The sequence below is a fragment of the Perognathus longimembris genome, chromosome 12 (assembly GCF_023159225.1).
Source record: "Perognathus longimembris pacificus isolate PPM17 chromosome 12, ASM2315922v1, whole genome shotgun sequence".
Lineage (NCBI taxonomy): Eukaryota > Metazoa > Chordata > Mammalia > Rodentia > Heteromyidae > Perognathus > Perognathus longimembris.
The window spans coordinates 8,086,482-8,374,839 of NC_063172.1; the positions used below are offsets into that span (position 1 = coordinate 8,086,482).

At 42.4% G+C, this 288,358-nt stretch overlaps 1 protein-coding gene across 3 annotated transcripts; it reads left to right on the forward strand.

The window, feature by feature from the left end:
• The first annotated feature begins 26,861 nt into the window (after window positions 1-26,861).
• On the forward strand, window positions 26,862-205,219 carry Adcy8 (adenylate cyclase 8). 3 transcript variants are annotated; one of them, XM_048358470.1, is made up of 18 exons: window positions 26,862-27,860; window positions 66,052-66,201; window positions 95,952-96,082; window positions 100,167-100,278; window positions 106,655-106,782; window positions 116,537-116,695; window positions 121,026-121,296; window positions 135,855-136,052; window positions 148,609-148,709; window positions 158,625-158,826; window positions 160,872-160,961; window positions 168,478-168,650; window positions 177,199-177,277; window positions 187,169-187,327; window positions 197,595-197,741; window positions 199,231-199,323; window positions 201,589-201,703; window positions 204,639-205,219. In XM_048358470.1, exons 1-18 carry the CDS (start codon window positions 26,883-26,885, stop codon window positions 205,124-205,126), a joined length of 3,774 nt encoding a protein of 1,257 aa, XP_048214427.1. In that variant the 5' UTR covers window positions 26,862-26,882; the 3' UTR covers window positions 205,127-205,219. The 3 variants fall into 3 exon arrangements, with proteins under 3 accessions (XP_048214427.1, XP_048214428.1, XP_048214429.1); XM_048358471.1 differs by lacking the exon at window positions 160,872-160,961; XM_048358472.1 differs by lacking the exon at window positions 135,855-136,052.
• Window positions 205,220-288,358: the final 83,139 nt, after the last annotated feature.

A 288,358-nucleotide genomic window follows, 5' to 3' on the forward strand; every position in this document is an offset into this window, starting at 1 on the left:
TAAGGTGGAATATATTTTGCATGGTGACACAATGTAAGCTATTCATCACATGCTGACTGGACACAGGTTTGGGCTCAAGTGAGTGGTCTACAACTTGCGGCTTCTCCAACCTCAGTCAGCTCTCATCTTCTCCTATTGGGCCGAGATGATGACCATACAGAATTATACCTGCCCTTATCCTTCTCATTCTTGTGATGTTCACACCCTAGGACTACCAGCATGAGCAAATGAAAGCATGAGATATCTCTAAATTTGAATTTCAGAGGAGCAAAAAGTGAAACTTGGAGACAAGTGTGTACTAGGTATTGTAGAACCATGCAACATTCAGAAACATAAAGTAAAAAAACTCACTATTAATAAGGAATTGAAACTTATCAAGAAGTTCTGTATTTTATTTGGAAGGGTTAACATAGAACATATTTTAAATGTAGGAAAATGACTGCAGTACACTCACTGTGGTGGGTGAAGTGTTGAATTTGAAAACCGATTGGAGTTTGAATCCAAACTCTCCTAGTAACCAGTTGTGTGCCTACAATCTAATAATTTAAACCTGTCTTAAGCTGATTCCTTAAGCTATAAACCTGATTCCTTAAGCTATAAAGCGGGTTTGAGCCATTTGTCCAATCTAACTTCTCAGGTTGTGGAAAAAAAAAAATCAGGCATAATGACAAGGGCTGGGGTCATTCAGTGTCATTCCCCTAGTAAAAATGAGGCCCTAAGTTTGATCACAGCACTGAAAAATAAAAATACCGTGTACAATGTAAATAATGTCAATATGTAAACAGTGGCTCTCAGGAGAAATACCTAAAATCAGTATTTGGAGTCCAAAAGTCATACTGTTTCAAGACTTCTAACTTCTATTTTCAAAGTATGCTTTCAAAGAGCCTAAGCCAGTTTCCCGCTAGTGCATGAGAGTGTCTGCTTTGTCTCCTGATGCCAAATTATATTAAATAATTTCAGCAATTATCATGGTTATGATTTTATCAAGTATGAAGCCCTATGTTCATAGTCTAAATTTCCAAGGGAGCGTCATATCACGTAAGTAATGGTTCTATTATCCAGGAATGAAAGCCCAGACTCATTCACAGGATAGATCAGCCACATCTAGCACAGCATGTCCTCGGAAAATAAGAGATAAAGCTTTGCAACCTCAAGTCTGATATATCAGCAAAGGTTAAGGATTAAATTGGTCAGCCTAGGTCTACCTACTAAGTCTACAGTAAGACAGATGGAGTAAATCTGATTATAATGCATATCACAATAAAACCTCTTTGTACAATTAATTTACGCTAATAATGGTTTTGAAAGAAGAGCTGACTCTGAAGATAAGCTCATCAGAATCTTTCTGAAATGGAGCTAAAGGCAGCATCTGTATTGAGAAGAAGGCAACTCTGTAGGACATGAACTGTTTAGAGGCCTTTTAGAAAGTTGCTAAACTTCTCTGGGTTCCTTCAAAACAATGCGATCTACTTGATCACCTTGCAACTCTCAAACTGGCCAAACTCTGAGAATCTTTGACTCGACACAGTTTGAGGTTTTTTTTACTACTATAAGAATATTCAACTCAAAGTCATATCCTCACATAAGGTTGTGATTCTCTCAGCCTAATGTTCTATCCAAACTAAACAGCAAGAGGTGCTTGACAGGATGCTTTATTACTTCATGTATTTACCTGTTATTTATTCTTCTCAAACAGTTATTAGTAAGCATTAGTACATAGGACTAAATTAGCTAGGCAAAATTATTAAGATTAAAAAATGAACCAAAACTAAGATAGCCATTGCAATACAGTGGGCTACTTAATTATGTCCTTCTGATTGCCAAGAGAGAAAGAAAGGGCCATGAAATGAACCCAAGCAGACATAAATAGATCGATAGATAGATAGATAGACAGATAGATAGATATGTATATATATATATATAATATATGTATCCTAAAACGATGACCAATGAAGAGAATGTATCTTCTTATATCAAGAAAGAAATAAGTGTCCAAATTTGTTCCTTTGTATAAAACTTGAAAAGTATGTTAAAAATATAGATGATTGTTGGATGCTTGTGGCTCAGACTGTAATTCTATCTACTAAGAAGGCTAAGAGCTGGGGATTGCAGTTCAAAGCCATCCGAAGTAGGAAAGTTTGTGAGATCCTTATCTCCAATTAACTACTCAAAAGCTAGAAGTGGTTCGAGTGGTGGTTTGAGTGGTAGAGCACTAGCTTCGAGCAAAACAACAACAACAAAAACCCCAGGGACAGCATCCAGGCCCTGAGTTCAAGCCCCAGGATCAACACAGACACAGACACAGACACACAGACTCACAGACACAAATGAATAACATCACTGGAATAACATAATCCTTTATTAAATAAAACACTTGAAGCCTCATGAAATGCCTCTCTGACTTCCTGGTTTCATTCATAATATAAATGTGGCACATAGTATCACCAAAGATTGCCAATACTCCTTCATGTTTTCAGTTGATGCCACTTTTCAAGGTAGCTCTAGCGCTGCCATCAACAATAGGAGCCATGAGTCACTCCTGTCCATTGAGTACTTATAAAGTAGCTAGGTAGCCTTGTGACACACTCTAGTGTTCAATATACATTGGATGCCAAAGACAAAGTCAGAAAAATGAAAGGTAAAATGTTTGACTAGCAGTTTTATATCAGTTATACATTGATAATACTGGGGTAATATCAATCATTAGTTAATAAAGCCAAATATTTTACTACATGACACTTTTTGAAATGGTGTGGCCATTCCTTATTATAGCTCACACTCTATTTCTACTGGGCAGCATCCATGTACAGAAGTTCTTTAGCAAAACGCTGGATTTCTGAGCAGCAAATATGTAAACAGTACATGGCCTCTGGAGTTGTATAATACCATTTTCATTTCAGGAACATATCATCACATCAGCGGCTGGGGAGTTTGTATTCCTTCGCCATGTTGGAAAACTAGATATAATAACCACACAAAAACAATTTTGCCAGAACAACTTTTCTCCAGCTTCAAAATTCTGATTCTTCAGGTCCTATTGAGCAGGCCTTCAACTTGCCACTATAATCATATTAATCAGTAGTATTTAGAGGCCAAAGAACTGACTTCAAATTGGACAAACTTGAACCATAGTCCTTTCCTGATATCACTCCTTCTCTCAGTAGGTCCTTCATTTTCTTAAGCCAAATTACTTATTTGTAATCCTGTTTACTATGCACAGCTATTCAACTAAGCACTTTATGCTACATTTGTATGAAGTAGCTACTATTTTTAAGTATTGCTTTAAATATCTTTAAACCGTGTTTTTTTTTAAGTGTGAATTGTAGAAGGTAAGTAAGTTTCAGAAGTTTGCTCAACTCCTGGAGGAGGCAGGATTTGAACCTGTTGTCACCGTGCAGAAATGTCTCAGTGGCAGGACAGCAGTTGGCTTTGGGTATGGGCGATAGCAAAGCACATGGTCTTAAAAAACTTCAAAACAAAAATATACTCATCCCAGTGCCAACCTTTCTGTGTGTATTGTTGCCCTGAGCTGGAGATTCTAAAGGATATCACGAACCAAACGCAGGCTCTACTAAGTTATTTATTGTGCTTCAAGTCCTAAGTGAATGTTATGAGTACTGTCGGTTTTACTAATGAGTATATAATAGCACAATAGAATGTGCATGTTATTGATATGCATATAATGATATACTGTGTATATTACTGTTGTGTAAACTGACATGTGCTTTTTGTCCAATAATGAAGCCGAACTCAGAAAACTCCCAATTCCATGTAAGCCAGGTGCACGCGGTCATTCTGAGAGCAAACTGCAAACAACTAGAACTCTCTTCCAGTGCAGGTGTGGTACATCTCTCCACAAAAGCACACAGTTCAACCAACAGGTGAAAAATAAGCAACAACAGCTAACTGATGTCAAAAGTAGAGAAAACAAATGTGAGTTGCTTCAACTCTTTAGTCCAGGTAACTTCCTGGGATACCTATCTGCTTAAAACTCCACCCAATGACGGAACTTAAAATGCAAGGATTAATGTTTTTATTTGACAAATACAAAGTTCAGTTCATCCATGACACATGTTCATTCCATTTCATGGTCACTACTTCAGACAATGCTGTCGTAGAGAGGAAGGAAGTTATCCAGAACAGATCTGCCTCAGGTGTCAACTAGATCAGCTCAGCCACTGGCTGACTGTCTAGAGACAAGTGGTCGCCCCATGTGCCTCGCTTCTATCTAAGATGCTGTGTGAAAGGCTCAGATCAACTCCAATTCTTTATCTTTCTCCATTGAGGTGGCTTATAGAGTCTGAAATCTTCCCATGAAATGAGACAGGGAAGCAGTAAAAACACAATGTGTTCATACAAGGTCCCTCCCTCGGTTATCTTCTTCATCTTCTGATGCTTCCCTGAATCTCCTTATCCACACTCCTTAGAAATGTGGTACCAGACCCTGACATGAAGTTCATAGTTTTGCACTCTCAAATTTTCATTAACTATACCACGATCTCCCCTCCAGCTCCATACAAATAGATGTGTATCTGTTCCTCCTCCGATCATAGAGAGCCCCCACACATACACATGCATACACTCTCTCCATCTTGTCTTTTGGAAAAATCCTACCTCATCCTTTAGGATTTATCTTACCTATGAGTATCCCCTGAGAAAACCTCCCAGACCACTCTGAGAAAGTTAAGTGGTTTCTTTGGTTTTTTGGCTCAATTTTGCTTATTGATATACCTGCATCCTTCTACCTATACATTAAAAGAAACCTGCCAATGTTCGCTTTTTAACCTAACATTCCTAGAACAAGGCTCATCTCCTAGTATGACCTCAGTAACAATTTAGCTAATAAATACTTGAATGAAGTCCAGTATTTTATAATGGTTTAGGTGGATGCTCTCAAGGAAAAATAGGAAGATGTTTAAGTCAATAAGGAAAAATATTTAAAGCTAGAATTCAAAGATAAGAGCCCAGGGAAAATACAGCTAGTCTCCAGTGGAGGTTCAATACCCATGTATAACAAAAAGGGACAGAAGGGATATAAGAAATGGGAAGGAAAGAAAACAAATACAGGGTAGAATCACTAAACTGGCTGAGTTTCAAACAGTTGATTGGTCATGGAAGATGTCCCTGGAAAAACTAAACATGGCCACCAATTTCACCAGATCAGCAGGAAGAGGAAGGAGTCATTTATGTGTTACCAGCCCAAGAAAACCCCGTGGGGATCAACTCCTCTTTTGAGCTTCTCGCAGACAGCCTTTGGGGAAATTGGAGATAGGTGAGTCTGTTGGAGTCTAGCATAAGCTCTGTTACTCTCGCAATGCTAGTGTTCCATGAAGACCATGCTAAATTGGATTCTTGTTCCCCGAGGAGATAGTGTTTAGACACAGGTAATGGAAACACTGTAGGCATGACAAGAGTCCACTTGGGAAAAGGACAAGTGACAACAACTGGCAGTTCAACAGCAGTTCATCAACTGAATCTGCTAAACAGTGATCAATAACAAATAGCTGCTGAGATGTACTACTTCCCACTGGACCAGTGGAGTATTGAACTCTGGGGCTATTTCCTTCTTCATAGAGCTTATGTGGTATGCTGAGGAGGAAAAAGACATTAACTACACAATCACTAAGTAGGTGAAAAGCTGCAAATGTGAAGAGCGCGATGAAGATGAACTTGTGAGTAACCCACAGGGTCAAAGTGAGATTCTCTGAGGACATACACTGAAGTGGAGATATTGGGATAAAAAAGAATCCTTACGGTCATGAGAGCGATAAAGAAAAACTCAGGTCGTGTTGTTAGTAGTGGGCAGAGACCACGACAGTGAAAAGCATGTGCTTAGACGGTGCAATGAGAGATGAGTCCTGGGACCAGGAGAAGATAGGTGAGGTTAGGATTCAGAGGCCACAAAGTCTGTACTGTGGAATTCTGCTTCAGCACAAAAGCACTAGGACTCTCCCAGAGAAGTTCGGCATGCTTGTTGTATATTTCATCATTAGCCAGAATAGTGTTTCTGAAAGATCAAGGAAAACATAGTAAGCAAACAGAAAAAGGATGATGAGAGAGGTTGAAATTTAAAAAAAAAACAATTTGGAGAGATGGTAACGTTTGACAAGCTGTCTTACAATAGCAATGGGACAAAGATAGAAGCATTATAGCTGTGGAAACAACCCTGGTTTTACCTTAAGCTTTACGTGACCTGAACATTGTGAATCACTCACAGACTTGTGTGGTTTTTCTCCTGAGTGCATCCCTTTACTTCTCAGACTAGGTACTTTGGAGACTAAGAGAAGCATTTTCTCTCTCCTCATTGTCTACACATGGGAGGATTCCTTTTCCATTCCTTCTCCTGTCATGTTGAGTAACTTATTAAGATGAAATCTTGCATGGATTTTCTCAAATTACACCTTTTTAAAATATAATAAAATTGTATTCATAGTAACCAGCCTTGTCTTATTTTGTGGTTTGGAGGGAGAGAGCCATCTCTGTTCTTGAGAATTCGGCATGGGTATGCGAAGCGCAGGAGCAGAATGCACAAGAGACACGGTGTTTCTATTCTGCACGAGTGTAGGTAAGGCTCACTGGCACTGCTGCTCTGGCCTCCTCTTTGCAAAGAAAGAAAACAATCCGCCCTTCTCTCTAGATTGTTGTGTATGCTCCTGAGAGGTTTCTGCTCAAATAAGCTGTAAATCACTTGTAATAGGAATCATTATTGCTGCCACAATGGGAAATTGTAAAAGTATTATTTAGTGCAGTACAAGAGAATATAGTGCAGGATTTTTATTTGACTTCTTTAGGAAGCACAAAAGTATTTCTTCGTGTCAAAGAGCTAAGTACCAGAAGAAAAATCATTACATTTTTTTATAAATACAACTGTAATGAGAAAAGATAAAATACAAAGCATTACAGAAGATACTAAATGTGAATGCAACACGCAAATAAAATCCCATCAAAATTCTAATAGGTAACTAGGACTTAATTCTATGCTGGATTTTATGCTTGAATTGGCCACATGCAATTTCTGACTGATATTATTTTAATGAAGCTTTCAAAGTCTCATGGTAGGTACAACTAAAAGCTGTCTTTTTATGAATAGGTGATAATAAATTACAAAAAATTGTCTCTCCAGTCATTCAAAAAGTAGAACAGATAAAATGAAATTCACACATTCCAGAAGCCTTTCTGTCCTTTCAGGGAGGAAAACAATGAGGGCTTTTCTTGTGATAGAGTCCATGGGTTTCAAGTGCTACCAACTGCTTTCACACAGATGATTTCAAAACGATGAGAAAGTTCTCATTTGTAAACTCACACAAATTGTCAAACTATCTGGGCCGGTAGTTGGGGCAAAACTACAAAAGAACTAGAACGAGAAGAATCCATCAACTACAAATAGGACAGAGAGACGTGATATTTGTCAGCATAGACTTCAGAGGCTAGGACCTAGGGTGTGTTTTCTAGAATTTGCAGAAGCTATCTTCCAACTTTTCCCAAACTCCAGGGACACCTCGAACTTGAACTTCTCCCTAGTTTCTACATGAATCTCCTCTACCAAAGCAGAGTCATTTCACATTCCCTGTAGAGTATAAAGAGCCACATGTCCCTGATTCTTTTAAGAACGGCATTTTTTGCTTTTTTTCTAAAAAAAAATAAAAAAAAGAGGCAAGGGCGTGGCCTTGCCTCTGTAGTTGTACAAAGAAGTTGCCATGTAGCTTATGAATATGATCTATCTTGATAAATGACACCCCTTTCAACATTCTCTCTCATCCCTCCCCAACCCACCTTTCCACTCACTCTTCTTAATATCATAGGATAGATATTGAATTCTCAACTGCATTCTCCCCTCTTCTCCTCTTCATCCATCTAGCTCTCTCCCCTGACCACACTGCACGCCTCTCAAGTATTCGCTTCCTGGTGTTTATTTTGTTGAACTTTGCCATTCTAAGGAATTATACTATATGAGTTCTCCCTTGAATCTACAATATTTTAGTTAATGCATTTGTACACATTTGCGTACCACTCAATGTATTTTCTTATTAGCGTATAAGCTAGTTCTAGCTTCCACATATAAGAGAAAACATGCATCCTTTGTGTCTCTCTAAGCCTGACTTACTTCACTTAGCATAATAAACTTCCTTTTCCTCCCTTGGCCTCAATGAGCAGATCCATATTTTTCCACAGCCCCTTGGAGTTTATACTGCGAATGATCTTGACATCTTATGGCCCGTCAAGATCCAGCATTCAACCTATTAAAAACCTGTGACTTGGATGAATCTTCTCCCCTCTTGTACAGAGAGACAGGGTGTTGTTACTCAGTTCTTTTGGGCCTTGAACTCTCAATCCCGGAGAAAGCGGGCATGGCCTTGCCTCTGTAGTAATCAGATTCTAGTCAGTTGCCCTGGTGCTTCCGCAAGAGATTTTCTTGTGGAGATTACAGCCCTCCTCTCAGTCCTTATCTAAGCAACATGGGAATTGTAACTAGTGAGGACAAATCTGAACTTTAAATTTAAAGGTGAAGAGGAATCAATAAAACATTCTCTATGTAGGTTAAAATAACAACTAAAATTGCAATTGCAGACTAGGAGCAGCTCAAAAGCAAATTAACAGGAATAGAAGTCATAAACATTCCACCAACCTGTTAGACAATAGCATTTAACACAACTCAACTGATGGCTTTTGTCTGGTTGAATGAAGGGAAAGAAACCAAGATTCAATAAAAATCCTACCCATAATGCTGTTTAAAAGTGGTGTACTGGGGCTGGGAATATGGCCTAGAGGCAAGAGTGCTTGCCTCCTACACATGAAGCTCTCGGTTGGATTCCCCAGCACCACATATATGGAAAACGGCCAGAAGGGGCGCCATGGCTCAGTTGATAGAGTGCTAGCCTTGAGCAGGAAGAAGCCAGGGATGGTGCTCAGGCCTTGAGGCCAAGAACCAGGACTGGCCAAAAAAACAAAACAACAACAACAAAAACAACAACAGTGGTTTACTATTTCTTTAGAGTGGAACAAACCCTTTTCTTTTCCTTTTTTTTCTTTTATTCTGTTAAAATGTTGTTTTTTCTGCATAAGAGAAACTCTAAAATAGGAATCAGAAAAACTAAATTTCTCAGTGATCTGACATAGCACTAAATAGGTCACTTAACATCCATGCTTCAGTTTTGTATCCAAGACCAAAGACTTGAACTGAAGTTATATAACTCTAAAATTCTAGACTGCTGCCTTTGGCTAATTTCCTCATAGTACTCAACTTAGACTGTCTCTGTTAAGAAATGTGTGCTTTCTCCAATACAAGATTGTATTCAGATTATTTCAGAAAGTCAAGAAAATAAAATAATGGCTCTAAATTCTGTTTGTGCCTTTGTGTATTTTTTTCCCTTCCTCCAAGATACTTGGCACGTATCCAGGGCTGAGCAGATATTTGATGAATTCAAAGCATAACCTTTACAGATTGTTCTGGAGAATGCTGGGTTTTTGTTTCTCATTTATTTCTTGGTTTTGCTACTAATTTTGAAATGGATCTTCTTTGCTTGAACTTCTCAATACTCAAGCCGGGTGACAGGCAGCAATGAAGGGGCTCTCAAGATAGGTAAGATCATCTTCCACTCTCTTTCTTGGTACAGCACAGTACATAGCAACTTTGCCCCAGTGCTTCTCATCTCTCTAATAAAGAATTCCTTTAAAATTTCCAGTTTAAACACCCAAATGGTCAAGATGCCTGATAGAACAGGGATCCTCCTTTGTTCAGGAAGCACAGACTGTTGGGCTTGAATACTGGGATTAATGTGTAAATGAATGGATTCATAAATAATGAAGAAGTAGCCATCTAGGTGCACACCTGGAATCCCAGAATTCCAGAGGTGGAAGGAGGAGAATCACAAAGTCACAGAAAGCCTGGGCTACCCAGGGAGCCCAGGTCTCAAAAACCAAACATTGATTAAGTACATAAAGGAATATTGAAGAAATGTATGTTTCACCGCACACAACCAGCTTCAGTTTTGTTTTTTGTTTTTTTGTTTTGTTTTTTTCCAGTCTTGGGGCTTGGAGTCAGGGCCTGAACACTGTCCCTGGATTCTTTTTGCTCAAGGCTAGCACTCTGCCACTTGAGCCACAGCGCCACTTCTGGCCGTTTCCTGTATATGTACTGCTGGGGAATTGAACCCAGGACCTCATGTATAGGAGGCAAGCACTCTTGCCACTGGGCCATATCCCCAACAGCTTCAATTCTTCATCTAGATATTTGGTGTCTCTTCTTTTCAGCACGTGCTCATCTTTAGTGTGTACAAAACTCATTCCATCTCAGAGTCTTGGAGTCATCTGGTGACAGAGAACCAATGCATGGGCCTAATGAATGAAGTACCAAAGGGCAAGTACAGCTCTAGTTTTCATTTTCAGTTTGTGCAAAGGCTGTCAGTACTTTCTTCTTGTGTGTCTGAGAGGATCTGGCTAAAAGATCCTCAAAGGGCCACATCCCATTTTCCTATAAAGTGTTCAGCTTCCAATTTGGCAGACATTTTCATGAGAACAGTACTTTTAAATGTGTTTCAAGAGCTAGCTGAGTTGAAGAGGTGGAAAGCTTTGCACATGTGCGCTCTCTCTCTCTCTCTTTCTCTCTCTCTCTCTCATATACATATACTTGTACTCATGAGTGGACATCTATAAAATATTCAAGAACAAGCTCAGAAAAGCCACCAGACTAAAATTCCTGTGGTTATCAATTTCATTCACTCACAGTTTGAGGTGATTTACTAGGTGCTCTGCCTTCCTGGCAGTTCTTCTAATATGCAAGAGCTCCTAACTTCCATCTGGAGTAAAACTAGGTCCCATCAGTGGATAATTAATGATATGCGTAAGCCATGTAATCTTTCTGCAACTCAGTTTCTGGTACCTGGATAATGATACAAGGACCATAATAAGAGCACGGCCCACAGCCATGTATATGTATTGGTCACCTGTGTGTATAAGTGATACTATTTAATTCTCCCTGACACTCTGTTTCTATCATTCAGCCTTTCCAACTCTCTTTTTCTTTCTTTCACACACACACACACACACACACACACACACACACACACACACACACACTTCACTACACCAGTACTATTATTCTGTTTTACAGATAAGAAAGTCAGATAAGAAAGTATGAACAAGGTAAATAAAGGCCTAGAGCCAAACCCAGGTCTGCCTAACTCCAAGCTGAAATTCCTAATTCTAATCCCATACATCAGTAATGATAATAATGATGACAGGATTCAAAATTTGGAGGTTTATTAAGTGAGGACATGTATATGGCAAGTTGTTAAAACATTAAGAATTACCTAAGAACACTCCATAAACCACTGAAGACGGGGACCATGTTGAATTCTTCTGTCCTCCTTGGCATACTGCAGAGATAAAATAAGTGCTCAATACAGGCAAGTCAGGTGGTGTCTGGCTGCCCCTCAATATCCACAAGAAGCACTAGAGAACCAGGCCAAAGATGCTACTGTCCAGGAACGAGTCCCTGGTGATCCAGGCTGAGGGTCAATCCATTCCTCGCTTGTGACACTGGGAAATCTGAATGGAAGTTTCCAGACACACAAAGGCCTTGGAACTGAGTGGTACTAATAACTCTAACACAGAGAGAAGATTGAGGCTCCTCCCCAAGTTTTGTTATTCATTCCTTCCTTTTACTCAGTGAGGCACTAATTTTCTTCCACACAATTCCACCCTCACCACTTTTATTGGTTAAAATTATCTACAGTTTTGGTTGGCTTTTTTTTGCTATACTTTGCAGCCCAAAGAATTTTAACTAATAAAGTGATTAACTATGTACCTAAAAAGGGACTGGAGGACTAGATGTTTTGTCTCTTAGAGTTCACATGTTAAATCCTTAATGACCAAGGTGATGCTACTTTGAAATGAGAGCATCAGCAGATGCACAGATTGTGGGGATAGAGTTCGCAAGGATAGTACTCATGTCTTCAAGGGAACATGCACAAGAGAGATTAGTGTCCCAATGCCTATGAAGATACAGCAAACTGCAAACCATAAGCAGACCAGGAAGAAAACGCCATCTAAGAATCAGATCATGTTGACAACTGATGTTTAACTTTTCAGACTCAATAATAGAAGAAAAAAGTGTCTGCTGCTTAGAATACCCAGTTTACCTACCCTATAATATTCTCCTTTTAAAAAATTCTATTTATTGGGCCTGGTAATGTGGCTTAGTGGTAGAGTGCATGCCTAGCATTCATGAAGCCCTGGGTTCAATTCCTCAGCACCACACAAACAGAAAAAGCTGGAAGTGGCATTGTGGCTTGAGCAAAAGGAAGCCAGGGAGAGTGCTCAGGCCCTGAGTTTAAACCCCAGGACTGAAAAAAATTATTTATTGCTATTTTAAAGGGAAAGTGTACATTTCTTTTTGAACAGTTTCTCCCTTCCCTTGCTCACTCCCTGTTTTTCCCTCCCATCCCCAGCAAGTTTTATAGTGTCAACATAGTGTCTAGTGAGTACCACTTCTACATTTGTTCACTCTTTGTCCCACCACTTCGATGCCACCTTCCTCTCCCAAAGACAGATAAATGTACAAATAAGACAAAAGGAAAGGACAACAAAAACAGCAACAAAGAAAAGCCTCTTGCTTCTATTTCCTGGAGTTCATTTCATAATATTATTTTATATGGTTAGATGCACATAGCTATTGCATCTATGTGATGCTCAGGAGGCTATAATAGCTGTAAGAGACTCTTGAGGCACAGAGATACTTCCTGCAGTAGGTTGGATTAAAGAAGAAGAAAAGAAAAATAACCATCCAGTAACAGAGGTCCTCTATTTTTTTTGCTTCTTTATTGTCAAAGTGAAGTACAGAGAGGTTACAGTTTCATATGTAAGGCAAGTACATTTCTTATACAACTTGTTACCTCCTCCCTCATTTTTCCCCACCTCCCCTCCTCCTCCTTCCCCCCCCCCCATGAGTTGTACAGTTGGTTTACACCAAATGGTTTTGTAAGTATTGCTTTTGGAATCGTTTGTCTTTTTATCCTTTGTCTCTCAATTTTGGTATTCCCTTTCCCTTCCCTAGTTCTGATACACATATATACAGTATGGTCCTCAAATTTTGAGTGTAAAGAAACCCCTTAAAAATGGGGTCAACCAACAATAGCCAGCACGTTTTTATAAACAAGGTTTTGTGGAAATCCAACCACCCCCATCCATAGACCATTCACCTACTATCTGATCCTGCTTCTGTGACACTGGGCAGAGTTGTGAGGTAAGGAGACTACAACGCCATGAGAATATTCACTATTGCTTTATAGAGAATGCTTGCTGAGCTGGTTTCTTTGCGGATTAAAGGTTTTCTGAGCTGGGTAGGGGTGGCTCACACCTACAATCCTAGCTACTCAGGAGACTGAGATCTGAGGATCACAGTTCAAAGCTCTCCTTGCTGTAAGTCAGGGTAATTGTTCTGTCCTCTGCATTCTTAGAACATAACATCATTAACTACAAGACACTCCATTATTTCATGAATTACTAAGAAATACAAAATGCGATTAACCCAATTATAAGGCTATACTTTTATCACTTTGAACTCTAATTTTATACTATCTAAAAATAAAAATTTAAATATAGCTAACCTCTCATTATGTGTCATATTTGAATGCATCATGATAAAAAAAATCTTGGTAAACATACTCGAGTTTCACAGTGACACACTGTTGAAAAGCTTTTTTAGCTCAAAGTCATCAGTGTTCTAAATTTTTCTCAAATATCATCATCTATGCAATTAAGAGGTATCGTTTCATTTCTTAAAACACTTTTCACTTGTCCATGGAAATTTCTTTCAATGTAGCTCATACCATACTTCAAGTATTCAACTTGGGAACTTTCTTGACTTTACCAGATAATGTTATTTTTATTTTTTTGGAAAAGTCTTCTGGAGACATATCATCAAATGGTAAATCTTTGTTTCTTTATCAGTTCTTGGGCCCAGGAAAAAAACCACCTCTATTTTGGAAGCTCAACTTAGAGGACAATATACCAGGGTGAGTCTGGTTTTGTTGGTCAGCTCTGAGCACACAGAGAACTCATTACCAAATCTTGTATCAGAGCCAGGAACTGAAGCTAAGAACTCTGCTTTGTTTATGGTGATCTCCTTCCGGGTGCTGTAGCCATGAAGTCTGAACACTTTTTATTGCAACCCTCCTGGGGTCTGTAAGGAGTACACTCCAATCTAATTAATCAACCCAACTAATAGTGTACACAGTCGTTAAAGAGTAACCACAGGTTTAAGGAAGACAAAAGAGCACCAGATGTCCTCTTTGATCCAGGACTCAGGCTAGTTCTTCTCGTCCCTCTGTGGGAGTCAGCCTGGCCTGACTCCTCTCCCTCTCATTTGTGTTCCGACCTTCCTCCTAGCTGTCTCTCTTCTCTTGGGATTCATTGTGAAGCATGTGAACTTGAGGCTTCTGCTGGTACCGAGACCCATTCCTGAGTCATTTCCTTGAGCTGATGAAGTTCGGTCTCCTCAGTGGCACCATGGGAATGCCCTTCACCTTGCAGGATTGGTGAACAAACCTAATACTAATGAAGTGCTTGAAAGCATCAGATTCACACTGTAGATTACCGTCTTCCTTCCCTCTCTCCTGCCCTGCTCAGTCTTCCATTCTGTGTTTCACTCCTTTTCCTTCTTTGTTTTGCTTGCAGTCCTGGGCCTTGGACTCAGGGCTTGAGCACTGTCCCTGTCTTCTTTTTGCTCAAGGCTAACACTCTACCTCTTGAGCCACAGCACCACTTCTGGCTTTTTCTGTTTATGTGGTGCTGAGGAATCAAACTCAGGGCTTCATGCAAGCGAGACAAGCACTCTACCACTAAGCCACATTCCCAACCCCTCCTTACCCTTCTTTATATCTTGTTCTTTTCAATATCTATTCTTTCAGTGCTCCCTTTTCTCTTTCCCTCCCTATCTTCCTTCTAGCTTGTATTCTTCTTTCTTCTCTCCACTCCTTTCCTCTTCCAAGATTTCCTTTTTCCTCACCTTCCTCTTCACCCACTGAAACCATCACACACACAATGTCTGGATATCTAGGAAGAACAGAGAACTTTTTAAAGACTAACACATAAGAACAGCATTTGAAGGGGCAAAGTAGTAGAGGTGTTTGCTTCCTGTTATTTTGGTAAAAACACTCTTTTTTCCTAATGTTTTTGCTAGTGGGGGGAAAAAGCACAATAAAGCAAGAGGTTCAAGAGGCTAGGAGAGAAGTGAGGTAGCCCCACTCATGTTTGACATCACTATTGTAAGTTGTATTCATTCCCACACAGGAAGCCAGACAGGAATGACTATGATACTTGGAAAGATTCCAGTATTTGGCCACTTGAAATCAATTCACTGTGACAAATACAAATTTGATGGAACTACAAGTACATCCAGATGATTCTTATTTTTTATGTTTGTTTATGGAGGTTTTTCTATGTTTTTGTAACACACTACCTGTTCTCTCGTCATTGATTTCTACTTTCTGCCTCAATCGTAGTCCCAGGTAGATTTCTCATATCATGACAGTCAGGTTTAGAGGGGAGACCCAGTCATGACACCTGTGTTTCTTTCTTCCCCAGTTCCCCTTAAGTTTTTCATGTTTATGTGATCCAGACATAGCCAATGACATTTAAGTAGAGTTCTGCCAAGGAAGTTAAACTTTTTACTTTTCTATGAAGCAGGATGGATGGACAAGGCCGGAGAGCATGGATCTCTTTCCATTCTTTCTTCCAGGCTTCAAATACAGATGTGATGCCTGAAGCAAGGGCAGCCATCTTATTACCCAAAGGTCCAGAATTTCTTCCCAAGCACTTTGGAGATTCTGACCCAAGCTTACCTTGCAGCACATAAATAAAGCAAGCAAATGGCTGTCTACCTATGGGTGGTATGGATATTCTGTAATCGCTACCATCCTAGTCTTTAGGGGGAAAAAAAATACTTGGAATACAAACGAGAAGTGAGTGGGGGAACTATTTTTGCAATGTGCAAATATAACTTCCTGAAGCACCTACGGTGAAATCAGATAACACAATTAAAATAACAGCAATCACCAAGTCTGACACTGTGGATGCACTAAACACCTGCTCTCATTTTCCTTGGGAAGGATCGCTTGCCCAGAGAGATCTGTCCCACTTAGAACCTAGTGAAACATCCCCAGTGATGTGGCTTCTCCTTTCCTTGTTCTGAGTTGTGCTCTGTTCCAGTCATGGCAAGTATAGATTTTTTCTTACAGTCTAGCTGACTCCAATTCTGTGGTTTTCTTTCATCAGAATCACTACCAGTGAGTTACCATCATTCACTCATCCATTCTTTCATTCATCCATCCATTCAAACGTTGTTTAGCAAGTTTCTCCCATTGCCAAACCCTGGGGAGCGGGTGTCAAGTAAGAATAGTCCTTACCTTCCCAGATCTTACGCTCTACTCAGCGAAGACCAAAAATAATTAAACCAACAATGTAATAAGAACATAAATACTGGTGGCTGGAAACTTCTGGGAGTAAAGAAGCTGAATGAGATGGACAAGAATCCCTTCTCTGAGGAGGCAGAATTGGCGTGCACTCCGGGTTAAGTAATGACGCAGAACAGCATTCTGCAAAGAGACCAGCAAGCCAGGATGAAGGGTGGGTCCCCTTGACCTTTACTTCCTAGCTAATAATTCATCTTCCAAGCCCACTCACCTCACAAAGCCTGGTGCAAATAGCTTCTCCACGTATCTCCATGGTGCACATTTCAGGTGCCTTTAATTAATGGACAGCCTTGTGTTAATTAATTATTAATTATAAGGACTGGCAGATAGTGTGAAGCTAATAAGTGATTTTTAATAAGGGAACTATGTGATCACCATTGCATGCTGGTGGCCCCCATGTTCACACTACTTATGGTTCTATTAAGATGAAAATTATCACACTATCTACCCCAGCTTCACTTTCCTTATATATAAATACTAAAAAAAAAAAATAAAAGGTAGATTCTTGACATTCTGCCCTACTGTATAAGGTTGTTTTCATTGCTGCTGCTGGTTTATACTTCTTGTTTGGAGAAACTGGGGCAGTCATGCACTGTATTTGTTCTCTATGGATGCATAATAAATAACCCCAAACCTGGGGGAGGGTCCGAAACTGTGAACATACATTAGTTCTGTGTGTATGTGGCTTGAATATTTAAGAACAGCTTCATTGGGTGATTCCTGTTCAAAGATTGTCATGACCTACAGCCAAGCTCGCAGCTGGAGCTGGAGAGATCTGATGGCTTGACAGGATGTGGCTATTTCATTTTCAAGATAATCCCCTCCATCCGCACACACTTCTCTGTAAGGCTGCCTGAGCAGCCTGGTACACGGCTTTCCCTAAGGCTACCTCTTATTTGTGTTTCAGTTCCTGCTTTTACCATTCTATGTGGCAGAGAAGAAGAGCCCAGAATTCTAAATGAATTCTAACTGGCCTTCTGAAACAAACCAGTGAATACCTACCACCACACACATGTGTGTATGCATGGGTATGCGTGTGTTCATACACACACATACACACACACATACATATATATGTATATACACATGTACATACATACATACATACATACATACATGCATACATACATACATATCCTATTCATTTGAGCAACTTTCCTTTGGGTTTTCTATTATCAATAGGCCAATTCCTGTAGTTTCTGAAGACATCTCAGATACAGGAAAAGTGTGTTGAAGAAAGAGACACTCCCGCTAAGAGCAAAAGGGTGAGGAGAAAGAAGGTTCTAGGCAAAGGGAACAGCAAAGCCCATAGAAGCAGGGAGAAGAGAGAGAAAGAAAGATCTGGGAGACAGAGAGAAGCTAAACGAGATGGTAACACCAAGAGTAAGGTAGGTGGGAGAGACAGAGAGAAAAAGAGAAAGCGAGAGGGAGGGCAGGATGAGGCTGGAGGACAACGCAATGCCTTGTTCTGGAGATCTGTGTGTTCCACTTGGAAGGGCTTACGGGTGAGGGAGAGGCTAAGCAAGAGGAGGGAACAAATGGAGGGGGGGAGGAGGGTTGTGCCTTAACATACATATCATTTCAGCTGCGCAGGATGGGGTGGGCTGGGGAATCGAGGATGTGGCGGCTGTGACTATCCTGCACATTTGGAAGTAGTCGGCAAGGTGAGTTTAATGTCGTATGCTATTTCACCACGGTTTTTAAACGTAGTGTGATGATCTTTTTAATTCAGAATAATCACAACAGCTGAAGGAGACAGACAACGGTGAAGAGTCCATTGACATGATCTAAGTGAGAGAGTACAGTAGCCAAAAACAGCTGCTAGTGAGGGGAAACAGAAGATGGCGAGCGGCTGTCAGCAGTGAGCCGCCATTCTTGGTTGTGTGAATGAATGGGAGTCAGCCTGTGTAGACTGTTTGCTAAGCCGAGCGAGGCCTTCGAGGACCTTTCCCCTTTACAACACCTAGGAAACCTTTTGTGTTCCCTTAATGCTTCCAAACTGCAGAGCTGATAACGCAATCCGCTTTATAGAGCTAGCGACCCTAAGCGAGCATTCAAAAATAATGTTTCTGATCACAAAACGGAGTCATTTCAGCCGAGCAAGACATTCAAAGACGTGGATAGGGAGCTCCAAACTCCTTCCGTGCCTTCTAAGCAACTCTTTACAAAAGCTTCTGTTAGCATCAATTAATTGCACAAAGGAATTTCATGGTAATAGTTACTTATATTCACATAACGTGCTTTGATGAAATTCACCCTGTCAGCCTTGCAAAAATAACCCTCTGCTTGCTTTTTCAGTATTTTCAGTACATTTTACTCTGCCATTTTCATAAATATTATCCTATTCTAATCCCCGTCACCGTCTTTTTCCTTGCCCCTTTTACAATCATGTCATTTTCCTTCTTTAGCTCCAGATTGTACATTTGGCCTAAAACATGATATTCTTTTTCTGAGCTTGCCTTACCTCATGTCACATGGGGATCTCTCATTTGATCCACTTTCCTGCAAACAACATAATTTAATTCTTCTTGATGGCTGAATAGTACTCCATTACACGTATCACATTTCCTTTATCCAGCAATTATTTGTCGGTACCTAGTCTAGTCCCCTTGCTTGGTATTATAATAGCTCTGTTCTAAACGACTATCAAGAAAACAAATAACAACAGACACTGGCAAGGGGTCAGAGGAAAAGGAACATGTATATACTGTTAATGGGAATGGGAATTAGTGTAGTCGCTATGAAAATCTGTCTGTCCCTCAGGAAACTAAAAATATGGTCCAGCATCCTACTCTTGGCAATATTTCTGAAGAAACTTTAACACAATAAAGGTGCCTAATACTTCTTTTACAGCTGTCACACTAAGAACTCCAATTTATACTGTGCCTAGAATACATGTATATGTGTGTGCATGTATATGTATGTGTGCCCCGTACTATCAAAATCTATTTTATTCATAATTGGATGATGACAGTTCAAATATCAAGATGGAAATACAATGGTAAGCTACAGTCATCTTTTATGAATTTCAGATAATGTATCGTCAAAAGTGATATGAAGTATTTCTGAAATTCTAATTTTCTTTAGTTATTTACTGCAAAGAAGAAGAATTTGTATATGAAAAGGCTATAATTAGCCCTGTACTTCTATTTTACATATTTATTTTAAAATGCTAATTTAACACATTAAGTTAGGTTCACAACCCCACAAATCCCACACTATGAAGAAAAACACTAATCTGGGAAGATTTCATACCTTCTGGTTGTGTGGGTAGATTGATTTTATAACATAAGCTTTGTATACCCTCCTTTTTTTCTTCCACTCACATAAGCTTTCTGTGATTTTGTGACAAAGATTCAAGTGTACCATTCTCTTCTCTCTCTCTCTCTCTCTCTCTCTCTCTCTCTCATTTAGACTTTCTATAAATCACTTTCAGAAAAGAAGAGCAGATAGCAAAACTGAAATGTCCAAAATTCGAGACCCCCCCAAAGACCACCGAGAAGCCGATTCCCATGCAAAAGCAAAGAGTCGTTTATTAGCAAGCTCGAGCTCGGACAGACCTACGCCCACAAGGACACATGGTTCCCTCTGTTGTAGCTGGATATTGGGTAGGTCCTGAGTCTATGCAGGATTCCACTTCGTTTGAGGTTAGGGCTTGATAGTGAGTACGTAGGACCATCATTTGGACAGTGTTTACTCTTGTCTTTAACAAAAGCAACCAGCCTATTTAGGATACAGGAGCCAAAGGTCAGGATTAGAAGCAGTATGACAAGTGGGCCCACTAAGGTTGATATAAGGGTCTCCTTGCAGAGTGGGGACGGGATTGGCTGCTTCCGTCCTGTAACACAGGTGCCCTGACTAGAAACTTGAAGTGTCAAGCGGGCAACAGAAGGTACCCACCTTCACGCTGAGACTTTGCTACTCTTAGTGTAGTTCCCAAGAGCTGCTATTCCCTCATAAAAGGGTGGCTTGGCTGTGTAACAAAACTAACAATTAGTAGCCATCTCAGGCTTTGTCTCATTAAGTGTGTTGACTGACCGCTCCAGGAGAGCTATGAGTGAATGCCCCTGTGCCTCCCCTGGAAGTTTAGTCGCAGTGGCCTTAATGGTCTGAATCAGGCTGGTAGCGGCTGGAGCTCTTGGGGTCTCAGGTGAAACAATTGGGGCTTGGGCTGGTTTCTGGGGTGCCAGCACATTGTTAGGCCCTACAGGTTCTACGTAGATGGGGGTAACAAAAGCAATGTTTCCAGCTTTCTGGAATTTACTTTTCCAGCATCATAGTGTCAAAATGGAATTTAATGGTTTTAGAGGTGCAAGAACTGACCAGATGCAAAGGCAACAGAAGAGTACAGGGAAAATAAGACGATCTTGAATACCAAAGATTATTCAGAGCTAAAAAAAAAAAAAAAAAAAAAAGAGTGTTCTTAAACTAGTGAGGCAAGGAAAAGCATCCTATGCCTCCTAAACAGTGGCTTCTTAAGAGCACCTTGGAAAGAACAGAGGAGCCTACAGTGGAGGGGCCTGGGCTGGGCTGTGTCATGCAACTCCTGGTGGACTCCAAAGAGAAACCAGTGGAAGGGTGAAATGTTCCCAGAAAGAGGAAGTTTTTGCAATACAAAGATGAAAATCAGGAGCTAGGTGCAGTGACACACACCTAGAATCTCAGCTGTCTCAGAGCAGAAACAGGAAGGTCACCCTACAAGGCTAGCGCTGGCCAAAAGTTAACAAGACCTCATGTTAAAACGTGTGCAGGAAGCACAGGACTCTCGCAAGTGCTCTACTTGAGGGAGCGACATTGTCAGTCCCTTGATGCTTTCTGTTTGGTTTTCAGATGAGACCTTGCACTTTTACCTTAGCAGGCTGGGCTAGCGTCCTTCTATCTCTACCTCCCAAGAATCTGATATTGTGGGCATGTACTAACATGCCTGGCATAGATCTTTAAAAAAAAAAAAAGGAATAAAGAAATCAATTTGGTTTATTTCCTACTCACTGTGGTTTTTGCTCCAGAACTCATAAGCATGCCAAATTACAAATAAAAGCTATCACCAAAAGGTTTAGTGGTGCAGGTGAACTAGCACTTTCCTATTTTTCCTTACTGCTTCTTTTAGCTAGCTTCTTAGTCATTTTTCGCACAGATAGGTGTATGTTCTTGTTATTTGAGAATCTCACCAAGCAAAGTCATAGTGATATCGCAGTTACCTCATTCTCGGTTTAAGGCACAGACAAGACAATCATCTTTGAGGAAGAAGAAAATGTTTAAGTCTTGTCTCTTGGACTACTTTAGACATGCCTGGCTCCTAAGCTCAACTTCATTATTTTTTTAACTCACAGAATTGCCTTTTTTTTTCTTTTCAGACCCCAGAATCTAATTTAAACTAGATCTTTTTGTAGTAGCCAGAAATATCTCCAAAGATGCTTACACCAGGATAAAATAGATGCCTTGTTTTTCTCATTGTGCATGGTGCTGCATTATAGATGAAGTTTTAACTCATGGCTTCTCGTTCACCAACCCTGCTTGCTTCCAACACTGAATTTTCCCAGAGTTCTTTCAAAGCAGCTGATCTATTTGCTATTTTTCTCAAAACAGAGTTCCAGGTGAGATAAGGATGTCATTTTGTTTCCAGGATTTCAGATTTGGGATGCTGGCCACCTCAATCACCCCCATTCCCACTGGAAACAGGATCGCTCCAGTTTCAGGGCCCCTTCCTGAACTGAACCCATCTTTTCTTTTACATGTGAATATTTTATGGCTTCAGTAAGTGTCAGGGTTTCAATGGGCATTCTGCAAAGGACAGAGCTCTTACAGAATTTAAATTCAAGTATTAATGTAACCAGTCTAGCAAGGCAGAGATATATTGGAGGGGGAACTGGTTGGCTCTTCTTAAACTGTCTGTGTGGTCAGCGGAATGTAGCAACATCACAGAACAAATCCATTATTTTCTAATTACGAAAGAGAATGCTTTTCTTACCATCATAACCACTTGAATGAAATAAAGTAGACCAAGCCAATTATTTTTGCCACATCTAATATGTGAAAATCTGTGTTTTCCACAAATTATAAAAATAGAATCTATGCTTTGAATTGAGTCAAAATTAATAAGCACACCCCCCCCCAAATAAGAATGAGCTCTGTTACATTCATCTGCCATCTGTATCATCCTGACAGATTTCTCAGCATTTAACAGTCTCGAAAGTCTTTAGCTTTCCTTTGGAAATGCAAACAGCTTTTTTATATGTCCACTTCTGTAGTCCTACTTAAACTAGTCACTGATTGACTATTACAATATTTTAGTATGCTTGTGGATGCTGAATCTACACCAGTTAGATTTAGTGACCGCAGCTTTGCTACCTACTGATCGTGACATCCTGGGCAAGGTATTTAGTTAGCCACAGGTGTATACTCAGCATCTCAGAAAGGTGCAAATCATTAAAACAGTTTACCTCCTGGAATTGCTTTGAAATAGCTTTAAAAATGAGCTAATAGATCCTGAAAAGTTGCTGCTTATCTTAGGGTTGTTGCTATGTTCTGTTGTTAGAAGCCAGAGAAAATGAGCAGGCCTCTCTTATCCATTTTACTTTTTGACCCGAAGTGATAGATGCTAAGTTTGGTGGCAAATGTAGCATCACCAGTAGAAACCCAATGCAGTGAGCAGAACTGACGACTGGACCACATGGAAGAAAGTTATTCATTTCCCCTTCGGTTAAAAAGGAAGGAAGACTTCATGCCCGCACTACATTGCTGAGACTTTGAAGATTGAAGTGAATAGTGTTTCTAGGGAGAAGATGGGGAGAGCAATCAATCCAAGAATTGTGGGAATTGATAGAATTGTGTACAAAAGACACCAAATTATCAAAAAAAATTATTCCTAGATCACAGCAGAAGCCCAGGCTTAATAAATGACAGCAGGATGCTGAACAGCCATCCCAGCCTCCACACACGACTTGCATTGTTTTATGTAACAGGAAATCATCGGGTGGCTTGCATATTCCAATAAGCATAATATTTATGCAGAGCCAAGGCTGTCATTCAAAAGCAGAAGGCTTTGAGGGCTAAATGGCACCATGTCATCCTAAACAGAAAAGCCCCATTTGAATCTCATTGTGCCATGCGCGGTCTCATTCTAACCTGTGATACTCCCACATCAAAGGATTGACTCGAGTTGGTGGAGAATTCGCTCTCTCTCATTTCCTGCAACCTCTGAGTCCATGGGATTCTTGGGTCTATTTCCCCCCTCCTGGGCCAGACTCCTTTTGCTGCTAGATAAATCATCCTCCCACAGGTTCAGCTTGGAAGTTTTTTGTAGGAAAGGTCCATCCATTTTCAACCCCTGTTTCTCCACGCTGAATCTTCAGGTGCCCAAGGGGAAAGAACTGAGAAAGGAAGAGGGAACTTTCTCTGCCAACGTTGCTAAAACGGTGATTAGCACCAAAGACTTGGGGCTGTGACCACAGAAAGAGGACACAGCTCCATGCTCATTCTGGCTCCTAGTTCACAGGAAAGCCCTTCCCACAGGTTAAGAGACTTACTGCTCACTCTACATCTCCAGGAGTGAGGAAAAGCAAGGCCCAAGGAGTCAGAAAGAGAGAAGTCAATCCCTGCTTTTCAGGAGTGATTCCTGGGGCACGTTCATTGGATAACTAGATCACTGCCCCGTCTTCTAAGGTGCATTGCCCTTAACTTCTAGTGGTGTGAGCTTAGATAGGCTGGGTCCTCTGTGATATCTTCACAGCCAACAAATTAATGATCTGCAAACTGGGTTAAGAAAGTAGAACCCGCGTTCCTTTTATTGAGAACTGAGCATTCGGGTTTACTCTCTTGTTCCACGGGTGGGTGGCATTAAAGAAATCCCCTTCCCACCTGCCTGCCCATTTCCAGAAATCTGCTCTGTAGAGATGAGAGCAAAGCGTGACCCTTCTTCCCTCCTCATTCTGGAAATACCTGTGCACGGCGGGCGACCAATCCCCTGTGCTGGAAAAGAAAGAAAAAGGGAAAAGGCATAAGTGCCTATTTCTGGGACACACATGGCTGCCCCAAATAACGGGATGTGGGGGGTGTGTGTTGGGGGGGGGGGGTGTCTGGGGACATGGCCTGGACACTGACACTAAAGCTGCTCTTGCTCAGAGCAGACAAGTTTCTCCGGGACAGCTTCTCCTCCCCAGAGCTGGGGGAATGGCTCCCCGGGTGGGGGGTGGGGGGGGGGCGCGCAGGCCCGGCCCTCATCTGGGCGTCCGCGGGACGACACCGGCGGCCGCGACAGCTCCCCGTGCCTGACGTCATGGCCGTCAGCTGACTGTGTCCACGGCCTGGGCTCCCCGGTGGCCGAGGTGGTGGCCTCCGGGGGCTCCGCCACCCGCAGCCGGGCTGCGAACCGCGGTGGCGGCCCTGCCCCCCTGCGGACCTGGCACCCCGGGGGCCCCCGCTGCGCGCAGCTCCAGCACCGACGGTCGGCGCTCGTGGCGTGGCGGCGATGTAGTCCAAGGTGAGCGCCGCCCCGGGCTTTGTCCGCCACCGCGCAGACCCGCGCTCTAAGAGGCCCTGGAAACGTCGTTCTCCATCACCACCTCCTCCTCCCGCTCTCCACCCCGGGTGTCAGCGGGACGCTCCCCTGCGCCCCGCGTCCCCACCCTCCCAGCCCCGGAGTCAAGAGTCCCGCGGGAAGCCGCCTGCCTCTGCCACCATGGCGCCCTCCGGGGAGATTCAGGACTGAGCCGGAAAGTTGGCATTGCCAAAAGACGCCTGGAAAGGGGCGGGAGGAGAGGGAGGGGACCCCCGCCGTGGCGCGGCGCAACGCTCCAGGAGTCCGTGGGCCAAGCGGCCTACGGGTCCCGGCTCTGCACCTGCCAAGGACCACGGCCAGTGCCGAAAAAAGAACAGCGGAGGAGCGGGCGGGAGCGGCCAGCTGGCGCGCGCCGCCCCGGGGCGCCCGGGGGGACCGGGGTCGCCGCGGCGCGCGCCCGGGCGTCCTTCCCCGCCGCAGTCCGCGCGTGCCGGCCGGCCCGCCCGATCCGGTGCGGGGTCCCGCCCCCCCCCCCCCGCCCGGCCCCGGTGCGGGGGCGGGGCTTGGCGCGGGGGCGGGGCGCGGGCGCTGCGGGTGTCTGGCCGCCGCTCTGACAGGTCTCCAAATTCCTCGGGTCCCGCAGCACGCCTCGGAGAGCGGAGCCCGCGCGCCCCGCTGCCTCCCGGGCCCCGGAGGTGAGGGTGTGGGGCGAATCGTCGACTTCCCGGCGACCCCGGGCCTCTCTGCTCACCCACCACCCCGTGCACCCCGGGCCCCCGCCCGGCTTCGCGCCTCGGGCGGGCGGCGCTGGAAGAGCACCCGGGGCTTCTTCGGTTCGCGCTCAGAGATGTTGGCTTGGGAGCCCTTCCCACTTGCTCTTCCGGGGTCTCCCACTTCTGCGTGCTCGGGGCCAAATGGACTCGTGGGAGCCAAGTGAAGGGGATGGGAACGGGGGCCGGCGACCCCTCCGAAGCTCAGCTGGAGACGCTGAGCTCGCCTGAGAGCCGAGGCTGGGACCCCGGAGCCCGCGTCGCTCTGCCTTCCTTCCCCGAGGGATGCTCCGGGCCTGAGCCCGCGCCCCGTGCTCCGTCCTGGCGCTGGAAGCGGCCGCAGCCAGGGAGGAACCCAAAAGGGAGCGTCGGCGCCCCGCTCCCTTGCAATTAACTCTTCGGTGACTTGTGGGCGCTGGGACCCTCGCCTCTTCCCCACCCCCCTTCCCGGGGGAGCCGCTCGGCCACCTCGCCGTCCCCCACTCCCGGGACATCGCTGCCCCGCTCCCCAGCTCCTCCCCGGCTCCCCATTGCCGGCGGCGCCATGGAGTTGTCCCAAGGACGATGATTGGGGACGCGGCGGCCAAGTTCGCGCCGGTGACAGCCTCCGGTGGTGACCCGCGGCCAGTCCCTCCGCAGCCGCCCAGCCGTGGGCGTCCTGAGAGCAGTGCCGCAGCGAGGACCCGCCCCACGCGCGGCAGAAGCTCGCTGGCCGGGCGCCGGGGCGCCTCGCGAGGAGCCAGGGCTGCTGCGCCCAGACGCGGAACCTAGAGCCGGCCGGGGAGCCCGGAGCTCCCGGAGGGGACCTGACTGCGCGGCGCGGAGCGCGGCAGCTTCGGCGGCCGGGAATCCGCTCGGGCTGCGCCACCACGCCGCGCGTCTTGGCGGGAGGGCGGCTGGCGGGGACGCCGGGGTGCGCCGCGATCATCGGGGAGCCCTCGGCCCTCGGGGCGCACTATGACCTGACCCGCCAGGGGCCCCTGCGCAGGGCTCCCGCACACGGGCCTCACTGGGGAAAAAAAATAATAATAATAAATAAATAAAAGGAAAGATCTGGGCCCGGATCCTAGCAGGCCACTTTCGGGTCGCCGGCTGCCTCCTCGTTCCAGTCGGCGCGCGTCTTCCGGCCGGCGGCGGGGCGCCATGGAGCTCTCGGACGTGCGCTGCCTCAGTGGCAGCGAGGAGCTCTACACCATCCACCCGACGCCCCCGGCCGGCGATGGCGGGAGCGGCTCCCGGCCGCAGCGGCTGCTGTGGCAGACGGCGGTGCGGCACATCACCGAGCAGCGCTTCATCCACGGGCACCACCGGGGCGGCGGCGGCGGCGGCGGCGGCGGGAACGGGAGCGGGGGCTCCCGCCAAGCCTCGAACCCCGCGGGCACTGGGCCCCCTCACCCCGCGCCGCCGCTGGTGGGCGACGCCGCGCTGCCCCTGTATGCGCTGGGCCCCGGGGAGCGCGCGCACAGCACCGGCGGCACCAAGGTCTTCCCGGAGCGCAGCGGCAGCGGCAGCGGCAGCGGCGGCGGCGGCGGCGGCGACCTGGGGTTCCTGCATCTCGACTGTGCCCCCAGCAACTCCGATTTCTTCCTCAACGGGGGCTACAGCTACCGGGGGATTATCTTCCCCACCCTGCGCAACTCCTTCAAGTCCCGGGATCTCGAGCGCCTCTACCAGCGCTATTTCTTGGGCCAGAGGCGCAAATCCGAGGTGGTCATGAACGTGCTGGATGTGCTGACCAAACTCACCCTCTTGGTCCTCCACTTGAGTCTGGCCTCGGCCCCCATGGACCCGCTCAAAGGCATCTTGCTGGGCTTCTTCACGGGCATCGAGGTGGTGATCTGCGCCCTGGTGGTGGTCCGGAAGGACACCACCTCGCACACGTACCTGCAGTACAGCGGCGTGGTCACCTGGGTGGCCATGACCACCCAGATCCTGGCGGCGGGCCTGGGCTACGGACTCCTGGGCGACGGCATCGGCTATGTGCTTTTCACGCTCTTCGCCACCTACAGCATGCTTCCCCTGCCGCTCACCTGGGCCATCCTGGCCGGCCTGGGCACGTCACTGCTCCAGGTCATTCTCCAAGTGATCATCCCCCGGCTGGCGGTCATTTCCATCAACCAGGTAACGCCTGCCTGCCTTGCTTTCCCCAGTCAGCCCTGGCTGCTTTGTTGATCCTAGGTTTCCCGAGAGCCTGGGTGTTTCACTCTCCCTCACTCCTCCCCGCCCCCAGCCCGGTCCTGTGCCTTGCACCTTTGGGTGATGGTTAGGGTGGCATCGCTCCCTTCTTGGAGCACATGCAATAAAACAACCTCCAAAAGTTTCTACTAACTGTTCCTCCAACCATTCTGTGAGTGATTCGGTGACATCAACCAGAAAAGGGCTTCAAGGTCCCTCATCCCAGCGTCTGCCCTCTGTCTCAGGAACCCAATAGGGAGGGAGAGGAGCCCTCCAAGTTAGGGGACCCACTGTTTCATGCCTAACTCCTAAAAGTCACAGCAGGTTGTTGTAAAGCATTCAAATATTCAGAGTTAAGTTTGTCTGTCGAGGTGTCTGTCACCAGTCCTCAGTTCTGCAAGGAACAACTTTTGCTAAATACAGAATCGCCAGGGTGGGGGTAACTTAACAGTGAATTCTCTAGCCCCTTCCTTCAAACAATCCCGTGACACAGAGTTTACTCAGGAATTTTGTATCGCCTTGGAGACCTGTCATAATCACCCTCAGAAATAGAAGGATGGCAGGGTTATTGACAAAGAATGCAAAATCTGATGAATTGGGGGGGAGGGGCAGGGAAGGTGGCATTTTGATGTTGAGGGTTTGAAATAGGAGCAATCTGATTCTTTGGGTCTTTTTCTTCTGTCTCCTCCTTTTCTCTTCCCATCTCATTAAATATGGGGTGTGTTTGTGTGAACAAAGTTCACATTGTCTGTGGGTGAGAAGGTAGAGAAAGACTCCATTGTTTACATTCACCCAAACAAATGGATAATTAATGACCTGGCACTTTCTTTACCAAATGTGTGGTAGGTAGGTAGCATGGGATGGGGGTGGGGGGTGGGGGGTGAGCTGTGGCGGGGGAGGGACTCTTGATTAGAAAAGAGACATGTCAGCCAAATGGTTTCAGAGAGAAAGCTGCTGGATGTGTCTGGGCAGAGGGCTGTTTTGTATGCAGCTGCTCCTACCTGTTCTGCCTCTGTCAGTTTTGCTGCATTAGAAACTTCAAACTTCCCTGCCTGGTGGTCGCGTTTACACAGAATGGTGTTTAGAGCAAGCAGTCACAACACCACTGAAAATCACTGATGGATGTGTGACCATCTGTACCTCAGAGTGCTCCACCTCGCCCTGACCTCTGAGATTCAACTGAATTTGGAGTCCTGACCATTGTGGGTAGCTCCGTTACTTACCTGGTTGGCTGCTTTGATGGTGCTTTTGTCCTATCTCATATCCCCTGGTAAACAAATCATATGTTCATTCTGTGGTTGTAACCATCAGGGATGAAACGGGGAGATGAGAGCCTCCATAAGGGCCAGTGAGATGGACCTTTCCTAGTTACTGCAACTGTGTGTGTGTGTGTGTCAAAATTGTCATGAACCTTTAATACTTAGCACATAATAGCGTTATCATTCAGAAAAGAAAAGGTGTTATATTCTTTGCTTGGGGTTGTCTAAACTTATATAATGTCTTGTTTGTGTTTTTCAATCCTTTGTACATGCAAATCTAAATTCTCATACATATACATCTTCTTTCAAGATCTGTGATTGTTTTCTTGATTTCTGTTTTTATAGACATAAACATCTAGCCTATCGTTTCTGTCTTGTCTTCTCTTTCCCATTCCCTTCACTCTCTTCTGCTCCCCTCCTCACTTAAAAAAATCTCACTTGAATATGAGATGTTTCCAGAGCATATCACAGATATTGTTGCACAAAATCCCATCTATTGTAAGCCAGTGCTTTTCCAGCTGTAGGCTTTCTTGGTACATGTTACTAAAAGACTCCATCAAGTAAGTTTGGAGTAGTATTTAGAACAACACATCCTAAGTGGCAAATTCTGAATACTGTCAAAGTTCTAAGTATGGAGATACTTTTCTTGCCAAACGAATCCAGAAAGTAAATTTTGGCTTCATGTTTGTTGCATACTCTACTCAAATACTACCAGATGGGAGAAAATTAAAAATAACCCCCAATGTCTTCCCACTCCCACGCCATCATAAACAGCCCACCCCTGTGAAAACCAGGGTCCTGAGGCCAGTCAACCTTCTATATTCGTGCAGGTAGGATTCTAGCTGTCATTGGACAATTCACCTTTAGGCCCAAGGGAAGAATAACAGGGGTCTGGGCGCTCTCCCTGCAATGTAGGTGCTGAAAAGTCCTTGAAGCATTTTCCTTTGGCGCCCCCTAGAGGTGTAAATTTCTTTTCGAAGCTCTTGCAGAATTAGACAATCTCTATATAGAATCTGTGATGGATTACTTACTTTTCCCCGTTGGCTACTATATTTGGCATGCTGAAAAACTGATACTGACTTCTCATAGCAACTGGAGTGAAACCTGGCTCTTTACCAGAGCCAACTCCATTCTCAAAGCTGATAGATGCTTCTCCTACGCTGCTCCTCCTCAGACACTAAATATCATCCATTTTTAGTCTTTCCAATGTCCCAGTGCCTTTTCTACTTCTTGGCCTTTGTACCTGCTGCCTAAGGAAATTTCTCCATGGTCTTCATGAAGCTGTCATTCTTGTTTCAGATTCTCAAATGCCAGATTCTCTTTAGTGCACAACTTGCTTGTCTGTCCAGAGCACATAAACTATCTGAAATTATCTTATTCTTATTTACTGTGTCTTTCTACAGTACCACCCACTCATAAGAACCTAAATGCCATAAAGACAAAGAATTATCTATCATATCTACCACTATACCATTCGCACTCAACAATGAATGAACAATGAATAAACAATATTATTCTTTGCATGGATATATTATACAATATCCGTGTCCCCCGGCTCTATGTTGGTTAAGGCTTTCTCTGCACATGCTCAAATACAAATGTATAAACACATGCATGTGCACATACAAATAATAGATTATATGTGTGTAAGGCAATCTCTTACACACAAATATTTTTGGAGAAATCATTTTCTATGTAACTACGTGCCTTTTTATGCGATACCATATCTTGTAAGGACAAATGGATGGTACTTCATATTTCCTTCAAAGAAGAAGTGACAGGTTCTTTGAAACCAGGGGACATGGTGAAGATCAGGGCTTGAGCAAGTGTGCAAGGGTGGGTTTTAAACCCTGGCTCAGTATCCCTTTAAGGACCATCCTTCTGAGCTAGTATTTGAAATTGCTGGAGAATGGTGAGTTCCGGTTTCACGGATCAAGTCAGTAACATCCCATATAGCACATGAATGAACATTTAATGAAAAAAGCCAGTGGCAATTATGAGAGGAAAATGACAGACAGGCAGGCTAGGCATAGATTCTCGATAACAAGCTTGTCATTCTGCTCAGTTGGATCAGATTTGCCAACGAAAGGCCATAAGCCTGAGATTATCTTCTCTCCCCAATTAGTCTTAATTCCCTTTATGAGGACAGCTGAGGTTTAAGTTAACATTCCTGAGACTTGGTAAGCTAAAATGAAAGTACACAGTCAACACACTGTTTACTTCACTGTAAATATGTCATTTGCCTCCCATGAATCCAGTCTATGCCTCTCTGCTTCTCTTCTTTACCTCCTGAAAGAATTGATATTCGTGGCTTGACAGACAGGCAACCATACTGAAAATCTTTCTCAATGGGACCACTCTGCAATAAAGAAAAAAGCCCCTTGTTGCCTTGTATTACAACGTGCTTTCTACTCTGGTCACAAGATGGAACCAGAAAGAACCCCTAAGGAGCTTCCTCACCATCAGGAGATGGTTTGTGTTTTTCTCCATTTTATTAACAGACTAAAAGCAGAACAAGAGAGATTACCACCCAAGACAAATGTGTCCCCCCATACCTTAACTGAGTCAAGTGACACTGCAAATACTGAGATTCATATCAAGAAGGTACAGGCCAAGCATCAGTGGCTCATGCCTGTAAACATAGCTACATAGGAGGATGAGATCTGAGGATCATGGTTTGAAGCCTGACTAGGTAGCAAAGTCCATGGAGACTCTTATCTCCAATTAACCAGCAAAACAGAAAAAGCTGTTGCTCAAGTGGTAGAGTTCTAACCCTGAGCTGAAAACCTAAGGGACAGTACCCAGGCCCTGAGTTCAAGCCGTAATACCAGCACGTGCGTGTGCGCATGCGCACACACACACACACACACACACACACACACACACACACACACACACACACAGCCCAGATTGGATGGTTCCTTTCATTGTGCTCTGACAAAGCTCAGCAGTAGGTAGCAAGAGGGTGAGTAGCTATTTCTGCCTTAGGAAGCACCACCAAATTCACCTTTCAACCACCTTCACTGATGTGATTCCAGCCAATGCCAGGAATGCCTTACCCAGATTTTAAAACAATTATATTTTCCACATCTTAAACCAACTGTTTATCCTGCCAGTTCAATGTATCCTTCAGAAAACCCACTACAAGATGACATTATGTACATGAATAAAATATTTAACTATAAGGTTATTTTTGCTAGGCTCTTTGACAGGGTAGATAAATTCTAAGTACTGTTGCTATAATTAGCCTTTTACTCTATTTTAATTGCTGGGAACAATAATAGGAACTACCAAACACTTGAAGCTCATCTCATTCTCCAGCTCATTAGTGATAAGATGATGGAGATCATTTAGTTATTGGAAAACTGGGAGGCAGTAATAATTTAACTAGAAAGATTGCTGCATTGTGCTTCTTTCCTCTTGGGGATTCTAAAATGTAACAGCCACTGGCTAATTAGTCTTCTGTGCATCTTGGTGAAGCAGATAAGCAGAAGTGTCAGAGCAAAGGTGATTTCTTCACAATAATTCTAAAAACAAAGTCAGCCAGGTATGCAAATTCAGATTGGCCAGTGCTCAAGGTCATGTTGTCATGTTTGAATCTCCCATGCAACACTACCTTTCCTGTCTTACATACATCCTATCAAACAGCAGAGACTAGAGACCAGTCACCTAGTGTTAATTAAGTAATGATCCTTAAACTTGTCTAATAACAAGGGACATTTAGCCTACTAGTTCATTCTTATTCTTTTAGGAGAAAATGTAGTTTTGTATAGCATAAGATAGCAACAGATGGTTTGGGAGCTAGGGGAAAATTAGAATTTGTGTGACTTAAATATACATCTAGCCTCTTAAATAAAGGACTGAATGCATAGTAAATGAAAATAAATCAGGGATAATAGGAGTACAAACATATCTCTCCCCATTTATACAATCTAAACATAAGCATATGATATTACATGTTCTTTGTCCAAGTCTAAGGCTCTTTGAAGCTAACCAAATAAAAAGTCCCGTGACTCCTTAGTGTACAATAAATGGCATATAACTTAAACATCCCCAATTTGAGAGTAGTTAGGTAGACTTTCACATTGAACACATAAATAGCCATCAAATGGGTTTGACTGGGTTCCAGTGTAATGTACCTTACTGTTAGGATTGCATTTGTAAAGCTTCAAATACCTCTAGTTCGGTATATCCCTTTAAAACATTCATATAAGCTTTAAAAATAATTGCAAGGTTCTAGTATGTCAAAAAAATACCTTTTGGAGACAAATTTGAGTGTCAAACTTCTCAAGAGATTCCTTTTAATGTCAGGATGGAGACATTATTCTCTCTTCCTTATGACAAATGCCAGAGACTTTTCCTCTCTCTCTCTCTCTCTCTCTCCCCCTCCCTCCCTCCCTCCCTTCCTCCCTCTTGCTACCTCTCTCCCTCCCCCCCTCCTCTTCTTTCCTCTTTTTTCTGTAGGGGTGGAGAGTAGATTTTGTAAATAATTTTGTAAATAATTTCTGAAATGAAAAATGATGTCTTTTCAGCCCCATACCTGGTAGATATCATGGTCCTGGAGTTCCAAAGAGATTTTACTTAGAGAGTTGTAAACTGATTGTGTAGTGTATGCTTTGCAAGATTGAATTATAAATCTGTTTTCCTTCATATCCGGTAATATCACCTGACTGGCATTAGTGCACCAGAGTATAATTAGATTAGAACGTGGAGGACTAAAGGAGTCTGATTCTGGAGCCTCTGCTGCAATGTCGTGCTAAGTAGGATGAATGCATTAGTCATATTTACACTCTGATGACTGATGGCATTTTAAGAGCTTATCAAAAAGAAGTGAAACCAAGCATAAAAAAAAGAAAGATGTTTAAAACTCCACTTGGTTCCAAATCCAGAGCTGTAACAAGATGTAACAGAGGACAGTACTACGATCATCTGATGTGACATTTCACTGTTGTCTAAATATTTCTTAGGATGCTAATTTATTCATTTCACAAGTGTGTCTATTTGAGCTGATCCTACGTGTGTTTATTTCCAGAACATAAGAGACACTGCAATATTCATCTCAAACCTTTCCTTTCCCCAACAAATGGGCACAATATTGATTCTCTGAGAGATCAGTAGGCCCAGAATACAGTTGGACTACATAGCAACTCACTTGACAGATTGTTTCTCAAGCCTGTCCTTGATTCTTTTTCTGGGATAGAATTAAAGTAACAGCAGTAGCATTGAAGACTCAGAAATGTTTGTAGCACATAGGTTTGAATCTCAGCCAGATAATGGGTTATGCAAGTCATATCTCTCCCCAGGATTTTCTTATAAGAGTGCTACCTTCACAGGCAGTACATAGCAGAGGATGCTAGTATAACGTGCCCTGTGATTCACCACAAAACGTAATTGGATTTACATGCTCACATTATGTCATGTGAGTTTTGTATATGAAAGACTATTTTAAGAAGTCAGGTCACTTCAGCAACACTTACTCAGAAAGCCAGCTTTTCTCGCTGGGAGATTTTTCACAGTCGGCCCTGTTGGGGAAGAGGGGGACTGCTGAGTGGATTAATTAACCATGGAGCTACCAGACATTCCATTGGAGGCTCAGATCCATCCCCATCAGAATGAATGCCACTTTCCCCGAAAATGTCTTCCCATGACGACTACCTTCTCAACAAAGGAATCGAGTTTATGACATGTGTTGTCAGGTTAGCTTGGGTCTATTTCTTTAATATCTATTTGTGGAGCTCTGAATGGATGCCTACAAACAGAATTACGTTTTGATGGATCATACATTTTAATATGAGTACAACTTGACATCTCCTCCAGTTAATTGGGGTCTCTAGCCTTTGATTCTACTTACTGACTTCTATGTCTGAGCTACTGCAAAATATCTTTGAGGCACAAAGGTACCCTAAGTCAAGGAATCAGAAATTTATATAAGGTAAAGACATGAACTATCTACAAAAATAAATCACATCAGTGTTTTGGGTGTTTGGATGAGTGAATTTAAAACGAATACTGTCACTGTGTAAAGTCCATATCTATCTGTATTTTTCACATGATGACAAAAAAGAAAAAACAATTCATTTTGTAAACAACACATCCTCATCCTCTGTCCGTTGATTTTCCAGTTGACTGGAGTAAACCATTTCAGAATCTTTTTTTTTCATCTCTATGTATGTATGTATGTATGTATGTATGTATGTATGTATGTATCTGTGTGATTACATCTTGAAAGCATATGATTGCTTACAGAGAGTACTAAGAATTAGGCGTGCATTTCTTCACTTACAGTGTAGGAAATACAGAAGAAGATTGGCTTTTAAAAACCAAACAAATAGGATTAGGATTATGCCACTGGAAGGCATGAGGATAGAGGGATATAGGGCGAATACAGTGACTGTCTTCAAATATTTGGAGTTCTATCATGAGAAAAAGACTGCGTATTTTCCATACATCTCCTATAGGATGGAATAAAGACCAATGCCAGGCTGTGAGAAATTTGTCCTCCCTAAAAGGGGAGGCTTATAACCCCAGGGTGTTGTGACTCGAAATGACAAGATTGCTGTTGTGGGAATGCTTCAAGAGAAAGATGTATCTCCAGAGCAATCCATCAGGGATGCAATAAAGGAGATTCTTAGATAGGGAGGTGTTCTTTTTTCCTTCAAGGTCAATTGAAAGCCATTGCCTATGTCCACAATTTTTCATGGGTGCTTTTCAAACAGGGGGGAAAAAAAGAGAAGGCAAAACACAAGAAGGGAGAAAAATCAAGGCAAATATTAACTCATTCCTCTCCCTTTCTAGGAGTACCTCTGTTATCCTTGCCAACAAAGGGACCAAAATTTGTGAGCCATGGCTATTAGATCAATAAAGGTATTTCCAAAAAAAAAGTTTAAAATTGTTGCTGGTGAAAAATAACCCAAGATTACATGGATGTTGGGGAGGCAAATTGTTCACCAAGTGTTTGTTGACAGCCTGCTGGATCCTGGGTCCTATGGAACAGATCAGATCATCACTCTCATGGAGCAGATATTCCATTGTGGAGATGTTTGTTCCCTGGCTTTTAGAATACATCTGGAGCACAAAATTCAGTAGATATGGTACTCAAATGCAACTCTTGGGGTTTTATTACCTTTTTGTTTTTTACTGCAGACCTCTAAATTATAAAACTTCAAAGCTGCAGTGGATGTCCGATAAAAATTGCACAAGGAAAGGTCAGGCTCTAGAGGGAATGGTAGATGGGTGTGCATCTTTCTGCCCTGTGGAGACAGTGTAATGGGCCCTGGGAAAAGGCTAAGAGGTCAGTTATTGGAGCATCATCTTGGGCCTCCCCAGCCTGCTGCACTGAAGACGTGGTATGAGGGAGCATCTGCTTCAAGCCAGGCAAGGTCAGGCTGGTCTCCAGTTCTGGGAACTCCTGGTTAATCAGCTCACAGTGACCCCTGCTAAAGTTCAGGAACTGCCCTGGAGCTCCGGATGCCATCCTTATGTCAGGAAGGGCAGACAAGTCGTTTAGATAAGGTATAAGTTTAGTTCTACTGCGACATCCTGTGTGTCTTCTTTAATAATGGCAATATCATAATATTCCCATGTGCTCAGGAGACTGTGAGCCCCTTAGGCTCAAGGATGGAACTGTATTCATCTCTGTGTCCTTAGCATCTAGTTTAGCACATGACACTTGGGCAGTTCTGAATACCAACTTTTTAAGTGAATGGAATGAGTAAGTATGGCATTATGGTCTCCTTTCCGCAGATGGTACCCACCTACACCTACACGCTCAGTCACCCGAGTTTCAATGGAGAATGAAAATCCAACGACAGAAATCAGTCTCCACACAATACTGGTAAAATGACACCAAAAAATTATCCTGCCATGCGGCTTTCGCAGAGTTCTACAAGCTCAGTTTGGGTACTTATGTAAAAAAGAAAAATTATAAGATAACGTGAATAAATTACCCAGATCATTTAATTAAACAGCACAGAATGGATCAGCCACGAGTATTTGTCCATTCTTCAAAATTCAGACTAGATCAGGCCCATTCACTCAAAGACAAAACACTAACACAGAGACCATCTTCTTGTTCCTAGAAATTTAGCACAGCTAATCAGCCTGTCATCCAGCAGGAGAATACTGGCAAGCCGCGAATAGAGTTGAAGTCACAGGAAAGAAATATGGCAGAGGAAGAGATTATGTGGTGTGATACTAAGAGACTGGGAAGCTTAGCTCATCTTCAACCATCTTCACAATACAGAGCTGAGCAAGCAGGAGGACATTCTCCTTTGACTGCATTGCCTTGTGCTGTCCCATTCTTGGCGTCCATATGTCTTCACCAGCTAGGCTATGAGCTCCACAAGAGTGAAGTAGAGGAAGATGTAGGAGTAGGGGGCAAAGGTCTGAACCATTTAAAAGTCCTGGTTATAGTCCCTAGCTGGCCAGTACCTCACTTCTTGTCCTCCTGAGTTTCAGAGTTCTTCACTCTCATCACTGGAGGTGAGGAGCAACCTGGTTCCCTTGAGATGATTTCTATATAACTCTAGGATGCAGCCTGGTGATTGTTGGTAATTATCCACCTTTGGGGGTGATCTGTCCTGCAAGCTCTGCTGTTTCTTGAGAGCATTTCTAGTCCTTGCTATAAAGATGTCATTTATCAATCCTGTCTTTCCTGGAACACAAGATGATTGCAGAATGACTCTGAAGAGAATGGCTTAGAACGATGAACGCAGAATGGAATCACAGGTACCAGGCTTTTCTCTTGCTTTTAATTATTTCATGGCAGCAAAATAAATGTAGTTTTAAGTACCTGCTACATGTATACTTTTCATTGGCTGCCAGTGATTGTCTAGAGGGTGAGAACAGCTGCATTTGCCTTTGGGGTTTGAATGCTCCATGAGATGGCCTGTGAGAAATCCTATGTCGAACTCCAGTTTACAGGGCCACAGCTACCTGTGAGATGGAAAGTTTTATTACATTTTTGTCTTTGCCCCTTCTTACAGCTTGTGGATACCTGCTGCCTATTAGTGTCCTTCTCTTTCTTATTGCTCTTACGTAACTGGACCTGAGACCCACTTGAAGTCACTTCTGTGGCTTGACGTCTCAATGCTAGAGCCTTTCTGATGGATGGCCCTCTCTGGCTTGATGGAGGAACAGCTCTGGGCAGGAAGTGCTCTCAAATTCCCACCGGACTCCAACTGCTCCAGCCACGGGGGCTGGGATGACTCACTCCTATTGGCAGGACATTGAACAAAGCAAGGTGACTTTACTGAGCATTAAAACAAAAAGACAGATAATTGTCTACCGTACTGTTTTCTGCAGCTTAAACCCTATTATGTAAAGACCAGGTGGTACTCGATACCTAGATCAGTTTAGCTATAGCCCACTACACATCAAGCTAAGGCCTGCTTTTCTGTATGAGAACCCAATGGAGTTAAGTAACAAACTCCAGCAGCTTCTGAGAAAGCCTTTAGTTTCGTGAAGCACTGTCCCACTTAATTCAGTTTTCTATTGTCAATTAGTTCAAGAAACAACACCAACAAGGGCAACCATTTTATCTTCTAAGTTCAAAGTCAAAATCCCCAATGTTCACTGGGTTTGATTTTCTGGCCTGTGGGTAGTGGGCTTGGAAATGTGTTCAGGGGTCCAGGTAGGGAGTGATCAATCACTACAACGTTTCTCCTTTGCTGGTTATGAGGTAGGAGATTGTCCTTGTCTCTTCCCCACTGAATAATGACATCATATACAGCCCTTGCGGCCCAGTCCCCTACACCAGTGCGCAGTTGGCGGTATTTGTGGGACCAGGTAAGTGCATTTCCCAAAACAGAGAAACCACAAAGTCATCCTTTTTTTGTTCCATGGATTTTTTTTCTTTTTGGCGCCTTTGGCCAAAGAAATTGCTTTGACTTCTTGAGATCCAAACTTCCAAAGGTTTATCATGCCTAAAAGGGTTCCCTGAATAGTTAACGTGTGTGTGCGCACACATGCACACCTGCATGTGAGATTATAAAGTAAAGGGTTTTGAGTGTATGATCCTTCATCTGCCATCTCTTCTGCCTACTGCTGCCCCTTTGGGCATCCATGTTTCTCGTCACCATCTAGGCAGCTACATCTATGTACATTCTTCCTTCTCCGGTGTTTTCAGACTCCATGCAACCTATTTCATGTTGGAGCTCCTCAAGTTTCCATCCCATCATCCCATACTTCTTCCCTTGGCTCACCAATATGTATCAGTGGGCAACTCTCTCATAGACCTGTGTCTTCATCCTGTCTTCTCTGCTAAGCATTATTAACCTGGGCACTGGAGTGACCTCTTGCACACAGTCACTGGAATGTCCCCCAGAGAGCTTCATCTCAACTCAACACCCAATGTTGGTGTGAGATTCTGATGGGTTGGTGTCCTGCTGCTGGGGTCTACCCAGAGATCTCTGTTCTGCTCATTCTCTCATGAAGTCTACCTTCCCCGGGGTTCCTTAAGCCCTATCACTCTCCATTTCTGTGTGGCTTGTAAATAACAGACATTGATATTCATCACATTTCTGGTAGCTCTGAAACCCACAATAAAATAACCATCATCAGATTTTGAATCTGGTGAAGGCCTACTCCTGGGTTCATAGGGCTGTCTTACCCTTGTGTTCATGAAAGGGGAAAAAACAAGGTAGATCTCTGAGGCTTCATTGCAAAAGTTATTATTTCCATCCATAAGAGCCCCGTGCTTGCGATCTAACCACCTCACAGACTGTCTCTTAAAAACCCATCACCTGAGGAGTCAGTGTTCACCCTGAATTTGGAACAGACCCAATCACATAGACTACAGCAACATTCTTCCATCCCTCATTAATTTATTCCTTTATCTGGACCTTTGTGTGAGAAATATTTTTAAAATACCATGCTGTACAAGCAGTAGAGATTCTGCAGTGAGGAAAGTCATTCAGGGTCCTGCTACTAAAGAGATCATAATAGAGAGGTGATGGAAGACATCAAGAAGTAATGACCTAAGTAAGTGGATGGCTTTGAACTGAGTAGAGTCCTGTGAGGCCAGATTTGGTACAGGTATGATGAGAGCGAGAAAGCAAGACGTCAGCCTGCAAAGCTTCCCTAGGTACCTGCTCTCAGAGGGTGACATTGTGACACTGGGTAGGAATGATACTTTAAATCTTCTGTTCTGGGCAGAAAGCTCACTTCATCCAATCTTGATTGTCATTTCCATTAAGAAGGAGGAGCTTGGTCAGGATTAAAACAAGGATATTGGTGTGTTTTTTTTTTAATTCACATTTTTAAAGTTAATATCTTAAACGGGGTCTCATTTTGAATGTCTGTGTGCGCATCTAATGTATTTAATCAGACTCAGCCCCTTAGTTCATCTCCTTCTTCTTGTCCTCTTCCCAAACCAATCTCAGCAAGCTTCCTTGCTTCACTGTCACTCATGTACTTGAATCATCTTGACCACACCCACCCTTCTTCCCCTCACTCCCACCAATATTTCTATCCCAGACAGGAACTATTTTATATTCCTGCCAGCCATGAAAATTGTGAGTGTGTGTTAATTATTGAGTGGGTTTCACAGTGATATTTCAAACATGCACATACATCACCTTGATCTTAGAGTTGGAAGGAGGAATAGGATAAGAATAAGAATAGGTCTATGTTTTACTCCTTGGAGGAAGAGGTCTGACACGGCATATGTGTCTGGCACATCCATCAGGAATCTCAAAGCTGAGGCTTTCTGAGGAAAACACCTGAATGATGGTATCAGCATGAGTCTTACTGCCTCAGTGCTTGCTGCTTCCCATTCCACAGAAGTTGCTGAGTTCAGAGGAGTAGCACCCTCTCCCTTCAGTGTTAGGACTGACAAGATATTTCATCCCCCACTTGTCCAATTCCAAAGCTGCCACCTGGATCTGATGTCTTGTTATGGCCACCTTACTATTCTAGTTTCAGAGAGACAGCATGCAAAAAGTAGTCAAGAGAAGAATGAAATTTGCATTCCAGAATTTGCAATGCTTATAATGATATTTATTGTTTTTGAAGCCCCCCCCAAACAGTATTGAAAATAGTACCCATCATTAGTCAAGACCCTCCTTAGACATTAACATTCAACATAATGGAACTTTTTACAGACAGATCAACTTGCCTTGGCTACGGAATGCATTCAAACACCGTGAAATGATTGCCAAGTTCCCTCACAGCTCCAAACACTCTTATTTTAATGAGCTAGGAAAACCATAAATGTGTGAACGTTGATCCTTCCTGGTTTATTTGGCTCCCAATATCACATTATAACAATTTTACTGAGAAATGTATCTTTTCATAGTCTTTGACCTTTGAGAATCTTAGGAAGAGAATTAGAAGTAATGTTTTAGCAAATTTTGAGAGAATTACTTACTAAATGGTTTTCCATACTTAATTTTTCCTACTGGTTTAATTATGTTGGCACTACCCTTTATAAAAATGTGTGTCCTTGTAGTCATTCGATTTATTTCAAAGGGACCAGGGACTGCAGTGTTCAATTGACAGTCAATTGTTTCTTTTGAATATATAATTAGTGACTTCATGGCATTTGTCAGGATAGCTTGTCTGGTGTTTTCAAAACGTGCCTGTTAGCTGTTGACAACAAACCATTTCATGCCAACATTACTGAGCAGTGATTGATCAGGGCACTTACATGACCTGAATAGCTACAACTGGGAGTCTGTTTTCTACAGAGCCCTCTTGATTGGTCTAGAGGCCCAGGAAACAGGCACCGTGGCCTTAAGGAGCTCACTCTATCCTTCTGTACCTTAGTCAATCCATTCATAACTCCATATGATTAAGATTCCTGCTGTCACAATGCCACTGATTATAAAAGAGTGAAGGAATAATATGAAAGGGCTTTGAACCAAGAGATGGCAGTAAATAAGCTCCGGATGCCGTTATTACCATTGTGCAACAGAGACGTGTCTGACCTGATTGCACAGCAGTGGGCTGTCTTCCTCCGATTGCCAGGAAACTCTGCTCAACAAAGGACATGGGCCCAAGAGGTGAATCTGCCTGTTAATCTCCAGAGTGAGGGTGGAAAGAACCAAAGAGCTCTGCTTCCTGGACCACTGTGGTGGCGAGGTGATGACTTGCTGAAGCGAAGCCTATGTCTTGGGGTGAGACAATGGCCACTAAATGCTAAGCTACACGTTTGTCAGTGTCCTTTGCAAGAACAAATTGCCCTTCCCCATTTTTCCAGAGCCTTCTTACAAAGGAGGAGCCACTATTTTAGGCTGAGTGATGATCATGCCATCCTACACAGAAGCCCTTCCTTATATAAAGGCCTCAATTTTGTGGAAGACAGGTAGCAAACTTCCATTCAAAATCCTGCCCCCCACGACCCAGAAAAGACCTAAAAAATCATCAGCTTAAAGTAATTCAGATATAAAACAAAAAGTGCTAAAAAATATACTAGTTAATGAAACCTACTTCTTCAGGCTTAGTGCATGTCCATAGACATACTTGACCTAATTGACAACCACTAAGTGACTGCAAAGCGAATCCATTGTCAATAAAATGAGGGAGGAGGTAACAAGTCGAACAAGCAATGTACTCACTGCCTTACATGTGAATCTATAACCCCTCTGTACCACACTTTGACAACAAAGAAAAAAGTTTAGTAAAAAAATTATTAAGAAACAATTTAACATAAAAGGCAAACCAATGCAACAGCAATACTTACAAGACAATATGCTATGAACCAACTGTACAACCTGGCGGGAGGAACTGGGGAAGCAGGAAGGTGGGAGAAAAATGAGGAGGTAACAAGTTTGACAAGAAATGTACTCACTGCCTTACGTATGACACTGTAATCCCTCTGTACATTACCTTGACAATAAAAATAAAAATTAAAAAAATTAGTAGGAAAGCCCACAATGAGATAAATATCAATTTCCCTTCACTACACAGAATGAACAAAGGAAGACTGGGAATTGCAGCAGGTCCTCTAGGACACTAAACCAAATGCTACATGATGAAACTAACATTCTTTTAGTTTAGTATAGTTAGTTTAGTTTAGCTCTTTTGGGTTGAATGAAGGGAGATTGCCTTTGCTTCTCTCCACCTGCCACTCTGTGAATCACCAGGTCTTCCAAGCCCCTCACTGAACAACTTCTTTTTGTCAGTCGTGGAGCTTGAACTCAGGGCCTGGGCGCTGTCTCTGAGCTCTTTAGATCAATGCTAGCACTCTACCACTTTGAGCCACAGCTCCACTTCTGGTTTTCTGGTGGTTAGAGGTAAGAGTCTCATGGCCTTTCCTACTTGGGCTGGCTTTGAACCAAGATCCTCAGATCTCAGCTTAATGAGTAGCTACGATTACAGGCATGAGCCACCTTGGCCTGGATAACCAAACAACTTTGATGAGCCACTCTTTTAGAAAGTCCTTTCCAGATATTTGGCCATTAAAGTCTTATCTTCCATCTTCTTAAGGAAATAATTAAGGTAGCAAAACACATTTGGATTTGACAGTGACTTGTGAGTATTAGGGCAGTGTTGGTATTGATATTGGTTAGTGTTCATCAGAGCAAGAAATGGTCTCTTTGGATCCAGAGAGTACTAAGTGTTACAGGGCAGTACCTGTGATTTTTAATGTTTACTGCACACACCCTGTGTCTACATTTCTGTGTTCAATGACTTTCACACATCCTATCCACTCTACTGACAGTCTTGAATAATAGTATTGTATAACCGCTTTGAAACTGAAGATCTTGAAGAGCATAGAAATAAATAAAGCTGGAAAGCCATTTGAACGGTATGTGATCAAGTGAGGATTCTAATGCAACTCTTACTGTCTTTAAATATAGACAGAGTTCCCACTGGTTCTCACCACTGCCTCTTTGTACACAGAGTGTAGCCATTTACGTATGCATTCACATTTAGTAATTCATATTCCTTTCATGCACCAACCTGTCTACAGTATACTAGAATTGAAGGATGCAAAAGCAAAGAAGGAAGTTTGTTACCCTCTAATCACGTATATTACCAGAGCAAGAGGCAAGAAGGTAAAGTCTGTGTCTTGGTACCTAGACTGCCTCCTGAGAGAGCCACATTGAATTACACACCTTACTGCATTTCATACTTCATTACTACAAAAGCATGATCAACCTTCTACACCTTTACCTAGACATGCTACATGTGCCTGGAATAAAACTTACACTCAGCAAAGAAATCCAGCCTTAGAAGTGTTTCAAGTTCTGATGCCTCCACAGTTCAGCTTCTGTCTAGACCGATGTACTAAGTAGCCCACATGGAAAAGAGTTGGAGATAACTTATCAAAATGGAAAAGAGCTGTAGATAATTTATCAAAATTTGAAGACAAGACCTTGATTTTTACCCCCACTCCCAGCAGCAAAATGCATTTCTTTCTTTTCTTGCGTATACTCTTGAAAACAATCCAGACTCAGTTGCCCGCATGATTCTTAAGTTACCTAAATTGTTTCTGTGTGAGTTTTACCACAGTAAGCCATTTGAGGACACAGTGCTTAACCACCTGGCCATATTTCAGAGACTGCTGGCTGGCTAATAATATACATTGTCCTTCTTTCCTTGCATATAGAAGCAAGATTTTAATCTTGGGGTATAATATACCAAGCTGTACTAGCGGAAGGTTTGGGAAGGAATTTTTAAATGCCTGGTCCACGTGGGCAGTCCACCATTTGACTCCCATCCCATCCCCAGTAGCCATTTTTCTGCCAAGGAAGAAGACGTCATGTCACATCCTATGGCTATCATAAACCATGAGGAAAGATGGCAGACACACAGAGAATAGCGGCTAACAAAGAAATAAGAATTCTAGGACACAAAAGATTAGCGCACCATACCAGTCATGATCTACAGGTTCCTAGATTAGTGTGTGTGTGTGTGTGTGTGTGTGTGTGTGTGTGTGTGTGTTGTCTGTGTATTGTTTCATCTGAGATATGGTCTTTGTGTATAACCCAGGCTAGCCTCAAACTCATGAGCCCCCTGCCTCAATCTCCCAAGTACTAGGATTATAAGCATGTGTCTGGTTCTTACCTAATTATTTAAAGTCATATAAAATATACTGCAGTACCGTTTAATACATTTTTATTTCAATTCTCCATCTCAATACTCACCCAAGCACAATTTCTAAAAAGCACAGGCTACAAAATATATTCATAGTGTATCCTCTGATAAACGATCATTGACCATTCCTTGAAACAAATGGTGAATGTAATTCTTCTATCTGGGCTATCTGATCTCTAAGACAAATAGAGCAAGTAGAACCAATTTCATTTTATGGCTATTTTTGGCCTTTTTCCCCTATCTGTACTTGAGATTTGGGCAACAGAAGGAGCCAGATCAGATGTTGTATCATCTGATTTATAATTTATATCGCTGGAATAAATGCCAGGCAACAGTCCTGTCTGGAGAAGACAGGTGGAACTATTTCCCAAGGGAAGAAACTGATGCCTTCCTATTAATAAACCCTTGAAAGTTCACCAGGCCTTGTGAGATTAAAAAGTTGTCTCTGGAGATACTCTGCAGCAACCAGATGTCCATCACAAGGGATTTGGGGCAAAGGGAGAAAGGCTTAAACTAGATGCTTTTTAAAAACATCCTTAGCAATTTGAAGCTTTTGGCTCTTGGGACTGTTGGAGTTATAAATAATTGGTGAGGTATAGAACTGGACTGGGAAAAAACAGAGAGGAGTCCAAGAAATCACCCCTGTCTCTGAGAAATGCTAGATGTTCGTAGGAAGCTGCTTCTCCTACTGTATCCTCCTCCTAAACCAAGTTCTCAATAAATCCAAATTCTCTCTCCACCATTGCAGTTGCCCGAGCTAGAAAGCTCAACAGGCACCCCCCATATCTTGCCCGTCTCTCAATCTCTATGGAAAATCCATCAGACATTCCTCAGAGACACTGAATAGCCTCCTCCCCACCCTTATGACCTCTGCTCCTTTCTTTCTCCACTAGGGAACAGAAGACCCTGCTGCTCCCTGAGTCACAGTGCCCTTCCTGAATCCATTTCTTTTTTTTTTTTTTCTCAAATTTTTATTATCAAACTGACGTACAGAGAGGTTACAGTATCATACGTTGGGCATTGGATACATTTCTTGTACTGTTTGTTGCCTTGTCCCTCATGCCTGAATCCATTTCTGTCCCTTCCCATCTACCATCTGATGTTTCCACAATGGAATTTTCCCTATGATTGTGGCTTCTAATCCTCCAGGCAATGTCAATCACTTCCCATTGCTCTTACAACAGGAGGTGAACGCTTTCCTAGCAGCAACCATTTAGATCTGGCCTCTGCCTCCCTTGGAGGATGGCATTCTTGCTCTCATTTCTCAGGTCACAGTGCGACCTCATTTCTTTAGCTCCTCAAAAGACCCGTGTTTTGGTTTTTTGTTTTTCCCTTAGCACTCTGGAATTCCAATCTACATTTGTCTAAAGCATTCTTTCCTTATTTTCTACTTGAATATCTTTGCCTATTTTCTGTTCACAACTTTGTTACATTTTCAAATCCCCCATGATTTTCTTGGGAAACCCCCACGCCATCTCTCATTTGTTCCTTGTCTGACAAACAAGGAGCAGACAGTAAATTCAATGAATACATGGGGAGTGTGTTGGGTTTCTTTGTTCTCCTAAATATCCTCAGCACCCTATGTTTGATAAATACTTTTCTAAGATGAAGTGAAGGGGAATAACAAAGGATAATGTCTAGGACTTAGGATGTATGGTCATAACTGTGTGTGTGTGTGTGTGTGTGAGAGAGAGAGAGAGAGAGAGAGAGAGAGAGAGAAGAGAAAGAGAGAGATGTAGTGCTGTGGTTCAAGTGATAGTATGTGAGCCTTCAGCTGAAGAGCTCAGGGACAGCACCCAGGTCCAGAGTCCAAGCCCCATGATCAAAACAAAGAAAAAGAAAGAGAAATAAAAACAATCAGAGTATATTGTTGACATAATGTAGACCACTGCTGGATTTGTTCACACATTGAAGATCTTCATTTATGGAACATCATCATTTAAATCGCCTTGGTACCACCACCGTTCTCGTTTTCCTTTCTCATCACCATCTCCACAAGAGCGCTGATGTTTCTGCAGTATTTTGAACTAGAGGGAAGGGCTCTTTATGTCCATCTGTGCGCACCAAGGAAGATTTCACCCTGATGGTGGTAGGTGAGCCATGAATTCAGGATAAGATTTAGAAATATTAGAAAAGGTCTGTGATTATAAAGTCTCACTTCCACTATGAAAAATAAAATAAGATGCACACATTCATGCCTTTCAGCGCATCTTAAGCTTGAGAAATTTTGTGCTCCTATATCTCTTTCCAAAGAGAAGACAGTGGCTTGGTATAAAGACTTGAGAACATGCTCTGAGGCCAAAGGACTTAGATTTGCATCCTAACACCATCACTCAGTAGCTGCATGCCTGGCAGGTTATTCGACCACAATTAAGTCTCAGGAAGGGGGAATGCTTATAGTATCTCCATCAACGGAGTTGAGGCAGACCCTAGCCCATCAGTGTTCCGTGTCACCCAGCTGGCAGTGGAGGCTTTGTGGGGGTAGGAACCTTGATTCACTCATCCTCCCTTCTATCTCCAGTCTCAAGAACAATGCCGAGCACATAGCAGATACCCCGTGGGCTTTGACTGGAAGGATGAACAGGGCTCCTCAGGAGAGCATCCCATCCAGCCAATGCAAAGAGGGGCATTATGCTTTGGGAAAGCATTCCCAAAGAGCCTAATGGACAGAAGCTCATGTTGTTACTTTTAACTCATGTGTCTGACTCACTCAACTGAACACTGAAAGAATATGCTGAATACAAACATCACTCCTCTAAGATGCCATCTATAACTAAAAGGGATTTCAGAAAGAGCTACCTATTTCTTTGCATGCTCTTTTTGACCTTTCAAAATAATAATTGCCAAAGGAGACAGCATTGGAACGACATTGAGTCACTGTTTTGGTTAAATATTGAAGGAGAACATGGATTTTGAAGCTCACTTCCTTCCCTCAAATCAACATATGCTGTATATAACCCACTCATTCAGAGTACTCATACCACAGCACTGTATACCTGGCATTCATAATACCATTTAGATCTTAACTTCTGATATTTAATGTACCAGTTAGTTTCATAACGTGGTTACACAGGGGGAAAATCACTAGCTCTGCTGCTGCTCATTAGACAAGGAAACAAGGCTATGTAAGGTCTTATAATATCAAAATACTGGACCTACTATAGTTCTGTATCATTTCTGTCCAAGTAGGATTATGAGCTTCTTGTGATCTTTTTCCTCTTCCTCCCCTTCTCTTCTTCTTCTCTTCCTTCTCCTTCTTCTCCCCTCCTCCCCCCTCCTTCTTCATCTTTTGTATAGCGTATTTCTCTGTCACCGTTTCTGAGAGGCAAAGAAAAGCTTGGCTCCAGTACCCAGCACCTGCCCTCCCAGGCACACAGGAACACAGAGCCCTCAGGTGGGGGAAGGGCTGCCAGCATATCCCCCACCCCCCTCCTCTGTCTTATCCCTTGCCATAAAGACCAGTTATGTAAACACATTTCCTGCTCTTCAATCCAATGGTCAGATGTTTATCTGGGGGGAAAACAAAGGAGAAAATGGACTCAGGGTGTTAGCAAGGAGTCCCACTCAGGAAGTCTCAGATGTCTACCCATTCTGCTTGTAAAATCATAGGCCTTCCAAGTCGGAGGGAGATCTCAAGGCTATTAAAGCTCCCTCTAATCAAAGCAGGAATCATTTCGCTAGAATCTTGAGGCAAGAGTCACTCTCATGATGAAAGAAACGTCAGGAAGGGCTGTCTGTGCTGTGTTGTGTTCTGTTGAGCCTGTGGTCCAATGGCTTCGGAAGGCATCATTTCTGATGTGGATGAAGTTAGACCCCACGCTCTGCTCTAAACCTATGGTGATTCCCTATTTCGTACTAGATTAAGTCAGTGTCTTAGAAAGGGTCTACAAAGCTCTTCTCTGCCCCCGTACCTTCTTCTGCCTTGTCTCCTTCTCCTATTGCCCTTACCCACTCTGCTCCAGCCTCCCCTCTTCCCCAGAAGCTCCTTGAACACACCACCCTGGCCTTTGCACTACCCGACTGTCCTTTCCTCAGATACCTACATGATTCTATGACGCTCCACTTGACGTCACTTACTCGCTGAGAGCATCTATCTCGGCATTCTATTTAAAATTTGTGACCTCTTCCCCGCTTCTGCATCCCCACACGAACCCCATGCTGTTCTCCCTCTTACCTCCTTCTCCTTTTAAAAGGAAATCTTATCCTTTACCACTCTAAATAACTTAACATTATTTGCTTTTGATAGACAGGCAAACACAGAGATTAGGAATTGTGTCCCTTTTTCACTGTGTATACAACAGTGCTTGACACACAGTAGGAATTCAGAAATGTTTAGGAGGAAATGAAACAATGGCTTTCTGTCCATATCGACCCCGATGTGTTCTCTCATTGGTGCACGTGAAATGTTATTGCTTTTCTTTTCTTTGCTACTTTCTGCGTCTTCTACCCTCGGGTAGAAGGATTTGGCTTATTTTGTTGGGTGACATATTCATAGCATAGAACTGTTCCTGCCTTGCTAGAATGAAGAGAATAGTCGAAAGATTTACATGATTGGCCAGATCCTAGCACTGTAGTGTGTGTTGTCATCATAGAAGATGGCCACATAACAGACAGTGCCCAGGACACTGTAGATTTATGACCGTCTACTTTTTCTTTGAAAAAAAATGTAACATTTTGCACAATCAATGCATTGCTACCATGGTGGCTAGAAACCCAGAAGAATTTATATTATGACACATAATTTCACATTAAAGGGACAGTGTGGGAAAATACCACGATGGCAACAGCTAATGGGTGTTTAATGCTCATTATCTTCCAGGAACTCTGTATAATTATTCTTCCCAATTACAGTGACCTGTGAACTAGGGACTCGAGATTACTCACCTCCTTCCCCACTCCTCTTAACAGGAGAAGCCTGAGGCTCCGGGAAGTTGTATCTTCTTGTCATAACCAGATCAAGGCGGAGAAGAAACCACATCCCAGAAACAGACTTGTATGCCATGAGGCTAGAGTAGCAAGCTCTGTGGCAATGTGACCTCATTCCATCCTGAGGCAATCCTGGAAGGTAGTTGTTAATTATCCCACATTAAAAAAATGGTAAAATAGGCCTTACTGTGTTAAGTGGCAATTAGGAATCAAAACCAGAATAAGCATGCTTATTTTTAAAAAAATTGTGAAGAGGGTGGTGTTGGGTATGAGTCACTGTGGGCTGAAGACATTTTATGTTCCTAGCTTCCATTATATTTTTAAGACCTAATGTGTCACAAGGTATATTGCTCAGCATTAGAGACTAAAACACATTGCACTTACTCATGAGTACTCTACATTTAAATGTTAGAAGAACATTTTACTTAATTCAAGCGGCAAAGGAGTAACTATAATAAAGCCAGGGTACTCTAAAAACATTGTTAATAGATTTGATATTAATGTTTATTTCTTTATACTACACATGTTAGCCAATAGGACCAGACCTTAGCCTGGTAGTCCTTACCTGGTCATTTTTTTATGTTATTGCTATTATAAAGGTGATTACAGAGGAGTTGCAGTTATGTAAGTCAGGTAATGAGTACATTTCTTTTTGGACAGTGTCACCCCTTTCCTAGCTTCTTCTCAGTTCTTCCTTCCCCTCCTTACCCACAAGTTGTACAGTTCATTTTCAACATAGTGTTCAGTGAGCACCACTGAGACATTTGTTCGCCCTTTGTCCCTCCATTTCTGTGCCCCCTTGCCCTCCCAAAGACTGATAAATGAACAGACAAGACAAAAAGGAAAGAAAAACAACAGTGGAGTAAAGCCTCTTTGTTTTCATTTCCTAGCATCTGTTTCGATAAATACTATTGCATATGACCAGAGGCACATGGGCATTGTGCCTTCAGCTTCCTCCCCTCGTTTGGTCTCAGTGTGTGTGAATGCCTAGAGTCTTGTACAATTCTTCATGTTGCATCGACTGGTCATTTTTTAACTATTGTAACTCTCTCTGTGTTCATGACATAGAGGGTGCTGGGAAAGTACTTAATCCCTCCCTCTGCATAAAGTAAAATAAGAACGTTGAGACACTTTGCAAGGTTATGTCATGTGAGGACATCTTCTTTATAAAACTCAGTTACTCAATTTGGACTTAGCAAACTACTTTTTTCATAACTCGTTTAAGTCAATAGGACATTCCTTTGTATGATCAGCTCCCCTTTTTGGTAAAAGAAAAGAGAGGGTGCTGCTGACTCTTCAGCAGGAGTTAATACCCCAACTTAAGTGACTTGAGAAATGCTCCAATTGTGGGTATGTAGAGCACTTTTTATCAGCCCTGAACAACAGATGAATTTTAAGAGAAAACAAACCCCTGGTAAGTTCCTATTTTTAATTCAGTAACTAATGATGAATCAAAATGTTTCTTCCAACCCAATTACCCAATAAAAATTTCCATAGTAACCATGACATTCCACCACATATCCTTCATGTTTGCACTAAAATCTTCCTTGGGAACTGCTGCTACCACCTCCGTGACATGGCCATCTGCTCTGCAGGAGAGGGGGAGGAGGAGGAGGAGGAGATGGGGAAGATTGGCAAGGTAAAGGTAATGTTGTTTGTGCAAGCCATTGGGAGTGGGGTTTGGAGACAGTTATATCGGTAGAAGAATCTTGATTGTATTTGTCACTATCATTTTGAAGAAGCTCAACCCAGGAGTTTCAGGACAAAGTGCAAGTGTGACGTTAGGGGACCACTTCCTTTTCACCTTCCCGTACCCCCTACCAGTGTAGGTAGCGTTACCTTTCCTGCCCTTCCCTGGCCAGGGTAACTGTTGCTTTGCTCTTTTCTTCTCCTCTTTCTTCAAGTTTCACCAAAGTATTTCCTCCCCAAAGAAGTTTTTCCTGACTACTTGGCCGATATTCACATCTCACATAGAGACTCCTAGAGATGGGTCCTTTGACTGACTTGCCATTGGACTCTAAGAGCCTAGATATTGTCTTGGAATCAACAAACATTTGTGAAATGAATGGAGAAAGAAGGAAACAAGCTATGACACTGCCATCCATGAAATGGTCTAAATGGTACAAATATTATGTCATTCATTCAACAAATTCATCTATGGAACAAATACCACAGGCTATGTTAGTCAGAGCAAGGAGAATTTGGTTATTGTTATAGGATAGATAATATATGAACTGACTGAACTGATTTTGAGAGGGAAATATGAGTGTTAGAAGTTTTTGTTGTTGGTTTTGTTTTTTTTTTGAGTCATTGCTAGGATCAATACCCATGGAAGGAAAGAGGAGAAATCAGAAACAGACAAAGGGGCACAATGAATCGTAGTATAATTTTGACCAGGAATTCAGTCCTAAAGGCAGCTCTGGAGCTTTCTGGGACATTCTTTGTTGGATGAGCTCTTCTACCTCCAAGCTTGTCTGTTTTAGTTCATGAACTTGGCTGAAAGGAGATTGACAGCTAAGGACTTTCTGCCAAAGAGAAGAACTTATTTCTGAAGGGCGATTGGGTGTGTCACCACAAATTCTACCACAATCTACCTCTTATGTCACAGGGATCCCCTTCACACAGTTGGGAGAGCCATTCCCCTAGCCTTCCAGTCGCCTTCTCTTCTGTGAGAAGCTTAGAAGTAGAAGACAAATGGGACCAATTACAGTCACCACTATTACAGCTGTTTCTCGGAGCCTCATCTGGGTGAACAGTGTCTCCCTTCTCTAGATTCTCTCTTCTCCTCCTCTCTTCTCTAGCTCCTTCTCTTCTCTCTTTACCCTCGATTCTTCTCATCCTCAGTGCGTGCCTCTTCAGCTTGTGGTGACTTACCCGGCTATGTGACCAAACCCTGAGTGGGACTCAGTCTCTGGTTACCTTGCCCTTCTTCAGTCAGGATCAGATCCCTTCCCTGAGTTGCTCCAGTGTCTGCTGGCCGGCCAATTGGCAGGAAGCAGCCAGCATGCTCAGGTGAAAAGTCATCGTTCAGAGTTCAGTGCAACGTTTGACAGACCTGAGGGTTTCAGAACCGCCCCACGTAGATCTGTGGGAGTGAGGAAGAGTGAGGCCCCTTCCTTACCCAGCACCACGGATTTCCTATGATTGCTCCATGCTGGGGAGACACATCACTGCATACAGGTCCTTGATTGGTGTCTAGGGCATGGCCCCACCCTTTAGAGAGCAGTGGCCCCCAGATTATCTCCCCCCTCCCCCTATCTTTACCCTGATACTCCTGAATTTTTTTCTGGCCAACAATATCTTAGATGGAGTAAATGATAGAGGCAGCAGATCCTGCAGCCTCATGCTACCCCGCCCCCACACACATTCCCCTACTTATATGTTCTTAACTTGACACATGAGGACTGGAAGTACCCGTGGTACACTCCCATGGTATACCACGCATTCCCGTGCATCGGTCCCCAGAGCTATAGCACAGCTCCCTAGGCACACGCTGCCCCTTCCTAACCTGAGACAAGGCACTCATCTTCGAGGCAAGGCAGACATCCGCTGTGCCATGGTCTGTGGGTCCAGAACGGAGAATGCAGTCAAGACGGCAGTTTTATCAGCGACCTGCCCATGACCTGATCAGAACAATCCAGTCCCTTTGGGCCCTTTACTCCCTCCAGCTCCATCCATATAAAGCTTTTGAGATGCAACGTATGACAGGGCCCAGATAAAAAGGGAAGAGAATTGAATCAATGTCCACTTTGGTCTTCAAAGCATATCTGATTTGCCTGACTGTGAATATTTATAGACTTCATTTCCAAAGCATTGTTGAAAATATCCCTGGGTCCATGTGACAGGCTTTCTCAGAGAAAGCATCAGAGTCTCTTCTGACAGCCAGCAACTGAGATCATTCATTCATCATTTCATCCAACAAGCATTTCGTATGCACCTCTCATTGCTAATTGCTGCCATGAGCTGTGAACATCTCTCAAAGACCAGACGCAGAAATGGTTGTCGCTTTCTTTTCCAGAGTGTACCTATTTCATGAACTTCCTCCCTGCCAATTTGTTAGCCAAAACAACCCTGATTTGGGAACCAATGTCACCAGGATAGAAGCTGCCTTCTTCACATTAGAAATAGTGATAACAGGATGGGAAATTTGGCAATTGTGGGTTTCTGATGACAACTCACTATAATCTTGATTTAGTTTATGAATGTCTATGATTTCCACCCTGGGCTTTTAATAATTCCTAATACCTAATTCTGTAACAAGATTCTTTTTGAGTTGGAAGAGTTTAATCAATCAGTTCAAGATATTTCTGCATGAAATATTTCATACATATCCATTGCTATGTACATTCATTAATTGTTGTAAGCCTGCTGTTTCCGGGACATAGCTTTCCATTTTAGAGTTTGTCTTCATTGGATATGGTTTCCTTCTGCCCTTCTAACAAACAAAGATTCTCATACATTTACCTTCTGAAAAGCAAGAGTAGTGATTGGTTTTAATAGATCAGTATCAACGAGGAAACTAAAATACTCTCTGTGAGCAAAATGCCTGTGGAAGGTTGTTATCTGACCTCGGCACACAACTGTCCCGTCTTCTTTTGGAAACCATCAGATGTGGTGTTTCTTAAGGGGATCTGACTAGAACTGGTAAGAGAACTATTGTTAGGTATTATTGGTTATTGGTTTTTTTCTGAGTTTGCTTCCTGATGCCCAATATTGGTCACCATGATTGATGACCCAGGAAGTGATTTCTCTATGGCACCACCAACAACGGTGATGACGTGAAGAGGCAAGTTTCCCAGGACTTCCCATTCTACATGCAAATGGAAAAATGCAAGGTCTGGAATTCTGTCCCATATACATATGCCTTTTTGAGTAAAAGTAAGCCTTTTACTAATAAAAGTAAGTTGTGGGAAGACAGAACGGTCAGAGTAAATGAACTTGAAGAAGACCCACTGGCCAGGAAATCAGTCCCCGGACGTGGGCATTCACTTTCCCTTGAGAAATGCCCTTCCTCGAAGCCAGAAGCACACGAAGGTCACTTGTGCCTCTTCCGTGACTCTCCGGCCAGATCTCCCAGCTGCTCTTGGAGACTACTGTAGAGTGCCCTGTCAACAAACATCTACGGAATGACCACTGTGTGTCATGTAGAGGGACAGAGGAAAGGAAGGCAGCAGCCGCTGCCCTCAGGACGGCATAGACAGACGCAGGAACTGACAGGAGCTAGGAGACAAATTGACAAGAGTGTGCTCCCAGCAAACGAGAACAAGGGACAGTCCGAGGAGGAGATGAGCCTTAAAATGCTTTGTGCTGCATCTCAAATGTCAGGAAAGTAGCTCTCTCTCTCTCTCTCTCTCTCTCTCTCTCTCTCTCTCTCTCTCTGTGTGTGTGTGTGTGTGTGTGTGTGTGTGTGTGTGTGTGTGTTGGGAGCCATATTAGAGAAAGGGAACCTGGAAATGAAAGAGGGCTTCAACCATGCATCATTCAAATGTCCAGCAAGAAACAAGTGGTCCAAGGAATAAATGAAGCAGTAAAATGTTGAGACAAGGAAAAGGCACCCAAGGTTCTAGCCCTCATAACGTTATTTAAATTCCCAGTGAAGTTGCTTCTGCTCAAAGTTACCCATGTAACCAGAAGCCATAGAAAACAAAAGGGAGAAATCAGAATTGGGTGAGGAAAATAGGATGAGAGAGGGAGAGCAGCAGATCGCCTGGCTCCCTCTTCCAATGCCTGGGTGCAGAGGGCATCAGGGCTCCTGGTTGGCATCTGGGGAAGCTACCAACCACGAGTACCTGGGGATGTTAAGTACTTTGCAAACCACAGCTGTGATCCCCTCATCTAGTCTTTAGCATCGCCCTTGAAGCGTCATCATTCACTGACTTCCAAGCTCCCCACCCCACCAATGTGACTTTCCATGCCTTGTTTCACTGTATGCTCACAGTAACTCCAGGTTGCACACGCAATCTTTCTCTCACAAGTCCAGGGAAATATAAGGTCCAGAAAGATAGAGACCCATAGGGAGACATCATTCCTGCCACCTAATAACAAGTAATCAATAACTACTGATATCAAAAACCAATTAGGCTCTCTGAGGATGAGAATCAAAATCAAACTCTCACTCTCAAACTCTAAAATCCCAAACAACAAAGCCATCCTGCGCGGTTGAAAAGGAACAGCCGAGTATAAGCATGTCCCTTGTTCCCTGTGAGTGTCCACAAGAAGTGGCTCAGCTGAGGGTTCGTGTAAGGGAATGCAAAAGGCTCGTTTACCCTTAGCTTTTCCCCATTAATCCACTCATGTATTCATTTCAGCAGGTGGATCTGATCTGAAACCTGCAGAACTATGAGTCTATAAACTGCAACAGAGGGGAGCCTGTATTTTTGTGCACACACACACACACACACACACACACACACTCACACACACAACGCACGCTCTATGCCCTGGCCTTTCAAGATTCCAGAAAACTGGGGGGAAAAAACAAAAACAAAAACAAAAATAAATACCAATCTTCTTTCTCTGCTCTTATTCTAGAATGATGGGGAAGCCGCCATGCACAAGTTTTGTTTAGAGGTTGTTGTTTTTCTACAATGAACACATAAGAAGTTCTTATTTTAGGCTTTGCAAAACACACAGTTAATTCCTGCCTCCTCTCTTCCTCTTCCTTTTGTCCTCCTCAGCCTCCCACTATTTGTTGCTCTTTTCCTTCCTTAAAAATGTGAAAGCTTTTTAAAAAAAAATTATCTTTAAGTAGATGTACAAAGACAGTTGCCATTTAACAAAGTGGTTTATTGCCACCTCTTTCAGCATTCTCCCCATCTCTCCCATACATTAGATTCTTGTCTGCATTGCCTGCTCTTCTCCTCTTCATTCGTCTACTCCTTTCCCTTTAAGCCCATCCCCCTCCTTTCAAGTACTACTTCCTGGTGTTTTATTTTGCTGAGTTTTTATTTTATTTATTTTTATTTTATTTTTAGTTTTTATTTTATTTATTTTATTTTATTTCTAAGGAATTACACTATTTGAGATATCCCTTGAATCTACCCTATTTCAGTTCCTACATTTGTATACATTTGCATATCATCCAACTTATTTACGTATATAAGTTCGTAAGCCAAATCTCACTTCCACATAAAAGGGAAACATGCATCCTTTGTCTGTCTGATTTACCTCACTGGTAATTTTTTCCAAGTCTTCCCATTTCTTTACAAATGGTACATATTATTCTATGAGATGAGTAAAATTCCACTGCATGTGTATACACATTTTCTTTATCCATCAGTCCACTGAGGGACATCTGGGCTGATTCCATACCTTGACTGTGGTGAGTGATAAGGAAGCAGGCCTTGGGCTGGCTGGGTTTGTCTGTCATGTGCCAACCGCTAGCAGCTCTCATGGGTATAAGCTCTCATCCAGATTTGGAAACAAAGTTCTGTGCTCCACTCAACTAGCACTTTGGGCCACTCCGCTATATCACTTTCTAACTCTGCAAGCCTGGGCCGTTTCCTTAACCTCTCCAAATTTCCATTTTCTGTGATATGGAACTAATCAGACCAAACAGGATTGCTACTGGATTGTCCACTGAAATAGCATGTGAAAAGGTCAGCGCACAGTGTGCAGATCACAGCTGGAGTGCAGACAGTGCTCAGGTCCCTTTGTGGAGATGTTGGCAGCAGTCTCTAAAGGTTAGCATCAGCTAGGGCCAAACAGACTCTGCGAACAATTACAGCTGCTATTTTGTCCACCTCTGAATCCAGTCTAGCATAGGCATTTAAGACTTATTAATATATCACAAGTGCTTTACTTTCATCTAGTCTATAACAATTTGCAATGCCATCTATTAACATTTCTCACATTTTTTATAAAATCCCCTTAACTTCATTTTTTCACCTTGGCTAGTTTTAAAGGGCTGAAGTTCTTATTTCTTGTCATCTCTACACCTTTATTTTTAGCCTTTAACTTTTTTTTAACTTCTTTCATGATATCTCAGGGTTTTGTTTGCTTTTTGTTCAACTATTGAAAATAACATTTATCCCCACCCCCCATCCTGTGTCTTTCTTTTTTCCATTCCACTGGTTTGTGTCTTCTATTTCTGGTAACATGCGGAAAGCTTGCTCCTTCTCCCTTCCCTGTCATTCCCCAAGATGTCAGCGTTCCTTCCTGTTTGGCTCCATCACTCACTGTCACTCGCTGAGTTCAGTCTGTCTCGTCTTCTGTATACCTCTCGCCGATTTTCACTTGTTTACCACCTCATTGTTTGGCCATTTTGCACACTTTATTATGTGCTATTTATAATCCTTTTTCCCATTCACTGTATGCTATTTATAACTGGCAGGCAGGAAGTGTGGGCCCAGAGCTGACAGCTGCAGGGAGAGCCCACCACCCTGGCAGAGGATGCTGGCAGCGACCATTTGTCCTCCCACTGGCCTCCAGCCGTTTCTCCCTTTGCTGACTCCTCCAAGAAGCTGAATTCTGTTCTTCATACTACATCGTAGGCAACTTCTAAAACATTAGCTCCATCAAGCTATTCATTGGGCCACTGGAATGACGTAAGAGAGAACTAAAACAATAACTACCATTGCTATTTCGCCAACAAAAATACAGCCTAAAAAAATGCAATGAGATTCTACCTCAGTTTTGTTAAGTGGCTATGATGAAAAAAAAAAGATAATGAATATTGAATGTGGAGAAAAGGGGAAGTCATTAGTAGGGGTGTAAATTAATACAACCATTATGGAAAATGATATGGAGGCATCTCAAAAAAGTTAGAATGGAACTTTTATATGATCCACTAATCCCACTGTTGGGTCTACATGCGGTAGAAATTTAGTCTGTATGTGGAAGTTTTATCTGTACTCATATGTTTATTGCAATGTATTCACAATAACCAGCATATAGAAACAGCCTTCATGCCCATCAGTGAATGGATGGATGGAGAAAATGTGATCTTTGTGTATCACAGAATACTATTTGGCCACCTAAGGAGAAAAAAGCCTGTCATCTGCAATCCTCACTTCATAGTTCACTTGCAATGAATGAACCTGAAAGATACTATGCTAAGTGAAAAAAAGCCAAGCACAGACAGACAAGTACCACAACGAGCTCATGCATTTGTGAAATCTAAACAAACTGATTTCAAAAAAGAAACCTTAGCAAAGTGGTAGAAGATAGAGAGAGGTCGTGTTCTACTGTTCTATTTTATAGTAATGTCTTAGCAGTAGATAGTGTTTAATTCCAAATAGCCAGAAAGAAAAGTTTAAAGTAATCATATATAACAAGGAAAAGCATTCATTACTTCCTCATGTAATCCCAGTTACTCAGGGTGTGTGATGCATAGGAAATCCATTCATTCATTCATTCATTCATTCATTCATTATTTGTCCATTAATCATATAAATTTCACTTATGAGATGTTGAACAATTCGTAACCACAATGCAAAGACTTATCGTAGTCTGTGCAAGTCACCGGGTGTCAGTCAATGGCTACAGTAAATATCATCTCTAAATAGAATTAAAAATCCTGTGTGATTGTGCACTTCAATAAAACTAGTAAATAAATTTCTAATCACAATTGATGATAAAGGCACAGTGTGCAAGAATGAAAAATGTCAAGGAAGACTTACTTTGGCATAATAATCAGGGAACATCTCTGAAGAAGCTAATAGAGCCAAGAACAGGAGAAAAGGGTCACCAGACAAAAGAAAGGGAAGGGTGGCCAAGGCAGGAGGAACAGTATTCCAGTGGTGCTGAGATCGGAAGGACCTAAGGTAGGAACAGAAGTAAACAGGATTGGTTGGGACAAAATGGGAAAAGGGTAAAATAGTAAAACGTGAGCTAGAAGACAAGCAGACTCAATTGTCATGATGAGTAGTTAGAATTTTACTTGCTTTTAGCCATGTATTTACATATAGATCTACTCAAATGTATACGTTTAGTAGGTACTACATGCACATACACAAAATGTAAATCACAGTGATTGTAAACTGGGATTTCAGTGTCTCTGCCCAAAACTACTCAGTACTTTGCTTAACAAGTTAGTACCTGTGAAATAATCATAAATGATACCTAAAGAGCAACTCTATTGTGCACGCTTATAAATTAACTGGCTCTCTCTTTGTAGCTATTCAGTTAAGTTCCAATAATGAGCTGTTATAATAATACTCTGTACCATTAGGCCTTTGCACAATATTGACAAACTCCCAGTAGAGTTATTGGGCTATGAATATGAGTATTGTAAAATTCATTTGTCCCCTAGTAGGTAGAAGAAGTGACTATTTTCTCAAGAACCTAACCAGAGTAGTAAATTATTTGTTTGATAGTTGGCAATTTGATAAGTTAAAAGTGGCATTGTATGTTCAGATAATTATAAATAATATATTGTCCAGTTTAGCTTGTTATTAAACTGTTTGTCACTGGAATCATAGTTTTAAGTTATTCAACATGATATTGAATATAATATAATTTAATACACGTCTTTATGCCTGTATGGATAGGTTGCTTGTTTAAACTGATGATGATTTATTTCAATACAGGACCAAATATTCATCCACTCTACTCTTGACTGGCATTTCCATTGCTATTCCAAACCCATATGTAGAACAGTGCGCTGAAATTCTTGGGCATGTTTCCTTGGACATTTGTACAAAGGCAGCTTGGGTTATGCAGTGGAAAGATGCAGATGTAGAAATGCAAAGTTTTGACATTAATGTATGCAGTTAAGGAGCTGCATCAATACACATTCCCACTAGCATCCTGGATTATATGACTTCTTTCTCTTTTTTAGGACCACCATGATAGGTGAAAAATGATGGTTTTCACTTTCTAGTTCTCTGTTTGTTAATAATGCTGCACTTATTTTCATATTATTATTTTCTGAATATTGAAACATATGTTTACATATTTCCTCTTTGTTTTCCTTGTTGTTAATTTCTCTTATATATTTATACAATTTCATGCTAGTGGGCAAAATTTAATTTTTTTAGTGGTTGTATGTGCTACAAATAACTTTTCTCATTTTATACTTAAGGGTATTTCCATCTTAATTATGTTGTCTTTTGGTGGAATAGACTTCTTAATTTTAAGAAATACACTCATCTGTCCTCTATGGATTTTATCCTTCATGCTCTTTTTGAACAACTCATCAAAGGAATTAAGATATTCTCATAGATTGCCTTTAAAATTCTTTGCAGTTTTACATTCCATATAAGACTTGAATCCATCTGTAATGTTCCAATTTGGGGAATTTGGCAAGAAAGTACTTCTGCTTAATCAAGAAGATAATATACCTTTCCAACCCTTTCTGTTGGAAAGTTCATCTTTCACTCATAGAAATGCTCAGTTGTCACATGGATGTATTTGTGTATCAGGATTCTCAGTTCATGGCCACCACTCACTTTGTGAGTCATGCCCGTGGCATAGTGTCTCAATTTCTATAGAATTCAGTAAGTCCTCTGTGGTACTGAGAATCTGCCCATTTTGTTCTGCTTTAGTAATATCTTCTGTATTTTTGGCCCTTTCACTCTTCATATGAATTTTAGAATCATCTCCAATTCTATTGGAGAAACAGATGTCTACTGAGATTTGGAAACATCACTACAGTAATTCATGTCTATCCGTAACATGATATAAACATTGCATTTGCTTAGGATTTCTTTGATGGTTTTAAATTAAATTTCATTGCTTTCTTAATTAGGAAGTTCATGTGATTTTGATAGATAATTTTCTAGATATTTTATGATTTGGTAAGCTATTAATATATCATATATGTAATTAAATTTCATGTACTATATAATATATTTAAACCATATATACATATATGGATAAGAATTTATATGTGGATAAGGATATGTGTGTGTGTGTGTGTGTGTGTGTGTGTGTGTGTGAAAGTTTGTTTTAGAGTCCATGAGACCTCAGAATGCACTCACTGTTTGTGGGTTGTGGATTTAGTTCCATGGAGGAGCACTTGCCTGGTATGTACTAAGGTCCTGAGTTCTGTCTTCAGCTTGGTGAGGGGGGCGGGGATGTACTGTTTTGTCTGCTGATGCTCTTGCAAGAGCATCTTGCTCCGTCTATCATCTTTCTGTAAGACCTTGAGATTTTTTTTATATAGATAATTATTTCAACTGTAAATCATGACAGTATATTCTTCTCCACTTCACTCTATCTATTCTGAGGTTTGTGGATTATTTTATCTTAATGATGTGCCAAGGATTTGAGAATAACATAGAGTATATTTGAAGAAAAATAGATCCTGATGTTTACGTAAATGTTTTCAACTTTTGACAATTGAAGAGTATATTTGTTTAGGTGTTCCTTAATTTTTTGTCTTTTTCTCTCCTATCTTCCTTTCTTCTGACTTCCCTCCCTCTCTTTCTTCCTTTCTTCTTTTTTTGGCTTTTGTTTATGTATACATCCTGAACAGTGGTTAGAAAATTTGACCTCTAATCTTACAAACTTTTAAAAAGGAAAAGATATTCAACTTTTTGGTATGTTTTTCTAACACTGTGGTATGATTTTATATATCTATATATCTATATATATATACATACATACCTATTAAGCTACAAATACAGTGAATTGCATTGGAATTCACAATGCAGATCTCTTTTGGGAAAGTCAGCATAGTCAATTTGAGTTTTATTTTCTATGCATAACTGGCTTCCATGTGCAATTATTGTGTGGAAGAATATCCCTCCATGTTTATAAGTAATATTTACTTGTTCTCTTCTTTCTGTGGAGATTTTTTATCTTTAAGTAGCTGTACCAAAAGAGTTTAAGAATACAATGCATTTTGATCAATGTCACCCTTTCAACATTTCACCCACCCTTGCCAACCCCCCCACCTCCCCTCACTTTTCTTCATTTTTAGGTTATGTACTTAATTTTTTGCTGTTCAAAAAAACCGGTTTATTTGTACAATGCATCTTTGAGCTGTTTCATCCCTTCAACATCTACCTGCCCCCCCACCCCCGCTCATCCCTTTCCCTTATAGCTCTCAACTTGGCGATTTACACAGTGGATTCTTGCCTGCATTCTCCCACATTTCCCTCCTCATTCTTCTACCCCTCTCCCCTGGGCCCCACCCTCCCCTCTTGCAAGTACCCATTTCCTGGTACTTTTTTTTTTTTTTTTGGCCAAGCCTGAGCACTGTCCCTGGCTCCTTTTTTGCTCAAGGCTAGTACTCTACCAGTTGAGCCACAGCGCTACTTCTGGCCTTTTCTGTGTATGTGATAGCAAGGAAATGAACCCCGGGCTTCGATCGTGTATATATACCAAATTTATTTTAGCTGACTATGTTATTTTTGGTGTCAAACTAATGCTAGCCTGAGATGGAGACCGAGGCGGGAAGCTGACAAGTACAAGGCCAGCCGGATCTACACGGTGATACCCTATCTCAAACAAAAGCAGAGGAAAAAAAACCCTCATGGTTTATCCACTGAATTGGGGAGTGCTTTTAATATTTCCTATCCTCTAGAGGAGATAAAATATTTAAATTATTTATCTCACAGTAATTTGTAGAGTACTTTGATGATAGCATTGGGGTTTATTGCTTCACTTGCAGAAAGATTTTTAATTACGATTCTATTTGTTTAATTTTGTTCCTTTCTTTTTGAATCAGCTTCAGTAAAGATGTGCTTTTCAGAAAAACCACAATTCGATTTAAGATCTTATTAGCATTAAAGTGCATAGCACACTTTTAATATCTATTGAATTTTGCGGTCTTTAATTGTCCGATTTTCTCTTTTTAGTATTGCTTTTGTACCTTTTCACTTTCTTACACTTGTAAGAAGTGTTTCTGTTTTACTAGTCTTCTCAGAGATTATTGACTTTTTTGATCCTCTTTATCATTATTTATTTTTATTTTATTGTTACTTCTATTTTTTCTTTACATATAATTTCAGTTTAGTCTGGTTTTTGTTTGGTTTGGCTTGGTTTTACTAACATATTTCTTTTCAGACTTGTAAACAATGAAGTATTTGTGAATCATAATGTTTTCTGTGAGGACTGGAAAATTTCATGCCCGTGTTATTTTCATTAGTTTGAGGCCATATTTATTTTCCATTATGATGTATTTCTAGATCAGGATTTACTAAAATTTTCATTTCTAAGCACTTGATTTTTTTCTACATTGCTTTGTGATTTAATTATATTGTGGTCCTCTATTATGCTTATGTGATACTAGTTGCTGGAGATCTCCTGAAGCTACTTCAGGTTTTATCATGAGATTTTCAATATGGATGTAGGAAGAAGTTGTACTATCAGCATTGGCTGGTACTCTGTTCTATTTCAATTTTTTTTTAACTGAAAGAATGCTCACATTGCCTCTTGTCTTCAATGATATTTTTATCTACTTGATGTAGTAACTTTTGAAAATTGTATTAAAATAGACCTCTATAGTGGTAGATTTATAAAGAATTGCATAGATTTATATCATAATTTGTGCTGCATATTTTGAGGCTATATGGTTAAATGTGTTCAATTTGAGAATTTTTTTATATCTTTCTGGTGAATGAATGCTTTTATCATTATATAGTGCCCTCATATATATCTCATAATACTCGACTTTAATCTTCTTCTCTTGCTTGCTTGCTCTTGTTTCTATTTCTGTGCTTCTTTCTTATCTTCTCATTCATTGCTAGCATACTTACTTTTATATCACAGAGCAACTATACTATCTGCTATAATTTGTGTCTGTTAATCCCAATATCTGACTCACTAAAATGGGTGTTTGTTGGTTCTCTTTTCCCTTGAGAATGCATCGCTTTTTAGTGTTTGTTACTGAGGCATATGATTTTATGTTATACTCAAAACATTGTCAATGCTGTGTGATTAAGAAATGATGACTTTTGTTTTGTTGAATTTTAGCATTTGATTAATATAATCAGAATTCATGAACGTCTCTGTCTCTTCATTTCAAGGGCTGAGGATGTGGCTCAATGATAGAGTACTTGTCTAGCATACACAAAGCCCTGGCATGATACCCAGCACTCCAAGAAAAATCATTCAAATCTCAGCCCAGTTCTACTGTCCTTGACTCAGTCATTCACAATCCACCCCGGGGGGGGGGGGGTGTTCAAGGAAAAGCTTATATGAGCATTTGAGGCTTCCTCTCACTGGCTTCTTCTTTGGAGGATCCTTGCATTTTCTAGAGGCCATCGCTGTACTTTGCTTTCTTTGGGCACTTGGATTTCCTGAGTTTTAACTACCCTGCACATGTAAATAGGGAATGTAGTGCCCTTTCTCCATAGTTTGACTTTCTTCCAGAATCGTCTTTGCATTTTTCACTGGAATGTAGTACAAAGAGGGTCAAAAAGTAAAGTAGGAATCCTAACTCAAGAGTCTAGGAAGATTTTCATGCCTAGTAATAGAATATCAGAAGTAGAAATCAAAAGAAATAGAGAAAACAATAGCTTTTCTTGAGTTAGACACGGAAGCATCCTGGCTTCAAAGTGCAGCGTTTTTGCTTCTCACTAAATAATACCTTTTCTGTTTCTTCTTGGCCTCTTCTGCCTCTTCCCTCCCAATTCCCAGCCTATTGAAGACTCCAGACTTCTGCTAGTGAAGGATGAAGGTGTGGGAAATTGAGGGAAAGAGAACCAGCTAATCTGCCTCCTTACTGTGACCTGCTAGTGCCTCAGGGTTCCATTCCAGGCTCAGGCCTAACTTGGGGAGAAGAAACTTGCAACTGGACAGATTGTTAGGAATGGTCTCTTTGACGGGCTAGCTGTTGTCTGACGAACTGAATGAAGGCTGGGGTTCCCTCAACATGCTGTAGAAGTGTTTGGATTCCTAATTAAGATTTCCCTCTGATACTTGCTTATTTATCTATTTGTTTTTGACAATTTTTTTTCCTTGCTTTGCCTAAAACAGCTCTTTTTTAAACTGACCCCATTGTGTTTGAAATTCTCTCTTAGGTTGCGGCCCAGGCAGTTCTATTCATGTGTATGAACACAGCCGGGATCTTCATCAGTTACCTGTCTGATCGGGCCCAACGCCAAGCCTTCCTGGAGACCCGGAGGTGTGTGGAGGCTCGGCTGCGGCTGGAGACAGAGAACCAAAGACAGGTGAAAGCCATGTGTCCTTGTAATCCCTGAGTCGGTCTCCATGATACAGATTTTTGTTTCTTTCTTTCAAATATGTTCTGATTTGCAAGAGTCTTAAAATAGTTGTTTGACTCCTAGACCAAAATGGGTTAGTCTTATCTTCCATACTAATTAGTTGTTTCCTACAAAGAATAACTTGCAACCACCAAATATCTTTCTAACACCTTTGGTTGACATCTGTGTGACAAAAGTTGTCATTTACAAAATCATCAACATTTCATCTTGGCCTTACTTCTTGGAACACTCTACAGGGAATTAAAATTATGCAGTTAGACTCGTGGAAGAATCTTATACTTGTCTGGTCACTCATAATTATCTCTGGTTTTCAGGAGAGATATTATTGTACAAGAACAATGTTATAGACTTGATGTCAAACTCAGAATCAGGGATGTAGTAGGCAGCACAGGTTGCTGAAGATTTGAAGAGGTTGAAATAAAAACCGATCTTGAGTAGGCTGATGGTGTGGCTGTTACAGAAAGTTAAAAATAGCTTTGCTCTCCAGCGATAAGCTTCTCCAAAATGAAGTAAATTTTCAAATGATAATGATTTGCTCCTAAAAAAAGCTACTCACATATCCAAAATCATTTCTGCCATTGCTTCTGAAAACGATTATTAAAAAGAAATATCCAGATTGTGTTGGAAATTGGTTTCAGAATCAACATGTAGTCTCCTAACTTTATATGTTTGGGGGAATTCTAGGCACAGTAAATATATTAGTCATATCATACCAGGCCCTGTTTCTTAAGATTATATTTTATTGTACATAATACTGTAATGAGCACATTTACTTTTTTTTTTTTTTGGTCAGTCATGGGGATTGAACTCTGGGCCTGGGTGCTATCCTTGAGCTCTTCAGCTCAAGGCTAGAGCTTTACCACTTGAGCCTGGTTTTCTGGTGGTTAACGAGATGAGAGTGTCATGCATTATTTTGACAATAAAACATTAAAAAAAAAGAGAGAGTCTCACAGACTTATCTGACTGGGCTGGCTTTGAACCACAATGCTCAGATCTCAGCCTCCTGAGTAGCTAGGCTTACAGGTGTGAGCCACCAGCACCCAGCTTTCAACATTTTCTTTCTGATTACTTTGATCAGAGTATTGGGAAAGCACAAGTCAATAAATAAGTGAATCCGGGTCAGGGTGAAAATGGATGAGGCAAACATGTCAGGTGCAACTTGCCAAGACGCACTTCCCTCTGCCCTATGCATGGCCATTGGAGGAGGAGCCTCAGAGGAAACTACTGAACATGCATATCCTATTTTAATTTCACAGGATTCAGAAGAGATATTTCTAAGTTAGTGCCTAAAACAATTATAGGACGTCATTAATAGTTTTGTTATAGATCCTCTGACTAGCTCTTCGAATAAGTTACGAGAATAATTTCACAAAAAAGAAAACACTTTGTACAATATGCATGAGTATCTCCCAGGACTGTGTATTATGTTCCTGTGCAAACCAGAGCATTTGCCAGACAGGCTCATCACTCTTTCCATGGGACTCGTGCCAACTAGGAGAATGCACTTATTAATAATGTATTCAACTTCTCCTGGTGCTCTACCACAAGAGCTGCATTGTGGGTAAAGCTGTCAGGATACCTCTTCTGCAGTACTCACAAGATATCAGAAACACTGACAATCCTTTCCTTATATTCATATGAATTTTCTTGTGTTCCCATTATTTAAGTTCTCATTCTAATGATCTTAGAATCCCTGGAATCGTAATATTTGACCTCACTACCTAATAATATAAAATGGATAGGAATCGATATCCAGGATGTGGTGAAAAGAGTGTGGTTCTGTTACTTCCTATCCGGCCACATATGCCACTGAATCCACAGATCTAAGCTCTTCATCCATTCCTGAGGAAATATCTTCCTCTCCCACACTGCGTTTGCCCCAAATGAAATAATGTGTTTAAGGAAAGATAAAATTGTAAGTGAATTTCATCGTCTTCATGGATGATTTCATTTGATGGAAGATTCTTATGTTGTAGGTTTCTCCTAGCTCTATGTTCGCAACTATGGCCAAGTATTCCTGTCATGTGATTCCTTCTCCTTCTTCTAGGGTCTAAAATAGTTATCTCTGTACCACTCACTGCTAAAGTTACTTCCCATTGACATTTGATCACCGCTGTGGGTCTACACTATCCCTGAGAATTCCTTGGTGGTAGATGGCCAGTGAAGTCCAGCAGAGAAGATTCAGGCTCTTATAGGAGACTCCCCTGGATTTGAAATCTTTGCTTACTTACTATTTTAGTATACTTGAGCAAGCTCCGAGTCTTCATCTCTCCATCCACAGCAAGGGGATAATAATACCCTGCCTGAAAAGTCTCCTTAACATTTGCAATAGTGTGTGCAATGTCCTTGCAACTCAGTGAAGCGTTTCCATTAGCATTATTGTGTGTAATTACTTATATGAGTCAGACAATATAGTTCAGTCTCAAGAGGACTCATTTGAGAAAACATTATGAATTGGCTTGTCTCCATTTAAATAACCAAAGGTTATTTATATGGAGGTATATCAGGATGGTGCTTCTCCTCGGGTATTCCAAAATTAGGTATACAGAAATCATTACACTGCATTTGTATCCTTCAGAATATCATGTCATTGACAAATGTGTTCCATTTACCCCATAGCAGAGCAAATTAGTTACTACAACTCTTAAAAATTCTGTAATCAGCTAGGTACTTGTGGATTGTTTATGAAACCCTAGATATTCAGGAATCAGATCTAAGGATCACAGTTTGGTTCAAAGCAACCCTGGCAGAAAACTCTGTGAGACTCTTATCTCTAATTAACCACTTTAAAACAAGCCGGAAGTGGAGCTGTGGACCAAGTAGTAGAGAACTAGTATCCAGCACCAAACTCAAGGACAGTGCCTAGGCCCTAAGTTGAAGCCCCAGGACTGGTGTGTATGCATGCATGCACACACACACACACACACACACACACACACACAACTTTGTAATGAGCTGAGAACATATGGCTCACCCTACTAATCCTAGCTACGCAACAGACTGAGATCTGAGGATCGTGGTTCAAAGCCAGCCCAGGCAGGCAAGTCCATGAGACTCTTATCTTCAATTAACCACCAGAAAACCGGAAGTGGAGCTGTAGCTCAAAGTGGTGTCTTCTTCTCCTCCTCCGTTCTTAAATGTTGTCGCCCAGTGAACCAACATGCAGCATAGTAATCAGTTCCTAGTTGATCTCTTGCTCTCCAGCTTCTATTCCCCAATCTAGTCTCCATCCAAAAACTAGCCTAGCTCATGGCCCATGCACGTTGTTATTAGAAGAAGACACTTGAGTATCTGGAATATTTGAGATTTAATCCCACTGCCTGTACTTCCTGTGCAGGCACAGGAATTTCGGCACACTCTTCCCTTCTTAAAACCTTAATTTGGGGACTTGTGAGGTGTTCCTACGAGGGCTGTCCCGTGGACTAAGGATGAGCACTGCTCAGCCGATGGTGGAGTGAGGGCTCCAGGCATAATAGGATTCTGTGAAAACAGTGGCATTGTTGACAGTATCTCTGTAGGGTAACCCTCTGGTGACCAAGTTGGAACCCAGCCTTCTCATTCAAAATGTTTTCTGTAACACTAGTTCCTATCAGTATTGAGCTAACCCCCCAAACATGACCCGACAGGCCTTTTAGAATCTGGGCTCTGTTTGGTCTCCCATGTTCTTTCTCTCTTCTCACAGATCCAAGTGATTGTTATTCACCGCCCCCCCCCCCACCGACCCCCAGCTGCTAATGCCTTTCCCTGGGCCATGTGGTCCTGTCAGACAAGAACGTCCACGTGCCTCCTAATGTATTTCTATCCATTTTCTCCAGCATCCTTTTCTCGTGAGATTTGTCTTTACCTCTGGGTAGTGTTGAAATCACTTCCTTGGGCTGACACTCACAGTGCCTTGAAGACTATTAAAAAATGCGTCATACTTTGCAATATTTACTAATCTACATTCCTATCACTTCATGAAGATTAAAGACTAGTCCAAAATAGCTATTTTTCTTTACTTTCTCCAGGTCACCTGGTTCTGTAGGACTTACCTGAGTATGGTAGTTGGGATGTAATCTCTTCTAATTAAAAGCTATTTAGCTGAGTTATATAGGACTTAAATCTTGGCTCCTGACTTCATTTCTATCGACACAAGGGTTGTAATAAAGCACCTTTTGTGAAAGTAAAAAGACATGTGACCATTGTAACCCCCATGAAAAGCATGGTTCAGAAAACACGCATGGCCAACTCAGGGAATGCTGGGTTGTACTGAGCCGTGTCTTTAAACAGACCTGCTCCGGAATTTTCCAGCTAGAAGTTACATCTTGGAACATTTCTCTTTGGGGAGTTAGATTCCAATTATTGCAGTTTTTGTAATCCCATTTCTCCTCCCAAACGACCCAAGTGGCTCATATTTATTTTAAATATTAAAATGAATTAATTGTTTTCCTCTCTGCTCTGAGAATAGCGTAAAGCTCCTTATGGTAATCATGGCATTTCGAGGCATCTCCAAAGCTCCAGGGCACTGGAATAAAGTTTCTGATGACACCATATGTTGCAGCAGCAGGAGATTATTTTTAAATGCAGCAGATGTTTTAGCTGTATTAAAGAAAATCCATTTAACTTAAATATCTTTGTTAGACAACATCGGTGTGAGATAATAGATCGGACAATAGATTGAATGAGAAAGTTGGGCATCCCCGGCAGGTTCCAAGCTCTGAGTTGGTTAAGTTCATTTTCGTGCCTTAGAGCATCTATGGGATTTTTTTTTTAAGCTATAGATTGCGTGAACAAACAAGGCAGGATTTTGTCATTCATTCATTCATTCATTCATTCATTCAAGGTAGAATCACGGCTGACCTAAAAAGTATTAGAGCCTCAGAATATTCATTCTCTGTCGTCCAACTGGACAGGTCTTCTCATCATACTCTACATTTCCTTCAGCCTATTGTTATCCCGTCATTTTTGACTGGTATTCTCTGTCTCTCAAATCAAAGCCACTCACAGCCACTCACTCACAGATTATTTGCCTTGTTATTGCTGTTATTGGCATGGTTTATGGACATTGTCTCTAGCTTCCACTTACAGCTCCCTGCACATTCTTCTTAGTCTCCTGTACTCATTCTTCTTTGTATGGTCTTCTTTGCCTGGTGACCTTCCTTTCACTCTGTCATGAGTTATGTTGCTTAGCTGAGCTGTGATCACCCCCTCTCACCCCTTCTGACCACGGAGCTGTGGCCTTCATGAAAGTTCCATTGTGGGATTAACCTGTCCACATTCATCTGCACTCTTATGTTGCCTCAATCCTAGGAGTTCTTTGGGAGAGGATAAATGTTTAATTCATCTTTTCTACAATAGTTAGTGTGAAATCTGAACTTAGAGTACAAGAAATGTACCCAAGGCCTAACGTATGAAACTGTAACCTCTCTGTACATCACTTTGACAATACATAAGAAAAAAATAGTCCGAATAAACCAACTTAACTTCATCTGGAGATATCTCTCTTTGGTCATCTTACTGCTGCAAACTTATTTTCTCTATGTTCCACTTTCTTCATGGTTTTACTTATTTTTATGGCTCCATTTAAATGTATTCATATATTTTCAGGGGAAAAGGTAAAAAAATAATTTTCAGTCACTACCTTACCCCAACATAGAATGCTCTACAACCACATTGTCTATTAGAACTTCCTATGATATGGAAATGATTCATATCAGTGTTATCCAAAAGCACTTCAGACTGGTGAGCATTACGTGAGTTGTGTGACTGAGGAATTATATATTTTAATTTTCATTAATTTAATGTTGTATGTTAACAGCCATGTTTAGCTAGTAGATCCATATTAGATGGGACCTCTCAATCTAATCCTTTCTTCTTTTCCTCAAAACCACATTAGTTACATTGCTTGCAAATAACAATAACTTCTTTCTTTTATTTAAGACAAAAGATATGGAAAATTTACTGTCATATTGCAAAGGAGCATCAGAAAATTCTTAGAGGGAAAAATAACTCCAATCTAAGAAGGACCCTGAACCAGAAAATTAAGAGCTATTGCAGGTGTAAGGAACTGTTTGCCCATCTTTGATTCTCTCTTGGTGTAATCTGCCCTGTCACTCAGGCAACATGGTGGGAACTGGCTGAAATGCCAATTTTTGAAGTCCACATCTATTTTCGTAGTCTCTAGAGAAGAGAGATCATTTGGATTGGGTTTCTAAAGGCGGGAAAGTCCAATACCAAAGTGACACCCTGATAGTGAGAACCTTCGCCCTGTATCATGAAATGATGGAAGGCATCATATGAAAAGACAAAGCAAATATGCTACGATTTTTTTTTTGTCTTCTTATACAATCACTGATGCCATCATGGTCACTCTTCTGACTTCCTCTTATCCAGTTACTTCCCAAAGGCCCTACCATTGGAAAACATGCTCAAATCATATCAGCAGCCCTTTTGTTCTCATCACCCAACAGTAGTGCCTGTTCTTCCTTGTTCTCTGCTGACCTGTCCCCATACCCTGGTCACACCCTCTCCTCTTGACCAATTCTCTTCCCTTCGTTTATTGTGGATCCCTTGGCCCTTCCTTCTGTCATTCAGATTTCAACTCCCTGAAGTATCTTCCTCCTTCTTCATCTTTAAGTATAAGCATTGTTCCAGGGTCTCTCCTTGACTCGTTCCCATTTGGGCTTTCTTTTTTTGTAATTTATCATTACATTAACCATGGCTAGATTTTTCCCATAACATTATCTCTAGCTGCCTCTTTTCTTCAGAACTGCCAGTACCCAGAACAGTATCCAACATCCTTCTACACATTTTCATCAACACGTGTCATAGGCACCAATAACTCAGCCAATCTACAATTCTCTCATCTTCCCCATACGTAAATACTCCTCTCTGTCTATGACATAGCCTTATACCTCACCATCCCATCAACGATATCATCTCCATCATACATGTACTCCCTACTCCATCTTTCCTTTACTAGCCCTCTGTGGTAAAGTCATCCCTCAATATACCGTTCCAACTGGTGTTCATGAAGTCCACAACAGAATGACCTGGTCTAGGCTACTTGGAGTCACAATATCCCAAATTTTTTTCTTGAAAAAGAAATTGTATGTTCCGTTATTCTATTTTTATTAGGATCTACGGCACAGAAAACTCTACAAACACATTGGTCTTCGTGGAAATATATGGGACATAAAGCCAGAAGCACTACTTTCAACTAATCTTGTCCCTCTCCACCTGACATTGACGTGATAAGGCAAACCTCTGTTGGTGATTCTTTTTCTAGTGACTGGGTTTTTGGGGATCAAACCACAGTGAGCCCCAATGTGGCAAAGCTGTGCCACCTCTCTGTAAGTCAGAAAGAACCTTGCCAGAAGGAAATGAAACCCACATCCACTCCATTTGTAGTCAAGCCGCCATTCCTTTGATAATAATAAAGTATTAATTTTTTTTGCCAGTCCTGGGCCTTGGACTCAGGGCCTGAGCACTGTCCCTGGCTTCTTTTTGCTCAAGACTAGCCCTCTGCCACTTGAGCCACAGCTCTACTTCTGGCCATTTTCTATATATGTGGTGCTGGGGAATCGAACCCAGGGTTTCATGTATATGAAGCAAGCACTCTTGCCACTAGGCCATAGTCCCAGCCCTAAAGTATTAATTTTAAACCCTGTCTGACTCTCATAACCTATTTCTCAACTGGCTCATTTGAGAGGTGATGAGGATAGTTAATGCACATTTCAAAACCTAGCCCAGAGCACTAACCTCTGTCAAGATGAATGCTGAAGGCCTAGGGTTGATCATGCAAGAGCTCACCCCAAAGCCCTTGGCTCTGTTACCAGTCACAGAACACAAACGTCATGTCACAGCCCATTTCTACCTGATCTTAGCGCAACTCTCCATCATGCCACTTGTTCCATACTTCCTGTATTCAGAGCTCCCTTCAGACCACCTGAACAACACTTCGGTTGTGTGCCTGTGATTCTTTGCTGGTCATTCCATTTGCCCTCCATACCCAGTTTTCATTCTTCTCTTCCTTTACAGATTGCATCCATGGGCTTCTAGTTGTATTTGTTCAATCATAGGCTCTGAAAGGAGACTAGAGGGTGAGAGTACAGAATTCTCTGCCAATAGAGGGCAATGCATTAGTATGCCCAGGTCCTATATGCTTGGTTAAGGAATAGCAATTTCTCTACTTCCTTACCAAAGGCCACAGCTCCTACCTAGCAAGCACCCCTCTCCTATACTGCAGAATTTTCCAGGCTCCAGGGCTCCTTGTGGCTGCCCATTTGACCTGGCCACCTATCCATCTGTCATTGGATAGCTTAAACTCTTGAAGTAGAATTACCATTTTACTTTATTCCATTGCCTCCTTTGAGCTGCCAATTTTGTTCTGCCAGGACACTAAATGACAGACTCCAATTGCTCCTTATTCACCTTGCTTTGTCTATCTTCATGAGATAGTTTAGCAGAAACACCAGGATGCTGGGCTGGAAGTAAAAAAAAAAAAAATCTCTGCTCTGTCTAATGTGGTAGCAGCTACCACATTGGTATATTTGATCTAAATTGAGATTTAGAAGATTTTTGAGAAAAATACAAAAATGAGGCATATAAGATATTGCATTAGAACTTAACATGCTGATTCCATGTTGATTATACATTGAAATGATATTTGAGATATGTTGCATAAGCTGAACATGCTACTTATAAGCAAAATTTCAACCATTTCTAACTTTAATGGGACATTATGAATGCTTTTATTATCTCTAATAGATGTATACTTAGACCACATCTAACAACAATATTTGTTGGAGAGTTTTCTCACACTTCCACACATTCATCTAGAAAATGAACATCTATGGAGTAATCAATAGAACAGTAAAATACCATGAGCTTTAGAAATATAACCTCAGGGGATAAAATTATCTTCACAGCCATCTGTATGATGATAATACAAATAATGCAGGAGCTATGTTTAGAATTTTTTTCCAGGTGACTCCCTTTCTTTCACTGAAATATAACATGAGGAAAGTAGTTTAGATGTCATGCATTTTTAATCTCTGCATGTGGCTGACATTATATTTCTGCTAGGTAGTACTGGCCTAGATGCTTGTCCCATTTCTATTTCTAACTTGCTAGTGTGATTCTTAGCAACTCATTGAACCACTTCGTGTGTGAGTTTCCTCATCTCTCAATTCGAAGTGATAATTCTTGCCCTAACGGGGGCGTTCTGCAAGACAAATAACATAATGTCTGAAAATGTGTTATTTCAACTGTAAGCAACTCTACAAATGTTGGGGCTATTTCTGTGAAAATTTCACCAACCCAATGCTCATCCAACCTCCTTTAGAAATCTTTCTCTAATGTTTTCATTCACAGGAGATTTTTTTTTGGCCTTGATATGTAGAAATTTTTAGTTCATACTCATCCTTCACATTCTGCTGTGTGTTGAGGTCAGTCCCATGGTTCCATCTGAAGTTTCTGAGCCTTTAATCCTTCATCTGCCGAAGGGGATCACCCTGCATCTCAAGGTTGCTGCAAGGAAATCAAGCCATTTGTTAAAAAAACAAAAAAAAACAAAAAAAGAGCTGGCCCATGGGTTATCATACAAGATTTTGTGGCCTACTAGGTCCTCAGGAGATGACAGTCAGGAATCATTGATCCTTCACTGTTGGGTCATTTTCTGAGTTTCTAGGAGACATTCTGATTCATACAGTTTTCCTTCTAGTAATACAGATTTCTAGTAATCTCTAGTAATACAGATTTCCCTCTAGTAATATAGGTTTGTGCTCTTATTCAGCATTGTCATCCTTGAACAGAACTAATTTTAAATACCCCTGACTCAGAAGGTCTCACTCTATGTTTACTTGCATACAATTAGCATATCCAGAGGCAGCCTAGCCCACCTCCTAAATAAATCATCATCATGGCCCTCAACACCTTTGATCCAACCTGGAGACATTCGGGAATCACTTGGGGGATTCTATCTCAAAAATATGTACAAAGAATTTTGACTGAAGAAAGGCTTACTACAACCCAACTAGAAAATGCTGAAGAGACATAATAATGAATGCTTCTTGGGAGGCAGACAGAGGAGGACTGCTAGTTTGAGGCCAGCTTAGGTAAAGTTTGTGAGACGCTGCCTCAAAAAGAGAATCAGAACAAAAGGAATAGGACTGTGGCTTAAATAGTAGATGGTTTGTCTAGCAAGAATTAGTTCCTGAGTTCCATCCTAATACTGAAATAAAGGAAGAAACAGAGGAAGGATAGAAGGGAGGGGAATGGAGGGGAAGAGAGAAAGGAAAGGAAAAGAGAAAGAGAAAGAATGAAGGGAAGGAGGTGGGAAATGTGAATAGAAGATCTGCTTTGTTTCCTTGATACATCTGAAGGCTTATTTCAAATCAGTGGTGAGAAATAGATTAGAAGAAAAAGTGATACTCACAAGGCAATATGCTGGAAATTAACTGCATAATTGGGAGAGAGGAAAGATGGGAGAAAAATGAAGGAAGGAATAACAAGTATGACAAGAAATGTACTTACTACCTTACCTATGTAACTGTAAACCCTCTGTACATCACCCTGACAATAAAATTAAACTTAAAAAAGAAAAATATATAATTTTTAAATGACAGAGGTCTAATGTAGTTCACGGCTGCTGGATTTGAGTATATGTCTATTGATGAAAAGTCTATACTCTGTTTTGCATAAGCCACATGCAGAAGAGATTTGGCATCAAAGGGAAGAAACAAGATAATCAGAGTAATCCTGGTGCAAACACATTCTAGTGCCTTTTTCTCCTCATCTTCTATAAAAGTTTTATCTCCGCCTTATTTGAAAGAGTGTTTTTTAGAATAAAGTTCCTGAGTTTTTCCAGGGCTTTCGGTACTGTTAATACAAACAAAAGCTTGTTTTCTTTTCACACTCAACATTTTGTTGTTCATACCATACTCGCAGAAACTTGAGTACAGCAATAGCAAACACAACTGACATAAACAATTTTGGAAACCAACACTACTGTCTCTTGGTAATGGACACAGCTGAGGGAGCAGATGTTAGGGTGGACTGGAAAAGACTAGCTAGCTATGACTATTGAACAGGCTGAAAGACTCCCTCCATTGGATAAGTTAGTGAGTCAGATAAGTGGGTGGCTGGTGTAATATAACGCAATTTGATTCTATAAGTTATTTATGAAAATCCAAAAGTTACAAGCTGGTCTCTTTTAAAAATACAGAATATGTTCTTGGTTTGCAGTTGAAATCTCCAAAGTTGAGAAAGCGGTAAGAAACCAGCTCTCTAGGCAAGAAGAAACTTGGCACCGGGTGAGATGATTATTTTGCTCATCAAGGAATTATCTTTCCTTCCCCAAAGCTCTTACCCCTCCAGTATTTCCTGTCTTAGTGAAGAGTTTCCCAGGAAGTTACTTCTCCACAAATATGTGCATTCTTGAAAAATACCAAAGAATCCTTTCCCTTCTCTCTATAGTAAAATTGATCCTAGATTTTATAGCTTTCATGTTCAACAGAGGGCATTCTTATTGATCTCTGTCCTATATCACCCCCTTTGTTTCCATTTCTATTGTCCAACAGAGTTTTCTATTTAGCTCCTTGAGAGACATACCTTTTGACTATCAGTTGGAAGTATTTCATTTTTCCAACTGTACAGCAGCTCAAATGATTTCATTTTTCACAGTTTTCTTAGTACCTCTTCTGAAATATGCAAGAGATATACAGGGCCCTGTACAGACTTCTATACTAATAATACTAATATCTTACTGCAGTTTTCAGTCTCTGCCCCTAGACAGTGTAGCAGAGTGTAGTTTATCCACTGGCCTTCCCAAAACAGAGAACAATATCTGCCACAAACTCCTTCCTTCTTAATATCTGCTAAATAATAGTGTGTTGGATGCACAGATAAATAGCAGATTTACAATAGATTACGGAGTCCTGAGAAAGATCAGGTCAGGCTGATCTCTGACAAAAATCTCCTGACAAAATCATCAAAAAGTGGAATTGATTTTGGATACTTGTTTTGAGTGTGAAACTATTTTTTAAAAATGAAAAGAAATTGGAGTCCACCTTCTGTTGGAAGAGATGCCTACTGCTTGTCAATTGAAACAAGAGAAGAAAAAAAAAGAATGAATGAATGAATATTACATGCAATGTCTAGGCCAGCTTGGCTGATCATATTTGATGTGCAAATTTGGAAGGTTTGGTGGGTAGTATTTCTTCTCCTGAGCATAAAGTGACATGAGCTGATGAAAAGCAATGATTCAGCTCATTATCCAGTGGATTTCAGTGGTTGGGTCCAGAGAAGAGATTTGCATGGTTGAAACAAAAGGTGCCACTCATTCAGTATCACAAGCATTCCTTCCCGCCCCGGAATTTGGGGTCTGCCTCTTTTACGGAACTTCCTCCCATGCATTTGGGATGCTTCTGTTTTTCCCTGCAGGCTGTGTGTTTTTCAGGGCTAGAGTTGTATTCAGCACCCAGGCATATACACAGAGTCCAGCCTATATCAGGCATAATCACTATTTATTGAGGGAAATCCAACTGAATAATCAAATAGAGTCAAACATGCATGTTGTTTGGGTATGTAATAGAATGGTAGAAAAATGTGTGGGGTGGCATTTGCAAATACTCATTCAGAATGCCTTCCAGGGCATACATAATTGCTGAGGTCCTGATAAGCTTGAAAAAGGATTTTTGAGAAAGTTGATGAAATTTTAAAATGCCTTCTTCCTTCTCTTTGTCCCTCTGTCACCATTAACCAAAAAGGCTGACATTGTCCTTGTCCATTGACCTTGGAGGTGGCCATCATCTGCTCAGATGATCCGTTTTGCCTTCCTAGACTTGAAGAAGCACCTTGCGTTTGTCATGGAGGATAGAGATCAGCATGAGCCTCCATTGCCACAACCATTAATTTCAAGGCAACGCTGTCTTCTAGCTTCCCCCTGACACAATGTGGGTAGTTACTACCTTCTGAACAGCCACAAAGCTCGACTGTACTTTGAGGTATTGAGGAAAAAGCAGAAGTAGGTGAAAAGGAGTCTGTATATGGTATCCTTGTTTTCAGTCTTGTGTAAATGCAAGAAAACTCCAAATCGTATCCAGAACCCTTGGATTTGCAGAAATGGGGTCCTTCCTTTTCCCCTACTCTTCAGTTCAGGAAGGGATACTTGCAAGTTTTAGATTTTCAATGCAATTCCTGGTAAGAAGCTGATACAACTTGATGAAGGACACAAAGGCTTATATGGGAAACAAAGACAACATGCATGAAGCAATGCTTACCTGTATAATCAACTGAATCTGATGCTTTCTATTTATATCTACTTCATTTTTACTTGGGTGTGTGGGCCACTACATTTGATGTGTGGCTCATAAATCTGTTGCAAGTTTTAATTTAGAAAACACAGCAAGCTCTAATTGGACCGGGCAGAGAAATACCCACCACATTGCTTTTATGTTTATTCCAGCTTGATCTCAGCAGTCCTGTTTCCATGACTGGAGTTATTAGATTGTTTATAAATTGGACTCTTCAGGATCTAGCCCCTCCCCCCAAGGAAGCACCCAGTAGCCACTTCAATACAGAAGCTAGAAAATGCCACCATACAATAGCCACCATGCAAAATAGCCCACCCAACAAATGAGTGGTTCTGTGATGAACAGTGTGTTAGCTTTATTTACAGATAGAGGAACAGCTTGAGAAGCTTTTAGGACCTATCACACAAGTAGCTAAGTAAGCACCCGCTTTTATGTCAAAATTTACCAGGATTTCAAATCCAGTTTTCCCCTTTGCAGTCGTTGAATCTTTTGGGCAAAGGTCTTCACTTTCAATCCAATAGTCTCACCTATGAAACAAGATAATAACCTCCACCTTGCAGTATGTCTTCTCACAATATCTGATAGCTCAGTATATTTAACTCTCTTAGCTATGAAATAGGCTTTGATTTTTCCATTTCTGGGAAGGTTCCATAGGACAAGCTAAGTGACAACTACCATGCACAAGGGCTTCTCAGTGGGCGCTAGTTCTCCTTTGTCATCATATAACCTACGCGACAAGTCTATTCTCCTCTATCTGTGCACATGGTGTATCAGCTATCCTTTGCTTCATCATACAGGATCTTAGAATGGAATGGTTTGAGGCAGTAACGGTTTGCTCACACTACCGTGGTTTGGCTGGAGGGTTCCTCAGGTCTGATCAGCTCAGCGTTTTTCTCTTGGGCATTTTCATATGTCACCTGTTGGTTGGTGAATCTGATGGCTTCTGGATAATCCAGAACTTCTTAGCATTTCGTCACACTGTGGACTAAGGCATCTAGTTCTTTACTATGTTGCCCCCAGTCTTCCTATAGCCTGTCTCAGGTATATTCATGCTGTGGTCTCAGGTGTATTCACAGGTAATCTCAGGGTTGCAAGCATTATTAGGGAAAAAATTTAAAAACATGGACAAGCAACTTACCGTATTAGTAAGTTTGGGCTATCTTATTCCTATCCAAATGCTTTATAGGATTTTTTTCCCTTCTACTTCACCTCTTTTTTTCTCCCTAACCATACAGTTCACATGTAAAAGGGGAATGCTAGGTTGTGATTGCTCCAAAGATAAAATAGAATGCTCTTAGTAGTAAGCATTTCTCTGGTTCATTTTAAGCACTCAAAATGTAAAAGGAAAGAATGTGCGGACGCAACTAGCATTTATTGAGCTCCATTCTATGTCATGACTCCAGTTGTCCCCATCACATGAATCACTCTAAGGGAGGCTGGAAATCATTCTCACTTTAAAGGCAAAAAGAAATTGATGCTAAAGCAAGATCAATTCACTACAAAACAAATTGAAACCCGCTGTCTTACCCCAGAACAAAATTGATTCTTCTTACCAGGCACATGAAGAGCAAGTGTAAATGTATTGGGCTTCACACCCATGGTTTCCCAAATGCTGACTAGAAAAAAAAAATCATTTAAAATGAACAAAGCACTTTCATACCGACTACAAAATAGGTCTATAAATACAAACTGCCCCCCTGAGACACTATCAAAGGACTTTGATTCCAATGGTAATTTCAGAAATGTCACTTTTCAGGTTTGGGAAGCAATTTCTAAACAGATTCTTTGAGCCTTTTTAATTTTTAAGAAATGTTGTCTGATTTCTGATCTCATCTTGATTGCCATGGAAAGTGTTTTCTTCCTGATAAGTCAAGTCTGTTTTGATCTGATTCATTCTGTGTGCATGTGCATGAACGTGTCTGTGTGTGCTTAAGTGTGTGTTGCAAATTGATCCCAGTTTTGTTGAGATCTGGACCACAAAGGCTTAGGGAAATTCACATCATGAGAGACAGTAAGAGACTGTAGACACAGATGTATGTCAGTAGACCAAGTTATTCCCAAACCTCTGTTGTCCTTTTGCTTACTATTGAATATTTTTATTGTTAACATAATGGTTATATTATACAAGTTACCATTTCGTAAGTCAGGTGATTTATGAGTATGTCACTCCTGCCCTTGCTCTCTCCCGATTTTCCCCCTCCTGTCACCATCCACAAGTTGTATAGTTCATTTTCAACATAGTGCCACTGCTGCATTAGGGAAAAAAAAAGGTGAATAAAATGTTTGTTCTGGGCAATTGAATACTCCAATTAATACAGTTCCTCTCAGGATGTGCTGTTCTCAACTATTCTCTCCAGGCTCCCAGAGACTTGGAGCACTACCTGAGTTTACCAAAGCATGCAGGCTGCTTCCTACAAACTGGATCTTTTCAACCAGTCAAAGAGTGTCTGTCTGCTTCCCTCCTTACCCCTCCTATCCATCTCCCATACCGCAGCCTGCGCGGTGCTTAAAGATACACTGTGAGTAACCCAACCATTGAACCCCCATTTCCCGAGCATTTAATATGTCCCAACAATACTAAGAACATCGGGGATGTAAAACATGATCTCTGCTGTCTTTTTTTCCCATAGACTCACAGGAATATCAGCACCGATAAAGAATGCAGAAATGAACAAATCTGAACATGTTAGTGGTATATTTTGCTTATGTTAACATTGGACTTCCTGTTGTTTATCCTTGGGCAGTTGTCAGGTTGCTGTTGGCTGTGTGAGCTTAGGAACCAGAACACAGATTAAGATAGAAGTATGGAGACTCTCTCTCTCTCTCTCTCTCTGTCTCTCTGTCTCTGTCTCTCTGTCTCTCTGTCTCTCTGTCTCTCTCTCTCTCTCTCTCTCTCTCTCTCTCTCTCTCTCTCTCTCTCTCTCTCTCTCTCCAGTCAGTCACTGGTAGCTCACGCCTATTATCCTAGCTATTATCCTAGCTACTTAGAAGACTTGAGAGCTGAGGATTTGGGTTCAAAACCAGTTCAGACAGGAATGTCTATGGGACACTTATCTCCTTGTAACCACCAAAATGGTGAAAGTGGATCTGTGTGACCCAAGTGGTAGAGCGCTAGCCTTGAGTACAAAAGCTAGAGGACAGTGCCCAGGCTCTGAGTGCAAGCCCCAGAGAAGTTGGGAAATGAGGACCCAGGAGTGTCGATTGCGCCCGTTGTGCGGTGAGCTAGACATGTATGAGAGCACGCTACGTGAGAGTAACACAGGAAGCTCCAAAACAGAGAAAAAATTCCATGTCAGGTCTAGGAATCTCAACTCTCCAACAAGGCAAGGCATTTCAGATTTTGCGTCCATTATCTTCGCATGTCTTTAGAATATGCAAGAGACGCACGGTGCCCGGGCTGATTTCTGTCACAATGCACCTAACAGAGCCAAGTTTGTTTCCGTCCAAACTGCCAGGCAACACTGATCCACTGCCCTATCCAAAGCAGCACAATGCCAATCTCAGACCCGCTCCTAACTACCCATCTACTAAGTAACAGCTCATCAGACGCATGAATGAGCAGCAAATGATACTGTACATTAGATTAGGGACCGGGATAATCTCCAAAACAGACCCCATAACATCGATCTTGGTGCTTTGAATTCACAAATGAGTGCGCATATCTGAGGTCACACTTAGATGCCCCCAAATTATTTGCTCTGTACCCTTGGGACAACAATCTGATTTCATTGTGCCTGCGTTTCCACATCTCTGAAACCATGATGCAATCACATCGACCCCATCAGGTGTTGTAAAGACTAAATGAATGACCTGTGCATAGACATGACGCCCAGTAAGTGCCTTCCCGGCTCATTGTCAGGTCACATGTCCGTGTAATCACTATTCCCTCTATTTGGTGAAGTGATTCCTTCTTTCCTTCTTTATTATTATTTTTTTGCCAGTCCTAGTGCTTGAATTTAGGGCCTGGGCACTGTCCTTGAACTTCTTTTACTCAAGGTTAATGCTCTACCCCTTACGCTACAGTGCCACTTGCAGCTTTTTTGGTAGCTTATTGGAGATAAGAGTCTCACAGGCTAATACCTGGGTTGGTTTTACACGGTCAGATCTCAGTCTCCTGAGTAGCTGGGATGAATGGCCTGAGACCCTGGTACCTCACCCTTCTCCTCTTCTAATAGGAGTAATACTAGGAGTAGTACTAGAAGGAGGAGCAAAGGTTTGGGAGCTGCTAACATGTTCGGCTCTTAGGTCTAAGTTATAGAGAACAGTGTTTTGTTTTGTTTTGTTTTGTTTTGTTTTGGCCAGTCCTGGGGCTTGGACTCAGGGCCTGAGCATTGTCCCTGGCTTCTTTTTGCTCAAGGCTAGCACTCTGCCACTTGAGCCACAGCACCACTTCTGGCCGTTTACTGTATATGTGGTGCTGGAGAATCGAACCCAGGGCCTCATGTATACAAGGCAAGCACTCTTGCCACTAGGCCATATCCCCAGCCCCGAGAACAGTGTTTTTGACGTATTTAGTTCTTGAAAATTTATAGACTCATGTACTTATTGAACGTGTATACTTTTTCTGGGTAAAATACACTTCTACATATGTAAGAAAGATCTGAAAATGGCTTTTCTGGATGACATTTTATTCCCCAGCTTCAAGCCCAAAATACCCTTATGAGCTGACCCTGATAGCTACATCTGCCTGCCTGAATCTCCACACGCACCTCATCTCCCGTACCCTGCTTCACTCATACAGCTTCGCCCTCTTCGCCATCCAGATAAATCCTGATTACTTTCCCCGATATCCTCACTAACTTGTCTGGGACTCTGTAAAAGCAGCACTCTTTTCTTTACTAAATTACATCCTTCTATTAAAAAGCACAAAAAAGTAGTTCATGAAGGATGGTTTGCGTAAATAAATATCACAACCAACTTTGTTCAGAATTGCAATCATGGAGCAATGGAAAGGAGAAAGGGTGCAGCGCTGTACTGTAAGATACAGGACGCATGGTGTGTTGTGACATGTGTCTGATAGAGAGAAAGAGAGAGTTTTCTTGCAGAGGTCATTTGTTTTAAGCACTTGACTCATGCAGTTACAGAGGCTGGCAATTCCCAAATCTTCAGTTCATGTCCTACGGCCTTTGCACCAGAGACCCAGGGAACAGGAAAGCTGGCGTTGGAATTCCAAGGGCACCTGGTGCAGCGTGGCCTTCTGCTTAAGCAGGGTCAGTCTGCTTATTCTATTTAGGCCTTAACCCAATTAGCTGAGAGCCACTCACATTAGGAAGAGCAACTTGATTTCCTGCAAAGTCCATCAATCTCAGTGTTCATCTCTACCCAAAAACACCTTCACAGAAACATCCCAAATGATGGAGAATCCAGTGTCTGGGTGCCAGCAGAGTCTGCATGTAAAATTCACCCCTCGTCCTAGATCTTATGGCATAATGCTTGGGAGTATCTTCTAAGGATGAGAAAAGTGGCAGGACTTGCCTTTTAGAAAGACTTTTGAACATGCTCTTAAATGGCTTTGATGTCTGTCAGGCCTAAGAAGCGCTTAAAAGACAGCTCCCTTTCCCCTCCAGGGAGCTGCTTAGTGGCAGATTTGGGGGGGGGGGGGGCTGATGTGTTGTGGGCTCAGTAAATGTACTGGTTATTTCTCACATTTGGCTAATTTCCTTTCAGGTGAGTGCAGCATTTTGCCTGAGTGTCACATTGCCTATGGTTTATCATTTCATTACGGAAAAGAGTGCTTTCCTTTTATTTCATGTTACAGTTATTACTAGATCACACTAGACATCAACTAGGTGCCGCCATGGGTTGGATAAGACTGTGGGCAGAAGCCCTGGTGGCTGTATGTGGATCTTTCCACACAGGAAGAACTAGTGACGGGGCGGGTGAAGGGAGAGAGGTGTGCACGATGCCAGGTCCTCTATCTGACAGTTTCCTGGGAAGAGAGGAGACATTATCTCTTCATCCTATATTATTCAGACCTTCCCAGGAATGGCAACAGTCAAGAAGCCCAACAGCTTCCAGCTCTTTTATTATCATGTGAAATCCTTGACTGACAAAGAGCCTCCTGGCTGCCCCTACCTGATGTGGCGTTCCTCCTCACACTCTGGCTCTAGCTCCTTCACGTACCCTGCTGCTGACTACACGCATTACCAAAGCGTATCCCACCCCCTGTGTTTACCTGAAGATTTATCGGCACATTCTAGTTACCACAAATGAGGGAAACCATGCAACTTGTGTTTTCCTGGGCCTGGCTCACTTTGCTTAATATATATATATATTTTTTTTTTCCAAGTCTTTCCATTTCCTTACAAATGGTACAACATCCTTTCTGTTGGAAGAGTAGAATTCCATTAGGTACATATACCACACTTTCTTGATTCATTCGCCCACTGAGGGGCATCTGGATTGATTCCATATCTTGGCTATGGTAAGCAATGTTGCAATGAGCATGGTTGGGCCGGGTGCCCAGCTAATATTTAATTTAATCAAATAAGTGCTCTAATGAGCTAAATGTCTCTTAATCAGATTAAAGCTATACATGGATTCCAAGCTGTAGACGTTTAATGAGCTTCCTTAAAGATCACCCTGAAATGGCCACTCAGTAGCTCGGTTTAGTTAGACAACTGTTTAAGTGGAGAGCTCCTGACCACACTCACGTGGTACAGCGACTGATTCTGAGGATGTCATGGATTTCACTGTGGTAGAACAAAGTAGATCTACCTTACATGGGAAGATAAGGGGGAGGGAAGCTTTACAGACAGGGAATCTCTTCAGCAGGGCAGTTGGAGAAGGTATCTGAGACTCAGATGAGAATCATCCAAGGAGTGCTTGAGTAGCCTGGGTACTGGGTACATATGGTCCAAGATGGAGGAACTCTAGCCTAAGGGTACGCACATGCGTACTCTCAAACTCCACCCTCAGAGCATCCAGTAAATCTTCCTGGCCACTTGGGCTGAGTCTAGATAGTAAAGTGTGTTAAAGCCCAACTTCTCTTCTTTCCTATTTTCACTCTCATTTACTGGTACGTGGGTTGTCAGCATAGATTTCTAGAGATAGTCTGCTCCTAACTTAGAGTCACCCTGCTTATCAAGCTTCCCTTATCCCAACCTCTCTGATATGATCATCACCTTTTACCTTTCCTCCCTGTCATCTCCAGGACTAAGTCCATAAGCCCTTTTGAGATCCAGGGTCTTGTCTACCTTGCCCTCCTCTGCATTTCTAACATCTAGCATACCACCTGGTCTCAATAAAAAGTTGTTGAGTGAATGGGTGATTTCGATGAGAGATAGTATACTATTGTCTGAGTACCTGCTGCTGCTGTGTGCTTCAAGCCCCCTTCCTTAGCTTTCCCACACAGCTGCTTGGTCGTGTCTCATCTCAGTCCTCCTTGAAGACTCCTGCATTGGCCCTTCAGCTAAAACAGCTGCCATTTCCCCTTAAGCTCCTCTGTAGTTGGTTGATGGCCTTTACAACATTAGTTCCTCAAAGGGACTGTTTTGGGTTCTGATGCTCTCCACTGACTTGGTGAATAAATAGTTAAATGGCTGAATTATGATCCACGTTTCTGAGAAAGAAAGAACACTAGTGTTGATCTCCACTGTACACGTTTCAAATCCATGGCTTTGTGCTGTGCACTGTAAGCTCCGAAGCTTGGTTTCTTCATATGTACGATAAGAGAACAGCCACTGTAATAATGAACGTGATAGGGGATGAGAAGCGCGTGGCCTACTCCATAGCGCATGATCAGTAAGAATAAGATATTGCCTCTAGCTCCAAATCAAGCGTCTCTCCAGAGCCTGGGCCCTGGCTGCAGTTTTCACCACTTTGCCTGCGATGGAATGAGAGAAGTTAAGCAGAAATCTCCTGCTCATGAGAACTGTAAGGAAGCAAGGGCTTCCTGGAGCCAGTCAGAAACGCTGTGGTTGCAACATAGGCCCAGAAGTGTGGTGGGTGTCGCTGGGCCGGTTCTGCAACTCTGCTCTCCGGGCTAAGAAAACATTTGCATGAAATAAACATCCTAAGTCTCCCACCATGGTGTTCACCTTGACTTTCCTCGAGGTATTGTTTGCCGGGGCTGCCAGGAAGCCGTTCTGAGGACATGAATGCAAGCTGTTATGTGGGTGGTGGGGGAATCCAGGCAGGAGATACTGATGGACTTTGAAGCAGCCCAGGGTCTCTTTTCATGCCAATGGGAAATCCTGATGAGGAGAAGTTGTGCAGAATGAGAACACCCGCCCCCACCCCACCCCACCCCACCGCCACCCAGGGCCACAGTCTGGCTTCAGGACAGATTTTTGGGGCTTGTGATCCCCCTGAGCCAGAAAAGCATAGATTGAGGCCTCTGAAAAAAAAAGCTGGGAATTGTGAACAAGGGCAAACTTTTTAAATTTTCTTTCAGATTGTGTTTTCAGGGGAGTTGAATGATGTTTCTCGAGCAGTGAACAAATCCAAGAGAAACAAAAGTGTTGGAAATGGGCTTTTATGAGCAGACTCCAGGCAAACTCTCCCCGTCTTGCAGAAAATGCTTCACCCTGGGAGAACCTGGGTGCGTTGCCAGGAGCACAAATGGCTGGAGCCTGGCAAGCCTGGCTGCTGGAAGAGAAGTTCCCCTTGGACTTTTTATTCGCCAAGTTTCCCACGAGTGCATAGACCGCACTCTGCTTGAGGAGTGAGAGAGTGTCGCCACTTAAGAACCCTACTTAAATGATTCTTGAACATTCTATTCCAGAGACACTGTGAGCTACCCGGGGAGGATGGGCCCACTTCCTATTTCCTAGAACACTTACAGATTCACTCGTCACACGTTTGCCAACGAGAGAGCTACTTAGCACCTACTTACTTTCAAGTGCTAAAACCGTGGAGAATCTTGTCCTGAACGTAACTGATTCCCTGCTGTCTTCAGTCCACGGGCAGCCCTGTGAGACAAACAAGTTGGTGTGACGGAGCTTGCACAAGAGAAAGGAGAGCCGGAAGGATCTGTGTCGTGGGACCACAGGCTCTAGCTCTCCCTGTGGATGGTTGTCAGATGACTTTACAGCAGCCACAAAAGACGCGTGGGATTCAGCACAGGACTCGGGAGAGATCTGTGAAGACGGTCAAGAAGGTGATTGGCAATTTTAAGAAACTCCTTATTGTGCTGCCCATCAAGAAGAAGAGGGGCGAAGAGGGAGGGAAGAAAAGGCTGGAAGCTCCAAGAGTAGCCATCGGGTACCGTAAGGGCTTTGGCATGCCTCCCAAGAGCACGAGTATTCACATTTGAGAGGTGACATGATCAAAATCGGGGGCTGTGAGCAACCAGAGCCATGTCAGCTGTCTGTGGAGTGGCCTGCCCACGGGCGATGACTGAGAGCTGGCAGAGATGCTAGTCATACAGTCCTGTAGGATTCAACCCCAGCCTTCCCAAGCTCCCATTCATTCTCTGTCAGGCCACCTCGCAAGCCCGGCTTGTTCATACATAGACTTTCATCAGCCCTCTGCTTGGACCGTGTCTGCAATCAACTTCCTACTGTTGATAAGTCTTGTGGAAGTGGCACTCATCATATCCACCGCCATTCTGACCATCACCAGGCTCTTCCTAGTTCCTGCCTCCACCTACGTAGTGGTAGAGACCTCCTTCCTGGGTGTGTACAGAGTCAGGTTAGACAGGCAGGTGGCAGAGATCAGACAAGGATCTTGATTTGCTTGGTGAAAATTATCCAAAGAAGAGTAAATAGGTTTGGTTTGGTTCACCTTTGTGGATCCACATTAGTGTTATTGAACGGATCTTCTACACATTTCAGTAGCATCAAATGAGGAAATGATGCGGTCTGTAATAAACAGTGCTGGAGAAACTGATCATCTATATGCAGAAGAATAAAATTGGGTCATTGTCTCACATCCTATAACAAAAACTCCAGATTGATTAGACATATGTAAGATCCCAAAGGATAAAACTACTAGAGAAAGTGTAGATAGAAATGATGTTTGGCTATAATCCCAAACAAAAGGAACACAAGTGAAAATAGAGAAATGGGATGACAACCAACTCTAACCTTCAGCAGGGAGTTCCTACACAGAGTTCTGAAAGGCTGGGCTGCCATCAGCGTTCCGCTTAGGCAGCAATGCCCGAAACTGACAAATGTAGGGAAGGTAGGCAGTACTTCCATGGCTGCTGGTTACACTTGTCACTCCAGAGAAAAGCTTTACACCTGCCTCTGGGAGGGAAAATCAAATCTGATTATGTATCCGATTCCCAAATAAATCAACTCCTCTCATTCCTCCTGAGGTAAAGACCCTACCGGGCACAGCCTGTCTTTTCATCGCCTCACTTTGATCCATTCCACAAGCTATGGTTCTTCTTGTGGGCTCTCAACCAAACTATGACTCCTGTTTCTACTGGGCCTTGCACACAATGTTTTCTCACACCTGCCAGCACACGTATAAGCACTTAGGCACACATGAGTACTTGCACACTTCAATTAATTAAATGCTCGTCGAAATTAATCACATCCCACAGTGGACTTTCAATTCACTAAGCAGGTCTCTCTCATTGCATCTGTTATGGACATAGCTGTACCACTATTTCTGTGGTTATCTAATTGGTATCTACCTTCTCCTCATCAGACCACACAGATGTCATGATAGTACACACACACACACACACACACACACACACACGCACGTACGCACATGCGCACTCTAACAATCTCTGCAGTCCTTGGCATTAAACACTGCTACAGGAATCTTAGACTTGTAGCTTTACAGACGGTACATTGTCTTTCAAATGTCACGCAAATATAAATGTTTAATAAGGAAGAAGGTTAAATGGAGAATATATGAATTGTGTATTCTTTTGCCTTGAAGAATAAAACTCATCATGATCATGTCTCTGGGCAATGAATCAACATTCTAATTACTAAACCAGAAGTAGAGAAGATGGTAGCAACAACAAAATCTTCCATAAATCTAATGAAATAGAGAACGGTGTGTGAGCACTTGGTAATATTTTAAGCAATCAATACTCTGGTACGTTTATTTTTCCACTCTGAGGTGTGATGTACTCTTAGTTTATAGTTGCTACTTGTAGAACAGTGTATTGGATATGCAAGGGTCAATGAAATAAAGACTATCCTGGCAGAGAGTTATTCAACAGACAAACACTGGAGGCCTCTCATGTGCCGGGTACTTATCTAGATACTAGGGCAGGTGTGCTCAACAAAAGCAGTTCTGTGTGACTTCTTGGAGCTCACGTTCAAGTGGGACAGGTATTTTTTTATTTTATTTTTGGCCAGTCCTGGGGCTTGAGGCTCAAGGCCTGAGCACTGTCCCTGGCTTCTTTTTGCTCAAGGCTAGCACTCTACCTCTTGAGCCACAGCGCCACTTCCGGCCTTTTCTGTTTATGCGGTGCTGAGGAATCAAACCCAGGGCCTCATGCATACGAAGAAGGCAAGTACTCTACCATGAAGCCCGTGGGACAGGTATTTTTTAAAGACAAATAAATGAAAGCTCATAAGTAATTATAAGTGTGGAGGAAAGAGAAAACAAAGGAAACATGAAAGGAGCATATGACGTGAAAGGCCAGGAGCTGTGGAGCCATTCCAATGGACCTAACAGTAGTCCTCCATGAGAAGGTCAGCTTGCCAAAAAACACTTCAAAAACCTGGGCTGCATGTATTCATTGTTTGTTCACTTAGCTGCAGTCATTTATAAACTGGATTTTAGTGCCTTGAAATGACTGCTCTTCCCACCCACGTGCTTATAAATCATCGTCGGTGAATAAACCCTTCTGTTCATACATTCCTGTGGGCTCTGTGGAATGCCACAGGGCACCTTTGGGCTGCTGTTGCTCCCTCCCTTGAGTACACCATCCCTGATTGTGACAGTCAAAAGATTTAGACTGGTTGCCTACGTTCACTTTCAGAACAAGCCATTGCATATCCCACTTGAAGCAGCTGTGGCCTTTACTCCAGCAAAATGGGACAGGGTTTCCCCCTGACCCCTTGAACGCCTTCTAGCAACATCTCAGCATTGGGGAGTTCAGGCCTGGAAATGTTAGCCTGGAATTTGGGAAGATTCAAACTTGCTATGTCTGTTCATGTGTAAGGTTAGCAGGGTTTTTTGTTTTGTTTTGTTTTCCCCATAGGCAGACTTGGTGTATTCCACTGTTCATATTCAGACCAGTGGTTTGCTTGCTCATTCACTCACTGTGCACCTGTTGAAGTCTTCTTATGCAAAAACATTCTTCTCAGACCTTGCATATGAAAAGATGGATTCAAGGAGCTCAGTTTACCCATTGGCATTCAAACAGACTAACACCTCCACGTACAGGCCACAGGATGGATGGACACGATGGCCTGGCCTTTCAGGATCCTTGCCTTGTGGGGGCAGGAGGAGGAGACAGAGGCTAGCCAGGAGTGAGGCTGAGCTGTCGTGGCTCACCCTAAGTTACAACACTCCGCTTCCAAGGACTGGTCACCACAGAGTTGCTCTTATTTTCTTAATAAATACAAAACCATTTTATTCGTTTTTGGGGGGACAGAAGATGTGTTTTAGCTACAATCATCATCATCATCATCATCATCATCATCGTCATCACAGAAAACTATCATATTAAGAAAAGAAAAAAAAAATCAAGAACTGCCCAGTGCCTGTGGCTCACATCTGTAACCCTAGGTACTCGAGAGGCTGAGATCTGAGGATGGAGATTCAAAGCCAGTCCAGGCAGGAACGTCCATGAGACTCTTATCTCCAGTGAACCACCAAAAGTGGTGAAGCATTAGCCTTGAGCACAAAAGCTCAGGGACAGCGCTCAGGCCCTGAGTCCAAGCCCCACGATGGTTCTAGGCCTGCAATATGCCGTCAATCGCTCTTGAATGGGATCCTCCCACACATGTTATTCACAGCACTATGTGCTGTGTCTCTTTCGGTGTTAGTAATCTGCATCATTTGCGTTCAATAAGCTGCTTCCGAAGGCATTCCTTCACAGGGACAGATTCAACGTCCCCATGGGGGACACCCACCGCAGGCGCACATGGCTTTGAGCTTTCAGAATATGGGGTGGCAAGAATTCCGAGCACCCCGGCCTCTTGTCATTGGTTCGTTTCCTCTGGACTCCGTGCTTGTTTCTGGTTTTGTTTGGCTTCATTTGTTCAGTGAAGGAAACGTGGCACATCACATGTAGGCTTTGTTTAATGATGGGCACTCATGAAATTTCAGTGGTAATTAGATTTTCCACATTTTCCACTTCAGAGAATTAGGCTCCGAGGGATAGATTTCCTTTTAGAAACAGATTTCTCCAGTAAGGCAAAGTGAAGCTTCCAAAGGGTCTGTCTAGAGTCTTCAGAGTAAACACTGGCCCTTCCGGGCTGTGTGACCACAGGAAGTGTCTTTACTTCTCATTTCCAGGAGACCATGAGATGCACTTGCCGGGAGGACGGATGACTAATGGGTGAGGTTATTTGTGACGTTCCGGAATGCAGTACCCAATGACAGTGGGTAATCTCAGAGCCAAGGTAGCTAGCAAGGGGGCACAACTAGGCACCTTCTCAGGAACTGCCCCCTCTCGGATTTCACCTGTCAAATCCTTCACCCAGGACAAACATGGTATGCAGGATACTAGCAACAAACATCCGTTAGATGAACCTTTCTATACAATTCTTTAAAAATCGTCATTTAAAATAATATTAAATGAAGGAATATATGAATATAAAACATTAGTGGAAAAAATGCCTCATCCATTCTTCTGACCCTCCCCTCCCCCCAAACACACACCTCTCTCAGGAATGTCTCCCTCATCTTTCTTTTTCCGGGGCCTCATTGCGTATAGTTAGTTACCCCTAATCCCAGGATTGACCCTTCTGCTGCCTAAATGATGGGTTCTTATTCTAGAGAGCTCTGGACTGGTGAGAGAGGATAAGAGCTCGCATTCTGCAGGAAGTATGGCTGGTACAACAGAAAGCCTACTCTTTGAGGTCAGGCAAATCTGTGCTAAGTCCTCTGCGATGTACCTAGGAGATGAGTTTACTGAAGCCATGCAAAGTCATCTCTGCAAATTCTTTTTATGAATTGTAGCAAATTCTGAGTGGTCACGCACTTGGTTCACAGGAGGCCAACAGTTGCCAATCCTGCCTAGGTGTCTCCGCCATTTTCACCATCGAATCCTCGTCTCACCCTTCTCCGTAGATTCCAATTCAGTGGGTCTAGGATGCCTGTGCAGGTATATTCTTAAGAAGCTGGATGGTCAGCATGTAAGAACCACAAGAGAACCCCATAATTACACACACACACACACACACACACACTTGGGCTTCAGGGAAGAATATCTTCTTGAACAAATGTAGTTCCAGAGCCTCTCTTCCCCACCCTCAGGCTATTCTATGTTCAGCATCACCACTCTGCTATGCTCTGTGTGGCTCCTGGCACAAGCCCTTTGTTCTTTCTGTCTGTCTGCCACATCATTTCTTAGACACCACCCCTAACGCCACCTGTGAAAATACAATGTACAATGAAACTCTTACAGACTGACCACAGAGCCCCAGGTGAAGCCTTCTACTCCAGTTCATTGCTATTCATAGTGTTGTGGATGGTGTCTTAATTAAACATCCCCCCCAGGGTACCAGAGACCCTCACAGCTTTGCTCAGCACCCTCTCCCACCCAGAAGCAGTGGGGTGCACAGGGCCACAAGGATTTGGGAATTAGACAAATAGCACAAATGATCATAACACAAACATGATGTAGGCACACATACAAAAGACACATCTCTGAGTCCCAGGATGGGACAGCTTTCCAGAGAGAGAAAAAGAACCATTATATAACACTCAGTGGGCACTTCCTTTATAAAACTCTTGGTATGAGACGTAGGATTAAGTGGAGGAGAGTGGAGAGGAAACAACGCCATTGTCCCTCGCATCGCTCATTTCATTGAATTCTCCTAACTGCTCCACAAAGTCGATGGTATTTTGCTACTTTCCGAGTTAAGGAACAAAGGCAGGGAGAGTTCAAGTCCCTCATTCAATGCTATGTTTCTACTAAGTATGGGAAGTGGGATGCCAATGACCCCAGCAGGCTCAAAACCCAGGGCTTTTCTCATCTCACCAAGCATCCCAGCAGGGAAGAGCAGGATGCACGTTTGTATTCGGTCTTCTGGGGTTGAGCAAAATCGTTTAATCCCATTTACAGTCATCTGTCCCATGAAGCGAAAGCCGTTTCTGCATGTTTATTTTCAGAGTTTTGTGCAAAACCTATGAGGCCTGTTTCATCATGACAGTGTTAAGATCCCTATGTAACTACAGAGTCAGGAGAAGCTGCGGTGATTAGAACATAAGCTGTCTTAACCTCAGCTCACCACTACAGCCAACCCTATGTCAAAGCCGGACCCTCCAGTGGTGACCACAGCATGATGGTGTTCTGGGATTTAGTTAGTGTTGCTAAGTAGCCAGCTACTTCCTGGAAAGGATTGTCCCATCCGGTGTCTGGATCCCACTTCCAGGCTGTGTGTGGCTCATTTCTTTTTGTCTGCAATAAGGAGTTAGTGCCTCAAATGGAGTGTCTGGCCTATGTTTCTTGCCTCCACATCTGTACCCCAGCTTCCTTGCCAATCACTCTCAGAACTCAGCCACCCCCAAGGACTGCCCTCTTTCCTTCCTGTCATCTCTATTGGATGCAGTCATGTGGGTCTGATCTCTAGCAAGGCTCTCAGCAAGAGCACCGAAGGAACTTCACCACTGGTGGACATCTCCTCACAATCCACAGTTTAAACTACGAGGTAGATCTGTTTATGTCACGGTTCTGCTTAGTACCACCTAGTGGCCTCCCATGATAACTGGAATTACAGGCAAACATCTTATGCAACAAGATCTATCTCCACATCCTTCTTTGTTACCACATCCCTTGATCGCTACGCACCTGTCACGTCTTTGTTCATTTCTGTCTCAGGCTACTCACACTTGCTATTTTATACACTTCCTGGACTTCTTGACCTACACAAGTGTGGCTCATTACAAACTTTCAGGTCTCAGTTAAAACATCAATTCCAAAGAGATGTCACTGGTAATCTCTGATTCAAATCATGCCACTCACCAACATGTTCTTTCCTCATGCTTTGTGTTTGTATGCCCCTTGCCACACTCTGTGTGTGTGCGCGCATGTGCGCATGCACACGCACCTGGGTTGCAATACAGAGTCTGTTATATATGAGAATGTAAAGTTTCACAACAATAGGAACCACGTTCACTTGATTCACCATTCAACACCCAATACCCAGACCACTGCAAAAATTAGCAAGGACTCAATAGATGTTTGACAAGTCCACAGGATGGTCTGGAACTAGGAATTGCTTAAGAAGTTCATCTAAGAGTTCCAGGACTTCCACACATCCATCACGACTCACTAGGCTGGGCTAACGAGACTTCCCTCATTTCTTCCAGGAGCGACTAGTGCTGTCTGTGCTCCCCCGGTTTGTGGTCCTGGAGATGATCAATGACATGACTAACGTAGAGGATGAGCACCTACAGCATCAGTTCCACCGGATCTACATCCATCGCTATGAGAATGTCAGGTGAGAAGCAGGACCCTCCTGCTCAGGGGGCCATGTAACCAGCCAGACGCTGGCTACCTGCATCTCATCACAGTGACTGGTATCTGCCTGGATACCAATGCCTTTCTTCACTTGGTTGATTAATGCGTTAACTAGTGATGTTTCATCACTGAGTTCTACACTTCCAGATCTTGTTGACTTACGGCTTCCCACCCATACTGTGGGGTTTGCTACCGTTTCAGTAGGAAAGGCAAGCTCTTTAGGTCATGACTGGAAAAATTACCCCAAAATGAGATCTGGAGACTTTAGGATACACATAACTTTCCTCCTTTCATTCCTTTTAAGTATGTCTAAAACAATACAAAAAAAAGGACTAGTTTTCCCTTGCAAACTTCTGTTGATTACCATCTACCATCCATGAACTTATCTACTCATCATTCATTCATCCATCCATCCATCATCTATCCATTCATCCTATCTATCCATCCACCCATCCATCTATCCACCTACCAATCCACTCCCCCACTCTTCACACACTCACCTATGTACGAGCCCATCTACCTGACCATCCACCTATCCATCCATCTACCCATAACCTACCCTCACCATAACCATCCATTCATTCATCTATCTATACACACACCTGTCCACCTATCCATCCACTCATCCATCTTTCCACATACTCACCTATGCACCTACTAGTCCACCTGTGCCTTAGTGCTCTCTTTGCGCCCAACACCTGAATTTCATGTATGTTCCACTTTTTAAATCAAGTATCTTATCAGTTTTCATGTGGGGTTTTCTGTAGATTGTATGAGTGAGGTTATACACAAAACACAGGCTTAGACATCTAGGACAGTACCAAGCATACTGTCCTGACATACTTTTTGGTTGGAAACAAAATAATCCAGCCACAACTGACTCAAAAGAAATGTAGTGAAGAGCTATGTGGCGGCTCATATGAACAATGGAGATGCTGACTGGGGAAATGGACTGAAATGAAGGGAGGCACTAGGCCAATTACCCTGCCCCTATCTCAGAACTATGCTATCAAGAGCTGTCTCCTGCCATAGTGCCAGACATTACAGCTTTTATTGGACCCCAGTTTGCTCCTCCTTCTTTATATATCAATTTAGGACCTAGGATAGCTATATCTGAGTGTCTGCGCCCAGTAATTTGACAAAAGTGCTATGAAACATGTATGTGGAATTTTCAGCTTGTACAGTGTAATCGTATTTCTCTCCCACCAAATACCATAAGGTAGAATCTAGCCACCAGTGGCTCATACCTGTAATCCCAGCTATTCAGAAGAATGAGATCTGGAAGTCTGTGGTTCAAGGCCAGACCAAGCAGGAAAGTCCACTAAACTCCATCTCCAAAAATAACTAGCAAAAAGTAGGGCAGAATGTGTGTTTCAGGTGGCAGATCACCATATGAACTAAGAAAAGGAGCAAGTGAGGCCAAGTTTAAACACCAGTACCACCAAGAAATAAATGAATGCATATGTGTATGTGTGTATGATATATATATATATACACAGACATACATATATACATACATACGTATGTATGTATATTATGAGATAGAGAGAGACAGAGTTAAGGTTAAAAAGTTCCCCAAGTTTGGTAGGAAGTGCAAGCCTTAATCTCCAAGTGTTGTCTATCTTACAGGCAGTGGCATGTACATTTCAACATTATGTTCATCTGAGTATGATAATTCTGACACAGCACTTTAAGTGATAGAAGTGCCCTCAGTGTAGATGCTTTTGTTTACCAAAGAGCCCTTTGCTAAGGAAATAAAATATACTTCAGTAAGAGATGCCCTCAAGTAGGAATGAATGCTATACAGAAATGAAGAGCTCATTCATCCTGAGTCTAGGATAGTAGTACCTGTTCAGTGCGTGTTAGAGTGCTTTCATTAAGTTCTAGGCAAAGTGAACTAGCTGACCAGCAAAACCAGGAAGAGGCAATTAGGGTTTGGAAACTGTGGGCAGTCAGAAGGCTTTCTAGAACAGATGACTGACCCTTACTGGCCTTTTCTGAGGGAGGGTCAACCAAGTGAGAACATAAATACATGAACTCTGGACCAAGGACTTTGCTGCCGTGAAGGAAGAGCCCTGGTCCAGGCTGACAATAATCTGTCTTCCATGTTACTTCCCTTGGTGGCTAAGTGGCTTGAACATCAGAGCTGGTCCAGAGACAGCAGAAATTAGATGAACCTTCTGGAAGCAAATAAATGCATTACACATCAGTATATAAATATATATGTATGAATTATCAAATATATATATATACATATATATATATATACAATCTCATGTCATATTAAAGTACCTGTCTCCAGGAAGAAGGAAGAAAGAAAATATAACTACTTTTACAAAGAAAAAATTAAAGGAAAAGCACAATGAACAAACCCAGGTGCCCTCAGCATCACAACCGGGGAGCCTCAAGTTCAGTCAAGGCCCTGCCTGGCTTATTGCCTGTGCTGATCACTTTTCTGTGCTCCCTTTAGTCCAAGCCAGATTATTAGCTGGCTGCTGCTACCTTCCAGCTCTGCCCACTTACTTCCATCATTGTCCACTGGAGATCCTTTTCCAGAAGTTAGCATCATTCCAAATTCACATATAGCTTCCTACCCTAAGTTCTCAGTGCTCTGGGCAACAGTTTCTAGGAGAGAAGACTCTGGGCACCCCCCAAGTCCTATCCGTGTCAGGCAATGCCACGTCCTGAGGCTGGCATGGTGTTGGGAAGATGGAGTTAACCAGGAAAAGAATCATCTTTCCTGCATCCATCCCACATCCGCTATGCCCTGAAGGATTTTAAGTGCTAACATAAGACCAGAGACAAGGAAGAGGGAGAAGGACTGTTCTTAGCCTATGTCTGAGAACAAAACCAGGCTGCTATGCCCCCTCGCTGGCCCCAGTGCCAGCCCACTAGTGTCGCGAGTATCTTTGAAATGATTTCCAGTCCTGTCATCCTCTTCAAAGAAGCCCCCTCTCAAACCCATGCTCACCCTTCCTTCTCTGTTGCTTTTTCATCATTAATTTTAACTTTATGTTTGTTTCTTTGCCTGTGGGTTCTTTGGATGGACCTTCCATAAAAATTGCATCGAAGTCTTAATGATATGCCATGCAATTCCTTCCTTCTACCCGTAAAGGGTATGGTTTATCCCTCAAGATCATGCTGATAACCTTGAGCCCAACACCTAAGGGAAGCAGAATGAGCAGTAAAATGATAACAGAGCCCTGGGCTTGGCCTCTGTCTTGAAGTCACCACACTGAACCACTCTTGTGCAGCAGTGTCTTCCACCCAGGCTTCTCCATCTCCCAGGCACGCTCCGACTGGAGCACTCTTGCTGAAGCAGATGCTGATAGTGCAGGCCTGGTGGAAGGCTTGTACTCCAGCAGTTCTAACAATCATTAGACTCTCAGGAAGGAGGGAGTATTGATATATTTGGGAGATTTCTGTTGAGTGGACTGAGAAAATGTATAACATGCCCAGCTATGTGCTAGCTGGGCAGGTGACCCCAGAGGTGACTTTTGCAATGTTCTTTTGCCAATAGATGGAGCCCACTGCGTTCCTTTGACTCACCTATTGTTAAATGCCATGTTGGGTGGGCATAAGTTGGGCAGGACCTACAGGAAGGGGTGCCCGACCATGCCCCAGTAACCCCCATAAAACCAGTCATAATGTATCAGTAATGCCATGAAGGACAGAGGATTTTAAAAGGCAGCAAGAAGAAACAAAGTGATGCTAGGGAGTGAGCATAGCACACATGAAGACACAAACGCATGACACACCGAGAACACACAGATCATTCATAGTTTTAGCCTCCTTTTACAACAAATCGATCTGTTCAGTTCCCTTTGGAGTGGTTCGTATAGGGAGTCTGCCTTTCAGTTGTGCTTTTGTCCTGTCTGATTTCTGGATGGATTCCCTGCTGAACTATTTGTTAAACACTGAGACATTCCTCTGGATGCTAAAGACAGGAAATACTAAAATCACATTTACAGATAATTTGTTTGAATGGTGTGGATGTGTCTCCCAAAATGGATTAAAATATTAATATGCTTTCTCCCACCCCTACCCTCTTCCTTGTTGTTTAGTATTCTTTTTGCAGATGTTAAAGGATTTACCAACCTCTCTACGACCTTGTCCGCTCAGGAGCTGGTCAGGATGCTCAACGAGCTCTTTGCCAGATTTGATCGACTGGCCCATGTGAGTCGAATTTAATTCCCTTCTAGTCTTTTGCAGAAGTGAGGGGCTGCATGTAGAATTAGGAAGGGAGAGGATACAGTCTTCATTATCAATGCTGTTTTCATCCTGCATCCTGCCTTAATCATGGACCCCCCCACACACACACCCTCTCACATTCTGGGGGCTGATGTTGCTTATTTATCAGTCTCAGGTGGGATTATTGGTCAGATTAATTTTCACAAGTGAGAGACAGCTGGTTGGGCGGCAGTCAAGCCAGCCTTCTCAATCTGCTTTCCACTGGCCCATCATTATTTCCCCCTGCATGTGGCCAAGTGCCATCCAGCTGCAGGCTTGGTGCTCATGGGGCTCACATACACAGCAATGGCTGCATGTAGTTTCCGAGCCAAGCCCAGCCATCTGCAGTGAATTACCCTGCTCATGGGAACCACAAATCTGCTAGCCCATCCCACCACATCTTACTTGAACTGACTTTACTTGATCAGAACGCAGCTGGAGAGCAGGTAAAAAGAGACAGACATTTGCTATTGAAACACAGATTTTTATTCTTGTAGCTACTCAAGCTACAGAGGAATGGATAGCATGTCACACGATGTTTTAGGAGGGACTTTGGATTGAAATAGGAATGACCTAAGTTCCTGCTTTGTAGGAAATAGATAGTGGTGCCACCTTCACAGGTTTGTAGTAAGACTGTATCTAGTAAGTCGAATTTGAAAGCAACCGCATTCCAAGGGAGATCTAGTCATGCTTGAAGCTGAGTACCTATTGCATATTGTTCATGGTGCTTGATATTGGTATATGAGAATGACAATAGCACATGTTCGTCTTTCCTAAAGTTAAGTGTGATCAGGGATACAACCATGCATAGTCATAGCAGAGAGGATAAGCCTGGGGCCCCAGGGAAACAACAACCCACAACCATCCATCACAGAATTCTTAAAGCAAGTGACTCAAGTTGATTCTTAAAAACGTGATAAATGAATGCAACAGGATACTATTCAGCAATCAATGAATGATCCAACATCAATGAATCCAAAATCCAACAACACCAACTGAAAGATGCGAGGCACAAAAACTAAATGTATTGATCTGGGTGCTGCTGGCTCACACCTATAATCCTAGCTACTCAATAGGCTGAGATCTCAAGATGACAGTTCAAAGCAAGCATGCGCACAAAAGTCCATAAGAATTATCCCCAATTAACCATTAAAAATCCAGGAGTATAGCTGTAGCTCAAGTGGCAGAGCACCAGCCTTGAGTGTAAAAGTTAAGGTACAATGAGTGCTCAGGCCATCACTTCAAATCCCAGTACTGGCACACACACACACACACACACACACACACGTAGATATGTCTTGACTCTCTCTATATAGCAAAATTACAGAGAAAATTCACAGAGAAAAATAAAACAAGACATTGTCAGAAATACCAGGATGGAATGGAAAGTGGCTGGCAAAGAAGCATGTGGCTAAGGAGCTTGAGGAGTGACATGGCCACCTTGTATCTCAATTATGGTGATCTCATGATTGCATGCATTTGTCAAGGGAAAAATTCACTGTGCATTCTACACTAATTAGTAAGTCAAGGAAACCATGGGAGGCTATTTATGTGGACGGGAAAACAAGAATATAGTTGTAATTCTGTGAATGTACAGAGCAGAAAGATTGCTAGAGAAAAAGGAACAAGGTAGGAAGTGGTGATGAGGCACAAGGCAGCTCAGAGCTGGGACAAGGAAGCCGAGCTGTACATTGTAGCTACTGGCCAACTACTGGAGAGGAAACTGACAGGAACAAGAGGTGGAAGCTGAGGTCTCCTCCGCACAGAAGGGCTAGATTTACCTTGAGCTGAGCATTGTGGGAAATCAGGCATGCCGTCTCCATTTACACGACATCACTGAAGATCACTGGTTGGTGTCAGTTGCTTAGAGTTGTTCCCCTTCTTATCACAGTTCCACATAGTTTGGCTCAAAGATGCAAAGATGAGAATAGTCTGTGAATGAGAAATAAAAGATGTGATCGAGGTCAGTTCCTTTTGTCTCAGTAAATCTCACCGACTCAGAGAAAAAGTAGCAAAGTAAAATTTGACTCAAGTTATTTAACCATCCTTAATTGAGTATTTGTAATCAGAGATCTTACAGGCTTGGTTCACAAACAGAAAGAAATCGGACTTGCTTTGGGGGGCTATCTTTCAGCACTAATGTTCTGTGGGTCTGTAATGCTTCCCCCGTGTGTTTATCTTCCTGATTTGCTCTAGATTTCCATGACAGAGATCAGAGGACCCACCTCACGTGTGAATGGCACACACACCCTACCATTTATTCACTGCATCCTTAAAATCCAAGGACAACTTATTGAAAGCTGATTAAGAGATTAACAAAAATGAGACTGCATTCCTATATACAGACATAGAAAGGTTTCATAACCTATTTCTGAATGAAATATGTCTGCTTGAGGTTGATAAGCATTGTAGGATGCATCACGTGTAACATAACATTGTCGTGCATGCTGAATACACGGAAGCCTGTGAGAAGAGGTCAGGTGACCAGGCCTCCGGGCCACTATCTGTCTGATGCCCAGAAATGCACAAGGGGATTTTAATCTAAACTGCAAATCTTACTAAAAAATATGTAGTCTTGTATTACTTGTATGAGTTTTAACTAGATAACATACTATAAGATCTGTTGCTTTTAAACCTGTTCTTTTAGTACATTAGTGGTATTGATGTTTTTGCTTGGAGAACATGTCCTTACTGAAGTTCTTATTAAATGAACAGATGTTTAATTTAAAATTGATGCCTTTAAGCATACATAACATAGAAATTTCATGCCCTTGCAATTCCAACCTACCCCCAAAGATAGCCATCTTTGATAACTTGGTAGATATATCTCCCAGCTTTACCTACTTTCTATATAAGAGGATTAATATACTTTTTGGATTTTTCATAAAATATTTATACTATTAAATCCATCAAGATCAGAATAAAAGGATTAACGTAAGACCAACTTAATAGAGTTTGCAAGAAGGTGCTCACCTTATTTTATTTTTTAAAATATCTTTTTCCAAAGCAATCTGGTTTCTTGAATATGATCATGTTGAAGCAGTTTGAGGTAGAAAGAAGTTACTTGAAAAATTCTCTTAAGTCATTTGACAAATCATAAGGCATTGTAAGAAGAATATGTCTGCAAATTGACAGAAACTGGTAGAAAAGCAAAACTTTTCTCCTACAGAAAGGGAGAAAGAGAAAGAAAAAGAGAGAGGTGGTTATTTATATATTTCTACAGGTTTATAGATATGAAATATATTGCATATGTTTTATTTTGTATCCAAAATATATTTTGTTCAATATGTGAATATGTACCTAAATGTATGTATAGTCGATGATAGAGATTCCTATTTTATAAGGCATAGATTTTTTTCCACATCTACCAGCTTAATCTTTTGTTGACAAGAAAAATGAATACTTGACACGAACATTTTCACATCATTGCTCAGTGTCTACCCAGAAGGGTAATAAATTATTTTATACAGTCTCCTTGCATAACATGTTTTTGTCAGGAGATCTGCCTTTTTGGAGTTTGTTTAGAAGAGACCAAGTGTGGATCCCCTAGGTGAGACTGATATAGGTCTGATTCCACTTGTGCCTCTCACTTGCACTTTGGCCTCCTGACGCCTGCAACTCCTTGTCCATAAAAATGCCACATGGCATAGGAGGCAGTTGGAAGAGGCCACAAAGAGAATGGGATACATTTCACAGCTCACCTGGTACTTGACTGTCGGGGTCTTTAGCCCCCCGTGCTCCCCCAACCAATGGGAGAGACAGGGAAGGCACGCCCCGACTGGACGAGCCAAGAAAGGAGAAGGGTCGGCAGGCAGACCACACCCAGCCCTCCATCACCGGAGGACAATCAGACAGCCTGGGAGTCAAGTCAGCGCAAGATCTCGTGTATTGAGGAAGTACGTGCCACTAATATAAGGCACAGGAGCCAATCAGGTCTAAGATCGGCAGGAAGGGGAGGGATGATCTGTCCATTGAGGGCGGAAGAGCCAGGGCATCACCGCCCACAGAACCGCCTCCGGGTTATAACCAAAGACACTTGCAGCAGCTGCGCGTTGTTGTTAGGCGCCGCCATCTTAGCCACACGTGGCCCCAAGACTGAGAAACAGGCGGGGCCAGCTAGTTGACTTCCAGGTGTGCCCCACACATGACAGTGCTCAAGGATGTCAGCTTTTTCTCCCACTTAGACTTGTGTGACTTGAAGCAGCTTGTCTGAGGCATGTTAGGTATTTTCAACCTCTCATCATAAGATTTACATATCCATAAAATAGGCATGATATCTACTGTTCCTGCATGTTTGGCACTGTAACATGAGGCTCAAAGAAAAAAAGATAAGGGGCAGCACATTGAAAACAGACAAGGCTACTTTCCAAGTGTTAAGTTTTCATTGTCATTGCTAAATGACAGTCAGGCTTACTGACTCAGCTATGCATTCACAAGGTGGGTTATCTTGGCACTTGTGACATATAGAAAATTGAAACATATCAGTGGTTTTAGGGGCTTAGACAAGGTCACATAATTAATATATTTAAACAGAATGCAGATGTCTGCTCCTTCGAGCAAAGCATTTTCTGTGACAGTCCTTGCCATCTCTCCTCTTACCTAGCAGGGAGGTCTATCTGTGCTCCCCAGTCTGACAGCACCAGACACCCATCAGCCTATGTCACACACACCAGGTTCTGCCTCCAACAACAGTTTGCAGAGGAAACCATCAGCCTTGGCCTTCCAGCCTTGGCGCTTGACCTGCCAACATCAGAGTAAAGGATTCGAGCACTAGTCCTCAAACTCACATAAATGAAATTGGGGGAATTTTTGACTTGTGAGCATAGATTGAAAAAAGGAGTTGGTCATGATAGGAGAAATTAATTGTTTTAATAATGTTGAACTTATTTAGGTAAACAATATCTTTATTTTAAGAATATATTTGCTACATTTTTTATGTTAATGATGGGGCTAACAGATACTTGCATTACATCTTGTTGATAGATTTTTTCATAGTCCTTTGGCAAAATAAAAAAAAAATTATACCTGTGACAGTCCTTAAAGCCCTTCAATTATTTTTTTTTAAATAATGGTTCCATAGACTGCACAAATCTACTGCTATACCAGTGAGCACAGTAATCTCTAACTTAAATCCCAGCCATGATATTTAAGGGGTCTTACAAGAAAATAGAAGGCTTGGCAGAAATGGGGAGAAAGTGAAGGAAGGGGTAACATGGTAACAACAACAAAAAAAAAACAGTAACAAATGTACTCATTACCTGGTTTATGAAATGGTAACTCTTCTTATAACAATAAAATTTATAACAATAAAATTGTATTTTAAAAAAAGGAAATGGAAGGTCTTGACTTGCCTGACCAACCAGATTTTCATCATCTTGAAAAACCGTAATGTCCTAAAGGCCTGAGAAGGCCGTGCCTGCTACCAAGTCCAGTTCAATACTTCTGTGCTACTCGGGGGTAAGGGGTGGGGGGATGGGCAAAGTCCCACGATCTGACCCCAACCCGGAGGCACCAGAATGTGCTCAAATTCACTTTTCCCTGCCTGATATTTATTTTATTGGAAGGATGATTTTATGCATTTGTTATTAAAATTAGAAAATCAACCCAGCCCTCTTCAGCATGCACTTTAAGGGTAACAACTGGGATGTCTCTGCGAGGGACATCCTTTCTATTAACAACTCCCCTTCCTAAGCCCTAGGCTCTGTTTTCCTGAGAAAGTCTAGTCATATTTCACTATGACTCCATTTAGAAAGTTATCTTCTAAGTCATTCAGTCCCAACCATTCATCCAAAGAATTGGTTTGGTCAGCATTCCCTCACTATGACATGTATGTCTGAGACAGTTATCTTACAAAGATACAAGGGTTGCTTGTGCTCACAGTTTGGAGGTTTCAGGCTGTGATGGATCGGTGTCATTGCTTTTGGCACAGCAGCACAGTGTGGCAAGGGAAACATAGTGAAGCAAACTGCCAAACTCTGCGTGGCTGGGAAGCAGAGAATGAGAGGAAATGATGGGAGTCCCAAGCTCCTCCACGGCACATCCCCCCAACGACCGGAAGAATTCCAACTAGGCCCTGCCTCTTAAAGTTTCTAGCACCACACCAAAGCACCAATCTGGGGACCAACCTTTCATGGCTAGACGTTTGGGGACTATTTCAGGCACACACTACAGACATATTAGAAGTGCATTTTAAAGGTGAACGTGTCTGACCCCTTGACCCTGGTTGGTACAGACTCCATGACCCTGCTTGTATCTTTCCCTAGGCCTTCTGAAGATCTGGTCTTCCTGCTGACACAGTCCTTTCCCTCTCTGTTCATTCCAGGAGCACCATTGCCTTCGCATTAAAATCCTGGGGGACTGCTACTACTGTGTGTCTGGACTCCCAGAGCCCCGCCAAGACCATGCCCATTGCTGCGTGGAAATGGGCCTCAGCATGATCAAAACCATCAGGTAATCTGTGGTCTCCTCCTCCGTATTGCCAGGGCCTTCAACGTGCGTGGTGAGAAAGGCACGTAGCCTCACCTGTCCCGCACAGCCATTTGTGGAGTCTTGTGAGAGGCCAAGTCCTTGGACTTCATTTCACACAATCGGCATGCCTATTGATTCCCTCAAGTAAGGTAGTGACCCACCACATTCCTTGCTTTCCAATTACATTTCACGTTCAATCATCTGGGCAACAAATTTTAATTATAGTTGTCCTTGTGGAGATACAATAAGGAACAAGATGATCATAGTCATGGCCTTCAGTGAGGTTGACAGAACAGGAGAGGTCGAAATGAACCTCTTAATATATAATACAGCAATCTCAGTGATAAATGAAATAGAGGTGCTTTGGTGGTAGCACCAAACAGCTAACTCCATAGCTTCCAGAATAGAGATGTCTAATTTGTTTCCTGAAACATGAGCCGACTTTAGCATGATCCTGGAGGTACTATGGAGAGCTTTCGGGAGAGAGGATGGACATATGCAGAGATCAAGATTGCTATGGTGGCATTTAGTGAGGCCTAGAGTGCTAAGAAGGGTGACAGACGAATGCAAAGGCAGAAAAGCCTTCATCTGGACATTCAGTAGGTGGTTGGATAAGTAGGTATGTAGATAGATAGAGAGATAGATAGATAGAGAGATAGACAGATAGATGATGGATGATAGATAGATAGATAGATAGATAGATAATCTGTGCTCACTTGACTGACAACTAAAATGATCAGATTTGATGTGTCTGAGTCACAGCCTAGTATTTTGCAAACTCCTTTCAAAAGGCAAGTAGCCTACAAGACTTGAAAAACACTGCCTTCAGAGAGACAGAGAGCTCTTCAGGTGGGATCAGAGCAGACCAGGCAAAAATCATTGGAAAGAGATGTGTGGTTAACCTGAAGCTCCACAGCATGAAACTTTCTGAACAGTCCCACTTGGGTGAGAGTAAAAGATTTCCATAGCTAGCTCTATTTTCCCAAAGGAAATGGGCTTGAGAAAATAATATGTCAGATTCTTCCAAAATAGGGCATAAAAATCCCTTGAGAAAATGTCCTTTTTTCTTTTCTTTTCTTTTCTTTTTTTTGGGGGGGGGGGAAGGATGATTTAATGAGCATCTGAAAGAGTGTATGACCTCTAAGTATAAGTTGTGTAACAGAGGTATCATTAAACAGACCTTTCAAGTAGAATGCTATTGGCAAAGTAGGGGACTCTGGACTCACTTGAGTATGCATCAGCTGGTGAAACACTAAAGAAGCAACAAGAGTCCACAAGGGCAGACTTGTGTGCAGAGAAGGAGCTGGGTGGTAAGAAAAACTTATCCTGGGTTCGTACCTTGTCTGGACATGATATGTTTTTTATTCTTTTTTTTTTTTTTTTTTTTTTTTTCTTTTTGGCCAGTCCTGGGCCTTGGACTCAGGGCCTGAGCACTGTCCCTGGCTTCTTTTTGCTCAAGGCTAGCACTCTACCACTTGAGCCACAGCGCCACTTCTGGCCTTTTCTATATATGTGGTGCTGGGGAATCGAACCCAGGACTTCATGTATACGAGGCAAGCACTTTTGCCACTGGGCCATATTCCCAGCCCCCATATTTTTTATTCTTTAAAAAAAAAAAGAATTTGAGGATCAGCAAACAAAACTCTTGAAACCTCTTCTCACTTTTAATGGCATATCTAATACAATTCTATGAATGATCTGGCCAGGTTTCCTAGCCCTGCGTTAGGCCACTGCCTTAGCCCTAAGCTAACCCAGTGTAGGGGATGGAAGTCGGCCCAGGAAATTTGGCCAAAGATTTCTTCCTGAATCCGAGACTGTATGACAACTACGAAATTACCATTACTGTAATGAAAAGAAAATGAAGCTAGCAATCTTCTAAGCCTTTTCAATACCTTTCTACCAACAGAAATCATGTGCTCATCATTACAGCATCCTACTTTTGATGAGCAACATGTTGACATTTCTCACATCTTAAGATTATTATATAATTGTCACTTGCTTTTAATCCCATCTGTCTTGGTGAAAAGTAAAAAAAAAAAAAAAAAAGAGAGAGATTTTTTGAATAGCAGTTCCATAGTTCTCAGGCCCCATTTAAGGAATTTCTAAAATTTGTCCAGAAAGCCAAGAAGAGGTCTCAAATGGTGATCAAGTAAATTGAGTATTTATGGTGCATGATGGGAGCTCAGCTCCCGCCCCCTTCACCTAACCAAGGAGACAAAGACTACACATGTTTCCTCTGCTGTTTCCCTCTACTCTGAGGCAGAAGCAGCAGAAACTGTGCCAAGCTCTGTAAATATAGCAACAAACACATTTTACAGGGATCTATGCCCATGTATTATGGCCTTATGAAAACCATCTGGGCTTACTACATAGAAAGTGAAAAAACGGGACCATACATTTATGTTGCCTCTGTCTATGATGAAAATTCTGCTAGTTTTAACCATATAAACATCAACTTTAAACAGCAAAACTTTCTACAATTTCCATAGGAGTTCTTTTATCTTGACCTTAAGCAGAAACTATAATGCACTGATAATATTGCTTAAAGAAATGGATCATCTGTTATCAAAATGCTTTAGGATACTCACAACATTCTTATTTCTCTTATTGTTGAGGTAAGGTCTTTCTGGAGACTTGGAGCTGAATAATGAGATATGAAGTTTGCTATTAAAGGACATCCTCTTTTGTCTGTTTATTAAGTACTGAATTTAATTCCTTAGAATAAGGCAATTTGGTCACCCATATCTTAACTGCAAGAGTCGGAGTCTATCAATACCCAAAGAACCCCTCGATTATAATGTAGGCCACCTGAGATCCAGCATTAATTCTTCTGGATTATAAGAAAGCCTAGCACAGAAGAATGAACCAGAGCTCTGGAAGTAAGCAAGCTGTAGCTCCAACTGGCTCTAACTTGTAAAACCTTCATACTTGCTGATAAGTATTGCAGTCTGAGGAATGACTGTGGGTAATATTTTCAGGTTCTAGTATGTAGAAGAGAATACAACTAACATAGTTTAACCAAAAAGTCCATAATCTTAACCAATGGTCACACACAAACAGTTCTTTATTAACTTCAAATGTGGAAACTAAAACAGAATGAAGCTCAAATGACTATCAGGAATTGGGACATATATAAAGATAGAGGCATTGGGGTAGAAGAGCTATGGTTAGATTTGACTAGTACACATGATCACTACATGCAGATATAGAAAAATAATACTGATGACACTGATTTCTAAAATTAACTCATGTTAGTTCTTTAATAAGCAAAGGATCCACATAGATATTTTTCAACATAAGACACACAAATAATGAACAAGTATATGGAAAAACTGCTCATCACTAATCATCAAGAAATACAAATTAAAGTCATAATGAAATGTCCTCTCACACCTATCAGATCAGCTTATTATCAAAAGGTCAGAAAGACAAGTTCTGGGGAGGGTGTGAGGAAAAAGGAATTCTTGCATAGTGGGATTCATACATACTGGGACTGTGAATGAGCAGATAATACAGAAAACAATATGCAGAAGTTCCTCAGAAAATGTGAATATAACTAACATGACTCACCAACCTCAACGGAGAGATAGATAGATAGATAGATAGATAGATAGATAGATACCCAAATTAAATGATATCTGAACTCGCTCATGTTTACTGTAGCATTATTAATAATCACTAAAAGTCCGTTATTGGATGAATGTGATAAAAACATAAAAATTCACATAAATGTAATACACACACACACATTTTCACAGTGTGCAAGAACTTCCTTTTGTGCTGGGAATATGGCCTAGTGGCAAGAGTGCTCGTCTCGTGTACATGAAGCCCTGGGTTCGATTCCCCAGCACCACATATATAGAAAACGGCCAGAAGTGACGCTGTGGCTCAAGTGGCAGAGTGCTAGCCTTGAGCAAAAAAGAAGCCAAGGACAGTGCTCAGGCCCTGAGTCCAAGGGCCAGGACTGGCCAAAAAAAAAAAAAGAAGAAGAAGAAAGAAAAAAAGAACTTCCTTTTGTTCACATTCTCACCAGCGCTAGTTATCTTTGTGACCTTTTGATAATAAGCCATTTCGACAGGTGTGAGATGGCATTTAAGTATATAGACAGACAATCCAGCCTTCAAAACGAAGGGAATACTGCTATTTACAACAACATGCAGACACATGCGGAACATCATATTAGTTCAAATAAGCCAAGAAGAAAAAAAAAAAACAATCCCACGTGATGTCGCGGGATCTGAGAAGGATGGTACTGTAGAAAGAGCACGAGAGGCAAGGGCATTAACCCTACAGTCTAAACAAACTACAAGTAAAAGGATGGGCTGTGTGGAGCACTTGCTCAGCTAGCATGAGGCCTTGAGTCCCATCTGTTCTCTCACAAAGAAAGTTAACGTGTATGGTATGTGTGTGTGTGCATGCATGAGTGTGTCCCCAGATGTATGTCTAGGAGAAGTATGTGTGTGCATGTGTGTGTGAGAGTGTGTGTTTCAAGTGATGAAGTAGCCCTTGGTGATTACTCCATCTCCATTTCCAGCAGAGGTTAGTGTAAGAGATTCTAGAAGTGACTCCGTAGGCATCGGGAAGTCACTATTGCTTGAAGCAGGAGAGAGAGAGACATCCAGTACGGACCAGGGGACGTGGAATGAGAAGACGCAGATGCTGAGAGGAAGGAAATGCTGGAGGGTGTTTTCGTGCCGGCTTAGAGGAGGGAAGGATTGCAACTGTGAAGTAAGGAGAAAGAAGGGGAGTAAGCACTTCAAAGCTGAGACCCTGAAAGTCATACAAGAGGCAATATGTGATACAGAAATTTTTGTTAAATCAAATATTTATCATAGCATTAAGCTTATTTTTTTTCTACTGGCAATACTCTAAGAATTTTGGTCAGAACTCCAGTTTATTGAAGACATAACCTATTGCTGGATGTGATCATGGCGGTTTTTGAGTTATTTAAGAGTGACTGTTTGGGGAAACATGCGGCAGAAATGGGGACCCCTTGGCCTACTGCCGTTTCCTGCCTCTGCCTTTAAAGGGCACATTGGAGGTGCAGGCGGCTGACTTAACTCTGAGCCTCCTTGTCCTCTTCTGTAATATAAGAAGAACAAGATTCCTCCCTGAGACTGCTCCTTTAAAAACCTCCAATAAGTGACACACGTTACCCCCATAGAAATATTGTAACAGACTCTTGCAAGTAGGGCTGAGTTTGAATATTAGAAAATTGGACTCAATCCGTAACTTAATTACACTTCAGAAGCCTATTTTTTTAATCGTGTCATCCTTCCTATGCTACAAAAATAATGGTTGTAACAAGTTTATTGAAAGCTTTACATGCATTCGCTCCTTCAATGACCATAAGAATTCTGGGAGTTAGGCAGGCAGGCAACTATTGGAGCATGGAGCATGGCTACAGTGTGAAGTTCCATAGTCCAGACTCTCTGATCAGAATGACATTGACCTCAGATAACCAGAGCAGCCGACAGATGAAAGCACTGGAAATGAGCTCGGTGTTTCCAAGGAGGAGATGGGGCGGTAGAAACGTGTCTAATTACCCTAACTACATGGCAAGTATCACTTGTCAGTGGCCACGTGAGCTTCCAGTCTGGAACACTGTGACCCCAAAGCCATTGGTCATACTCAATATGCTATCTCTCCCATTTCCCCCACTGATATGGCCTAGTGGCAAGAGTGCTTACCTTGTATACATGAAGCCCTGGGTTCAATTCCCCAGTACCACATATACAGAAAACAGCCAGAAGTGACGCTGTGGCTCAAGTGGCAGAGTGCTAGCTAGCCTTGAGCAAAAAGAAGCCAAGGACAGTACTCAGGCCCTGAGTCCAAGCCCCAGGACTGGCAAAAAATAAAAATAAAAATCCCCCACTGACTGGAATCTTCCATCCGTTCCCAAAGGAGACCCTAACTATAGGAGAGGGAAAAGCCAGTGATCACCTGAAAACAAGTGTAAGCCCTCATCCCAAAGTCTCACAGTGCATCCGTTCCCTGTTAATACTTGATTTTAGCATCATGATATTAACTAGATGAATGCAGAAAAGACACTACAACTTTATTTCTATTGAGGCATTTAGTAACATTTCCTGAATATTGGCTCTTAAAATTAATTTAATTAAAATCAGCTTAGATAATAGTTCCTATTACAGCAATGAGAAAGTGGCTCTTCTTAACACACCCTGGATCTATTTTGGGAAGTCATGATAGCTAAGTACTTGCCAGCATCGATGCTGGACTCTGTTATATGCAATATCTTTATTAATGACCTATTCAAGATGTTCTTGATGAATCTTAATGAAAGCTGTAGAGCCAAGTCTTTTCGGTGCAATTGCTAAAAAGTCACAGGAATGACACCAGAATGCCAAGTAGGAACTGGCTTGCTCCCCAGCGGTTAATTAGAGCAAAAGTCCTAATCCTGTAGCAAGATTGCCTTGCCAAGCAGAGTAGCAGAGAAAAGACTTTAAAGCAGGCTTTATTTCACTTTTTCTCATTTGAGGCAAGAATGCCCATGCCTTCCTTTCTTCTTACTCCCTCTTCTTCTTCTCTGTCTCTCCCCCATTTTTGTCTCTACCTTTCTCCACCATTCCTCTCTCTCCCCCTCCCACCTATCTTCTCCCTCTCCTCCAGGATCAACACAGTATTCGCAAGTCTGTACTCCTGTTAGAGATAAGTAATAGGTAATAGGTAATGAAGCTAATATTAATGAAATGCGCACTGTGGCAGGCGTTATTCTGAATAGTCTCCTTGGCTTATTTCAGCTAGTACTAGAACCTTGTGAGGAAATGGGTTTTCCCACTTTTCAGGTGCAATTCAAGCTCTGATAGGATAAGACATACGTATGACCAAAGATACACAGCTTGTAAGTGACAGGACAAGGCCCTGAGCCAGGCCCACTGGACTCCATGAATGGCCAAAGCTGTGAGAACAGTTAATAAACTCTTTTAACAGCCAAATAGAAACAAAAAAAAAGAATAGTCACTGGAAATCAACAAGCCTGTTAATATTCAATGGCATGAGAAAATGCTTATAAATTTAAAGAAGAACATATGGGTAATGCACACATATACTCAGGAAAAGCTCTGATTTTTTTAAAATCTGTTTTTACTAAAAGAGGATTTTCTGCTCTGTGATGAAAACTAGATGTTTTAAATTCTCTTCTATATTGTCCATTTTTCATGAAAAATCATGGGTAACATGTATCTAGAAAAAGAACGTGCTATTTGAAAGAGAAAAAAAAGATTTGACAAGGAAGGTGAGCAGGAGGCTATTTGTGTTAGAATTTGCCAGAGGAAAGGAACAAAGGCTCTGTGTGTGTGTGTGTGTGTGTGTGTGTGTGTGTGTGTGTGTACACACATATATAAACATGCAGTCATAATGACAGTGTTTTGGTCAACAAGGAATGTCTTACGAAACAGTCCTAGTTCCATGAAATTACATTGCCTTGTGGTATTGCCTAGTATTATCCTGCCTAGTGTAGATGAGGTAAGGTTATATATAGCATCTTCCCTGCTGTATGTCACATTAAGGCCCTCATAAAATGACGAAATTACCTAATAGTGCGTTACTCAGAAGGTACCTCTGCTGCTCACTAGGTGACATGTGCCTATAAACACTTAAAGAGTTGTTTCATGTAATTGTGGAGACTTGTAAGGTTAACTATAGAGTTAACCAGGAGGCTGGAGATTCAGGTAGGAGTTGTTGCTACAGCTTGAGTCTGAGGCAGTCAGAATACCACCCTTCATCGAGAAAGTCTGTTTTCTTCTCATAGATGAGATTTTTCAAGTGACTAGATAAAGCCCACCCACATGGAGGGTAATCTGTTTAACTCAAAGTCTATTGATTCAAATATTCATTTCTCCTAAAAGACAGAGATGGAGCCAGCCAGGTAGGTAGACAAGAGAGAGAGACAGAGGAAGGAAGGAGGGAAGGAAGAAAGGAGGGAGGGAGGGAGGGAGAAGAGACAAACCAGACTTAGACAAATACTGCATGTTTTCTCTCAAATGCAGAATGTATACCTTTAACAAATGATAACGTGAATATAAAAGCAGGACTATTTAATAGGAGTGAGCAGCAGTGAGAAGAGAGTTATTGAGATGAGCAAGATTGAAATACATTATATGTATTTTAAAAACAAAATAATGGAACCCATTAAAATTATTTTTTAAAAACAAGGAGGGAGGAAAATAAAGAGTAATAGAGGGGACAACTATGACCAAAATAAATTGTACACATGTGTGAATATATCACAATGAAACACTTCATACAACTAAAATCTAAAATACAGGATGGATGGACGTGGGGTGGGGGGCAGATCTTGGGCAGGACCTGATTTGCATCCTTGGTTGCTATGGCACCAGCCAGTTAATCTAAGTGCTTTACAAGTCTGGTTGGTAAATCTTCGCTTTTTTGACATCTGTCAGCCATTCTTACAAACTCCTTATACATTTTTTTTATATTTTTAACAATGGGCTCACTTCACAAAGCACTTCACTTGGGAGATATTTTAAAGCAGCCTGGAAGATGTACAGCTTTGATAAATGACATAACGTAACTTAGGTTTGACAACCAAATTCCTGTCAACATCGAAACATTTCCAAACTTCTATTTTCAACAGGTTCTTTTCCACAGCATCAATTTCTTTTGAAAATTGGTTACCTTCTCCCATGTTACCTTACACCATCATCTTGAGTTTGGAGAAACAAACTAAGCAGGCTGGGATTTTTCTATTCAAATATTAGCTAGAGGGATAGCAAATATTAATAGGAGTCTATTATACAGAAATAAGAATTTTTTTTGAATCTTTGGAGGGTTTCTTTTGTGAGAGAAAAAAAAAGATAACTAGCCTTTTTTCTTTTAACTGTCAACCCCCTTTTGAAGTAAAATAGCCATTGTATTTTCCATGATGGTGGAAAGTTTACTAGCTTCTCTATTTCAAAGTATTAGAGTCTGCCACTTGAATCCCTACATAAATGCTATATATCAACCACGAACTAAAATGATTGGGCCTAGCCTGAAAAAAAAAAAGTGACTCTTCTTTTGTGCATAATTTTCCCTCCCTAAGGCAGTCTGACTTGGACCCCTGTGAGACTGCTGGGATTGAATTTCTGGAAATCTCCTCCAAGGTGAAGAACTGAATGTTGTGAATGAAAGTCCCGTGTCATCTCCCTCCAGCCCCATAGAAAGCCTGGCTCGGGTGGGAGCCTTGCATGTGAATGGACACTGCTCTGAGGACCAGGAGGTCAGGGAAGAGCTTTACACCGGAAGTGACAGGGACAGCCCACGGTGTGCAGAACGAGCCTTTGCTCCCCAGCCCCCCACTGGGCCACAAGAAGGCTGGCTGAGATGCAGGTGCCAGACTGAGACATGGCCCCTGATGACACATGAGGTTGAACAAGAGTGTCCACAGAGGAGCTAGCAAGAAGAAAAGAAAGTAGAGAATCAGTCATCTACCCCAGGTTTCTTCACTAGGGAGGATTTGGGTCCCATTCCCTGAGACAGGGAGGGATTGGGTAACACGTTGGAAGAAAAGCTAGTAAGAACACTTTGAAAGTACAGATAGGAAACTAAAGGTGTCTTGAGGAGAAGGAGCAACCAAAAAGGCTTCAGGAAGGGGGGATCTTAGAAAGCACAGGTGACAAATTTATGGAACTGACGAGCCTGGGACTGCCCCCCAGGGTCCAAGCACTCTCATTCCGCCCCTACAAATGTCTGTCTTGATTCACCTATGCAACAGGTTTGTGCGGTCAAGGACGAAGCATGACGTGGACATGCGCATCGGAATCCACTCGGGGTCAGTGCTCTGCGGCGTGCTGGGCCTGCGGAAGTGGCAGTTCGATGTCTGGTCTTGGGATGTGGACATTGCGAACAAGCTGGAATCTGGAGGAATCCCTGGGTAAGACAAAGCAAAGCCTCTTGTCTTGCTTGTGATTTGCTGTGGTAGCAGATTTCATGGGGGCAGAATCCAGAGCTATAAATCAAGGAGGCAATTATTTAGGAGGAGATCAGACACTGACATTGGCCCTTAAACATCTAATGAATTGCCCCAGAGACAGCAGGGATGATGGGACAGCTCTGGGCTGTTTAGGTTTCGGCCCTGCCAAGCAATGCTCCTTACACTTAGCTACCCAGAAGAATAACAATGTTTCAAGAATGCTGATGTCCAGACTCTGCAGTGGTTCAGCTAAACCCTGACCTGTGTGGACTCTATTTTAGGTTCTTAAACCAGTTTTAGTAGAAAGCTAAGGTTAAGACCTACTGTTCATCTATGTAAATATGACCATGGCTCAATAGAAACCTAAGGTTAAATAAGACCTATTGTACATCTATGTAAATATGACCTTAACTCGGGCCTTAACTCATCCACACTCCTACTTTGGCAGAAACATTTATTTAATATGCAACCCACAAAGAGGCTAGGGGCTTGCATAGCACAAAGATTAGAACTAATGAGATCTCAAAATATGTGTCGGCTAGTGAGTTGTACTGACTTGTTGCAACCTGAGGCAGAAAGATGATAGGAAGGAAAGGAAGGGAGGGAGGGAGGGAGAGAGGGAGGGAGGGAAGGAGGAAGGGAGGGAGGGAGGGAGGGGGAGAGGGAGGGAGGGAAAGAGAGAAAGGAGAAATGAATTGTGCATGTATGCATACATATACACCTGCATACATACTCTTGAGCTTTTTGTTAAGTGAGATTATGCGTAAGACTTCTTTGTCCTGTGCTCATTAGATAGTAATTTCAATTTTAGCTATAGAAGTTACCCTATGATTCAGTGACAGGGCTTAATCATTAAGCTGTTTTAGTGTCCAACCAACGTGGCTATTGAATTCTGACAAGCTTTAGGCTATGTACATTCTCATTACTCCTGGACCAGTTCCATCATCTGAAAAGGGGCAAAAAAAAAGATAGGAAAAGAAAAGCATATCACTTAGGGCTATGGAAAAATGGAAATTATATGCAAGTATCCATAGAGCCAAGCAGACAGTTATATTTTGGCTGCAAAATAACATTTAGGCAAAGGAAGCATTACACAGTTGTGAGCTCTTATTTACTGCCATGGCTGTCATTATTATATCCTGGCATTTAAAAGCAATCAGAAAATGTCAGGCTTACCTGAGATTCAATATACTAGAATATTTGCTGAGAACTGATTCATTTCCTGAGAGGGAAATGCAATCACCACGCTCTCAGCTTTGCAAATGCCTTGACCCAAAGCTCAAGTTAGTAGCAGAGATGAAGAAGAAACATCTCAAGCACAGTTTCTATCAAAACATTTCAGTGTCTATTGATTAAAACTTCAGCAGAAGAATCAGTAATGAGTGAAGGTGAAGATGTCTTTCAGTACTGAAAACATGATATCGATTTAGCATACGCAATTACTGGTCCCGGAATATGTTATTATTCTACCACTAACAGAATAATGAAATATAGAAACCAGATTCCAAACAGGTTGGATATTCAACTTCGCTAGTTTTAAAGAAACTCACCCATCCAGTTATATAATGGTTCTAGGAAGATATTTTTGCCTAGGCAAAAAAGGCAACCTTCCATTACTTAAATGTGATCTTGAGCCAAAAAGGCAGACTAGGAAAGACCTCCACGCCCTGGAAGGTCAAATGATTTGTGGCTCTCCCAGGCCAATGTGATAGAATTCCCATGTATTATTAGCAAAATACATTACGGGAGTATTGTGTACTTTTTTTCTTTAGCACATTTATCAAGAGAGCTCTTTCACACATTCATTTTTAATGCCTTGTAATTAAACTCAGGTGATCAGGAAGAGAGAGATAATATGCTCTAAATGGACAGAAATTTATTGTTTGTAGTTTTTCTTCCTGGTTGCAATGAACTGTTTTCCCTGTAAGCAAGAATTGGGCAGAATGAATTAGAAGAGTTAAGAGGGAAGGTAGGAATAAAACTAAAGATAAAGTGCACTAATGCCAGTCTTCAAATTAGAGGAAGGTAAAGAATTTCATTGGGCCATTTTTTTCTATACATTACTTCCAGAATCACAAAATCCAAGAAAGAATTAAGTATCTATCTTATTCATGTATCCACTTGAAGGAAAACAAAATTGGCTTGGGGGAACCTTTGAGTTAAATGACAGAATCAGACTCTGCTAGCAAACACACAATCATATGCTGAAATGAAAACAGCGCTAATTGCTTAATAGCTAAAAGAAAAGCAGGAGGACCTGGATAATTTATCATGTCCCAGTGTACTTTTTTCATCTTTTACCATCCAGTGTGTTTACTTGTAGATGTATAGGCACATTCTAGTTACCACAACTGAGGGAAACCATGAAACCTGTGTTTCTTCAGTTCTGGCTTATTTCATTTAATGTAATTTTCCCCAAGTCTTTCCATTTCCTTACAAATGGTACAATATCATTCTTTCTGATGGAAGAGTAGAATTCCATTGGGTTTATGTACAGTACCACATTGTTTTTAATCCATGATAAATTATACAGGTCTTGGGACATTCGCACAGTGGGACCAAAGGAGGCTATTCTTAGAAGAGGATCAAAAAGGCTTGATGCATATGATCGTGTCAAATAATATTTATCTAAGTCAACTCCAGAAATGGAAACAAGAGGGTGTTTTCCTTTGTTGCCATTTTTGCTTTCTTTACCTTCCCTTGTCTGTCCATTTATCTGTCTTTGGGAGGGTAAGGGGAGCAGAAAAATGGTGAGACAAAGGGTGAACAAGTGCAATGGCTGTACTCTATGACACTATATTGCAAATGAACTCTACAACTAGCGGAGGAGCAGCTTCAGGAGGGAAAAACTTGGAGAGTGTGAGGGTATGGAGACACTGCTCAAAAAGAAATGCGCTCATTGCCTGACCTGTGTAACTATAACCCCTCTGTACATCACCTTTAGAATAACAATAATATATTTTAAAAAAAAATAAAAGCCTGGAGGCCAGTAGTGAAGGAAGCTCAGATAAATGAGCTTTGAAGTTGACAGGGTCAGAGAACGGGTGCAGTAGAGGCACCATTCAGAAACTAAGTGGTCTCAGGTTGTGGGGGAGCGGGGAGTAGAGAGACTGCAGGCAAGAATTCATTGTATATACCACAGAATTGAGAAATACAAGGGAAGAGGTGGGTCAAAGGAGCAGTGAGGATGTTGAAGTAGTGACACAGATCAAGATGCATTGTGCACATAAACTGCTCCATCGAAGGTCAAAAAAAGCAAATACAAAACCTAAAATTAAGATAAATAAGGGAAGGGGTGGGTCGGGAGGGGTGGGGGAGAATGTTAAAAGGAGTGACAGTGATCAAGATACACTGTATTGCTAATCTGCTTTAGTGGATGGCAACTCTACAACTACTTCAAGTCATCTGGTTGAACTAGGCAGTTAGGAAAGCAGAAAAATTCTTCTTCACGAGAAACTACTTGATTCCCACAAAACAAGTTTGCTCCTTAAGGCACTTTTCATTCAAAATAAATGGATTTGAATGATCAGCCACTGTGGCAAACAACTGGACAGAAATGCACAGTTTAACTTGTAAGCTTAGCCAGCTGCCAGCATCTGTGTGGACCAAGCTTGGTCCTCTACTTTTTGTAAGACACATACAGGGACATTTTATTTTTACTGAGATTTCCCTCAAAGGCCTTCAATGTAACTCTGGGGACTTCTAAAACTTAACCTTGTTCTTAAGGTGATTATGGCCCTATTGCAGAAATTAAATATGTGGATGTGAGAAGTGAAATGATAGATTAAGTTCCAGACAATACGGGGACTATTGTTGCATGATAGTTTGACCAATAATTGTTTTGGGGGTGCAAAAGCGCATCACTTGTTCTAATATAGTCAACACCCCGAGGGTGAGGGGAATCAAGGTCCTTTCCATTCTTTGATCCCTGTTCTTTTATTGGTATTAACATATACTAATTATTTCACGGGAGTTTCACTTTGATGCTTCCTTATATGTGACATTTTTTTTAAATTGCTGACAGTCAAAAGAAAAATCAACAGAGACAGTTGGGTGTGATCAGTAAGGCTGGCCAGAGACTGCAACGGCTCTTGGAATAGTCAACATAATCTGGCTCATGGATTTATGCCTGTATGTCCATATTGTTTGAATCCTTACCATCTGGGGGGGGTACACATGTTGTCCTTGAGGATGCATCTTCAGCAGTAAGCCCGTGTGCAGCCCTGATACGGGCTTTGCACAGGGCAAGAAACAGCATGTGATCGGTAACGCAAGTTCTGTATATACACAGGAGGATTCACATCTCCAAAGCCACACTGGATTGCCTCAATGGCGACTATAACGTGGAAGAAGGCCATGGTAAAGAGAGGAATGAGTTCCTGAGGAAGCATAACATAGAGACCTATCTGATTAAGCAGCCTGAAGAGAGTTTGCTGTCCCTGCCTGAAGACATTGTCAAGGAATCAGTGAGTCCTGCAGACCGGAGCAACAGTGGGGCAACCTTCACCGAAGGATCCTGGAGCCCTGAACTTCCCTTTGATAACATCGTGGGGAAACAGAATGTAAGTCCTGTCTCCCTTCCTTTTCCTTCCTCAGCAAATGAATGCCAGAGTGTGCCTGCAAGCAGACATTACAAAGAAAGCCCGTTAGTCGGTAACCATTTCTCCTGTGAGCACTCTAATTGCAAGTGATTAAGCAATCCCTTAGGAATAGAACTAACCTATGGACATAATTTTGGGAGATGGCAGAAATGCCAAAGGGTTTTTTTTTTTACATCCCTTTCTTTGTCTTTTTTCCTTTCTTGAGCTAAAATTTAAGTGTCCTGTAGAGCTGAATTGTAACTTGTATCAAAAAGATCACTCATATTCAAAAAGGTAATCTTGATGTTATTCGAAAAGGTAATCTTGATGTTATTAATTTAAAGGGGGAAATCAAGAGCCTGAGAAGACTTAGTTCTTAGACAACTGGCCCTCAGCACTTGTAAGTTGTCCTCCAAAAGTCAAAATTGAGAAGTCACTATTAACTTGGGAATATAAAAGTAATACCACGTGATATAAAGTTAGGGCAAGTAGGCGCTACAGTGACGCACGATTTTAAAGCCACCCACTGAAGGAGATACCTCTTGAGATTTACATCCTGTATAAAGTACAACCGTGGGCATTCATATATAAGAAATAAATGACTACTAACCAAAGGTAGATCTAGTTATTTCATTGAATATCAGAATCCCACTAAACCCAATGATAATGCTGAGATTCTGAGAAGCCCCAGAAAACGAAAGCTGCTCAAAGTCAATGCTCCACATTGGGAGCATCTGCAGTTCCCCAGCTCTGAGGCGGGCCTTCTCCACCACCACCCTTTAAACGGACCACATAGTGTGGAATATACATTATAAACCATGTGACTCTAGCGTACTTTTTCAATGAAATAACGGAAAAAGCCAATATACGAGAGTGATCTCACAGCTTTCTGATGGGCTTCCAAGCGAGGCAGAAAGGAGAGAACTATGAAGTCACAGAACAGATCAATAGCATGCGGAATTTCACGAAGATATCGAAGGCTAAACGTGCTTATATCCGTAGACTTGAACATTTCTCATTAACTTGTAGATAAGAAACATCTGTCTGCTTAAAGACATTTAAATTGGAAAAGTTTAAAATGCTGAAAGTCTTTCTCTTGCCTCTGCATCTGAAAGATGGTTCTGAGTTTGGGTTGACTGTCCTTTCCTTCCAGCTCTCTGGGATGAAGATTTCACTAGAAAGCCTGCAAGCAGAATCTAGTTCTACATGCCTTGGAAAAAAACTGCTCTTTTCTGAGTGTTTAATTTTCATAAAAAAAATATTATTCCCACACAAGTCACCACTGATTTCAAAGCCTACTTCTTTCCATTCTTGAATTGTTGTGCATGGTACAATTTGCTATTTTATAAAACAATGCCCACATGCTACTGGGAGTGGGTGCATGGCCAGCTGACAGTGTCCTCTCTGCTTCTCTTGCCTATATTTAGCTTGAGCTTGAAGGCTGGTTATTTAGAGAGAAGGAGCGGCGTGCTTCACCCTGAATACCTCAGTAATTGTGCATCATTTTTTCTTTCCTCACTCTTGGTATTTTGTTTTCATTTTCCATTTTGGATAAGTCTCTCCATTTAAGCTAGTTTGGAAGATTGAAAGTATTCCTTAGGATTCTAATCTCACTTGTACCTACACTTGTTACTAATAATTGAGAACCAAGAAGAGAGATACAGCTACTCTATTTCATTTCATAATTGCTTCATCAGGTGAAACTGTATAAGAATCATTGAAGCATTTCTTTGCTGGTTTCCTAAAGATGTTTGCTGGTATCATCAAATGGTGGTTTTAGACTATGGTATATTAGCCAAAGCTCATTGTTCTTAGGGTCTAAATAGATCGTGTGTTTCTTAGGATGCCCGAGCTGTGGCTGGATATAACAAACTGTGATGCCTTTTGCATGAACAGTCTCGATTCATTTTGACTTCTTCAGATTTTAGAGCCAGTGAATGTGTGCTGACATTTGTAAATAACCTCGTGACATTAATAACATTTTTAAATGATTGGACCAATTAAAATGATCAGAGCCACTTAGAGTTCATACGTGTGCTTTGCTCCAAAAGTCAGTTAACCGTGTGCACAATTCTGATACATGACTTTTCCTGGCTGAGCCTACGGGTGCTGAAGCACTCGAGTGAATTCACTCCAGCGAAGCCCAGGCCTTCTGAATGTTTGTATAGAACACAGATTAATATATATATGAATCCTAAACTGGCAATTTTCCAGCTAAACTAGCCAGATGTTCTGTCTCCTATTTATTTACAGTGTGTGCTATGAAATATTTTAATTATACTACATCGCTGTGTCACATTCTGTGCCACATGTACAACAGATGTGCATATAGTGACATTCACTCCTTCACTAAAGATTAACTGAGCATCTAAAGAAGGAAAGGAGAAAGGGAGAGGAAGGACGGAGAACAAAGTAAAGAAACATTTAGAGTTTAAGGCCAGCCAGTATGTTATATGCCTCATGAATTACACTGTTCAGCTCCCATAGTTAGCGTGCTGTCCGGTAAATCGCATGCTTTGACTGAACTTTCTTGAGTGAGTTAGTGAAATGACAGATCAGAGTGGCCCAGGAAGGAGACCAGTGAGGTTTCATATCTTGGACTTTTGCTTGAGGAGCTGGAAGAATAATGGATCTGTGAATTAAAATAAGTGATCTTGGAATGGAATGAGACTGACTGACAGGAGGAGACAAGGATTCGGTCTAGGACCAGCTGGCTTCTGAGAAATCCAGGGAGGACAAGTCAGAAGGTGGCTGCATGCCAGCTTCTGAAAGCTCAGAAGGGAGGACCTAGGCAGGGAAGGTAGATCTGGCCCTCATTATAATTTTAATGCTAACAGAAGCCAAGAGCGACACTGAAATCACTGCAGGGGACACGTGAGGTTCACAAATGAGAAGACACAGGGGAGAAGACCACCAGATGGGAGGTGTCAAGGGAGAAGCAGTGGTTAGAAGAGAATGAGGGAGGGTGACATCATAGGGGGGTGGGACATTTTGAGAATGTGGGATCATCAGCAGAGTCAAGTACAGTCCCGGTGCCATGCAAGAGGAAGGCTTAAAACTGGACATCAGAATCATGTAAAGAACAGCACTAGCCCAAGGAAGGTTTTGGTAACATGGTGAAGTCAGAGGCTAGGTTGTCGTAGTGAATAAGATTAGGCTCCAAGTTTCTGAGAACTCCAACACCATTTGTGGCCCCTCCTCTCTGCTCACTTCAGTGACCTGGAGGACCTCAGAAAGTCACTACATGTCATTTCTGACCCATCTATGAGTTTCCTAGTCCCTGCCTGAAGCACTCTACCTTCCCTGGATTCTGGGCATCTGTCTCCTCTCTCCTCTCTCTGTGGGTTCAAATGCTGAGTCCAGCCAGGCTGGGCATTAGCGTCCAGGATCTTTTGGACACTGCAGATGCTCACAGATGCTCTCTCTGCCCATGGCACGACAACTTGACCTCCTAGACCTAGGCTCAGTCACCATCCTGGCCTCCCAGGTCTTGAGCTTTTGAGTGGAGACGAAGAACATTGATAGACAAGTTCTGTTCACACAGAGGCTAGTGGAATTGCATGTCACACACACACACAAAACCAGGTCAGACATTTCACATATTTGGGAAAGGATGTCCAGGACTTTCAAGGATGATTATTGGAATCACTCAGAATAAGAACAAAATTGACCCTAGTATCTCCAAAACTTTGAGCATGAAAGGAAGACATTTAAAATGGTCCTCATACTAAAAGTTATGTTGTTGATGCCGGTGACACAGTAATTCAAAGGAAGACTTGGTCCCTGTCTTCCAGGAATTTAATTTTAGGAAAGTGGAAACACAAACAATTAACCAAAACATATATACATACATACATATAATATATATATACATACACACACACACACACACACACACACACACACACACACACACATATATATATAATGAAAGAAATAGACTTACAGGACCAGGAAGCAAACAAAATCTCTGCAGAATAGATTATCAGAGAGAGCCTTCCCGAAGATGATGCCAAGTGCTGGAAGGATCTGCATGTAATAACCAGGAGACCAACACTGTAAATAAAGGAGATAGAAGTGTAGTGTATGAGGAGAGTAGAAGACATTTGTGGCTAGTGGATGGTGAGTAGAGAACAAAGGGACATCAGGAAAACCCAAAGCAAGGAGGAACTAAACCTGGAAAACGTGTGGAGTCTGAGGTTTCAAGGGTAGAACGGGATAGAAAGGTTTTACGCAGGGCAATGGCATGATCTGATTTAGAGTTTTAGATTACTTTGTCTGCTTTCTGGAGAATGGACTGTGGGAGGCAAAGTAGAATTAGGAGACAAAACACTTCTAAGCTCAATATAGACCTACCCTATGACCCAGCCATACCACTCCTAGGCATCTATCCTAAACAGCAAAATCCAAGATATCAAAAAGGCATTTGTACTACCATGTTTATCGCGGCACAATTCACAATAGCTAAAATATGGAAACAACCCAGATGTCCCTCCACAGACGAATGGATCCAAAAAATATGGTACTTATACACAATGGAATACTACATAGCGATTAGGAATGGTGAAATATTGTTATTTGCAGGGAAATGGTCGGAACTCGAACAAATAATGTTGAGTGAGACAAGCCTAGAACACAGAAAACAAAGGGGCATGATCTCCCTGATATATGACTGTTAACAAAGGGAGACGGAGAGACAGTAGAGACCAAGTCTGTGAATACTGTATATGTTCTTGATACATTGTATATTGCATATATGTCAACCTGACCTAGACAAGGGATAGAAAAACAGGTTGTAAGATATCATAAGAAATGTACACACTGCCCTACTATGTAACTGCACCCTCTTTGCACAACACCTTGTAAAAAAATTTATGACCAATTAATAAAAAAAAAATAAATAATAAAAAAATAAAAAAATAAATTAAAAAAAAACACTTCTAAAACTCACTATTTACTAGAGGATACCAACTGGGTGAGACTTGTCCATAGCTATAAATTTTACATGAAGGATATTAATAATTTTAACTAGATATTTATCATGGCTGATATCCCAGGAGAGATGAGTCCAGGTTTTCTGAATCTTGTGTACTGTCTCCGTATTGTGTGGAATCATCATCTCGCCACATCCATTTTTCTCATTTTTATTATGACCTCAGAACCTAGACATCTATCTGTTGCTGCTCCCAAACTTGTAAAGAAAAGGTCACATAGAGAAAACTACACACCTAGTACACTCATGTACATTTTAGTCATCTCTACACAACAGAACGACTCAGTTAACTTAAATTTCATATGATCACCGTGAATATCACAAGCACGAATGGAATTCCAACATCCCACACAACAAATAGGAAGCAAATAGGCTTCATTGCTTGGAACACTGGTAACTACCCAAAATTGGTCCAAGGATACCTGGAAAGACCTTTACAAGGGAAAGATGCTTCAGCCCATAATTACAGGAGGAAGGAAGCTGGGAATGAGGGAAGAAAACCAGAAGACAAAACCACTCTGTCATCTTAGCCTAACACAAAACTACTCAACACCAAAGCACAGACTTCTCCACCCAACCACAGCTTAACCTAACCTTCCACACATCCATGCATGCACAAAAATTATCTATTTAGATAGCTAATATCCAATATTATATCTCACACCTAATATTAGATTTCTTATCTCATGTTGGATATTGGTTGCATATACAAAAACTGTCTGAAACATCCAATCCAGTAGTGGATGGATGTTGGTCATAAAAGGCACTGTGCATTTTCAGCGTTTGCTGTTTCAATGCTAAACGATCAAATATCTAATTGTGTATCATCAGTCTCAGGATGCAGAAATTTAGAAGCAAATATTGCCCCATAGGTAATTAGCTTTTAATGACTGTGGCATTGCACCATGGGATGACACATCTGCAGGCTTAGGGCTGAGAACACGAAAGGCTTTGGGAATTTCCCTGCAGCCAGTCTGTTCTCTTCTGGTGTCATCATTTTGTCTAATGATACAACTCCCTAGGCTGCTCTTGGCCCTGACTCTGAAAGTAGCTTCTGAATTTAGCTGGGGGAGACTCACTAGAGGAGTCTGGTTTTTCACACTGTCCAAAAAGGCAAGTGGGGGACTGGGGATATGGCCTAGTGGCAAGAGTGCTTGCCTCGGATACATGAGGCCCTAGGTTCAATTCCCCAGCACCACATATACAGAAAACGGCCAGAAGTGGCGCTGTGGCTCAAGCGGCAGAGTGCTAGCCTTGAGCAAAAGGAAGCCAGGGACAGTGCTCAGGCCCTGAGTCCAAGCCTCAGGACTGGTCAAAAAAAGAAGGCAAGTGGATCTGAAGCCTTCTAAGGAGCATTGAGTAGATTAAGCAGGCAATTTGACCCATTAACTTTGACTCATTATCCTTGCTTTGAGCAAGGTTCCTGGGATAAAGGGAGGTGGAAAAGATAAAGGGAGATACAATTAGGTATCTCCCATAGAATTATGCTTTTTAGATTTCTTTTTAGTTTTTAAGTAGTTGTGCAAAGGAGTTGCCATTTAACAAAGCCGTTTATGAATACAGTATATCTTGATCAACTTTCTCAACTATCCCTCCACTCATGACCTACCCCTTCCCTCACTCTTCTTAATTTTGTGGAATGTATACTGGATTTTTGACTGTGTTCTCCTCTTCATCTGTCCTCCTCTTTCCCCTTGACCCCACCTCACCTCTTTCACTGGCAGACATGGAGTGTGCAGCTTGCCACTACTCTGCATTCAATAACTGACTGAAGCTTTTCTAAATAAACTAGTAAGACTCTTAGCAAGAATTGCTTGAAAATCATAAACTATTCCTTTACTTTCCCTGCACACACAGAGAATCCCCATTGCTCTCCGGTGATGGAATTCCAACCAAAGCAAAAACCCTTGATATTTCTTCATTCCCCCCCCCCTCTTTTTTTGTAGGTAGTTGTACAAAGAGGTCTCAGTTCAACACATCAGTTTATGATAACAGTGAATCTTGATCAACATTCCTTGTTTCATCATTCTCCTCCATCTATTTGCAGACCCCCATCCCCACAAATTACCTAGTTCCATGTTCACCTATATTGAGTATTATGACTGAATTCACCCCTTTCTCTCTCCTTTTGTCTGTCTTCTCCTTCCCAGTAACACATGCTTCATCTTCCTGGAGTTCATTTTCATTCGTTTGTTTGTGTATATATCCATATGACCCTGTGTATGTTTTCATGTATGTTTGTAATTTAGATCTAACTTCCACATCGAAGTGCAATCAGGAATCCTTTGTCTGTCTGAGACTAACAGACTTCACATTTTTCTAGGTCCATCCATGTCCCTGCAAATGACATAGTATTATTTCTCCTGACACAGGAGTAATAGTTCTACACTTGATATTTCTGATGGCCTGAACAGCCTCATCTGCATTATATATGTACGTGCTTTGCTTTCCTTCAGTCCGTAAGGGAAGAAGAAAGGAATGATGATGGTTTATCTTGGGGAACTATAAAGTCCTGAAGGAACTCCTTTCAAAATCCTCCCACTTCTCAAGGGCCCCCAGCTGCTAGTGTGAATTCCTAGTTGTGAATGACTAGATTTCCTAGGGTATCCTTTCACGCTGTGACTTTGGTCACTTTGTAAATGTTAGTCCCTTAAAGAATCTTCCATGCCATGAGATCATTGGAGTTTGGATGCATCAAATATGACACCATCCCAGCCACCCCCATACACACATTAGAGTCCAAACAATGGTGATACTAAACCGCGGACTCTTTTTTACGAGATAAATTCAGAAATGAATGTTGAAGATGATAACAATGTAGAAATGCTAGATTGATTACACATTTCCAAAAGAAAAGTGAGTATTTGGGAGCCTATGGTAACTGAAAGAGGAAACTGAAAGAGGAGGAGGAGGAGGAGGAGGAGGAGGAGGAGGAGGAGGAGGAGGAGGAGGAGGAGGAGGAGGAGGAGGAGGAGGAGGAGGAGGAGGAGGAGGAGGAGGAGGAGGAGGGAGGGAGGGAGGGAGGGAGGGAGGGAGGGAGGGAGGGAGGGAGGGAGGGGAAGGAAGGAAGGAAGGAAGGAAGGAAGGAAGGAAGGAAGGAAGGAAGGAAGGAGGAAGGAAGGAAGGAAGGAAGGAAGGAGAGAGAAAGGAAGGAAGGTAGAAGGAAGGGAGGGAGGAAGGAAAGAGGGAAGGAGGGAAGGAAGGAAGAAAGGGAAAAGAGAGGAAGAAAGGGAAGGGAAGAAAGAGAATGAGAAAGAAGCGAGAGAAGGAGAGAGGGAGATGAGGACAAGGAGGGAGGAAGGGAGGAGAGACAGGGAGGGAGAGAAAGAAGGAAAGAGAGGAAAGAGGAAAAAAAGTTGATGAAACACATTTGAGTGTCGTTCATTTTCTCTTCATCAGACAGGGAACGTCACAATAGTCTTCACTCTCTCACTACCTTGCTTATGGGGAAGGGTTGTTTTGTTTTGTTTTTTTTAACAAGCTCTATTGCTATAAGAATGAAAGAGTTATATTGAGGCTCTGGGAGATCCTATACAGATATTTTCCAAGGAGTCACCTTGATGCCACTTTATGCCTTTTTTTTTTTTACCATGAATTATTACTCGTATTTAAGTAAATTTCTGCTCTCCATCCCTCCAAACACAGGCTCATTTTTTCTCCCTGAGTTTCTGAATGCAAGCCATTGCAGGCTAGATCACCTCTAGACCTTCCCGAGGAATTAGCTTTCTTAAAAATGAATGAATGATAATTATCAATGTTGATGAATATGTAAATTAGAGGGAGTCAATTATTCAGCTATATACATAACATCACTGTACCATGTAATTATGTGTAATTATAAATTGTCATAAATGAACACAAAACAACTTGAGTTTTTAAATAAGGACCCTTCTCCTTTGAAGATTGGATATGGATTTGAACCAAGGATAGTAGAAAGGAATTGGTCTCCCATGCAGATGAGATGCTCTTCTTCGGGCTAACTGTTATTTCTGTGTGCTATGGGATGGCAAAGTTGCCAAGGAGCCACAAAGTAAGGTCTCTGACTTTACCACAACTCGGTCCTACAAATGGTGAGCTTGAGATGAAGCCTCAGAGAAGGTTAAGTCAGGCCCAATAAATGGTGCCCTGAAAAGATGGCAAACATGGTCTGAAAATCAGTTAAGGAAGCCATTGTCCCTCCTAGCCCAGACTAGAACTTGAAACAGAAACAGACGGATAGGGAGAGTAGAGCCCCTCTCCGCATACAAGAAGGAAGTTCACAGAGATGACCCAAGCATGCCCGGCATCCTCCCTAGGTTCTTTCCAAATAGTCAATGAGCTGGTCCATACCGTGGGAACTCAGTCACAATTCTCTGGGGCCAGATCTGAAGGCGCCCATGATCATCCCCCTAGGGAACTAAAAAATGATAATGCCTATTCATGAATGACTTGAACCTTCTGCAAACCTGCTCATGGAAAACCCTTAAGCTGAAGCATCATGGTAACATGGTAATGGAGAAGGCAGGCTCAAGACTCCAAAAGTCCAAGTGGGACCTTGCATTGGAAAGCATCCTAAGTTGTGGATTCTTGCTCTTGGCTGGAATACCAGCTGGCATGGTAGTACCTTTGACCTCATGCTGGGCCACAACTCCTGGTTGGACTGAACACTCATCATAGACTACATTTTACTTAATAGAGTTTCACAAATGAAAGATTTTTAAATTGAGGGTCCATTTGAGAGAGAGGAGGAAAAAGTAAGGGACTTCTGGTAGCAAAAGAACAGAAACAATGGCAAGAAATACTCTTCCTATGAATACATCCAATCTTTCAACTTATTCATTGGAAGCTGGGAATGGAGCAAGCAAGAGCTGTAGAGCAGTTTTTCCTCAAAGGCATTCCATGTAACATGGAGCATAGAAGCAACTCAAAACAAGGAGGCTTTGTGGTAAAGAAAAAGGTTTACACAATACAGATTTTCCTTTATGCGAGTCCTAGGGCTTGAACTCCGGGCCTGGGTGCTGTCCTTGAGCCTCTTTGTGCTTTACCACTTGAGCCAGAGCACCACTTCTGTCATTTTCTGAGTGGTTTATTCGAGATGAAGAGTCTCACGTTTTTTCCTGCCTGGGCTGACTTCAAACTTCAGTCCTATATCTCAGGCTCCTGAGTAGCTAGGACAGTACAGATTTTTTAAATCTTAGTTTTGTGGAACTTAACAGTGTCTTTGTCTGAGTAATGAGTGTGAGATTTCAACAGAGAACACAGGAAATTGTTCAACTGTGCCAATGAAACAAACCAAAGAGACCAAGTCTGTCTCTCTCCTTTTTCTAAGACCCAGTCTCTTGTCTCAAGGAGACCAAGGAAGGAAAACAATAAACCAATCATAGATCTACACTTTCTAAACTAACTTGTCTTCAGATCCTTTCATAATGACATATTCTGTCACTCTTGTTTCTTAGAAGACATTTTTGGGGAAAGAGTGAGTCAAGATGATCTGTGCCCTCCAGCACTAAACCCACGTGAGCTGACTGCTACCTCTTGGGATTCTGTAGCAGGTAGCTTGATATTAGGCTATGTGATCCATAAACTCCTGAAGAACGTTTGGTCTTAATAAAACTGAATGCATTCAGCTAGAACACTTTCTACCTGAAACCCAATTAAGAATTTATTGGTTATGACAGGCTGTTGGGTGAACAGGAAAGTTTATGACCATACATGAAGTGATGGAACATACTGGAAAAAATAGGGTTTCAGCAGGTACATAGATACAAGGCAAAGCCCAAAGAGGACTCTTTATGTCATTAAAAAAAATGTTGTGCTTAGAGGATCCATGATCTTCCTGGCCTGATCAATGCAACTTACAAAGGGCTAGCCACACTCTGTCCTTGCAATGTACACTAGTCCTCCTAGACTCTCACTCAAGACTCTGTCTGCAGAAACCAGGCTGCAGAAAGGACTGTGGTTCTCATCCTGGCTTTCATTTTCCTGTACACCTGGTAGGGAAGAAGTAATTTCTGATGTGCTTAAGAGCAGCTATTTTGTGAAGAAACTCTACATTTGAGGTGAACCCATCCAAAACCTTTGACATTTCTGCTGCTCCATGCTGAGCTCTCAAAGAGCTCAGGCAAATAAGCAGCCTTATTTATAACATTATTTGTTTATAACATTACAATAATATGTCACATTCTATTCGATGTATAAACATCAAATAGGTATAAAATTTATACTCTACTCCAAATAATGTATGTAAATAATTATACATATTGTTATTGTGTGTATAATTAGGCATTGAGATATATATTTAATATGTATATTCATTTATATTTGTATAGAATACATATATATTCTCATGACATTTGCCATTTCCTTCCATTTCAGCCACTTGTTTTACTTATTTTCTGTCCAATTGTTTACACGAATGAACCACTTTAGCAGTTTGGATGTCCATTTAAAACCTCTACAAATAACATTTGAAAAAATAAGCAATTATTTTAACCCGATACCAATCTAGCTCACACTAATACTATAACTCTTAAAATGGAAAAGTTCTATTCAATTAAAAATAGCTCCTAACAGTATGACTCTATATAGGCAAAGAAGATATGTTATATGTTTATTTGTATTGCTTACAAATAAATCATTGTGAAGATACTGGCACCTGGATTTCTGATGTTGGCAGAATTATCCCTTATCCCAGAAAGATAAACACTGACCAATCTTACTCTTCACTGATGAAGCGTAGGACAGTACAGAAAGTCCCCAAACTACAGTTACCCCAAGATCATCTACCCTCTGCACTAGTGTTTTTACAATGCTCTCTTTCCTAACTTGTATCTGGTCTCTTCTTGAATACCTGTGTCCAGAAAGGATAAAATAAGTACTAGAGGGATTGTTGGTCAAATAACACCTATCATTAAATGTCATGTGGAATTAACAAGCAAAATGGTAGAAGGAGAGTTGAGTCTATTCTCAGTAACATGAGGAATAAAAACAAGTGCTTGGACAGGGAAAGACTTTTCCATGTGTTTTTGATAAGATGATGAAAGGAAGATAAAGGGAAGAAGGAAGATTCCACATTCATTCCCCCTCGAAGCAAGCACACCGTCAGCCATTAGAATGTGGTGACTAGTGGGGAAGCCCTGAAAGGAGGTTCCATTGCCTTACAGAACCAGCCAATGGCAGCAAGACATCCTTCTCTGAATGCACACCTGCTCAGGCAGCCAGGAAGTGGTGTCGCTCCTCATTCACAAGTATCTCCTACAGACTAGCATCTGTCCCTGATGACATTTCCGCAGTCCACCTCTATCCAGAAAAATAAAAGGCAAAGTCAAGAATGATTCATTCAACTGAATACATTCAATGTGAAAGATTGCCTTTAACTTGGAGATGATGTCATTCTGGTTAGAAAAAGATAGACTCCCTCTTATGAAATAATGTTCCTGTTTTAGAGCTGTCATGATGGTCACTGCTGCTGCTATAGAGCCGCTGCTGCTACTACTGTGCTTTATATAAATCAGTCCCCCAAAGTACTTTTGAAACTTCCTTGCTATGGGAAATAATCTTAGAGCCACTGACAGCAAAAGGAACTAATAGGATGGATGAGGCCAGCTTAATTCAAAGCCTAGACACTATTAAAAATTAAAATTACAGAATGTGTTAGAAGTGCCTGACTGATATGCGTGGATATTGCTGGTGTTCGGCTTCAGGGGTATGCCCAGGCAAGGGCACCCTGAGCCTGCCCCTCCCCTCCAACAACACTAAGTACTTGCCATTTTTCAAACTGTGTGGAAAGAATTTCTACCCAAGGAACCATGGGAAATCCACTGTGTTGCTGCCAGCCAGGCTTCCTTGGCTTCCTGGGATGCCGCAGAATCACATGGATTCCCAAGGGCTCTAGCCCTCCGGCCCTGCATAGATCCAACTGTCCAATTTTCTGCAACATTGGTCCCTGCATCCTCTCCACTACAGCCTTCTTGCCTCTCAGCCTGCCATGCCTCCCATTAACATCTGTCTTTTTCTCCGTTGTAGTCTCCTTGGTACTCAGAGCCTGTATCCACTGTTTCAATCACCTAGGAGCGTACATTTTTGCCTTACCATATGGGTACATTCGATTTGACTCTGTCCTTTATCCTAGGGCAGGACAAGAGCTTTCAGTTCATTGTACTGGTGATGAGGCCTTGCTATGGGATTATTGTTCTAGAGATCTCCAAGTTAGAATACAATGGCAGTTCTCAGGAAGATTAAAAGGAGTGTCTAACATTACCATGGGAAAGATCTTTATTTCTGGAACCCAATACTTGAAAGGGGTCCTAGCTCCTGACGCCAGCTCTGGCCTTGGATTCGGTGGATCTGGTTTGGCTCCCCATGAGCTCACGGCCTTGACACAGGAAGCCATCAACCCATGAAGAGCTGGGGCAGGAGGATCTCCTGAGTCCTTCCTCACTGCTCACCGTGCTGCCTCAGTCCTGACATTCTAAACCTAGCCAAGCTGAGAGGCTGGCAAGGACAAAGCCAATGTGGCTTTGGGTGTACACTGAGGAAGAGTTTTTCTCTTCCTCACTGTACAGGTGCATTGCATCCTCTACCTGTCCTCCAGGAAACCCCTCAGGCAATAGTATGGGCTTCTCGGCCCCTATATCCCTTCAGGTCTGACTGAACCTGACTTCGATTGGAACTGTGACTGCACATTGCATTTGGCTGTGTCAACCAGGTGATTTTTTTTTTATCACTAGCTGTTGAATCACCAGGAAACAAAGTCTTAAAGCCAAACCTGGTATGTCCTCAGCAGCCAATGCAATCTCTAGATCTGTGTCTCCGCACCTGATTGCAAGCCATGAGGGTTGTGCTTTTCTGCACCTCATGCTGCATAACTCTGGAAGACAGCAGGAGACTGGAATTGCTTGCATTTATTTATTTTTTTTGCCTAAAGGAAATGATACACATATATCTATATGAACATATAGATATATAACGGTCTATGAGGTGGTGAGACATATTTGTGAAGAGTAAAGCCTTAACAATATTTGTCTGATTTAAAGAGCACACAGCCTGGCACATCTAACTGTCTGTCTTGAGGAATGATTACTAAGAAAATGCACGCCACAAGACACCCCCCAGGTCCCACCACCGTTCACTGAAAGACCACCCAAGAATATAGAATCTACTTGGTTGGGGATGATCCTTTTTTTTTTTTTTCCTTTGGTGGGCTTTTCAAATATATGGCCTTCCTGTTACTTCTTTGGTTCTCTTTCTCGCATTCCCCTGGAATGTGCCTAGAGAAAGAGTCATGACTAACATTTCTAAGGCAACGATTGTCCAAATGCCTCAACCAAAGAGGTTCCGTGCACCTACCAGGAGGGAAGGGGAGCTGTTTCCCCTAAGGTGAGCTTTTGCCAATTTGTGTTTCTCCGAAGCAAATGCTAACTTGATCCTATGCCCCAGGTTTCATGGAATATAACTGCATGGAATGCTATTACTATTTGCAATGCAACATGATCTAAAAACATTGCATTTCTTTTTTATCCAAAGGGGACTAGCAGGTTTATTGTGTTTGCATGTGCTTTCCCTCTAGACTCTGGCTGCTCTAACAAGAAATTCAATAAATCTGCTTCCAAACCATCTTGCACAAGCTTTGCATGTCCAGTCTGGGCCTGAGGAAATTAACAAGAGAATAGAACATACCATCGACTTGCGGAGTGGCGATAAATTGAGAAGAGAGCATATCAAGCCATTCTCACTGATGTTTAAAGACTCCAGCCTGGAGCACAAGGTAGAGCTAACTCTCCACGGTGGCTCTTTTTCTGAAATCAAATTATTATCAATGTTCGTGGGACTGGAAAGAGCACCTAAGAGCTGTGGTTTCGGTGTCTTTGTTGTTGGTTTGGTTTGATACTGTCTTTTCTTATTGCACTTGAAAACCAGGACTAGACTGAAGGTCATAAGAACAGATGCTAGCTGGTTAAAGAGAATCTTTGTTTTGTGCTTTAAGAACGAGATGCCTAAAAGAACAGAGTCCTTAACTTAGTAAACAACCAAAATTATGTCTACTCTGAGATTATTAAGACAGTGGGCCTTGATACCCATCTGTGTGAGTTTACATAAGATATGAGAACACTCAATAACCCCATGTAAGTGTTGAGCACATCCTTCTTAGATTTTATACAGCTGTTAGTCAATTTTCCCCATGGCCTGCGGGTTCAAAGCCTCCTGATCCAGGTCTAGTAGAGAGGTAAGAAGTTATACAGTCACCATGGGGTTCTCATTCCAACCCTGCTGCTTGTAAGCTATGCAACGTTGATAACTGAACTAACCACACAGAACACAAATTCCTTTCTGTCCAATGGGGAAGAGGAATGTGTCTCCCTCGCAGGTGATTATGGAAGGCTTCGGGGCCGTGCCTTGTTTAGGTGACACATACAATTATGGCACCCATCACCATATTGATGATTTTCTTCCATTGCCTTCTCCCTCCTCCACTCTGAACTCTAAGGGGGATGGGGCGGGTGAGAAAGGAAGAGACCCCATTCCTGGTTAATGGGGCTTTTTCTTTAGCACTGATGAAAGCAGACAGAGTTCCTTGACTGAGCACAGGAGGTGTTTGGCATCTGCAGGAGCCTGGGGCAAGAACAGCAGGGAGTTTGAAAGCAAATTTCAGGGGTTTGATCCAATGCTCTGTAAAGCTCCAGTGAGCAATTCTTTCCTGAGTTTGCCCAGCTGCCTGAGAGATTCTGCTCACCTCAGTTTGGAGAATTCACACTTCTGTGCACATACACCGTTCCCAATGAGTTTCTGTGATAACTACCTACAGATTGCACATTCCAAATTTAATACCTTCCCTTACAATTCCCAGTTCAAATTGCATTGTGTCTATGTAGCAACCAAACAGGAGGAAAAGAAACATTTTGCCTTATTCAGTGCCCAACAAAGTAGCAGATGTGCTTTTCTTATTCACAATATAATTAAAGGTTTAAGGTCCAAATGAAATGCATTTTCTTTCCTGGATACCAAGTAGGAGAAGCCAAGGTTATAGCAATGAGCAGGGTGACTTTACAAAGAACCTTCACAATTAGCCTGTGTTGATTCAAAGCTAGATAACTCTTTTGTTCATTTGGCTAAAAAATGTACTTACTTCTTTAATGACCTAACTACTAGACACAATGATTCTGGTGTGATTTACGTAATTAAGAAGGTCCACTTCTAGTATAGACTCTTGAGGGCCAAGCAAGAATAGCCCTACACGAGGCAGGGTGTGTCTGGGGCTGATTTCTGTGACCAGGAGAGGCTCCCGCAGGAGAATCAGAGGGCTGCACTGGGGAAGGGGCATGGATTTTCCCATTGACAGGCTATCCAGGTGCCACCTAGAGTGTGTTCTGCATTCCACATGTCCCTTCGTGGTGAGGATAATGGGAACATCAGAAAACATTCAGTGTCCCCATCATGTCCCAGAGACATTCCTCTCCCCTGAGGAGAGGGTCCCCTGAGACCCTCTCGAGCAACAAGTCTGCTGTTGAGTACAGAATATAGAATAAGTTAATGTCAACTGGGTACTGAGCACACAGCACTATTTCTTTGACCCAAGTAACAGAACAAAAGTACATATTATTATTAGCTTTGTCTTATACTCCACAAGAAGAAACATAGAGAGATAATTCTGAAACCTGTCCAAAAAGCCTGGGGTTGACTCCACTGTAACACTAAAGCCAGCCCTTGTCATTCACATTATTGCCTCTGCCCACAGCCTTCCGAACGGGCTCTCCCCAGCTCCTGCATGAAAAAGAGCATTCTTTCCAGCTTCATCTTTCCCTTTTTGAACTTTGGCCAAAGGAATGGGCTGGAGGAAGAAGTAAAGTAGGAGAAAGTCTTAAATTAGATGAGTAAAAGCAAGCCTCTCAAACCACAGTATTCTAAACTCAGAAAAGAGTGCCAGAATGCAGCTGCTCCTTGGTGTAACGCACATGCATTTTTGCACCCTCCAAGAAATATTGTTAGCCCACTAACAAAGAGAAACCAAAGCCTCCACAGGTTGAGCAGAAGTAGACAGCTCAAAATCCAATTACCTTCTTTCCTTGACTTGTAGGAGCCATTGACTGAGATGTTCTATCTTGTATGCAGCATTCAGAAAGAAAATTAATCTGATAGAAGTGAAAGAGAACACACGAAAACACGCACACGCACACACACATGCATGCACATGCACGCACACGCACATGCACACTAAGGTGGGCTTACCTGAGGCTACACCCTCAAGGTAAGAATGAACAGGAAAGAAATGTCCACTATCCACAGGCAGCAAGAAACCCCGGATGCACCCTGGTATTCATTGCACTTAGGAACAAAGCTCCTCAGCATTTCAACTCCCAGATAGACTCTGCATAGGTTTCTAGACTGAAATATACATACCAAATGTTGTAATAATAGTACTCATCATCATCATCGTCGTCGTTGTCGTCGTCATCATCATCATCATCATCATCATCATCATCATCATCATCATCGTAATAGGCCTTAAGCAGAGAATTTAATTTAAATTGGGACTGGGTTGATATTGCCACCTGGTGACCAGTTCAGGCCATCACTGGAAAGAGCTTGTGGTTCTAAGACTCCGTTGACTTACAGAGACATTCTGACTCCAGAAATGTGAATATGCACAGTTTTTAATCAAAAATTGCCCATATTAATTGAAAAGGTACGTCTTAGAATGCTGGGTGTACATACAGTACTTAGAACTCCAAATTCTCCTCTTGTCCCTCCGGGCCTACTCTGCTGCTTTGGAGTAAGTGTGAGCTATAAAACTTGTTTTTTAAAGAAAAAAATGGAAATAGAAGCAATGATTACACCCTTGCAAAGTTACATGCAGTGGAAAAGACTTCATTCTATTTGACCAAAAAGAAGAAATATGAGTAAGAACTTGCTTGCCTCCGTACAAGTGAATACACACAAAATTCCATCGGAATATATAGACATTTTAGGATGGATCTTAACAATAACGTGTCAAAATCAAACCATATCAATGAGGATGAGATGTCCCTCCTTCTTTTGACATTCATCTTTCTGCTAGATTTTTGAAATTTCTTCTAGAAGAAGCCTCCTTTTACCCTTTTGACATATTGAAACAATAAACTTTCTTTGTCCCCGACCAATAGTTTTCAAACTTGAGAATAACCAAGGATCTTGCTCAAAATGAAATTATCTGGTCCCCAAGGTTCTGGTTTTGCAAAGGGGTCCTGCATTCCAAGCCTCTGCCTTTGTCCTTGGCTGACAAGGAGGATTGGGTCACTCACTTCCTCTACCTCTGTAGAGATCAGATCATGTCAGAGGTCCCTAGCTCCATACTTGAAACAGCACAGCCATTGACAGTCCTGGAAAGGATGTCTGTAAGGCTCACAATGGACCAAAGGAAAACCAGATGTTGGTTCAAATCTTTCTTTGGAAATGAAAGCAGATACAGTGGCTCTTGGTTAATTTGCAGAACTAGATATCGACAGCTTGGTATCTTTCTGTCACACAAAAGACAGCTCTATCCACCTGCAGTCTCTGCATGCTGTGTTGGTCTTTGTAAAATGACAGAAAAAATAGAGTATAGATTTACTTGCTGAGTAGACATGACTTGAACACAATGCCTGCCATTTTCTAGCTGGGAGATGGGGGAGCAAAGGACTTGATCTCATTCAGATGTGACGACCACCTGCCCCCAAGAGGTTTGGTGTGAACTTTATGTTGTTGTTGTTGTTGTTGTTGTTGTTTTGGCCAGTCCTGGACCTTGGACTCAGGGCCTGAGCACTGTCCTTGGCTTCTTTTTGCTCAGGGCTAGCACTCTGCCAATTGAGCCACAGCACCACTTCTGGCCGTTTTCTATATATGTGGTGCTGGGGAATCGAACCCAGGGCTTCATGTATAGGAGGCAAGCTCTCTTGCCACTAGGCCATATCCCCAGCCCTGGTGTGAACTTTAGATGACACAATATTCATATAATAGATGTTTAAGTAAGTGCAATACTCTTGTGTTTTGAAATAAACTACTTCATTAAAAGTAGTGGGAAAAGAGAGACCTTAATGCATTTTAGAGCCTAGGGTACCAGGTCTCAAACCTTTATGCAGCATATCTGGTGGAGCTTGTTATCATTGGGAAAGTCATCCCCAATGCCTTCAGATCATTCAAACAGAGGTAGTAACCACCCCTGAGATATGCTTACTTAGTTAGGTAAGCATCATTTGCTTGTATTTTTTTCTAAATGTAGATTAGTCAATATTCCCTATCATAGCCATGTTCCAAACCAGATAAGGAAAAAAATGGGCTTGCTAAAAGCATTCGGTCTTTAATCATTTAGTCTTCCTTCAGATAAAGACGAGAGAACCGAGGATTTTCATATGATTTTATACATGGGTTTCTTTATGCTCCTGCAAGAGGAGACTTGCCAGCCTCACGACCTGTGGTTTCTAGGGAGGCTATTTGGCATGGCTCAGAACATTTGCTCTCCTGCTTGTGCTGTCCTGGGAAGCCCACCAGACACCATATGTATGCTGCAGGAAGACAGCAAGCCATGGCCCCTGCTCCCTCACACTTGCATTTCCCTTTGTGATCTTGAAACTTCCTTTCTGAACATGGGAATCCATGAACTGCAGATGAAATGTGGTTGATCCTTGGAAAGTGCCTCAGAGGTTACAGGCAATCACAACATACTCTCAATAGTTTTTGTTTGTTAACTCACTAAATCAATTTCTTCTCCACAATCCCCTGTGAAGTAGGGGATATTACTGTTTTTCACATGAGGAAGCTGTGGAGCATTTGGAAAGCATTTCCAAGACTCACACTTGTAGAAGGCAGCAGATCTGGGATGCAGTCTCTTTCAATTCTGTACTGTGCAAGCCCTTATAATGCACAATATTCCCTGGAAACTTTATCCTTTCCATAGAGCCCGTCTTCCATGCAGTTAGGAATACATTAAGGATGCAGCCAGAGGAGACTACGAGAGAAGCTGTATATCAATTCATGTAGCAAATATCTTAGAGGAAGTCAAAAAGCAAAGTGAAAGACATGATCATTTCTCTTTTTCTCTCTGACCTTACACATATTCACACATAAATGCATGCACACATATTTTCACATAGGCACACACATATACAAATAATCCATCACACATTCCTGGAAGTACCCAGGACTGTGATAAAGGCAAGATAACACCAAGACAATTCTATCATCCTAGCTATCCATGGTCTGAAAACCAAGTAAGTGAGTAAACACAGGAGACACCTTTGTTCTCATGACTGTGTGGACAGAAATGTAGTTGGATCCTTGAACTAAATCTGAGCTGTTTGTCCAAAAGATGGCAGATTAATGTAAACAGTCAAGGAGTTCGCTATGAGGCTACATAGTTTGAGAAGACAGTCAAACTATATATATATATGTATATGTATATATTTATATGTATATATATGTGTGTGTATATATATATGTCAGACTAAAGGGAGTTTGTGTTTTAAATATAAATCAGCCATCCATTTTGCACATTTCTGATTAATGATTGCTATGAATCAAGTTCATACTGAATATTTTCAAAACATCCATTTGATGTTACCGTCTTCTGTCACATAAAAGCTAGAATTTGTCCCAAGACAATCTAGATGGTCCTTTTACTGAGTACAACCCATTCTTGTCTCTATTCAAAATTCTTTTCTGTTTGCTTCTTTATAAAGAAAACCAAAAGTTAAATGGAAGCCTTTAAGAGTCCAGTAAACAATGTATCACAAACTTTGAAAGGGTCTTCCCATGAATTCTAATTTGGCTCAGAATATGAATATGATAATAAAGGAGAAACTTGGAAAAGAACAAAGGCAAATGAAGGAACTTTTTGATGAGTTAAGATACCTTGCTCTCTGGGATTGGGTAATGAGAAAATGCACAAATTCTTGTCTTTGAAACATTCAGATATTATTAAGATACTCTTTTTATTCAAGTGCAGAAAGATGAGAACTTGAACTAAATTTCTCAGATGTTCTACATTTTTCCAAATCAAATATTTTCTGGTCATTTTCATGTTCTTGTTTTTAGGCTTACTTTTAAAGGAATTATTCTGTTTCAATGTCAAACTTCTCTTAAGATTTTATTGCCCTGGAAAGTGCTAAAACTGAGTATTCAGGTCTTCTTTAAGTATGAAGAAGAGATTTTAAAGAGGCTCAGGGAAGAAATCCATTGCTTATTCAAACAGCAGCATAATGAGATTCCTTTACATTCTACATATTACCTTGTAAAATTGCTGCCATTTCCACCAATCTCAAAATGATCCTAAGGGTCATTTCACTTGTATCTTTCTATCAGACCAATTATACAGCTCTCCTCCCATAAAACCAGCAATTTTAGTCAGAAATACCAACCTTACAGAGGTCTAAAATAGAAATACAGAATGATGATGGTTTCAATCCAAAGTTCACTGGCCCAATCTTTGAAATAATTCTAATGCTCTCTATATATTAACATGCATCATGCCTATCATCATCTACAACCTTTCAAAAGGTTTTTCAATAAAGAACACAGAAAAGTAGTTGCCACTCCTTGGCCTTACCTTGGCTTTGGAAACTGTTCTACCTAGCTTATCTACCAAGAAAGCGTATAATATTTCAAAATGTGTTATCTATCATCAGGGGCATGGTTCTGCCCACCTGTTCATCCGAGATATATGTCAACATGTTTCCTTGTAAATCAACTAAGCATGAAGAAATCCACTTTCGTTCTAAGGTTAGACTACTTGGAAAGAAGTATGGGAGAAGGGAGATTCCACAAATTCAGCTGTCACTCATAGAATTACTCTGGCAATTGATTGCACTAGACATCAAAATAGAAAACACAGTTTAATCCATAAACTCAAACACATTGGCAAATTTCATGCTCACTCTTTTATTGCAATTGGGCCTGTTAACCAAATATACTTAATTTCAATATGATATGATATGACATTGCCATACTATATAATGCATGAATTTAACAGGAGGACAGCAGTTAAATTCCCTCACTCACACAAAATGAACAGATTAAACAAGACTCTATTTTATGTTAATCAACATTAATTTATACTAATGAAAGATGTGCCAGAAAGTTCTCCTTTTTCAAGCTAAATGTATCCAAAGATGTAATAGTCACTAAAAGGATTTGAGCCTGAATTAATGGCCTATTTCAAAGCACTATTATTGAGTGATATTTGTATTAATAAAAGTTGGGCCAGGGAGACAAATTCAAACCACTCCACTTACAAGACTTTGTATTATCACACATGACTTGACTAGGTATGCCGTCTAGTTATAGTGTTGCTAAATAGCCATAATGGAAGCATCTGCCACATTTTGTAGTGATGTAAGGATTCCTTCAGCATCTGTTAGCTTATAGTTGAAAGTTGGGTCCAGGAGTGTGGGGTGATTTTCCTCTACCTCATGGAGGAAGACTCGTCAGGACCCCTTCAGGTAGAAGCAATGAAGAGGATGAAAGATTCTTTCTACCACTTCTGAGTCTAATTACTGCTCTTTCTCTGTGGAAGGAGGAACCAGAATAAATTTTACCTTCAAACTACCTGACTTCAGCGTTTCACTTTCCTTGTGGCAGATCTAGAACCCACTCACCTTTCTGGCTCTAGCTTCAATTCTGAAAATAACTTTTGAGAGAACTCAGGGCCAACATTTCAAACATGAGAAACAAATAGAATGAAAGTTCTTCCTGCATTGTGTCCACAGAGGAAAGTTCAAGTCCAACTTCATTAAATCAACTCAGATTTCATTTCTGAAATTAATTTATAGTCCTTCAGACTGTGGTTCCTCTCCTGTTTCATTCAAATAAAACCCACAGATTTCTTTGGTTTTCTTCCTTGATGCCAATTCACCCATTAAATCAGGCCTAAGGAATAGGGATCTTTCTTTCATAGTATACTGTGCTGAGAATACATTGATCAATTATGGAAATTCAACAGTGTCATTTTATTAAACTAATTAATGGGATGATACTGAAGACTATACTTTGCCCAGAGACTGATTCATTTTTATTCCAGCCAAGATTTTACATAGATCTAAATTTTTTTGATGTTCTTTTTTCTGTACCATAAATTACATCACTGAAATGTATCAAGAAACATTGTTAGGTACACTATGAGCAAGGCCCTTACCCAGACTGGAGTAAAATCCCAGCCCACAGTACACCAGTGAAATCTCCCACTCTGGAGTCAGAGTCTTTAGATCCCACACTTAGCATCTGTGGACCTGTACCTTGAGCTTGTCGTTACCCTTGTCCTCAGCTTACTTATTACCTTTGTCCTCAGCTTATTTATCTACAAAATAGGAGTATAATAAGATGGATTTCCTCAGTGACAAATGGGATCAGCCATGTAAAGCATGTGGGATAACACCCGGTTTGTACTAGACACAACTCATTATTATTCAAAAATGTTAAATTAGATGGTGACCTTTCCAATACATCAACCTAAACTCTAGAGACTGAAAACAATAATATTCAAAATTAGAATTTAAGATTTCAAAAGATGTTTTATAATTCATTCCAAGTAACTTGCCTTTTTTGTTTTGTTTTTGTTTTTGGTGTGTGTGTGTGTGTATGTGTGTGTGTGTGTGTGTATGTCACACCCACCAGTCTTAGGGCTTGAACTCAGGGCCTGTTCCTGAGCTTTTGTGCTCAAGATTTTTGTGCTCCTTTTCTTGCCTTAAAAGAACTGTACTCAAAGCTAGTTCTCTACCACTTTGAGATGCAGCTTCATTTCTGGCTTTTTAGCATTTGAAACTAAGTCTCATAGACTTTCCTGACCAGGCTGGCTTTGAACCATGAGTCCCAGATCTCAGCCTCCTGAGTAGGATTACAGGCATAAACTATTGATGCCTAGTTAACTTGTCCTTTTAATTTGTATGAGTTTTTATTATAATTGGCTTAGCTACTGCCTTGGCCATTTCCTGCCCATAATCAGCAGTCTCCTGGGAGGAATGTAACTACAATCAAGAGATATGCTTTATTTTCTGAACTTTGCCACCAACAAATTGACCATGACCAACCCTTACCCATTTTTGACCCACAAGTTTCTCATCAAGGAAAAAAACCCCACAAAACAGCAGTACACACACACACACACACACACACACACACACACACACACACACACACACACACACCAGTCGCAATCTCTTTCAGAATAAAAGACTCAGTGAGTTATGAAGGCCTAGTGGTCATTTCCAAGAACACTTTTCCTATGGGTCTCCAGAGAAGCAAAGGATTCTGTCAGTTCTGGGAAATGCTTTAGGAAGAAAAGAGAAATATGAGGAAGGTATTCCGCAAGTCAAAAAGGCCACACACAGGAAATCATTATCCTTATTGAAGAATCCTTTGTAAACATGGATCATGTACCAGTGAGTCCCACTGAGCACAAGATACAGACTTTTACAGGGGGATAGAGAGTCACATTCTAGAAGGCAACACCAGGGTTGAAAGGGATAACTCGTGGGACAGTTGACCATGGTTCACAAAGGTAAAAGTACTTAGTTATGCAACGGAATGAATGAAATCATTTCATATTCATAGGAAATTCTTTGACAGTGTCATGTGTAAGACACTGTGGCAAGCACTTTGCAAATAAATACTCTTTTTTTCATTTTTATTTTGTATTGTTAATATAAATGTGATGTACAGAGGGGTTATAGTTACATATGTCACAAATGTGTACATTTTTTTAAGCAATGTCACCCTCTCCCTCACTCTCTCTATTAACTCATTTTTATCTTGCTAACAACACCTGTAAGACAGAGAAGACTGAGACATGGGAAGCTAAGTAAGCTTGTCTAAAGTTGTCTATGTTGTAAGTGTTGAGGCTGAGATTAAAATTCAGATAGTGTACCCCTAGAGTAATCCATGATGACGATTAAACTATAAATACATGACCACAAGTGGTGCTAGGTAAGGACAGAATAGAGGGAGGCTGAGCATGTATAACTTCAGCAAGATCTTGTGTACAGCTAACTTCATCTAGCCCTGAAGACCTTCCCAAGTCAACAAGATGCTAAATGAATCACTCCCTCAGGCTTGGTGCTGTAATCATCCTGCACCCATTAGGACTTTTCACAGGACTCCTCTCCCCATGTTTCAAAGTAACAATGCCCTCTGTGCTGAAACCCAGTGTCCAGAGAAGAGGAGTGAGGTGGGAGGAAATATATTCTCTTCACAAGGAAATCCTGACAAAGTTGGAGGTGAAAGAAGTCCTTCTCCTTGCCCCATCCAGCTTTTTCTCTGAAGAAAATGAAAAACGAAATGTTATGCAACTTTAGTCTGGATAGATGATGATTATGAGTTATTTTAAGGCATCAGTAAGAAACATTCAGGAAAGGAGTCACAGAGACTCAGACTTGACATGTATAATAAATGATATTTTCCCCGTGAAAGAAAGCCAGTAACAAAAAGGAATGTTATGAAAAGACTGAGCCCTCATGGTTAGGAAACTGGGCGTGTTTTAATTTGAGAGTAAAACAAAGCAGAGGTCATCCAATGATTATAAAGAATCATTTGAACAGGCATTAATGGTGTTATGGAAATTATTCTGGAACTAAGAAGGTGGCATTCATTACAACTGCAATGTTCTGTGAGGATGACGACAGTACTGATGACAATAAAGAAGGAAGAGAAAGACTAATATACCAAACTTACAACTCACATATTTAAAATCTCATTATTAGACTGGATGTGGTAGCTCCTGCCTATAATCACATCTACTCAGAAAGAAAAGGCAGAAGGGTTGAAAGTTCAAGGGAAGCTCTGAGCCAAGTTATAAGACCCTATTTAAAAAAAAAAAAAAACCAAAACATCAAAAACAGCTGGCTCAAAAGATATCACCCTGGTGTAGGTACAATTATTTAAGTACTACTTTAATGAATATGTTATTTGTTCAAAGAACTAATGGCTTTGTAGCTAAGGAATTTATTTCCAAGCTGGCAGTTGTGTGTACACTTGCGTGGTGCTCTTGGGAGGCACTATGCACGCGTGGTGTGGGTTTTCTTGGTCTTTATCAGGAGTGAGGCTGGCCTACTGTGATTCTTTGAGACCATTTCCTGTGTTCCCTCAGATACCCATCAAAGGCATTGCCTTGCAGGAGCTGTAACTCTGAGGCCTCTGGGCAGCTCGGGGCTTCACCCCTGCATCCACCAGGGCCTGTCACTCCCCACACCTTAGCTGTGACCCTGAACACCAAGTTTCAGCCTAAACCTGGACTGCACACAGCACTCTGTGAGACAGTAAAAATCCTGCCACTGTTATCGCAAATCCTCTAACAAGCTAGACTATTTTTATTATTGTAACGAGTTGACTGAAATCTTATCCCTGAACTATTGGGCACAGATCCTGAGAGACTATAGAAGGGCTGTTTATCCGCTTTCTGGGAAAAAATCACACTGAAATTCAAATCAAGAATCCTAAATTTCCATTGGCAGGTTTAATTTTCTAGCTCCTCCCAAACCTCAAAGTAAAATGGCCTGCATGCTATGTGATCTAAATAGCAAGTTACTCTCCCTCCCTGGCATGAAGGCACAAGGAAATGCCTGGCTTAGGCTAGTTCCAGTGTCTTGTGTTCATAGACATAATGATATATTATAAACCCTTTTCTCTGGAAGTAGATAATTCCTCAGCTTAGTGGCCTCATGATGGCTTTAGAGACCAGGCAAGAGTGGGGCAAGTACACATTCAATACCAACCTTCCAGAAGCTTTTTAAATGAAATTACTTAGTACCCTGAGTAATCAAAATAAAGTCAACACCATTCCCCAAGGCTGTTTCTAGCACACAGCAGGAGAGCAGCAGACATATTGACCTTTCCATCTTAGAGTCTCTTCTGAGAAAGGAAAGCTTGAGAAAGAGTGAAAAATAGAGTGAGAGAAATAGAGAATAGAGTTTAAGAAATAGAGTGAAAGCCCTAGTTAAGTTTATTCAGGAAGAAAATCCATATGAATCTGATTTACTGCATATATGTGATCTTCTGTTCCGATAAAATGATGGTAGTTCACAGGGAAGGGGAGAGTTAGATTACCTCATGCAAAGCCCTCTCCCTGACCCTTCCCAATGGAGGGAGTCATGTTCACTCACAGGCTGTAACTGGAAAGTTGGCAGGAGAGACAGCGTTAGCACTTCATGCAGGTTTTATGAAGCTTTAGATGGATTCCTCTTAAATTTTTAAAAAAGATTTAATGGTCTTGTTTCTTCTTACTGTTTGCCCCTATCTTAAATGTTGCTAAAAACTAAACTCTTCCAAAAGCTGAACGCTTCTGTGAAGTAATTCCTGTTTCTTCTTTCTTTTCTTTTTAACTGCAGTACTCTCAAATGAGGGATGAAGTATTCAAGTCAAACTTGGTCTGTGCATTCATCGTTCTTCTATTTATCACAGCAATACAAAGTTTGCTTCCTTCCTCAAGGTAAATATGAAGGGACTCAGTTACTGGGTGAATGTCTCTGTGTGATAATGACCCCCCACCTGGACCTTACCAGTTGCTCTTTAAATGAGTCAGAATTTAGAACGTTTGGGTCCAGGATGATTGAACAACTAAATATCTGTTTGATTGCCCTGCTCTACATGAAATCCAATTGCTCTGTCAAGGCAAGAATCTTTTCCCCAATATGAATAAAAACAACCAAAACCCATCTAAGCCGTTTTATTGGGTATCATACCCATAGATGCAGAGAGTGACTAAGAGCTTTAGTGAGCATTTACTTGTTGAGCTATTTATAAGCTTCCTATGTTGACAAAATTGCCATCTCAAAAGTACTACAACACCTATGTGTGGATTAGTTACTTCCAAATACTTAATATACAATAACTCAAGAAACAAATCTCCATGGCAACCTCTGAAGTAGATGCTAGGCTTGTCCTTACCAGAAAGAGGAAGGGACTAAGGTTCAGAGTCATGAAATAAATTGCCCAAGGTCTTGCAGTTGAAAACTGTCACAGCTTGGATTAAAACTCAAAAATAAAGAAGATCTAGCTTCAGTGATGGGGTTTCCAACAAGGGTTGGAGCAGGAACCATGCAAGATGAGTCTTACAATGAATGGTTAATCTTAGTTGTCAACTTGACTGGATTTAGAGTCCTCCCTACAAAACCGGTGAAGCATTTTTCTGGATGTGTCAGTGACAGGCATTTCCTGAGACAGCTAGTAACTGGAGCATCCACTGAGTGGAGAACTTTGCTGCCCTGAGTGTGAGCAGAACCCCAAAATAGGACAGTGGCCCACGTATAACCTTTTCACTACTACTGCCCTCCATGGCGCCAGACTCCAGATGCTCCAGTCTGTGAACACAGACTCACACCAGCAGTGCCTCGGGGCCTTCCAGGGCTTCAGACTTGAACTAGGGCTACATCTTCGCTCCGTTTTGTTCTGAAGCCTCTAACTTCTTGGATAGAGCGGCTACTGGTTTTTCCCTGCTCTCCCGCCTATAGACAGCTACTGTGGGACCGGTAATGGTGCAAGTCAGTTTAATAAATCACCTATAATTGCATATATTCCATCGGTTCTGTTCTTCCGGAGAACCCTGACTAATGACGTCTGTAACATCTTGTCCCTCAAGAAAGCCAAAGACTACCAAGCACTACGAGAATCCTATCAAAAAGAACTCCAGAAAGTACTAGTGAAGCTCCCAGTGCCCAAAGATGGGATGATTCATGCTTTTGCATAAAAAGTCATCTTAAAATACAATCAATATAGCAAATGCATTGAATTCCTGACTTTATCATGCATTTTAAAAAATATTTTTATTATCTTTAAATAGTTGTACAAAGGAGTTGCCATTCATCAGAGCAGTTTGTTAATACAATGCCTCTTGATCGATGTCATCCCTCCAATATTCTCTCCCAAACCTCCCAACCCACCCCTTCCTTCACTTTTCTTAATTTTGTAGGATATGCGCTGCATTTTTTGCCATTTAACAAAGCAGATTATGAGTAGAATGCATTGTGATATGTGTCACCCCTTTCAACATTTTCACCCCACTCTTTGGTGAGTAGTAGGGAATTTGTTGACTATCTTAGAAGCATGAAAAAGTGAGAAACATATTTTTTCTTCCTTTTCCATATGAACTATTTCACATGGTCAGGGAACAATAGGAGAAGGGAAATGGCATTAAAAAAACCATTCCAACTTAAAATGTTTTAGTAAATGATAAAATTAAAGTATCATTTTTCCAACCATTAACCAATAAATGGATCTAGGAATTGTGAATCAGAAGTGGTATGATCACAAAAGGAAGAGACTACCACACTTCCTGATGAAATAGCATGGAGCTACCTATGGTCTCACCCAAAGGAGCAAAGCTAAGTTCATCACTTCATAGGAATTACCAGGCTCAGAAGATGTTGAGTATAAAACCCAGAGAGTAGAAAATGTTCCACTTCAAAGACACCTAATCTTCAAAAAATAAAGTATAAGTAAAATGAAGGAGTAAGGAGAAAACTTAACAGACTTTTAAGATATGAAAATTAGAATATCCATGAATAGATTATAAAACTGTAAGGAAAATGGTGGTTAATGGGTTTGGGCAAAGGGTTGTGAGTGAGATAAGGCTTTTGCTGCCCCCCCATACTTTATTAGAGTAACTAATTAGGCTCTACTTTTCATGGCTTTCATTGTGCTTCATTCTATAACTTAAGAAAAATGATGGGTGGAACCAGAAAAGAGAGAGAGAAACCTTCTGCTGTTGAATGCTTACTATTGCCAGACTTATATCGTGGGAATGCTTCTCTACATAAAGAGGGGAAAACCATAAAAGGCAAGATTCTCTAATCTCCTGGACCTCTTAATCTGCTGGCATAGAGAAAGAAATAATCATTAAGCATATGTCTAGCTCTACATACTATATACACCATCCTTTCTAGGCTATGTATGTAGATCATACATAGATGCATATGTACTACACAAGGAATACATCAGAGACAGGTGCCAGAAAGTACTGGGAGGAAACTGGTTTCCTGACTACTCAATAGCTTATGAGAAGTAGAGTCCTAGAAAAAGCAGTCTCGGGGGCTGGGGATATAGCCTAGTGGCAAGAGTGCCTGCCTCGGATACACGAGGCCCTAGGTTCGATTCCCCAGCACCACATATACAGAAAACGGCCAGAAGCGGCGCTGTGGCTCAAGTGGCAGAGTGCTAGCCTTGAGCGGGAAAAAGCCAGGGACAATGCTCAGGCCCTGAGTCCAAGGCCCAGGACTGGCCAAAAAAAGCAGTCTCGGAGTCGTGAGCAATAAGTGTTGGTGGGGTCTTCCCAGCCTCATCCAACCTTCCCACTTCACTCCTGTCTGTGACATAGAAGCCAGGAAGGGCAAGGTAATCCCCCTGGAATCCTGGAATGCAGTCCTCTGAGGCCCACTGTACATCTGTCTGTGCTGGACTGTAGATATATATGGCCATTAGAAAGCTTATAGTCTGTTGAAGGTCAAAGCAGAACAATTAGCAGCTCTAACGGGGTTGTGACTACCGTGATCAAGTGGGGTAGGATGCAAAGTGGAAAAAGGATGCAGGCTGGAGTGTTGAGCCAACATTCCTAAAATAGGTGACCAGGATAATTCAACCCTCCAGAAGGATCTAACAAGCCACAGAACTGACTGAGAAAAGGCAAAGGAAAAAAAGAGCTAGAAACAGTGTTCTGGGTAAGAACAGTGCCCAAACCTTATTGAGAAATGGTGACATGTTGGCACAGGCTGCTTTACTGACGCATTTTAATCAAAGAAGCAGTGGAAGTTGATTTGTGCTCACAGGACATGGGAATAAGATCTGGAGTTGCAAAACTCTAAGCAAAAAATGATGAGGATAAGAAACTGGCTGTGGAATAGACCAGAGAAGAGACAGGTTAGGTCTTCAGTCAGGGAGGTGAGAGTCCCGATGATGGGCCAGATGTGGGAAGGCCTGCAAAACCTTGAGGATGCTGACTTGGTAGAAGAGGTCACGGTTTGCCAGGGAAGCGTGCATCATGCCTCTCAGCCCACCTGCTGAGGTTCCCTTCGCAGTTGGCACAGCCAGAGAAAGAGAACCAGACTCCATGTCCTGATTGCTGGGTTCAAGGAGAAGAGAAGCGGAACCTTACCTAGCATGGTAGGAGACTCTGACCCTGGGCTTCTGTTATGCAAGCACTAGGACCTCCCTTAACCTGGCCATGACAGAAACAGCAAAGTTAAACAGACAATTCCCATTTCTGTGAGCACAAAGCCACCCCTCTGCCCTGGACACAACAAAAACTCTCTTTGGTATGTTTAAGGTGGTTTTTCTCTCCAATTCATTTTGTTGCTGATTGGGACCTTGCAACTAAAAAGGTGATGAGTGCCTTTCCCACACATGTCTTCTGTCATGGATTTTATTGACACATGAAGGAGTCTCTACTTACCTGATCACAATTAATTCCCAATCCCTGTGGCATAACTGACTGAACCCTGGCAAAGGCAAACAATGGCAGCTGCCTTTCTTTCTATCCCAGAATGGTAGGCTAAGGGAAGACTAAAAGATAACCTAAGATACATCTTGTGATTGCAGAACAATGCATCTTAACTTGCATGCACAGAGACATACTGTGATGGAGGGAAAAGGGTAATGTTAGGAAGGAGAGAGAAAAGTATTTAACAGAGGGAGGACAGAAAGAAAAGAAACAGATCAATAGGCTGAATGCTTTCTGTGCATCCTACTAGCTGTGAACATGCATTTAACCTCTCTGACACCTCAGTTTCCTGCAAAATAATAATAATGCCCACATCTCAGGAGTACAGGAAGAGTTAAGTCAACCATGCCCATTTGGGGAAACTTGTACTTTCTTTCTTCATGAGCCACATCGTTTTCATCTGTTGAAATAGCTAAGAATATCTGCCACTCACAGTTTGCTACCGGGATCAAACGCATAGCTGTGCTCACAGGCTCTACACAGATTCTAAAGTGCCATCCAAATGTCATCATTTGGTATGATCTAAGTTCCTGTTCCTCATCGCCCCACATGCTGCTATACTCTGTTTTGTAGTCTACACTGATCCCTGCCTTCACAGCAAATGTCATTGTGATATCACCCCAAAGATATGCTACAGAGAATAATTAGGACTTAATGTCTCCAAGTGATTGGCATAGAGCTGTTTGCAAATCCCTTGTCGTTCTTTTTGAAACACGATTTCAAAAATGAAAGGTTTCCATGATTTTATATGCACCACCAAGGCAAAAGAATATTCAAGAGTCCCCAGATGCCTGAATAGCTCTATAATTAGATGAAATTTCCACTCCAATGTTGTAATGTTTATGTGTGCAGCAGAAATAAACGAATACTGAGGACCTACTGCAGTTATCTCCAGAGGAATTTATACAGAGTTCAAGAACCTTGCATGGTAGCCAATTTTGTAATTAATACTGTTCTCATTGAGTTCTTTAAAGTTTTTATTTTTGGATTAACATACATTAAAATGTGATACAAAGGTACAAATAGCTAGCTAATAACTAAATGAAGAAATGTCCAACATCCTAAGCCATAAGAGAAATACACTTCAAAACTACCCCAAGATTTCATCTCATCTAAGTCAGAATGGTAATCATCACACAAATGCTGGTGGGAATGTAAGGAAAGAAACTAGTGGGCATGTGAACTAGTGCAGCCACTGTGGAAATCAGTATGGAGCTTCCTCAAAAACTAAAAACAGACCTTCTTTATGACCTCACCATACCACTATTGGGCATAAATACCTGAAGTAAAGTCCATTGAGAAAGAAACCTACACACCTATGTTTATTAAAGTACTGTTTATAATAGCAAAGCTATTGAATCAGCCAAAGGACCCAAAATTGATCAGTGAAAAAGAAAATATGACAGATAATACATGTATGTACATACACACACACACAGAGAGAGAGAGAGAGAGAGAGAGAGAGAGAGAGAGAGAGAGAGAGAGAGAGACTATGGACTGTTATTCAGCCATAAATAAAAATGGCATGTTATTTGCAGAAAATGGATTAACCTCAAAATCACCATGCTTAGCAATAGAAGTCAAGTTCAAAGCCAAGTATTGCATATTCTTTCCATAATTTAATGCTTTTGGTCTCTTCAATTTTACCATGAATACAGAAAGACAACTAAAATGTCATTGGTTTCTCATCTTGCTTATTTATTACTTTATTGAACTTCAGAGACTCCTCCTTTAAAAAGCAGGCCCCTAAATCCCAGTTTTATAGTTTAAAAACAATGCTCAGACTGATAAATTATTTTCTACAAGGCTTTAGTTTTATCACTGGATTTCATTGCCTATCTTTTATTTCTCTTTCTATTTTTTATTGCACCTAGAAGGGAGTCACTTTTAATCCTATCAAGAGTCAAGGGGGCTCTGAGTGCAAATTATCACATGCAACTTTCAACATGCTCTGATATCTTCCCTCCCCCTCCAGAGCACATGTAAACGCTCAAGATTGAAATGGGTGACAAAGCATTCATTTTTCATAGATTTCCAAGTCAATGCCTATGTAAAGCTATGATTAAAGGCAGAATATGGAATGTCAGGTACAGACAAGAGAACACACAGTCTCCACATTGACTCTTGTGAATTTTTGCCTACCTTGGAACCCAACTCACTGCTGTGATGCTACAATAGATCAGCATAAGACACAGCCTCCAGGGCCAGCATGAGAGCATCAGCCTTCCTCCTTCTTGGAGAGAATTCAGCAAGTATGGTGAGAATATGAAAGAGCAGTTAGAAGTTCTCTGACATACCCACTACTACCAAATGACTGCATCGGCTTTTCCCCTCCTTGGGGAAGACCAGCCAATGTGGAGAGTCTAAGAAGAGACTTGGTAGCAGTTCTCCTACCTAGGCAGACAAGGGAGGAGAGCCACAGTGTCTTCATTCTCTACAGAAAGACTACATGGGTGAATATTCAATGAGCACGTTCTGTGAACCTGGCTGGAGATGTAGTTAAATGGAAGAGTGCATGCTCAAGGCCCTGGGTTCTATCCCCAGTACCACAAGGAAAAGAAAAATTTCCTCAGCCATATTCCAGGTGCTATGGAAGAATTCAAAGAAAATGTAAGACCTACAAGATGAAAAGGAAGTACCCTAAAAGAAATACTCACAGAAAGAGAAGTAGCACAACTTCTGAGGCAGAAGACTTGTCTATTGACATAGAAGGCACAGAAAGGGAAGAGAACAAGGGCAAGAGAGAGATCCAAGAGCTGCCATTTATAGACCATACAGGGGGCAGTTTAGCTGGTGCTTGTGGATTATCTGGTTGGAGATAGCTAAATATCTACTCAGTCTAAAGGGACTGGAGAAGATAGGTGGTATTTGGAATCATTTATCCAATCAGGGTGCATAAAGCAAGAAGCAAAAATACTCAAAGCTATAAATGGGCTAACTGAAGCAAAAACAACAAAGGCAATTTAGAAAATGTGATCCAATAAGCTGAAGAACAAGAGTGCCTGGCTTCTTTGTGGGGGGCGAGGGGATGAGGGATGGTTAAACTTACAGTCAGGGAGTAACCAAGATTGTAAATGTCCTCCAATGATAAAATGATAGGAAGACGCCTCCCCTAATTCTAGCTACTGTGTGTGTGTTTTCTTTAACACTTGCACAGTTTTGATTTTTAGATATCACTTTGACCAGAAATCTCTGCAGGAGTTGTAGGTAAGAACAGAAGGTTTGTGCAGCAGTGAGATCCCTGAGGCTCTAGGCAGATGGGTCTGTCACCCACACACCTACAGCAGGCTGGAAAAACACTCCCAGGCTCCATTACTCCTTGGTACCCAAGGGACATTCATTCTGCAGTGGAGAAGAATGCAGGTGGACCACTTTGTCAGACAATCCCATGAGACAAGGAGCCAGTTCCAACTGCGATGCATCTCAGTAACGTGAAGCAGCCATGGAGAACAGCTATGCCTTGTTTCTCAGTGTGAAGCAGAAATAAACCTGTGAAAGGTGAGTTTGAAAGATGCTTGGCAGACTTTCAAACTGCTACATGTCCATAACTGTTAGGTAGGAGGAATAAGAGAAAGAATAATAAAAGGGGTAGTTCAATGGATCAAGATACATAGCACACATATAGTCAATATCACAATGTAACTTCTTTGTACAACTAACAGACGTTCATAAAAATAAAAAAATAAATACAGCTAGCCACAATCATTCTTTAGATGCTTTGATCACACTCTCCATTCCTCTGTCCATTAATATTATTCTCTCTAGCCTACTAGGCCTATCCTAAATGCCATCTCCCTCATTATTCCTCCCTTGATTCCTTTTCCTATTTTCTAAATCATGGCTATTCCTAACTTTTTAGGGATCACCAGTGTGTTATATATTAGTTCCTCATTTATGTGTCTTCATTCCCCTCTGGATATGACCTCCAAGAAGGTAAGGAAGGTTTATATTTGATCCTGGTACCTCAATGCCTATTTGTGCCTAGATGAATAAACTGAATGGTGAAACTACAGAAGCACAGAAGAGATTAGTGCTAATATGACAAGTATGGTACTTAGGTCAGAAGAGCAGAGCATTATAGCAAAGTGAACTTCAGTACTGGCTTTGACATCTCTGAATGACTCAGAAACTGCTTTCTCATGAGTCTTCATCTGGGAAAAGAGATCAAAATTCCTCTTAGGATTATTCTGAGTAACAAATGAAGTATCATGGCTAAAGTGCTAAGCATAACACCAAGCATATAGCCAGAGCTCAATGTGTTAGGTACACTCATGTTATTAATAATAGCAAGAAATACCAAAGTAAGAGATTTGGCATGAGAAGAAATGCATCTAATTTCATTCACTAAACCCATAATAATTTCATTCACTAAACCCACAAATCAATGGAATATATTTGAAGTCAGATAGATAAACTTCAATTTGCAGAAGGACAGGAAAGGAATTCTCTGGCCAACTCTCACACCTGCAGAAATTTACTGGATGAAATGCTGATGGAAAAGTTAAAGATGCCAGTATTGGGTGTGGGTAGTTGGATGCAGAAGCGTGGACAAGGACAGATCGGTACAACTGGTGAATAAGTGGTTCATTAAGAGAGGAAGCAGTCATATACTCCTCCAGAGATGGAGTTTCAGATCCCTAAAATGCTGGAAACATCTTGACACCCGCAGAGTTGTTTAACAGACACACACACTTCCGTGGGATGGAGCTTTGAGAAAGCTCGAAGCTCTCTCGGTAGACTCGGGATGGCTGGTGAAGCTCTGGACAGAAACGAGTTAGTTCTTCATCCATATCTCAACTGGCATATACTACAGCTCATGCAAACCATTATAATCACCAACCCAACTGAGAGACTTGGACCCAGTGTCAGACCCAGCTCTTGGTGTCAGAGCTGACGGAGGGAGAGTTTATAAACTCACCTGAAAGTGGGAGGGGTACATGACTCTTCCCATAGCCAAGGTAGTAGGATAAAATTGCTATTACGATATAGTTAAAACAGAAAGGCACAATGCCTATGGACATTTGGTCATACAAAATAGTATGTATTTATTGAAAGGAACTCCAGGAAATGGAAAGAAGTTTGTTTTTTCATTTTTGTTTTCTTTTCTTTTTGTCCTGTTTGTTCATTTATCGGTCTTTGGGAGGGTAAGTGGGAGACACAGAATTGGTGGGACAAAGCGCGAACAAATGCAGCAGTATTAGTCACTGGACACTATGTTGACAATAAACTACGCAACTTGTGGGTGAGGATGGGAGGGGGAAAACTTCAAGAGAGAGAGGGAAGGGGTGACATTGTCCAAAAAGAAATGTACTCTTTTTTTGTTGTTGTTCTTGGGCTTGAACTCAGGGCCTGGGAACTGTTCCTGGGCCTCTCTGTGCTCAAGGCTAGCACTCTACAACTTGAGCCTCGACGCCATTTGCGGTGTTTTCTGTTTATGTGGTACTGAGGAATCGAACCCAGGGCTTCATGCATGCTAGGCAAGCCACTGAGCCACATTTCCCAGCCCAAGGAATGTACCTGACTTATGAAACTGTAACCCCTCTGCATATCACCTTTATGATATCCATAATTAAGTCAAAAGCTCATGAATAGCAGCTTCCTGGTAAGAATAGGAAATGATCAAAGAAGAAGGGGAGGGAAAATGACTAGGCACAATAAACCAAATCAAATATTTCCACATTCCTTGCAGAGTGTCACAGTAGAGAATTCTGGAGATAGATGCAATAAATCCATGTGTAGCTCCTGTTAATAGCCCTTTCCCCAGTCAAGCAGAACTTGAGAAGAGTTCTCTGGTGCATTGGAATGGCGGGGGAGGGGACATTGATATTATGATCATGACTTCCAGGGCTTCTCAGCAGCAAGTGGTGTTCAATGATTGCTACCTCCTGACCCTATTTTCTGTGTTTTCTGCAGAGTGATGCCTATGACCATCCAGTTTTCCATCCTGATTATGCTGCATTCAGCTCTGGTCCTCATCACCACAGCTGAGGATTATAAGTGTCTGCCCCTCATCCTTCGGAAAACTTGCTGTTGGATTAACGAAACCTACTTGGCCCGGAACATCATCATCTTTGCATCCATCCTGATTAATTTCCTGGGTGCTGTCCTTAATATCGTAAGCATCTCAACCCCTTCAGCCCTCTGGTGTCTAGTGGGAAATCGGGAAGTAAGCGTTTATGGGTCCTACAGCTGCTTGCATGGCCTTTCCTTGATATCTTACCTCAGTGTGCCAGTTCAGCCCCAAGCCTAGGGACCAAGTGAAAAACTGTGGCTGCTGTCAGAGCTGTGTGATTGTTACTGTTAGAAAATGGTCTTCCCCAGAAGGGGAGATTATTTGCTCCAACAGCTCCCCTACCACCACCCCATTCTGTGTGATCAGTTACCAATCAATTATAACAGAAAACAAGATTTACTCTTTAGTTTTTGGGTGCCAACATCAACCTGCTATGTGCCATGCACTAAGAGATATTAGTGCATTTTTTGTACTTAATCCTCACATACATCCCGTGAGGTAAGTCTCACTTATCCCCACTTTATGGCTGAGGAAACTGAGGCTCAGAGACATGAAATAACTTGCTAATAAGATCTGTCTGACTCCATGCCCCATGCTCATTCTGATGTGCTAAAATGTATCACTGGGAGAGGGGAGATGGCCATGGGGAAATGGGAATGAAATAGCTGCCATTTCCTAAGCACCTACGGTGCACAACAGGTAGGTATTATTGTCCCCATGCGATGGGGGAGGGAAACTGAATTTCAGGAAGGATGAGTATCTTGCCTGTGATTCTCTAAGGATTTGTATTTGATGTGACACAAGGAGCCCAGATGAAATTCCTCCTGCCATCATACTCTTCATGTTTTTCACTTGGTGATCCATACTGTTGATTTTGTGTTCTCTCTGGAATTGCATTATAGTAGTGATAGGTGTTTTCTATATGTATACAAACTGTATTGTCTGTGACTCGGGTAGTGAGATTTTGGAGATGTTTGCTCTGATTCCAGGTCTTCAGCTCTTGGCATGCATGCTAAGGCAGGCTAGTTGAGGCATTGTCTTGTGATTGAATCCATCATTGTGAGGGACTATCCTTGAATATCCAGTCAACAAAGCAGAAAACTTCCACGATTTTGGACCTATGGTCTGGAAACCTACACTAGCTACAATTCACTGTCCAAATTAGAGACAGGATACCTCACTCAGAGAGTCAGCTCAGTGGCTGTTCTTGTAGGGAAGGAGTAAATGACATAAAGAAAAAGGAAAACCATCACCTCACCAAGCTCACCATCTCAGGAACGTTTTACCCATCATGGCGAGTGCAATGGAGGATGCAGGATTCCTGGTCTCAGGCTGGGGAGTGGTGGACACGATCTTACATCTTCACCAGGAGGCAGATATTCCTCGTTCTCAGGGTTTGGGAAGATAAGTCAGTGGCTCTCGGACAGGGTGACTGCACCAGAGAGGTATGGCAGGAAGATTAGAGACTTTGGAGTCAGATAGACCGGTGTTGAAATCTCAGCTCCTACAGTCACCAGCTCGGTGATCCTGGACAAGTTACTTTACTTCTCGGAGTTTCCTATTTTCCAGTTGTAAAATGGGGATTAAAATCATAGCTACATCCCAAGGTACAGTGTCTGGCACAGAGGAGGCATTCAGCCCATGGTAGACTTTTTTTTTTCTCCTCTGAGTATCAAGTAATCTCCAGCAGCAACATCTGTCCCAGGAAGTGTCCCATCTGGTGCTAAATGTCTTTCTGGAAAAACGTGGCCCATTCGATTCCGCACTCCTCCCAACTGTTGATCTAGAGACAGGCTGTGAGCTTGCCCTAAACCTCTTCTCCCAACATCAAGCTGTCTCTTCTGAGTCCCACAATGCACTTCAGTGACCCTGAGCAACGGCGTGAACACAGCAGTCCTAGGCTGGTTTCGTGACTCGCTTACAAAAGCCTTTTCTGAACCAGCACTTGTTATTTTAAATAAAAGAGGCAATCAGAGCTGGCACCTCTATTCTGAAGTTGAGACCTCCCCTAGAGCTTGTCTACCCGAGGCTTCTGTTGAAGCCTCGCAGCTGACAGCACACTGCTCCATTTCCAGCACTCACACTGACTTTGTTGTTCCTGTGTCTTTTTGTTTTTGTTGTTGTTCTTTTTTTTTTTCAATCCGCAGCTGTGGTGTGATTTTGACAAGTCGATACCCTTGAAGAACCTGACTTTCAATTCCTCAGCTGTGTTTACAGATATCTGCTCCTACCCAGAGGTATTTATTTACAAGCTCCCCTTCATGAGAGATGAACATAGATAACTCCTCTAGTCCAATGTACAGGACTGGCTGAAGGGCCACAGGAATGCCCCAGAAGCCATTTGCCTTCTTCTGTTTTTTCCTTCTTCTTCTTTTTCCTCCCTTTTTCTGCCTTTCCTTTTCCCCTTGCATACATTTCCTCTTACATATGTTTCCTTTCCCATTCTCTCCAGCTCCTTCTTCTGCCTCTTCCCCATATCTGCCTTTTCCCTTTTACTTTCCTTCTTTCTCCTCTTCTTTTTCTATATCTCATTCCCTTATTTCTTCCTCCTCAACTAGGGAAAATACTCCTAGAGAGCCTGCAAAGTCCTACAGCAGAATGTAATAGATTCTTTATTGTCAGGCAAAGTTGTTTGCTGAAGCAGTATTTGCTGTATTAAAACAAGAAGAAGGAAAGGAAAGGAAGGAAAGGAAAGGAAAGGAAAAAGGAAAGGAGAAAGGAAAGGAAAGGAAAGGAAAGGAAAGGAAAGGAAGGAAAGGAAAGGAAAGGAAAGGAAGGAAAGGAAAGGAAAGGAAAGGAAAGAGAGGAAAGGAAAGGAAAGAGGAAAGGAAAGGAAAGGAAGAAAGGAAAGGAAAGGAAAGAAAGGAAAGGAAAGGAAAGGAAGAAGGAAAGGAAAGGAAAAGGAAAGGAAAGGAAAAGGAAAGGAAAGGAAAGGAAAGGGAAAGGAAAGGAAAGGAAAGGAAAGGAAAGGAAAGGAAAGGAAAGGAAAGGAAAGGAAAGGAAGGAAGGAAAGTGGAAAGGAACCAAGGCTGAAAAATCATAACCAAACAAATCAAAAGTTGTGGGAAGAGTGCCTAGTGCCCCGCTAGGTGGGTCAGGAGACCTTACCTGTCATCACAAGACATTTCTGACCTTCTTTCAGCTTGAGAACCACTGAGCTATCTAAGGGTCTTTGGGGTCTTATATTGAGTAGATGTTTTTGGATCAGGAAGAATGATTGACAGGTCCCAGTGCACTTAGGAGTCGAGATAGACACGTTCCTTCTCTAAAGACTGCCACATCAGAAAGATCCCCATCATCTGAAAGGAGAAATAAACCTGTAATCTCTCCTAGGCCTGAGAATTGGTCTGAGGAGATTTTGAAAGGAGGACTAAGTCTCCCCTCCCTTTGCCTATATGTATAGAACACCTGCTTGAAGTGAAAAGCATTATTAAATCTTCTAGATGTATGAAGCAGGACTACCTCCACATTATAACAGCTGAAACTAGGGCTTAGAAAGTAACTTGCTCAGGGCATTCAGCTCCATTCCTGCCTGACTTCTTTTCTTCCTCGTACCTTTCTGTCCTTCCTTCCTTCTCCTTCTGACTGACTTATCATGACCTAGTACTATATTCAAGGCATTTCTACCTTGTTCTTGTCCCCCAGTCCCTGGAGGAGGACTTAGACCCTTCCTAGGGGTATACAGTCAGGTGGCACAGACCACTTGACTGAGACTTCCTTCTCAAATGTAGAAGACTCTGTGGGGCACCAGCTTCCTGCTAACTCCTTGGTTCAGAGGGCATGGAGAATGTCCTAATTCGAGATGAAAGTAAGTAGGCCAAGACATGGATGGTCAGAGCTAGGAAAAGACAGATTTTATTTCCAACTAAGCCCATTCTTACTCTCCTGAAACTCAGTTTCCTCATCTGTAAACTGGGAAAATGAATGCCTGTTATGGAGCTAAATAAAATGTTTTTCATGTTGCCTGCCTGGATGAGCTGGCAAGTGCCTAGTTCGTAGCATGCAGCTGTAATGAAGCAGAGGGACTTGACTATCAATCTAGTCCTCACGCTCTCTAACCAGCATTGGGTACCCTTGGCCCCATACCTGAGACTCTAATCTCAGGACAAAGCACTTATGGATTTGCCAGTCCTAAAGCAGTGGATAATTTTGATTACACAGCTTTGTGTCTATGCCTCCAGTTCATTATTTATAAATCCACTATTGAATTGTTGCAAATGTTAAGAGAATTACTTAAATCACTTAGGGTCACATCTGGTACACAAAAAAAAAATAAGCCACTATTTAATTATTATTTCCAATAATATAATTCCAAGCATACACTACCAATATATATTATAAATAAACATACTCAAAAAGAGGAATAAAATTAAAGTGAGATCAAATAAGTACTAGTTTCATATTTTAACATTTTCTTCCATAGCTAGGGTGCCATCTTGTTCAGGGGTTAGATCACTGTGGCCACAGATAAACCCACCAGCTACTACAACTTCCTCCCTTGACAGACCCTTTTCTAGCCCACCACATATAGCTTTGTTTCTGGGCTTAAACATCTGTTTGTCACACTGGAAAGGAACCTCTGTTCTCTTTCACCTGGATATGGCTCTCAGAAGCCCAGTGGGAAGTCAATGTGTCTAGCAATGAAAGCCAGGGACCCAAGAGTCAGGAAGCAAGTGAAGTGGGCCCTGGGGTTGCCTGAGCTCCATTGTTGCTTTATAAGGATTTTCACACCACCTCTGGAAGGGGACCCAGTATTCCAAATGAAGGCTCCCAAAGGACTTCCCAAATGACGTTTTCATTTAGAAATCATCATCTGAGAATCCAGGGAGCCAAAGGGGCTTGAGTCTGTAGATCATACTACCAGAAAGGAAAGACCAAAGGTCCAATTGTTGCAAATCTGCAAGAAAACAAATTGATGCTAGGAAAACAATCACTTGAAACTCAGTGTCTGGGAGACACAAGGCTAGAAATAATATTTATCCCCACAAGCTAAGCAGAAGAAACATTGCAAGTCTTTCAAGGTGTGTTGAGCCCAGGAGGAGCCTGCTCTGTGTTCACCACAAAAGCAGCCTCATCTTACACATGCGTGCACATAGTTTAGTGCGCTGCTTGCTCCAAGACCTGTGATTGCTAGGAGTCAGGTTATAATGAGTCGATAAATATTTGGGTTATCTTTGAACTCCACAGTCCTTTTAGAAATTATCTCTTTGGTTTCTTTCTTATGGTACCGTGGGATCTAGACAGCAACCAAATGGTCATAGAACTTCCAGTCTGCATGACTCCTTTGGTTATCACTGTGTGAAATTTTCTTCTAAGAAGAAAGTGTACACATATTGCAAAGGCAATTTATGACAATATCCTAATATCAGTGTTGTGCTTTCCATCTTGGTACAATTTCCAGTGCATAGTAGATCCTCAATTAACAATAGTGAATTCGTAAGTGCATCAATAGTATGAAAAAATGATTAAGTCATATCTGTATCATGAGATATTGTTCTTTTAACCCGTAATCAAGTCATGGGATGTCATTGTTCTTTCCAACTTAGAAAAAAAATTGCTTTATCTCTGATTTCCAAGTCCAGTATATCATTTGAGAAAAGGAAAGCTGAGTGTTTAGAAACTGAAAGTTGTTCTCTGTACTTCCTTCTACTGTAGAGTAGGTAGAAAGGCTAGATGTGGTTCATTCCTATATTCCCAGACGCTCTGGAGGCAGATCAATTGGGAGGCTGGTGTTCAAGGTCAACCTAGGTAGAAAGTTCATGAGACCTTATCCCAACTGAGTCTCAACTAATGAGCTAGATACGGTGGCACATGTCTATTATTCTAGCTGCACAGGTAGCAAATGTCACAAGCATTCCATCTAGGCCAGTCCTTGGGAGAAAATATGAGGACACTATCTAAAAATAACAAAAATAAATATGATAGTTTTACCAAAAGCTCTGGAGGTATAGTTCAAGTTGTTGAGTGCTAGCCTAGCATATGTGAGAGTCTAGGTTCAAAAACCAATACCATAATAGAAAAAGAAAGGAGAAGAGAAGGAGGAGGAGAGAGAAGCAGAAGGAGGAGGAGGAGGGAGAAGAGGAGGAGAATGAGAAGGGGCAGAGGAAGGGAAGAAGAGGAGAAGGAGAAGAAGAGGAGGAGGAGGAGGAGGAGGAGGAGGAGGAGGAGGAGGAGAAGGAGAAGGAGGAGGAGGAGAAGGAGAAGGAAAGAGGAGGGGGAGGAGGAAGAGACAGAGAAGAAGGAGGAGGAGGAGGGGAGGGGGAGGAAGGGAAGAAGAGGAGAAGGAGAAGAAGAGGAGGAGGAGAGGAGGAGGAGGAGAAGAAGAGGAGGAAGGAGAAGAGGAAGAGGAAGGGGAGGAGGAAGAGACAGAGAAGAGGAGAAGGAGAGGAGAAGGAGGAGAAGGAGGAGGAGGAGGAGGAGGAGGAGGAGGAGGAGGAGGAGGAGGAGGAGGAGGAGGAGGAGGAGGGCCTAATCTTGGAATCTAATGCCGTAGACTATTGCCTAGTCTTAATAAGATGAGGCATATGAAGTCATTTGTAGAGGACCTTTGCATGGAATACATGACAAGTAAGTGTTCATATTGAAATTATTACATCTGCCCCTCATGCATAAGCATAAGAGCATAGAGCCCCATCTAGCTTTATCTAGAGTTCCGCTAACATACAAACCACATCTGCCTCACGCCTCTAGCCACTGGTGATCTTCTCTCCATAGATCATCCTTATCTCCTGAACTGTCTTTAACCTCTTTCTCCTAATTAGGAACAGAAATTTCCAAGACAATGTATGTTAATATTCAAATAGGATGTGTTCAGTGTGAGGTCCTGGGTCACATGGCAGAGTATGCCTTGCAGTCCCTCTGGGGGAAGCAGAAGCCCCAAGCACCTTCATCTCTGGCTTCTTGGGTTGGCATCACGGAGTGGTTCTCAGCATACTATAGGAAGAAAGAGTTTGAGTGCCCGCCACATTAAACGTGGTAGTCACTACATTTTACTCTTTGGGTCCTCTGTCTTTGTTTTTATGTTCTGTTTGGATGGTTTCTTCCATGCCTGTAGCAATGCAAAGTTGTACAACTCCAAACCACACCTCCTTCCAAGGTAACATAGAGGAATACAGAATCTATTTGCTGCCCAACAGAAACACCATAGTAACCTCAGGTCTAGTATCTTACCAAGTTATAGGAAACAAGTAACTGATGGGCCCATGCCCATAGAAAGAGAAGTTTCCACACACAGGGCTTTATGGAGCCAGGAGCCATGCATTTCTACAGCCTCCTGTTCTCTTCCCACTTTCTAGATCCACCCTCACTATTCACTCGAAGCACAAACGACAAGGAGAGATGCTCCTGGCATTGTGCAACTCCTTGTCTTCGAAGCATCCTGGGTTTCAGCACTGCCATAGGTTTGACCCCACACATTAAAGTAGAAGCTTCGATGACTCACCCAAGGCATCAAAACAATTTTCTTCCAAGGACGGAGGATGTCGAGCCAGGATGGCAGAAAACACTACCAGATTAGTTAAGATGACAAAAAAAAAGGAAAGATCCAACGATCTGTGAGGCAAATCAAATAACATTTGCCTATTATTCCTTCAGGAGTCTTGGTAGAAAAAGAGGATGACTGTATATAAACTGTTTATTGGCCTGTTATTGGCTTCTGCCCTGAGTTTTGCATGGTTCCCTAGTCTCACTTGAATTTGTTCTCTTGACATCTTTCTCCTTAATACATCTACATCTGTGCTTGTATGTCCTTCCCATTTTCTGTTGGTGTGTGTGAAATCCTCTCTGTCCTTCAAATTTCTGGTCAGTCATCTCTAGACACACCTCCCCACAAAATGTCCTCTGTCTCCCCTTCTACTGGTCACATTGCTGGCAAAGGGCTTTCCACTGCATATTACTGTTGACATTTTCATGTTGCTTCATATTTTTTGACCAGCATTTTCTCTAGGCTTGTACTATCTCTCATTTCCCTTGGAAGTTCCAGTGGTCTACCACATGCTTTGGTTGTGATAGACACTCAAAATAAAATGCTTATTTGATTTTTTTAAGTGCAAACTATTAGTCTCTCTTCTTCCTCCCGCCCCGCCCCCCGCCATAAACTCCGAAGGCACAGTCACTAGATCAGGTTTTGATCAAGTACACGACTCGTGGCACTGACGGCACCTGGTCCATACTTTGGTTATACACGCGACAATCAAAGGGGATCGTTAGGTCTTCCCTTTGCCTTCGGCCCTTACTAAAATGCAGCCTTGACAGTTTTCTCTGGATGGGAAAGAAAACATAAATTCTTACTTTTGCCTGGTCACTTCATATACAGCTGCATACAGAATATTTTATTAGTAAAAGATGAAAGGAAAGTGTGTGCCAGACACAGGCTCATGGAGCACAGGGTCTCTACCCAATCCACATCTATCCTCTGTACCACAGAAACCACAGAATCTTACTTCTGAGTCAGAACTTGGTCAAGGCGCTGTCTACCTTTGTTTACATCAATATTAGTGGGGAAATTGAATGAATGAGTCAATGTGGCATCAGAAGTCATAAATATGCCTTCAGTCATCAGTTCAGCGTGGAGATTACCAATGCAGCCATATTGTCACCAGAGTCCCACGCACCCAAACTGGCCACATCCAGACGGCCTAGATGTTACTACTGTCCAGCCCCCAAGATCTTGAACAATTTGCTTAAGCCAGATGTGCCTCCCCTTTTTAATCTATGAATGGGAGTTAGTGATTTCCTTCTAGCCACATGTTCTGAATAACACAAGAGAAAATGCGTTGAGCCATATTAAGATCATTAAGCATTGCTACCACATGTGAGTTTTAGCTTTTGTACCCACTGGATAATCACAATCTCAACCCATCACCAAGAAGAATATATTGGGATATTTCTGTATGGGCAGCAGACTGAGGGCCTTCATGTCAAAGGCTGGAATCTAGCTGGGCAGAGCGAGACTGGGAGGCTTCTTCAGGTTTCCAGCCCCTGGGTGATTCAGGTTTGTCTCTAGAAACATTCCTTCAGGCACTGGGTAACAGAAGTCACTCTGGTCTCTCCGGGGTGATCTAGAGGAATGAGGCAGGACCCAGAAGCATGTAAAGATGCTCAGAAAGGCTTCTCAGGAGAAGCACATCCGTGCTGACATTTGTCCGAGGAAGAAGGCTCAGTCATGTGGCTGAGAGCTTGAGGAGGTCTGGAGAGGATTGCTGGGTATACAGTAGCCTGTGAGTTCTGACACTCAAAGGAACAACAATATGAGGGGCTGGAGAGCAATGACGTGATTTCACCTAAGGAGTGACATGTAGAGAATGTCCATATGTGCTGGATGAGGGCTTGGGGCCTAACAACTAACTAGTCCAGCTGCAAAGAAACTGCTCCAGAACTGTCCCTGGGAACTAAGACAAAGAGGCCAGAAGGAAGAAATTCACTAGATAGGAGCTCTGTTAAGGAAGTAGACACAACAGTCGTAGCACAGCCGGCCTCTGGAATGTAGGCAGAATGCAACGTAAACCCAAGTGAGGTTTCTACTTTGTGTGATGATGTGAATTGTGATGTCATTCATAGGAAAGGGAGACGTGGGACCGGGGGTAGGAAAATGAAGGAGCCTGTGGGATCCGCTCATCTGAGTGGAGCAGCGACCTCTAAGGGAAAACGTTCAGCACACATCTATCTGTCCAGGGAGTCTTGCCAGATGAGTGGCTGGGGGAGGGAGCCCTGAGGTTCCTGCAGAATCTAACCACCTTCGTTCTCTGTTTGCAGTACTTTGTCTTCACGGGGGTGTTGGCTATGGTGACCTGTGCCGTGTTCCTCCGACTTAACTCTGTCCTGAAGCTGGCTGTCCTGCTGATCATGATCGCCATCTATGCCCTGCTGACGGAGACCATCTACGCAGGGCTCTTTCTGCGTTACGACAACTTGAACCACAGCGGAGAGTGAGTGTTCACCATCATTGCACGTTCACAAAGTGCTGGGCTTTTTCATGGGAAATGGAGCCACCGGAGGAATGAGGGAGGCAGGGTTATTAAAACCTGCAACTGACTGGATAGTGAGTTACATCTCAACGTGGGCATTGTCTAGCTTATAAGTCTAGGCAAAATCCCTACTTTTCAGTTTGTACCATTTATATGAATTTTAAATAGATTAACTGATTATTTAACATTTGGACTATTTTTAAATAGTATTTAAATAGTAAGTCAGATTTCTTTCAACTTAATAATTTGAGATTTATTCAACAGTTATAGTTCAAGACTCGCTGTAACTAATTTCAATGGAGCTATCAGCAATATTCATAACAGCAGTCACTGTAGATTGAGCACTTCTTTTATTGGGTTACTTCTGAAATACGAGAAATTATGAAAAGTAATGTCTTAGCATAGATTTCTTGGAGAAAAGAGCACAAAGCTAAGTTAAAGTGCTAATTTAACCCAAGGCAGTGCAAGCTAGTGAGAAAGGGAGGAAGTAAGAAGAGTAAGAAGGTGATGCATGCAAGCTAGCAGCAGAAACTGTGACTCAACTCAGCCAGGACCTTGGAAGAGCCACTCAGTCAACCAAATGAAGTATCTTTGGACAACTTCCAAGGTAGAGTGGGAGAAACATCTAGGAACAGAGGAAGACAGAGAACTATGTCTTCTGGCTCCCTCTCTCTACTCTGACACAATTCAGTCTCTGGATACACTTGTTGGTGAAGTCATTTGTCCTATTCCATAGCCTGAGAAACAAGAAATAAGACCTCACCAAGGAAATATTAAGAGGAACCCACTATAAACCTTTGCTAGACTGACTGGGTCCAGGGGTAGGGAACACACAAGTCTGGCCAAGGTCAGAATAAGTAGCCTGCAGTGAAAAAGAAATGGCCATAAAAATCCAAGATAGCTCAGAAAAAAATGTGTAAACCTCTAGGAACCAATCCCTGGAAATAAGCAATACTAAAAGTTATTCATCTTTACTTTTGCATTTGCAGAAGAATAAAATATTTCATAAATTGTTCAGATTCTCTTCTCAACCTTAATCTCCTCTCTTTCTCCTAAGGGCAATTCCTATTACACTTAATATATATCCTTTCCATCTATGGATTTTAATATATATTTGGCTATGTCTATCTCTATAAAGTAAAATATTGCTTTTTGTCAAAAAATATTGCTATTTTTTAAATCTGTGTAAAATCTGCTGTCTATAAATTTAATTCATTTTACCCACTGTATGAACATACAAACATATTTTGTCATGGGACCTGTTAATAGACATTTGGTCTGTTATGAGTTTTCCTTATCATTAAAAAAAACAACACTTCAGTAAACACCACCATGCATGTGTCCTGAGGCATCAGGTAAAAGCGCTTTTTCTGGATTGTAAGGGTCGCATCCCTGCTACTTTAGAAAATATCATATTGCCAAATTGCTCTCCAGCATGATTGAAACAATGTTTTCTGAAACTGCTCATCTTGCCTACACCATTCGTAGACTTTTCAAATCCTACTGAATTTACAGGAGGACATTTTATCTCGCTATTTCCATGTACAGGTCCCTGAGTATGAGGAACTTGCATCTTTACGTGTATTACTGACCAATTTGAGCTCCTCTTACCTGCTTTTCAAAGATATCTCCTCAGTTTTCTCTTCACTGTTCGCATAATTCAGTTTATACTATTGCCCCAGAACAATGTTTGGGCCTTAATGTGTCTGTTAAATAGTAGATACTTAATATAGGTACATTCTCCATCTTTCCTCTTTTAAAAAGTTTAGTTTTGAATTGAGATTTGAAAGCTTCAGGAAAATTTGGTAATTAAATTTTAAGTAAATGTTGTAAAGGGAAAGATCATCCCAAATGCATTGATGCTCATGATCTACTCCTTTGGCTTTTCCATACCCGTGGCCAGTCATTGATTAGTCGTGTGTTGTCTCATTCCCTGTGGCCCACAGCATTGACCTAATAAGAAATGAAGGCATTCAGTCAGCCTCTTCTACTGTATGCCAGTACCAGGCACAGTCTGGGGTGGTTACCGAACAACCCAAGTCACTGTGTATCCACTGGACAAGCACTGGCCGATGAGCTTTTACCTGGGCTTTAGGAGCTCACACTAGTTGGGGGAGATCTCTGTAGCTTACTCCTGGTTGTAACGTGAGAAAGCATCTAAAATATAAAACGTGAAGATCGCAATGAAGCTGGGGCAGGCAGTCTGGCGACTTCTCCATTGGGATGGTCTCAAATACTTCAGACGGGGTCTTGTAGTCGCATCATTTTGCCAACTCCCTGACTCATAGAGAAGGCTGGTCCCAGACAGGAGCGAGACCTCATTCCCACTGTCTTCTCCATCACTGCCTTCCTCACATCCCAGAGGAGGTAAATCTCTCACCTTGCATAGGAGCACATGTTAGGAGTTAGGCAGCCTAGAACCAAATCTCAGTTCTTCCCTTAACCAGATGTATGATCTTGATCAAATTAACTTAGGAGGATTTATCTTCTCTCATCAGTCAAGTGGGAATTAGAATAGGTCCCATGCTGTAAGAGTGTAAATGGTTTGAATTTGATTACAGAAATTTAGCACAAGGACTGGCATAGACAAGCGGTGGATGAATGCCAACATTTGTCATTAGATAGGACTTTTCTATGCCACGAATGCTGGTATCCCTACAAATCCTCAATTCAGGAATTTAGTCTTCTATTATCCCAGTATTTATTTTTGCTTCTCAGTGCTTATTTTTGTATCTCGAAACCTACTCAGTCCATATGCCTCCTAAAACTTTTCAGGGGCTCCCTATTGCCTCGGAGAAGCTAAAAATTCGACTGGTTCGCTAAGGATCCTCAAGCTCTCTTTCTTTTGGCCCAGGCTGGCTTCTTCAATCTTGTCTCCTAAAACTCCTTTTATGGCCTGTACTAGAGCCACAGGAAATCACATACTGTTTCTTAAATGACTTTCTGCCTGATATCCCTATCTTCCAAAACCAACCAATCATTTTGAAGACCCAGTTCAAGAACAATCGCCTTGAAAAAATTCTGTCATCACTCTACATTTCCTAATCCGTGTAAATAAATTCTTGTCATTGCACTCACCTTTCTATGTTCGAGCCATAAAGTTCTATGTCTCCCTCTACCGTGAGAGCAGGGAGGACCTATATTCTTAAGGAAGGAATAATATTGTAAGGGCAAAGATCAGTAACCACGTTCCTATTTCTGGCACATACAGTAGGTTGGCAGGAAGTGTCCAATTAAATGTTTGTGGAAAGAAGTACTAAATGAGCACATACACTAGCACCCTGGGAATCCTACAGCGCTATTGATTCACAATAAGCTAACTATCATCCGAAACACCTACAGCTTTATGTCACTATCTCCTTCACCATCTTCTCCCTATCCTGTAAGCACAACTTGATCTTGGACTTAAGTGCTATGCTTCACAACTAATGACTCCATTTGGCTGAGCTTCCTAGGTTGCTCCGTATTCTGACTCTGCTCGGCCTCTCACAGTCTTTATTTGCTGTAAATCCTAACACATAATCAGGAGATACTATTTCTGTACTACCTGTGGATTTCTTGAAATATAGTCAATAGACTATACTAGAAGTCAGAAAACCTACAAACAAGTTCCAGTTCTTGCTTTTACTCTTCGGGCATTGCACTGTTAATCTAGGAAAGCAACACTGGATTTTTACCAAGAGCTCTTCTCCCTCTAGCAATAACTACCCCGTTTTGTAAGCGATGGCTCCATGCTGAACTTTGGAAGTGGTCATGATAAATTTATGATTTTGCTTCTCTTCCAGAAGAACATTAAGGACGTTTCATTTAATTCAAATAAATTACTCAAGATCTACCACACATCTTTTGTTAGGAAGTAGGAGCACCACCTCTGTCTGTTACTTCCATATTCAAATATCCATCCTTCCCCCTTCCTTTTCTCCTCCTCTGGCATCTGGAGGCTGAACAGCATACATTCTCAGAGGTCTCCAGGCTACAAGTAAGCCATGGTTACCAAAACCATGATTAGAAGAAGATGATGTCAGTAGCGGTAATATTGAAGTCATTTCAGACATAGAAAAATGTGCTGCCAGATGAAGCTCTCACAAGTGAGAGTCAGTTGGAACAGAGAATGTCAAGAGAAAGCCACACATGAACAAATCATTTAGTGAAACCAAATAAATTTGGTGCTGGCAGGATCTAGAAGCCATGTGGTACAAGAACAGATTTCCTCTTATTTGAATTGGGATGTTGGATCCCTCGTTTGCACGCAGAGGGTTCTGTGCCTGACTTAACACCCTGCTGACACTATTTTGAAATTCTCTCTCTCTCTTTCTCTAACTCACTCTTTCACTTTCTTGCTTCTCTCACTTGCTCTCTCCCTCTCCAGCTCGTACTCACTCTCTCCCTCTCCCTCCTTTCTCTACCCTCTCTTCCATGGTAGAGTTTAAATATAAGGCTTTCTCTTGGTAGGCCATCCTTTTGCTTCAGGCTGGGTGTTTGTTTTTTTTTTCAGATAAAGTCTTGAGCTTTTTGCCTAGGTTTATCCCAGATGGGATTTGCTCAGCTATTCTTCCCACTTACCTGGGATTTGAGGCATGTGCCACCATGCCCATTTTTTGTTTGTTGAAATGAGACCTGCTAACTTTTTTCCTAGAGTGGCCTCAAAACATGATTCATCTAATCTCTACCTGCCAAGTACCTGGGATTACAGGTATATACCATCATGCCCAGTCCCTCGAAATTCTTAATTTTTATCCACGTGTCTCAGTAGTTCTTTTTTGCACACAACACCACAAAACAGAAAGCCAGTTCTGACTATTCCATTCATCCACATGAAATGTCACAGTAGATATGAGAAACAAATGGATGGGCTATAACCCACATATTGGGTAAAAGCCAAAATTGCATTCATTCAACATTATATAACCTCCCTCCACCCATATGGAGGACATAGACATGCTATAACCTTTGCTGTGAGCTCTGGATAGGTCTACAAATTCAGAACTAAGACACTGAATTCCTGCTAGACACTTCCATTAGGAATTCAAGGCCAAACAAGTATCCAATGTATTTTTTAAATGGTAATATTACCTCGGTGATTCTTTAACATAAATAAATCAGTTCAAAATATTCTTGTTCTTAAGTTCCTGGTACCTACTGTTAAATACACCATTATAGTACAACATAGATTTCAGCTGTGTAGGTCTCTTTGGAAACTCATCAGAAATCATAAGTTGAAGGGAATTGCAAATCAAAATTCTTTTTGATGTGTTTTAACCTGGCCGAATAACTTTGCAAATTCTGTAGTCCCTACTCTGGCTATGCTTTTTCATCTGGAATATAGCTGAACCCTCAAAAATTGCTCACAATTTTCTTATACTTTCATTCTGATTATAGTCTAGTCAACTGTCTATTTTTGGCCAATCACTGCTTTGAAAATGATCCAAGGAGTATTTGTGTTTTCTCTTGAAAATGTACTTCCAATGATAAATTGCAAGCCTTAAAATCAATTTCCTGCATCACAAAGAAGATGATATTAAAAGTTCCTGGCAAAGCAGTAGTTAGGGCCAGAAGAATGGATTCCAGGGAGGAGCTAAGCATAGGATAGCTCCCATCCAATCGAAGCAATGTGAACTGGTTATATGTTTTAACAACACCATCACAAGTAAGACAATATGCCAAGTGCATTCATTGTCCTCATTGTCCATTTAATCCTCCCAGCTATGGGGGTTATTAGAGTCATACACAGATGAACACACAGAGATATTAAGCAACTCATTCAAGGTCGAGGAACTGATGAGTAGGACAGTGGAGACAGAAACCTTGTTCTACGTGAGTTCAAAGTTCACGTATTTAACCATCTTCCTCGAGGTCCATCCATTTCCAAAGCTAGAGAAGTAAGTGATAGGAAAGAATGGTCTTGGAAATGTACCTCTGCCTTCAGAACAAACGCAATGGTGCATAAAGGAAGGAACCAAGGATCCTCCACCCCTTAAATGCACAGATGGCAACGCGTAGGTAGCAGTCCAAGTCTCCTTACTTGGACACTCGTTGTGAACCCCACCAAGATGTAGCCTTGCTCTAAAGAGAAAGCTGAGTCTTCATGCGATCTCAAGCACGGTTGATGGCATTGACTGTGCTGGAGACTTGTAAACCAGTGAGGTAACCAAGATACACAGGTTATTCCTACAGAACCCATTCCAGCTTCTTCTTCGGGAACTGCCTCATCCTGCAAGTCTCCTCTAAACGTCTTCATTTCAATTATTCCCATGGCAACAGGGAGGTTTCCGTCCATAGCGTTCATCATATTATAAAATTACCTCTATTTCCTTCTTTCTCCTATTGGACACCTTGGAGGGCAGAGACAATGTTTCCCCCCCCCCCTTGGCATATGTGTGGCAACCACAGATACTTAATAATTATGAGCTTCTCTGGAGCTATTGATAAGAAATTTAATGATGAGATCTATTATTAGCATCTTATCTCCAAGGAAAAGCAGATTGAACTAGGAACTCACAGATCCGAATCTGACTCCAGCCTCCGCACTTCATTGGCCCTCTTACTCTCTACATGTTCTCTATTTCCTCACAGGAATGGAAATTGCCACTCCTTGCTGCCTGGCCAGTCCTGATGTGCTGGACTGGGCCTGGCTCAGATGGAGCTGAGAAGGGTTTGCTTTTTTGTTTTTATCAGCAACGATTCAAATGAAAGCTTAGAGTTAGCAGCTGGCCCCATGCCCCATTTCCCTGAGTTCGGTGCAGCACCTGCTAGGAGCCAGATTGGAACCCACTCTGTGCTTCCTTCTAGACCTTGCATCCTATCTACGATGGTTCCCTTGTGTCTTTGGGCCACATCAGGGTTACTTCGGACTGAGCTCCTACTTTATCTGTGTTTATGGTTGGAAGACCACTAACAAGGGATTGATGTAATAGAGTTTCGGTGATTTAAAAAATCACTGAAAGAAGTAAATTGTAAGCAGGAGATTGTAGGAGGCAACGTGAGGAGGATGTGGGAGATCATGGCTGACGTAGTCGAGAAATAGAGGCGGATGTGAAGAGAAGTGGGTGCAGTGCGGTGATATTTGGGTGTCAGAGGGGACAGGACTTGGCTGTGGGCTGATGGGTTAGTGAGGACAGAGCCCACGTTTTCTTTCTGTTTTTGACTTGAGCACACCGGGGAATGGAGGAGGTAGGATTGTCTGGCATGGAGAAGCCAGGGAAAAGTAGCATGGGCTCTGAACTTAACCTAGACGTGTTTCAGCTTGAATGTTTTTCTTTAGGGTTTCCTCTTCTTTAGTCCATGAAATCCTGCCAAGGCAGCACTTTATTGTCATATTTCCTTCCCCTTTCCCTCTCCCCATCCCCCATGAGCTGTACAGTTGGTTTACACCATAAAGTTTTGTAAGCATTCCTGTTGCATTAGTTTGTCTTTTTATCCTTTGTCTCTCGATTTTGGTGTTCCCTTTCCCTTTCCTAATTCCAGTACACATATATACAATAGCCAGGGTATTAAAATTAGTTACTGTGATAGCAGGGGCAAAACCACATGAAGGGAATATGGAAAAAGAAGAAACAAAAGAAGGGCACAGTTTCACACGGCATGTTGAAAGTAACTACAACAACGATAAAAAACAATTTTTTTTTTATAACTTGAAGTTCATTTCGCTTAGGCTCATCTTATGTGTTCATACAGGCATGGCTCTTGAGCTACTGTGATCTGCTAGGATATCCTAGACATGTACTAACTGTTCCCTAGGAGGGGAACCATAGAGTCCATGTTTCTTTGAGTCTGGCGTACTTCATTTCTGGCCTTCTGAATTCCTCTCATGGCTGAAAGTTATCCCCAGGTTTAAATATAACATTACTAGTAACTTTTCATCTTAGTCTCTAAAGCGCCCAGGAAAGTCTCAGTCAATGACTCCCCACATTTTAAGCCACAAGGATTGTGGATCGAGTGTTAGAGGTTTACTCTTGGAAGAACGACTCCAGAGAAATAAAGCCTTGGCTAAGACAATAAGAATGAAAGTGGACATGGTGTCATTCCTCAAGTCATGGAATGAATATATTTTTTAAACTAACGCAAGAGCTAAAGCAGGGTCCAACTCATTGATGGATGTAAGACTTGAGTCAGGAAAGCACTGAGAATAAAATCCTTCACATAGTAAGCATTGCATACTGTCTCATCAAGCAAAATAATTTCTAAAACAAGGAGGAAGAGTGGGTTTTTGTGATGAGACTGTATAAGAGCTCTTTAAAATCTACCAAAAGTGCCCTGCAAACGGAAGACATTGTTATTCCTGTGAATACATTGTCTAGAGGCTAGATCTAGAACTTCTTTCGTTGGGACATACACTTTGAAGCCACTTGGCTTCTGACTGGGCAGACATGTCAACCCCAGCAGAGAGCAGGTACTCAAAAGACACTTCTTCCCTCTCCTTCCAGAGCCCTAGTATCGTCCTGGAAGTGTCCTGGAAGTGCCCCATGGTTATAAGTCACTGTGTCACTGTTTGCCTTTCTTCTTCCCACAGAGATTTCCTGGGAACCAAGGAAGCATCTCTGTTGCTGATGGCCATGTTCCTCCTCGCTGTTTTCTACCACGGACAGCAGGTAATGGTGCTTGTTGCTCTAGCCACCCTTTGCTACTTAGCACCATGAAATTTCCCTGAAAGGCCTCTCCTGTCCATTGCAGTAAATGGCCATTAGCTGCTTGAATCAAGTCGTGATTTTTAATGAATCAATTGCTAATAAAGACCACTTAATGAAGTATGAGCTGGAAAAGAGTCATTGTGACCTTCCAACTTATCTCTTTCAAAAAGACCCTTGTCCTAACAAAAGAGCTTTTAACTTCTGCCTGAGAGAAATTGGGGTCTTTCCCAATTCCATTGTCTGGATAAAAGTATTACTAGAAAAAAAGAAAAAAAAATAGAACAAACGTGAGGAGAGCTGGAAGATAAGACTTCCAGGATGACAATTGGAAGACAAGGGAAAAGCCAATTCTGTGCAAAGGAGAGACAGACAAAAAAAAAAGTAGAAAAAAAAAGAATTAGAAGGATAGGGAAGTGGTGCTATGGCTCAAGTGGTAGAGTGCCAGCCTAGAGCTGAAGAGCTCAGGGACAGCTCCCAGGCCCAGAGTTCAAGCCCCACAACCAACAAAAAAAAAAAAAAAAAAAAAAAAAGAAAAAAAAATCCAGAAGAATAGAATTAGGGTATCAAGATGATAGTACAGCACCTGGAATGTATTAGCTCCTAAATTCCTATTTCCATGAAGATTTTGCACCACAGACAAAACATCACTGTCTTTCCTTTCTCAGGAAGCTATGGCAAACCTTTTGCAAAGAGTGACAAAGGGTAAAAGGCTAACCAATGCAACAGCAATACTTCCAAGACAATATGTTATAAACTAATTGTACAACTTGTGGGGGGGATTGGGAAGGAGGAAAGGTGGGAGAAAAATGAGGGAGGAGGTAACAAATTTGACAAGAAATGTACTCACTACCTTACATATGTAACTGTACATCACTTTGACAATAAATTTTTTAAAAGAAAAAAAAAAGAAAATAGATGTGTTGTGCTGAATAAATAGGTCGAGGATCAACTGTGCCAGGACTCTGCCCCAGCTCATCTTCTCAGCAGTGGGTGGCCTTTGGCAAGTTGCTTTCCTCCCTGAGCCTCAGTCTCCTCAACTGTGAAAATAAAATAGTAATACCTATGTAGAGCTGACTTAATGAATCACTTGAAATTATGGCTCACAGCATTAGATGTGTGCATAAAATATGTGTGTGTGTCTATATAAGAACATAACTACTGATGTGTCCTGATTAATAAAAACCCCTACCATACGGATTGTACTTTTCCTCTAGGATCCTGTTAGTTACTAGGATCTGCAATGGGCAGAACTGAACAAAGCCTCATTCCTAGGAGAGACCCAAATAACACACAAGTGCTGTGTGTGTAGGTAATGCATGTGTCCAGGTTCTTTTTGCTGTTGTTTTTGTCGGTCATGGGGCTTGAACCCCGGGCTTGGATGCTATCCCTGAGCTATTTTGCTCAAGGTTAGTGTTCTACCACTTTGAGCCACAGCACCACTTCTGGTTTTCTGGTGGTTAATTGGAGATAAGAGTCTCATGGACTTTCCTGCCCACGCTGGCTTCCAACTATGATCATCAGATCTCAGCCTCCTGAGTAGCTAGGATTACAGGTGGGAGCCACCAACACCTGGCTTGTCCACATTCTTCAAGAAAGGAAATTATTAGGTGTGTCATGGCAGGTTTCACAAAGAGGTACTGCTTGCTCCCCCCCCCCCCCCCCGCAAAAAGAAAGAAAGAAAGAAAGAAAAAAGCAGATTCTCTGTACACTCCAGCCCATGAACAGTGACACCCCTCCTCCCTTGAGAGACTTTACTCCCACTAAAAACTAGGTCCTGCCAGTCTCCATGCTCCGCTCTAGATTCCAGTCCATCTTTCTGTGGTCTGGATGCATTTCAGAAAGCATAAGCAGAAAAAGAGGAAAACAAGTCAAGAAGACTGTTGGCCAGAGCAGAAATAGAAACACATCACTAGGAAATCTCCATGGAAACAGAGAGGTATCAACCCCTGGGAAACTGGGAATTAAACAGTCAAAATTCCCACAAATGCAGAGATAATACATATATATAAAGCTATTTGTAACAGGAGAGGATGGTAAAAAGTAGTCAAGAAAATAATGGGTAATATAAAATCTTGGAACCTGAAAGAAATGGGGAAAGAAGTAGCTAGTGAGTTCCTACTGCTTGCCTTGTATTTTTTCCTTGATTACCTCATTCAATCCTATAAGTAACCTGGTCTGCAGTTATTATTATAATTATCATTTTCATCTTACAAATGTAAAGGGAAAGTACTCGGCTACTAGAACTAGAATTCAAATCCAGATGTGTCTCCAATGCTCATCTTTTCTACTTTATCAGACTAAAAGCAGAATAATACCACTATGTCCATAGCAACTCAATGACCCCGGGACCCAAAGCATTCAACCCTCAAGTATGACCTTGACTTGCATTTATGACAAGACAAGAAGTTAAATCCCAGTCATTTCCAGAATGCCTGTATCTAGGTCTTCCTGGCCGTCTCCAAAGACAGGTGTCCTGTCTTCTATTTATAGGGAAAACTAACTCCTTAGTCTCATATGTAAATTACCATCCACTGGAAGGTTATGAAGACAGAATTAGACAAAAACAACCCTAAGGAACAACTAGATGCTCACTCCATATTCCAGGGTTGTTGTTTTTTAAGTAATTGTACACAGGGATTTCAATTCAACATGTCAATTTATATGCTCCGTGTCACCCCTTCCTTCCATCATTCTCCCCCCATCTATCTCAACCCTCCCATCCATCTCCCAGGTTTCAAATTGAAAGATAAGAGATCCCCAGAAGGATCTGAGAAACCAGGTTCAGAGTGAGGGTCACCATCCCACAATTATAAGTATGTTTCTACTTCCTCCACCACCTTAACGAGCAGTCCCTTCCTCAAGTGAGGCTCTTCTAGCCTATTGATTTGATATATTCTAGTCAGCATTTTTTCTGAGGGAAACAGAGGGACTGATTGCTTTAAGATTATGTATAAGGTAAGAGTATGTGTTTCTTGAGGCCCTAGTAATTTGTAGCATTAGGTATTTTTGCTCTTCTTTCTTTCCGGGGGCTTTGAAATTGCATAACTGCAAATACAACTATAGCTGTTACAGGTATAGACTCTGGAAATGGGCAGATGGTCCTGGACCAAAACTCTACAAGATGGTAACCTTAAACAGTCTACCTAACTTTCTGAATCTCAGTTTCCCTGTCTATGAAGTGGATATGCTACTAACAGGTTCTACTTCATTGTGCTATTTTGGTATTACATAGGAATATAATACTAAAATGTTTATTAAGGTTGCTAGCATATATAAGTGCTCAAATTGTTTGTTACTAACATTTTACTTTGAAACTAAGCCAGTGGCACAGAGAAGACATTGCTCACCTATTGTGTTCAGAGATCAAAGCAACGACTCAAGCCCCTGTGAGGTGCTCAGTACGAGCCAGACTGACACAGAATCCAATTCTGTGACTTCGGGTTGTATTCTGTCTCTGCCAACTGTGGTTGCCTGGCTGTGTTAAAGGCAGCTCTCTGCAGCACTGCATCATGTGGATGTCTATCTATAGCATCCGGCAGGGCCTGTTCATCCTGGATACAGCCTGCCCACTCCTGAGCTTGCTCCCTTTATGAGTCAGAGGCTCTCTGCCCTCCAGAAAGGCTGAACAATGCCCATTGATGCCTGGTACGCCACAATGTCCAGTGAGAGCATGTGTAGTTACACAACTCCACAGTGAGAGAGGCGGTTATGGAACTGATTCATTGGGAACTTTCACTTTGGCACATATGCGGAAGGGATCTGACAAGCACTTCCTCCTTCCCCTCTGAGGTGGGTAAATGCTCAGAGCACTGGACAGGGAAAGCAAACAGTGGGCCACCTACCACCCTGTGCCTGGACTCACTAGCAGCCCTGGAGGTTGGGGCTTCGCCTCGTAGCAGAGGAAGCCACATCTGAGCATGGGGTCACAGCTTCATGAGGTCACCTCTCCAGTCACCTACTGGTGAGTTTGGTAGCAGGGACTGTGTGGCTCACGTAGAAGAACCCAGTATTCCTGCTTGAATCCTAGAAATGCCACTCAAGAATGGATAACATGCTAGGCCCCAGAGATGTGATTTTTTTTTCATCTGTAACTTAAGCACACTAATAGTGCTAGTGGCCCATCATTATAATCCTCACTACTCAGGATTCTGAGATCTGAGAGCCAGTGTTTGAAGCCACTCCAGGCAGAGAAGTCTAAGACACTCGTATCCCCAATTAAATTGAAAAAGCCAGAAGTAATGGTGTGGCTCAATTGGTAGAGCACCAGCCATGAGAGAAAAGGCTGAACAAGAGTGCTAGGCCCTGAGTTCAAGCACAAGTACTAGTACAAAAATAAATGGTAATTGTTGTTCGTTAGAAGTGAAAAATAGACGAATAAAAGCATTTACACAGAAAGTCACAGCTTGGAGCCAAAATGCCAGGCATTCAAATGTATCTACTATCTGTGAGGCCTGAGGTAAATAATACCTTTGCCTCACTTTGCTTTGTACCTCTCCTGTGAGATGGAGCTAGTTTGGTGTCCACCTTCTTAGTTGTTGTGTGGTTAAAGGAGCTTGACTACGTATGAAATTCTTTTTTTTTTTTTTTTTTTGGCCAGTCCTGGGCCTTGGACTCAGGGCCTGAGCACTGTCCCTGGCTTCTTCCCGCTCAAGGCTAGCACTCTGCCACTTGAGCCACAGCGCCGCTTCTGGCCGTTTTCTGCATATGTGGTGCTGGGGAATCGAACCTAGGGCTTCGTGTATCCGAGGCAGGCACTCTTGCCACTAGGCTATATCCCCAGCCCCTCGTATGAAATTCTTGGAACAGTGACTCACCCAAGGCAAGGACTTGGTCAGCATTTGCTGCCATTATGTGAAGAACCCAGGACAAAATACAGGAATAATATGTATCAGTGTCCTACACAGTCTTGTCATATAGCCAGTGCCATTATGCTTTGATGAAAATCAGGCAAGATACTTTTGAGCAAAGGCTGAGGAAACTTTACTTATAAAATACCATTTCCATGTCTTTCATACTCTTAGCTTCCTCTTTTCTTTCTGTGCCCTTTGGCCACCACTCAGCAATGGGCACAGCCTGAGTCTCACAGATTTTCCTTTGCCTGGCATCCAGCATGCAGTAGGTACAGAATATTGTTAAAAACTGAAGAAAACCTTTTCCTTCCGGGAAAGTTAATAATGTGTGGTACCTGCCTTCCAGAACTTGCTATGCCAAGAGACTGGGCTGCACTAGGGATAAATTTTCCATCTCCTGATGCACCTGCCATGTTTTCAGAGGCCTGAAGCCACAGTGTCCTAAGCTCATAACTGACAAAAAAACCTTTGGTCAGGTCAACTTCAGCCTTCCCCCTGATCTCCCTAGTCATGGCTCTGAGTTGAATTGAACTAGATGAGGGTATTTCAGCAGGAGAAAAATAAACAAGTGTCTTGTTTTTCAGCCAAGTATGTGATTTTAAGGGGGAAAAATACATTGTTTTGGAAATGATTATAGATAAGAAAATACTTCTCTGTAGTCTAACATACCAAAACCTGATGTAGAGAAAATTAAAATCAGGTTTGGTCTGATGTCATCCACAACTATACTAAATGATAGGGATATCTAGTGAATCTATATTTTAGACATTTCAGAATGCTTTTGTGTGCATCATATCTCCTGGTCCATGTTATAGAGCCATAGGTTTTGTGTGTGTGTGTGTGTGTGTGTGTGTGTGTGTGTGTGTGTGTGTTAAATTAGACACACCAGGTGAAATTGTCCTAAGTTTTTAGAAAGAAATTCTACAGGATAAATGACTTCACCAAGGTCACACAACAAGTTAGTGAAGCCATCAAGGTCTATGTTCCTTTACACTGTCTGCTGCTACTACCAATAGTATTTTTTTTTTGTTTTCTGGTATGGAAATTTTCAAACATACAGAAAGAGGATGAAATATGATCAAGAAATCAGATCTCCAATACCACCAACTCATGTCAAACCTTATTTCCTCTATATCCTTATTCACTATACCTACTATCATTTCCTCCTGATTATTTTAAATCAATAGCCTACTATTTCATCCTCTAAATAGTTCAATAAACACTTCTGAAATGTAGGGGCTGTTACACCTAGTCACAATACTAGTAACACATTTTTTAAAAGAAAAACAGAAATTCATTAGTGTTGTCAAAGCTCTGGGCAGTATTTCCGTGTTTTATTATTGTATTTTTGAAGTTTGTTTATCTGGTTGAGATCCAAATAATGGTTATGTGTTCCCATTGATTTGATCCATCTCTAAAGTCTTTTTTCAATCTTTGGGAATAGTCTCCATCTTTCTTTGTTAGAACCATTTGATTTTGGTAACGTCTCCTAGTTGAGAGGTTTTCATTGCATGCAACACATTCTTGTTGATCCTGTGCTAGTCATTATGTCTAGAAGTATGGTGAGATTCAGTTTCAAATGTTTTCAACAAACTTATTTAGTTGGCTATCTTTATGAATTACAATCTGGAATACATAATGTCTCCTGGACTCTGTTTTGGATGATGTTAACAACTATTAATGATACCAGCTTATATTCATTTAATTTATAGACAGTGACATTCTAATCCTATCAAGAATCCATAATTGACTAACTGGAATGTGTTACAAAAGAGAGTAATTCCTTGCCAGCTCTCTGTCACTTGGAAGTACAGCATTTAAAGCAAAGATAAATGTGGAATGCTTCCCCTTTAAACTTAAAGTTTTCCAATAAATTTGTTCCCTAGCATCATTCGGAAATGACAGCTAAGATTTTAAGTGTCACTTGAAGTTAATTTATGTACTTTCCCATATTCCTTGTATTTCCATTCACTGCAACTGTTATTCTTACCAAAGCTCAATTTGTCACATCTTTGACAACTGGGAGCCTACTGAAGCTGGCTTTGGGATCCTTTTGATATAACCACGGTAGTTTCCAATAGATTACTTATTTATGATATTAAAAAAAAGTTTTAAGTTCTTTACTAATATTCATTTACTTAGTTATTAAAAGGAAATCCAAACTTTCCAAGCTCTCACAGCAACTTGATGAAACTAAACAAGCATTCTTTTATTCAACTCTCTGCCTCTACCCATAATTTCTTTATCTATATGAATTGTGTTTCTAGAAATTGATGTCTGGGGGCCACACTCTGAAACTGGAAACGGTTGTTGCTAGGTTTTCATTATGTCCAGGCCTTCATAATGATATTCCTATGCTTACTGAAGTCCATAAGCTTTTAAACCTCATCAAACCTGTATCAGTGACTCCTTTCTCTCCCCCCAAAAATGCCAATCATGAATGACACCAACACAACTTCCTCCTTGCTTTACCATATAATTCCTATATAATAGTGTAACACTAACAATGTAAATATTTCCACCTATGATATGATTATTATAAACAGTTTTAAAATTCTTTTTTTTTGAGTTGTTTTTATTCTTGCAGTATTTCCCTCTAGGAATGTGCCATCAATACTCGAAGGATAAAACCAATTCAAAAGAACATTAAAACTGATCATGTGATCACATTGCTGTGACAAAATACCTGAGAAGGGAGGAAATATTGATTCTGGCTGATGGTTTGAGTCCCTGGTAACTTTGCCCCATCCATTGGGCCTGTTATCAAATCACTGCCTCCTGAGAAAGAGAAACATATGGCAGAGGAAACTGCTCACTTTGTGGTGGTCAGAAAACAGAGGGGGCCAGGGTCCCAGTACCTCCTTCAAGGGCATGCCTAGACTGGCCTAACTTCCTCCTACTAGGCCCTCATCTCATGAAGATTTCACCTCCTCCTTTAGCCTATGAGCCATTGGGGGCCATTTAAGATCCAAACCATAACACATAGAAATCTATCTAGGAGTTCTTTATCTTGATCTCTCCCTTATTTGCTCGTCCTTATGCCAGTGCAACAAAATTTAGGGCTCCATAAAATGTCTTGAATTATGATGTAAAAATACTGAATCACAATAATAGTATTGTACCTGTGTAAATGACACCATCCATCACGTAACTAATACAACTACTACATAATGTTAAAAGGAACAATTTTGTAAAGAACATTGGGTATGTGTATCCCCTCTGCGTGGCAGGACACATGGGTTCATTTGCTTATTTGTTTGTAGTGAAAGTGAATTTTAATATCCATTTCATTTTATATTGAGATAAAACATTTCCATGAGTCTAAAGTCAAGTACATCCAAGACTAACACTCTATCCTGTCCCCTGCCTTCCTCGTCTCCTAGATAACCACTTTGTTATTGCCTATACCTAAAAATGATGTCCTGTTTAAGTGTGTACATGTGTATGTGGAGAGAGGAAAAAAAAGATACAGACAAAATGAGAGAGAGAGAGAGAGACTGTGCTGTCTTATATAAGTGATAACATACTTTACAGATCTTTCCCCCCACCCCCCGTTAGAAATCCACATCTCAGAATACCAGAGGATTACTCCTACTTTCCCTTTATAGCTACATCATGTTCTTTTGTGTATATGTATGCTAGTTTGCTCAGCCAACAAAATGAACATTTGGATTGCTTCCAGCTTTTGCTGTTACAAGTACTGATGAATGAATAACCTTGGGCCTGTGTCATTTCATGTTTTCACTATCTATTGAGTTATGAATATGAGAGACAAAAGAAAGAAACTAGCTGAATGTTTTGAACCTTTGGATTCAAGATATCTAACCATGCATTTAACAGTGCAGCGTATATTGTTCACTTTAATTATTAAAGACTCTGAAATAATGGTATCTCCAAAGCTGTGATAAAAATGCTTTGTGAGCTGCTCTGGAAAGGAAAGAGCCCATTTCCAACATTAAGGAAAGCCAGAGAAAGAGGGACCTGTGGGGTATTGACTGCCTACATGATCCTTTCGTCTAGAAGTTCCTAAATAACTTCTCTTCACTCCTTGGTGGCTTCATCCCAAGTCAGAGGGACAATAAAACTGAGGTGAAAACATCTTCCTATTAGGGTCATGTTTGGAGTAAGAGTTTAGTATTGTATGTTACATAACACACGTCTTCTCACATAATTAGTACCACCAAGTGCTGTCTAGTTCTGTTTTGTTGTTGTAGTTGGGCCAATATGTATTGATTTGAACACCTACCCCATGCAGTATATGTTACCACATGATATGTGTATTAATCAGCTCAGGCTGCTTTACCAAAATACCATAGACCAGGTGGTTTGAACAACCGGAATTTACTTCCTCACAGTTCTGCAGCCTGGAAGGTCTGCGATCAAAGAGCCAGCAGGGTTTAGAACATGGTGAGGGCTCTCCTCCTGGCTGGCAGACCCCCACATTGCACTGGGCCTCACATGACCTTTTTTCAGAGTGTGTATTTGAAGAGAGGAAAAGCAAGGTCCCTTACAGTGTCTCCTATTGCAGGATATAATCTCATCACAAGGGCTCCATTTTTAAGGCCTTCTGTGATCTAATTACTTCCCAAAGGTCCATCTCCAAATTCCATCACATCAGGAGTTAAGGATCACCCTAGATTTAGTGAGGGGGAACCACAAACACTTAGTCCCTAACAGTAAGGTCGTAGTATTGAACAGCTGATTGAAGCCTGGACCATGGAACACCTACTGTCTAGCAGATGACATAGGCACAGATAATCTCAGAAATGAGAATAAAATCATGGCTGTACTAATGTCAGGAAAGGCATGAACACAGGCGTGTGGAATCCAGCTGTCCTCTGAGCTCTTGGCTTCTGGAAGCAAATGCTCCCAAGGGCACCAAGATCAGGCTCTACTTCATTTATGAGACATGCCAGAGCCTCACCACTTCCAAGATATGTGCGCCTAAGGCCTGTGCCCCAGAAGTTCACCATGGCTTCCCTTTCTCTCCCACAAACTGCAGCTGGAATACACAGCCCGCTTGGACTTCCTTTGGCGAGTACAGGCTAAAGAGGAGATCAATGAGATGAAAGAGCTAAGGGAACACAACGAGAACATGCTCCGAAATATCTTACCCAGTCACGTGGCCCGCCATTTCCTGGAGAAAGACCGCGACAATGAGGTAAGCCCAGGCTTCACCAGGCATGGAGAAGGCAAAGGTGAATACTTGCTCACATTACTCTGGGAGAATTCTTCTGTCCTTGTCAGGGATATGAGAACCAAACCTGTGGTCATCTTCCAAATTGTTCAACTGTGACATCTACACACAGCCCCTCTTGGCTCTAGAACCTCACTTATTTGGTAGATATTAAATCTCTATTACAAGGCTTGCAAACTTTATATGTGTATGTTGTATATGTGTGTGTACATACATAGATATACATCTACACGTATGTTTATATACTCATACATGTGAGTATATTTGTGTGTATATAGTCATTATCATATACACATTATATACATACATAGATATACCTACATACACACAGATACACACACACACATGCATACACACACACACACACACACACACACACACACACACATCTCCAACAATTCCACTTTTGGATATACACCTGAAAGAATTGAAAGGGTCTCAAAGAGGTATTTTACACTAAGGAGCATTATGGATACCAATGGCAGAAATACTCTATACAAATATATAAGCATAGAACAGAAACTTGTTTAAGTTGTTTCAAGAAGCAAGAAGAGAGAATGAGAAGAAGTAATAGAAAGAAAAAAAATAGAGTAGATTGTATTTATATATGGAACTATTTCAATGAAACTCCCTTATACAACTAATATATGCTAATAAAAATGGGAGGAAAAAGTAAAAAAAAAGGTGGAAGAAACCCAGTAGGATGCTTGGGTTGACAAGACATGACATACACTTTAGCTGAATATCTTCCAGCCAAAGAAAGAAAGAGCATTCTAACATATGCTCCAGTATGTACAAACCTTATGCTAAATGAAATAAGCCAGTCACAAAAAGTACAAACACCCCCTCTGCGAGAAACTTATGGGTCAAGTTCTTAGATAGGGAATACCAAAATTGAGAGACACAGGGTAAAAAAAAAAAAAAAAACTACAAAAGCAATACTTGCAAAACTGTTTGGTGTAAGTGAACTGAACACCTCATGGGGGGAAAGGGAAAGGGGGAGGAGGGAGGGGGGGTGTGAGGGACGAGGTAACAAACAGTACAAGTAATGTATCCAATGCCTAACGTATGAAACTGTAACCTCTGTGTACATCAGTTTGATAATAAAAATTTGAAAAGAAAGAAAGAAAAAAGAAATTAGAATAATGCTTTCCAGGGCCTGGACAATTGAGGGAGAATGAAATGATTATTGTGTGGATACTTAACTTCAGATTTAGAAGGTAAAAGAAAGATCTAGGATAGTGGTAATATTTGCCCCATAAGGTGAATGTACTTAATACCATAAACTATACATTTAAGATGGTAAATTGTGTGTTACATATATATTTTATCACATTAAAAAAAATATATATATATATATGACCAAACACTGCTGACTCACACCTGTGATTCTAGCTAACCAGAGATTTGAGGATCACAGTTCAAAGCCAGCCTGTTCACCAAAGTCTGTGAGATTCTTATCTCCAATTAACCACCAAAAAGCCAAAAGTGGAGCTGTGGCTCAAGTGGTAGATGCTAGCCTTGAACAAAAAAAGCTCAAAGACAAAAAAGCCCCACACCGTGAGTTTAAGGCCCAGTAATGACATCAAAAACAAAATAAAAGTGAATAACTACAAATATATATGTATGATATATATGTATGTTGGGGAAGACACTTAAACACTGTTCCTTACTCTATTATAACTAAGGGTCACTCACTCTCAGTAACACAGCAGTCTGAAATCAAGGAGCTTGGGGATCGAGAAGAGAAACTCACCCTGCCTCTTCCGGCTCTTTCTTGCCCTGTGGCATTTTAATCTATACCTTCATCTGCTGAGGCCCTCCTCAGGTTTTCTCTCCCCTCTGCTGAAGGTAACAGTCATTAGACTTAGGGCCCACCCTAAGCCAATATGAACTCAACTAAATTGTAACTGTATCACAACACTTCCAAATAAGATCACATTCTGGTGTTCCTGATAGACGGGAATTTTAATGAAACACTTCTTTTTTCGCTCTCTCTTTTTTGCTTTTATTAGTTATACCAGGAAGTAGAAGATTCCACTGTTACATGTGCACACATCTACAATATAGTCCTGTCGATCTCCTTCACTCTCCTTTCCCTCAAGCAGGGCACTGGTGGCTCACATCTGTAATCCTAGCTACTCAGGAGGCTGAGATCTGAGAATTGTGGTTCAAATGCAGCCCAGACAGGAAAGTCTAGAGACTCTTATCTCCCATTCGCCACCAGAAAACTGGAAGTGGCTCTATGGCTCAAGTGGTAGAATACTAGCCTTAAGCTGAAGAGCTCAGGGACATCACCCAGGCCCAAAGTTCAAGCCCAATGACTGACAGAAAAAAACAAAAACCTATCTACTGCAAGAGTGAATGTCAAGTGATGGGGACAGAAATTGTGGCAGGGTCTATTAATCAAGTCTTTTGGCAGTAAGCAGGCTTAGGAACACATTCAGGAGGAATAATGAAGAGGAAGTTCACATGACCAGAAGTGAGTTAGAGACCCTAAAATAGCTCAGGGAAGACCCTGGTAAGTTGGAGGATGGTGGCAACGAAAATAGAAAGAAAGAGATAAGCCCAGGGTTGCTATAGGGACTAGTAGGGCCTGCAATATAGCATGCAGTGATGTTGTTGATATGAAAGTTGAGAAATGAAAAATCTCAACCAACTGAGCTCGCTAGGTAACCTCCAAGGGAAAGCTACTAGAGGAGGACTGAAAGCTGAGCGCCAGAGGCTCACAGCTGTAATCCTACTTGGAGCCACTTGGGAGGCTGAGGTGAGGATGATCGTTGTGTGAAGCCAGACTGGGCATACACATGAAACCCCTTCTGAACCCATCAATAGTTGCAAGAACCCCCGAAGACCTTGAGCCTCACCTTGGCAGAGCCTCAACTGGCAGAACCCTGTGCACTACATTTCCCATCCAAGCCACTAAAGAAAATCAGTGAGATAGAACCCAAGGGGATGAGGAATTGGCAGCGGGAATAATCCGCTCTTCGTGCACTCAGGTCTTGAAGAGCCTCTCAGGTGCCAATCAAAGCACAATCCATCCCTTTCAGCAGAGAGAATTCTCTGGAAGTGAGTTCAGGCCCAGTTTTCTCAATGTCTCTGAGGCAAGGGACTTTGTTACAAGAGCCTCCTGGTAGGCCTACCAAGGCAGAAAGAACGTGGAAGTTCATTACCCGTTATCACCACTGGAAAGGCATCGAGCGTCCTGCGAAGCCATGTGGTTTTTCACGTCCTCCATGGGTAACTCCAAGGCGGCAGCAGGAGGGGAGTGCTGGGACACAGGCGTCACAGAAGCCAGGCCTGCTGGCCTCTCTCCATTTCCCTCCACTCCCCTCAAGGGAGGCCTTGTGATCTAGCAGGAAAGGCCAAAGACATAGGAGCTCCCCATCTCTGCCCTTTACAGCTGTGTGACCTGAGACATACCAGGTAACTTCCCTAAACCTCAGTTTCCTCGTCTGTAAAATGTACCCCTGCTTTTAGCACCCAGATTTTAACCAGGCAAGGACGTGGCGGGAAAGCATTTCAGACTCACTTCCAAATAGTGCAAGAAAGGAGTTGTAACACTGCAGGACCTCTGCCGAGAAGGGACGAGAAGGAGCTTAGCATTTGGATGAAGAACGGAAGACAGAGACAAGGTATCTAGCTACCAACCCACAAGCCTTGGGGAATATCGAGAGAGTCTGAATTGTGTTCTACATGAAATAAGGAGATACAAATTATGATCCCCACTTGACGGAATAAAAAAACTGATGCCATGAGCCGGAAAAGAAGCTGCTGAAGTTCACATAGCCAGTGAGTAAGCTGAAATTCAAACCTAGGCACGTGCACCAGTGGTTTGCTCCCTTGTCCCACACTCTAAGTGCATGCAAAAAAAGGGGAGCACTGACCCCTCCCATCCCGTGAGTGTTCTCCCCTGAAGTAAACCCTCCGTGTCACGCAGCTGGTTCCACGTGGTTTCTTAGCTGCAGAAGGACAGCAGCCGTAGCAGCGGCCCCACCTGCTGTGGAGATCCACCTCTATACTAAATCACTGCATCATCTACAGCAGCTGACCAGACCTCTCTGGCCATTTCCTCATCTGTTTAGTAGTGGACATAAGACTGACTTTACTGAGGTTGTGTTGAAAGCAGCCCTGGGGACGAACAGGGCTTCTGCGTCCAGTGGAACCCAGTGCCAAGGAGCTTCAATAGAGAAAAGCTGCCATTGTGCTCCGAAGCCCAGTGCGGGCATAGTCTGGCCCACCTCCTCCTGCCGTTTCCGTCACTATGTACCAGTGATGAGCCTTCTGGACTCATGGTCCTCACCTGCAGGGCATGTCTCCCGGCTTACCTGACTAGGGCCACACCCACATGGGCCTGTGTGCATAAAGCCCTTGTGTGGAGCTTGGCACGCTGTTTGTTGGCTCCTATAGTCTTTAAGGCATGTGAGCTGTTGTTATTTTGTCTGCTCCTTCCTAGTAAGAGCTCCACCTATTATCACCCAGTCACTCGGTATGTATTCATCAAGGGACAACTATCACTCGGTATGTATTCATCAAGGGACAACTAAATGCCAGTGTCATTCTACAGCGTTGGATCCAAATGAAGAACGGATTAGGAAACATCTTTGCTATGATGAAGCAGTGATTGCCATAAGAAGACAGATGGCAAAACAAATACACAAAATAGGGCCAGTCATGATAAATTGTAGGACAACAAAAACAAAAGGCTGAATAATGGAACATTGGGAAGATGCTATTATGACAAAAATAACTGAGACTGGCTCATTTATAAAGCAGAGAAAATTGTCTTCCTCACAATTCAGAAGGCTGAGGAGTCCAAGATCAAGGTACTAGCAGGTTTGGTATCTGGTGAGATCAAATCTCTGTTCCAAGACGATACTTTCAGTGCTGAATTCTCACACGGCAGAAGAGAAGAAAGGAAGACATTGGATCTTTGTCTCCCTACAGGTTCTAATCTTGTTTATGAGAGCTCTAACCTTGTAGCTTCCTCATCTCCTAAAGACTTCACCTCTTAGCACAGTCATACTAAGTTGTAATTAAGTTTCAGCATATGAATTTGGGAGGCGCATTCAAACCACAACAGACTCAAGGAAGGTTGTTCTGAGACACAGTCATATAAACAGAGACTTGAATGAAATTAAAGGTTATCTGTGAAGCCAACAGATCTCAGATATAGTTTTCCCCTGCAGAGAGGGTTTTAAGAAGCAGGAACTTTGAATCAAACAGGTCAATACAGATAAAAGATCAGATTGCATTTCTCTGGACAAAGAGGCGACCAAAATGTTCCCAATGACGTGTGAGATATATGGAGGGCGGTTGCAGCTGTTCAAAATCTGTCATCTTCCACCAAGAAAAATGACAATAAAACAATTATAGTCTTTCTATATTCATCAATCCCTCCCCAGTTTACAATGTGTTTTTAGCTTCTTTAAGCCCAAAATAGCAAGAGACAGATGGCACACTCAAAGTAGTTAATTAGAGTGAGCTGAATAAAGAAACCATCTCTGGTGGGTGAGCTGGAGATCTTCCATCTGAGCCTCCATGCCCCCTCACCCTCTTCTGCATGCTAGGCTCAGGATGAGGGGAGGGCGGGCCTTCCTGGACTACTTCAATGACCTTCTGTGTATCCCAGCACCCAGTCAAAGGTCATCCAGGGTGATGCATAGGAGAGCCATCAGAAGAGATCTTCTTTAGCTGAGTGGCTGTGGACCACACCTGTAATCCTCGCTACTTGGGAGGCAGAGATAGGGAGGATGGTGGTTGTTGTGAACATTAGGAAGTCTAGGTATGTACGAGAGTGGAAAGGAAAACAATTGATAACTGAGGTGTCAGAGTATCACCTATCTATACGGTGTCCACCTGGAGATTGAGCTCACAGAGGAATTCTAGGAAATGTTGCCAGAGCGTACTTCACCATCTCCTAGCCCAAAGGAGCAAAGTAGCTGGGTACTATACAACATTTCTGGCCACAGCCGCACCTGAGGAGCACTGATTTCCTGGTACTTCCAGGATGCTGCTCATTTGGGCAGTGTGCCCTCTAGTGTCCAGAGTAAACCGCGATGTGAAGAACCAAAAGTTCTACCAATTGGATCTTGGGTGGGTGAGAGTGGCAATCAGGCAGCCTGGAGCCTCTGTTCTAGAAGTAGGCATGTATTCGTGGAGCCCAAGGTTCAACTTGAGGAATTACAAACAATGAGATTAAAAAGGCAGGTAGAATTGAGGCCATAGATGCGTTCTATACTGTGGCATTGCACTTCATCCTGAAAGCAAGAGTGGGCCATTACAGGATTTTTAGAATGAAAGAGACTTAGTCAAGATCCGTCACATGTTTTTTTTAAAAAAAAGTCAGTCTGTTTGCCATGTGGGTTAGGCCTTTGAATAGGACAAGGCTGGAAATCTCCAGTAGGAGGCTCTCATATCAGTGGTCAAGGAAGAAACCAGAAAGGGTTGGGTTTTAAAAAGCATTAGAAATTACTTAATGTTTAGGAGATTAAAACAAACTCTGAAGAAGTTGGTATTGGATTTGGGTGTGTTGGAGGTGATTCTGTGAGTGTGTAAGTTTGATAATTTGGCAACTTCAATAGAATTAGAGAACTAAGGAGCAGATGCATGCAGGTCAGCTGGATAGAAGATGCACTAGGCTTTTAACAGTAGGATTTGAGGAGCATGAGCATAACCTAGCATGAAGCATGGAAGCTAAAAGCCCAAGGAAAACTGACCAGAAGATGTAAATTTAGAAACTGCCATACATGGTGGGTAAGAAGGCTGAGATGGATCATAGTTGTAGAAAATATTCATGGGGTTAAGGTCAAAACCATAGCAATCATCAACATTAAACATGGAAGAAAAGCAATAAATATCCTTCGAGGGAGAAGGCAAAAGAAAATAAAGTAACTTGCTCAAGCATAGTACGTCAAGAGAATCAAGACCCTGAGTAAACAATATACGGAGAGTCAAGGGGGGTCCATTTAAATATGAACTGGCATGTGTGCTTTGGCTTTTGTTTTTGTTTTCTTTTTTTGTCAAAGTGATGTACAGGCAGGTTACAGTTTCATATGTAAGGCAGTGAGTACGTTTCTTATCCAACTTGTTACCTCCTTCCTCATTTTTCTCCCACCTCTCCTTCTCCCCAGTTCTCTGGGTTGCACAGTTGGTTTGTAGCATATTGTCTTGAAAGTATTTCTGTTGCATTGGCTCACCTTTTACCCTTTGTCTCTCCATTCTGATGTTCCCATTCCCCTTTCCTAGTTCTGATAAACATATACACAATACCCAGGGTACTAAAATCAGTTACAGTGACATCAGGGGTAAAACCCTGGGTGAAAAAAACAAAACAAAGAAAAAGGCGTAATTTCACATGGTATATTAAAAATAACAACCATGATAAACCACTTATTTCCATAACTTGGAGTTCATTTCGCTTAGCATCATCTTATGTGTTCATATGGACATAGCTATTGAGCTATTATGGTCTTCTGCTAGGACTATCCCAGACATGTACTAATTATTTTATTCCCAGTGAGGGAAACTATAGAGTCTGTGTTTCTTTGGGTCTGGCTTACTTCACTTAGTATGGTTTTTTTTTCCAAGGCTTTCCATTTCCTTATGAATGGGGCAGTGACATTCTGTCTGGTAGAAGCATAGAATTCCATTATGTATATGCATCACATTTCTGGATCCACTCATCTATGGACGGACATCTGGGTTGGATCCATATTTGAGCAATGTTAAATTGTGCTGTGATGAACATAATTGTACCGCATGCTTTAGTGTGGTCTCGCTTGTAATCCTTTGGGTAAATGCTCAAAAGTGGGGTTGCTGGGTCATCAGGGAGCTCTATGCTTAGCCTTTCGAGGAATCTCCACACTGCTGTCCAGAGTGGTTGAACAAGTTTACACTCCCACCAACAGTGTAGTAGGGTTCCCTTTTGGCCACATCCCCACCAGCATCTGTTATTATTAGTTTTCTAATGGACATCCTTACTGTGGTGAGGTGGAATGCCAATGTTGTTTTGATTTGCATTTCTTTTATGGCCAGGGATATTGAGCACTTTTCATGTGCCTCTTGGCCATTCTCATTTTCTCTTCAGAAAAGTCTCTCTTTAAGTCCTTAGCCCATTTATTAAGGGAAAGTTTTTTCTTTGAGAATTTGTTTTGGAGGAACTTAATTTTCTTTAAATTCTAAGTATATTTTAGATATGAGGCCATTGCCTGTTGTATGGCCGGTGAAGATCTTCTCCCGGTCTGAGGGCTTTCTGTTTATCTTGCAAGCCATGTCCTTTGCCATGCAGAAACTCTGCAGTTTGATGCAGTACTGTTTGTCCATCCTTTCTTTGACTTGTTGTGTTTCTGGACCTTTATTAAGAGAGTTTCAACCTGTGCCAAGGAGCCTGTGTGTTTCTCCTTTTCCTTCTTGTAGTGTTTTCAGGGCATCTGCTCTTACCTCGAGCTCTTTGATCCATTTGGAATTGACTCTGGTGCAAGGTGATATAGAAGGATCTAGCTTTAGTTTTTTACAGATGTCTAACCGATTTTGCCAGCACCATTGGTTGAAGAGGCTATCTTTCTTCCATCCTATTTTTTTGGTTCCCTGATCAAAGATTAGGTGGCCATAGGTCTGTGGGTTCATTTCTGGGTCTTCAATTCTATTCCATTGGTCCTCAGGCCTGTTCTTGTGCCAATACCAAAATGTTTTTATTACTATCACTTTGAAATAGAGCTTGAAGTTTGGTGTTGATAGTCCTCCATGCGCTTTGGTTTAATAGACTGGTTTTACCTCTGTTTATTTCATCCCAGCCTGAGATGGGAATGGTAAAAGTTAGTACAGAAAACTAGCTTGATAAGGTAGGAAACAAGGATGAAGAGGGACCAGCTGATAGACACAAGTGTCTGTAGATTCAGGAAAAAATAGAGAGGTAAGTTAAGAAGAGTGGTAAGGGCTGGACTCATGAATTGGAAGTCAGAAGTCAGGGTCAGTTGATATGAAATTATCCTTGATGGCCCCAACCCATACAAATGGTGATGCTATCTATGATTCTCGTGCCATAAATGGAATATTCACATCCCTTCAAGACTCCTGTGTTTAAATCCTCACCCTTCACATGGTGGTATTCGGAGGAAGGGCCTTTGGAAGGTGATAACTCCATAGGGCAGAGCCTTCATGACTAGGTATGTTAGTTAGTTTTTTATCACTGTGACAAACATCTGAGAGAAATGAGCTGAAAGATGGCGCTGATTTAGGCTCATGATTTCAGAGATTCCCATCCATTGTATCTGGGCCTGTGGCGAGGGAGAGCATCTTTTTTTTTTTTTTGGCCAGTCCCGGGCCTTGGACTCAGGGCCTGAGCACTGTCCCTGGCTTCTTCCCGCTCAAGGCTAGCACTCTGCCACTTGAGCCACAGCGCCGCTTCTGGCCTTTTTCTGTATATGTGGTGCTGGGGAATCGAACCTAGGGCCTCGTGTATCCGAAGCAGGCAATCTTGCCACTAGGCTATATCCCCAGCCCGAGGGAGAGCATCTTGATGGAAGAACATGGTGCAGCAAAGCTGTTCACATCCTGGCATCCAGGAAATAGAAAGACAGGAAAGAGCTGGGGGCCACGGAAATCTTTTCAGGGCATACTCTCCACAATCTACCTCCTCTCACTAGGCCACATCCTCTTTTCTGCTATCTCTCAATTATTCTATCATAGCATAAATCTGACAGATTAATTCACTGATGAAAAAGTAAAGCGGTAAGTCTGTGACTCAGTTACTGCTCAGTAATTAAATCCAATGTCTGGGACCAAGTCTTCAACACATTTGCTTTTTGTGGAATTAGGACCAGAGCCTTTTTAAAAAGAGACCCTGCAGAGCGGCCTTGCCCCTCCTACCATGTGGGGAGACAGCTAGAAGTTGCTACTGATGAGCAAGAAAGTGGGTTCCAGACACTGAATCTTCAAGTGCTTTGGTATTAGGCTTCTAGATATGTGGAAAATCATGTTCTGTTGTGTGTAACAATCCCGTCTAATGGGTGTTGTTACAGCTAAGACATTGAATGTTGACATGATGGTGTCTGAGTCCCCTCTTCCTCCTCTCACTGGGTACCTGTGCATGTGTGTTCAGGTACACACACACACACACACACACACACACACACACACCACACACAGAACACACATGTGTACAGGAAGCATCGTCACAGTACCCAACCTCTGATGATCATTCTGGCTCGCTCTTTGTCTCTCTATCCAGGAGCTGTATTCTCAATCCTACGATGCTGTTGGGGTGATGTTTGCCTCCATTCCAGGATTCGCAGACTTCTACTCTCAGACTGAAATGAATAACCAGGGCGTGGAATGCCTGCGCTTGCTGAATGAGATCATCGCTGACTTTGACGAGGTAAATCTAAGCCTCTCAAATTTGCAATTCCAAATGTGCACCATTGCATCAGATTACTTACTGGAGGGATGACCTTTGCTTTTTACTTTTATAGAATTCTTGGCTGCATTATAAATGCAGGCATATATTATCTGATTAATTTATTGCTAACACAGTTATCACCCGAGATAATTGATGTTTTGATGAATGTGCACATAGTAGAATGACTAAATCAAACTAGTTAACATATTCATCAATTCACATTCTTACCATCTGTAATGATGAAAAGCACCTTAACTCTGGCCTCTTGGCAATTGTAGAGAACTTATTCCTCCTGTCTCACTGAAATGTGAACAAGAAAGGGGCTTTCTACCAGACATTAAGTTATAGCATACCCTATGACAAATACCTCCAGATTTACTGCTCACACACTTCCTGGCCCCTGGCAGGACCATTCTACTTTCTGCTTCTGACTTTGATAGTCTTTAGGTTCTATATATAAATGATTCACTATATTCATTTTTCCATGCCTGGTCTATTTACCTTAATATATTATTCTCCAGGCCTATCCATGCTTCCTTCTTTTTTTTTTTTTTGACAAACTATGGGATCCACCTCATTTTGTGACTACATTTATACAGGTACACTATTTGTTTATCTTCAGCCAATGGGAACCTACGCTTCTGTCCTCACTGAGAATCTGTGCAAGGTATGCAGGTCCTCAGACACCATCAGACAAGTTTGGCCCTTCAGCTGTTAATAGACGTTGGGCTGTGAAAGATCTTGGTCTGGTTTCATCTGTCCACATTCCTCCCTCTGCCACCACACCACGTCATCTTGCCCACTTTCTGCTAACTGAAGGCTGACATGCTCTCTCCCGGGAGTATGGCCCAAGCTCTTCTGTCAGTGTGGCAGAAACAGTGAACAGAGGAGACAGACAGAGGGGACAGGTTAGAGCCTGCCTTGCAGGTGAGCGTGAAGACCCGCTTTGGCCCTCAGCAGAACCGGATATTTGGAGAGGGTTCTGCACAAAGCAAGGACTTGTGCTGACTCACTTGTCAATGGCATTGTACTAGCCACCATGATGGGGGCAGAGACAGGAGCAGGCCCAGCTGAAAGCTGATGATAATGGCTCAGGCTAGAGTGCCAGAGAAGTACACAAGTACTAAGTGCCTAAGTGCATGAAGAAAAGAAAGCCAAAACTTCTTGCTGAACTTGATGGAACGTTGGTGATTGCTCTTTGAAGCTAATCAAGTAGACTTATTTCAAAGATTCACAGCAACACACTTTTTTCAAGGATATCCATTCATATCCAACCGGGCTTGTGGCAAACTTGACACCGTGCTCAACAAACACGTGGTGACTGAATGCCTGACTGTAGAAAAAAAAAAATCAGCAGATCAAGGATACCTGGTCCTTAGGATTCGCTGAGTTTGTTTGCATGATGAGCCAGCCCCTTTTCCTGAAGGAATAAAGACCAGGACTAATGATATTGCTGGCTCTATTTCAGCTGCTTGGCGAAGACCGGTTTCAAGACATCGAGAAGATCAAGACCATTGGCAGTACCTACATGGCCGTGTCAGGCCTGTCCCCTGAAAAACAGGTACAGGTCTTAGATAATCTGCTCTCAGCTACACCTAAGCCTTTTTGCTGCCATCTGGCTGCAGATGGCTAAGCCCTTGTCACCAGGAGATTAGGAGCAGTGAGGAGCTCTGTCAAAGGGGTCTGTGACAGTCAGGGGACACAGTATTTTCCCCAGGGTGGGAGGTCTGCTGGGGGAAATAATGTTGCTCTATTGAGAAACTTGTGGGCTGCTTACTGAGCTTCATTACTCACAAAGGTCTGGGCAAAGGCATACTGCGGTTAAGATTTAGTTGTAGGGGGGCTGGGGATATGGCCTAGTGGCAAGAGTGCTTGCCTCATATACATGAGGCCCTGGGTTCGATTCCCCAGCACCACATATACAGAAAATGGCCAGAAGTGGCGCTGTGGCTCAAGTGGCAAAGTGCTAGCCTTAAGCAAAAAGAAGCCAGGGACAGTGCTCAGGCCCCGAGTCCAAGCCCCAGGACTGGCAAAATAAAAAAGATTTAGTTGTAGGGGTTACTAAGCCCCCACTATTAGGTTATATTCTCTGTATCGTTCTTTTTCCAGTTATTTTATGGATCCTGTTATTTTCTTTTGTCTAATTATCTTTAAGTAGTTCTGTGAAGGGGTTTTAATTTTAGTTGGTATATGAGTACAATACATCCTGACCAATGTCACCTGCTCCATCAATCTCCCCTCTATCTGTCCACCCATCCCTTCAAGTTATGAGGTCTGTTTCTACATATGTCCCTTGAATATCATGACTGTATTTTTTTTTTTTTTTTTTTTTTTTTTTTTTTTTTTTTGGCCAGTCCTGGGCCTTGGACTCAGGGCCTGAGCACTGTCCCTGGCTTCTTCCCGCTCAAGGCTAGCACTCTGCCACTTGAGCCACAGCGCCGCTTCTGGCCGTTTTCTGTATATGTGGTGCTGGGGAACCGAACCTAGGGCCTCATGTATACGAGGCAGGCACTCTTGCCACTAGGCTATATCCCCAGCCCTCATGACTGTATTTTTATTCATCTTCCCTCCCTCCCACAATCCTCTTGACAAAATACACTTTAGCTTCCTGGTTTTCATTTCGGTAAACTGCGAGCTAGCTTGTTTTCTTATGCTTGGATTCATCTTCTTTAAAATCACTCCATAAAAATAATAATTATTATTATTATAATTTTTTCTCCTTTTTGTGAAGTTTATTGATCGCCAGAATTACATAATCTACTGTCTTGGGACTAATGAGTGGGTTAACCTGAGATGTTTCATGCTTCCATGTAAAGCCTTGCACCCAGCAAATCCTCAAAACTGTTAAGTAAATACATGTCAAAGTTATTCTGGGAGATGGAGTCCTCATTACACCATTCTTGCCCTTCGCCTGCACACATTTCCCAACGAAAAACTCTGGAATGCTCCAAGAGTAAGGTCATTGTACGTGCATGTAGCCTTCGAGAGCAGAGGTCAGAAAACTAGAGTTCACATGGTAAAACCTGGCCAACCCCCTTGAGTTTGCAAATAAAGTGTTATTGGAACACAGCCATGCCCCTTCATGTATAATGTATCCTTTGTGTCTTTCAAAGAAAAGGGTAATATTGTGTCATTTACAACAAAGACCATGTGTTCTGTGAAACCTAAAATATTTGCACTCTGGCCTTTTACTGAAACTGTTTCCAACCTCTGCTCTACTGGGGCATAAGAATTATCTTGCATGTTTAATCTCAGTCAAGTCACCAGGGCTAGCCTACCTGCTAACATTTTATAGATTTAGAAACTGAGATTGGTTCAGAGGGGCACTAAGGTTCTCTTGGGAGTCCCATGAGCAGATGTCTACATGAAACAGTCTTTGAACAGATGTCTACATGAAGCATTCCTTGAATAGGCACTGTGAATACTTCAAAAGAAACCAGACACAACTCCTAGAATGCAAAAGCCTATGTATATAAGCAGAAGAACACATACATGTACACACACGGCCACATGCACACACATGCACACACACACACACACACACACACACACTATCACCACTACCACACCAGTGAGCACACAAAGGAAATCATGTTGCATCAACGTCAGTAAACAAGAACAGGATGTGAGCCCCACCCCCTACCCTCTCAAGTGAATCTCCTGTGACCCCAGAATCTGGGGTACTGATACCTTGGTTTACAGAGGCTCAGACAAGTGGTTGTTTTCTTCTAAGGGAAGTGTAGGAGGGATTAGGATAGAAAGCTCTGGGTGCAGACCTGCCAATGTTGATCACGGAGGACTGACTCTATTTCTCTCATGGCTGCAGCAATGTGAAGACAAGTGGGAACATTTGTGTGCTCTGGCCGACTTCTCTCTCGCCCTCACGGAAAGCATACAGGAGATCAACAAGCATTCGTTTAACAACTTTGAACTTCGGATTGGTAAGCAGGGGCTGGAACAGAAACTCTGCAGAGCTGACTGCTTCTGCTTCAACAGCCCCTCCCGTGCCTTGGGCATCCAACCAGGGAAGATTTCTTTTTTTCTAAGAGATGTAGTGTGACCTAGACAAGGACAAACCCAGAGTGAGCTCAGGCCCTGCTGAGCTTCTGCTTGCTCATGACACTAGAAGCAAGAACAAGAGTCTGGCGTGGGTACACAGATACAAAGCAAACCCTAGGCTGTGGCCAACCTCTCTACCCTCTGTAACCATGCAGAGGTCACCGACAACCCTAGAATTATTGAATTCTGACTTCCATAATGATCAGTGCTGGTAAGTCAATGTATTATTCTGAGGTTATTTTGGATAATGACCTCAGGCCAAGGGAGGGTTCCACTCCTGAGGGTGTCATAGCTAGCAACCTAGCAGAGAGCCTAACTTCTTGTCCATTGAGCTCACCATATTCAATCTTAGGGATGTTTTGTGCAATGTAGCAACACGGTAATCGTTGCAATTTAACATCTCTGGTGATTTGCATCGTTTTCCAATTCTGTCTCTGTCTCTGCTGAGTCTCTCAGAGCCTCAGCAAACCTAATCTGCAACCTTCTGCTCCAGTCTGCATTTTTGTTTTATAGATAAGTAAATTCAGGCCCAGAAAAGGGAACAACTATCCTAACATCACACAGCCAAAAAGTCATGCCGGTAGCATCTCCAAGCTTCCTGGCACAGAGATGAATGACGTTCTGGCTGCCAAGAAGCAGTTTAAAATAAGTTTTGCTGCTTTCTCTATATTATAGATGTCCTCTGGCTGACTTGCTATTTAATTTCAATAGGTTCTCCTTTAGCGAATTCCAGGGACAATGTCAAGATATACCAATAACTGACTGGTTAAAGCTCATGAATGCCATCTGCTTTTGTTCTTTGGGATAAAATGAGTTATAGTTTATGATTTTGATCCATGGATGAGGTACTCCAGGCTTGTTCCTACTTCTTCAACCCTGCATATCCATTCTGAAACAGTGGACTAGACTATTTAGCCAGGAGTAAAAAGAGACCTTTAATCCTGAAGACAGAGACATTCTACATTAATTCCAAAGATGTTAGGATCCAGTCTAACTTTGGCATGGTGTTCAATGGCTGGCATTATTTCTCAACTAGCTAGAACATCTCAACCTGTGTCACCTGTCTGCTCTAACCAGCTCTATGACTTTGGATGAGACAGTTAAACTTTCTGAGCTTCAGTGTCCTATATAGATTGGATATTACTTATCATCTCCCATGCCCTCATACCTTATGAGAATCAAATGGGACAGTAGTTCTCAAAGTGCATCCACCATTGGGATTCCCATGGCTTCTACAGAGTGTGTGTGCGTATGCACACTTGTGCACCAACACCTATCACTTTCCTCAAATTTCTGCTCAAAAAGCCTTCCCTAACTTCCTTCATATGCACTCCATCCAGCTTTCTGCATCCTTCTACCCTAATTGATTTTGTATTTACCTGCTGATACTATATTACCTATTGTTATTATTTTTCTCTTACCAGTAGAAAGCAGTCCCCATTAGTGCTAGTCTGTATCTCTCTGACTTCCCACCACAATCCCACACAGAGCAGGTGCCTAGTCAATGTCTATAAAATGATTTTTTTAAACAAACCTCTAAATCCATTAGAGGAGACAGACATGCCCGCTGACACATTCAGTGAAAAGCTGTCCATGTCTAGAAGGGACATTTTGGTTTCTTAAGGCATTAAAACTATTTTTGAAACCATTCACTAGGCAGATGGCAAATAACAAACTGCTTCTGGATCACATCTGTGATCCTAGCCACTTGGAAGGATGAGATCAAGAGAATCATGGTTTGAGTCTCCAGTTCAACCAAAACAGGTGTCATGGCATGCACCTGTTGTCTCTGCTATGTAGAAGGATCCAGGCCAGTCGGGACAGAAAATTCCTTAGGACTCCATCTCAATAAAAGAAGCTGGGCATGGTGGTGTGCCCCCACTACCATGGCGGGTGTAAACTAGGTGTATCATAGTCCGTGTACCAGCACCCCGCAAAAAGTGAGATCCCATCTTAAGACAAGTGCAGAAAGAGCTAGACATGGGACTCAGTGGTTGAGCCCCTGACTAGCAAGCACAAAGCCCTGAGTTTAAAATCCAGGATTGAAAAACAAATGGGTTTTTCAAAAACTGTGGGCTTGGGGGGAACTCAAAATCCATGCAGGAAGAAAGGCGGGACTAAGGTGCCCAGGATTAAGTGGTGGCAAGTAAGATCAACAACTAACAGAGAAGATTCCCACTGTGCAGGGAAAGGGAGAAGTAGGTATGATAAGGATGGTAAGTTAGGCAAAAGTCAGATGGGAGACTTTCTGGCTTCTGATCCCAGGTAGCACTATCCTTATCCTGGGGAGAAAGGGAGTCCTGGGCTGTAACTAGATCAGACTGTGCCTCTCCGAGAGACCTGGACCCGCCTGCAGCGGTGGGAATCACAGGCTTCGAGTGGAAAAGCGGGGAGATACAAATCCCCATCAGGAAGCCATCACCACGGGCTGAGGGATTGCTGCTGAAGACATGGATGGAAATAGCTGTCCAAGCACTGTGTCAGCAGAAGGAGATCCTGGTCAGGGCTTTCCTCCTCCCCTGCCCCCCACCCCCACCCCATGGGCCAGGAGAAGCCAGGGTGAATCTGGAAATAATGCTAATGGTATTGTGTCAAGTTCTGTCTGGTTATCAGGGACGATGCCAATCATGATCTACTGTACGCAGGAAAAGTGAGATCTAAATAGCTTAAGTAACTTTCCCAGGACACGCATCAAATAAATAACGGAGGCAGGATCCACGCCACCCAGAGAGTTCACACCCATGAACTCCCAGTAGGTCAAGACACCAGGCTGCCCCTGTCACCCCCTGATGTCTTGCTCCTTTGGTTTACTTACAGGTATCAGCCACGGCTCAGTGGTCGCTGGGGTGATTGGCGCTAAGAAGCCGCAGTACGACATTTGGGGTAAAACCGTGAACCTGGCTAGCCGAATGGACAGCACAGGGGTGAGCGGCCGGATCCAAGTCCCAGAGGAGACCTACCTGATCCTGAAAGATCAAGGCTTTGCCTTCGACTACCGAGGGGAGATCTACGTGAAGGGTATCAGTGAGCAAGAAGGAAAAATCAAAACGTACTTTCTCCTGGGAAGAGTCCAACCCAACCCATTCATCTTGCCCCCAAGAAGACTGCCCGGGCAGTACTCCCTGGCCGCAGTCGTCCTGGGCCTTGTGCAGTCCCTCAACAGGCAAAGGCAGAAGCAGCTACTCAATGAGAACAACAACACGGGTATCATCAAGGGCCATTACAACCGACGGACTTTGTTGACCCCAAGCGGACCAGAGCCTGGAGCCCAAGCAGAAGGCACCGACAAATCTGACTTGCCATAAAAGCATTTTTGTTGTGTTTCTCTCTTTTTTTTGTATTTCTTTTATATATAAAATAAATATACTAATAAAAAGGTTTAATTTTTTTTAGAACAAGAATGGTTTCATTTGTCTTTGAATGCATTCGGTTAAGGACATCACAGAAGGATCTTTTCGATTGTAAATGCTGATCTCCTCCTTTTTAAACTTTTTATTATCTTTAGGAAGTTGTATGAAGGAAGTGCCATGGAACAAAGCAGTTTACGAACACAATGCATCTTGGTCAGTGTCACACCCTTCAACCTTCTCACCCCTCTTCAACCCATCTTTTCCTTTGCTTTCCTTATTTTGTGGCATATACACTGAATTTTTGACCATGGTCTTTCCCTTACCCCCTTCACTTGTCTAGCCCTCTCCCTTTGGTGCCACCCCTCCCTTAGATGTACCCATTTCCTGGTGTTGACTTTGTAAAAAAGCATTACATACTAGGGCTCTCCATAGAGTCTATTATACTTCAGTGAGTTCGTTTGTAACCATGTGCACACCACCCAACACATAGACTTTTAGATTTATAGGTACGTTCTATCGACCACAAATGAGGGCAACCAGGCAACCTTTATTTCTCTGAGTCTGGCTTACTTCACTTAACATACTCATTTAATATAATTTTCCCAAGCCTTTCCATTTCCTTAGGAATGGTACAATATCATTCTTTATAATGAATAAGTAAAATCCCATTTGTGTTGGGGGGATATGGGGAGTGTATACATACATATTTCACAACTTCTAATCCATTCATCCAGGCATCTAGGCTATGTGAATAGTACTGCGATGAGCATGGTTCTGCTGGTGGATTTACTGCAACCTTGTTTGTGTTCCACTAGATAAATGACCAGGAGTAGAATTGCTGGGTCATAGGGTAGTGCTGTGTTTAGTTTTTTGAGGAGCCTGCATACTGCTTTCCAGAGTGAACAAGCTTACATTCCCACCAACAGTGTATTAGAATTAACTTTTGGCCACATCCTTGCCAGTATCTGTTGTTTACTTTCTTTATGGTGGCCATGCTAACTGAGGGGAGGTGGAATCTGTGTTGTTTTGATTTACATTTCCTTTACCGTCAGAGATGCTGATTATTCTTCATGTGACTATTAGCCATTGACTCCCTCTTGTATCCACAATATGTTGGGAATTACAGATAATTACCATCTAATTTCTGATTTTGAAAGATTCATGACTAAATTAAGAAACATATAAACAAAGACTCAATAGAATCAGGCACTATAGAATAGCTGTCATTTTTAAGCACTTTTATCTCAGGCTAAATGACAAATTCTTTACATTGTGACCTCCTGACATTTTCATGATACCTGTACATTCATCAAGCAGTAGCTGTTTAGCTCCTGTTTTTATGCTGTCCTCTACTCCAGAGAAATCCTGGAAAAAAAAGTTTTTCCTTCATAGGGCTAACCTCCTAGCTGGAGAGTAATAAGAGAGTATTCATACAAGGCAATGCATAAATAATCTGCCTTCATGTAGAAGTAGTAGATACAGTAATGAAACTGAAATACAACTGTCAGGATAAAGACTAGGACAGAGATTTAACGGGACTTACCAAAGAAAGCTTTCTGAGGATGCCAAAGGCTAGCACTTAATAAAGCACAAGAGGAAACCGCTTGCTAGGACCTGGGGCAAAAGTTATCCAAACCAAGGCATAGTAAGTGCAAAAGCCCTAGAGTGGGTTCAAGCCCATCACAGAGCAGGAACAATTGGAAAATTAATGAAGAGGTGAGCTATTATTATGGGCAGGTACACAGTTTGTGGGAAGACTGCTTGGGACCTTTTCGCTCATGCCATAAGACAGCAAGGCCAAGACTCTCACTGTAGTCATTGTCAAGCCCCGCTTGCAGCATTCTGCGCTTTCTCTGTCCTGTTTCTCCTAGTATTTCCTCCCACAATCCAGTTCCGAAGCTTGCGCATCTCATTGTCAGGCATTCACAGCCTCCTCACTTCTCAGTACCAATTTTCTGTTAGTTTTTCTCACAGAAGGTCGTGAAATGCCTGACATTAAAAATAAAAAACTTAAAGAAGGATTTCTTTTGCTCAGAGTCTCAAGGGTTTTTCAGCTCTGGGCCTGAGGCAAGGCAGGATATGGTGATGGCAGATGGTGGTAGCAGAAGAAGTTGCTCACCTTTGGTAGCCAGGAGGTGAACAGATCCAGAGAAATGAAAGGCCAAAGCATGCCCCTCCATGACCCACTTCCTCTAATCAGGTGTCACCCCCACAAATTCTACCATCCCCCAAGCACCTATTCTATTTTGAACCCATGAATGAATTAATATGTCGGTAATGTCAGCATCTTCAAAATCCTGTCGTTTCCCAAAGACCTCCACATCTAAGCAGTGCATTTGGGGACCAAGCTTTCAAGGCCTTTGGGGAAGGGAATATTTCACGTCCAAGTGACACCACCGCCGTAATCTATAAAAAGTCTCCATCAAAACCAAGAGTTATTATAATTTGATCTGTGAGAAACTCAGGGATTCTGAGCATCTCCAGGATCTAACCTGATGAAGCTATTTTAACAAGATCTAGATTTGATATCACAGGACCTTGGAGATAAGGAGCTGAGACAAATAGGTTGTGCACTGAACAAGCAAGTTTAGTAAATAAGCGGGTCTTAGGAAAGGCACATGGGCTCTGGGAGCATAGAATTTCACAAACATAGAAACATTTGGACAAATCATCAAGCTTTGGATACCACCAGAGAACAGAACTTATTTGGATTCCACAGAGTTTCTATTTGACTCTGGTAAGCTATGGTGAGCTGGAGACAGCCCCAGGAAGGGAGGCTGCCAGGCACAGGCAGGTTTCTAAACCCTGAGCTGGGACTTAGGAAAAAATCCCTAGACTAGAAATTGAATGTCGACTTGGAGGAAACTAAGATAGGAAACATTAGGCCCATGGATGCCACCCACAGGGGTGACTGTGGGAATGCCACTGGGCACTTCTCCCTGAGCCTCTTCCTGACTCAGTGATATGGAGACTTCAGGTAGAGAAGATCGAAACAGACGGTCCCTCCAGGGCCTGGGAGGTGGGGCTTCATTCAGGGCCAAATCAAACAGAGGCAAGACAGCAAGAAGATGCTAAGACTCTCCATCAGAGAAATAAAAACCTACCACCTGGGTATCTGGCTTGAGTGCCAATGCATTCATGCCAAAGCAGAGTCTCTAGCTTTCCATATTGAGGGCAAGGGAATAAGAGACAGACTGGCACTAAGAATTGAGTCTCTTCTTTGGCTTTGTATCAGTCAAGATGGAGTAGTGAGATCAAAGTATCTTACTGAAACTAGAGGTGTAATTCTGGCTGGCTGTTCTTTTGGTATGCTCAAATCACATAGTAAAAGAACTTGAAATGTCCAGTGATTTCTAGAAAGTTAATATAACTCAGAAACCAGTCTGGCATAATACTCTAGTGTAGAATGTCAGCTTCACTCTCTGTCTCCAAACTCTACATGTAAGACTTGAGGCTTAATGATAGGAATGTCAAGAAAGAGCTTCTGAAGAAAGAGAGTCTAAAATGGCAAGGTATAACTAGAAATAAAATGTATTCCTGATTTAGGCCAGTTATGCACATACCCAACAGAAAAAGGACCTTCAGTGGCTCTGTATTCTTGATTTAATCTTTGGGGGCTACTTCAAGTTGGTAGACATTATCTGCCATTTATTATCCTGTGTAGAGAATATAGTATCCTGTGAGATGTTAATAAAATAAGATAAAAAACAACCATGCTGCAGAATAAGCAAGACTTGCTATGGCATTTGTGCAGAGACTAGCTCTGACGAGTTGTAACTTCAAAATAAAGCTTCCCAAACCAGGCACTGGTGGCTCACACCTGTAATCTAGCTACTTAGGAGGCTGAGATCTGAGAAACACAGTTTGAAGCCAGTCTGAGCAGGAAAGTCCTTGAGACTCTTGTCTCCAATTAACTACCTAAAGAGCCTGAAGCAGAGCTGTGACTCAAATGGTAGAGTGCTAGCCTTGAACAGAAAAGCTCAGGGACAGTGTCCAGGCCTGAGTTCCAGCCCCAGGACCAACATAAAGTAAGTAAATACATACATACATACATACATACATACATACATACATACATACATACATACATACATACCTCCCATAAAGCCAGAAGAAACTCAAGCTTGGAATGCCCCACACTGCTTTACTACTTACTGCCTTCTTACAAGCCACTGTAGTGCACCTGCCTCTCACTGGGTCTCAGCACTATGCTGTCTTACCCTCTTAACAGATAAGAAAACTGAGGTCTATGGTACTTGAGCAGCTTACCCAAATTCTCCAAATGGAAAACAGTGTCACTGGGCTTCAGAGCCACAGGTTAGACTCAAGAGCCCTTCCCTAGACACCCTTGTCCAACTTTGGGTGAGTAACACTCTCTCAATAACCCATTGCCTGAAAAGATTCCCACAGACAGGCTTTTTAAGTGGGAAGCAGCCATAATAGCAACCGGGCCCCAGGAGGCCCATACATAACTGTTCTCCTACCTCATACAACAGTTAGTATTTTCCTGTGTACTCTGGTATTGCATGATATTGGGCTGCGAGTTAAGAGGCCATCTCTTGGTTTGAGTCCTAGATCAACTACTTCCCAATTTGACATTGAACAAGTGGCCTGAACCCTACACACATGTGAAGATCATAAATGTAACTACAGTGATGTAAAATTCTGAAGCTTTTACATTAGAGAAATACAGTAAACACAGCGCATACTAGGGAACACCCCAGGGGTCTGAGGCTGTATTGAATAATGATATACATTAATAACTTAGTAGCATCCCACTAAAGTAGTGCACACCTATAATCCCGGGAGACTGAAGCAGGAGGATCACAAGTTAGATGGGGTTAGATTAATATCGTGGCCTGTATGACAAGACCCTGTCTCAAAAACACAACCACAAAAAAGGAGGGGAGAGTGAGTATTCACACACCAAGGGCATGAAGAAAGCTTCTAAGTAGACCCACTTCTGTTCTGATTTTGTTTCAGCTCCAGATTACTTAGCAAGAGACCAGGTTTGAGATCTCTGTCTTTGAGGCTCGTGGCTACAAGCTTGTCAGCCCACATGCCTCACGGAATTGCAATCACCAAACAGGTCAGGTATTGAATGTACTCTGGCTCTGTGTTGCCCTTCACCGCAGTTCATTGTTTCTTGTTGCTACTATAAAGCACATGGTGATTTTATTGAAATACTACACGTCCATAATATTCTTTGTCATTTTTTTTTTTTGCTGTGTTGTGTTTGCACAACTTTCCTTAATGAGTGTGTGTGTATCTGGAGGGTGGGGGGGGCGGGGGGGGTGCCCATACTGGGGCTTGAACTCAAAGCCTGAGCTTTTTTGCTTAAAGCTGGCATTCTTACCCTTGAGCCACAGTTCCACTTCTGGCCTTTTGGTGTTTAACTGGAGATCAGAGTCTCACAGACTTTCTTTTCCAGGCTAGATTTGGACCAGGATCCTCAGATCTCAGCCTACCTAGGATTGTAGGTGAAATCACCAACACCCGGCTTAAAGGTGCATTACTTTAATGATGAAAAAAAATGGATAAGTAAGAAAACATGAAAGATCTGAATCACTAGAAGGATACAAAATTTTCACTTGGCCCCTAGCCACGCAACCCTAAGGCGTGGATGGTGTGCGCTCCTTGCAGAGGGAGCCAACCCACAGGACACCATGTGCATGGAGCCCCACAGGGCCCCCCCCCAGTACATGAAAGACTTCCCTAGGGCCACAGTTACTGCTGCCGACCCCCCTACAGGCCTGACCCTGCTAGCTGCAGAAAGGGAAAGGTCGTTGACGCTTATTTCCTTCCTTAACATTTTCATTCCAAACTACCGGCTTTCCTGACACCCGTGTTTGCCATCATTTATTTTCAAGTGAGAATGTTGCTCGCAGAGTAGCCATGGGCTCCAAACCACTGAGCCCGATATTTTATTGATGAGTTACCAGGGCACAATGCCCTGCAGACTAACAGCGTGTGCCTGGCTGAATTATTAACCGCATCTTGGCCTCACACTTCTAACTCCTACCCCACCTGCCCAGAAGATCAAATGGCCATTCTTGGGGTGAGCACCCAAGCATTTCTACTTGACTCTGTGAACTTGACTTGACTTTTCATAGAACAGAAAGCACGAGAAAAGCAATCTTGTCTCTGTTTGGAAACCATCAGTTCACCCATGATCTTCCCTTGATACGCAGAACCCTGCTATGACATTATCATTATCATCATAATGAGAACTAACATTTTTCAAGAGTGCTTTATCTTTTAGAGTTTACAGAAGCAAGCTCGTTTATTTTCCAAGTATGATTTCAACTGCCCTTCATAACAAGCTCTCGGACAGAGAGATTATTATCCCAGTTTTCCAGGAAACCAGGGCTCATAAAAAGTAATGAAAATAAACTGGAAGGCAAAGCTCTATCTAAACAGGTACTGTTACATCTGAAAAGAAGTTGATGGTCCTGTGTGGTCCAGTCTTATTTTATATGACTTCCTAAAGGGCCAGAGACCCTGATTCCTTCCTCTGATTTCTCTCTCCTTCCACACTGCATATAAGACAGAGTTGTGTCCTGCTCCATAACAACCAGCACGAAGCTTGGCCCATGCTCTCTCTTCAGAGGTGCACACTCACCCAATCTCATACTTGGGTATAGACACACATGATCCTGTAGGCCTTGCTCACACATTCCTCCATAATTTCACTCTCTCATACACACAATCACATTCATGCACACACACACACACTCATCCATGTACTCATATACATAACTACCAATGCACACACTGACTTGCATGCTTCTACACAAAAACAGATATGCACTCACACAACTCTCCACACTCACATTTTCACATGTTCGCAATTCTGCACACATATGTGCATACACAGTCTTAGGCATACAATACCACAATGATGGTATTCTGAGTGAGATGGGATCTCAAGGTCCCTTTGGTTTGCATTTCATTTATGGCCAGGGATGGTGAACATTTCTTTGTGTACTTACTAGTCATCTGTACTTCTTTTGGGAATGGTCTGTTCTGTTCATTTTCCCATTTGTTAGCTGGGTTGCTGATTCCTTTGGAGTTTGATTTAGAGCTCCCTATATATTCTGCTTATTAATTTCTTGTCAGATGTATAGCTGGCAAAGATTTTCTCTCATTCTGTTGTCTGTGTCTTCAGTCTAGTGACTGTTTCCTTTGCTATGCAGAAGCTTTTTAGTTTGATGCCATCCCCATAAGGAATTTTTCATTTAAGGAGCAAATGCTAACCTAAGCTATGAATGTGATAAAAATTTCTACCTTGATGTGTTACATTCTATGCTGCCTGCGTTATCCACAGAACTATTCCTTCTGGGACACAGCTCTTTCCTTGCATTGAACATTTTTAGAAACAGCTCCGCAAAGGAATCCATCCTGAACTCTCACAATCCTCACAGGGACCACCTTGCCCACCTCCCCATAGAATTCTACAATGCCTGCTGCCACAAAGGTTTAGCGTTATTACACACACACACACACACACACACTTGTGCACACACGTGCTGGATGTGTGCCATGAGAAAGGGCTATCACAATACACTCACACTTCCTCTAGTCCTCTATAACCAAGAAAGTGTCACTGATTCACAATCAAAATATTTCAGCGACAGAAGAAAAATAGAGGAAAGCTGTTCCCTGGAAAACATTCCTTGTTAGTTTGTCTTCCTTTCCTCCTTCCAACCACCACTGGCAAAGCCAATGCTTATGATCAATGACAGATGAGCTCCAGGCCTTCCCTCCTAACTGCAGTCTAACCTACAGCTGCAGCCCCGTCACCACAGGACAGTGATTGCCAGCAACTTGGGAGCGGAACATTTGGGTCACCGGGAGTCACCAGTGAACAATTGCCTCAAGGTCTTCTTGAGTGATAGTTTCTGACCCTGGAAAAGTGACCCCAAATAAACATTGAAGCTATCCAGGCTATGCTATGGGCCACTGGGACACTATGCCTCAGGTTCCAGCTAAAGTGCCCATCTACGGAAGCCCTCAGAAGATGCGAGATAGATGGCTAGTGAGAGTGCACGACAGCCAGGACAACCCTGCCATCTTGGAAAACACCTCCTGGGCTCCTCCCCTGACACCGACACCACACTCCTCCTGAAAAAACATCCACTCAGGCAAAAGTCTACCGTCATTTGCAGGTGTTATCTATACATGGGATTCTTTGAATTGCTTTTTTTTTTTTTTTTAGGATGAGGATAAGAAGAAGAAGGAGGAGGAGGAAGAGGAGGAGGAGGAGGAGGAGGAGGAGGAGGAGGAGGAGGAGGAGCACCCTCAAGGGCTTGGGCAGGGAGGTGCAGATTGAGGACCTCCATTCCTTTAGCATCAACCCTCTCTTGGCCACATCACAATGTTGCAGGACAGGCCAACATGGAAGCAGAGCAAGCTTGGAGCTGAGGAACAGCCTGGTGAGCTAGAGGTGCTCAACCTCAGACAGTAGATTCCATCTCACTCAAGATGCCATCATCTTGGTGTTGTATGTGTAAGATTATGTATGCGCATGTTTTCAGGCATCATGCTGTGCACCATACAGACAACTTCCATTTGTTGATGGAAAAGAAGTAGAATATGTGAGCAATGTAGTGTCATAGAGTCTGCCCAGTAACAGGAATGCAATGAACTACAGCTGGGGGGCACTGTCATTTTACAGAGGTGAACTCAGAGAGGACCAAACTTCCTGAACATTCATTATGGGTCCCCAATGAGCAGAAGAGAAAGTCCTATGAAATCCCCCCACCAAGTATGCAAACAACACCTATAGAAATAAGGGAAGCTAAACAAGATCCAAATAACAAGCCATAGAAGCCACAACCCCTGCCAGGTTGCGTGGGAAGAGGGCACACCTGGCAGTGAGCACAAGGAGCTTGGAGCACAGCTGGCTGGGTAGAATCTAAACTCTGCCATTTCTCGCTGAAGGACCTGGGGTAAGCAGCTAAGTGACTCAGTCTCTGTTCCCACGTGCTGGGAGTGGAAGTGATTTTTTAAAAAATACTTGTGTAGGGCTGGGGATATAGCCTAGTGGCAAGAGTGCCTGCCTCGGATACATGAGGCCCTAGGTTCAATTCCCCAGCACCACATATACAGAAAACGGCCAGAAGCGGCGCTGTGGCTCAAGTGGCAGAGTGCTAGCCTTGAGCGGAGAGAAGCCAGGGAAAGTGCTCAGGCCCTGAGTCCAAGGCCCAGGACTGGCCAAAAAAAAAAAAAAAAAAAAAAAAAAAATACTTGTGTAGACACTTGGGAAGATTCCATGAAAAACTCTGTACAAAGCTGCATGCTTTGCATAGGACCTAGGCTCCATAAACAGCAGCTTGTGTACACACCTCTGTCCATTCACCCTTCCTCGGAGAAGAATATCTGTGGAGTCATAGGAGACCATCCAGCCTCAGGCTGAGGGGATCTTCAGCAGAGTCTAGCAAAAGGGAGGGACCTCTAGCAGAAACTGTTGATCGATCAGATTAATATTTCTCTCCTTCACTTGCTCTATCTAAAACCACAGCTCACAGACCACTGAGCAGGCTTGAGATGCGCTCCAGTAGCTCTGACCTTTTCCAGCCGAGGATCTTTACAGCAATAATTGAATGTGCTACTGGCACTTAGTCAGCCTGGCATTGGCCGAGGTCTCTGGCAGTAGCTTCAGGCAGCCAGGGGATTATGGTGCCAGTCCTGCTGTGTTCTCTGCATCTCAAAATAACAGTGGAAAGGCACACCTCCAAGCACACCTCCATGTTTCCTTATACAACTGCACACTTTGTTACCCTTTATCCCATAACACCAATTTCTGCTGGCCCATCCGCATCTCCCCCCAGCAAGATTGCTACTTGGGCACTGGTGGAAGGAAAGATGTCACCAGCACCCACCGCAACAGATTAATGTCCTCATTCTCTCCCTCCACTCACCCACCTGCCCTTCAGATACCTCCAAAGCACAGAGCTGGAGGGGAAAGAGCAATATTTACCATGCACCTGTTGGACACAGTAATGGTCTTTGTTGGAATATCTCGCATGGTTCCTGCAGAACATACGTGAGAATAGCTTCACCTTGGTTCTACTTTAAAAAAAAAAACAAAAAACTGAAGGCTCAGAACATTTACCTCACCAGGAAGGAGCGAAGCCAGGGCTGGAATCTAGAGTCTCCTCTGGGGAAGGGGGTCCTACAACGTCTGCAAGATGGTGGAAAGGAGAATCGGGATGATGGTTCCGCTACTCAGGAGGTAGAGGTGTGAAAAATCAGAGTGCAAGGCCAGCCCGGGCAAAAGCTCGTGAGACCCTCAATCTCAACCAATAAGCTGGCTGTGGTGGTGCGTACCTGTACTCCTCTGGAGGTAAAGGTCAGAGGACTATGGTCCCAGACTGACCTAGGCAAAAAGACAAGACTTCAACTGAAAACAAACTATAAGTGAAAGGACCAGGGCAATGCTCAAGCGATAGAGCACTCCCTTACCCAGCAAGCTCAAGGCCCTCGAGTCAGTCTCCAGTATCACAAGAACAGCTGCCAGGGCCAAACTCACATTGTTTCCTAGCTGACTGTTTTCCAAACAGCCCCCCGTCAGCCTATCTGTGTGCAGCGAGGGCCTTCCCGCGTGGGTAACCCACAGATCCACATCCAGCAGCTGCTAAACCTGATGGCACAGGGGGACAAGACTCCAAGCCACCACTGTTCTTTGGAGTCTCTCTAGCCAGGCACCCTCTCCCTGAGCGTGAGGCATGACCTGGTCCCCTGTGTCCCTCTGACCCCTGCTGCCCTACAGAATGATACGTGCTTCTGACCCCTAAGGTTACAGCTGTGTCCTTGATCACTGGAGAACTTCGGCCCAAGGCTCCTGCAGATACGATTCCTAACTCCTCCGTGACACAGCACGGTGCCACCGTGTGCTGGGGGTGGTGACACGGTGACAGCCTACACACAGCTGGTCACACCAGGTGTATCTGTTCCATCCACACTGTACATTGGACATTAGGGTCTCTGATTCCCTCCACCACCACCACACACACACACACACCTCCAGGAGTGTGTGCCCACACTTCACCCACAACTTGGTTATAAAGCACTTGCTGCCCATCACTCCCTGCCCCCCAGTGAATTAGAAATGCAACCTCAGAGCATGTGAGTGAATTAAAAGGCAATATCCATGCCCTTGCTGAAAGAGGAGAGATCCAGATCTTTCTCAGAGAATCCACCCTCCTAAAATACCTCTCCACACCTGAATCTATCTGCTAGCATGGGTGCACTGGTCAGCTCTGGTTGAACGGCACTATGACTGATAGTTAAGAAGGCGAGAACTCACACATGACCCCCGTGCAAATTCCCAAGTGGTGGACCCCTGATAGCACTAGGCGGCGGCTGCTGATGGCACCACCGGCAGAGGTGGAGGCCCCTTTGGGGACTGTGGCTGAACGATGTACAGGACTGTGGCCTGTACATAGATGACAGTCTCCAGACAGTCTCCGATCTGTAGCTGTCTCCATCCTTTCCTGAGAAGGCAAGGCCCCCACTAAGAAATAGGAAGAAGCCAGATGCCAGTGGCTCACGCCCGTAATCCCAGCTACTCAGGAGACTGAGATCTGAGGATCGTGGTTCGAAGAGAGCCAAGGCAGGAAGGTCCGTGAAATTCTTATCCCTGGTTATCCACCAAAAAGTCAGATGCAGAGCTGTTGCGCAAGTAGTAGAGTGCTAGCCTTGAGCAAGAGAGCTCAGGGACAGCAACCAGGCCCTGAGTTCAAGCCTTAACACTGACATACATAGATACATCCATACATAGATACATAGATACACAGATACATAGATACATAGATAGATAGACAGATGACAGGAAGAACACTGACTTCTTCCCATTGTGACCCAGCATTCAGTAGGCAAAGAAGAGTATACCCTGTGGTCTGACCAATACAAACTGTTTCTTCTCATTGTTGAATGGTTTCAAGCCAAGTTCTGGGCAAAGGATGATGGGTGATTATGTGGTCCTATCTAGCCTACTACTAGCTTTTGTATGACCATGAATATGATGCAAAGTTACCTTTATTTTCCTTGGTGAAATGTGATCGTTATACATATTTTTATGGCACAATGTATTGTACACTCAATCACATCAGGGTAATTCACTTATCTATCTCCTTATCACTTCCTGGTATCTGAAGCCTTTGGGTTCCTCTCCTCCTGAAGAATTCTTCTTAAAGCATACACTGGTCCTAGAGGACATTATATGAAGTGTGATACCACATGCTCAAAGACAAACGCCACATATGTGGAATCTTTAATCTCTCTCATATGTGGAATCCCTAAGAAAAACAAAAGTCATTATCCTTAATTTTGTTTCTTGGCCAATACGTTACTACTTGATCCTTTAAGACAAAGTTTGCTGAGTTATCTTCTATGCTAATTATTCTAAATCTGCTCCCCACCTACATGGCTTTCCATGCAATATTGAGCAACAAGACACAAGGGCAAGTCTATTTGGGAACTTCTAAGAAAGATTCTTCTTTCATGATAAAAGTGTTCAATGTGACCAATATTAACCTTCTCTCTTTCCTTTTGTCTCCAATAAAGATGCCATGTCTGGATCCGTAGCAGTCATTGTACGATGATGTAGAAAATCCAAAATAATTTCTGTGTGTGTGTGTGTGTGTGTGTGTGAACAATGTGCCATCACAAAGCTACTGATTCCAAGTGAATAACTTCTTATTACATATGAGGAGAAGGCTACTGCTTAAGCCATTATCACTAAGTTTTCTCCCACTTGTAGGATAATGCATTCTTAAGTGATAATAAAAGGTATAGCTGCTTCACATCTCACACAATCTAGAGTTGGCCCCAGGAAATAAAGACAATCAGAATTTGACAGTAGTAAGAAACAACCAGAATCTTCTTCGAGCTCTCTCCCCACAGGGAAAGAGAAGAGCAGCTACAGTGAGAGCGCAGGACATGCTCTGCGAGTTGACAGGGCTACCACACCACAGGGAAAAGCCAACCTGTGTTCTTTACTTCTGTTTCCTAGAAGTGGTAAACTGAGTCAGAAACTTCCCCTCCCCTTCCCACTTGACACCTGGCTATCTCTTTCTTCTGCTCACTTTATTCCGCTTGGCTGGCGCCAGGGTTTCCACTGGATGGAGGGGGATCCACTTAGACAGGTTGTATCTGAGGTACACCACCAGCCACTGCAGTCTTCCAAAGGGACAGAGGACAAAGAGAAGGTCACCCAAAGAAGCCTCCTAGCAAGAAGGAAGAGATGGCTGTGAAAAGACAATAGACCACCCCACTCCTTTGAAGGGTTCAGTCTGCCCTCTTGGGGGGCGGGGAGGGGAGGGGGTTGATTTACTCTGCTGCTTAAGGATCCCACAGTCCCATTTAGATGCAGCCTTAGTCTCAGATTACAGGCTCATTAGACTCATTCTTGGCTGGCCTTCTTTTAATTTCTTTTCTCCGTTTGTTTTGGTGAGGGCTGAGAGGGGAGCTGCCAAAGCAGTGCGGGGCTGTTTGGAGAATCACCAAGGCCTGCAGAGGAAATGCCATTCGCTTTAAATTCACAGTGCAGGAAGGGAGGCCGGGGACCTGCTCCTGGCTCAACTCCTGGGTGGAGAAGGAGAGGGGTAGCCCCAAAGGAGAAGGAAAGCCTGGGGTAAAGCTCTTTCCTTTTTAAAAGCAGGATTCATCCGTCCCTGAGAGGCTGAGACCTGGCACTCCGCAGTGCTTTTCGGTAGAGCACAAAAATGGAGGCAGAGAAAGAGCCAAAGGAGAGGGGCCTGTTTCAAATATGTATAACACTAGCAATTACAGGGAGTGCAAGGATCAGGATAAAAGTGCCCCTGAGACAAGATGATTGGAGCCATCTTTGGAAGCTAAAATTGCAGATAATGGGATGGAGAGGAAGAGAAGAGGAAAAGAACCAAGACAAGAGGGAGATTCAGCTGAAGGCAGAGTTCTTTCGTTTATCTCCTTCCTTACAGTGACATCAGCATTCAGAAGCACAGGAGTCCCAGGTCCCCAGGCCGTCTTCACCTTTAGCCAACATGTGTCAAATATGTAGTTAATATCTCTGGGTCTCAGTGTCCCATTTTATGTAGAAAGATAATCATGAGCCAAATGGCTTATGGGTCCCTCCCAAGGTTGGTGGCCCAATGCAGTGAGAGCCTAATGAAAACATAAAAGAAAGGGGCTGGGTGGAGGGTTGTGGGACAGTAATTCACCCTCATGGATTCCACTGCTTCTTGGTTGTGGAGGAGACCCCAATTTAATGAGACATAGTAGACAGAGAAATACCCAGGACCAGATGGAAAGTCCAAGTCAACCAAGCACAGGAAATGGACCCCAGAGAATGAGAAATGATGGGAGCTTGGGAAATGGATCAGATAGAAAAACAGATGTGGAAACTGAGATCTCAAAATGTTACTAGGGGTGAAATTCAAACCATGGTCTGAAAAAAGGAGACAGACAAATCAACAGAATCCATAAAAAGAAACCAGCCAATCAGAAAAATCCCCACAAACCCCATGGGAGCCGTTCCCACCCCATATCCATTCTGCTGCAACACCTATTCACCCACGCTTGATCTTAATGGTCTCCTAATAAACCTTTGTTCTCCTAGACTCCTGTTTTGATAAATTCTTTGAACAACTCAAGACTCCACAACTCAATGACCTGGATGTGGTTATTTGAGCTTTACCCACTTTAAATTCTACACTTGTAGACATACTAAGAACTTAGAGAACTATACAACATGAAGAATGCCTGGTTCCTATTCATTACCTCTGTGACACAGTCATATCCAAATTCAAGACAGGAAGGGTCCTCTTGCCTTTTTTGGTCTTTCAGACACCAGGAGAGCAAAGTAGCTAACAAATGAGCCCCCAGATAAATGAACCCCCAGATATGTTGCATTTTTCCCTACAACATAAAGTTCAGGATACCGTGAATGAGGCCAATAACAAAGAAGTAGAAAACCTTTTTCTCAGTCCTCATCAATTCTTGCCCAAGCACTGGCTCAGCCTTTGTTCTGCCTCTGAAGATGCCCCAGGAAACATAACCAGGACCATCTCAAGACATCCTAGCTATTGGGAGACCACAAGTACAAGGAAGCAACAGACAGAATAAACAACTAAGATTACTTCTGATAATGCTAAGTGCTTCTGAGAAGTGTGCTAGAAAGTGGAGCTACTAAAATGAGGGAGTTATCTCTGAGGAGGACGTACTTGAGTGAGACCTAAAGGAGCTATCAAGAAAACAGCTGCGGGCTGGGGATATAGCCTAGTGGCAAGAGTGCCTGCCTCGGATACACGAGGCCCTAGGTTCGATTCCCCAGCACCACATATACAGAAAACGGCCAGAAGCGGCGCTGTGGCTCAAGTGGCAGAGTGCTAGCCTTGAGCGGGAAGAAGCCAGGGACAGTGCTCAGGCCCTGAGGCCAAGGCCCAGGACTGGCCAAAAAAAGAAAAAAAAAGAAAACAGCTGCCTCAAAATGAGAGACTATACCATAAGGATTCCTTACCAACCATTGTGCACATGCACAGTGATATTCCAACATTCTTAATGGCAGCATGGAACCCATGTCCACTGAATTCTTCATCCTCATTCCAGTGCCCAGTGGGAATGATTTAAGAACTAAGGCCATAGGCTTTTCTTGTGAAGACTCTTATAGAGTCCTGCTGGATGGAGGCCAGAAATCACTTCATGAAATTTACTGTCTCTTTCCACTTGAGCAGCCGCAGGCCACTTCAAACAGGAATAGTAGGTGGGTTCCACACTGGCCCACGGGCAAGGAAGAAGGCTTTAGAAGGGAGGGAAGCTCTTCATTTCCTGATACAAAGGACAAGCAGTCTGGAACCCTGCAGAGACCCTGCAGACTAAGACACCCTGGTCTTTAGGACAGGCTTTCCTTTGCTCCCATCTTGTGGTTCAACTGAGGAACAACAGTCTCAAGTAAAGCCAGCTGACAACAGAATGGCAGAGCTGGGGGAGGTACTGTTTCCTGTGCTGGTGGTGGAGGACAGTTGATATAAGACAGAAATCCCACAGCTTATATTCTAAGTGGTTGTCGAGATACATCTGGGCAAAGACAAAAATCATTTCCTGCTTGACAAGGTTTAAAACAAGCAAAGTATTTACAACTTAGAAATGGTAAAGTAGTCCTTGACCTAAACAGCGAGCCTGGGGAGCCAGGAGACAGTTCTAAGGGAGCTAAACGGAAATTGAATTGGACCCTGGAGACACCAGATCCATGCGGCCATAAACAGAAGACGGTCATTGGCCATCTGCAGTCTTAGCATAGCAAGATCTTTTACCTGTGCGCAATCTATTCCACCACCACCCTTCATTGACTACTTGGCTGTGTAGTCGAAGGGTCTTCCAGTTGCCATAACACACAGTAGACACTGCCTACACTTTAGAGGCTTTTCTAATACTTTTCCTGAATTATCTTATTTACTTCCTTCAACAAGTCTATTTGGTGGATGACATTGCCCCAGTTTAACAGTTAAGTACGAGGCAAGCACTCTTGCCACTAGGCCATATCCCCAGCCCAGTAATTTCCTTTTGACTCCTGTCAAGTAGATGGAAGAGGAGGTGACAGAGGAAGGGAAAGAAGTGTGATGAGGGGTCTTCCCCTTGTGCTTTGGATTTGCATTTCTCTGCTGCTTGTTCCACTGAGTACTGAGTTGGAGCTACATCACCACACCCAGGACTCATTCATTCATTCATTTAAAAATACGTAGTAACTCGGCAAAATTTTTAATGCAGAATAAAAAAAAATACAGTCTCTCCTCAACCTACACATTGACAAAAAAAAGGCAAGCAATTATAATAAAGCAGGGAGCCTCCTACAGTGAGAGACATATAAGACACTGAGCAATTTTCTTTAAGCAAACGGTGTGGGAGGGAGTTAAGCTCCTCTGGGCTCAGCCCCTCTTGGATGTTTACAGCTGAGATTAGTCATTTTCCTGTGTTTGCAGGGCTGCGTTTATGTAATCACAGTGTGCTGCCGCATCTAGATGCACTGATTCTCAAGGACACTCAATGCCTCTGGGCAATATTAAGGCTCTAGGAAAACAGTAACACCAGTAACACCATAGCCCAGCTTTCAGGTTCTGTCTAATGTGTGCATCAATTTCTTTGGAAATCATCTGCTTGGATCCCTTAGGGGAAACTATGCCAGAGCTGAGTGGATTCAGCTGGCTGCTTTCTTTGGTCTCTCTCTCTCTCTCTTCCAAAGAACTACCTATAACTGTGTGAGGGATGTTTTGAAGATGTGATGGAGGAAATAGAGAGGGATTTGTTCCAATGGGTCTATGGAAGATGTTGGCATCTGGAAAGGAACTTGGGCTATGAGATGTACACATGTCCTCACCGGCACACAGCTAAGCCCCCTAGCAACATAGTGCACTTCCAAGCAGTGCTGTCAAGAAAGACTCTTGATATCCTGACCAGTATTACAGCTGTTCTAAATTGTCTTAGGAAAATGGCGAATTGTCTTCTGGAAAATGGCGAATTACAGGGCAGGGAGCAGACAACATAACAGAAGTCTAGGAACCAGGATTCTTCTCAGCCAGCAGGAGTTTACATTTGGTCACTAGGTTTAACACAACTGGTATCCTGTGGATTTACAAATCAGTGAAGTGCTTGTTGTGAATGGGGATAGGGGACTCTGTGCACAGAGTAAGGAGAGGGACCATCTCATGACCCAGATAATCATGAATCCGTGATTGTGAAATCCAGGGTCATAATGTCCTATCTACTTGTAACTATGAAGAACAAAAGGAAACTTGAAAAGCAGTGGTCCAGGAGCCTGGATTATATCTTTATTTTCTTCATTTTCCTTAGCAAAGTTTCTAGGTTTTTCTACAATAAAACTGTAGAATTCTTGGAATGTACATAAAGTGAGGTAATAAATGTACGTTCTTTATAAATTACCTAGTCTCAAGTATGCTCTTATATTAGCAGAAAACATACTAAGACTGATAAAAAAATGTGATTTGGGGGGAAAGAAAGGAAGGAAGGAAGGAAGGAAGGAAGGAAGGAAGGAAGGAAGGAAGAAAGGAAGGAAAAAGAAAAAATATCTCCACACAAAAACCTGCACATGGGTGTTTAGAAAAGCTTTATTTACCAGTGCTAAAAATTGGAAGCCACCAAGAAAGATGCCCCTTGGAACATGAATGAACACATAATCTGTGATGTAGCCAAAATGAAGAATACTTTTGAGAACACACACACAAAAAAAAACTTAAGAAGTTATCAAGTCATGAAAAGACAAAAATGAAGCTGAAATGCATATTACTAAATGAAAAGAAAACAATTTGAAAAGGCTACATATCATGTGATTCCAACCATATAACATTGTAAAGAAAAAAAAAGTCAAAGTTGTAAAGACAATAAGATGATCTATGGTTGCCGCTGGTTAGAGAAAATTATTCCCATAGTTGTGATGAGAAGTCTAAGGTCAATATTCTGACAGATTGCTTCTCGATGGGCTATGATTCGTGGCTGATGGATGGCCGCTTCTCGCTGCGTGTTCACATAGCAGAAGACACAGGCACCTCTCTGGAATTGCCTCTTCTGAGAGCTCTTAAAATTAAGATATACCAAACACAGAATTACTCTAAAGATAACCCTTGAGGGCCTGCATCCCCAAAATAAAGCATCAGTGTACCACCATGAGGGGGGGTAAAAGTACAAGAAGGAAAAGGCGGGACACACTGGGTTGAAGTTCAGCCTCAATGATTGGACTACAACAAAGACAAAGAGAAAAGTTTCAATACCTCATGCCTATCCATGGGCAGAAACCTCTAGTGAGAGGAGACTCTAACCTGCTGTTCCTTTACTGGGTCTGAGCCTCTGGTCCCACTGGATATAGAACAGTTCCTTTTCCAGTCAGAGTGGATGGCCAGGCACACTTCTTGAAGCTCTGGATGTTAGGAATCTTCCATCATTGTTAAGGGACACCCTCTGTTAGGTTGTAATGCAATGGTATTTTACTATGGGTTTGCATCTACATACAGAGTTGAACATTTGTGAACCAAAACCCATAAATGTCCTCTATTGGCTGGTCACAAGGACCTATGTGCCAACAGGTATGAAGGACAGTTGATTACCATAGCAATGGCTGACACGGCTTATTTCTGCTTTTGGAACCTGTTCAAGCCTGATCCTACTTCCATTTATAATATATTTGGTCCTGGAGTCCCTCTTTTTTTTTTTTTTTTTTTTTGCCAGTCCTGGGGCTCAGGGCCTGAGCACTGTCCCTGGCTTCTTTTTGCTCAAGGCTAGCACTCTGCCACTTGAGCCACAGCGCCACTTCTGGCCATTTTCTGTATATGTGGTGCTGGGGAATCGAACCCAGGGCCTCATGTATACGAGGCAGGCACTCTTGACACTAGGCCATATCCCCAGCCCTGGAGTCCCTCTTTTTAAACAATAACAGGTTAAATATACTTTCTTCCAACTTCGAGCTTATAGCGAGACACTATATAACTTAAAAACATTATTTGTTGAAATCATTAACATCTACTTAGGAGGGAACACACCAGCTGTGGAAATGGAAAGTGATGAGACCCTACATTTAAAACAGTCATGAGAAAAATAGTCTTTCAGGCGATAATTTAAGCTGAGAACTAAAGGACAGAAAACTAATAGTGAGAGGGGATATTGCAGACACAGAAATAAGATTACCTTGGTTCAGGTGATAAGAAGAGACCATTATGACTGGAGCTTATAGTGCACAAAGAGATGATGTGGAGATAATGCGTGGAGATGGAGGTTTAAGCCATTCGTGCCCTGAAGTTTGAAGTAAAGCAACAGGATTTTACCCAGTGTAATGAAAACAGGCTCTTGCTGACATCCGTGTGGCATCTGCTCGGAGGGGCTCACTGGGGCTGCCACACGGAGAGTGGGCTGGAAGGTGACCCGTGAGAAAAGCAGAGCCTCGAGGCTTCAGTGGGTCAGCACGGGTGAGGGCATCCTTGTTGCTTCCCTCATTCCTCTTCGCTACCCTTGTTCCATCCTAGAACACACCACACATCTGCATAACCGGCAAGGGCTCCACTGGTTTTTCTTTTCTTTTTTTTTTTTTAATAGAGCACTAGGGTATGCAAAAGACAAATTTTATAAGTTAGCGAGTCTCGGGCTGGGGATATAGCCTAGTGGCAAGAGTGCCTGCCTCGTATACACGAGGCCCTAGGTTCGATTCCCCAGCACCACCTATACAGAAAACGGCCAGAAGCGGCGCTGTGGCTCAAGTGGCAGAGTGCTAGCCTTGAGCGGGAAGAAGCCAGGGACAGTGCTCAGGCCCTGAGTCCAAGGCCCAGGACTGGCCAAAAAAAAAAAAAAAAAACAATAAGTTAGCGAGTCTCTTTAACATAAAAACTTCTTGCTCTTTTCAATATCTTGAACAGTGACTAATAAAATGAACAACTTCCCCCACTCAGACACCCTCTAAATGAAGATCTTAACATGCCATTTATAGTGTCCTTACCTGGAATAATTAGCACCGCATGCAGAATAATGGCATCGATTAGTAATTTTCTCCCAGGAGAGCCATTTTTAGGAAGACTACAGATTGTGTCTTGCTGCACCCCCTCCAGTCCACCCCCGCCCAGCTGTTCCCACAAGCTGGGTGCCCACTCACCTGACTGACGGCAGTTCCGGTGGGGATACAGCATCTTGGTGGGGAGAGGGAAGAAAACCCAAACCATCCATTATGCAGAACCATGCCTCATCTAAAAGTAGCGCTAATAACACGGGCCTCGTAGTTTAGAGCTGGCTGTAGGTCAGAGATCCCATTAGGAGCAAAAACCTGTGTCGAAGAAATGACAAGCCCCACCAATTACTTGAGAAATTATTACCCATGAACACTCTGAAATCTTAGCAGGTGTCTCCAACTCAGATAAATGCTACAAGCCAAATATAGGAAGAACAACATGCTGGGTGTCTACACGAATCGAGTCCTCTACCTATTCAAATATTGTCTTCCATATCCATCTAGACTCCAACCAGTGTGAGTGTCTGAATCGTCTACTCCTCTGAACACAATTGGTGACTCCCTAAAAGACTTTCTCAGCTCCCTACCAGTCTTCTCTCATCCTCAGACTCAAGAAGCAGCTATGTTCTGGAGACTCTCACAGAGCAGGTTTCCTAGGAAGACTATCAGACCAGTCAGTGTAGGTGGAACTACTTTCTACGCTTCATACCTATGTTAGTCCGTTTTCATTACTATCTTGAATTGGCTGAATCTGCATAGCTTTATAAAGGAACAAGATTTCTTTACAAGTTCCTTAGCTCCCGGCTTTAAAGGTTTAAGGGCATGATGCCTGTACCAGCTCAGCTCTAGCCTCTTAACTGTGTAATATTCATGGCAGAGGGGAATTTAAGGATACATGTAAAATAGGGGGATCCCATTTCAAAGGCAGAGAAAGACTGGATGGCTCGAAATTCAGGTTTTTAATAACAATCCTCTCCGGAGAAGTAACTAGGGTCCCCTTTAAAATACCTCAATCTCTTCTCAGGGCATGCTCTTGATTGACATAAAGCCCCTCACTAGGTACCACTTCTTAAAGGTTCCACCTCCTCTTAACACTGCTACCCTGAGCACCCAAAGTGGGTCACAAGAGGTTATACCTGGCCCCCTGGCCCTTCCTCACTCTCTGCTTCCTGTCTGCCAGGAAGTGATGGATTTTCTCCAACAGATCCACCATGATTTTCTTCCTTAGCCCACAGAGCCTAGTGACCATGAAAGGAACCCTCTGAAACCATGAGCTGAAATAAATAATTCCTCCTTGAACTGGTCTCTTGGCTACAAGAAAAGTAGCTCCATGTCCCTTTGTGAAGGGATAAACTCTAGAAAGTTAAACTTAAGAGAACTTAATTGAACAATGCTTTGCATGGGGAAGCCCTCAAAACCAAGAGAGCTTTGCTCTACAATGTGAGCAGACCATATTTGTTGACAGAAAATAGAAGCAAGGCGCAGAAATAGTTGAATGGTTGTAGCTCAGAGTTGTCTCATTTGAATATGCTCTGATTTGTTAGCTGTCTGTGATTTCCTGAAGCTCGGCTGAGTAATTGGCCATAACTGAGCTATTCATCAAAAATGTGTCTGAGTTAGGTATTCACTTAATTTACATACTAAGTTAGGTTGCAGTTTGTGTGGTAATGATTCAATGTATGGAGACCTTCTCAGGCCAAATTCAGTTTAATTAACCCGCTTGTTAGTCATTGATCTCAACCTTGAACAAATTCATATACCACTGAGGTCAGATGAAAAAGTATCTGCTCTTTCTCAGTATGGTGAACCATGCCTGTGACCCAACTACGCGGGAGGCAAGGGAAAGACGGAAGTAACAGGCAAGCCAAGACGAAAGCACAAAGCCCTATCCAAAAAAAAAAAGACATTGGTGTGGCTCATGTAGTAGAAAGCAACTCTGAGGCTATGAGTTCAATCCCCAGTACTGCCAAAAGCTAAAAACAAAATCACTTCCAAAATTCCTCGCAATCCCCAACATGCATGCAGCTTCTAACATCAGCATACAGCGCTTGCTGACAAGAGAAGGAGGTGTCTGACAATTCTTTGTATCTGGGCTCACCTTGTGCCTTGCTTAGGTCAGCAGAATAAGGTCATATCTATTTGCTGCCTGTTCTGATTCCTGTCTCAGACCCCTTGCCGGTCTTCTTTCTCCCTCTTGGGAAGCCATGACTGTTTTGTGAATGAGGCTGGGCGAGCTGGCTGGAGCTGGGGGAAACCCATAAAGAAAAACAAAGCAGCCTAGGCGATCCCCAGAAGCGAAGCTGCCTAACAACTTTTCTGCTGATTGCAAATCTACAAGGAAGCCTGGCTGACACCAGAAGTCGCAGACGGGTGCAGAGTGCTCGTCTGTGACCATCTTAAATTATGAAGTTTAGGGCATTTTGGTGTGCATCCATAGATCACTGAGATCACCAGGCGCCCCAACAGATATTTGAAAAAGAAATTTTAAAAAAACGCCATCCTCACCTTCCTGGCTATCATTCCTAGTTCTTACTGGTTCTGATCCCTGTGGTCAATCATTTCTGAGCTGGTAGCTCCTTAGCCTCTCTGAGAATAAAAGAAGTAATATTTGGTGGGAGAGATTCAGCTGAAATGTAATATGTCAATGTCTATCCTAATAAAAACAAAAAATCTCCTTGCTTATCTCTGCAACAGACTCACATAAAGGCTGTCCATATTTATGGGGATACCATGTAGGATGTTTCAATACATGTACACATTATATTTTTCTTCAAACATGTATCGTTTCTTTGTGGTGAAAATATTAAGAGAAAAGTTCTCTCAATGGTGTTTTTTTTAATATTATGGGGATTTATTCACCCTACTGTGCAACAGAACACAGGCCTTCCCTCTCTCCCATTACATCCTCCAGCCTCAACTATCAAGCAAGCAACTCCTCTAGATTCTACGTATGAATGAGATCATGCAGTGTTTATCTTCCCATAAATGGCACATAATTATCTCCAGTTGCATGCATGCTGCCACAAATGACTGTGTACATTCTTCTTATTGATTGATTTTATTGTATATCTGCATATTCCTTATCCATTTGTCAACTAGTGGCCATTCAGGTTATCTAATTTTTTATTATTGTGAATAGCACTAAAATGAACATGGGAATCCAGGGCATACTGATAAACTTTAACATATACACATATGTGTTCTCTCTCTCTCTCACTCTCACTCTCTTTTTCTCAACCCCCCACCCCCTCTCTCACACTCTTCAGGCCCATCCATCCGAAAACTGACACTTTGACTTGTTCCTTTCCAGTTTGGATGCTTTTTATTATTACATTTTGCTCTGAATAGACCTTCTAGTTCTACTTCAATAAAAGTGGTTAAAAAATAAGCATCTTTGCATTGTTCAGATCTCAGAAAGTCAGTCTTCAGGTTTTCCCCAATGTTAGCTGTGGGCTTGTTGCAGATGGCCTTTATTTCATTTTACATCCATAGTTTGTTCAAAGATTTGATTATGGAGGCATACTGGTTTTATCAAATGCTGTGTCTGCATTGATTGAGGTGGTCATATGGTTTTCAACTTTTATTCTGTTGATACAGTGAATTGTATTTATTGATTTACAAATAAATTAAACCATCTTTACATACATCCCTGGAATGATTCCTACTTGATTATGATGAATAATATTTTAATGCACAGTTGGATTTAATTTGCTAGCATCTTGTGGAGAACAGTAGCATTTATATTTATCAAGGATATCGAATGTGTGTCATGGGTTTTAGTATCAAGATAATGCTGTCTTCATCAAAGGAGTTTAAGTGAATTTCCTACTCTTTTACTTTTCTGAATTACTTAAAGAATTTGGATTCCTTTTTCTTTACATAGTTTGTGGTTAAATAATGAAATCATCGGATTCAGGGTGTTTCCTCAGTGAGATACTATCGATTCAATTCATTAGTTCTTATTGGTCTTTTTGTGTCTTTTCTACTGCTTTATGATTTAATACCCACAAAGAGAATGTATCCAGGAAAGTTTCCATGTCACATGAGCTCATAAAACCTAGTATTTTACATTAACCTCCACCATTACCTTCCCTGACTAGATTCCACCCAAGGCTTCTCCACCCCACACCCCAAACCTAGCCATCTTTATGCTCCTTGCTATTGCAGAGATCCAGACATCATTGGTTTCTTGCCTGGATTATTATAGCTCCTTCCTATTATCTTGTAATTATGTCTTTGCTGTCCCACGCCTTATTAAGAGTAGTCTTCTGGGACAAAGGGTAAACAAATGCAGCAGTGGTGCTCACTGGTTGCTATGTTGGAAGTGAACTATACAACTGGTGGGTGGGGATGGGAGGGAAAAACTGAGAGCAAGCAAGGGAAGGGGGGACATGGTCCAAAAAGAAATGTACTCTTTGCCTGACTTAGGTAATTGTAACCCCTCTCTACATCACCTTTATCATAACAATTATAATTTTTTTAAAGAGTATTCTTTCTGAAATAAAAACCTAATGATGCCCACTACTGGTTTAAATTTGAGTGAAAATCTAACCCCCAATGGTGTGGAAACACCCCCTAACACAACTCGCTACGTTCCCAGGCCACGCACCCCCTACCTCTTAAGAGTCTTTTTTTTTTCTGTCCTCCATGCGACCTCCCATCTCTCTCACGCTGGCCTGATCTGGAACATTTATGTTTTCCCATGCTTCTCTGCTTACTGCTTCCTTAAGACTCAGCTCTACTTCTTGGGATCTTTGTAGATCCTAAAATCTACCAAGGGCTTCCCATTGCAGTCATGGAAATCCTTGAATCCTTGTGATTTAATCTAAGCAACCCTTGTATCCTTACGATAGCCTAGAGGGAAATATGAAGGCTTCCTTACTTTGCTCGGAAACATCTCCTCATTTTCCTCCTGCACACTCCAGCCACTCGGTTCTCTTCATGTTTCTTGAACAACTCAGGCTCATATCTGCTTCAGGACTTCCTTTGTACAACCTACTCCTGACTGAATTACTTTTTCCTCAACTGATTAATGACTCATTTTCTGTTCCTTTCCATTCTTTGCATGAAAGATTACCTTCTCAGAAATAACCTGCCCCCAAACCTTTTAACGTTTACTTTACACTTATCACACTGTGTAATATAACTCTTAATGTTCTTATTTATTATTTACTGTCTAGCCCCTCTGCTAGAATACAAAGCACAGCAATATGAATTTTTGTTCATTTTTTGCTCACTGTTGTTCCCCTGGGGCCCCAACAGTGTCTGGTGCACAGAATGGGGACCAATTATAGAGAAAGTGCCATTGGATGAGTCATGAGTGAAAATAAACAAAACAAAACAAAAACCTTTTTACACCATTAACATCTTCAAACAGAATAAGCTGCCTAGACCATCAGGGAGTTCTCCATCTTTGCAGAGACTGGATCACCTGCCAGCCCCTGGACAGCTCCCTGTGTGGTCAGCACCAGGGGCACTAATGCTCCCTTCCATCCTAAGATTCTTTGCTCCTCACCTTTTCTAGGAAGCATAGCTGCTGCAAAGTCCCTCACACAAAGCAGGTCTCCCTGAGGCATTGTCTCCACTGACCTGGAACTCAGAAGGAAGTCTGTTACAACAATTCAGCTTCTGTTTCTCTCTGATGAGCCAATGTGCAAAAAAAAAAAAAAAAAAGCTGAAAAATTACCAAGGGCAAGACGGGGACAGTGTTTGCACAGTGACAGTATTTTCCTGGGATCCAAGTTATGGCTCCAAAGGGCTGCAAGTACCTCCAGGAAGAGAAGGGGAGTCTTGACAAGCTCAACTTGGAGACATGGCACATGAACCCAGCACAGGACTAAGCGTGGCGCGGGAAGTTCACAAACTCCGAGAAAGTCAGACAAGGTGCTAGACACTTTTCTCACACGCCTATGGAACAGGCCTCTGAGACAGTCATTGGAAAGTCAAAATCCCTAGCTAGTGTCAAGGCAGAGAGAGAACTTCCTGATATTCTGCCCTAAAACACACTTAGGCAGCCTTTCCTTGTGTTCTGATCTTAGACTGTGTGTTCACAAGACGCCAAGAAGAGGGAACGTTCACAGCATTTCTCTAGCACTACCTTGAGTAGCTCTCCCCTTCCCTATGAATCCTGGGCCTTTCTGGGGAGTTCTCAGGAGCACAAATGTGAATGGCCACTGAGTCCATTTGGACTACCTAAAACAAACCCTTAGAAACCCAGAATCTATGAACAACAGTAATTCATCGCTCACAATCCTAGAGGCTGGGAAGTCCAAGGTCAAGGGATGTCAGCAGACTGGGTGTCTGGTGAGGACTACTCATCCCTCATGGATGAAAACGTGTCTGTATGTCACAGACACGAGCTTGGTCCAGCTCATTCCACCCTAGCACTGATTCCCTTCCTGAGGGCCCATCGCTCTCTCATCACCTAGTCATCTCAACTTCTAACACCATTTCCATGGCTATTAGATTTCAGCATGTAAATTTGGAGAACACAGATAGTCAGGTCATAGCAGTTACTGGCACAATCCCTGTTGTTATTGGAGGGCACTATCCCTGTAGAAGACCCTTCAGCACCATTTTCCTTCACACCAAGATTTGTCATTCTATCTCAGCACATGACATCAAAAGAATCATGCCTCCTCAGTTCCACAGATTCTACCACACTGAAATGTTCCTGTCATTGAAATGCCTCTTCAAAGCACCGGGCACACTTCACCTAGCATTTTTATCCTCATAAGCTATGAGTAAAGTAACGGTGCATCTTAAATTCAGGAGCATCTCAGGATGAAGGACATTCAAGTGTGCTATTTTTCATTTATCATTTCCACTTCACTGAGACCTCTTTTAAGGACAGAGTGGAATATACTCCCTCTGTCATTTCAGTTGCTAGCACGAAGTAGTCTCAGAAGATGTGATATAAGCAAATAAATGGAAAATAAGCAGGAATGTTTGCAAAAAAAAAAAAAGGAAACACATTTCACAATGCCTCAATGCACATGGCTCCGATGACTATCTATCTATCTCATTCTGAGTTCAATTTAACACTCCAGACATCCTTGTGTTTCAGTGGTTTGGTCCGTGGAGGGGACATTTCCCCCTGGAGGAAGTGTTTTGTGAATACTCTCTGTCCTAGTTCTCAGATCCTGTAAATGTCACAGAGGAAGCCATTAATGTGACACATTGGCTTATCCTGCAGGCTCTTGGCAGTTTGGATGGTGTGAGGTAGGCCCCGAAAATAGTTCCATTTGAATGAACTGATAGAATCAAGCCCTAAGTTTTCAAAGGTGCCATTTTCACCTTGAATGCCTTGTTGCAACTCATGTCTCCTCTGACCTGAGTATTGTCAGTTAGTGGATCTCATCCCTGTCCTCTAACCGACGACCTGCATACTAATCCCTGCTGAGAAATGAATGTGTTGGCTGTACCCCTTCCTATTCGCTGATCAGACATTTCCGAGCACTGCCCTGTGCATATACAATAACAGACTGGTTTAGTTTAGATTGGGTAATTAATGAATAACAAAAATGTATTGCTTATATTTCTGGAGGTTGGAATCCAGTCCAAGATCAAGGCACCGCTAATCCAACGTCTAGAAATGGTTGCTCTGCTTCCTAGATGGTCCCTGTACATTCGGGGTAGACAGCTCTCTTGCACCTCTTTTATAAGATCATAATATCATATATGCAGGCTCCACCTCATGACTTAATCATCTCTTGCAAACCTCACCTCTCAGTACTGTTGCCATGATGTTAGTTGCAACCCATAATTTTGGGAGCATACTTTCATACAGTAGCCAGCAGGTAAAAGCAAAGTTGAGATTACACTAAGTCTGAGAAATCCTAGGACATTTCTACCATAACAAAGAAAGGATTTTAGGAACAACCTTTTGGGTAGTTCCAGAAAATTTTTCTAAAGTGTGACATAAATATACCAGAAGTATAAGAACGTATTTTACACAGATGAATTTAAAATGTTTATTTCAATAATTTTTTTCAAAAGAAAAACTATACCAAACCAAATGATTTTGTGAATATCATTCATAAGGCTAAAACAGGTACTTTATATAAAAGTGAGCCTATTTAAAGAAAGCAAAAGGAACTCTGTTTTCACTCATAATAGAAAAGTTTGCATCAGACTAATGCCAATAAAAAGTATAGATACAGATTCAGCACAAATGCAAAAAGATGTTGAAAGTATCAGAAGTTAATCAAGTAGCTGAGACGGAAGAGGTCATACATATATACACACATGCATATACGCAAGATACATACATACACAGATACACATATACACATACATACACTTGTGAATATACATACACAGCAAGCATGCGCTCACACTTCCCAGAAGAAGATCCAGACCTGAGCCCTGCATTCAGTGCTGTTTCCTTTCTTTCTGGGCATTTGCCAGCTTACCACAAAAGGCAGAAAGGTCAAACAAATGAGCAGAGAACTTGTGGACATCCCCAGGGTAGAAAGACAGACTGGGAGCAAAACACCAACAAAGCAGTCATGGAATAAGAATGACAGTCTCAGAACACAAGGAACCACAGAGAAAGGAGTCCAGAATGCTACATGAAATTTCCCTTCAGTAAACTGTGGGATATTCCATTGAGGCACAAATGTTTAAAGATACTTTAAAAGAATATTAAAAATATAAATAAATATCCAAATACCAAAGAATACTTATTTCTTAAAAAAACACACACACACACACACACACACACACAAGGTTATGAAGGCACAAAGTTGAGAGTCTCATCCAGGCTACTCCAGGCTTTCTACGGAGACATTTGTTAATGAACAACAGAAGTGAAATAGACCAGCACCAACAGCCTGCAACCAATCTCACTTGGGACAAGTGCACGTGTGCATGCGCCATCTGTCTGCCTCAGGAACCTTACATCCGATGTGGAAAATGATCCTTTCATCCAGAGCCTACCTACTTTTTAATACACATCATCCTGAGCTCAATCAATAACCATTCTGCTTCCTGTCAATCATACAGGAAGAACTTCCCCCGGCGCGCATTCATTCCCACCATCATGATGCCCTCCCCAAGCTCACAGGGCCCAACAACCCTGGGCCGAGTCCTCTGAAACCACAAGTCAAAGCACTTATGCCACTCATGTCAGACATTCTGTCGCGGCGATGAGAAAGTCATTCATAGAGAAAATCGGTGCCAGAGAAGTGAAGCCGTTGCTGCACAGGGGCTTGTTAAACCTGCCACACTAGTTTGCAGGAGGAATTTGGAAGGTATGAAAATGGGAGCTCAACTAAGTCTAGAATGTGGAAAGCCCAGCACAATGTTGGGACCTCAGAAGACCCAGTTCAAACACAGACAGTAGCGACTATACGGGAGAAATTTCAGATGGGAGCAAGAGCTCCACGGAGAACAGGACAAGAGACCACTCATCGTACATTCTGGCAAAACAATGTGTCTACACTGCCCCTCTCCTGGAACTGTGGGAGGTCGGGCTTAAAGGTGATGCCAATTAACTGGCTGAAGAAATGTCAAAATAGCACAGCATTCAGACTCTGGTATAGTTCATTGCTGGTCACTTTTCATAGTATCCACATTGAGAATAGAAAGCAAAATATAGACTCAGATGATTGTCAAAAACAAAACAAAATGTATAGTCTGACCAGAGAAAGAGTGAGTTGAGAGATGTAGTTCAGGAAATTATGGTTTGTTAAAGAGACTGGATCCATTAAAGAGAGGCCATGTGCTTTTTGCTGAGACAAAGGGGAAAGCATTTGAGAACATCTCAGGAACTGGGGAGATGGCATCTACTGTAGGCCCCAGGGCATAGAGTTGAAAACTCATTTGAAAGACTTTCCCTCGGGAAGCAGAGCTGTAGATGCATGCTTGCTCTCACTGGGCCACCCAAAGAAATGATTTCCTGGGTCCAGACAAGATACTCCAGATGCTGGACATTTGCCCTGCTGGGTTTCATCTCTCTGTGGCCCATACTTCCCTGCTATTCTCCAACAGCAGATGACAGGTGCTTTGTGATATGGGGACTGGTAAGGGTTTCTCAGCTACAGCACCAAACATACAAGCAACGAAGGCAAAACAGCGACCAGTGGGATTACAGCAAACTGCAAAGCTTCATCACGGCCATGGAGACACTCAATAGAGGGGAAAGAATTGGGTGGAAGTGTTAGCAAACTCTATACATATTCATATCCTAATCCCACATGCTCAACGTGACAATACCAGAGATTGAGCACCAACTGTGTACTAAAGGCCCTGAGTGTATGTTGTCTCAATTTCTACAATTATCTTACCAACAAAGTGTAAGCTATATTTTCCTGCTGATGCCCGGCCTCTTAGCCACATAGTCAGTCTGGAAGAGGAAAGCCAAAATGGCCACTCCCCAGTCTCGAAGGCGTTGGAGGCCCAGCCCAGGTGATAGACCTCCAACCAGTGAGTGAAAGCATCAGAAAGGGAGTTTGAGTTCCAGGCTCATGAAAAAATAAAAGAAAGAAATCTTGAAGGTCATAGTCTTTATCTTGAATCTAATGATTAAGTTTTTCTTCTCTGGAACTCCATATACAAGATCATTCCTTCTTTTCTGATATTTTCTTACAGCATATACCACATTGCTTTCAGATTTCCCAAACCAATTGGAATATGAAATCATCAAGCTGCTTTTTCATTTCTCAGATTTGCTCTGTAGCCACCTGCTGGCTCACTAATATCTGTTCCAGCCCAGAACTAGAAATAGCAGCCCTCAGTTAACACAAGAGCCAAAAATACCACATTCTTCCAGTGGAATAATGTTCTCACTTCAGAGCAGGCCCTTCTACTGTCCTTATTTTCAAGAGCAGTGTTAAATGTAGGTTGTTTGGTTCCTCAGACACTGACAAAAATGGCCCCACACAGATGAAGAAAGCAACATCAAATGCTCATCTTTTCCATTTATTTATTTATTCAAATACGATGCACTGGTCCCTCTGTGTGGGGGGGGGTGGATATTAGGGAGGGGAGGGAGGGAGAAAAATGAGAGAGGCGGTAACAAGTTTGATAATAAATGTACTTACAGCTTTACATATGTAACTGTAACCCCCTGTACATTACCTTGACAATATTTTTTTAATTTAAAAAGAATACTCTATATGTGAGGAGCAATAGTGAAAAAGCCAAAAGTCATTATTCCTGCCCGGACAAGCCTCTGGTCTGGCAGAGAGAATGGCAGTTAATAATCATGATGGTCATGATGGCTGTGACTTGCCTAGGGTGCTTGCCTAGAAAGTACAAGACCCTGAATTCAAACCCCAGTACCACAAGCTAATCACCACAATCATCATCGTAGGAATACATTTGCAATCACAAATGCAATAAGAGAATACATCAGGAGTCATTGAAGACCTTGCTGGTGTGGTCAGGGAAGGCTGATGTTGCCTCTCTCTCTTTCACTGCACTAAAATATAGTAATGCTGAACTAGGATGACTTGAAGGGGCATTCTACTCAACCAGAATTCTACTCAACCAGAATCACAAAGCAAGGAAGGTGGGGAAAGGTCCCCAAGTCAGGTAAGGTAGGCAGTTAGCATGATGCCAACCGGCTCCTGACCTTGTCATGTCCCTCCCAGTTCTGCAGGCACTGGAAACCTAAAGTCCATACTTGCAAAACTCCTTTGCTGCCAGAACTCTGGATGTGATTCGAGCGTAGCACTACCCAGAAGGCCGGGGGCAGTGGGCAGAGCTTTACTGTGCTGGAGCAGATCGAGAGAGGGTGCACTAGCTCTAGGCCCACAATCACAGTAGCACCTTCCTAAATCCCAGACCAGAACTATGGAGGGTGGTGTGTGTCTTATTGGAATTGGGGAAAAGAATCTGATTCTCCAAAATGCCAGATACTGTTTTGGTCCGATCTCACGTCTCCTCAGTCCCACCTGGTTTAGCACCGTTGTGGTGGGCAGTGCCCACATTCCTGTTCCGGGCCTCCACCATGGCAGCTCTATGCTTCTTTGCTTCAGAACTTTCTCCAGAATCATGGAAGATGGCCCAGCCTCCGGAGACAGAATCCATGACACCCCTAGGAACGAAGGGCATTGATAAGTGTCCCAGCCTCTCATCATGGCAGGGACAATTCTGACACACATTTGACTTGACTCCTAAGAGCATTTCCAGAGCAAATAAGCCCCAGTAAGCTACATGGATAACCCGCCCACTCGTGCACACTTTCCTACCTTTCTCATCCTCTCTACCTCAGTGTCCGCAGTCCCTCAACCTCCTGTGAACTACCGGCGTCCAAGTCTTCATCCCAGGCACTGCCTTGAGGAAGCCAAAGGAATACTAAGTCAGGCCCAACTGTTTCCTCACAAGTGCAGTTTTGTAGTCTTATTCTGGATTTTCTCAACGGAGACCCAGGCCCAAAACGAGCTCTTCTGGTGCTGCCAGCAGGCTTTCCCTAGGTCAAATCTTTTCCTAATCAAAATTGCTAAGCTAGTTGGCTAACTCTACTTGAACCCTGATTTGCTACAACGTGTTTCTCAATGTTCTCCATAGAGAAGCTCTGGCCTGACTCCTTCAGTACCACAGAGAATCTTCTCCCCAGCAGATCAAGAAAACTGAACTCATGAGGAAATGATAAGACTTGGAGAAAATCTGAGAAACACAGGTTGCATAGTTTCCCTCATTTGTGGGAGCTAGAATGTGCCTATACATATGTAAATAAACACACTGGGTAGTAATTAAGAGGTTACAAATGAATGTATAATGGACTCGATGAGAGCTGGAATCATGTAAGTCTTTTAAAAGACAAAGTCAAAGGCCATCAAAATAAGTACCACAGGGCTGGGAATATGGCCTAGTGGCAAGAGCGCTTGCCTCCTACACATGAAGCTCTTGGTTCAGGATTCCCTAGCACCACATATATGGAAAACAGCCAGAAGGGGCGCTGTGGCTCAGGTGGCAGAGTGCTAGCCTTGAGCGGGAAGAAGCCAGGGACAGTGCTCAGGCCCTGAGTCCAAGGCCCAGGACTGGCCAAAAAAAAAATTAAATTAAAAAAAAAATAAGTACCAGGAAATGGGTACTTGCAAAAGGGGAGGGTGGGGCTCAGGGGAAAGGGAGAGAAGATGAAAGGGGGAGGGGGAGAATGCAGTTCATTGTATATATGCTTTATTATATTTGTGAAATTTGAGGCCTAATTTTGGATTTTCTTGGTCCAGGTATCTCAGCTTTACTTTTTAAAAATATCCCTCTCGCCACTGATGGAAGGAAATCCTATCTAAGAAAGTGTGTTTCTTCACAGAGCTGTGCCATAACCATCCTTTGGGCCCTCTGCTGGAAAAGTAGAATCAAGTCTCAATAATGCCTTTTTAATTGTATCCTCTAGTATTATAGACGTAGGACAGTACTGTATCATCCCTCTGTGAATATAAAATGCCTTGTATACCTGCTTTATGATACGTAGTAGTGACTGTGCTTTATCAGAGCTGTTGTTTTTAATGATGTTATTCAAGAATGTTTTCTTTCCAGATGATGATGGAGAAGCTAATAAAAAAAAAACGGTGCCAGGTACCACAACAGTAACAGAACTTTGCATTTTTCTGGTTTTTTTTTTATCTTTTTTTTTTCTTTTTATTAATGGAGTGTGCTGGATGTCTAATTTTGTTCAGATGACTGCAGAACCTGGAAAAGCTGTTGCTGCTATTGATGCATAACATACTGCTATTATTGGTCTTTTTATATAAATATATATATACATATATATAATTTGAATTTTTGGAAACTTTAGCTGTGCTGTCAACTTTGGAAAAAGTATCCCAGTTTACCGTATTGAGTTGGCATTGTACAGAAATTAATAGCCATATTGGTCTAGAAACGTTAAACTTAATTTTTTTCCATTTGTACAGGGGTAAATGCACTGTATTAAATATGTAAGGTCTTATCTACATGGGTTTGATTACAGAAACTAATAAAGTATTCTCTAAATAAAAAATAAATAAATAAAAATATCCCTCTCATCTCCTTCAGTCAACGCTTTTTGCGTGATGCTTGCCAACAGAGAAATGTTTAAGACACGAGTATACAATAGCTTGTAAAGATTTCATGAGTATACTCAGTTCATGTTTTTCTTGAAGAGATCAAACTATTTTAGTTCCAAGACCAAATAACACTAGTAGTGAGGCATATGGCAACGGGGGTGAGGTGAGGATTTATTTTAGCAAGTTAGAAATGTGGAAAGTACATAAAAATAGGACGAATATAATAAATATCCTAATTTTTTAATATCATACTGCTTCCAGTTTTTTTTTTGCTCTGTTCAAAACAATGGAAGATCCTGAAACTACACAGTAGAAATGACACGGCAAGCTCTCCCACCATCCCCGCCCAAGCTGGCTCTCCACGCTGTTCCTCCAAGTCATGCACTTCAGGTGGGTCTCATAGCACACATAGTCACGGTTTGCTTACAACGATGAATCTGTTAGTATAGTTGGGTAGTATTCTTTTTCTAATTTGTTTGAATGACACATTACAGTCATCTCTTTGGGACTTACTCATTTTACTCTCAACTTAAAATGTTAGCTCTAGCTCGATAGGATGGCTCAGTCCTGTAATCCCAGCCACTTAGACGGTGGAGATAGGGTTCAGAGAGGTTGAAGGACAAGCCCGGGAATAAAGCTCATGAAACCCCAATTCAACCAACAAAAAGCTGGACATTGTTGCAAGTGCCTGTCAACCCTGCTCTGTAACCAGGTAAGGTATACATGTAAGACCCTATTTGAAAAGTAACTAAAAGCAAAAATGGATGGAGAGGTATCTCAAATGATAGAACATCTGCCTAGCAAGCATGGGGCCCTGAGTTCAAACCTCAGTACTGACACACACAAAAAGAAATTTAAAATCTTTTCAGATAGATAGATAGATAGATAGATAGATAGATAGACAGACAGATGGATGATTGATAGATAGATCTAGTTTATTCCTTCCCATGGCAATGAATAATTATATTCATTTCTTTTCATTCTCCCACTGATAAGTTTATAACTTGCTTCTGGATTTATGCTACTGAAAAGGATATTCAAGCTGGGAGTCAGTGGCTCGTGCCTATAATCCTAGCTACTCGGGAATCTGAGATCTGACTCTCTAGGTTCCAAAAGACTCATACCTCAAATTAACCAGCAAAAAGTCAGAAACAGAAGTGCGGTACAAGTGGTAGAACACCATCCACCAGTGAAAAAGCTGAGCAAGAAGGCAATACCTTGAGAGGCAAAATTAAGGAAATTAGAATAGGACAAGGGCCAAACTAAGGCTTTTGTCACAGTTCCGTGCAGAGTGACAAGCCAGTATGACTTTGGCCGACCTCCTCAGAGGCACTGAAGAAACATTTGGTAAGGAAAGCAACAAAGGCTTAAATACCATATATCTTATATGTTCCAGGGACGAATATTGATTTGCAAAACTGCAAATAGAAAGCGTAAAGGATTCTAACATGGCTGCTATTAAGACTTTTTTTGGTTTTTTTTTTTCAAATTTTTATTACCAAACTGATGTACAGAGAGGTTACAGTTTCATACGTTAGGCTTTGGATACATTTCTTTTTTTTTTTTTTTTTTTTGGCCAGTCCTGGGCCTTGGACTCAGGGCCTGAGCACTGTCCCTGGCTTCTTCCCGCTCAAGGCTAGCACTCTGCCACTTGAGCCACAGCGCCGCTTCTGGCCGTTTTCTGTATATGTGGTGCTGGGGAATCGAACCTAGGGCCTCGTGTATCCGAGGCAGGCACTCTTGCCACTAGGTTATATCCCCAGCCCTGGATACATTTCTTGTACTCTTTGTTTCCTTGTCCCACATACCCCCCCTCCCTCTCCCCCTTTCCCTTTCCCCCCCTGAGGTGTTCAGTTCACTTTCACCAAACAGTTTTGCAAGTATTGCTTTTGTAGTTGTTTGTCTTTTTTTTACCCTGTGTCTCTCAATTTTGGTATTCCCTTTCAATTTCCTACTTCCAATACCAGTATACACGGTTTCCAATATACTCAGATAAGATTACAGAGATAGTGTAGGTACAATCACTGGAAGGTGATACAAGAACGTCATCAATAATAGAAGCTACAGATACAGATGGGACGTTGAAAGTAGTTACAACTCTGATATAACAATCGTTTCCATAACATGGAGTTCATTTCACTTAGCATCATCTTATGTGTTCATAAGGGTATAGCTATTGGGCTCTTGTGATGCTCTGCTATGACTTGCCTAAACCTGTACTAATTATTCCCAATAAGGGAGACCATAGAGTTCATGTTTCTTTGGGTCTGGCTTACTTCACTTAGTATAATTTTTTCCAAGTCCTTCCATTTCCTTACAAATGGGGCAATGTCATTCTTTCTGATAGAAGCATAAAATTCCATTGTGTATATGTACCACATTTTCCTGATCCATTCATCTACTGAGGGGCATCTGGGTTGGTTCCAGATTCTAGCTATGACAAATTGTGCTGCGATGAACATTGTTGTGCTGGTAGCATTACTGTGATTTTGTTTGTGGTCTTTTGGATAGATACCCAAAAGTGGGGCTGCTGGGTCATAGGGGAGTTCTATATTGAGCCTTCTGAGGAATCTCCATACTGCTTGCCAGAGTAAGACGTTTTTCAGTTTTAATTTTTTTTAAAGTTAATAACTAAAACAAAAGCGTGCAAGACCCTGAGTTCAAGCCCTAGTATCAGCACACACACACACACACACACACACACACACACGTTTAATCAACACTTGTATATGACTCTCCTTGTAAACACATGTGACAGTTTCATCAAGGACTGTGGTTAGAAAGGGAAATGCTAAGTTTATTCTCTCACATGTGCACATGTTCAGTTTTTTTAGATGCTGACAAACTGCTTTTCCCAAAGTGGTTACAGCAATTTATAACTCGATATGCAATGTTATAAAAGGTTTTTTGTTTCTTTACACTCGATCCAACTATTGATCAGAATGTTTTAATTTTACCCAACCATGGGTTTGAAATGGCATCATATTTTGTTGTGTAATATATTTGCATCTCTGATGACTGCTGTGATTGAACATTTTGTCTTAGATTTAAATGGGATTGCATTTCTCTCTTTTGTGAATGTCTGTGCATAATATGTTGTGCTGCCTATTTTATATTTACTCAAATAATGTGAGTTTGTATTTTCATCTTGTATATTAAGCCTATTATGGATCTTGGTGTATTTTCCCTTAGTCTTAGTTTGTATTTTAATTTTGTTTACATCGTTTTTTGTTTGTCTGGCCAGTCCAGGGGTCTTGGGACTCAGGGCCTGAGCACTGTTCCTGGCTTCTTTTTGCTCAAGGCTAGCACTTTACCTCTTGAGCCACAGCGCCACTTCTGGCTTTTTCTATTTATGTGGTGCTGAGGAATTGAGCTCAGGCCTTCATGCATGCTAGGCAAGCACTCTACCTTTAAGCCACATTCTCAGCCCTTTTATATTATCTTTTACTCTAAGAATTTCTTTTCATTGGATCTGAGCTTCTATTTATAATCCCAGACTTTATATCTTGTTGAAGGCAATATTTGTTGGGAACCATTGGCTCACACCTGTAATCCTACTAAGTAGGCTGAGATCTGAGGGTCACTGTTTGAAGCAAGCCCAGCAGGAAAGTTCCCTTGGCACTCATATCTCCAATTAATCACTCAAAAACCAGAAATGGAACTGTGGCTAAAAGTGGCAGAGCTCTAGCCTTGACCCAAAAGAGCTCAGGGACAGCACCAGGACCTGAGTTCAAACCGCAAGACATTATTTTTTTAAAGGCTAGAACTCTACCACTTGAGCCACACCCCCATTTCTGACATTTTGCTGGTTAATTGGAGACAACAGTCTCTTGGATTTGCTGCCTGGACTGGTTTCAAACTTTAACCTCAGATCTCAGCCTTCTGGGTAGCAAAGATTACAGATGTGACCCACTGGACCCATGATTCAAATGGTAGAGTACCTGCCTACCATAGCAAATAAGCCTAGGTTTGGTGTTAAAGCTATCAAGTTTTGCTTTTAGAGTTTGAGGAATTGGGGAGTTTATTTTTCTTTCCATTTCATGAGGAAGGAATCTGGTTTTTTTTGCTTGAGATGAGTTAATTGTGTCACCCTTACATGTTAAATATTTATTAAAGAATTCACACCCCACTGTCACATCTATCTTATATCAAGTTCCAAATTTAATGTGTAAATGTGTTTCTGGATTATTCATCCTGTTATATTATTTATATGGTGTTTGAAAATTTGACAAACACTAAGTGAATTTTTTTAAATAGCACATTCATTGTGTTCTTTAAATGATATTTTCAAAAATTTTTTTTATCAAACTTCGAATGCCTTTCTATGTCCAAAGATCAATCTGAGAATAGTACCAAGACATACTATTTGCCCTTGTGTTTCTTGTGTTTCTAAACTTTTTGGATACTGTATTCTCTTTATAGTTTTGCAGAAATAACTACAAGCAAAAGTTGAGAATCTCTCTTCCCACAGCCTTTCCCAGAATCACTTGGCACTCTACAAAGGTGCCTCCGGTATCACTTTCAGTTGCAGAGACCATTAAATCAATGCAGATCCAACTGAAAGGAAGAGGCTAGGAATGGCTTGCCACTGAGGCATGAAGAAATGTCTGTGATGCCTTCAGAATCTCTGTGGAGAGAAATCACCATTTACGGGACCGTTTAGCCTTTGCTCCACTGATTTTGAATTTTAGAACTCCATTCCTCCCTTTTCCATCTGTCCTTCCAGTGAACTTAACAGCTTCCTCATAATCTTCGAAGTCGACAGTGTGAATTCAATACCACAAGTCCCCTGACACTAAGCCTGATATGTCCAGTGTTCGTGTGCTCCCTTACCAGCCTGCACTCAGTGAGAAGAACAAACTAACAAAGGCTCAGGAAACTGCACTGAGCCAGTGTTCAGTGTTCTTGGGGGACTTGTGGCTCCACTCCATCTGCAATCAGGAGGATGGCTTTGTCTTCAAATTCCTAGGACTCGGGGCTCTAGAGGAGCAATGACTTCCTTCCCTTTAACTCTTCATCAAAAAGCAACAGGAGGGGCTGGGGATATAGCCTAGTGGCAAGAGTGCCTGCCTCGGATACACGAGGCCCTAGGTTCGATTCCCCAGCACCACATATACAGAAAACGGCCAGAAGCGGCGCTGTGGCTCAAGTGGCAGAGTGCTAGCCTTGAGCGGGAAGAAGCCAGGGACAGTGCTCAGGCCCTGAGTCCAAGGCCCAGGACTGGCCAAAAAAAAAAAAAAAAAAAAGCAACAGGATATTGAGAAACATCTTTAGAAACGAGAACATTCATTCTTAGCTAGAAGAGAAGAAACTGGACACACTCAGGCATTGCTGAAGGAAGTATAAACTCCACTTCTAGAAACCAATCTGGTGGGATCTATTTTAAAAACACACTTGATCTCTCTCCCAGAATTTGCATTATTTTAAGAGAACCCAGTGTAGAAGGACACATTTATGAGGAGATTTATTGCATGAACTTTTTGTTATGGAAATGCACTGGGAATAGTTGCAGTATTCATCAGTAGGGAATTGGTTGAAGAGCCATAACACCTGGGCCATGACATATCGTAAAAGCATTTAGAACAGAGATGTGGGTATATTTCCTGCAAGAGTGCCCACGTTGCATTAGGTAAAAAGCATTAAGTGGAAAAGGCAAGCTGCAGAGCAACATATAGGAAATCATCTCATTTTTCATTATATATATGTATATATATATATGCACACATAAAGGAAAAATATACACGTAACTATGTAAAAATCTGGAAGTAACCTTTTACTTATAAAGTCTATTTGCATTGGCTGCTTTAAGAGAAAGAGATTTTTAAGGGGATAGAATCTTAACTTTTCATCTTATTTTGCCTTAGTTTCTGTGAACATACGATATGTCTATGATTTAAAAATCATAACAAATAAAGTTCTTAAAGTTCACAAAGTATTTTGATCCTACCGTATCAACCAACCAAATAATCTTGACAGAGAGGCTCAGCGTCATCCTCTTTAATTGAGATATGTCATGAATGTGCTTGCTCACTTCTGCACTGGGCACTGAACCCAGTCTGCTGTATTCAGTAACCCTTCATTATAGCAGGCATCGTGCTGTGTCCTACTGTGCTACAACAGAGGGACAACATCAGGCAAAGAGCCCCATGGAACTTTGAGTCTATATAGTTTAACAGATGTTAAATTAGTAAAGCAGAAACAATACAGCAGACGTCATAAACCAGCAAAAAGTAAAGTAAAGAAATGGTGGCTTGAGTTATAAAAGAGATATATAGGACACTGTGAAAGAGTACCAGGGGAAGGAGATGACTTTTATTTTGTGATCAATGGAGCCACTTGGAGTAGAACACCAGCTAGCTGACTTCCAGAGCCATCAATGTAACCTAGAGCCAAGATAAATATCCCACCTAAATCCATAGAATTATGGTAGACTTTGATGAGGACAAGGGACCAGAGGAAGACCAAAATGTTTGAAAGACAGAATAAGACGCAGTCAGAGAGAAGAGCTAGATGCCACAGAATTATATATTCCATGGGATGGAGCTTAAATCTTGTTGTAAATCACACACAAAACTGTTCACACAGAGGCCTGTCACAAAGGGATTTATGTCATGCTCAACAGGATAATAAGGATAGTCCCTCTAGACTACAGCAGAATGGCTAAAATGGCAAAGACTAACAATCTCGAGTGTTGGCAAAGGAGAAGACTGAATTGAACACCAACGATGAAGATATTAAAGCAAGTAACTACAGTGTGGACCAAACAGAAGAAGAAGGAGCTACTTTGTGCCAGGAGAAATGTAGAAAGGCTACTTGGAGACAGAGCCCTTGAGGTGGGTTTGAGAGAATGATTAGGGGTTCTCCAGGTATGAAACTGGTGGAGAAGGGAGGCAGCTGAATGCTTACAGAAAACAAACCTTGCGAAATCATAATGTCTATTTCCCCGTGGCATGAGAAACTTGTCAGTCTATTCTAAATATGTATGCCATTTTTAACCACCACCAGCAAAGTCGGACTGTTCTATCAAGTCCCCTCCTCTGCCAACACTTGAGATTGTTGGGCGTTGTCGTTCTGGCCATTTTGCTGGACTCTCGAGGGATCAGCTTATTACCCATGTTGAACTTCTCTTATGTGTATTGCTCATTCAGATATTAGCATGTCCCCTCTCTTTCCTGTTGACATGCACCATCTATTTGATACACTTGGAATTCTTTTGTTTCACACAGAGCCTAATGCTAGGGAGAGGCATGGAAAGAAATGAATCTTACAAGACAGAAGAGGAAGAAAAAATGTAATAACATCTAGTATAGGTTAGCCAAGTTATGGGGCAGGCTTTATTTGTGATCTTAATTTGCACTTCCAGCAACCTTTGTAAATTAGATGTCAAACAATGATACCAAATAAAGACAGAAACTGAATCTTTTTTTTTTATTTTTATTGTCAGACTGATATACAGAGTGGTTACAGTTTCATATGTTAGGCATTGGATACATTTCTTGTACTGTTTGTTACCTCCTCCTTCATTCCCCCTCCCCCTTTCCCTTTCCACCCTTTAGTTGTTCAGTAGATTTACACCAAACAGTTTTGCAAGTATTGCTCTTGTAATCACTTGTCTTTTTTACCCTGTGTCTCTCGATTTTGGTATTCCCTTTCAGTTTCCTAGTTCTAATACCTGTATACATGGTTTCCAATGTACTCAGATAAGATACAGAGATAGTGCAGGTACAACCACAGGAAGGGGATACAAGAGGATCATCAACAATAGAAACTACGGTTTCACAAAGCATGTTGAAAGTAATTACAATAGTGATATAACAGTTGTTTCCATAACATGGAGTTCATTTCACTTAGCATCATCTTTTGTGTTCATAAGGGTATAGCTATTGGGCTCTTGTGATCCTCTGCTGTGGCTAGCCTAAACCTGTGCTAATAATTCAACTGAATCTTATAGGGGCTGAGAGACTAGGTCGAAGTCCCCACCTAAAATACAACAGAATCTGAGCAGTTGTAATTCACACCATGACCTAGCAGCGATAAGAGGCTGCCTGTCCAGATGGCCCTCAGCTCCCTAAAGTCCTGGAATCGATGGAGTTAACGAGACTTCTTTGTGCCCCTCCCTAAAAAGAAAAAAATATCACTTATTGCCTGGTTCTGGCTCTCACTGGAAGATGTTAATCTACTAATGGCCCTTTCAGTGGAGGCTGAGAGCCAGCCTCGCTCATCCAGGGACCGGGTCTCCATGAGGCCTGGCTCAAAGGGAGCTGCAGATGGATGCTGTTGTTCCATCTGTGGATCGATGCTGTTGCTGCATCTGCAAATGCTGTGCCCTGCAGCCTTACCTTGCCATTAGGAGGAATCAGTATCTTATTTCCTGGGAGGAAATGAGCAAGTTGAGCCTCTGAGTGTCATGTAGGAGCTAGAATGGAAAAAAAAAAAATGAGGCACGCCAGTCCAGACTTAGAGACATTTGTGTGACTCAGTGACAGGCAGGGATGGATAGCAAAGTTCTTCTCTTCTTTTCCTTGTTTTCTTTTTGGTGATATTGGAGTTTCAACTCATGGCCCAATGCTTGCTAGGCAGGGGCACTACCACTTTAGCCACCACCCCTGCCTCCAGTCTCTGCTGCTTCTAGTTATATTTTTGGGGTAGAAACTTAAGCTGTTCCAAGGCCAGCCTAGACTGTGATCCTCCTACCTATGCCTTCTAAGTAGTTGGGGTGACAGGTGTGGTCCACCGCATCCAGCTGATTGGTTGAGATGGGACCTTCCGATTGCCTGCACTACCCTTGAACTACAGTCCTCCTATCTCTACCTCCCACAGAGCGAGAGGCCCCACACGAGCTGTGGTACTTGGTGTACCAACCTGTTCTCTTAACCCACAAATGTGACACTGTTACCCTCGTGTTCTGTGCCCCCCCCCTTCTGCCATAGGACAAGAACAGTGACTGGACATGCGTTTCATCTGATGTAATCTGCCATCAGGTAGAAGTTGTGCCTTTGTTTTGTGTCCCTGCCGAATAAACTATGACACTGAGCCCTATGAGACACAGCAATTGCTCATATCAGCATCTTATTCCCTCACATTTTTGGTTTTGAGGAGTTTGGCTATTTATGTTACTGAACCTTGCCATACTTGGTTTTAACAGGCAGTCTTCTTGCATATATTAAGGAAATTAGAATCATCTCTCATAGCTGACTCTCTTCTGAGAGCCTGTAAGCACTTGAGTTTTTGCTTTTCAAGAAAATACCTCACTGATAAATATTTGCTTCACTCACTTCAACTCTTACTACTCTGTATCCATGCCTTCAATGATGGCTTTGTGAGCCAATATCAAATTATAGTATATGGATTCTTTTCAGACTTTTTAAAAGGAAGCTAAATGCAACATCCCTAGGGTCAACAGCAAAACATATTATTGAAATCAGGACAGATTAGCCAGCCACGCCCAAGGTCACGTGTGCGTGGGAATGCCGTGTCTGTTGCCTGCTTAACGGAGACTTCACATCTGGAGCTTAGAGGTGGCCTGCTCACAGAAGAATCAAAGTCTGTATCTTAGAACCAATGAAATACAAGAACAAAGCCAGAATTTATTGGGCATTTCCTGAGGCCAGACACTTCCCAAGTCCTTCCCAAGGTTGATGCAATTAGTCTTTACTACGTGCTACATGACCATCTTATTTTATTTATTTATACAGTATTGGGGCTTGAACTCAGAGTCTCACACTCTTCCCTCAAGAGTTTTCATTCTACCACTTGAGCCACACTTCCACTTCCGGTTCTTCTGTTGATTAATTAGAGATAAAGGTTTGCCTGATTTGTCTTCCCAGACTGGCTTCATACCTCAGACCTCAGATCTAAGCCTTCTGAGTAGCTCCGATTGCAGGCATGAGCCACTCGTAGCCAGTTTATATACCCGTTCTGTAAATGAGGAAGTAGATCCCAGAAAGGCAGACAAACTTTCCCAGGGAAAGTTTGCCTCAGCCTTTCAGACCTTGGTTCTTACTGCTTCCCTTTCTCTGCATTCCTTCCCCTCTATTTATCCCCATGGCCAATCTTCCTTCACCTTTCAAGAATCAACTCACAAGTCACCTCGTCATAAAAACTTGCTATGATAGCTTTGCCCTAACCAGATGTTAATACTACAGAACCTACTCCATACTCCTATGGGACTTGGGTTCTGCTTTGTAAGAGCATTTACCAGATTGTGTTTCTTCTGTCCTTTCACAGGCCTGGAAGACAATCGACACTCCCTAGTTCAGAGTTCTAGCAGGCCACTCACTGCTCTGACTGGACAGGCATGATACCGATTAGCGCCACACTATTTGCTCATCTCTCTTATCTAACTGATGAACACCCATTGTATATTTACCTCTAAGCCCAGCAACCAGCATGTTGGGCATGCAATAAAGATTTGCAGGAACGAATCTAATTGGAACTTGCCCACGGTCACACAGAAAACCACCAACAGAATGAGTCTGCTCACCCAACCTCGTGTTGTTTTTAGGCAACAATCTTTGGAGAATCCATTGCACCCATTCTAGAAGGATCAGCCTAAGGACAAGCAGAGGGACAGGGGTAGAGCCAGGTCTATGAGAAACATCATCTTCGAGGGGCTCAACCACAAAGGAGGGCCAAGGAATGACACCAGATCCCTCTACTTATTCAATAAATGGCTGAGCTGGGGTGGCCATAGACATATTTCTTTCTGGAAGTCTGGTGATCAAGCTCTCAAGTCTCACTTCTTCCTCCATCTACTGCATCCCACAGGCGAGAGGGCCAGCTGCTCAGCTCTTTCAGACCCACAGGCCCCCGTCGCAGCAGGTGGATTCCTATAAGTAGACCAGGAATTTTAAAAAGATTACTTTCCTACTGGAAAGCTTTCTCTTTGGCCAGGAACGTTTACTTGCTACATTTAGGAACAAGACAAATGAATCAGAGTTAAAACTTCATCCTTGCCATGGAAGACAGGTGATGATTCTGTATCAAAAAGTGACTTTGGAGTTAGTACCAAATTCAGTCAAAACTGGCAGACACCCAGAGTTCACCCTGTGAATAGGCTCCCAGGCATCTAGATTTCTAGTCAGTTCCATAAGGCGGGGGGAGGGGGAGCAGAACCCTGATCCTAGAAGAAGACAGTAAGCCTTGTAGGGCCAGAGGAGAGAGACTCGAAATCAAACATTACTGTGCCTTCAGTTGGCATTGGACAATTTGTATGCACTATATGTCCAGTCTTTACAGGATAAATGCAATGTGCCCGGTTCACAGATGAGGAAATCAAGGCTCCATATGCATTAAAATGTGTTGCCCAAGCTCTCAGAACACAGGTCAGCAGGAATGTGTGAAGCAATTAGAAAATGGTGTAGATGTTTCCAATGGAAAAGGATAGCCAGATTACTTCTAATTAGGCACCAGGAGTTTACAAAACTGTCCAAGGATCCAAGAAAGAAGTGTTGGGGGTGGGAAGGGTAAAGGGTGGTCTGCTTATCACCAGCCTTCCAGATTACCACTGTGGCTGGAGTATAAGGATTATCTGATTATCACCACCAGGATACTTCTGGGACAAAATTATTAATACGGTACCTCCTCCAATCTTCCAATGAGGAACTGTTGGGGGTTACTGCAAAAAAAAAAAAATCTCCCAGCCACCCAAATCACATGTGTGACACTGCTGCCAATAAGAAGAGAGGGGAGGCGGGACTTCCTACTTCCTTTCTTCCTTCTTTTTCATGTAAGTGCATTTCCTTAGAGGAGGTTAAAATGGAACTGACTGGTAGGCAGGAAAGGAAATATAGTCCTCATTCTTCTAAACTCTGCAATGTAGGGAAGAACACAGAAAAGGGTAACACTGGTGTGGGGACCAACAGTTAATATCTAGAACAGCAATCAATCTGATTCAAAACTTACACTTTTTCCACAAATTGTCTATCCGACTTGAGAAAGAAAACAAGCAAAAAAAAAAAAAAAAGAAAAGAAAAGGTTATTAGGATGATAAGAGGAAGTCTGTATGTTGTTTTCCAAAGAAGTAGGTAGCACTGAATCTCGTTTTACTTTTAATAGTAATAGAACTACCTGTTACTTGATTTACACTCAATAAGAAGGTGTTTAGGGCCCATTGTGATTGACTGATATATGTACATGTATCTGTGCAAAAAGTACTGATTTCTAGATGAGTGTACATTGGGAGTTATATAATACCAACAATGAAAGCAAACTGGAATAGCTTCAAAGTTGATCATGTGATTTCACATGCATAGGCATATTTGAGCTTTATGTTAACTCTACAAGGGTTAGGACTCTATATTACTCCTTCTCTGTGTCATAGGAGAAATGAATTCAAGTCCTCAGCAGCACCAAGTGCCAGCTGGTATTCCACTAACATCAGGCCTTCTGGATTCTTAGCCCAACCCTTCTCCTGCTTCACTGTGTGACCTGGGTCTGACATGCCACGTTTCTGGAACATGAATGCCAACATGGTTCCTTATGTGGAAGAATCGTTATAAAGGCCATCCATGTCACTCACTAATGAAACATCTATTCCCTGCTTTGTGCTGAATTAAATTCAATTATGCCTGCGAGGAATAAACTTGGCTAAAGTTGAAAGAGCCGTACAAGTGCAAATAATTAGTATATCAATTTAAGTTCTTGGAATTTGTCTCTATCTAATGAAAGCCAAATGTAAGGAAATGTGGCTTAGTATTTCAAATCATTTCACTCTTATAAACTAAAACCGGTCTTTCTAGAGCCAATGGTAGGCTTCAGACAATGTAAAATTTAGCACAATACTGATACATATATATGAAGACTATTTTAGAATAGACAGACTGATCTCCACAGCTGGTCTGCAGACATCTTGAGGGCACATACCCACAGAGGGAAATTAGTTTTATCTTGAATGACAGCACCTGTTGGCTGGAGAGCCTGCTACTCAAGGTGGTCTGTGACCACCACTATTGGCATCACCTGGAAGCTTCTCAGAACTACAGAAGTGAGGGCCCAACTCTAGATCTATTTACCTGGATTGAATCTGCACTTTCATGTAATGCCCAGGTAAGCAGTACAGCCATTAAGATGTGACAAATACTATCCTAGAAAAAAATATGAGGACGGAGTCATCTGGTACACACTTGTAACCTCAGCACTTGGAATGGCATTTAGCACTGGGGCTCAGTCAGAGATCAAAGCAAAGCAGACCTATGCATGGCAAAGGATGGAAGAAGTCGTATCATGGGGCAATTTTATAACAGGGCTCAATGATCATGATAAGAAATTATGTTTGACTATAATAGACCCCTACCCATTATCACTAGTCTAAAGAGTAATCATCAACAGACAATTAGTGGCACAAGCTGGATAGCTCATCTTCTTAATCCTGGCTGCATGGTCTCCATTTTAAGTCAAATATTATACCCAAGATTTCCATACACTGCAAATTATTCCTGAGAATCTCTGTGTTTCTCACATGATATAATGTCTTACAGTCTAAAACCATCAACATAAGACTTCAATAGATTTAAAGAGTGAGCCTTTCTTTCTTCTACTTTAGTGCTACAGCCAACCACTTCTTGAGTCCTTTGAAGTCTTGCAGTTGCTATGGCCAAAGGCCAAAGGGCCAGAACAAACAATTAGCAAGTATGAATCTGAGCTCTGTTTATTCTTCTTTTGTGAGGAATGATCATGTGCTAGTTGAAATCTGACTTTATGAGCCAATTACTTGGTGGCTAACAAAAAGCACTGTTACGAAATTCAGAAGTCACAATTGAAACATGTATGAAAACTCAAACCCAGTGTCATTTATTCCAGAGACTAATGATTTCTGCAGAGATCATTCCACACCAAGCAAACCATCATGTTTTTTAATAATAAATATGGATTGTGTACATAGAAATAATCAGCTGTTTGATTTCCCAATTTGAGAATTTTCCTGGGCATGAGCATTTAAGTACTAAAATTAAAAGGCCCAGGCTAACTAGAACAAGTTTCAGGTCAAGTGCACCCCACGAATATAGTAGCCAACATGAAGAGGTAAAGACAACATAATAATGGCAGAGGTCGCTTGAATGTTAATGTGCCTTTAGCTGAGCAGACCTTGTCCACAACTTTCTCTTTCATCAATCAAAGGCATCCATCTGCCTTGGCCAGACGGCGGAGGGATGTGTGTGATTAGGCCTCTTGGAGCAGAGACATAAAGAGAAAGAAGACACATTGGTTATTCATCTTTTGAACACTAAAATAGAATTTTCAAGATAAGCTTTCTCAAGATAACATAGTATATATTTCATAAGCTTCAATGAACATTTCAAGATCAGACCTGAATGACTATGTTTCTTCGAAGCATAACACGGAGAGTGCTCAGGTTGTGACGTGGGGAGGTCCCATGTGACTGACAGCAATGTGGGTGGCCCTTCCTACCCATTGCACAGGGAGACTGAGGCAGGGCAGCATACACCCAGCTGCAGGTGCAGTGGTTCCTACTCGAGAACCCACATACACGATTGGGCTTTGCTGCACATCACTGGTATCCAACATGAGGCAGCCACAGAAACTAGATCAGGGACTTGGCACTGCCCAAATTGTGTCTCCTGTGCTTCTTTGAGCCCTGCCCTACCCCTAGCAAGCCAGAGGGCCAGAAGTCCCCATGTTCCTAGTGAGAAGATGAAGAGGGAAGCTCACTAAGGGCTGACCTTATAATGTCAGCCTGGGCAGGAACATCTAGAGACAATTAACCAGCAAAAAGCCAGAAGTGGAGCTGTTGCTCAAGCTGCTAGCTATGAGTACAAAAGCTCAGAGACAGCACCCAGGCCCTGAGTTCAAGCCCCAAGCCTGACACACACACACACACACACCCCAAAAAAATGAACAACTGTGGTCAATGGCATGCTGACTGAAACCTCAGTGCTGTTGACTAAGAGGAAGTAAGAGAAATAAGAGGAACCTGAAAACACATGACTTCTCATCATCTATCTCCCTGGTAAAGTGAGACTTTTGTTGTCTCACAATGTCGTTTCTATAGTCTTCTTTGGCTACCACAGCAAAAAATACCAGACTGGATAACTTGAACAACAGAATTTTTTTTTTTTACTGTTCCAGAACCTGAAAAGTCCAAGATCAAGGTAGGGCTGATTTGATTCCTGGAAAAGTGTCTCTAACCCATCCTGCAGATAACTGCCTTGCCACCACCATTTTGTGTACTACATGGTCTTCCTTCTGATTGTGCAAGAGGAAAGATTCTGACTCCCTCTCTCTCTCCCTCTCTCTTTTCCTCTCCCTCTCTTCTCCCCTCTCTCGTTTGCTCTGTGTGTTTTCTTCCCTTCTTCCTCTCCTTCTTCTCTCTCGTCTCTCTTTTTCTCTGCCTCTTCCTGCATCACCTTCCTAAGGCCACTAAGACCCACTTTTATCATTTAACTTTAGTACCTCCTTGGTCCAGATTGGGGGTTAGGGATTCAACATAAAATTTTTTCAGAAGCAAAATTCCATTTATAACAATCATCTTTTACTCTCCCATTCATTTTTTTTCAAGTTTTTCCTTGTTTTACCTCTTTCCATCTTCCATCTCTCTCTCTCTCTGCCATTCTGGGCTGCTCACAAAACCATATGTCCTCCGTCTTTCGTTGGGCGGAGCAACCCTCCTCATCTGCCACTCCAGCTCCGAACTTCCATGTCCCAATCTGTCAATATGCTCGAGGAAATTGAGGGCTCCCTTCCTGCTTTTACAGATCATGGTTATATTCCTTGCATAACCAAGACAAGAAAGTGGAGCGTGTGTTGAATATGAGTCATTCTGCTCTCTGTAACTTCTATTATTGGTCCTAATGCTTTCTCCTGGAGTATATTAGTGAGCACTGATGCACTAGTGCATTCTTTTAACATGTCAGAATCTCAGTGGCGCACAACAATAAACATTCTCACAAGTCAGCCACAGGGGCTGCAGTAACTGTTCAGATCTATTCCAGTGTCTCTCATTCTGAGACCAGCTGCACCTGGGTCTACTCATCCAGAAAGGACGAGATCCCAGCCACACTGCACAGGCCTAGGCCTGCATCGTGTCCACTCCTGGGCTGCCAATCAGAGCCAGTCACCTGGCAAGATTAGGAAATTGCCCTCAGCCTCTAGGGACTGAAGTAAAAAGACTACAACAAGAAGGTGGAGCCAAGAAAGGATTTATCGGAGCCCATTATAGTCTGGTGCATGAATTAACCCCAAGAGAAAACCCTTCTATGCTCTGCAGTCCTCACTGCCGTTCCTAGACATTTTAAAATAAATTCAAAACCTCATCCTCATTCTTTGATTGAGATACTCACGTTAGAGTCTCCTCCATCATCTGGACAGCCCATAGAAAAGTTTCCAGAATAATCTATAGACTGTGCCACGCTATTGTATGAAAAGACAGAAAGCACTCAGGGGTAGAGCACTGGCTTCTCAGACCAGAAGAGTTTGAAGTTAGTGTGTTCTTCTCAACTCACTGTTGAGTGGAATACATATATATTCCATATACATATATATTCCATGTACATTCATACTCACTCTTTACCAAAAGCATTGTGCCCAGGGAATATTACCACCTCAGAGTTCTCCTGGCTTCCCTCTGGATTCAGAGATGAATTTCACAGCTTATTGAAACTCATTATAGCTTTCTAGTAGGAAAAACACTCTCTCAGACACGTTGCCCCAATCTCCTCTGAAGCTGGAGGACTCTTTAGAGCATCCTGCCAGATGGCCCTACAGCCTTAATGTAGACAGTCACTCTCAGAGGACTCTGTTCAGCTCTCCCAAGTAAGTCAAGGTGGCTTTGAACAACTCTAATTGTTCTGATTCTATCCTTGAATCACACTATACTTTGTTTTATATCTAATATGTTAGCCTCTGTCTTAGATCCTGGGATACAGGAGTCAATCATAGCTTCCCCCTCCAAGAAGACTCGGTAGAGAGACCTAGAGTGACAGACAGAGACAGAGACAGAGACAGAGAGACAGAGAGAAAATGAATCCAGTGATTACAGAACAGTGAGTAGCAAATATTCACTGAAATAGTGCCTAGAAAAACATGAATCTAGGCATCAAATGTTCCTCTTTCTGTGGAGCTTTGGTTTCTGTTTACATACTTCTACCTGTCTGTCTTAAAGGCTCCAGTTCCTGTGAGATACCAAATGAATTTCTGTTCAAAGCAGCATCCTACCAGCTATCTGAATTTACTCATCATTTGTCCATCTAGGAACAAGTGGCGGGGTGTTTGGGATGGGTCTGAATTTTCCGAGGGTTGTTTCTGTCTATAGGGGATAATTAACCATGTTGGAAATCAGATTCTCCCGAATATGAGTTCCCTCAATGTCAGCTGTCATGTATGTTAACTTCTTGAGTTCTCTAATTGCTGGTCTGTGAAGCTGTGGTGAGCATTATTATCTCGCACATTAATGGCATGGAGCAAAGGTTCCAAAACTGATGGTTTTTGTTTCTTCTTCTCTGTGTCTGCAGTTCCCCAGCAAGTATGTTCAGCCTTCGGGAAGTCTTACTGAAGAACGAGCTGTTCCTCCACCTCACCACCAGATGGCAGAACCTGAGACCGCTGCAACTGCCTTGCAGCAGCAAAAGCAATAATGAAAAACTAACACAATATTAAAACACAGCGAGGAAGTGATAACGGCTTCCAAAGCAGAGCGCAAACATAATAAATATCTTCTCATAAAGCAGAAGCCGCCAGGAGTGTTTGATTTGCTTTATGGCTGGGGATTACACGATCAAGCGATGGTGCTGATTCCCGAGCAGGGCTCCCAGCCAGGAAGGAAAAAATGACTTATGCAGCGACCAAAAAGCAGTGGGAGGGGTAACGAAGAAACTGTGTGAGGATTAAAATCTAAGTAAAAATATTTAAAATTTATACATAAAGGGAAAAAAGCGAGAATCTGGAATGTGATCCCTGTATTTGAGAATCAGCGTGAATAGAACCCCGGGGCAGAATACACAGAGTCGTCAGATGGCCTGCAGATTCTGTCATTTGTTCAGTGTGTGTGGAGCCAACCAGTATTTATTAAGTGTCTTTCACATGTCAGGCCCAGGCTTAATAACATCTGGTTCAATGTGTGCAGAACTCCGGCACCACTCTGTCTCAGGCACTGTGGAATCATCCGGGGACAGTTCTAAGACTTCCCCCCAAGGAGGTGACATTTTAGTTGAGCCAAAAGGGAGGATTCTGTCTTGGTGACTTGATGGGTATGGCACCGACAAGGGGCCTTTAGAGGCAGGCTGCAAGAGAAGGACAAATAATCCAGATGGAGAGAGAAAATTCCCAAAGGTGTGAATAATTGTATTCAGAAGACAGAAGGAAGTGGCATGGAAAGAGACCAGAAACGAAGCATGAGCACCACGGGTAACAGGAATTTCCAAAGACTTGTCAGCTGAGGACAAGATCTGGCTGATGCTATTTGGGATGGAAAAGAGAGCTGATTAGAGTAAGAAAGACTGGTTGCTTGCAAGGCTGGGTATGGGGGATACATCACCATGCCAAGTGAGGGATAAGGCTAATCTCAACCGAGACCTGGACAATGAGGATAGAAGCTAGTGCAGGTACAAGAGATGCTGAGGAGGACTGGGGCTTGTGTCAGTGGACACAGGAGAGGGAGAAAGAGAAAGATTCCAGCAAGGCATTTGTCTAGCTTGAAAGGGAAAGGAAGAGTAATGAAAGGGAGGAAGAAAAACAATGCTCTGAATGAGTCTGGAGTAGAGTTTGGAGGCAGAGAACCTGCTAGCACGCACATAGCTTTGGGTTCAATAAGCGTCACAGATGGTGAGAACAAAAGAAGAAGGAAGGGAGGAGATAGGGAAGGAATGTTGCTGAAGGAGTTGACATTGTAGGCTTTACGAGGATAAAAAAAAAATGGTGGCAGTAGACATGGTGGTGGCTGGAGCCTATCATCCTGCTACTTAAGAGGTGATGAAGTAGGGAAAGGGGTCCAAGAACAGTCAGAGCATAAAAGTGCATGAGACTGCATTTCCACCAATGGCCAGGCAAGGTAATACACGCTTGGTATTCCGGCTACGGGAGAAACACAAGGCTGAGCTCAGTGGCATCCACCCTGCCATCCCCAACCACAGTCGGGGAAGCACAAAGATGAGGATGGAAACCCAGCCTGCAGCACATAATGAGACCCTCCTTAGAAAGTGCTCAAGAGCTGGAAGTGGGGCTGTGGTCTGCACGAGGCAGCTGGCCTGTGCTCACAGTGTGATTTATGATGAAGGACCAGAGCACACATGATCTCTGGAGGTCAGCTACAGGGGCTGTCAACACGGGCCAACGTGACCAAGTCCAATAAGAACCCTGGGACCAAGGAACCTACCTGCTCTCAAGCCTCATCCTGCTACAGGCGCCAGTAAGTAAGCTCTGTCTGCCAGATCCCATGGCCAGGCGGGACATCCAAAAGCGCACACTGGGATGTCTCCAGCCTGTGTTCCTCTCTTTCCTGACTCTGACCCGTGCGCTTCCACTGAATATTCCAGCCCATTTGGGCTGTAAACGCACCATCAGCAGAGCGGCCTATGAACAATTAGTTTATTTCGAAGGTGTTCAAGGCTGGGAAATCAAGGCCACGACACTGTCTGGATTCATTGTCTGGAGATGACCTGCCCCCGGGATTCACAGCGATGTCTTCTGATGATGGAAGGGGCAAAGATGCTATATGGAGTCTCTTTAATAAGGCACTAATCCTGCCCATAAGGAATCCACTCTCATGACCTAATTCCTCCTGTGTAGAGGACCAGTGCATAGGAAGATCTCTGTACAGGTGGGTAGTATTTCCACATATGAGTATGGGGAGAACTCAACATTAGCCTGCTGTTCTATAATAAATTATAACCATGAATGTAATTGATTTTCTGAATTCTGTGAGAACTTCCAGGAACTCACTGAACCTGGGGCTAATCTCTGGAACCTCTGAAAAGACACAAATAGGGTAACACTGTGTTATCCATAGATGGAAATCTGCTCAGATGGTGATACAATGTTTTCAGCAACCTAACCCATGTTGTCCTTGATGGTTCTCAAAGTATCTCATCATAAAGAAGTAATTATTTCCACTTTGTAGCTCACTTGACAAGTCAGCACCTTGCAGCTAGGATTCAAATCAGGTTGCCTGACCTCAGGCCAGATGCTTCCAACATCTGTTGAGGGTTTTTGGCCTCCTGGGCTCTCCTGTCCTGCAGGAGAGACAGGAAAACACGCCCCACCCAGAAGGGCCAAGAAGAGGAAAGGGCCGACGAACTGCCACCCCAGCCCCACTTTTGTCGGAGGACACACAGACAGTCCGGGAGCCAGTCAGCGCTAAGACTCGGTTAATGGCGGCAATGAGCTGTTCTTTTAAAGGGGTCGTAGGGTGACGGAAGGGGCGGAGCACGTGCACCTATGTAGGGGCTGGGATTTGATGCCTGAGCTGTCCATCAGGGTGGAGCTCTGAGGGACCTCCCTAAGGGGAGGCCTACATCTACTTCATGGCCCCCAGGACCGCCTCTGGTTCATCACCCGTGGCGGTGGGGCTGGTTAGAGCCTCCTTTCCGGTTCAGGACCTGAAGAAGGTAGGCGGGGCTAACAGCCACAAGGCCTTGGGGCTGGGAAAAGAGGCGGGGCCAGCTAGAACCACTTCTTAACGATGCAAGGCGTCCTGGCGAGCGTGCCCCACGAACATCAGGTCACTAATATGGTGAAAGAGTCCATAGTTTGAAACATAATGAGGTTTCAATCTGGTTTTGGTTTTGTTTTGTGGTCCCAATACGTTCTTGTGCCCTTTGATTCTTTCCCTGCATTTAAGCAAGAGAAGAGCCAGTGGAAAGCTGGCTGAACAAACCATACAACTTGGAGCTTTCCATCTTTAAAGCTGGATACTCTAACACAAGTCAGAGTCAGAAACTTTGGGTCCTGCCTCCATCCCAGCTGAGTGCTGATAGGTTTAGAAACCCTGAGAACAGACAGAGCCGGGGTCAGGGAGGCAATGACACAAGACTGTTCAAGACCAAATTCAGAATGGTCTGGTAAGTAAAGAACCAACTGCATGGTAGATCTAGACACCTGTGAGGTTTCCCTAAGCCTCGGAGTCATCAGACAGCAATAGGAACCTAGAAATGGCATCTCCTTTATATCAAAGTGGAGTAGAATGCTGTGGAATGTTCTTCTTTCCAGTGAGTGCTCAAAGACTAACTGGTGGTCAGGAACAAGAAACGGATGCCTGGCTAGATCTCAGATGAGAACATCAGTCTGAAAAGTAACATGGAATTCCCATGGCCTCCTCCCATTGGTACCCTGAAGACAAGCCAAACTCCCACAGCTTAGCTGTAGCCCCAGGCAAAGATGACCACGTGGACTAAAATTACAAGTCCACCACCAACACCTAGCAACAGCTTGCAATCAAAACTAGATTCTCTCTTGGAAAACAAGAAGGGTCACATCGCTGGCAATTGCTGAGGCATGAGCCCTGGTTTGTACCTGTAGCTGACGGGCATGCCTGTGTGAGCAGCACAAACCCATCACACGCACTGCGGGTGTCTTGTGGATGACATTCACAGCTACTCTGTGAAGCAGATGGCTCTGCTGTGGCGATACCCCCTGGTAACACACTTTATTTGGCCTGCCAGGCAGCTTTTAGCTTCAGAGGTGGCTGGCAGGGCACCTCTGACAGAAGATCTAAGAAGAGAGAAGCATTGAGAGGCAGAAAGGGGAACCAGCTCCTGATGGGCCCTCAGTATCCCACGGAGTCCAGGCTGGGGTCAGGAGGCCTGGAGACCCAGCTGAGATCTACCAAGATCAATGCAGGGACTTGCCAAAATGGGTCTATGTCTCTGAGATTTAGTTTCCTGTCTTTAAAATAGAGTCGACTGTTTCTTCACCACTTAGTCATGGAAGTGAAATAAGGAAGAATTGAGGTCAGGAGCTAGAAAGCTGGAACAAGGACCCAAGAGCCGCAGGCCAAGGTCCCAATGTCCTTCACTTCTCTTCTCCTCCTAGCACAAATTTCAGGGCCACATCTTGCTTTGAGGAGCAGTTTCCATGCCCTGAAAGCTCTCTCCCACCTACAACTTCCCATGGAGCAAGTATTTGCTCCATGAATCAAGTGTTTCCCATAATCCTCAGAGCAAATTCCAAACACCTACCAGATCCACACTGGGTCCTGAGTGACCCTCAGGCCATAGCATGCCTGAGTGAAGCATAAAACATCCTTGAAGCAAAGGGCACACATTGGGAGTTCAAGAGCCAACACTGCCCTTGGCCATAAAAGCAGAGAAAGCAGGAACAAATGGGGGAGATGCACCCCTTGGATCTTCCAGGGACTAAGAAGACTTTGTATCGTGGTGCATCAACACTTCTCCTGTTCTTGACCAAACAACCCACCACATCCTGCAGATCAAAAATGTGCTAAGTGATTGTTGGCTGCATAGAGTGCTACACAGTACACCACAGTTGAAGAAAAACACTGCTTTGTTAAAAAAGAGGTGACAGAGTCCAAAGATTTGAATAAGGTTAATGATATAATGCACTGAAAGGAAGGTGATTACAGAGCTAAAATTATATCTAGTCTCATCCTCCTCTGTCAGCTCCTCAAAGAGGCCATCTAACTTCTTCTAGAGTACCCTGAGAGATAGAGAACTTCCAATAGATAGTTCCTTCTACCAGAAATCACTTCTTCTATCTTCCATAGCAATGTTTCCCCCTCTAGATGTTTGCCATGACTTTTCTGGGGAGAAAAACAGGTATGCAAATCCTTCTTCTGCATAACCACCTTAGCACCCATTGCTCTCAGAAGGGAAGGCACACTCCTCACCAGAGCTGAGGCCTGGCTTATTGATCTCTGGGACATCTCTAACCACATGCTCATTCCATTGGGCCATGAGCCATTTTCAGTGCCAAAGGATTCTTCACCTACCCTCCCTGGTCAAACAATAGTGCATCTTTCAGTCTCAGCTTAAGCCTTGTTCAGGTCCACGTGCAGCCAGCCTCCCTACCTTCCACACACTCAGCCCACCCGTGCCTTGTATCCGGAACTCACACTTTGCAATCCGCCCTACGGACTGCAGAATGACTTTTTTTTTCTCTTTGATTTGGAAATAGCAGAGTTTGAACTCAGCCTTTTGCTTCGTGGGCAGGTGCTATAAGGTAGTAGGGACTGCCTTGAGTCACACCTCCAGCCCTGCTTTCTCTGGTTATTTTGGAAATGGAGTCCAGCAAACTTTTTTAACCTTTCATGTCATCCTCCATATCCCAGCCTCCTAAGTAATTGGGTTTACCGGCATAAGACACCAGCATGAGGTAGACTTTTTCTTATTAGTATTTTTTTTTTGTTTTTTGGGGGTTTTTTGGTTTTTTTTTTTGTTTTTTTTTTTTTTTGCCAGTCCTGGGCCTTGGACTCAGGGCCTGAGCACTGTCCCTGGCTTCTTTTTGCTCAAGGCTAGCACTCTGCCACTTGAGCCACAGCGCCACTTCTGGCCGTTTTCTATATATGTGGTGCTGGGGAATCGAACCCAGGGCTTCATGTATACAAGGCAAGCACTCTTGCCACTAGGCCATATCCCCAGCTCTTATTAGTATTGTTTCAATTAAAAAATCTGAATTCCATTACATTTATGGACTATAATATAAAATGATTAAACCTTAGAGAATGAGTTTCAAATGTGGGGCTGTGCTCAGGCCCTGAGTCCACGCCCCAGGACTGGCAACAAAAACAAAACAAATTTTAAAAAGTTTCAAATGTATACTAAGGGAAGTGACAGATATATATACACACATATATGTGTGTATATATGCGTGTGTGTATATTTGCATATATGTGTGTTTTATATGTGTGGAGGGTTACATATATGAATATATACATATATATGCATATGTAGATATATGTAAGTATATGTAGAGGACAACTTGGAATTTCAGAAAACACTGTGTAGATCTCTCTGCCCACTGACTATCTTTTCACAATTCCCAGCTTCCTTGAGGCAGAATTGACAAAGGAAATGTACAAGCTCATGATGTACAACACAGCTTTGATGATGTGTGTATATACAGTGCAATGTTTACTACAACCAAGCTCATGAATGCATCTATCAGCTCACACTTTCTGGGACTTCTTTGGCTTGTTTGTTTCTCTGTGTATTGGTGGCGTTTAAGCTTGGCTCACAGATTATTTCTCATGGGGTTTAAATACGTTCAAAGGCAAGTTTGAAATGAGCGGTGACAACTGGCAGACTGCAAGTATTTCACGAAAGAGTTACACATCCTCAATTCTCATCTCCAAAGATGTAAATCCCACTGTCACTCTGCTTCTAACTTCTTCCCTATAGAAACAAAGAGTTTGAACCCCACGACCCCTAACAATTCTCCTCATCCTAACAATAAACATCTCACTTCTTTATTTACACATTCCCTCAACCTTCCATGCCATAGTGGTTGTCATACGTGAAGTCAAATGCACACCGATACAACCACAACCTAGACATAGAAAGATAGGCAAGTCATTGAGGGGGAAAACCACAGGCTGAGTCTACCTATCAGAGCCATTTCTGTAGTCCAACAATTTTCTTTGCCTCCAAGTTTGATGAAATAAAAGAATTTTCCTTAGGCTAACTGAGGAAAATGAGGGAAGGAATTGGATTCTAGACAGATCTTCCACACATGGCTCCATTTGAAAGACTTTCCTATTGTTGTTGGAAGCCCTAAGAAAATTAAGCATGTGCTCAAGTTTTTTTTTTTTAATAACCTCATGAAAATGAGTTGGTTTGCAGTGTTTTGAACTGAGTTTCACATTCCTGTGGGCTTGAGGGCTAGAAGTTGGTTGAAACCTACCTCCTGAGGAGTGTGGATAACTTGAAAAACTCTGGTTTAGGGGATGAGGGCATAGCTCAAGTGCGCAAAGTGCTGGCAAGCGGGAGGTCCAGGTTCATACCCAGTATGACAAAAAAAAAAAAAAGTAAAAATCGAAAAAAAATTAACAAAAACACCAACCCTCCTCTGATTTATGAAAACCAGAAACTCGAGTCTCATGGCGCTGAGTTTGCTCCAAACCAGACTTCCTGAACTCAGTGCTGGTTCTTCAATTGCCTTGGGTCAGTTAATGAATCCCATGCCAAGTATTGTGACTATACAACCAACCGCCCATAACTTCATGGCTTCAAACTGCAGAAATTTGTGGCAGAATTTGTAGAACACAGCAGGGCTCTGCAGCAGGAACTACATGAGGACCAGACTCGTCTGAAAGCTCCCTGGATCCTGTGCCTACTGGGCTGAAGAGATTCAGACAGGCACCTAGCACACCAGCCTTTCTGGGTTTCTTATCTCTCCATGCACTATCTCTAACATAGAGGCTCTTCCTACAGGTTGGCTCAGTGCTGACAGTACATGGGTCAGAGAAAGTATGTCCCCTTTCATTCAGGCCTTGGAAGTGTATGGAGTTGTTTCTGTCATACTCTATAGGTCAAGGCAGTCTCACAGGTCCAACAAAGTCCAAGACAAAGACCATAGAGCCCATCCCTCAATGTACATATGTAGAGATGACTGCAAAGGATGTGTGCATGCACAGATGGGCACTGGTCCTCCAATGGGCACTGGTCCTCCATCTTTGAAGAAATCAGCTACACTCCCAAGCCATAGGTGAATGTCAGTACCCACAGAGCTGATGAAGAGAATGAGCAAGGGGAAGCCACTTGTCCACAACCACATAAGGAATAAGTGGTAGAGCCAAGATCTACAAGAGAAAAAAATGCCTGACATGATGAAACTTGGAGACACAAATAGAAGTTCCCCAAACACCCTGCAAAGGAATGGGGGTGGGGGGAAGAGGCCAGGCCAGAAAGAAGGGACTTCCATGCATGCCTCAACATGATAATAAGATCCATTGAGGCAGGAACCACCTTGCACATCTTTGGACTCATTATTGTGCCAAAAAAAAAAAAAGGGCCATAATGCTTGGGTAGAAAAATGGGAGTTTGCTCTAGATTGAAGATGTATAGTTTGAGTTAAGACTTCTAAACTCTCTGGGCTTCAGATTCTTTTTCTGCTAAATGGTAAGATGAATGACATGACACCCACATTATTTTCTGGAGGGCTTGGGACAGTAGTGGAGGTTTGTGTTGTCCAGCTAGGAGGAGAGTAGAAGGTCTCCTACAGGCAGGTACACCTGGCCTTACAAGGGGAAGCAAGAGGGCATCACGAGAAAGAACAATGTGTTTATTACATGTTAAATTATATTTATGTTTTTAAGTTATAAAACTTATCAGAGAGGTATTAGGACATTCCAATAAAGAGAAGCAAGAAAAAAAACTGTCCAAAAAAATCCTTTTAGTAGAAGTCTGACACCTCTCGTTGAAAGAAAGTGGTCTCTGGAGTCAGATACTCGACACACATACTTTAAATATAATCTATGCCTCCGAATGGCTATTTAAGTGTGGATAAGTCATTCATTCGCCTTTCCAAGCTTCCTTTCCTTATCTGTAGAAGTACAATAACAGTAAGCACCTTGAGGAGTCATTGTGAATGGTTTTCTTCATGTTTAAGAGACACACCACAACCTGGGTGCTGGAGGCACAGGCCTGTCATCCTAGCTACAGGAGAGGCGGAGAGCAAGTAGAGAGCAGGCCCAGGCCAATCCAAACAAACAACAACAACCACAAAAATCCGTGAGAATCCATCTCAATAGAATCGGGGCATTGTGGCACACGCCTATTATCTCAACCATAACAGGAGGTATGAAATAAGACGATCACAGTCTAGCAGCATACCCAGACCAGAAAGAAGGCCCTATCTCAAAATAACCAGTACAAACATGGGCTGGAGGCGTTTCTCAGTGCTAGAATACCTACCTAGCAAAGATGAAATCCTGAGTTCAAATCCCAGTACAGCCAAATAAAGAGAGTTAACATACATGCAGTTAATATGTATATCAGGCTTTATATCATCAGGTTTCTTCTCATCTTTCCCACTCTCTGCTCAAACTGCCGTAAACATGAAGAGATTTTATTCCCATCTTGATTTTGTTATATAGGGCTAAAGTCATTGCAGATGCAGCCTGTATTCTATATTTTATTTAACATATGTCATTATCTCCACAAATTTTATGGCCATGTAATTCTCTAGCTGTTGGATGTATCATAACTAAGCTGATGTTGAGAATTAATATAGCTCTCTTATATTTGCATATAGAGGAGAACATTTTGTGAACAAGATCTCTTTTTTTCCACTTTGGTTCATTTCTTCTGGATATACTTTCAGAAGAGAAATCATGGTGCCAAAGAGTAAAAATAACTCAGAGCCTTTGATTTATCATGCCAAGTCCTTTTCCAATATTTCACTTTTATGTCTGAGTGGGTTTCACAATTAAGTCTCTGTCTGTGGTCTCTTCTAAATTGTGGGTTGCTTGAGGACAGAAGTTATATGTTTCCATCCTTTAACTCCATCTCCTATCAAAGTGCTTGATCACGAGATGTATTTTCATAAATATGTATCTAATGAATAAACAACTGAACCTGTTTCACATTTTCCTGAGCATAAGAAAGTCTCTTCCCCCAGATCTTAATTGTAACAGGATACATTCAGAGGCAGGACCAGTGGGGTCCAGAAGACAAATTCTTAAGTAGAGGCTTCCCATGACCTTTCTAGAAATTTCTGGGTTGTCTCAGACCTTATCAAGGCTGGTAGAGTCCATGGCTCTGATTTCTTGTCCAATGGATATCTTTCCTAACATATGTGCACCTTTGGAAAAAATTCATCCTTTTGCCGAGTGAATAATTAATCCAGGCCCAGAAAGACACAGGTGAATTTTACACCCAAAATACAACCACCCATGCAAACACACACAGAGGCATATGTTTATGTATACCATTCAGTTGACTAAAGCATAGAATGTGCAGGAGTGAAGCTCCGAGGACCAAATCCTTCAATTAAATTTAACAACATGAATGTCAGGACACTAGAATGAGATTATAAGGGGTCAGGGCTAAAAAAGGATAGCAGGTGAATGGAAAAGAGAACAAGGGACAAACAGCCAGAATACTCAATGTACATGTACAATAAAGGAAGTGAGGCATGTGAAATGAATCTAGAGGAGGAAGCAGGTGGGGATGGGAGAGCACGATGGAAGGAGTGACTCTTCTCTCTGTAGGAGTGGTTCTTCTCTCTGTAGACCACCATCTATGCGATACCATTTAGAAGGCAGGAAGTATCGATCCTATCCTTCACCCCGCCTACACCCCACTTCCTGGAAATTCTCTTCCTTCATGGAAAATTAAGCATTTATTTCCAAGTACAAGATCCATTTGAATGTGTAAGCCATCACTATTATATTATTATTGTATTACTATTGTATTTCTGTAGCACATTATAGACATGTGTATTTATGCACAATATGTCGTCCTGTAATGGAAAACCAAGCAATTCCTTTCACAGTAAGAAGTCTGTTTGAAAGTGTAAACAACCAACACATTATTATTATTATTATTTTACTGTATAACACAGGATAGAAATATATTTTATATATAGTGGTTATTATGCAATATACATGTATTATGTAACTATTACATAACCTAATTTAATAATTCATGTAATACTAAAAATGTAACTGCAATATAATCACTTAACGAGAATACTTTTAGTGGGCAAAAGACACAAGATCTCGGATAGCAGAGGCAACACCACAGCAGAGCGGACATCACACACAAGCACAGGAATTCCCTCTCACCACACACGAAATCACTCATATGCATTGTCTCAGTGGCTCCTTGACTGCCCAATGCCTCCATTAACACACTTTCAACTGCAGGAAACCAGACCCCCAAGAGCACCGAGAACCTGAAACCTTCCCCCTTCTCCTCTCTCGCCCTCTACTGGACAGCCTTGCACCTCATGGCCCACAGTAATCGCCATGCACTGTATGCAGACACACCCATGTTCCCAGAACACACATAGCCTCTGTCCTGTTGGAGAGCCCTGTAATCAGAAGGGACAGAGCCACCCGTGAAACTGCATCGCAATCCAAAAGTCAGCACTGTTTTCACCATTCTGAGCACACTTCCAGGTGTTCTTGCCTTGGTTATGGTTAACGACGGAGGTGATTTGTTGACTCATTTTCAGCAGGAACTGTAAGGTCGTAATTATCAGATACGGTTTCTTCCGGAAGGAAAGTATAAAATTAGCTCCTACCTGCAGTTATCCACGGTGACTATGGGGGAGATCCGTTCAAACCCACAGAGAAAACATTCACTGTGTCATTCAGTTTGGGGATAAACTCATTATTTCTGCCACACATGCTACAATATACCTAATGAGAGAGCTTGAGAAATCTATACTTTGCAACTGTGACAGAGAGCCAAGACTGGCTGGGCAGCTCTTCAAACTCACTGCCCCCTAGCAAAGGAGCTAGCTGTCTGTGTTCACACTGATCTCCCCACGGGGTAGGGTGGGGGTGAGGCGGAAACATCCTAGCACAGGATAGTAGGAGGGAGAGAAAAGAATCATCACCTACAGTGACAGAGACCATGCAGACTCCTCGCCTAGAAAGGGGCCCGAAGCAAGGAATGCTCTCTGGGCTGAAGTGGGGATGGCACTAAGTCATACATATTTGATCTGATGCCTGCTACTGACAAAAGGCTTGGGGGGGTTCCATGGTGGCTCAACAGAAGCGGGCTCCATCCAGAACGTATGGATGTGGGGCTAAGGGAAAACGTCTTCACAGATGTGGCAAAGCTCAGGATCTACAAGTGAGATCATCGTGAATGAGCATGCCCCTGAATCCAACGCTTAGTGTCCTTTGTCAAAGAGGAGTGAGAAGATACCAAAAGACAAGGCTATGTGAAGACAGAAGCCACTGGTATTTTTCAGAAGCCCCAAGCTACCCGAAACTAGAAGACGCGGGAAGGATGTTTCTTTGGAACTTCTGGAGGAAGCACGGTCCTGTGCATATCTTGATTTCAGAGTTGAGGGATGAACGGATCACTCCAGGCCATTAAATGTTTGGTAACTTGTTACCGTCACTCTAAGAAACCTGTATGTTGCTGGACATGGTTACGCTACACTTGTCAATACCAGCTAAGGAAAAAAAAAAAAAAGCATACATTGCAGTACAGGCTGGCCTGGGCAAAAAGCAAAACTCTACCTCAAAAATAACCAAAGTCAAAGGGGCTAGAGGATGTGGCTCAGGCTGTCCAGCAACTGCCTAGCAAGCACAAAGCTCTGAGTTCAAATGCTGGTAACAACAACAACAAAAAAGCATCGTACAGGGCTTACTAAATGGACTCTGCTTCTCCCCTATTGCTTTCCTCTGCCCAGTAAATGTTGGAAAGCAATCTGCTGTCTAAGGAGAGAAAAATTTTGTGAGCTGTCTGGGCTGGGACAAAAGGGGAAAAGGGTCTTGTGGCTTAGCACAAGTTCCTGCCCTGCCCTACTCCTGACCAGGCCTGTGAGGTTGTAAGTCACTCACCAGGCTACCTTCTGGCTGGGTTTCTGGGGCTGACAGCACGGCCTGAGCCAGGGGATTCCAAGCTGCAGTGTGGAGGGAAGGATAGTCAGTGACTCCCAGATTGTTTTGTCACATCCACTTTGCAATGTAACAAGTAGGAGTCCAAAATATGCTCCCGGAGGGAGGGAGAAGGATGCAAGAACTTTCCCGAAAGCATACTTGGCAGCTGGAGACATTTGGCTGAATCAAGTGTCAGCTGAGTTCTTGGCTTCCCTCTTTGTGCCACATGATACTGTGTCCCTCAGGGCAGGGTGTGTGGAATGAGTGGGGCTGGAAACATCAGCTGTCCCCATTGGCTCCGCTGTAAGGTTCTCCAGATAACATCATGATAATATCTATGTTCTGACCTTCTGATAATAACAACAATTGGCAGGGTGCCAATGGCTCACACCTGTAATCCTAACTACTCAGGAGGCTGAGATCTGAGGATTGCAGGTTGAAGCCAGCCCAGGCAGAAAAGTTCATGAGACTTTTATCTCCAATTAACCACCAAAAAGCAAGATGTAAAGCTATGACTAAAGTGGGAGAGCTCTAGCCTTGAGTAAAAAAAAGCTCAGAGACAGTGCCCAGGCCCAGTATTGAAGCCCTAGTACCGGTACAAAAATATAAAAATAACATAATAAATGAATAAAAATACTAACAGTCTATAGGAATTACATACTTGCAATGCACCCAGTGGTGTGAGAAAGTATTTATGGATTCTTTTGTTTTCAATCTTCTCCATAAACCTAGAGAGTGTGAATTTTTATTAGTATCTCTGCTACAGAAATATAGACTGAAAAGGAAGGGGGTTAAATAACCACCATTTCTGAGAGCCAGTAGAGGTAAGACCCCAGCTCTCTTCACTGTGTTGCTATTAAAGATGGACTCTGAGATGAAGGTTACTCCTTTTCCAATTCTTTTTCCTAAAGAAAGAGTTTTTGACATGAAATTCAAGATGAGGAAGAAGTCTAATATTCTTTCAGCAAAATATGGTTAAAAAATAAATAAATGCTAAAAATGAAGGAGGAGGTAACAAGTTGGATAAGAAATGTATGCACTGCCTTACATATGAAACTGTAGCCCCTCTGTACATCACTTTGACAAGAAAGAAAGAAAGAAATTTTAAAAATAAATAACTAAATGCTAGCACTAAGTTGATATTGAGCAAAAATGCTTGTGGTCGATTTTCCAAGGGCCTCATCCTCTTTCTGCTCCTATGAGCTTACCCTTGTGTGTCCATCCTCCCGTCCTTCTTTCTTCTTTCCTTCTAAATGTGCCCCAGGTTTGGTTCTATCCTAACCACATCAGGCTCAGCGGTAAGCAGCCTGGCCTCAATCCCAGGAGCAGGCTTGCCTAGTCTTGCTACCAGAGATGGGCTGAGAAATGGCCATCCCTCAAGTCTGGCCAAGGAATCATGCCTCTTCCAGGGTATGTGGTAGCTTAGGAGCTTTGGAGGAAAAGAAAAGTCTTTGCTTTCAGTAAAAGAACCACAGAAAGAACTTTTCTGTTCCTAAATCTTGTTACGGAAAGATATGAGACACAGAAGTGCTACTGCCATCTTGACAGGAGCTTGAGAAAGACATCCACTGACAGCAGAGCAGAGAAGTAGAGAGAAAATGCCACTGGCTAATGGCTCATTCAACCAGCCTAGGAGCTGCCCTGCTCCCTGGAATTCCTGATATGTGAGATAATACGTTCCCCATTGTCTCAAGCCACCTTGAGTCAGGGTTTTGTTTCTGGCCTGCCATCAAAAGCATCCTGACTCACGGAGGATTCAAAGAGAACTCTCCTCCTCCATCCAGTAGGTAAAATGAAATGCCTCACAAGCCACTGTAGAGGCTGCACACAAGAGAAAGGATTGGAGGGAGAGAGAGGGGGAATACATGAGGTGGAAGGAACTGCGGAGTGGTGAGGAATGGGAACAAGCAACAAAAGCATAAAGGAAGGAGGCAGAAACCTGGTATGTGGTTAGGTCTGGGTTTACTATCCATGGACAAGCTGAAAAAATGACAGCTGCCGCTGCTGAAACCCCAACAAACTCGTTACTCTATGGTGAGCAGTAATGTTTGGAGTGGAAAAACACCTAGAGTAATGGATTTAGGGAGGAAAGGATAAATGAAGACACGCATATAGATAGATGGATGGATGGATGAATGGACGGATGGATGGACAGTAGGAGTCCTAAGCTAATGAAGACTTGTTACATGAGTCAATACTTTTTCTTTTTGGCTAGTTTGAGTTTCAAAATGATCAGGTTTTTGTGGATGTTTTTGTTTTCATTGTTGTTAATATTGAGGATTGACAATGAGCCCCATATTCTGGTGACTTACTACAAAAATGACTGCACTGTGCTCTCATGTCAACTGAGACAGACTTGAACCCTGGATTCTTCTCTTCCTATTCAGATCTTCTTCATTTGCCTTCATTCTCAGACCCAGACTGAAGGAAGTAAAACCATGTGGTGTCTACTTGGTGTATGTCAAGAGGAAGCTCCCCTGGTAGAGAGTGAGGAGGTAACATTGTCCAAATGAGTACAGAATGAGTACAAAATGAGTACAGAAATGTACTCATTACCTGACTTATGAAACTGTAACCCCTCTGTATATTACCTTTATAACAACAACAAAAAAAGGGGAAACTCCAAAGAGCTGCTACAAAGTCGCTTGTCAAGACCTCAGCCTGAATCTGGCTCAAGCTACTCTTCTTGCCAATGCCTAGAGTAAATGAGGAAATAAAGTTGTTTCCTGCTTTCAGAGAAGCCAAGATGAAATCAAAGAAAAAAAGAAATATGGACATTTAAAATACACCAGAAATTGCCTCTCGTATGCCTTACAATCCAGAGTTCCGAAAGATTCAGTCAGCTAGTTAACTTGAGGGTGTCTTTTTAGTAAAAGGCATTTTAACCCAAATACTGCATAATAAAGTGCTTGACTATTCCTCATTCCAAAAGCATTCCTTTCTCCTCCACTCATTCTTGCTTCTACCTTCTCATCAGATCTGACATAAAGTATTGTTTTTCTTTGGTATGCTCAGCACAGACTTTTGTAATTGTGCAATGAATAATTCCAGCTATCTCATGATGGAATGTCCCAAGAGACAACAGCTCAGTGTTGACAGAGTAGCTATATTTCCACAGTGAAGGTTGTTTGTTCAACTATTTGAATGTCTCTGTTGCATTCATTATTTTCTGGAAATTAGTTGCTCTGGAAAGAATGACATTAACAATGAAAAGCATACATCTCATAAACTTAAGACATTTGGAACATAGACAGGCTCTACACAGGGTATCTTGAACCTCAAGAGGATTGACTCTAAACTGAATAATAAAGGAAACAAATAAATGCAAAGAATATGTCCATGATCCCGAAACTGTACTGTTTAAGACTGTTATAAAGAGAGTGGTAATCAGGGATTCGATTGTATTTTGTAGTCCTCTTGGTGATATATGAAGATAGAATGTGACTTCCAAACATTGAGTTTCAGAGGCATTTCTGGGAAGCATAATAAAAGAAAGAAAAGACTTTCTGCCTCTATCTATAAAATATTTAACATGAGCATGGTCATGTGCAAATCAGTGAACCCCGTTGGGAGAGCACATTAACCAAAGGAATATAGCGTGGTACATTATTGCATACAGAGGTGTAGTTCCAAACCTCAGCTGTAGGACTCTGGGCAAATTACTTAACCTCAGTTTCCCCATCTGAACTATCAAGGATAAAACCACTGACAACTCATGCTTGTTGTGAAGTTCACATGGAATAATAACTAGCTCAATCTTCTTGCAGTAATCAATATATGAATACATTACTCACAGCACTCTCTAAATTGTCTCTTTCAGAGAAGAAAACTGAGTCATGAAGAAGGTTAAATGACAAATACAACTAGCTGGTTGCAGAGCTCTGGGTGTACACACAGCACATCTGGCTCGATATCTGGCTCATAATCTATGCTCCTGTATGCTCTGTTACCAGTTTTCTTGACAGGGTAAGTGTATAAGATGAGACACTACTCAGATTCTCAGGAAATACGCACATCCCCTCCCCCCAGGTCACTGAAGACAACCAGAGGCATTAAGCAACTGGTAGCTTAGACTCTACTGCATGTGTCTTACAAGACTTGTTTATCTCCTTGCTGGTACAGGCTGGAACAAATGTGGGAGATTCTGTGGCCTTTAGCAAATCACCAAGCTCCATGTATCTCCACCTCTTCACCTGTCAAAAGGAGCCAATAATATCTGCCCCTAATATTTTACAAAACTATTGTGAAGTATGAAGAGTTAACAAGCATAAAAAGTCGCTTAAAACTTTAAGACCTCTGCAAACACTAGATTTGTTCTATTATAGAAGAGGCTTTGTCTCATAATGTAATATAACAGACCTCCCCTCGCAGTAAGAGGTGGTCCTTCTAGTGTTCTCTTTCTCTTCTGCTGTGGTTTACAGCTTATTCTAATGATATCATTTTTGCTCAAGATACGGTTGGAATGTTTCTGGGAAATCACCTTTGTAGCTGGTTTGCAAGCCAAGTGAGAAAAATCCATTTTATGGCCCCACAGACAGCACTCTATTTCATTTTAGGCCAGCAAAATGGTGTTATAGAGTTTTCTGTCTCATCTTATACATAAAAAGAAATTCAGAATGCATTCTGTATATTTAAAAAATAATCAAATCCACCCTCAGAGGGGTGGGAAGATGTGCTTCATGGAGACTGTCAGAAGAATGTAATATAAGAAATGTGAGAGCAATATTATCATGTTACAGTCACATTTCATACGCATCAAACTCAATTAATGGCTGTACCCTCCTTGTACCTGCTGGGTCTGTGTGCAAGGGCTTGGCCTGTCAACAGTATCAGGAGATTCATTCCGGAATCATTTGGGGGATGAAAAGCATCTTAGTAGCCATGTCATCTAAATCAATGGACTCATTCGTTCAATGCATTCATTCCTTCAAAACTGCATTCATTAGCCACGTTTCTAGAGTCTAAGAAAATATACATGCCCTCAAAACTCTACATTCTAACTAAAACAAAAGCAGACCGGGATTCTGCAAAACGTGTCTGAAGAAGACCCGGGACTCCTGGGAGACCAGGCTTACGAAGCCAAGTGTAGGAAGGTCTCTCGGGATGAAGGGCAGTGTGGCTGAATTTAGAAGACCCAGGGAGAGTTAGAGAGAGGCAGAAGGAATGGACATCTGGGAAGAAGGACTTTCGTGTAACCAACCAGTCCCACAATGAAGAAGGACATGGCTCCTTTGAGCAGTGAATCTGGTGTGCTACGTGGCTCCGAAGGCATAGATTGACCCCCACGGAATAGACCAGCCTGAAATGCTAACCCACGTGACAAGATTTCACACTGCGGAAGGAAGGAGACGCTTAGCAAGTGTTTTGATTCCCAATGACCTTCTAGAAGATACTCGTGAAATACCCCTGCTTTTCTTTGGACTCACTCCTGACTGACTATCACTTGCTCTGTGGGGTTGGGACTTGCTCAGCCTCTCGAGTTTGAATTTGGGGAGCACAATTTTCGCTAATAATTGTTCACTGCTTTCATCCACTTTGCTCTCCGGTTCCTGTTAATACTGAATTGGGCATCTTGCTTTGTGGCTAGTTAGTATCATTCATGTGCTTATCTAGAAGTTTTCTTTTTTTTTTTAATCTTTTTATCATCTTGAAGTAGTTGTGCAAAGGGGCTTCATTTCAACATATCAATTTACGAGTATGATGCACCTTGAAGAGGGATGTACAGAGTGTTATAACGTAAGTGTACATGGAAGATCTATTTTTCGATTCTTGAGGAATCTAAGAAAGATGATCCATTCGGTCAGAGTAGAGGAAAGAAAGGACTGTGAAGAGCCTAAGATTGGGAGATGTTAGAAATGCATCCTGTACAGGTGTGGTCCCCACCATCCTATAGCTATGAGCTTTATTAATAATCTAACACAGCCCCCAGGTTCTTCACCAAGCATGTGCATTACAATTGCTCCATTCCATTATCTGTGTTCTTTCTTGCCCTGACTACGCCCTCCTCCTGTGCTCATTTGCCTAGCAGACGTAGGATTGGCATGAGGTCAAAACTCAATGTGCACGAGCCATGCTGCCTCCCTGCTCTGCAAAATCCACTCAGCCTCCCTAGGGACGCAAGAGCCACTTCCCAAGTCCACTCTGCTTTGTGTTGACCTCCACGAAGCAATGACCAAACTACCTCACGATCATTTATTTCCCACGTAGGATGTGTATTCCCAGTAGATACTCACAAATATACATTGAAACAAATGAATAAATAATATGTTCATTTGCTCCAAGATCTATATTCAACAATTCTACAAGGAGTCAGGTTAGATAAGATTTCGGTCCCGTTAAGAAGAAAACTATATAAAGTCCTTTTCCACCCCACGCACCCATCCTAAAAAATAACCTCTACTATTTATTGAGTGCTTAATCAGTGGTTGGCTGGAGACTGCCATTTTAAATTGTATCGCATCATTTAATAGTAAGTATAAGAGGTTTGATGGCTTTCCCAAGGTCAAGGCCAAGCAGGCAGCAAGCAAGGGGCTGCACCTGGAAGGAAGGTCTCCCCCTGGCTAATCAGCGGGGCCTGTCTGGGGCACAGAAACTCATAGGGCACAAAGCATAACCAAAATGCACAGGTTGGGATTTGTAAACAGGAGCGTGCTACCATACGGAGTCTCTTCACAAAAGGAGGATAAGCTCTTCTAATTATCGCCCTCCCTGTAGAGAACCCTTTTCCTCCCCAGCTTTGCAGAAAGGTGTTGGCAGCACCAAGCAGGGTGGCTGCTCGCTAGGGCACACAGACCTCCCACCCGGCACCAGGAGCTGGAGAGTGTCCTCAGCCTGGATGAGCCGTTATCTAGATCCTCCACCAGCCCCTGCCGTCCTTCCCCCACCCCCACCCCCACTTCTAATTGCTGGGCACTCGCCTTGGAGAGGACCACAGTGCGTGCTTGGCTCCGAGAGGTACCCACTTTAGGTCAGGGGCTGCATTTTGCATTTGCCTTAATTCCTGGGTGGTCTTTGGGGTCGGTGCCAAGGAGCACATATTGCAGCAATTTAGCAGGGAGACCACAGAAGTGGGCAAGAGCAGCAGATCAGCTCGACACTCCAACCCTGCCAGCCGCCTCCTGCCACCCACAGAATGGGAAGGTGCTCGCGGCCCAGGCATGGGGTTCCTTCTAGGGGCTGCTCTCTGTGTTGGACAGCCAGGCGCCAGGGACTCCCATCCCTGACCTTCGGATCCCTTGGATATAAAAAGAGAAGCAAGAGTGTCTAGCGTGCACTTCCGCAGGACAAGATGGCTCCTCATTCAGGCACTCGTGCTAATGGAGTCCACGACAGGAAGGAGGCTGAAGGGCCATGCCGTTCTTTTCACCTACTGTAACTTAAGTTCAATAGCTGAACCATTCCAGAACCTTCTGCAGAGTACAGAGAGATGGAAATAATAACAGCCACAGCTGTGGAGTGCTAACATGATCTTGGCTTTTGTTCTTTTCCCAGGTGGAAGGGGCGAGGAGAAGGCCTTCAATATGAAAGAGGACAGCGTGCTGCAGGGAGGAGGAGGCTGCTGAGCCCAGCCTCCACCCTAGAGGCTGGAACCTGAGTCAGACTAAACCTGAAGCCATCCTGTACTAAGGGCTCCCCTATAGTGCGGGCAGCCATGTGCCAGCCCCATGCAAAGCACATCCAAGGCATGATGGAAACACATTCAAAGGGACCTTGGACTGAATGATGCCCATCTCTAACTCCACAGCAACCATCCTGGACCCCATTTGAGGGGGCAGCCAACACGGTGCTGTGTGCAGGCCAAGGGTATGAGCTTCATAGTCCAGCAGCTGGATGACTCCTGGAAGTGCTTTAGCACAAGGCTCTTTTTCTTTGTCTCTGAACTGAAAATGTTGCATGGCTCTCCCCACTTTTAACCTAGGGAGGTTACTTTTAACCTCCCTAGGTTAAAAGTAATAGACATGGAACTGCTTAGGGCAGTACCTGGAAAACAACTGTGGGTAACTGCAAGGTAATGGACACTGTGGGTGGTGGGCAAAGTTTCGTTTTCTGACCACCATCCTTCCTGACCCCAAGCCAACCGAGCTTTCTATACCTAGTACTGGGCACAAGGTAAGCAATTCCAAGTTCATTAGCTGAATGCCCAAGAGAAGGGAAGTGTGGGGCGGCCGGCACATTTCCTCTTGATCTGTTTCTCTCTGTTGTTGGCATCTTTCAAAAACGGGAGCATCACCTTTCCTCCGACCACATACACACACACACACACACACACACACACACACACACACATACTCATTTTCATTAACGTCTCCACAATCTGTGGATTCCAAGAGAGAGAGAAGATCAGCTCTGAAAGGCACCTGGGCCAGTAGCCCTTGGCGACAGTGCAATTATCTGCTCTGACTGTGCTTAGGAGAGAGCTGAGCTGCAAGGCCAGGATGGATGCCCTTCAGGCCACCCCAGCAGGCCCCAGGCCTCCCTCTCCTTCATGCCATGGTGACACAGTGATTCTGGCCACCCTGGGCGGGCCAGACGTAACTGTGTCTGCAGTCAGTGAGGCCACATTCTGGTCGTTGGAAGGATAACAGGAAGGGTGCTAACCTGAGCAAGTTTGTTGTTAGTGGACTTAAGCTTCTCATGGCAGCTACATAGGGAGAAATTACTACTGTGAAGTACTTTTCATTGAAGTACCCCTTTAGAGAGAATGATTCATCAAGCCTGAGTCCCTCTGAGAAGAACTATCACTGCACAAGTCTTGAGATAAGAGATTTGTGTGCTTCTGAAAGCATGACCCCAGAACGTCTATGACCAGAAACTATTGGAGTTGGGAATATAAACACCTCAGAACCCGCCTCACTCCATACACACTTACATAGAAATGGGTGTTGGGACTTTTGCTTTCTCCCCTTTGCTTTTTTCCCCTTCTTTGGATCTCCTCCTTGTAGCAATAGATTTGCTATCCTGTAGGTCTGGAACTAAGAGATCATGCTTACCCAGGCACTGGAGTTCTTCTCTGGCCCTGATTGAAATGAGAACCTTGTTTCAATGCAGCACACTTTAATTTCAATCAAATCAGGATGCAGGTCAGTTCCAGGCCTGGTACCTTTGGCTGGGTGCTTGGGGACAGATGTACACTGTGCTCGAGTAACCTATGTTCTTAGTAATTCTCCTTTCTGGGTGGCCACAGGAGGGAGCCCACAGGACTTTTCCAAAGGCCTCCCCAGTACGTTGGACGTCACTGAAGGCAATATCAACACAGCTCTCGGCTCTGGGATACAGGCCAGCATTCTGAGCCCCTCGAGTTCCCTTTATGTTTTTGAGTGCTAAACCACTGGAAAACTCACCCCTCACCATAGGGAGCTTGTTGCTTTGTCTTCTCCCACATTTGTGATTTCTTCCCAGCCTATACATAAGCCTTCAGTTTTTCTACTTCCTACTTCTCTGCACTATCCATTCTGAACAATCTTTCTCTAATATAATCTTCACAACAGCGCAACCCAGACCTGTTAAATTTCCACTAATACGAGGGATTTCATGTTTAATTCGAGTTCCCAAGGTGATAGCCAATGTTGAAGCAACAGAGGCAAAAGGTAGAGTGACTGAGACCCGAGGACCAAGGCAGAAGCCTGGTCCAAAGTTTGGAGCCCTTTGTTCCTCTCCTCCAGCCAAACTGCATGCTTCAGAAATGGCGGTTCATCTATTCTTCCAGTTCATGTATTCCTATGATTATGAGGACCATTATACATTTTACAAATGTTCTGTACTGCTCTTTGTGCTCTTTGTGCATGTTTCTGTGTGGAGTTGTTACTATGAAATGCAGCTCTGTATTATTACTGTAAGCTCATTTTTAAAAGTTTACATTGCTTATCCATCTTCAACTCAGGCTCAGAAGTGTGGTGTGTTTTGGAGAGTGAGCAGATGTAACCTGTGCTAATTCTAGGGGAAGCCTTAAAAGTCGGTGCCAGACATCACAATCTCCAGTCCTCAGTCCTGGCAGCTAACAGTGCGCCTAAAACCCAGCAGAATCTTCAAATGAGAAGGCTCTGAGGCTCCCTCACCATAGAGTGGTTCCATCATCACCACAGAGCAGATCCATCATCCTGGCACAGCTCCCTCATCATAGGGCCGCTTCATCACCAGAGAGCAGCTCCTCTTTGCCGAGGAGCCATAGGCAAGCAGTACAAGCAAGGAAGAAACTTTGGTCGTAACAAATCCAGAGACTGTGTTGGTTCAATAGACTACAGTGACTATAGTGGTTCCCAAAGGAAGTAGGTCGTCAACCCATCAATAAGTCCAGCTTTTGCCCTTGACTCTGTCTCCAAATTCAAGAGCCTGGTTCAGGCACACTTAAAATGACAGAAGAGGTATTGTCCATCTCTGCCTAGGGTAGGGACAGAGATGAGAGGACTTACTTTGTGGCTGACATTGTTTAGAACTGCCTTCACATGCCAATCATGGTGTCCCATCTACTTAGTAGGCAGAGATGGGTAAGACAAAGGTTTGAAGCCATCCAAGGTGAAAAGTCACCAAGAGTCCATCTCCACAGGCAAGCTTAGCAAGGTAGTATACACCTGAAATCCAGGGTACACAGGAAGTATAGGTAGGGTTACAGTCTGAAGCAGCCCAGGCAAAATCATAAGACCGTGTCTGAAAAATAACTGAAAGAAAAAATACTAGAACAATGCCTTGTGTGGTAGAGTACTTGCCTAGCAAGTATATACAAGGTTGGGAGTTCAAACCACAGTACTCACTGAAACTCTATTTTGAATGAGAAGAAAAGGTAATTTCATCTTCACAATAGTTGTATATTTCTGCCTTTGGCTCCCCAAAGGCTGCACCTTGATGCTTTGTCAGCACCTGCCTTTGTTCCCACCTGTCATGGTCACAAGAAATGAGCTGGATATCTCAGAGAGATGGAGAGTTTTTGTTTTTAACTATTTGTCTGTTGCAATATTTTTCAATCCAAGTATAGAGTTATTATGTTATGTGCTTTCATATAATAATCAGTATTGGCTTTCTTGCATGGAATTCTTAGGTGACAGGCTTTTGCACACATTTGCCTGGTGATTGCTTACAACTCCATGATGTTCATAATGACTGTCATAACCCCATTTTACAGATGAGGAAACTGTGATGCACAAAGATTAAGCAAGTTGCCAAGCTAGTAAATGATAGATTCAGAAACTGAAATCGATTCTGGTGCCATTAAAACCTAGATACATAGCATCCATTGTCCCCTTTGGGCGAGCAGCAGAGATGGGCTCAGAACCAGCTCTCAGTGGAGGCATGGCTTTAGCAAGCCTTGTAGAGAGGAGATGGACTGAGATGGACTGAAGGCTGAGCAGAACTTTCTAGGGGTGGGAGTTAGTAAGGGGAAGTCATTAAAGCAGAGGAAACAGCCTGCGTGGGTAAAGAGCCAGGTAGGCAAACCGTTAGTGTCTCACGTGTTTAGGAAGGTGTGATGATCTATTGTGACCAGAGCTCAGAAATGGAAGGGGGTGGATGAGGACATGAGCTGCTCACACTATCAGGAAGAGGTGCCATAACTTCCTGACTTTGTATACCACGGATATTAGACCTCACTCTGAGAGCAATGAGAATCCGCATAAGCAATGGATATGCCACAACAGGACTGGTGCTTTAGATGTCATAGCAGGGCAGATTGGGCTCTGTTAGAGGAGCAGCTGGAGAAGCAACCCCAGAGTGTGGTGTGAAAGGCACAAGAAAACCTGGCAGGAGGACAGGAAGTACAATTCCTACCCTGCCCTCACTCTCTCCCCTGCATCAAGGGGAACAGAGAGGTTTGTGTCTTCTAAGCATTTATTTATGTGTGCATAGATATACTCAGTAACTTCAAAGGTGAAAGTGTATGTTAATATATATAGCAAGCTGAACCTCAGAGGTTCTGGAATTAGTTGGTGAGACATAGACACATTACAAACCAGTTGGGTGCAACAGAAAGACACTTAGACTGTGATTTGGATTCCTAAGGATTCTGAGCTGGACTTTGCCACTTACTGAGTTTGAGGCTGAACTAGAGAGTCTTCCAGATGGGCCTTTGTTGTCTTTCCATTCCATGTCTAGACATTCTTCGAGCAATTCCATGTTAATTATCTCTATAGACACAACACTTGTTGCACACTCAAATACTATGAGAGGAGTGGATTTAATCCTCAGCTGCAGTGGTACACCTTGCAATCTGTCTTGAGCAACTGGAGCATCAAAATCTTCTGGCTCCAGGGACAGGCTATGGGTCACCATGAGAGCTTTCCTCAATGCCTCCGCACCAAAATGGACAGATTTCACCAAAAATTCCATCTTGGGCAAAAACGAATGTCCTGGTGGGCAAGCCATCCATTTCTATCAAGAAGGGATGTAGAATTTCATGAAATAATTTTTCTCTCCCATGGTGATGATAACATAGGGTCATAGACTTAAAAGTTTCATCTCCTCTCATTCATATGCTGGTGGTCCACCCTCAGTGTGAAGGTTGGACCTTCCAAGTTAGAAATTAGAAGACATGACATTAAAAGAAATCATGAGATGGTACCCTATTATCATTCATGTCTTCCCAAAAGAGAAACCAAATTAATCTCTCACCTCTGCCTCCTCCTTGTCTTCCTCCTCTTTCTCTGACTCCCTCCCTCCCTCCCTCCCTCCCTCCCTCCCTCCTCCTCCTCCTCCTCCTCCTCCTCCTCCTCCTCCTCCTCCTCCTCCTCCTCCTCCTCCTCCTCCTCCTCCTCCTCCTCCTCCTCCTCCTCCTCCTCCTCCTCCTCCTCCTCTTCTTCTTCTTCTTCTTCTTCTTCTTCTTCTTCTTCTTCTTCTTCTTCTTCTTCTTCTTCTTCCTCTCTCTCTCTCTCTCTCTCTCTCTCTCTCTCCCTCTCCCTCTCTCTTTCCCTTCACATGCACAAGCCCCTCACCAGAAACTGAACCATCAGAATCTTGTTCTTGGGATTTTAGGCTCCAAAACGCTAAGAAAATTGACCTGTTATTTAAGCCAACCATTCCACATGATATTGTTAGGGCTGCCCAAGTAAAGTAATGCAAGTGGTTTGGTTTTTTTTTTAAGCCTTTTAATGTGGTGAATGCATTATTTAATGCCAATGTCTTTTAATGCCAAGCTAACTTTCCATTCCTGGCATAAACTTCAGTTGGGTATATTGTATTATGCTTTACATATCTTTGTAATTTTTTGTTGGGATGTCATGCTGTATTGCAGGAGGGCAACTCAGAACCTAAGGGATCTGATTTTTTTTAAGGTCATGAGAGATAGTTGTCCTTTGTTCCAGAGCAGGCAGAGAAAAAAAAAACGTATTCTTTGCTCTAGAAGAGGGTGCTAGAGCTCCCAAGACTGGAATTAGTACTTGATAACAAAGTCCAGGAAAAGCAATCAATGCATCTGTTTATACAGCATGGAGAACCACAAGAGATCATGGAGAGTTACCTTCTCAAAGATATTACAAGACAGAGTCTTTATCTCACCTCTGTATATTCATTGCAGAACATTCTAGAATGCAGGAAAAGCACATCGCTTTTTGGATTGTTTATGAACTTGACTTTCTCTGTGTGAAGTGTATGTCTTATCAATTTGTTTCTAGTACTGATTCTATCCTCCAAGGTGTGTCTGTCAGGCTAAAGGAAACCAGTAGTGGTATTTTAGCTTCTCTTCTATGATTCACGTAGAGATGCCTGTTTCAACATTATTTGCCAACGTTTGACAGTGATTAATCCCTATAATGGCAGCAGTGGCTCAATCTACAATTGGAATATTACTCCAAGTTTGAAGATGGTAATAATCTCTTGCCACATTCTTGGAAATAAAACTCAAGCCATATAACTATGATTCTTCATGTCACTAATAGTAAAGGCTGCCTTTTTTTTTTTTTACTGTCTATATAAAGTAAAAAGAAATTTTTTTCCAACTTCCATTGTTCTGACAGGAAATTCCAAAATTCATACCATACTTGTGAATACAGGAACATAATGAGATGATATTAATTTTTGAAACATTCCAAAATTTTATGACAGCATATGTCTCATATGTCTGGAGTAAAAACAGAGAAATATGTATAACTTTTATTTATTTAGACAATGTGTAACTTTCTTTAGAAATTAGCTAATAAGAGCAAGGTTCTTTAAAAGAATTTTAATTTTGAGTCATTTGTGGGTATATAGGATATTTCCATGGCAGTAACACAGCACCAATATCCAGTTAGGTATTTTTGTTGTTGGTGTTGTTGTTGTTGTTGAGTCCATACTGTTCAAAGAATATTTTTATGTTCCTAGAAATTGTTGGAAATTGAGATTCTTGTTTTTTATTTTTACTTATTTATTTTGGCCAGTCCTGGGCCATGAACTCAGGACCTGAGCACTGTCCCTGGCTTCTTTTTGCTCAAGGCTAGCACTCTGCCACTTGAGCCACAGAGCCACCTCTGGCCGTTTTCTATATATGTGATGCTGGGGAATCGAACCCAGGGCTTCATGTATAAGCACTCTTGCCACTAGGTCATATTCCCAGCCCAGGAAATTGAGATTTTTAAAAACAAAATCTCTCATCCTGATGTGTTTTTCCTTTCCTCTTTGAAGTTTCAAGTCTTCTGTTATCATTTCCTTTCTGGTCAGAGAATTTGCTTTAGTTACTCTTTGAAAGAAAATGTTGGAAATAACTGTTCTTCGTTTTCTTTCACCTGAGATGGTCTTTGCTGCCTTTTCATTCCTAAAGAATAGCCTCCCAAATGGAAGGACTTGGAAAAAATTATACTAAGTGAAGTGAGCCAGACCCAAAGAAACATGGACTCTATGGTCTCCCTTATAGGGAATAATTAGTACAGGTTTAGGCAAGTCATAGCAGAGCATCACAAGAGCCCAATAGCTATACCCTTATGATCACATAAGATGATGCTAAGTGAAATGAACTCCATTTCATGGAAATGATTGTTATATCACAGTTGTAACTACTTTCAACATCCCATGTGTATCTGTAGTTTCTACTATTGATGATGTTCGTGTATCACCTTCTTGTGATTGTATCTACACTATCTCTGTAATCTTATCTGAGTGTATGGGAAACTGTGTACTGGTATTAGAATTAGGAAATTCAAAGGGAATACCAAAATTGAGAGACAAAGGGTAAAATAAGAGAAACAACAACAAAAGCAATACTTGCAAATCTGTTTGGTGTAAGTGAACTGAACACCTCAGGGGGGGAAAGGGGGAGGGGGAGGGGGTATGAGGGACAAGGTAACAAACAGTACAAGAAATGTATCCAATGCCTAACGTATGAAACTGTAACCTCTCTGTACATCAGTTTTATAATAAAAACTTTAAAAAAAAAAAGAATAGCCTCCCAAAGAGACTCAGAAGCTAACAGTTTTCTTCTTTCAATATTTTCAAAGAGCTCTACCACTTCTTCCAGGCAGACATAATTCCAAGTGAGAAGTCCTCTGTTATTCTAGTGGGTTTTCCCACATACATAATCCGGTATCTCTCACTGGCTGTTTTCAAGATAGGTTTCCTTTGATTTTAGTTTTCAGAATTTTAATTCACAGTGTTTCTTATATAGTTTGTGCTTATACTACTTGGGGTTTATACAGCTTCTTGAATCTATAAGTAATATATCCCAACATGGGAAGGTTTGGGCTAATATTTTCTCTAATTATTTTCCACTTTCACTCTGTCTTATGCTTCTCAGAATCTGATGATACAAATAGAAGTTCATGGTTGTTGAAAAGGCTCTATCCACTTTTTTGTGTACGTGTGCTGGTTCTGGGGCTTGAACTCGGGGCCTGGGCACGGTCCCTGAGCTTTTTTGCTCACAGCTAGCACTCTACCACTTGAGCCACAAGCTCCAGTTCTGTATTGGGTGGGGGTGGGGGTGGGGTGGGGGCAGTTAATTAGAAATAGGAGTCCAACACACTTTTCTGCCCAGGCTGGCTTCAAACCTCAATCCTCAGATCTCACTCTCCTGAGTAACTGGTGTTACAGACGTGAACCACCAGCACCAGGCTTCTATCTATTTTTTTCCTTTTTAATCTATTTTCTTCTGTTGTAGGGCAAATTCTACTGAGCTGTTTTTAAAATCAAGTTTTATGCTCTATCATCTCTGCTCTACTGTCAAACTGATCCAGTGAGATTTTTATTCTAGTGATGATTTTTTAAATTCTGTAATTTCCATCCTTTGTTTTTCTTTCTTTTTGCCAGTCCTGGGGCTTGAACTCATGGCCTGAGCACTGTCCCTGGTTTCTTTTTGCTCAAGACTAGCACTCTACCACTTGAGCCACAGCACCACTTCTGGCTTTTTCTTCTGTATATGTGGTGCTGAGGAATAGAACCCAGGGCTTCACGTATGTGAGGCAAGTACTCTACCACTAGGTCATATTCCCAGCCCCAATTTCCGTCCTTTCTTTTATAATTTTTGTGGGGTTTTTTTTTGCTTCTCTTCTCTATTTTTTTCATTTGCCTTGAAAAAATAAGTATGTAGGAGTTAAAGCTGAGGAGGATGTTACACACAATCCCAGCAAAGAGAAAGCTGAAGCAAGAGCATTGACGTGTTTGTGACCACCCTGGACTCCATTGTGAGACCCTATCTGAAAAGAAAAACAAACCCAAACCTACTCATTAAAACATAGTTAAGTAGATCCTTTACAATCCCTGTCAGGTAATTCCAGTATCTGATTCATCACAATGTTAGTGTGCACTGGCTGTTTCTGTCATTCAAGTTGGGATTTTCCTAATTCACGCCACACATTTTGAATAGCATATTACAAGATTCTGGATCCTATTTGATCTTCTGTTCTTACTAAATGGTTCCCTGTTGAGTTGTAGAAGAAGTGTCTGGTGTGTGTGTGTGTGTGTGTGTGTGTGTGTGTGTGTGTGTGTGTGTGTGTGTGTGTATTGTGTTGTGTTGTATAAAATGTTGGATTTCCTGGACTGGGCCTCATCTGGATGATTCTCATTGCTTCACTGGAACAGGTGGAAAGGAACACGAGCATCTGATAGGTAATAGTGGGGCACCATCTTACCTCCAAAGTGAGGAGTAAGCTCCATTATCCATGAGGCCTCACTAATACCAGAAGAGAGTAAGTGGGGGGCTGATTTGTGCTGATTTGTTGCTGCAGAATGGGAACAAAAGCTCAGCTCTTTGCTAGTCTTTACTGATCCTAGAGGAGAACACAGGGTTAATAGAATGCCATAACCTCTCATACCTTGCTTTGCCTCATTGATGTGAGGTCTGCCTTACAGAGGGAGTAGGGGAGGAGGATAAGTAGAGTCTTCACCATTAGTGTGATAGGAATAATGATGGTTTACTGTTTGTGTAAATCACCATTAGTGTGATAGGAATAATGATGGTTTACTGTTTGTGTAAATCACCATTAGGGTGATAGGAATAATGATGGTTTACTGTTTGTGTAAATCACCATTAGTGTGATAGGAATAATGATGGTTTACTGTTTGTGTAAACTTAGTGAGATCATATTTTAGGGCCTATTGGACAATAAACATTTATAGGATGCTAATTGTTATGATAACAGTTGGTCTAGAAAATTAGTCAGTTAATTAATTCAGCACAAACCTAATGCTAAGAACTGGAATAATGGATGAATTAAACACTTCTTGACCTCCAAGCAGACAACTGATGTGTTAAATATGAGACTAGCGATTTTAAAAAAAAATAACATGCTACTCAAGCACAGACAAGAATATATTTAAAGGAAATGATATTGGATGGAAGGCCTTGGAGAATCAGTGGTTTTTCTAGGTGGCAAAATGGGTGTGGGAGTGAAGAAAATTACAGGCAGAGTGAATTTTAAGATCAAATTCACAGAACGGATCTTGCCATTTTAGAATGTGGCTCCCTGTTTCTTTGTCACATAAAGAGGTGGAAATGACATCATCTGCCCTGGAGTCTGAGCACTGTGAGTGCTTGGGCAGTAGAATCCAGTAAAAGTGGAAGAAGAGCTGTTGACAAGCCCAGTCCGTTCCCTATGTTTTTGAATATACTTTAACTCACTTGGAATATTACGAGGAAACCAAGCAGCCAGAGGGAAAGGCTACATATGGATGATCCGGCTGACAGCCCAGCTGAAATCTCAGCCACCAGCCTTCACCAACTATGATATGTGAACGCAGCACATTGGAAAGAATCTCTTGATGCAGAAGCCCAGCAGATGTTGCATGGAACAGAGAGGATCTTTCCTTGCTGAACCCTCTCCCAATGCAGATGCATGACTTAAAGTAAC

Coding starts and splice junctions, on each gene's coding strand:
- Adcy8 (XM_048358470.1), top strand. CDS start 26,883: ATGGAGCTCTCGGACGTGCGCTGCCTCAGTGGCAGCGAGGAGCTCTAC. Junction 158,827..160,871: donor TGGGTGCTGTCCTTAATATC/GTAAGCATCTCA, acceptor TTCAATCCGCAG/CTGTGGTGTGATTTTGACAA. Junction 199,324..201,588: donor GCCTGTCCCCTGAAAAACAG/GTACAGGTCTTA, acceptor TCATGGCTGCAG/CAATGTGAAGACAAGTGGGA.